Source organism: Taudactylus pleione, unplaced genomic scaffold, assembly GCF_031769625.1.
Source record: "Taudactylus pleione unplaced genomic scaffold, aTauple2 ptg000198l, whole genome shotgun sequence".
NCBI classification, from domain to species: domain Eukaryota; kingdom Metazoa; phylum Chordata; class Amphibia; order Anura; family Myobatrachidae; genus Taudactylus; species Taudactylus pleione.
Window position 1 is genome coordinate 12,430,857 of NW_028284600.1, and position 288,358 is coordinate 12,719,214.

The 288,358-nt window shown below is 43.1% G+C and overlaps 3 protein-coding genes and 1 pseudogene across 4 annotated transcripts in view; 1 reads left to right on the forward strand and 3 right to left on the reverse strand.

Annotated features, from left to right (window-relative positions):
- Window positions 1–11,493: 11,493 nt before the first annotated feature.
- On the reverse strand, window positions 11,494–11,612 carry LOC148518870 (5S ribosomal RNA; annotated as a pseudogene).
- A 16,172-nt stretch (window positions 11,613–27,784) lies between these two features.
- On the forward strand, window positions 27,785–205,825 carry LOC148518871 (alpha-2-macroglobulin-like). The gene is made up of 36 exons (XM_088476978.1): window positions 27,785–27,868; window positions 39,969–40,152; window positions 47,410–47,566; window positions 49,288–49,340; window positions 49,710–49,730; window positions 51,970–52,138; window positions 72,607–72,691; window positions 75,883–76,003; window positions 81,070–81,184; window positions 81,267–81,376; window positions 81,484–81,645; window positions 81,860–82,087; window positions 93,047–93,110; window positions 94,743–94,888; window positions 118,367–118,516; window positions 118,591–118,761; window positions 120,297–120,384; window positions 121,490–121,622; window positions 130,491–130,719; window positions 130,799–130,925; window positions 132,905–133,023; window positions 136,361–136,412; window positions 136,666–136,749; window positions 140,363–140,539; window positions 147,477–147,558; window positions 157,909–158,065; window positions 164,488–164,562; window positions 168,989–169,151; window positions 171,924–172,147; window positions 173,321–173,536; window positions 178,190–178,314; window positions 182,683–182,773; window positions 182,853–182,921; window positions 185,005–185,107; window positions 203,895–203,939; window positions 205,616–205,825. Exons 1-36 carry the CDS (start codon window positions 27,795–27,797, stop codon window positions 205,633–205,635), a joined length of 4,389 nt encoding a protein of 1,462 aa, XP_088333104.1. The 5' UTR covers window positions 27,785–27,794; the 3' UTR covers window positions 205,636–205,825.
- Window positions 205,826–235,027: 29,202 nt separating this feature from the next.
- On the reverse strand, window positions 235,028–263,909 carry SLC35G1 (solute carrier family 35 member G1). The gene is made up of 3 exons (XM_088476979.1): window positions 263,572–263,909; window positions 239,530–239,707; window positions 235,028–236,742 (listed from the first exon to the last, which is right to left on the reverse strand). The coding sequence occupies exons 1-3, from the start codon at window positions 263,849–263,851 to the stop codon at window positions 235,983–235,985; spliced, it is 1,218 nt and encodes a 405-aa protein (XP_088333105.1). The 5' UTR covers window positions 263,852–263,909; the 3' UTR covers window positions 235,028–235,982.
- Window positions 263,910–278,341: 14,432 nt separating this feature from the next.
- Window positions 278,342–288,358, reverse strand: part of LGI1 (leucine rich glioma inactivated 1) — a 61,839-nt gene continuing 51,822 nt past the window's right edge. For both annotated transcript variants that reach the window (XM_088476909.1, XM_088476908.1), the window contains 3 exons: window positions 282,259–282,428; window positions 281,448–281,612; window positions 278,342–281,360 (listed from right to left, as the gene is read on the reverse strand). In XM_088476909.1, coding sequence (XP_088333035.1) covers window positions 280,540–281,360; window positions 281,448–281,612; window positions 282,259–282,428 — 1,156 coding nt within the window. In that variant the 3' untranslated portion in view covers window positions 278,342–280,539. The remainder of the gene's footprint in view (window positions 281,361–281,447; window positions 281,613–282,258; window positions 282,429–288,358) is intronic.

Here is a 288,358-nt window from a genome sequence, read left to right on the forward strand (position 1 = left end):
GTGGGTAAAACCTTTGTGCCTTCCAAGTCTCTTCCCAAGATTCTGCAGTGGAGACATGCTCTAAATTGTCAGGCCATTCGACAACTAATGCCACCTGGTGGCTTTCTATTTGAATTGATGTCAAGAACTATGGGCCTCATTCAGACCCTCTCGCAAGCGCTAAGCGCTCGCAAGTGGGTCGATGGTGAGGCATTGCGCACGCACGGCATGCACAATGCACGTGCAAGAGCCCCGGAGCGAGTGAGAACTTCACTCGCTCCGGCGCTCGCATCCAAACGGGGCGGCTATTGATGTTGATCGACAGCTTGCCCCGTTTGGTAGGCGAGTCGGGAGGGTGGCTGGCCAAACGGAGGCGTTCCTGAAGGAACGCCTGCTGTTTGGAGGCGGCCCTACTGACATCGCCAGTGATGTCAGTAGTGAGCTTCCTGCTCTATTAGAGCAGGAAGCTCACTGGGGCTAGCGGAAACGAGATCCTACCACAAGGGTCTCATCGCAATCCCGATGGTCGGAATGGTCACGACCATCACCTGGCCGCTCGCAAAAGCTGTGGGTGGTCACCCACAGCTTAGCGAGCGGCCAGGAGGCCGGCTTTAAAAAAAAAGCGGCCTCCCTGATTCAGCGCGAGTGCTCGCTTTTTGCGAGCGGCTCTGAATCAGGGCCTATGTTTCTGTATGTCCCCAATGTGCTTAGAATAAAGTGTCAAAACAGGCTCATTTGGCCTTTTGGTTCCATTGCCCGCTCCTGAACACCCCTGGTCTTATCTGTTGATGGACTACATCACTGACTAACCTCCATGTCAAGGTTTTAACTAGAGATAAGCGGTTCGGTTTTGGCTCGATTAAGTTTGCATCTAAAAAACAAATCTTGTTGGCTCTACGGCTATCACATGTTTTGGAAAGCCAATAAGATAAATCCAGGATTGCTCTAATTTGATGAAAGAAAATAAAACCGAACCGCTCATCTCTAGTTTTAACATACCATATGGGGGGTGGTAGACTGATTCTCTAAAGCTGCAAACTTTCAAGGACTTCTCTCCTTAGCTGGCAGCCTGCTTCATCAAGATTTTTTACTTCCATGAACTTTCAGTCGAGATAACATCTGACTGGGAAATTCAATTACTTTCAAAGTTTTGAAGAGCCTTATGTAATAGTTTTAAAATCAAACTGAATTCCTTTTATCATGCAGTCCAATGGCTAAACAGGATGGGTGAACCAAGAGATAGAGCCAGTACCAAACAAACAGCTTCTGTCATTTTTCAAACGCAGGCAGTTAGGAGCTGATTGGTTGGTACCAGTTCTCAAAGTGGTCCTAGACACGTGGTGAACACCCCCCCCCCCTTCAGCTTCATCATCGGTGCTTATTTCAATAAAGGGACAGCGTGCCCTGTAGGTGCGTGCTGCAGAAAAGGGGCGTGGTCTCAAAAGAAAGGGGCATGGTCACACAATAGTTTCCCCAATTCAACTTACGCCACACAGTAGCACAATCTTATTCACATTACATCGCACGTAGGGCCTAATTCAGCAAAGATTGCAACTGCTAATGCGCACGCAATCGGCCAATTGTTGCATATGCATTGCAGTGCGCGAATTGGCCACTGCGATCGGGACTGCGATCGCAGTGACCACACAGACCCATCGTAGAGTGATTGACAAGAAATGCCTTTTGTGGGAGGTGACGGGGGGTGGTCGGCGAAATGCAGCCCTGCCAGTGCATTTGAACGCCGTAACAGGGGCGTGCATAAATTATCCACTGCGATGCTATATGCAGCTAGAGTACTCACAGCGTGCGATGAAGTTAGCAATTTTTGAGTAAGGTCAGAGCTTGTGCAAGTGTGCGTGAGGCTGCGATGGTACTCAGTGATACCGATGGTTTCACAGTCTTGCTAAGGATTATGGATGTGTATAAGGAAATGTGGTCGTCCTTATGTTGTGCTGCGATGGCATAGCAATCGCAATGGATTAGCATACTATCATGCGTAATTGCTATTGTAATTGCTATCCGTTGTGAATCAGGCCCATAGTGCCCCTGATTCACATTACACCACATAGTAGTGTCCCTTATTCGTGTTATGATACACAGTAGTGCCCCTTTTACACAATGCCCACATTAGTGCCCCTTATACACAATGCCCACAGTATTAGTGCCCCTTATACACATGCCCACAGTAGTAGTGCCCCTTATACAATTCACTCAGCAGTAGTGCCCTTACACATAATGCCCACAGCAGTAGTGCCCCTTATGCAGCGCCCACAGTAGTGGTGCCCTTTTTGCAGGGCCCCTATGCAATGCCCCCAGTAGTAGTGCCCCGAGTAGTAATTCCCCCAGTAGTAGTGCCCCCAGTAGTAATGCCCCCAGTAGTAGTGCCCCCAGTAGTAGTGCCCCTAGTGGTAGTGCCCCCTACAGTAGGGCCCCATACACAAAAAAAATACAAAAACAATATTTACCTTTGATGCCGTCCAGTCTGACCGCTCCTTGGAACTATGCGAGAGACATCATGACGTCTCTCCCATAGTTCCCACTGTGGGAGCCGGAGCTCAGGAGTGAACTCCAGCCTCCGGCTGCCGCTGTGGGAAAGTAGCCAGGCACCCACTGGTAACAAAATCTCAGCTGATGCCCATCAAATGGAGCCTCTCTGCGGCGTGGGGCAGTGGCGTCACAAGGGGGTGCGGAGGGTGCGGCCCGCACCGGGTGTCACCCTTCATGGGGGTGACACCAAAGAGCAGCGCACACACACCAGCGGGCCGCACCCCATCCGCACTCCCTTCCCCGCCACCATCGTATCCCGCCGCCACCTGGAGTCACTCTCACCGTGGCTGGAATTCAGCGCCACACTCAGACACAGAGCACAGAGAATCTCTCCGTGCCTGTGTGTGGCTCTGGACGCCAGCCGCAGTGACGTCATCATGCATGCGGCACACCGGAAGAAGAAGAAGGAAAAAGGAGATGTGTGCCCGGACATCGTGAAGAGAGGTAAGTAGTATTGTACAGGGGAGGGGGCACAGCATAAGGGGCGTTACTGGGGGTACTGTATGGGGGCACAGTATAAGGCACTACTGTCTGGGGGCACTAATGGGGGTACTGTATGGGGGCACAGTATAAGGGCACTACTGTGGGGGCACTTCATAGGGGCACTACTGTGGGTACTGTATGGGGGCACAGTATAAGGGCACTACTGTCTGGGGGCACTGCATAAGGGGAGCTCCTGGGGCCGGGCATTGTATAAGTGTCACTACTGGGGGCATTGCATAAGGGTCACTACCGGGGGTACTGTATAAGGGCACTACAGGGGACACTGCATAAGGGGAGCTCCTGGGGGTATTGTAAAAGGGGCACTGCATAAGAGCTCTACTAAAGTATAAGGGCACTACTGTCTGGAGGCACTACTGGGAGCACTGCATAAGAGGAGCTCCTGGGGGTATTGTATAAGGAGCACTACTGGGGGCACTGCATAAGGAGCACAGCATAAGGGGCTTTAATACAGGAGGTATTGCATAAAGGGCTATAATACAGGGGGCAATGCATAAAGGGGCACTACTAAAGGGGGAACTGCATAATGGGCACAGCTACAGGGGGCATTGCATAAGGGGAACTACTACTGGGGGCATTGCATAAGGGGCACTACTACAGGTGGCATTGAATAAGGGGCACTACTACTGTGGGCATTGTATAAGGGGCACTACTGTGGACATTGTGTATAAGGGTCAATAATGTGGTCATTGTGCAAAATGGGCACTACTGTGTGTCAGAACATAAACAAGGGACACTACTTTATGGTGTAATGTGATTCAGGGGCACTATGTGCTGTGTAATGTGGATTAGATTGTGCTACTGTGTGGCGTGATTTGAATTTGGGATAGTATTGTATGACCATGCCCCTTTCTTTCGAGATCATGCCCCTTTTTGCACCACACGCCTTAGGCGCATGCTGTCCTTTTATTGATAAATCGCAGAGGAAGGGGGGGTTGTTCCACCATGTCTCTAGGTCCACTTTAAGCACTGCTACCCAGAATATCGGGAGTGGCATCATCATGCCCGCAGGGTGCGCCTGTCATTCTGGGAGGAGCACAGTGTGACTGCTGGACTGGTAAAGGAGCAGAGCTGCGCACCTTGGTTCCGAATTTTTATTTTGGTTGGGGGGGTGGGTGTCACCGTGCAGCACAGCACCGGGTGACACCAACCCTAGTGACGCCTCTGGCGTGGGGCGACTGGCCAGGTAAGCTGGGCTGGAGGAACTCCAAATGGAACTGATGGAATGCAGATTCACAGTATAACTGGGTAGAACTTCTACCCTGGTCTGAATTCGCTAACAGCAATCTATTCCATGAATCTACCTCTTAGTCTTTACCTCCTTGTGGTGGTCACAGTTATTGGTTGTGTCAATCCCAGCTGATAGAAAGAATCCACATGTCAGTCCTGAACTACGACATAAATTACATTATCACACCTGGCGTGGTTTATATATACATGTGTTTTGTTTTTGTATTTTTCCTATTTATAAATTCTGAATTTAAATACATTTACATGGAACATACTCATAAAACCCCACTGTATTTAGCAAGTTAGGTGTACAATTATTGCTAGTGAATCATCTAAGAGTACAGGTGCATTACCAGCCAACAAAGGGTAATATTTTACTATAGTGTTACAGATGTTATTGCTGTCACCAGAAAAATGTTCTATTGATTCAACCTTCTTCAGTCTAATTGCATTCTGGCTTTCTAGCAATCAATGCTTCCTACATTTACCCTCGTATACGCTGAATAGACTATCTATATTCAAATTCTCATCACTCCCAACAATTACTCCTAATTTTTAGAAACTGTACGATTGGAATATTATAAATCATGCTCCCAAGGTAACAAGAATTGGCTCCCAGCAATTTATTAATACAATAGACATCCTAATTTTTCCACATTGGTCAGTGATGTGAGATCTAACAAATAAAAAATATGGATAGTGAAGTAAGAGAAGGTAGCAGAAGAGTGGGGGATAAGATGATCAACATGAGAAGAGACTACAGAATAGTTGAAGAAAAAAACATGGTCAATAATAACCAACTTCAGGCTGTGGCTTTAAACTCAACATTGCTGGTAGTCAAATTTTGTTCCTGTATGTTGGGATATATAATAACTGAAACTACTTATTGCTGTTACTTCCAGAAATTCTGAGAATGGCTTTCTAATAATGTTTAAGGCCTCAGCCCTGATTGCTGTTGCCAGCAAAAGGGATGAGATGTGTTTAGTAATATTATATAATTTGTTGTATCATCCCTGTATGCCAGATGTTGATGATGTTAGTGTTTATGGTGAGTCCAGGGCTGCTAAATGTAGAGAATTACTGGTGTGGCATTAGTTCCTTATTGTATCCTTATGTGAGAGCTTGCTGGGTCAAATGGGTACATGGATGTCCATAGACTTGGACCACGGATAGTGTTCAGAGTCAATGCCCTCCTGATGCAACAGATACTGTACCACACACCTTTCCAACTGCATTGAATCTGATCCCCTCAACAACAAATTCCAGGCAGCCCTGGACATCCCAAGCACATGGAGGTCTCACTACTTGTTCAGGGATGAGTTGTGACTTGATTCAGTAGAGATACATGAAACACCTGGTAGATCATGAAGTTTGGCAGTAGCCTCTATGCTACAGATCATTCTGATAATTGGGAAAGGTATGTGTACCGCTGCTCTAGTTTCATAGAGGGCGTCACCGGGGAAGCTAAAGGGTCCACAATCTGCCACAAACTGATCATTAGCCTGGAAGCCAAAGGGAGTCTCCGGATGAGCTTCATGGAGGATATGTCAGAGAGTCGGAGGACAGTTAGTAGTATGTTCTGATCTTTGAAGTGGACCTGCTTAAGGGAACAATACAAGACCATCAGGATGGAGGCGTTGCCCTCAGAGCTGGGGTAATTTTTTGTTGTTGTACACAATCAATTTTGTACCAGCAAATTGTATCTATTTAACATATCTATTTTATAACAACAAATAAATTTTTGACACATTGTCTCTGTATCTTCTGCGAGACTTTCAGCAATCTGAGTAACCCTACCCATCACAGCGCCATAGCCGAGACCAGGAAATCTGCTTTGATAAACGCAGACCCTGGCCATGCCTACAAAAAGGGAACAACATGCTCCCATTTTGTAGAACGGTCCCGTGTTCTGTCGCCTCTTCACTCTTTTGGCTGCTCCACCTCAGCTCCCCTCACATCTATTGCTAAAGGTACTTACACACTATATGATATTTTACACGATTCGCCCGATTTTGATGCATCGGAACGACAAATTGTGCAAAATATGTCCAAATCGTGAGTGTTCACTCACGATCGCGATGCCGATGTGCGTACCCGCTGGTTGTACATCGCATCTTTAGATCTTGCCTGCTGCAAGCAAGATTTGCCAATTTCATACACGATTTTGTGCAATAGATAGATTTTGTGCATGGTAGATCTTAAGTCAGATTGGACACTTTTTAGCACCATTTCATGTCCTGGAGAGCCTGACAGCTGCCGGGGAGAGTTCAAGGGAAATAGCTAACAGTATTGCATCGTGAGCATATCGTCTAGTGTGTAGGCACCTTAAAAGACTGGGCGGGAGCAAACTCAATCCAACCTCGTAACTACACCAGGGTTGAATCCGCAGTAGATTTCCACAATTGACTTGCAATAATCATCTCTTCTAGACCAATGTTGTAGCTGTTATTGTAACCAATACCGCACAGCATGAGTTTGGTGGCGCTCCCAAATTTTAAGTATTCTAACTTTCAGAACAATTTTTGCAAGAGTGCAAAAAGATGACGATGTGACCAAGCTAGAAGCAAAGCATACACCATACCCGGTCCTGTCTCTGAGGAAATGGACATGCTCGCGCAGACCTCCTGATCCATCAACCACGGGATATCTCCTCTGGGCGCCTACGCCGGCACAGTCCGTCCTAACATCCTAAGCGGGCCCCTATGAGCCTATCACTTACCAGCTTCACTGCAAGTATCTGCACTTAGGCATACCGCTGTACTCTTCTCTTATAATACACTAAGGGGTCTATTTACTATGCCTTGGATAGAGACAAAGTAAACAGAGATAAAGTACCAGCCAATCAGCTCCTAACTGCTATGTCACAGGTTGTGTTTGAAAAATGACAGTAAGGAGCTGGTTGGCTGGTACTTTATGACTGTCCACTTTATCTTCATCCAAGGCTTAGTAAATAGTCCCCTATACTAGTAGCACTCTTTAGTGCGCGCTCTCACCCGAGGTGGACACCCCGGCAATACCTGCAATACCTGCAATACCACGGCATCAGGGATTGCCTGACTACATGCCGGATAGTAGAAACACACCTGCTACTTTACTTTCAGTCAGACAGATATCCCAGCCGCTCTCTCATCCAGCGTCTGAATCATTGAGTAGGTGAATTGGACAGTAGAGGTGACCATGATATTAACCTGCTGACCTACTCATATACCACTGTCGAAGCCGGATAATTGGCTGAGACAGGATCGGTTTAAAATCAGATCTGCGCGACGCCATCTTGCGAATGGCAATGAGACGCCATTTTGCAACTGGACGCCCAGCGCCATTTTTGTGAAACTCGCCACTATAAGTACAACATACGGCGATGCTATTATTTAGCGTTGTGCGATTCCCACTCAATAGAAAAAAGTTAAAAGTCCTCATCACATAAATACAGTCACTAAAACATATAAACTAATTATCCCTGCAAGACATGCACCATAGTGTACTCCACAAAACACATAGTCGCACAACGCTAACTAGCGTCTTTCCCCAATTCCCCAATACTTACACAATGCACACTTACATAAAAGGTTCCCTAGCATTAAAGTGTAATATTCAAGGTTTATTCAATGATTATTAATGTTGTGTAATAAAGGTTATTTTATATCTAAGGTTTAGTACATGGTAAGCAGACCGTGTCTGGTGTTATACTGATCCACTGTGTCTCCACAGATTTCCGGTACCACCGGTGAGAAGATTGGAACATGCGTCTGCAATCTATGGACTATAGAGAGTTAAAACATTAAAATGTACTCTGTAATGTTAGCAGCTTAGATTAGCATGCAGCGGGAAAAAGGACACAAAGGGCGGTTGGAGGCTGTTTGTGTCCATTTGAAATTATCCTATAAACGATCCTGTAACAGAGACACCTTTCAGAAGAACCAATGGAATCATGCCAAACTTGTCTATTGAATTGCCAATCCCTGAAAGAGTATATAAGTGTGCTCTCTGACCCCAATCGTGAGTCTTCTTGCTGTGCTGTTGACAGAGGTTTCTAATGCTGATGGTATCTGGGCCCAGAGTGTGCATATATAACTGTACCTTGGGTCTGTATGATTTATTTGCGCTAATTGTCTTTAGATCACAGCGTGTAACCATCTGTTTTTTATACTGAATAATAACTTTTTGTGCTTTGGAACCACATTCAAAGTCTGAAGGCATTTATTTACCGTGCGACTCAATACGCTAAATTGCGACAATTTTAGAAGGTATAGGCAGGATTTTAGAAGGTATAGGTTGCATTGCATAGAGGTTTAAATCAGGTATTAATAGTTGGGGGCTCGCAGTGTTAATCACGCCACCTGTCACTCGGTAACACTCGGAAGCAATCTCTCAGCAAAAGAGTGGAGGCGCCTAACAGGAGAACGCATTGTGCCTTCTAAATCTGTTACCACTGTTGTTGCTGAGAGTTCGCTACCTGTTATTGTGACTTTAGGAGCGCTGATTGAGAATCCAGGGACGAGGGAGGAAAAAGTTTGTTTTCCTTCATCGATAGTTTTTTTGTTGTTTTGTGTGTTAAAAAGGGGAAGTTGCATTATTGTGTATGTGACTAAGTCGCATTATAGCGTAAAAGTCATAATACGTATTGTGTAGTAGGCGCATAACTGTGTATGCGACTAGTCGCACAATAGCGTATACGTATTTCCTGTATTGCTGCCACGTGTTTTAAACAAAGCCGCTGAGATTGCTTTATCAGTGTTGCCAATACCTGGGTGAACGTGTATTCTTTTTCTGCGCAGGAAAAAGTGTGTAACAGTGAGCATTTGTTGGTTTAGAGTGTAACACGGTTCCTAAAATGTTAAGGTTATCATAGGACCCTTAAGTGCGAGGCGTAGGAGACGGCCTAGTGACTCGGTAGTAGCTTACTGTTTACTATACACATAGCAGGTGTATGGGTTGTTATTATTTTTGTTAGGGTTCGGCTCTCAGTGTGATTACAGTATTCAGTAATCAGTTAGGCTTATTTGAGCACTGTAATTGAACTGCTTAGTTTTGGCTAAACTGTGATTGTGAACTGAAGACAGGTTGGACGAAATCAACTGAAAAAAAAGGGTAAGTATTACCCCCTAGCAGTTGAAAGGTATTCAAAAAGGGATTCTGCGTGGAAGCAGCTTCTTCCATAGGTGCGTGGAAGCATCTAGATATTCTTCCATAGGGTTTGTGGATACGCCCTGTTTCCAAGACGTCCACAGGTAAGTGAAAGTGTCTTTATTGAAAAATGTAGGGGTTTTCCCAAGATGGGAGCCACGCAAACAGTAGAGATGTTAGATGATGCTGTGCTACTGTGGGAGGCGCCGCTTGGGTCTGCACGCCGTATTATGCATACTAAGTACGGTGCTGATGCAATTAGGTATTGTGATGTATGGTTTAAGATGACGATGAAGAGTGTTAGACCGTTCCTAGAATTGGTAGCTTTGATAAGGATGTATTGGACAATGTCCGAGATAGCATCAGCATGGTGCGTTCTCGACTGAAAAAGGTAAAATATAACGAGTGTTTAAAATTATGGCAGCATGAAGGGGATGCGTGGCTTAAAGGTGTGCAAGCAACACAAACTAGTGTCATGAGCACGTTACCGGAAAGTACACCCGCAGCGCTAAACTGCGGTGCGTGCGCGTCGCGAGATAGCATGCACGTGCAACAAGGTAGCGTTGTGGAAGGTATTGCCAGTGGTTCACGTGCACCACCCTATGCGGACGGGTGTGCAGGTACAGTTGTTGAAAAAACCCATAAAAATATAACAAGTAATTTGTACCCTCTCTTAAGTAATCATAAGGAAAATGTTTATGATGCGGATGATGAGCCTATTGTTATGTCTGCCATTTCCCATGCGGTACACATGTTAGATGCTCCACCACGACAAGCACAAGTGGTGCCGCCATCTTCATCTGTGATAGTACAGGAAGTGTTAACATCCACTGCACCCGTAGAGGAAGTTGTTAACCCTATACGTAGCAGTAATAGACTAAACTCCCAGCCAGGTAATAAGGTCAAAAGTAGCAGTGCGGCCAGTCTGCATCCTATCCAGACAATAACTGTTCCGAACGGGAATGCGGATCCGAACGGTGTAGTGCCCACAAGGGAGGTAGCAATGCATTGTCCTTGGACAAGAGCGGAGCTAAATTCCATAATGAATGATTTCCCCGATCCTAAATAGGAATTAGCCAAGTGCCAAAGATTTCTGAAAAATTTGGGTAGTTCTCACGAGCCAGCCAATAAAGATTGGCGAGTGGTGTTAAGGGCTTGTCTTCCATGCAATACCGACGTGACAAAATTTATCACGGATTGTGTATTGGATGGAGATGTTCCTTTAACAGACGAAATTAACCAAGGTAACATTTCCTGCATTGTAACTCAATTGGTGTATATTTTCCAGTAGTAGTTAACTGGAGCAAAATTTTCACCATCAAACAGAAAGAGAGTGATTCTGCAGAGGATTATTGTAACCCAGCTCTGCAGGCTATCACCAAGTACACTGGGTTAGAAGATATTAAAGATAGCAGTCATCACAGGGGAATGATTGTCACTGTACTTATGGATGGTCTAAAAGAGAACCTAAAGACCCGAGTTCAGACCTCACAGCCTGGCTGGAGGGGAGTCACTGTAGACACCCATATAGAATCCGTTATTGAACATGATAAGAACATCTCTGAAAAGACAGAGACCCAGAGCGAGAAACTAATGGCTGAACGACAAATGTTCAATTTAGGTGTAATTTTTACTTATTGGTTAGTGAAGGTAGTAACGGATACACCACACATAGCACAAATATTGCATAGATATAATATATAAGGCACAAATAGAAGAGAATTTGATTGCTGGAGCATATTTAAGTGGATATTCACAAAAATTTCATAGATATAAAAAGTAACTTTTAATAAATATTGTATTAAAAAAATATAATAAATGAATATCCTTACAAACAAGATTGTATAATATAATTATAGAATTGATCAATTATATATCTCTTCCGAGTTATAAATTAGGGCGAAAATAATATATATCGGGTAATAGAACCCCTATATGAATTCATATATGTATGTGGATGGATTAGTACCCTGATATCCTGGTCGTATGTCTAATAATAATTAATATTAGGAATATAATAATCTCTAAATATATATAACTCGTTATAGTGATACTGAATTACCACTCTGCTGTGTTACCGAACCGTCCCAATCCACCTCCAATGTTAGTAACCTACAGCACCTGGTATTCCCAAGTGGTCTCCCATCCAGGTACTGACCAGGCCCATCACTGTATAGCTTCCAAGATCAGACGAGGTTGTGCATATCCAGTATGGTATGATTGTAGGTAATTTCCCAAATGGGGAGTGTGAATGCCCAGGTATACACCGTGCAAGAGTGTTTGTAGGACTAACTCACCAGAGGAGTCCACTTTGTTAAATAATACACAGTATCAACAAAAGTATTGCATGAGCGTACTTTAATTGTTTTCACAAAACTTATCACATGTACATATATCGTAAAACAGTCAAGTATATTTATCTGACTGATTACTAAAACCTATTTAATAGGCTATCTGTACGACAATGATGTACTATGACAGCCTATATAGTAGGACATTCAATTCAATCCTATTAGTAGGCAATTTACACACCGATAATTCATTCTGACAGTCATTATAACAGGCAATTTATGTGGCAGTCAATAAATGTAGTTCACAGATAAATAATGTATTTGTTTGCCAATCACATCTGTCTGATTCAAGCCTTATCTAATCAGAATATTAACAGAGAAGATCAGACTAAGGTCTTAACTTGCTGAGATGTTTGCAAAGAGTAATTATTTATGTCAGAAGAAAATATATGTATTAAATAGGTTTTAGTAATCAGTCAGATAAATATACTTGACTGTTTTACGATATATGTACATGTGATAAGTTGTGTGAAAACAATTAAAGTACGCTCATGCAATACTTTTGTTGATACTGTGTATTATTTAACAAAGTGGACTCCTCTGGTGAGTTAGTCCTACAAACACTCTTGCATTGTGTATACCTGGGCATTCACACTCCCCATTTGGGAAATTACCTACAATCATACCATACTGGATATGCACAACCTTGTCTGATCTTGGAAGCTATACAGTGATGGGCTTTTTACCTATGTATTATTGGGCTGTGGGAGCACCACCAAGAACAATTACTGAAACAGTTGTATCCAGATAACTAATGGTTGGTTCTTCTTACTAATAATTACAATCACTATAATATTTGAGTTCTGTGCGGAATTCTAAATTTTTCTTCTTTGTAGTACCTGGATATCCCCATAAGGGATATACACAGAGAACAGTAAATGTCCAAAAGACACCAGCTCTAATTGTGGCCGTAAATGCTGTATTGGAGAGTGGGAGTCAACGCTAGGGGTCAGGTCATACCTGTAGTATACAGATAGTCAGGTTAACGGGAAGTACTAGGGAAGAACCGGTAATGATGGTTGATGTAGCTGGTACTAAATATCCTTTTCTTGTAGACACAGGGGCGACCAGGTCAGTGATAAAATCTCCCATTAATTTACAGGTAACCAACGAGACAGTACCAGCAATGGGTGTAACGGGTAAAGTGCAACATTATCCTTTAACATCCACAGAGGTCACTATCGGGCCATTGCATACCAGGCATTCTTTTCTCCTGGCAGCATCGGCTCCTACTAACCTACTGGGAAGGGATTTGTTATGTAAGATGGGATGTCTCATATATTGTACCCCTGATGGTGTATTTTTAGATATCCCAGAGAGAGTTGCGCACGAGGTGAGAGATATGTTGGACACTCCCGAAAGGATAATGTATCACTCTACCGGTTTAAGTGAAAATCCATCTCAGGTAGATCAAATGTTATCCCAAATTCCAGATTCACTTTGGACCAAGGATGGACAGGACACTGGATTCATGGCAAACATAAGTCCCGTAATGGTAAATTTAAAAAGCGGTAGGCAAGCTCCAAAAATTTCCCAGTACCCATTAAAACAGAAGGTAGAATTAGGGGTTTATCCCATAATTGAGCGATTGTTACAGCAGGGAATTTTAATTTGTACAGCTAGTGTAGCCAACAGTCCCATCTTTTCCTGTAAAGAAGAGTGGTGGGAGGGGTTATAGGCTGGTACAAGACATTAGGTGGGTTAATAAGGTGGTAGAGAGCCAATTTCCCGTAGTGCCAAATCCAGCTGTCTTTCTTGTGCAGATCCCACCAAATGCAACCCATTTCACTGTCATTGACCTCTGTTCTGCTTTCTTCTCTGTGCCTCTTCATCCTGACTGTCAGTACCTATTCACCTTTAAATACAGGGGTGTACAATACACATGGACATGATTGCCCCAAGGTTTCATAGACAGCCCCAGTATCTTTTCCCAGGCCTTACACGACTGTTTACAATCTTTTCAACCTGCCAATGGATCTTTTCTAATACGATATGTGGATGATTTATTGCTATGTTCTGATTCGTTTATGTCATGTTTAAATGATACTAAACTTTTGTTGCTTCATCTCTCGCAAACAGTACACAAGGTTGCGAAGGACAAACTACAGCCATGCCAGTCCAGGGTTAAATATTTGGGACACTGCCTAACTCAGGGGTTACAACATCTCACAAATGATAGAATCCAGGCCATACAGAACATGACACTGCCGCAGAACCAACAGCAAATTTGTACCTTCTTGGGAATGTGTGGATACTGCAGAATGTGGATCCCAGATTTTTCTATTTTGGCCTTGCCATTACAGGACTTAGGTCCTCATTCAGAGGTGGTCGTAGGATGCGAGCGGTCATTCTGAAACAGGGCGCTCGCTTGCATCCTGAACGGCCGCCTCCATGATGGTCGTTAGGCTGTGGGTTAACACCCACAGCTCTAACGACCGACAAGGGTGATGGTCGTGATGGTCAAGACCATCGCGACCATCGGGGCTTATGACGAGACCCTAATGTAGGGTCTCATCAACTTTAAGCCCCAGGGAGCTTCCTGCTCTGATCGAGCAGGAAGCTCCCCACTGACATCACTGATGATGTCAGTGGGCCGCCCCCAAACGGCAAGCATTCCTACTGGAATGCCTCCGTTTGGCCAGGCACGCCCCCGTCCCGCCCAGAAAACGGGGCGAGCTGTCACTCAACATCGACAGCTCGCCCCGTCTACGACGAGACCCCTAACGACGGATCACCCATCATTAGCTGGGTCTCGCGCATACGCACGATGGAGCTGGCTCCGTCGTGCGCATGCACTGTGGGGCAACATCGAGTTGGTCGTGAGCGCTCAGCGCTCACAACCGACTCTGAATGAGCTCCTTAGTCTCTTCCTCAAAGCCCGATCATGTCATACATACAGAGGAATCAGAGCAGGCTTTCCTTAATCTTAAGGACAGTCTGACAAGAGCCCCAGCATTGGGAATACCTGATTATGAAAAACCTTTTGATTTGTATTGTACGGTAGCTGATGGGTATGCAGCAGGTGTCCTCACACAAAAACATGGTGATGCCAGTAGGCCCGTAGCATACTACAGTGCACAATTGGACACTGTGGCAAGATCACTCCCAACGTGTTTAAGAAGTGTAGCAGCAACTGCTCTATTGGTCAGTAAGAGTGAGGATGTGGTACTAGGCCACGATATGATTGTCTATACTCCCCATGCTGTATCTGCTTTGCTAAACTCTGCCCAAACCAGACATGTCTCCTCAGCTAGGTTCACAAAATGGGAACTAGCCTTAATAGCACCTGCAAACATCACCATCAAAAGGTGCAGTACGTTAAACCCAGCTACGTATTTACCATATGTGCAACATGATGCACAAAGGGTGGAGAGAGGTGAACCGCTGGCAGCAGGTGAGTTCTGCAGGTATATTGATGCACATGATTGTATGGAATATCTGAATCAAACCTTTACTGCAAGACCTGACATATGGGATACACCTTTAGAAAATGTAGATGTGACATTTTACACGGATGGGAGTTGTCATAGACAGACTGACACTGGAGAGTTATGTACAGGTTATGCTGTTGTAAATGACGAAGACATCATAGAAGCCAAACCTTTAGGACCACCACACTCGGCCCAAGTGGCGGAACTGGTGGCACTAAATAGAGTGTGTGAATTAGTGTAAGGTAAATTTGCTAATATCTACACTGACTCTAGGTACGCCTTCGGGGTAGTAAATGATTTCGGTGCCTTATGGCGTCTGAGAAAATTTATGACAGCAGCAGGCACACCAATTGCACATTCCAAACATAAAACATAAAACATAAAAGGACTACTAACAGCAATCCAATTGCCAAAGACAGTGGCAGTAATTAAGTGTAAAGCCCATACATGTGAAGATGATCCGGTGTCACTGGGTAACAACAGGGCAGACGAAGCTGCAAAATGGGCAGCAGGGTTAAAAATGAATGTACCAACTGAACAAATCATGACTTTCCAAACAATTGATATGCTGAAATTAATTGAAATTAATTTGTGTTTTATCCAGGAAAAGTCAGTCTGGAGGTCCAAGGGATGTGGGCAAAAGTCCTATGGACTCTGGAGAGATGGACGGACAAGGTAAGCCAGTGGCTCCCAAGGCATACTACCTCGGCCTGGCTGAGGCAGCGCATGGTCTGACTCATTTGAGAAAGCAAGGTATGTGCAACTTGGTGAGAGCATACTGGTGCGCACCAGGTTTTTCTTCTCAAGCGGAAAAGAGAGCAATGTCCTGTCTGACCTGCTTGAGGAAAAACATTGGGAAAACGATCCCTACCGAACCATCCCACATTCCCCCGACTGATGGACCTTTCTAGGTAATACAAATTGATTTCATCCAATTACCACCCTGCAGGAATCTCAAGTATGTATTAGTGTGCACTGATGTGTTTTCCAATTGGGTTGAGGCATACCCAGCTGCCAGTAATACTGCTGCGTTTACTGCTAAGAAAATTGTTCAGGAGTGTCACGGCCAGGGTATTTCAGCATGGCGCTAGGCGGGTGTTACCTGTGAGGTCGTTGTGGCGCGGGCTCTCTGGTGGCGGAGCTGGTGTCTGGCGGGGGGCTTTGGCTGCGCGCGTTGTTGTGCGGCCCTGTTGTCACTCTGCGCTGGTGAGGCCTGGCGGCGTCTCCGTTCCGTTTGGCATGGGCGACGCCATCTTGCCTTCTGGCCATGTGATGTGGCTGGCCAATCCTGGTGAGTCACATGTTCCCTCCGGCCAGTAACAGCACGGCATGGGGTATTTAGGAAGGGTCAGTGCCTTCCTTCTTTGCCAGTGCAACGTGTATCTCAGCCTAGCTGAGAGGGAGTTCTCTGTGCTTTCCTGTTCCTGTGAATTCGCTGTCTGCCAGTTTGCCTGTCAGCTCCTAGCTCCCACTGGACTACCCCGCTTCCTCCATCACCCTTGCCCATACCTGAGTGCCTGAGCCTGCTGACATCCTGCGCTTCAGTTCACTACCTGTATACCTGGCTTGTTTATTTTCAGTTCACTACCTGCAAACCTGGCTTGATTATTTTCAGTCTCACTACCTGCACACCTGGACAGCTCTAATTGTTTCTATTTGGACATTAACCCTTTTACTCCCACCACAGAACTCTTGTGCACATTATATATTCCTGGACTTTTATTTACTGCCATTATATGTCTACTCAAGCACTTATTAAAAATTCTAGTTTTATTTTTAAATCTGCTTCTGTGATCGCTCCTGCTACCTCCCCGGGTCCACAAACAACCCAGAACATCACAGTTTGCACTGGCCCCATGGAGCCGGCCACGGATCAGGAGTCAGGAGTGGATTTATTCAGGTGCATTTCTGGTCGTTTAGAAAATCTGGAAAACATGCAGCATCAGATGGCTCAATTTCTGCAAGAGATGTCCAAGCGACAGGATAGTTTGCAAACTTCCTTTTCTACCCCTGAAGTACCAGCATCTACATCCGCATCAGCGTCTGGGAATACAGGAGGCAGATCATCTCACCGCTTACGTCTTCCTTTACCAAATAAATTTGACGGCAATCCTAAACTCTGCCGAGGATTCCTAAATCAGTGTGACATACATTTTACCCTGCAGCCTGACAACTTTCTAACTGCAAGAACTAAAGTGGCTTATATAGTCTCTCTGTTATCCGGCCAGGCCTTGGAATGGGCTTCCCCACTCTGGGAGCGCTCAGATCCACTGCTGGATAATTACGCAGGCTTTGTGTCATCCTTCAGGAGGATTTTCGATGAACCTCGGCGTACTGTATCAGCATCATCAAACATCATGACACTGAGACAAGGGGTCCGTCCTGTCAGTCAATATGCCGTGCAATTTCAAATTTTAGCATCAGAGCTCAAATGGAATGAGGAAGCCCTCACCTCGACCTTCTGGCATGGGTTGTCAGACCGACTAAAGGATGATCTAGTCACTCGAGAGCTTCCTACTAATCTGAACGACACGATTTAATTGTGTATCAAAGTTGACCTACGCTTCAGGGAACGTCAGGCTGAAAAAAACAGAACTGACCGGCAAAGGTCATTTACCCCCTCCATTTCTACCCGTCCCATTCCTTCCCCTACTGAAGAGGAGCCTATGCAGGTGAATCATACACACCTCTCTAAAGAATAACGTCAGAGAAGAATGCAAAAGAACCTCTGTCTGTACTGCGGAGAGTCCGGTCACCTGCTGATCTCCTGCCCCCGTAAACCGGTAAATGCCAAATCCTAACTGACCCTGGAGACATTAAGTTAGGAGTTATGAACCCGTCTCCAAAAATTAAGGATTTCACGATTACCCTAGCCTTGGATCTTAAACCCAAACCTGTCTTTGCTACTGCTCTACTCGACTCAGGAGCAGCCGAAAATTTCATAACGTCTAGTTTCATAGATAAATTTCAGATTCCTTGTTTGTCTCTCAACCATGCCATCTCTCTGACCTCTATAGACGGACGCCCTCTAACTAACGGGATAGTCACCAAGGAGACTCAACCAGTATTGGTCCGAATTGGGGCACTTCATTCTGAGTCCTTAAAATTCCTGGTGATATCAGAGGCCTCTCAAGAAATTGTTCTTGGTCTACCCTGGTTACGTCAACATAATCCCAGGATTGATTGGAGTTCTATGCAGATTCTGTCATGGGGTATGGACTGTCAGAAATCCTGTCTTCCAAAGATTCGACCTGTGAGAAAGACAGTTCCATTCGTTTCTTCTGCCATTCCCAAGGAATATCAGATGTTCGCCGATGTTTTCTCTGAACAACAAGCAAATATCTTACCCCCTCATAGGGAATGGGACTGTCCAATTGAATTGATACCTGATAAGATACCACCTCATGGTCGTACCTATCCGCTGTCCTTGCCTGAGACTCAAGCCATGACCGAATACATCCGGGACAACCTGGCAAAGGGGTTCATTCGCCCCTCTACTTCACCTGCCGGAGCTGGGTTTTTCTTCGTTGGCAAGAAGGACGGTGGTCTAAGACCATGCATCGATTATCGAGGCCTTAATGACATTACTGTAAAGAATCGATACCCTCTTCCCCTGATTACTGAGTTGTTTGATAGGGTCAAGGGCTCTGTCATTTTTTCGAAATTAGATCTAAGAGGGGCTTACAACCTCATTCGTATCCGAGCTGGCGATGAATGGAAGACCGCTTTTAATACCAGAGATGGACATTTCGAGTATTTAGTAATGCCTTTTGGATTGTGTAACGCCCCTGCTGTCTTTCAAAGTTTCGTTAATGAGATTTTCCAGGATCTGTTATATGTTTCAGTTGTTGTCTATCTGGATGACATACTGATTTTTTCACCCTCTGTGGCTAAACATCAAGAACATGTTAAAGAAGTTTTGACCCGTTTGAGAGAAAACCACCTTTACTGCAAACTGGAGAAGTGCGTCTTTGGAGTGCCCAGTGTACCTTTTCTCGGCTATATAATATCTGGCTCCAGTTTAGAAATGGACCCCAAGAAGGTACAGGCAATTCTGGATTGGACCCGACCTCAGACAATGAAGGCCATCGAGAGATTGTTGGGCTTTGCAAATTATTATAGACGCTTCATTAAGGGATTTTCTACACTGCTGGCTCCCATTACAGCCTTGACCCGCAAAGGTGCTAATCCTGCCCAATGGTCACCTGAGGCAGAGTCTGCCTTTCATCTTCTAAAACAGGCCTTTATCTCAGCATCAGTTCTACGACAACCCGATCTGGACAGGCCTTTTTTGTTGGAAGTAGACGCATCATCTGAAGCTGTGGGAGCAGTCTTATCTCAACGTTATGAGGACAACCGAGTCCATCCGTGTGGGTTCTTTTCTAAAAAATTCTCTCCTGCCGAAAGGAACTACGCCATAGGTGAGCAAGAACTACTAGCTGTAAAGTTGGCATTGAAGGAATGGAGATATTTGCTAGAAGGCGCCAAGTTTCCATTTACTGTATTTACGGACCATAGAAATCTCCTATTTCTCAAAAACCTCCAATGTGTGAGTTCTCGTTTGGCCCGCTGGGCAATATTCTTTGCCAGGTTTCAGTTCACCCTGACCTTCCGGTCTGGAGCACTTAATCAGAAGGCTGATGCCCTATCGAGATCTCTCCACTATGATGATCAATCTGAAAATCAAAGCAATACCCCTGTCTTGGAATCAAGAGTTTTCGCCGCATTACAACTTCAGCCTCCTACGGGAAAATCATTTGTGGCCCCGGAATTAAGGAAGCAGCTTCTCACTTGGGCACATTCCTCTCGCTTCGCAGGGCACTCAGGCACTCGGAAGACCTTGGAGTTCCTGAAAAGACACTATTGGTGGCCTTCCATGAAGGCAGATATAATGGAGTTTATCTCTTCCTGCTCCTCCTGTGCCCAGCATAAATCATCACGACAAGCTCCAGCTGGGGAATTGCTTCCATTACCTGCTCCATCACGTCCATGGACACATCTCTCCATGGATTTCGTCACAGACCTGCCAGTCTCTCAAGGTTTCAACACTATCTGGGTTGTAATTGACCGATTTTCTAAGATGGTCCACTATATACCGTTGAAGAAGTTACCTTCTGCCCCTGACCTGGCACAGTTGTTTGTCCAACACATATTTCGTCTACATGGCCTTCCTGCTGAAATTGTCTCTGACCGTGGTGTGCAGTTTACTGCAAAATTCTGGAGGGCTTTGTGTTCTGTGCTTCAAGTGAAGTTAAACTTTTCCACGGCCTACCATCCGCAAAGCAACGGCTCCACCGAGAGAGTTAATCAAGATCTAGAGACTTTCTTAAGAATTTTTATGTCATCTTCCCAGGACAATTGGGCTGCCTTGCTGCCGTGGGCTGAGTTTGCACATAATGCTTCCTACCACTCGTCAACTAACCAAACGCCATTTCAGGTTGCATATGGCCTTCATCCTCGTGTTCCCGAATTCCGAAGCCTGCCTGTTTTCGATGTTCCGGCTGTGGAGGACACGGTGCGGAATTTTGCTGCCATCTGGACTCAAGTACGGTCTGATTTGTTGAAGGCATCCTCTCGCTATAAGACCCAGGCCGATAAGAAGCGTAGAATAGTTCCACGCATGCAAGTAGGAAACCAGGTCTGGTTGTCTACTCGGAACCATCGTCTAAGAGTTCCATCTATGAAATTCGCACCCTGCTTCATTGGTCCCTTCACCATAACAGAAGTCATTAATCCAGTGGCCTACCATTTACAGTTACCCCATACCTAAAAATTCCCAATTCCTTCCATGTTTCCTTATTAAAGTCCCTAGTCCTGAATAAGTTCCATAATGCTCTACCTGCTTCTCCTCGAGTCCAGACAGAGAGAGGAGTTGAGTTTGAAGTTGCCCATATCTTGGACTCTCGTCTGTGCAGAGGTCATCTTCAGTATTTGTTGGACTGGAAAGGTTACGGTCCAGAGGAACATTGCTGGACCGATGCTCGTGATGTCCACGCTCCCACGCTCATCAGGAGATTCCATTCTGCCCATCCGGAGAAGCCTGGTGAGTGTCCTGAGGCCACCCCAAAAGGGGGGGTACTGTCACGGCCAGGGTATTTCAGCATGGCGCTAGGCGGGTGTTACCTGTGAGGTCATTGTGGCGTGGGCTGTCTGGTGGCGGAGCTGGTGTCTGGCGGGGGGCTTTGGCTGCGTGCGTTGTTGTGCGGCCCTGTTGTCACTCTGTGCTGGTGAGGCCTGGCGGCGTCTCTGTTCCGTTTGGCATGGGCGCCGCCATCTTGCCTTCTGGCCATGTGATGCGGCTGGCCAATCCTGGTGAGTCACATGTTCCCTCCGGCCAGTAACAGCACGGCATGGGGTATTTAGGAAGGGTCAGTGCCTTCCTTCTTTGCCAGTGCAACGTGTATCTCAGCCTAGCTGAGAGGGAGTTCTCTGTGCTTTCCTGTTCCTGTGAATTCGCTGTCTGCCAGTCTGCCTGTCAGCTCCTAGCTCCCACTGGACTACCCCGCTTCCTCCATCACCCTTGCCCATACCTGAGTGCCTGAGCCTGCTGACATCCTGCGCTTCAGTTCACTACCTGTATACCTGGCTTGTTTATTTTCAGTTCACTACCTGCAAACCTGGCTTGATTATTTTCAGTCTCACTACCTGCACACCTGGACAGCTCTAATTGTTTCTACTTGGACATTAACCCTTTTACTCCCATCACAGAACTCTTGTGCACATTATATATTCCTGGACTTTTATTTACTGCCATTATATGTCTACTCAAGCACTTATTAAAAATTCTAGTTTTATTTTTAAATCTGCTTCTGTGATCGCTCCTGCTACCTCCCCGGGTCCACAAACAACCCAGAACATCACAAGGAGTTTGTGTGCAGATACGGTATCCATAAAATTATCGAGAGTGATAGGAGTACTCATTTCACAGGTGATGTTTTTCAAAATATGTGTAAACTGATGGGTATTAATAGTCAACTTCACACCCCCTACTGACCGCAAGCCAGTGCCAAGGTGGAGAGGATGAACGGTACTATTAAAAATAAATTAAGTAAAATCATGGCAGAGACTGGACTAGGATGGCCAGAAGCATTACCGTTGGTCCTACATAGCATAAGGACCACTCCTAGACCCCCTCTAAGTCTGTCCCCCTTTGAAATACTGTTTGGTAGACAACCTCATTTGATTATAAGTCCGCAAGAAGATTTGAAAGGTAACAACGAGGTAACTGTAAGGTATCTTATAACAATGATTAAACAGTTAAAACAGCAACAGCAGAAACTGAAATTGTTGTCCCATGATATGCCTGAAACAAACTGTCATGATGTTGAACCTGTTATGATCAGAAATTTGTTGCATTCAGGTTGTTTGACTGATTGTTGGGAAGGTCCATATCAGGTGTATCAGGTGTTGCTGACGAGTACCACATCTTTGAAGGTGGCCGAGAGAGATACCTGGGTCCATTCCACTCACTGCAAAAAGGTCAACCAACCAGTGGAGAAACAAGGCGGTGATGAGGCTGATAACGTGGACCTGTCGATCACGAGCTTGTTCCGGGAGGATTAAAAAGGTGGCAGTGAGATATCTGAGCTAAAGAAATATGCAGGTCCTTGCTGCAGAAATGGACTGGTCTGCTGTGTTCATTTTTATATTTTCTTCCATCATCCTGGTTTGTTCGGGGATTTCTGGTTTCTGTGACTGGGGACCAATAGAGGAGATGGGAGCTGATGGCAGAATTGATGGAGTAGAGTCGAAAGGAGGAGTGCTATGCCAATCAGGGGAGTGTTTGACCAATTTTAGTACAGTAATTGTTAAGAGATCTGCTATTTTGGATACTCGGAGACTGTGTGAAGGTCTATCGTCTGAGGATTATTGTATGTTTGAGTTCTGTGGGTCCGTAATCGATGAGAGATGCAGCCAACGGTGTCAACCCAAGTATAATCAGTATTGGGGTGGGTATCCTTTAAAGGATTATCACACCATGGTGGGCAAAATTTTGAACCAAACCAACTGTTGGGTGTACTCTCATGTGTCCCAAGGACAGCATAATGCAGGATTAGTGCCCTTCCTGTTAAATATCTCTGAAATCCTAGAATTAGAAAAAGAGAAGACACTGTGCAAAATTTCTTAATACCAAGCCACCCCATTTTAAACTCCACCAGTACCAAGTAGATAAATCACTTTTATGTTTAAACATCACCAACTCCAATGAACCAGGAATTTGAGATGTGACTGGGAATAATCAGATGATGACCTTCTCACAAAGAGCTGACCGTGAGCCTATGAATTATGAACTGTTACGCAAAATTAGGTCAGGTGGAAGACACTTCCGGTATAAATATACACTGAGTAACACCAAAGAAATGGTTGGTAGAATACCTGAATGGTACTGTGCTAAGGTTATACAACTGGAAACATGTATTTGCCAGATGGGAGAACCTGAGATAGGATTATTTGTGAGGGAAATGTGTCTAATGATCATGATGCATTCTGTTCCTTATGTTCTCCCCGATGATGTATATTTTATATGTGGAAGGAAAGCGTATAAGTGTCTCTCTCCGAGTTCCGAAGGTTTGTGTTACCTGGGAAGAGTAGTCCCAGGGGTTATGACCCTCACACATGTTGAAATGTTTGCTATTCATAAAAACACACCATCACCGTATCCTCACACACAGTATGAACACAGAGGCAAAAGAAATATGATACCTGGTGATGTGCATAAAGCCACACAGTTAATTAGTGAGACAACTGGCTTTCAAGTTTTGGTAGCTCTGGATCCCACCAGGATCACTCAGGGTAAACTAAATTTTAGATATATCCAAGATCTTGCTAAATTAATAGATAATATCACCGAGATGTATGATGACACATTCAGGTATACAGGTAGGGAGTTGCAAGCATACAAGAAAGTACTAGTGTTAAATTATTTAACAGCGTAACTTTGGCCACCCAATTTGGAGTAAAGTGTTGCACTTACGTCACAAATGATACCAGCGACCTCAAGGAGGTGGTAGACCCGAAGATGGATGAAATTCTGCAGTTAAAATGGGAATTTCGAAAGAACCATAATGCTTCAGTGGCTGAAGTAGAGGAGAAGGTAGAGGAATGGGTTTCATGGTTGAACCCAGTGAAATAGTTCTCAAGTCTAGGAGAGTGGGTCCAGGAAATGATTGCGAGCATAGGTAAACTCCTGATCCTCATACTGGTTGTCATCATAGTAATTGGCATATGTGTCAGGTGTGTTCCTACTGTGTTGAAGTGTGTAAAATGTAAAGATAAGGTAAACCCGAAGAACGAAATTATGATGGTGGCCAGTAGTGACAATGTGAATACTGAGGTAAATGTAGACCTGCATTACAACCCTGAACTAGGAAATACCATTGTATAATGTATTATGTTTAGACATGCATAAAATGTATTATTACAATGTTATTTTAAAACACCTCAAATAATGTAAGTCCCTATCCCCCCCAAGACTTCCTTTATAGGATAGGTGCATACCCACATCTTTCCCATGATCTTCCAGGATCCGCAGTGTGCATATAAAGGTAGTTTTATGTCCCCTCCTGGAGACACATTATTAATGGATTAAGAACCACCCTGTGCCATCCCATAATATAACATTAAATAATATGTCATAATGTAAGCCTAAAAATTAATTTTAAAAGTCAGAGTATGATAGCATGTTGTCTGCTATCAAAGGGTGGACTGTCGAAGCCGGATAATTGGCTGAGACAGGATCGGTTTAAACTCAGATCTGCGCAACGCCATTTTGCAAATGGCAATGAGACGCCATTTTGCGACTGGCCGCACAGCGCCATTTTAGTGAAACTCGCCACTATAAGTACATACGGCGATGCTATTATTTAGCGTCGTGTTCCCACGCAATAGAAATAAATTAAAAGTCCTCACCACATAAATACAGACAGTCGCTAAAACATATAAACTAATTATCCCTGCAAGACACGCACCATAGTGTACTCCACAAAACACATATTCGCACAACGCTAACTAGCGTCTTTCCCCAATTCCCCAATACTTACACACTGCATACTTACATGAAAGGTTCCCTAGTATTAAAGTGTAATATTCAAGGTTTATTCAGTGATTATTAATGTCGTGTAATAAAGGTTATTTGATATCTAAGGTTTAGTACATGGTAAGCAGACCATGTCTGGTGTTGTACTGATTCACTGTGTCTCCACAGATTTCCGATACCATTGGTGAGAAGATCGGAACATGCATCTGCAAACTATGGACTATAGAGAGTTAAAACATTAAAATGTACTCTGTAATGTTAGCAGCTTAGATTAGCATGCAGCGGGAAAAAGGACACAAAGGGCGGTTGGAGGCTGTTTGTGTCCATTTGAAATTGTACTGTAAACGATCCTGTAACAGAAACACCTTTAAGAAGAACCAATGGAATCATGCCAAACTTGTCTATTGGATTGCCAATCCCTGAAAGAGTATATAAGTGTGCTCTCTGACCCCAATCGTGAGTCTTCTTGCTGTGCTGTTGACGGAGGTTTCTAATGCTGATGGTATCTGGGCCCGGAGCACGTGCGTATAGAACAACTGTACCTTGGGTCTGTATGATTTATTTGCGCTAATTGTCTTTAGATCACAGCGTGTAACCATCTGTTTTTTATACTGAATAATAACTTTTTGTGCTTTGGAACCACATTCAAAGTCTGAAGGCATTTATTTACTGTGCGACTCAATACGCTAAATTGCGACAATTTTAGAAGGTATAGGCAGGCGTTTAGAAGGTATAGGTAGGATTGCATAGAGGTTTAAATCAGGTATCAATACCACCCAGTCACACTGTGTATGACCACCGGACTTTAGTGGCATAACTTTACCAGTCCTAATCCACTCTTTCAGCACATGCTCTTATTCAGTCTGGTAGGATCTTCCCCTGCAATATGTTTGGGTTTCCTATCAGCATTACGACCACCAGAAATGTGCTTGGCATTGCAAGCACTCAGTCTCCGTTCCACCCCTTATACTACATGATGTTGCCATGGCTGAAGCTCGAGTGCAATCTTATTATATCCTTGTGCCATTGTGGTCATGATTCGAGCTGCTGGCCAGGTAGGTGGTGGGCATCTGGGTATAAATAGGACTTAACAAGCTATAGTATGCATCATACAAGTGCAGTGTATGTGATACTAGTTCAAACATCACATAATCAGAGCCAGTAATCACATAAAGTGAAGATTTCACAGCAGGGCCAGGCCGTCTGAGCTGGGAATGAGCAACAGCTCCCTTATTCTGTATGTTGTGGCCACAGCTCTAGTAAAATCATATTATATACTATTGTGGTCATTATTATGAGCTGCTGGTCAAGCCATGTACAACAGGGGGTTCCAGGCAACTGGAAACCCCCCTGTGTTTGCCTATGCTATGAACAAAGAAAATTGTATGGCAACATAACTACTGTGTTAGTGAATTATATATACAGGTTAAGTAAGTAATAAGAACTCTGGCCCTGATTCAGAGCCGGACGCTCTGACAGAGCGCTCGCTCTGAATCAGGGCCGTCCTTTTTTTTTAGAGCGGCCTCCTGGCTGCTCGAATTAGCTGTGGGTGACCACCCACAGCTATAGCAAGCGGCAAAAAAAATCGTCGCGATGGTCAAGACCTTCGCGACCATCGGGCTTGCGACGAGACCCTTGTGGTAGGGTCTTATTGCCGCAAGCCCTGGAGTGCTTTCGGCTCTATCAGAGCCGAAGGCACTCCCACTGACTTCACTTGTGATGTCAGTGGGGCCGGCCCCAGACAGTAGGCGTTCCCATAGGAACGCCTCCGTCTGGGCAGCCATGCCCCGGCACGCCCACCAAAGGGGGCGTGGTGTCACTCGCCATCGACAGCATGCCCCCTTTGGTACAAGACCCATAGTGACGGCTTGGCCGTCGCTATCCGGGTCTCGCGCATGTGCACGACGGAGCCGGGTTCATCGTGCGCATGCGCACTGGGCCAACATCGACCTGCTTGCGAGCGGGTCTGAATTAGGCTCTCTGTGTGGTTGTACATAGGGAAATTGAAACATGTGGGAGGCAAACTAACTTTCATTAAGGAATTAATAGAACTGCAGATTTAACAAACAAGTGGATCATGAGATTACATGGCTGGCACATTGCTATGCACTGTATGGGATAGTAACTGGGATGTTTCATTCCATTCTTAGCTTACGGGAACAGGGGACAAGGTTTGCAAGTGCCTGTAACACATACCGAAAAGCTCTGCATGCCCTCCATCTGTGCAAGCAGCATATCTCCATGCCAAAGCCTTCTAATTGCTTTTCAATATGTCACATCAGTTTAGACCACTGTGATAGCAGAGAGTTAACAATGCTTTGTATTGGCATCACAACTTAGAAATCCTCATGCGCACCTGGGCAGGAGGCCTCACAATTACCGTAACAGGAGATGATTCAAGAAAACATTTCAGTAAACAGACTCAGCGCAATGCAAACATGTTCCATCCCTCACAGAGAAGGCCTTGTGCAAGGGTCAGTGTTTGTGTACCGTGTGTAATAGTTGTGTGTTTGCCAGGGGGCTGTACACAGGCACAGCTTTATAAAGCCTTTCCAGCATTCTTCATTCTGAACGTGATATCTGGCCAGCAGCATGTGGAGCTCAGCCCTGAGACTATGCCTGCTCCTGACGGTCATCCATGGGGGAGACCTTAAAGACCCTGACCCGTAAGAAACATCTCCTTTATCTACAGCATTGTGCATCTGGATATTGCTAGGCAGTTAACATTAACTTTCATGAAAATAAGTATTTGTAAATTATTAGTTCTGTTATAGCATAGGTTCTCAAACTCCAAACAGGGCATGTTTTCCAGGTCTCCTCACAGAATCACAAGTGAAATAATTAGCTCCACCTGTGGATCTTTTGAAAGTGTCAGTGAGTAATGAGAACACCTATGCTCCTACTGGGTGAATGTGAACTGTGGGCCTGATTCAGAGCCGGATGCTATCAGCCGTTCGCTTGTACGCATTCGATTGTTTTAAACCACGCATGCGTCCAGTTCTCATTGCGCATGTGCGGCCAGATCATTGCGGTAATTTTTCGTTCGCTCGTATACACAGCGAACAGGAAGTGACCTATGTCATTTGATTGACAGAATGTTCCGTTTATGGGTGGTAACGGGGGTGGAGATGAGAAAACGCAGGCGTGGCAAGCCGTTTTTTGGGCGTACATGTATTATCTTGTGCGAACGTCCAATGTGGACGCTATTTTATACACGTCACTGTGTGATCCAGTTTCCATTATGACTGCTCGTTCAGCTTGTGGTAGGGTATTTAATCTCATAAAGATGATGGTCTCTTCGTAGCTCCCTTAGCGAATCGATGTTTTGCTATTCTCCTTTACAAGGCACAAGACCAATCACCTAATAATTGGATCACTTGCGAGAAGGTGATTTTCAATGGCCATGATTTATTAGCTAAATTTGGAACGCATGTTGTGTTCCTATTTGTTTGGGTTTTGTAACCACTGCAATCACAAAAAATAAGTTTAAATAAAGGTTAAAATGCTTGGTTTTTTTTGCTAAATTCCGCACGCATGTTATTGTCAGTTTTTTTTTTTTTTTAAAAAGGCCAACACCTTTTTTTTATGTCTAATTTTTTGGGACAATTTGGTTACAATACAGAAAGACAATCATCTACTAATTGCTTTGCTTGTGTTATTGTTTACCTACCTGTTACCTTATGTTTTTTGGTTTTAAATATTTTTTAAAGTATATGACCTTTGTTATGTATTTAAGTATGTGTGTTCCAGTCCCTTTCAGCCATTTGCTAATGAATTGGACACACATTTTTTGAAGAATGGTTTTTTATTTTAGCAAAAATTAAATGTTGACATTTTTTGCCAAATGTGGCTTTTTTTTACAGCCAATTTGTTATTTTATTTTACATTAAAAAAAAAATAATGTAAAAAAAAAAAACAATTCACAAGAAAGGAGAGGGAGGTTTGGTGTAGCCAAAATATGGGGCAAACACAGAGATGAAATTTGGGGAAATTAGCCAGTGCTGTCAACGCCTTCTCCCCCGCTTGGCTTGATGTTGGAGGGAGCATGATTTTGTCTGTCTGGTTGTACGGCGTGCCTGGGCAGAGGTAGCTGGTGTTTCCTCTGGGCTAGGCATAGGGCTAGGCACATGTGGAGGGATGGCCGATGTTGCGCCAGAGGTGGAGGGCCCTGATGTTCCGGCAGGAAGGGAGGCCGGCTCCAACATGCGCAGGTGGACGAGCTGCTCCAGGGCATTAGCTATTCTGACATTGGCCGCAGCGTTTTCCTCCAGGGCGTCCTCCACCCATAGCAGATTGGCGTCCATCCTCAGCAGAATCTCTGTGTTTTTATCCGTTTTATCATTGAGATCTGTGAGAAGGGCCACTGCCTGCGAGGGGGAAGGCCCTGGACTGTCCGCCACAGGGTCCCCAGCTAGAAATACTGCTTCCTCCCCTGCGGAGCCAGCAGATCTACTGCGGCCAAACCTCAGTTCTGGAGCAGACTCGTCCTCTTCTGTGACTATGTGAAAAAGAGAGATCATAAAAATATTAGTACATTTGTCTTTGTATTTAAACAAGTTGTTCAAACATTTTTTTTAAAATTACCTGCAGCAACATGTGGAGCCGCAAAGTCTGGCATGTCTGTGTCCATGTTGGACACGCCAAACACCTCCTCTTCCTGCACACACCCCTGTGCCAGTTCCTCCAAATCTGTTAACTCCAATGACACAGGGGTTGGCCCACCACCTGTCCCCCCTGCATGCCTAGCCCTATCAGCCAGTTTTTGTTTGAGCCGATATTTGAAGTCGCTCCATCTGTTGTTTAAAAATGTATGTTTAGTTTTTTAACTAAGTTTTTAGAATTGTGGAAATAGGTTATATCATTTACTTACCGGCGTTTGACTTCTTTGGTTGAACGGACAAAATCACCAACATCATTGACAGCACTGGCTATTTCCTCCCACAGTTTCCATCTCTGGCTTGCACCCATATTTCGGGGTGCCTGTGCCAGGTTATCCACGCACTGTTGCACCAAAGCCTCCATCTCCTTTCTTGTGAATTGTGGCTGCCTTTTTCGTTTGGCCCTGGCCTGGGTACTAGGCCCCGCAGCCTCCTCATTGTCAGTCTCAACACCTTACAAAAAAAAAAAATTAATTTTTTTTTTTGGTGTGTTAACTTTACATTTGGAGCTACTTACTGTTTGGTCCTGGAATTTGGCTTTGCTGCTGTTCAGTGGACATGATTAAACCCTTGAATTCAGCAGACCCATTGTGGCCTCTCGTGACATTTTTATAGATGCGTGTGCATTATACGGGCGCATCTATTGAGCGTCATTGATTTGAGCGGGAAAGTTAGGTCTATTTAAGGCTTTTTTGTGGCCTTGTTTCGGGGTGGGTTGATAGAAGTGGTTGGTGGATGTTCTAGGTGCGGAGTTGTTGTTTGTGAAGGTGTTTGGATTTGCAGAGAGTTGTCGAGTGGTTTTGTTTTTTTTCGCATTTTTGCGTTTTTGTAATAAGCCTTTTTTTTGGTTTTGAGGTAAGTTTGGTGGTTCGCTTTTTTGGTTATTTTTTTAATTTTTTTTTATAAAATGTTTTGTTTTTTTTTTAGTTTTTTTTATTTTATATTATCTCCTTTCGTCTTGTGGACTGCATTTCGAGTTTCGGGATCGTCTTTGTACGGTAAGTGTTTATTGAGATACATTAGATCCTGTTAATTGTTAACATTTATCATGTTTTTTTAAGGGATCTCATTATGCATTTTTTTTTTTTTTGCCCAAATGATTATTTGGACATCAAAAATGCGAAATGTCTGGCGTATATTTTGAACAGCTCCTGTCTGTGGCGTTAGCGTACCATTTAGCTGTATTTTTTGTCCTCTATTGCGTATATTTTGCACAGCTCCTGTCTGTGGCGTTAGCGTACCATTTAACGGTATTTTTTGACCTCTATTGCGTATATTTTGCACAGATCCTGTCTGTTGCATTAGCGTACCATTTAGCGGTATTTTTTGTCCTCTATTGCGTATATTTTGCACAGCTCCTGTCTGTGGCGTTAGCATACATTGGATTAATAGAATAAAATCAGACACTAACAACATCTGTGTAGTGCATGCATTCTTTATATTTTTGCCTTAGGCTGTCTTTATTTTGTTGGGGTTTTTTTGAGTTTTTATTTATGTTAAATCTAATTCGTAGGTTTTCTTCAAGATGTCACTGCCTAACCCTGTAAGATTTTTCTTAATGTTTCAAAAAGATAAGTATATTTTCTTATTTTTAAATTTTTGAAAAATAACTACATTGTCTAACATTTCAGATTGATGTTGGGCGAATTATAGTGGCAATGGTCCACGACCCCGACCAACCTGAACATCCTCCTAGGCGTAGGCATCGTAGGCGTGCAAGGCCCCAGATATTTAGAACACATGTCACCCTTTTTAGAATGCCTGATGATGTGGTTTTACGGCGGCATCGCCTACCACCCCAAATCATCCTAGACACTCTTTCATTAATAGAGAGTGATCTTGAAAGGCAAATTAACAATCCAACAGCAATACCACCACTTACGCAGTTAATGTCGGTGTTACATTTTTGTGCCTCAGGATCCTTCCAGACCACAGTTGGGATTGTTGCAGGCATTTCCCAATCCTCCTTTTCAAGGTTCCTGAGGGCGGTCATGGATGCACTGTTTGAGCACCTACATCATTTTATTAATATGCCATTGGATATGTTTTCCCCTAATGTGGTGAAGCAGAAATTTTTCCAAATTGCAGGCTTCCCACTCATCATAGGGGTTGTGGACGGTACTCACATACCACTTCAGCCTCCAGCAGCGCTGGAGGCCATATTTAGGAACCGCTAGCATTTTCATTCGATGAATGTAATGGTGGTATGTGATGCCTCCCTCCAGATCCTGTCCCTGAATGCCAAATTTCCAGGAGTGCACATGATTCATTTGTCATCCGGCAATCAGGGCTTTGGCACAAATTGAATAACCTACAAGCTGGTGACGCGTGGCTTCTGGGTAAGTGGTACCCCTAATTTTTAAAGCAAACACTGTTGACTTAGAAATGGTACTGAATGCTTTTTTTTTTCACAGGAGACAGTGGTTACCCTTGCACGCCCTGGCTGCTCACTCCTTATTTGGTTCCCACACCAGGGCCACAAACTCAATATAATTCCGCACTTACTGCCACCAGCAGGTGGTGGAGCATTGTATCGGCCTTTTAAAAAGCCGATTTTGATGCCTCCACCACTCTGGTGGCGACCTCATGTATTTGCCGGCTATGGTTTCCAAAATTGTGGTCCTGTGTGGGATATTTCACAACATCGCCATAAGGAGTGGTGTCCCAATGCAGCCAGAGGAGAGTGTCAGAGGGGGCCATACGTGATGATGTCGTTTCCCGCTTTTTCAGGTCTTTGAATTTCCTTGGTTTTACATTTGTTGACATTGTGAAGACTGAAAATTATGTGTGTTTATGTTTCGAATTTTAACCTTATTTTATTTTTATTTATTTTTTTTGCAAAATCCAAGCAACAACCTTCTTACTTCCTGAAAATGCTCGCTTGTGACATTAATTACTCCAAAATTACCTTTACACCTGTACAAATGTGTTTCTTACCTGATTTTGGGACAACATGTTGGCATGCACCATCTTCAAGCAGTTCTTGATTTTTTGTTTCCATTCTTTGTGTGTATTTGCTTTTTATTGTAAAAAATTGTATAATAAACTACTTTTAAAATTAAATAGACAGTACCTTTTAACTTAATTTACAAGTGTTTTTTTAAAAATATAACTTTTTTTGGCAAAACTATTTTAAAAACAACATAACAATTAACAACATGTTTGCATAGTTGGGCCTACCTTTTTTATTATTTTTTAAATTATTATGTGAGTTGCATGGATATTTTTGAAAAACTTAAATAATTACATAAGGGATTTTTTGCAAAACATTATGGAGTTAATGTCAATTGGACCAATTATTGGAATGTACAAATATGTCTTTAAAGTCTGGGAAACCACTTTTTTTTTTTAAAGTTTAACTTTTAAAGAATACTTACTCCAAAAATTTCGTATGCCACATTGTTTGCATTTTCATATGCAAAATCCATAAACCAAAATGTTTACACCAAATTTTTTTTAAAAACATGACCTTGTGAGCTCATTTTGGAGTCAATGAATGAGATTGGTTTAAACAAACAGCTTTTATTAATAAAATAAAAAAACATAATAAATTAATGTCGCAAAAACAAAATCAAATGGTCCATTGCGACCAGCAGCTGGACCAAATGTCCCCTCATTGCCATTATCTGGCCCAAAATGGCTTGATCCTGCATCCTTGGGTCTGTAGAAAGACAAATATGAGTTTCAAATAAATGTGAATTTTTAAAAAAATACATACAAGAAAAACAGGATTATTTACAGTTAAATAAAGTTTACATACCATGCTAATTTTGTTGCAAAACTATAGTGGTAACATACATTTGCCTAAATTACCAATTGGCACCAAAACAAAATAAAAAAAACATGAACATGAGAATAGTGGTTTGAACAATCACTTTGGGATCTTAATTAATCCTTACACCATTTGTATATTGATTTTAGTGTAGAAATTTAATAAAAAACAATGAAACTTGTATTTGGCTCTGGCATATGTGGTTATTGTAAAGTTTATTTTGTTTAGAAACATGAATAAATTGGTCAAAAATTTAGGAAAAAAAAATCCCAAACAATTTACAAAGAAATAAAAAAGCGTTTAAAAAAAAAAAAAAAAATTGAAGCAAATTTTTTTTAAAAATACCACCCAAAATAAACAAAAAATAACCAAAAAATGGACTGCCCTTAGATTGTAAGCAGGGATACAACAGTGTATGCATATAGGGCACATTTTTACACAATAATTGCAAACAACCCAAAAAAATACCTGCAGGTTCAGGGCCAGGTTGGCCCAGATCCTCTTCCTCTGAAGTGGGCCAGTGGATCTTTGAAGACGGGGGTGAAATGTCTGGGTGGGATAAAGGGGAGGGGTTGGATTCAGGAGTGGGTGCATCAGGGGAGGGTGTGGGAATGTGGATGGGTAGGACAGGGGAGGGAGGGGTGATTTGGATTTGGGGAGCAGGAGAGGGAGGGGAAATAGGGATGACCAGTTCAGGGGAGGGTGGCGAAATTTGGGAGGAGTGGGCAGGGGAGGAGATGGTGGGAGTTGGGGAGAGGGGTTGGGCAGGCCTCCGTCTATGTCTCTGGATCTGCTCCTGACCTAAATGATGTATAGTTTGTAATATTAGCAAATATGTATACCCAAAAACATTTTTAATGTAACACATTAACTAAAAAAGAAAATATTAATCTTAAAAAAAAACAATAACGAGGTCCGAAAAAAACGCATACTGCACACATGCACACGCATTAATGCAAATTGACATTAGCAAAGACAAAAAGTAACAAGAGATTGTCATAGATATATAAACATTCAAATATCCACTTACGCCGACGGATCCTCATCCGAAGATGCGCAAGCAGGTGTGGGGCCCGGCGGCGTAAATCCGACCACCGGCGCTCTAATTGGCCGATGGTCCTCCGATATCCCAAGGCCCGCAGCCTGCGCTGCGCCTCCGCGTACGCCCGGCGCTTGCGTTGGTTGGTGATGGGGGGCGGCATGTCAGTAATTCTCCTATCAATTACTTCAGTGAGCACCAGCAGCTCAACCCGTGTAAAAGCACTGGCTCTCAAGATGGCAATGGTTTTTTTTTTTACACAAATCAGTTTTATTACAGGGACCCCTAATTTTTGATTGGCAAATGTACTTTCATAAATAACATGAAGAATTCTATTGGTTAATGTGTGAGTCATGTGAACAACCTCTAAAAATATATTGTGACTTATGATTGGCTTGCTTCATTTGGATGCGTTAGCAACAAGCCGGAAATAAAACAATTTCTAAATTATAAATCTAAATAAAACCTATTAAAAAATCAAACAAACAGCCTTTGGATTGAAAAAAAACAAGTTTGCCGTTAAAAGCGGACGGATTCTACGGACCAAAATGAACACAAAACAAACAATAAAGTTTATTGACATTCCAAAAAAAAAAAAGATTGAAAACTTTCGACCAACAATTAAGTAAATTAAGGTAATGATTGGCACCAATCGATTCACAGATGTTTGACGAAGGAGAAACAAGGCAATCGACAAATGACAGGCCTACTTCTGGTCGTAATTGTGCGAGCGAACACTTCATCCAAAAACGAGTAGTGCGCTCGCTATTTCGGACGCTTGTTAGCTAGAGGAGGGGTTGTGGAAATATGGGGCGGAAGACTCGCTACGAGTGACCACACGTGCGAGCGCTTGGTTTGACATTTGGACGGACGTACCTCCTGCGGGCGAATGGCTGATAGCGTCCGGCTCTGAATCAGGCCCTGTGTGTGGTCTTGAGGACCGAGTTTGAGAACCACTATGTTCTAGGAGAGCCACTATGTCTGCCACCAAATGTAAGGGTCAGTATTGTACATGGTGAAAGTAAACCTGAATATGGTGGAAATGAACAAAGGATTTCTCTTTATTAAGAATTAATTCATTTTAGACCAATCTGTTAAATTGGTTACATTTACCAATGTCACCGCACATCGCCAGACGAGTGTGCCCTCCAAGCCGGTTCAGTATCCAGAGGTTTGGAGGGTAATAAATGAAATTGCCGGCAATGTACAACTGGTTTAAATTCCCTTAAATCTCATGCAGTTTAAAATAATTCACAATTGTGCTAGTTAAAGACTCTCATTGTCCCTGTACTGTATTTTTTTTTCAAAGTACAATTATTGCTCTCCTTTATTAATAATATGTATAATGTCCCCCTAATTTTTTCATTAATGATAATGTCCTCCCCAATATTTTTTAGTTTATGATTATGTCTCCCTATATTTTTTAATTAATGATAGTGGACCTCTTATTTGTTACATAATTTTGGTTTAATAATTAGAATTGTCCCCATGTTATAATGTTGCCTGTAATGTTGTCTTGTCTAAAGTAATTTATGGGTAACCACCACCCAATAACACAAGAAGGAGGCTGGAAAGGGAAGAAGTTGTCAGTTGGGAATAGAGGCAGCGGTCAATGGCAGAGTGAAGAGGATGGGCAGGGATGCAGAGGGAGATGAAGTCAGAGGCATTGGGGGTTGCATTGAGTGAGGGTTTTATAGGTGAGACCATGAGAGTGAGGAGTTTGAAATGGACTCTATAAGGGTATAAGAGCCAGGGGAGTGCCTGACAGAGAGAGAAGGTAGATACAAAGTATTTGGAGAGAAAGATGAGTAGTGCAGCAGCATTAAAGATGGATTGGAGTGGAGAGAGAGGGGCCAGATAAAAGCAGTTGAGAGATGAGTGAGTGAATGAGGGTCCTCTTGGCCTCCAGTGTAAGAATGGGTCTTATCCTCGACATATACTGTATTCTAACATGGAAGCAATAAGAAAAGGAGAGGGTCTGAATGTGGGGCTTGCAGGAGATGAGACAATTATTGAGGACCGAATGTGACACATTCTGTGATATCTCCTGCTTTAACTCTTTGATGAATGGCCTGAAAATTTAATTTCTACAAAAGCAGGTGAAAATTAAAATTTTCACCTGCTTTTGTTGACATTAAAAGATGATGAATAGACCCCTAGGTATCAAAAAAGTAATCTATTAGACCATGTAACAACGGAGCAACAAATCTTATATATAAACTTCTTTGGTCTGTTTGTTTCTCTGTCTGGTTATGCATTCAGACACTCCTACACAAATTTGGATGAAACCAATGTGAGGTGGTCCAGTTGGATCCTCGCCAGGTTTTTGGGGGGGTTAGGGTCCTGGTTGGACCTCCCGTTGGTGTACACTGGGCAGAACTTTGACTCAGAGAGCCTGTTCTGGACCTTCACAGAAGGGCAAGAAAAATACTGCGCTGGTGTGTCCCTGTCAAAACACATATAGGCACATAAGGTACAGAAACAGGCAAATCTCAGGTGCACAACTCCAAATTATTAATAATATATATAAATGCAATAAAATTTTGCAATCAATAGAGGTTTTTAGCATAATCCTGGCCAAGGTTATGGGCCTACCCACCATATCCAGGTAACCTCTTTCGGGTAGGTCCCTAACATACTAGGATTCAAATCCAGAGCGCAGGACCCCCCAAAACTGGCCCAGCCAAGTCGCGCCAGGGCACCACCATAGTAAGAAAAGTGCAGTGTAAAGAGGTTACCTGGATATGGTGGGTAGGCCCATAACCTTGGCCAGGATTATGCTAAAAACCTCTATTGAATGCAAAATTTTATTGCATTTATATATATTATTAATAATTTGGAGTTGTGCACCTGAGATTTGTCTGTTTCTGTGCCTGCAATTAGTCTCATCAGGTAGCACCTCCCATTATATATATATAGTCAGGTTGTGCAGTCCAGAAATCTTTCCCATATACTCCATTTAATGTGCTTTATTGCACTTCTGAGGGAAAGGAGACACCCTCATTCTAGACTAGCACCTTCCTTATTGGTTTCAAAGCATGGAGTATGGTAATGTATATGCACACTGTATTAGGCACAATTCTAGGTAAGTCCTACAAGTTATATACTGTAGTGCAACTTTGGTTCATTTTTGGGGTGTGGGTCCCCCTGGATTTGATTGGTTAATCTGTCTCAGGGCACCGCATTATAACACATTTTCCTTTATAACACATTTTAACCCTTCACTGTGTGTGTTTAATATATATGTACTTCACTTTTTTATTTTCATTCTTTATAAGCAGCTGCAGCTGTTCCTAACTATCTCTTTACACTGCACTTTTCTTACTATGGTGGTGCCCTGGGGCGGCTTGGCTGGGGCAGTTTTGGGGGGTCCTGCACTCTGGATTTGAACACTAGTATGTTAGTGACCTACCCGAAAAAGGTTACCTGGATATGGTGGGTAGGCCCATAACCTTGGCCATGATTATGCTAAAAACCTCTATTGATTGCAACATTTTATTGCATTTATATATATTATTAATAATTTGGAGTTGTGCACCTGAGATTTGTCTGTTTCTGTACCTGCAATTAGTCTCATCAGGTAGCACCTCCCATTATATATATAGTCAGGTTGTGCAGTCCAGAAATCTTTCCCATATACATATTAATGGTAATCACATACATTTATTAAAATTTATCATACAATACTAATTAGTAAGACATAAAAAACTAAGCAACAATAATAAGACTAAACCTCATCAGTAGACCTGTTGTGTACAGGGGATTCTAATAAAACACACGACAGTAAATCTCAGTACTTTAGTAGCAAATAGATATATTGAAAGACAATTGTATCCAATGGGGACTTGAATTGCAACAATGTACCATAAAAAGATAAAAATAGAAATGAATGCCAATTCACGGATAGATGAATAGCGTGAGCCGTGATGAAATAAAGAAAGTCCAGCACTTGATATAAATCCAAATAAGGAAACATTAATTTTGGGTCATAACTTGCAAATGTGGTTTAATAGGAGTGTGCAGTTTAGATAATGTCCGATCACACCCACTCCGAGGTTGATGTACCCACATGGAGATAGCTGGATAAGACCACGTATAGATATCTTATCACGGAGCGTCTCCAGCCCAAGCTCCACACCCGGCAAACAACCCAGCAGGTTATGTTATATTGCAATGGATACCTGTAGCAGTCCCGCTCTCTCACTCCACCGGCGGAGAAGGAACAGACGGTGTCCACCCAGCTAGCAGGGCGTATCAGCCGGATGTCTCCATGCAGTCAGCCGCAAAGTCAGCTGCGATGGTAGTCAGGTATAGTTAAGTGCAAAGGCAGCGTCCGGTCTCCGTATTGGCTGGATGGATAGGTTGAAAAATTGTCTGAGTAACTCAGTATCAAGGTGCTGGTTAATGAAAGGGGTATAAAACAACGCGTTTCGGCAAAGGCCTTTATCAAGCTGGATCACAGAAGGGCGGCAATTGGTCTGGGATGCGTAATGGAGTGGTTGGGGTCCCAGTCGGAACTCACAGCAGAGTGTACTGGGAAGAACTTTGACCCAGAGAGCCTGTTCTGGGCCTTCCACTAGTTGTATTTGGACGAGCTCACATAATAAAATTTGATAATTTGAACATTTAAACTCGGGCAACGCCAGGCACTTCCGATAGTATATATATATTTTATATACACACTGTTAATGTATGTGGTGCATGTACACATTGCATTCACATTAAACACATTACATGTGTTCAGTGCTTCCATGCTTCTCTGTGACCAGCCCTTCTTTGTGGTAATTGTGGTCAGCAGATACCTTAATGAGCTGTCCTGCTGTTACTGCCAACACCACAAGGGATTTGAGGCCCAAAATGTCATGTGGGTGAGTCTGCATTCTAGGGATGCAAATTAATATTCTACTAAAATGGACAAAGAACTCTGAAGTTCCCTTTTATCTCTGAGCAGTAAGTATGGAATAGAGGTAGACAAATAGTCTGCCTGCCCAGGTAAGTTAAGACAGGGTGGGTGTCCTTGGAGACATTGTGGCCCCTTTCATTATCTTGCTATGTGGTACTCAAGTGACACTCCAACTTGTTTCCATATAAGTTTAGCATACATTATTAGAAATAATTACATCATTAGATTACTATACAGTACATTGATATATTAATGTTCTATTGTAAATGTTGGATTATGATTTAGATTTACAGGTATTATACTTTCAATGATGCCAGAAAGAGCATAAATAATTGTGTGATTTGTCTTTGTAATGTAATTTCTTACCCATAACATTTTATTCTTATTTTATCAGAACGTATATGCTGCTGGTTCCTACTGTACTGAAGGCTGGACATGACCAGAAATTCTGCCTGCAGCTGTCCCATCTTAATGAGTCTGTTACTGCAACAGTGATTTTGCAGACAGGGCAACAGAACATAACTCTGCTAGAGAAGCACATCACAGAATCTGAGGATGACAACTGCATCTCGTTTACAGTGAGATTTAAAGATTAATGAGTGCACGGTTTTCTGTTATTATACAATATATAAAGAAGTTATTAGTACCACTTGGTCTAGATCAGCCATGGTCAAGCTGTGGCTCTCCAGCTGTTGTGAAACAACAACTTACAGCATGCTTTATCAGCTGTTCGGTAGGAGGTTATGCTGGGACTTATAGTTTTACAATGGCTGGAGAGCCACAGGTTGGCCAAGCCTGGTCTATATATAGCCATATATACTTAATTGTAGCCATCAAGTTAGCCAGGCTCACAATTTGCAGTCTGGAGGTATCTGTGAGGTATCGTCAAGTGGTGTGAACTCCAGCACAGATGGCACTGAAAATGATATAGTGTGTATTGTACGAGCAGTGGTCTCAATAAAGGTTTAAGCAAAATTCAAACTCGCCCTACTGAGGTGAGAGGTAGGTCTTAATTCAGAGCACAGATGTCCTCTTTGTGCATCAATTTTCCTAATATTTGACCATAAAATATGAAGGAGATGTATCAAGCAATGAAAATACTGGAGATGTGGAGCAGTGGAGAAGTTCCCATAGCAACCAATCAGCTTCTACCTATCATTTTGTAGAATGTACTTGATAAATGCTACCTTGACGCTGATTGGTTGCTTGGTCAACCTATACATTGGTCCACTACTAAACTCTAGCTGAATCACCCCCAACCCAGTTATCCCAAATTCATACACAACTTAATCACTGACAACACCTATAGGATTACAGTAGATCAATAGGACACAATGTAGACAAATGTACATGCTGTCATATACTGTCATATACTATTGCATTAGGTCTGTAGGCTATCTGGTAGTCAACAGGTTAAATTCACACCCTAGCATTCAATTGGTTAAAACTATCAAGTAACTCTTTACACCGACCATCGATGGTAGACAACTATTCTGGTAGTATGTGATACCTTTTTTTGTTTACCATTAGTATTTTTGGGCAAGCGCAGTAGAGAGTGCCAGCTTGGCTCTACTACTTCTGTGAAAGAGCCATTGGAGGGGTTCGGCTGTGACTGACAACTGAGTCTGTTAGGGAGACAGGCCATTCCACTCCTAGCACAACACTCTCTGTGAAATACTGGGGGTGGCGCAGGGCTGCTGGCTGACAGCATAGCAGCTCTGTTTGGCAGCAGTACTTAGTTAATGCAGAAAAAAAGAAAACCTATTGGGCCCATGGCTACCATTGATGGCTGTGCAGCAGCAACACAAAGAAAACCCACAAGGTTGCAAGTATAAATTGGCATTCTTTGCCACTGATGTGTTGACAATGATCACAAATCCCATAAACTGCCTACCGAAGCTCTTAGACGAATTTAAGATCTTTGGGGACCTCTCCAATGTCAAAGTTCACTATTCTAAATTGGTTGCCTTGAATGTTACAGCATCCTCTCACATGATAGCAAGCCTTAAAACTACCTTCCCCTTAGCCTGGCATGCCTCTCAAGTAAAATATTTGGGTATTGTTCTCACTAGAAATGTCTCTCGCCTGTTTGAGGTTAATTTTACCCCTCAGTTGGCCAAAATTCACTTGAACTTGCAGTCTTGGAAGTCTATGACTTTTTCTTGGTTCAGGAGGCTGGGTGCTCTTAAAATGAATTGCCTTTCTAAGATTCTTTATTTATTGCAGACCCTACCTATAAAAATATCTCCCAAATGATTTCTAGATGTCCAGGCTCTAATAGGGGAGTTTGTGTGGGGAGAGAGTAGGCCTCACTTGAGACTAGACTTGATGTTCAGGAATAAGGCTAGAGATGGATTGTGACTCCCTAATATTCAGGGGTATTACCAGGCCTGTCTCCTAAATAGAATTTTAGAATGGTCTAGACCAGATACAACCAAACAGTGGGTGTGAATTGAGAACCATGCACTGGCTGTCCGCATGTCTATTGCTCCTTGGCTACCGACCCTCCCTAATATCTCCCATCCCACTTTAGGACACACCTTAAATTGCTGGAAAACACTTAGAAAGTCCCCCTCAATATCTTCACTAGAGTCTTCCTATATGTCATTTATATGTAATGAATGTTTCCCTTCTGGCACTGACATTAAAAAGTGGAACTTGCCCTTGGTAGAAAATTGGTGTTATTTACAGGTTTGCCATTTCATACAATCCTTTGGTCCTTCTGGGGTCCTAGGTCTAGCTCCCGTACCTTTTGAACAACCTGATCTTCAAATGCATGTGTTGTGGAGACTCAATATAAACTAATATCCCATTGGTACATATGCCCAGACACCCTTGGGAATCGATGTGCCTAATATTTGCTGCCGCTGTTCCGATGGTCCGGTCAACCCACTGCACATTTGGTGGCAATGTCCTATACTTCAACCGTTTTGGAAAGAGGCGATTAACCCTTCTGCCAAAATTTTGGGAAATCGGCCCTTACAAATCCCATTTAGGTTGTTTCATCTTTCCTTCAGACCTATTTTGAAATATTAAAAAACCCTTGTTGTGCCACTTGAACAATGCTGCTAAATCACTAATCCCTCTATGATGGTGTTCCTTCTCTCCTCTGACAGTAATGAATTGGTTTAACAAAATTGGCTTCTATATGGAAATGGATGATATACTGACTTACGCAGATGGCGGCTTCACGTCCTTTAGATGGACTTCAAAGACTCAGTGGTCTTCAAAAACATCCTTTCCTCCAACCCCCTTTAGCTTCTGTGGGTCAAACCTCAATTGCAGGATAGTTTGGCCTCTGGATGTTGATTAATATGCCTTCATTACAGCACTGCTTTCAACTCACTCCCCTCTTTATTGGTTTTGGTTGATGCTAGTATGTAACGTCTGTCTCGGATCGACTTTTCTTGTACTCTTTCCTTTCTTTCTCTATTCTTTCTTCCTACCTCCTCACTCCCCCCCCCCCCCTCCTCTTACCCCATTGTCTATATTTTATTGTCTTCATTCATAGTTTATTATTATATATGTGGGTCTTTTTTGTTTTTCAACAGATTCACTGATGATTTTTTTTTTTTTAGATTTTTTTTTTATAGAGTTTGATATTTAATCTAGTGTATCTGCATTTTCTAATGCTCTTTCTATGATGAACCTGTTTCTGAAGCTATGTGTTTTTCCTAAGCAAAACTTTAATAAACATATTTTGCGCTAAAAAAAAAACCTCGGTGGCGGGAAATCATCTGGTTCTCTGCCATCGATAGTAAAAGTGTTCAACATCAACCATAGACCATCGATGGTTTTGAATCATCAATGGTTCATGGCCATCCCTACTCTTTGCACTCTGTTCTTCGTCCAGGTGTTAAGTAAGTAATGACTTAAATACCAGCATGGACTACACCTGACAGTTGGATATTTAGTCTGTATGAGCCCAGCAGTCATTGCTGGGTCATTAATGTTTTATGTTTGGTTTTTGCATCTCCTAGTTTTGCTGTCTGCAAGAACTTTAGATTTCAGTTTTGTTCCCTCAAGCTCCTGTTTCTGCCAAGTTAAAGAAACTCAGCCATTTACCAGGTTACCATTCTGCTATTTGTTTCTAGACTCTGTTTGCTTCTGTCCTTACTGTGGCAAGATTCCAGTAAGCAGCCTTGCCAAGTTCGTGAAATATATCTGCATTGTTTATGTATCCACATCCATGCAGTTTCCAGTAACCTGTGTCTTCTAAGTTTACCTGCTCCCTGAATCTACAATCTGTGACTTGTGGAACTGCACCCATGGGGTTCATAACAGCCATTATCGGATATGATTCAGTGTGAATCTCATCATCAGGCTCCAAGTGGTAGCAGAGGACAGCTGTGAGGGAATTTTGGGAGAATTTCCTATTTATGTGCATCCAGAAGAGCCACCGAGATTCAGAAGTCTCCCATTTGTGCCAGGAGAGTGGGCATGTAAGGAATACACTCACATTTTGATTGAGTGCACAACCTACATGAAAATAGTAGTGAGGTAATAAAGAGCCATTGGAGGATAAATATTGATTTTTGTAAAAAATCTTTGTTCTGAAAGCAATTAAGACCATATATGTGCAATATAAAATGTTACTATATAGTATGAGCTCACAAGACTAAAGTTTGGGTCCAATTAAAGTTATACAACTCCTGGCAGTCAAGTTGACCATATATGAACAGGAGTTTTCTTAAGTCCTCATTTGCATCAGAAACTGATCTAATAATAATAATAATTTTATTCATACAGAACTTTTCTCCAATAGGACTCAATGTCCCCCATTAGCTTTCTATGCAATTAACTCCACACATCCTCAGAAATAAGTGATTCCCTTGAGCATGGTTTGGGGAAATTGGTCATTCTGCTATGAATTTGATCCACTTTTGAAGTTATGTTTTTACTTTTATAGCAGTTTAATAAGTACCTTATTGGTGTGTCTGATTATAATCATGATTAAGCTCTTCTTAAAGAGTATGTATAAAACAAAAGAGTTCAAAGGTTGCACACAGGAGATAGTGATTCATCCCATGCAGGTGTTTATTGCAAGCACACAAGTGTAACAATTAGTGTCAATTATCCAGAATTTAAATGCAGACATAGGGCTTGATTCAAAGGTTATCGCTAATGCCACTGTCACTGTCTTTTTCAGCAGTGCAACTGCTGAAATATGGTAACATTGGATCCCAGAAGACATACTAGGGGGGTGAGGTCATGGTCGGACCTCCCGTTGGTGTATCCTGGGTAGACTTTTGACCTGGGGACGCTGGGCAGAACCTTGACCCAGGGAGCCTGTTCTGGGCCTTCCACTGGATGGATTTAGAAGAAAACTTCAGAGTGGTAACATTGGATCCTAGAAGACATACTAGGGAAGTTGAGTTCCTGGTTGGACATCCCATTGGTGTATGCTGAGCAGAACTTTGACCCGGGAGCCTGTCCTGGGTCTTCCACTGGATGGATTTGAATGTAAATTATCCAGTATTTAAATGCAGACATAAGGCTCGATTCAAAGGTTATCGCTAATGCCACTGTGACTGTCTTTTTCAGCAGTGCAAATGCTGAAATACGGTAACATTGGATCCCAGAAGACACACTAGGGGAGTGAAGTCTCGGTCGGACCTCCCGTAGGTGTACGCTGGGTAGACTTTTGACCTGGGGATGCTGGGCAGAACTTTGACCCAGGGAGCCTGTTCTGGGTCTTCCACTGGATGGATTTGGATGGAAACTTCACAATGGGGTGGTAATTGGTCTAGAATGCCTAATGGAGGTGGTAGGGGTCCCAGTCGGACCTCATGGTGGAGAGTGCTGGACAGAACTTTGACCCAGGGAGCCTGTTCTGAGCCTTCCACTGGATGGATTTAGATGACATCACATAATAAAACGTAATAACTTGAAGATTTAAAGCCGGGCAACGCCGGGCACTTCAGCTAGTACTGTATAAAATTGATATATAGAGGATATTGTTTTTCTGTGATAATTAGATATTATAGTACAGGTTTTTTTCATGCAAATATCTAAATTAATTTATTACACATCAATATAATTTATTGGCTGATGTAGATCTGCTGCTATGACTTAAGAAGTTTCAGCTATACTGTATGATTTAATGATCCTCATGCGGGTGATTCATCAACATTAACAATATATAGATTTGTATTATTCCCTAGTCAACACATTTTTGTATTGTGGGAATACTCAATTATCCATAATGATTACCATGCGGGCAATACAGTGGTATCGGTTCTCTTAAAAAGGAATTCATTTTTGTTGCCTATAATTCCTCCTTTATCGATAATTAATGTCATTACAAGTCCCCTTCTAACTATTGTCAAGCTATCTGTAGCCTTTGTGAAACCAAAGTCAGTCAAATTAGAGATGTCTAAGCACCTCCTCCTTGTTATGTCATCTGTAGCAAAATCATGCAAGTGCTTCATCCAAAAAAGGCAAAATACCCCAAATGTAACTATTTTGCTTTTAAAAAGAATACAGTACCCCAAATCTCTACTGCTTGATAACACAGAAACATAGAAATTGACGGCAGATAAGAACCACTTGGCCCATCTAGTCTGCCCCATTTTTAAACATATTGTTATCTCAACCCTTATTGATCCTTACTTCTTCTGAAGGATATCCTTATGTCTATCCCATGCATATTTAAATTGCTCTACTGTCTTAGCCTCTACCACCTCTGATGGGAGGCTATTCCACTTGTCCACTATCCTTTCTGTGAAGTAATTTTTCCTCAAATTTCCCCTGAAACTACCACCCTCCAGTTTCAGAACATGTCCTCTTGTTCTAATACTTCTTTCTTTGAAGAATGTCTCCTTCCTTTACCTTATTAAAACCCTTTATATATTTGAACGATTCTATCATGTCCCCCCTTTCCCTTCTCTGCTCCAAACTATACATATTAAGATTTTTTAGTCTTTCCTGGTACGTTTTGTGGTGTAGACCTTGCACCATTTTAGTTGCCCTTCTTTGTACAGTCTCTAATATAATATCCTTCTGGAGATATGGCCTCCAGAACTGAACACAGTAATCGAGATGAGGACGTACCAATGACCTATACAGTTGTATTATCACTTCTTTCTTTCTGCTACTGATTCCTCTCCCTATGCAACCAAGCATCTGACTTGCCTTTCTCATTGCTTTGTTACAATGTTTTCTTGCCTTTATGTCACCTGAAATAGTGACTCCTAGATCCCTTTCCTCTTCAGTAGTTTCCAGTATAGTGCCATTAATACTATATTTAGCCTTTGGATTTTTGAGACCCAAGTGCATGATCTTGCATTTTTTGGCATTAAACTGTAGTTGCCACGTTCTTGATCATTCCACTAGTCTACCTAGATCATCAATAATTTGTTTTACCCTTCCTGGTGTGTCTACCCTGTTGCATACCTTTATGTCATCTGCAAAAAGGCATAGTTTCCCTTCAATACCATTTGCAATGTCACAAATAAAGATATTAAAAAGCACTGGTCCAAGTACAGATCCCTGAGGTACACATTTTCCTCTGGAGACTGCACTCTGTTTACTACAACTCTCTGTTTCCTATCCTGCAGCGATGATCTTATCCATTCAACTATCTTTGTATCCAATCCCATGCTTTACAGTTTATTTAATAGTCTGCGATGTGGTCCTGATACTCACACAAAATAAGTATGATGTGATTAAACAAAAAAGTCAGCACTTTTAGTGACCCTGAATTCAAACCCTTTCATCTCTTCTATAAAAAAAAAAAATTCATGGTAATGTTTAATCAGCACTTACACTCTTCTACCAGTTGTTTTATTCTCTATTTTTTTTATAAGTGTTGTTGCTGTTTTGTGTCCTATTAGACCCCAGAGACAGTCAGCGCGAAAGTTGGGTACATCACACTGGACGCTGTGGGTGACTCTCTGCACTTCCAGACTAGGAGAAGTGTCCTTATCAAGCCTGTACAAAATCTGGTGTTCTTCCAGACTGATAAACCTATCTACAAGCCTGGACAGAAAGGTGACACCATTGTGATCTGCAGCTAATGTGTAACTGGATGATATTAGGATTTCTGACATTGGATGGGATGTACTAAACATTGCATATGCGATGCGCTGCATCCCGCCTGTAATTGGATACATACCGAGGTTGATTACTACAGTATTTACCTAAAATATCGCAAAGACAGCTCTCCCGATAAGAGCTGTCTTTTGCGATGGCTCCTGACAGAGGGACTTCCGGTTTTAACACCCAGAAGTTCCTCTAGCATTCTTCTGCACATGCGCAGAAAGCTGCAGGCCTCGAAGGGGGGAGGGGGTCGATGGGAGAGATACGATTGGATCCCTCCCAATGGGGGACTGTCCCGATAAGAATCCCATAGGCTTCTATTGGGTAACACAACCTGAAGGTGCTTTGTACATATGGTGAATGCAGTAAAATCAACAAAAACTGCATTTTAGATTGTTTTACCACATTTTTCCCTTTAGTACATACCGCCCATTGACACAAATTAGAAAATTGACATTGCAAAAAAGGTTGAAATACATACAGAAATTAGTAATGAATACAATATAAATACAACAGATGCCATCTTTTTAAACATAATTATAAATATCAGATGTTCTTGCGGGTTGGGTATGAAATCCCAGCTGTCGGGTTGCCGCTGTTCAGAATACTGACAGCGACAGCCAGAATCCCGACACCCATAGGAAGAAATGTTAAGTACTTTTTGGACCACTACCCAAACACCCCCTCCCCGGTGCCTAAGCCTAACCTCCCCCCCAGTGCCTAAAACTAACCTCCCCCTTAGTGCTTAAACCTAACCTCCTCCTCCCCGCACTCTAATCCTAAAACTACCTCCCCGGTACCTAACCCTAACCCTCCACCTAATGACTAACCCTAACCCTGCTACCCAACCCTAACCTCCCCCTAACACCCCGATACTTACCTTCTGGATGCCAGCGGTCGGGATACTGGTGCCAGGATCCCGACCTGTCGGGATTTCTGTGCCGATCTTCTCACCGTCAGCATCCCACACGCCGGGATGCCGACTACATCCCGTCCTACCCTAGTGCTGATGACACTGTGGTCGTATTAGAGATGAGCTGTTTGGTTTAGCTGAACTTTTCCTGAACTTTGAGGTTCCACGTCGAAACTGAGTCCTGGTTTGCCACCAGGTGTAGAACAACATGATTTGCAGGAGTGGGTGCGGCAGGCTCATGATGACAAAATTAACTATGTATCGAGTCATCAAGTGCTACTCTTTGGGGGTACAGGAGAGCCCCTTAAGAACTCTCCAAATTTGTAAGTCTCTTGAACTCTCTGGTAGGCACATATGAGATATTTGGTGTCACTTAAAATCTTAACACCCAGTGATTGTGGTAACTACAAAAGTAGTTGTTATCTCTTCAATATTCTCCTTCTAAAATCAATAAAATAACAATAAAGAGGATGCATTAGTACTATAGGGGGTATATTTTCTAAAGTGCAGGTTTTTCAAAGTCAGATGTTGCCCATAGCAACCAATCAAAAACTAGCTATTATCTTCTAGAAGGTGCTAGATAAATGATAGGTATTTATTTATTATTATCAGTTATTTATATAACGCACATACAGTATTCCGCAGTGCTTTACAGAGAATATTTGCCCATTCACAAAAGTTATTGATAGATTTTGTATGGGAAGAGAAGAGCCGTGAACTCTGCCTGTAGTGAATTCACTGTGTTTCTCACTTTCTATAGTCCAATTCCGTGTTGTGTCCCTGGATGAAACTTTTCACACGAAAATTGAGAAGGTATATTCAACATTTATACTTAGAGCTTTGTATGCTTGTATACAGGTCTTATACATAATGCTTTGTAAGTATGCATCTGTACTATGTCCAGCCATTTCAAGCCAATTTGGGCTTAAGTGTCAAAATGCCATGTGTGGCATCAGCTTGGTGCCTGATCTGGCCCTGGCTTGAATGCAACACCGGTAACAAGTTTCCTTGTGACCCGGGTATTACACTTATGCCTATGCTGAGATGACACATGGGTCTGTTACTCCGTTCTCTCAGGGCAAAGATAAGGAAGAATGCTATTTTACCTTAAGAAATATATTTATTTTGGCATTTCCTCTTTTCAATTCTTTGCGCTAACGCGTTTCTTACTTTCTCTTTCAGTTTCCTGTGATTTATATTGAGGTAAGAATTATGTACTTTTTTAGGAAAGAAATTTAATTGAACAATTTCTTAGTTAGCACTATTTACATGTCTTATTTACTAACCAGATACATTTTTTTTCATAGAGTTGTCATCTTTTTTTCAGACCATTTTATAAAACATTTCCTGCTGACCAGCATCGCCATTCCCCTGTTATTATGTTATTCCAAAATGTCATCTGGAGCCACCACTGATAATGGGCATTTAGAAGTGTGGTGTTACGCATAGAATTATCCCCCCTTCCACCACATTGTTTAATGTTGCAATTTGCGGCATCAGGCATGGAAAGGTGTGATTCATTGCAAATTACGCTATCAAGCCATGGACCACCCACTTCACTGGCAGTATCTATAGGCTGGTCTGATCTCCCTGGAGTTAGGGAGGGTTCCCCAAAATTTGGAAGTGTCCCTAGCAGGGGTGTAGTGAGGGTGGTTCCAGTAGAGCATGAGCTCCGGGAGCCAAAACAGACAGAGGGCGCCATCCAAGGCTCTGGAATTCATGGGATGCTGCACAGTATGACACGCCTGTTAGTTTTATCTCGGTTTGTTTGCTCTATATCCTAAATAAGTTACGGACCTGAGATCCGTGTCTACATTTCATGCTCCCCCAAGCTGCCCAGATTTCCTCCCCTCCGACCCTCCCTCTTCTATGATCATCTTCTGTCACCTCCCCTTTCCTGTCAGATTGATTACATTCAATTCTCACCTCTTTAATTCCCTCCCCTCTCTACCATGTGATCAGCTATTTGCCCCTGCCCTCTCCTTCTTATTGGCTTCTGTTACTACCTCTCACCTCTCCTTTTCTTAATGGCTACTGTCACTGGCCCTCTCTGATTGGCTTTGCCCTTCCCCTCTCCTTTCTTATTGGCTTCTGTCATCACCCCTATCCTCTTTCTTATTGGCTTCTGTCACTGGCTTTGCCCTTTGCCTTCTCCTTTCTTATTGGCTTCTGTTCTCCCCTCTCTTATAAGTACTTTCCTCTCTCCTCTCCTGTTTGATCCCCTCCTAAAGGAAGTGCTCCCAGGCATGACCACAAAGTGTTATTTTAAAGGTCTTTTAAAATATATTAGGAGACCTGAAATAATAATAATGGTGGTAGAACAGGACATGATTAGTAGTACTCACATTTATATAGGTGTAATGTATATTTGCAAAGTAGGAGCATAGCTGAGAAGGGAGCTTCCCATAGGTGTTCTCTCTCCAGTGACAGCTGTTTGGGACAGTAATTGCAGTAATAAGCTGTGCACCCTGTGGAATCTCTCTCTAACACGTGTACTCTGTCATTATAAGTAAAATGAACAGAATATATAATACAATCGCCTCTATTGACTGATAACAATGATTCAAAGGAGATAAACGTCAGATCCTAGGTGCTATACATAAATAAAGCGGTGCCAAAGGAGCTATCCCTTAATGTCAGATAGTGTATCACCGAAGCGTTCTATTCCACCAATGGGACCTCAATGCCCAGCATGATACTGCCACTGTTTGCTGTTTTTCTCTTCACTTCAGTATTCCCCCGCAGGCTGGGCATACCCCACTGGCACAGGGCCTGATTCAGAGACGGACGCTCTGACAGAGCACTCGCTCTGAATCAGGGCGCTTTTTTTTTTTTTTTGGAGCGGTCACATGGCCGCTCGCATAGCTATGGGTGACCACCCACAGCTATAGCGAGCGGCCAGGTTGATGGTCGCGATGGTCTAGACCATCGCGACCATCGGTCTTGCGACAAGACCCTTGTAGTAGGGTCTTGTGGCCGCAAACCCCAGTGAGCATCTGGCTCTAATAGAGCCGGAAGCTCTCCCACTGACATCACTGGTGATGTCAGTGGGGCCGCCCACAAATGGCAGGCGTTCACTTGGGAACGCCTGCATTTGTGAAGCCACCCCCCGGCCACGCCTACCAAACGGGGCGAGCTGTCAATCACCATTGACAGCTCGCCCCCTTTGGTGCAAGACCCGGAGCACCCGTCAGGCCCACAGTTCAGTACAGGGAGGGGGCGCTATGACATGCACTGTCTCCAGGCGCCATGGTTCCATGCTACTCCTCTGGTCCCTAGACATTCCCAGGAGAGTGGGCAAATATGGAGTAATTCACACTTTGTACATTATTACAGGTTATGTTCACACTTATTTTTCAATTCTTTTATATGCACAATCTAATAGGCAAAACCTTATGAAAATGTAAACTTGATGGAGTGAAGCACAATTACATTTTTTCAGGATCCTCAGAGAAACCGTATTAGCCAGTGGCTGAATGTGGAAACAACTAGAGGAATTGCACAGGAATCATTCCTTCTCGCCTCCGAACCCCTGCTGGGGACCTACAAACTGGTCGCACAGAGAATAAAGGGCACGCAGACTGAGCACACGTTTAGTGTGGAGGAATATGGTACGTTTAGCCTGACATATTCAGCTTTATGGTGCGCACACACGGTACGATTAAAATGGTCGATATGAACGATAACGATATCGATCTTATCGTTCATATTGTGCATTTTTCAGTGCCCAATGACCTGCGATGCGCGGGCGCGTATGGGCGATAACGATATCGTCCATCGCCCGTGCATGCAGGCCAACCTGGTCGATATCGACCAGGTTACTATAGGGACCCGCGATAGTTTATAGCGGGTCATTGGCCATCGTTGGTGGGTTTGTGGTGTGCTGGATGATCGATATCAATCATCCAGCACACCCGGCAGATCGTTCAACGATATCGTTATCTTTGACGATCGTCCCGTGTGTATGCACCATTAGATACATACAGTAGTGCTGTACAGAATCCAGGAAGAAATCCTGTATATTCTATTTTTCTTATGTTTTTACACATTTTAAACTGATTGTAAACTGAACCCTTACACACTATTTATCTATTGCTAAGAAACTGCTTTTCATAAAACATTTATAAAAGTTAATTCCTCTATAGTGACAATATAAGTTTTCATTTATTTGGAATGCACTGTATTTAAAACACAGTGGGGTATATTTACTAAAGTGAGAGTTTTTAGAAGTGGAGATGTTGCCCATAGTCACCAATCAGATTCTAGCTATTATCTTCTAGAAGGTGCTAGTTAAGTGTTAAGTAGAATCTGATTGATTGCTATGGGCAACATCTCCACTTCTAAGTAAAAAGTAAATATAGAGGGGAATTCAATTAGGTGCGAAGTGCAAGTACGCTGCAACAAATTCTGTCTCTCGCCTTGTTCGCCTCCTAAAAATGAGATTTTTTTTTTTTAATTCGCCTAAGTCAATTCCCCCAAAATTTGCCTATGTCGAATGCGAAAACAGCAACCTTTGGCGCCGGCGGGAATTGTATCAGTTCTCTTCCCAGGGAGAATTTGGCGCTCTTTTCGCCAGTATATAAGCAAATTCGAGGTGCGTCAGCTTTTTCTGCAGTAGGAGATGGCTACAGTATGTCCACTCAGCAGCAATCCAGCTCTCCAGCGTCAGATGAAGATGAGGATTACCATCCTCCACCTCCTGACAAAGAGAAGAGGAAGAAACAGCAGTTTCTAGTTACAGGTGAGTGGTTTTATTTACCGGTCTAATGTTATATGTATTTACTGGTCTAATGTTATATGATGTACTTATATGTGTGGCTAGCACTTTTAAGGTTGTGTTCATCCTGCTTTATTTTGTTTTTTATTTTTGCAATGGGAAAGCATTCTTTTTTTGTTGTTGTTTGTTTTGGGTTATATGGTCTGTCTGTTTTGCGAGCCACATGTGTGATGTTAGTTAGTTAGCTAGATAGATATATTTATGTTCAGTGGTGTAACTAGGGCTGATCCTAGTCCTATATTATTCTGCACAGGTCATATGGTCAGATGGCTTTTCCTATTATTGTATTCTAATGTTGTGCTGGTTATAAGGTGAGACGGCTGATCCTAGTCCTGTATGGTGTGCTGGTCATTGCAGTGGCCAGGGGCCATTGGCAGGCAGGTAGGTGCAAGATCTTGGGCACTTCTGCGTGTGGTGAATGTGTTTGTGCATTTGAAATGGGGGTGTGGTGTATGTAAACGGTGCGTATATTTATATAGTGGCCAGTCCCCAAGTGCCTGCGGTAACTGTAAATGGATTCCAGGTTCATTTGCGTTACAACTATTCACTGGCGGTGACTGCCGCACTGCCAATTTAACCACCCTTATGACACGGCGTATCGTGGATGAAGAAGGCATGCAGGTTGTCTGAACGGGCTGCCACATGTGCTTTCTGCCCTTTTCGAAATAGGGCAGGGCGTGGCAGCAGGCTGAAACAGCCTAGTTGGAAATGCTACATATGGTCAGATGGTTGATTCTACTTTTGTATTATTATGCTATGCTAGTTATATGGTCAGCAATACACTTGGCTTCCCTGCGCCCAGTGCCGTCCTGTGTTGCCAAGCCATGCCCCTTTCTTCCACCTGGGCGCTGACCCCATAGCCCTATGCAAAGGGTGGGAGGCGGGCTTAGGCTAGCCAGTGCCTGGAGGCGACAGTTCTTTTAACACACACATCGTTGACGGCGCAGCAGCGTTCTTGTGTTTCAGCATCCAGACTATCATTGGCTGCTGTGCCCACGGCTAAACACCGGCCTTGATCTCACTTATGAGCTCAGCTTTTTGGCTCCTGTAGTGGGTGATATGAGAGACGTCATGTGTAGAGTGCGTCAGCAGGGGAAAAGAGAGAGTAGCGTGCAGTGGTGGTGTGGAGCTGCAGCTGGTATTCTGAAAAATATTTTTTTTAAATGTTACTGTTGTCTGCACTACTGGGGGCACTGCATGAAGGGGGCTCAGCTGGGTGTGTACTACAACAGGGGGTATGCATGGTGGGGGGACCCCTCCTGTGGGCAATGCATAAGAGTGTGGCGAGCACTTCTAGGGACAAAACCATTGGGTGTTGACCTAAACGGGGGCACTACTGGGGGGACTACTACAGGGGGCACTGCATAGGGGGGACTACTACTTTGGGCACTGCATAGGGGGTACTACTACTAGGGGCACTGTATAGGGGGATTACTACTGGGGACTACTACTGAGGGCAATGCATAGGCAGACTACTACTGTGGGCACTGCATAAGGGGGACTACTACTGGGGGCAATGCATAGGGGGACTACGACGGTGAGCAGTGCATAGGGGGTACTATATAAACAGCGCTGCTTTCACAATGTTAAAGGAATTTGAAAGGAAGATTTCTCACCCATTCTGAAGTGTCCACACTCATTTATAAGTTTGTCTGTGCTTTTTTTAGGGATCACGTGCCTTTTGCGTGGGCTAGAGGTGGTTTTGGGGCAGGGTACATTTTTATTATTCCCCTTGCATGTAAAAATTCTAGGTATGTAACTGATTTTTCCTAAGGCATATATTTAAAAAAAATTTCCAAAGGTTTTTTTGCTTTGTATTTTTAAAATGTGTACTCAATTGTAAAAATGTACTTAATCTAATAATATGGAAATGTAACATTTTTTTGTCTTATTTTATATGTGTTTTTAGGTGTTATGTTAGATGTGTTCAATTTTTACATACATATGTTCCATATTTATTATTTGTTCTTAGGCCATGAAAAGATTTTTATGGTACTTATTTACAATTGATAGATTTTAAATCAGATATGTTTTGTTTGCACTTTCTGCACATGCTCACTTTATGGCACTTGAGAGTGCTCTGATCTGATTCTATTGTTTAAAAATTTCACTAAGTTGCTAACCACTACGTTTAACAGATTGAGCTGATACCCCATTGATGTGGGGGGTTCTCATCGATTTACATACACTTTCACTTTACTATTTGGTATAACATTTTACTGTGTATGTTTAGGTAAGGTCTACTTTATTGTGAACAAATATAATTAATATTCATAGGTCAGGAATTGCAAATTGTAGTTGACACCCCGGAAAATATTTTTGAGCGTTTTCCAATATCGTCACCATGTAAGTGTATAGAATATTTTTTTTTTCTTCCTTAAATATTATTTATTAGAAGAATAACATAAAAATAACAGAGACCATAGTAATCAGTAATCTCAAAATTATCACTTGAAAAAAGATCCGTGTCTCATAAAATAGAAATAGAAATTGTGATCCATTTTTCAATTTAACACAAAAAAAAATATAAATCATACATTATTGAATAAAAAGAAAAAAACACAAAAATTGTTAAATAGAAATAAATACATTTTTTTTTAAAGAAATAGAAAAAATTCCTGTGGTGGGACCTAAAAACCGAAAATAAACATACACATATATGTATATACAGATCTTATAAATACATATAGAAACTCATACATATGCTAATATAAATAACTTGTCACAGGGCAAAAGGGGAGGGAGCAGAATGAGAAGCTAACCATGGGCCCCAAATCTTATCAAAAGAATTAGAGAAATGGTTAATGATACTAGTCATATACTCCATACGATAAATATACCAAATACGGGCTAAAATGGACTGCATAGAAGGAGAATCAAGCTTTTTCCAATCTGCAGCTAGCTGACATTTGTTGCATTAACAATATGGCGCATCAGTTTGTTTTGGTGCCTAGTCAGCGTGGGAAGATCTAATGGGAGAAGAATATACTTAGGGTCATAAGGGATGGGTATATTGAGCAAGCGATGTACAAGGCCAATGACCTCCTTCCAAAGACCTACTATCTTAGGGCAAGTGCACCAGATGTGAAAAAAGGTGCCCTCAGCGGTACAGCCTCTCCAGCACCTATCTGATGTACCAGGATACATTCTGCACAATCGAGAGGGAACATAATAACATCTATATAATAGTTTGTACGTATTCTCCTTAATTTTAACACATATGGAGCTAGAAGTAGCATTATCCCAGATCTCGACCCATTCCTCATCATATAAAGAGGTACCCAAGTCCACTTCCCAAGCCCTTTCATGCATTGTATATAGGGAGGAACTTAGACCTCTAGTTGAGGAGCGTCCCAAACATAGAACTTCTAAGTTGGAAAGGGATCTGTTAATTAGAAGGTGTTTCACCTTTGAATGGAAATGCCTAAGTTGCAAAACTTGGAAAAAAAAGGGCCATATCTCCTGAATCTGAGAAAATTGGGGAAAGCTTAAATCCTTTGTGATGTCATTTAAATAGAGGATGCTCCTCTCCCTCCATGGATAAAAAGAAGTCTTGTTTTTACCCAGAGGAAAATTGGGATTATGAAAAATTGGGATAATAGGAGAAGGACTGGGGGCCAGACCAAATTTCCTATTAGCGTAGTTCCCAAACAAATAGCAAACGGGATACAATCGGATGAGAAGTGACGTTCTTTGGTCTACGTGGCCTCGGGAGCCAGAGGAGAGAGGAGACCATGGAAAGACCCAATTCAGCAGCCTCAATAGCAACCCAAACCTTCCCAGCGCCAGGATTATACCACTGCACACATTGAGCAAGTTGCCTGGCTAAATAATATCATTTGAAGTCAGGTATACTTAACCCTCCACTATGTGTGGGACATTGCAATAAGTTCAATCACACCCGAGGATGTTTGTTTGCCCAAATGAATCGTGAGGTATGGAACTGTAAATATTTGAAAACATAGGGAGGGATGAAAATAGGGAGAGTCTGAAAAAGGTAAAGTATACGAGGGAGCACATTCATTTTAACAGAGTTCACTCTGCCTATCCATGAAATAAAGTGACTAGACCAAGAATTCAAGTCTGATTTTATCTGGTCTAAGATACAGGGAAAATTTGCTTGGAATAATTGGTGGTGACGATGTTTCAGAAAAATACCTAGATATTTGATTTTTTGTTTATGCCAATTAAATGGGAAAGTTGTTTCCATAGAGATATTTGTTGACCCAGGAATATAGAAGTCAAGCACTTCTGTTTTATAACCTGAATAGCCAGAATAAAGGTCAATTTCAGTGAGGAGAGGTTGCAACGATTGAGCCGGGTTCCCAAGAGATATCATGACATCATCTGCATATAATGCAATTTTATGCTCTGAGGAACCGTCTTTTATACCGACAATGTCTGGATTGTTGCGGATCCTCACTGCCAGAGGCTCCATGACAAGAGCAAAAATCAAAGGGGAAAGCAGGCATCCTAGTCTGGTACCGTTGGCAATTCTAATAGGGGAAGAATTTGAGCGATTGACAGAGACTGTAGTAGTGGGAGTTCGATATAGGGCTAAAATACCATCTAGATATTTTCCAGAAAACCCCATTCTCTGAAGTACCCCCAAAACAAAGACCCAGGAAATACGGTCGAATGCTTTTTCAGCATCTGATGCCATAATTAGAGATGGTAACTTCTGAGTATGAATAGAGTGAATCAGGTCGATGGCTCTTCTTGTGTTGTCAGATGCCTGATGGCCTGGTATAAAGCCTACCTCTGGGTGAATTAATTGGGTAAGAAGGGGGGCTAAACGGTTAGCCAAAATTTTTGCATAAATTTTAAGATCTACATTTAGCAATGATATTGGCCTATAATTAGAACACTGTGTAGGGTCTCTGTCAAGTTTTGGAATTACAACAATTTCAGCAAGTAAAGAAGCTGGTGCAAAGGATGCGCCATCTAAAATATTATTAAAAAGTGAGGTAAGATGCAGAGCGAGTTGCGTCACAAATGATTTGTAATACTGATCTGTGAAGCCATCTGGGCCTGGGGCAGCGGAGGATCGCATGGAGTTAATAGCAGCCATCGGCTCTTCTATCGAAATCTCCTCATTAAGCACAGAGAGCTGGGATTCCGACACACATGGTAGCATAATATTGGACAAATATGAATGTACTCCCTCGACACCATTGGAGGAAAAAAGGGGAGGTTCTCGTAGGTTGTAGAGAGAGCTACAAAAATCTCTAAACTCTTCTACCATTACTACAGGGTCATACATGAGGGCTCCTAGTTTGTGGGAATATAATTTGTCTATCGTACTCGAAACTTGTTTGCGTCTTAACTTATTAGCTAAAAGAGTGTCAATTTTATCAGCCTTATCATAGAACCGCTGGTGTAGTTTCTGTAAAATAGCTGCGGCCCGATGGGACAGAAGGGTATTCAGCTGTCCTTTCAAGGAGTCTATCTGAGAGAGAAGGGAAGCTCTGGGGGAACATTTATGTTGGGACTCTAAAGACAGAATTTCTTGGGCTGCCCTTTTGCGAATTGCAGAGGCCTTTGACATTAGAGGGCATCGAATGGTAGCCTTATGGGCCTCCCATATTATACCAGATGAGAGATCAGGGGATGCGTTTTCCTCAAAATAATGCAACAAAGCATTTTTAGTTTCCAAAAGAGTTGAGGCATGCAACAAAAGAGAATCGCCTAAACGCCATTTACGAGTCCCCCGTGGAACCCGATATATATCTATCAAAATGTAAACCCCCGCATGGTCGGTCCATGTAAACAGAGTAATACCAACATCACTAATTAGAGTCGAAATTGATCGAGAAATGTTTATCATGTCAATGTGGGAGTAGTGTTGGTGTGGTGCAGAAAAATGGGTATAATCTCTAGCGGAAGAGTGGCAAAGACGCCAAGAGTCACACAAATTAAGCTGTTTGAGGGAGGATGTGAGAGTGAGAGATGCGCTAGAAGGTGTCACTTCCTTCTTCTTTTTAGGGGAACTGGATTTATCCAAGAGAGGGTCAAGGACAGTATTAAAGTCTGCTCCCAAAATTATATGACCCTGGCCAACTTTAGCTAACTGTTGGAACAAAGACTTAAAAAATCGAGGTTGGTCCTGGTTAGGGGCATATACTGAGACAAGGGTAAGAACCTCTGTACGGAGGATGCCAATCACTATTACATAGCGTCCGTCTGCTTCAGCTATTGTTTTAGTGTGTGTAAATGGGATATTACGGAGAATTAAAATAGCAATCCCCGTTTTTTTACAATCTGCAAATGCAAAGAAGGTCTGGGCGAATTGCTTACCTTGAAGCTGAGAATGGGAACCAGTAAAATGAGTTTCTTGTAGATAAACTATATCCGCTCTCTACAGGCGTCCAAGAAGACCACTGTACGTTTTCTAGGTGAATTAAGCCCATTAACATTTATCAATAGTAACTTAAGAACCATGATAGACTATAAACAAAATTTGCGAATAGCATAATGTAGAACAGCCAAAAATTGCAGAAGGCCATCAGCGGCCCACCCCAGGTAAAAGAAATAAAAATATAAAATAAGAATAAACAAATAAAAACATTGAAAAAAACAAAACAGAAAAATTAAATAAAAAGAAAAAAAAAAGAATGCCCAAAAGGGCAGAAACCCTGCAAATGAGGATCCTTAATAAGGACCGCTACAAATAGAGATAAACAGATAACAAAAATATTTTCGATAGGGTACATGGGGGCAGTGGTATTAGAACAAATGACCAGAATAGCCTGGTCCCCAACTAATCGGATAATGTTTCCGTTAGTACCCCCCTATCACATTTCCTACAGTGGGGAATTTTTGACCCAATACTTGTCCTGACCTTCAAAGGTTTTGTCTTTTTATAGATTTTATATAGCGATATGTTTTGGTTATATGCTTTATGAAATAAACATTATTGCATCATATCCGAGGAATTTTTGAGGTTTTTACAATAAAGATACCTTGATGAGCTTCACCTAGCACCTGAAAGTGTGAGTATGGGTACGCATCTACCATATACACATCTAACAGATTAGACTGTCTGCAATTGAACCATTGTCTGTTTGAAAGAAACCTTTACATGCTTCAAACACGCCTTACATGTCAGGTGTGTGATATGCTATCTATGGCTATTGATTATTCATTTACAAGATAAATGTATAGACACCTTATAATTATTATCATCAGTTGTATGCACTAACCAGAGTGTCCCACTCAAACGAAGGTGTACATATTTTCTACACTTTGGAAGTTTGTTTTTCCACTTGTATACTTGGAAAACATAAGTAAAAGGTAACCAGGTGCATTACCTAGCCTTATTTACCCAGTTATAAGTGTTTTTTCAGTACATTTCTTATTCTGGGGACTGTTTCACAATTTAATACTCTCATTGAGATAATATTCAGTCACCCCCATAAGGTAAAGTTACGATATCCTTTTGGTCCAGTTTAATAATAGTAGAACAGATCATCAAATAGAAGAATCTACACATTTCGTTTTATCATTTTTTTCATATACACGAAATTATTCAGACGGACGACCTCCAAGGAAAACTACCTATTATATTACTATTACGGTTGTGGAAAAAGAAAGGAAACGATCCCATGTTGTCTAGATAAGTATTTTTTCCTCTGGTACCCCTTGACTTTACACACAGTCAGCGCCCCCACTCTATTCCACACCCTCCTCTCTAATTTTATCATTGGACCTATTGGGATAGGTCTGCTGGAGTTGACTGGCAGAGGTCTGTGTGCAACGCCATCTCTATCACCTAACTCTTGCAGAATCGGATAATTCCGATTCATCAAAAACATTCCCTTAAGGGTGGGAAACAAAATGTGTCACCTTAAAAAAAAGGGGGGGTGTCAGTATAAGTAAAAACATGAGGGGATGCGAAAAAAAAAAGGAAGGGAAGTATGGGAGAAAAAAAATCACAATATTGATATGGAACAAAAAAAATGTTACTAAGGCTACTATATATAATAAAAATATATACCTTATAACAATTAGCACATTTGCATCAATTCACATATCAAAACAATAGTGATTAATAATGAGCAACTAGTAAAGGATACAGCGGACAAATCACTGAAACAAAAGAACAAGTCCTGCAAAGGGTAAATAGATCACTGGACCTATGTTCCAGGAGCGAAAAAGTGAGGCCAGATAGGACAGAGATACTTCAAGGGGGGTCAGAGTCCTTATCTTGATGGGGGGTCACCCGTGACCATTCTGGAAGAGGAGGCTTTGACCATTAGGATTTCGATGAGCCGCTACGAGGAGGAGAAGAGTCAGGTTCCGGGAGAAGGTCCAGTTTAGCTAACAAGTCCTGCCCTTGAGTCAAAGTTTTCACCGGATATATGTTGAATTGTTGGCGAAGACTTGCAAAAGGAAGGGGAACCCCCATCATAGCGGATATGATGTTGTCAAAGAATTTTCGTTATTGGCTGCAGATCCCTGCGTTTCTGGATTGTTGAGGGAGCTAAATCTTGAAAGATCTGTAATTGCATGTCTTGAATGGAGAGGATTGGAGTATCATGAGTAGCCATGATGATCTTCTCTTTCGATCTGTAATAATGCAAATGGACTATAATGTCCCGGGGAAGTTGTGACGATGAGGGTTTGGCCTTGAGGGCCCTGTGTGCTCTGGGCCTGATTCAGAACCGGACGCTCTGACCAGAGCACTCGCTCTGAATCAGGGCCATCCTAGTTAAATTTGGAGCGGCCTTTTGGACGGTCGCATAGCTGTGGATTACCACCCACAGCTTATGCAAGCGTCCATGATGATGGTCGCGATGGTCAAGACCATCGCGAGCATCGGGCTTGCGACGAGACCCTGCGGTAGGGTCTCGCTGCCGCAAGCCCTGGAGTGATTTTGGCTCTATCAGAGCCAAAATCACTCCCACTGACATCACTAGTGAGCAGCCTCCGTCGTGCACATGCGCATTTGGGTACCATTGACCCGCTTGCAAGCGTCCTGCGCTCGCGAGCGGGTCTGAATGAGACCCACTGTCCATAAGGCAGTCCTCATCAGAAAGATCTGGGGCGACTTGTTGAAAAAAATCTTTGAGGAAAGAAGGTAATGTTGAGCTCAGGACCGATTCGGGCACATTTCGGATCCGGAGATTGTTGTGTCGAGAGCGGTTTTCTTGATCCTCTTGTTTCTCCTAAAGAGATTCAATTTCATCATGTAGACAAGCAAATTCTTTATCAAGACTGCCCTGGCACCGGCAAAGGTCATCCGTTTTGGTTTCTAGGGCATCAGTTCTAGAGCCCAAAGAGGGAATTTCTGACTTAAAATCCGAAACTGCTTTAGAGAGTTCCTGATGAAAGGCTGACTGCAGGCCCTCTAGTAAGCTAGTCATGACTGCTTGGAGCTGAGGATCGATGCTTGTATCCGAGATCTGGGGCGAGGATGATGATGCGGGTTGAGATAAAGATGCAGCCGAAGATTTTGATCTGTTTCCAAAAAAATTGGCTGAAGCAGTCTGATTTTTCTTCATTTTCTGCGACATTATTAGAATATCCAGGGATATTGTATAGCAATCAGATGAAAATATGGTAGAAAAGGGGGTATAACTCAGGTATAGGCGACACCATAAAAATTGATCTGGAGACCAGGACGGTGTGGTAAAGCTATTTAAACATCTTGAATGACAGATTATTACAAAAAAAAAATTATAAGAGCAGGCAGTCTGTGAGGGGAACCACTAGATGGAGCTCTGGGTCCACTTTAAACTCCAACCAGCAGCACGTGCAGGGAGACAGCGGGGTCCTGTAGGGCAGACACACTCTAAGGCAGCTTGAGGGCTGTCACAGGGAGACCTTGATTCGCAGCAGACAGCCTGGATGGAGCCTCTGACCTCCGCACACCGGGCCCCAAGGGAGCGACTGCACAGGAGCAGTGACCGGACCAGCAGCAGCTCCGCAAGCATCGGTGGCCAGCGGCAGCGACACCGCCACTCCCAGACCATCAACGTGGAGCGCGGCCCAGCCGGACGTCAGGCGAAACTGGAGGGTGAGTCAGTGAGCCGGGGGGGATGGACTGACCGGCGTGGTAGGCCCGCAATGGAGAGTCGGTCAGGCAGGTGGCACAGCTAGACATGGAGAAGCCCCAAGCGACCCGGGGCATTCATGAGTGCTATCCTGAGATAAGGGGTATCAGGGGAAAGTGTCCCAAAAGGGATTCTGGAGACGGAACTCTCGTCCCACACGTCTGCCTAAGATGGCTGACAAGCCACGCCCTCGTTAGCAGGGTATTCTTATAGTAGCCCTTTGATACAGTAAAGGAAGTCCAGATCCTTATTATAAATATGGACTTGATGGGAAGCTTCCCCCAATAGGATTGGTAATATACAGAAATGGGAGAGAGTACCTGTGTTAGCAGGATGCTGGTTTATCCAATGTATGTCCTCTGTGCAGCTAGAGCTGAAGAAAGATGGCCACCTCCCTCTGAGAGGACCGAGTATGGTGCCCAGCTAAGGATCCCTGTATTGGGCAGTGAGAGAGGGATATCAAGGCTGGTGACACCGGGTAGCTCGTCTGGCTGCAGCTGCTGAAGTTGGCCGAGAGAACTTCACAGAGCCTCAAATCACATGCGGTGATGTGGATGCAGGGGAAAGGCGCACCAGCAGCCTCCGGACACTTCTTAGTCACGTCGCGGGTAAGGAGACCAGCCGCATCACCCATACAGGCACTTATTCCGGCAGCAGTGCCGAGATCTCCCCGGCAGCACAGTAGTGAAAGGAAGTTTAGGGCAGGCGGTAAGCTCAGAGTCCCGCCGTCCTCTCTCTGGGTCAGCTGCTCGCAGGTAGGTTCCCTGTTTAGGTCAGGATAGGAGTCGGGCACATCAGTTTCACAGCGGGTGTCAATGGACGGGGTTCCCAAAATGGTGGAGGTAGGGAAGAGTCACTTATTTTAGGGAATGCTGTGGAGCTCAGGAAATAGCGTCCACCATCTTAGGCTACCAAGCCACTCCACCCAAAATATATAATTTTTATATATATATATATATATATATATATATATTTATATTATCTACAAGTTTTAACTATATTTTTCTAAAATTGAAAAAATTGGAGATCTGGACAATAGTGATTCCGAGATATTAGAGGCCAGTCCTACAGCACCACAAAGTAGGATTTTACTTTTATTTTTTTATTTTTTATGTCTTTTTTTTATTTAGGTAAAGTAAAACCTTTTTTATTTCACAGTTTCAATAAATATGATTATGCAAACGGATGATCAAAGACCTATAACACCACTTATTCCTAATGATGGAAATATTTCACCTGGTATGTGAACGTTGCATGTTGATAATTGTACTATGATTATAAATGTGTTTTACGTTAAAAATTAAAATATTTATTTCTATAAAGATTCCGAAATTGAAGTGGGATCCTTGACTTTTTCACCAACATCTGTTACTCTAGGTAGCAAGTTTTTTATGTATCTTAGGTAAATCAGGTAATTATTGAGAACTCTTCATTTAATATAGTTTACTTTTTCTAGGATCTAATCTTGCTTTTAAAATTTTGGCAAAAGCTTTTAGAAATCTAATGGTAAGGTCTACCCCTGCAGATAGACAACAAGCACCGGCTGAACAAACACAGGTTAATACTCAATTTGATGCAATCACAGATTTTGCAAAGTCTATGAATGAACAACAAGAAGATTATGGTCTCCGATTTGAGGGTGATTTACAAGTTATAACTGAAGCATTAATCCAGGTCAAAGATGCATTGAAAAGCATTAGTCGAGTACATCTAGAAGAAATCCATGCATCACGTATACAAATAGATCAGCATCATAGAGAATCCCTACAAGTAGCAAGTGCAATGAATAGTGAACTTTCAAAAATGTCAAAGACTTCTGAGAAAATTTCAGAACAACAAGAGGTTCTGTCTTCTGCTTTATTAGTTATGTCATCTGGAATAAAATTCTTAATGGAGGAGCATATTGTCCGTTGAAACGCACCAATTACGAGTTTTGTTCCTGATTTTTCAAGTTCATTATTGAGAACACCAGTCATGAGGCAGGATTATTTCTCCCAAACTCATTCTGAAGTATTTCCATCCAACAAATTAGACAATGTTGTTGGCCCACCAAATCTTCTAAACCCAGTGCAAAGCCTAACCAATATTCCTAATCAAATTCAGTCAGGTTCATTGTTGAAAACTCCCACGCTGGATGACTCAACTTCCATAACACGGAGACGTCTCCTACCGGAAACTGAATCTATTGTGGAATCCGAAGTAATTGCTCCTACGATGCCTTTTGGCTAATTTTGATTTAAGGTATATATTTAAAAATCTGTTTATTAACGTTAAGTAAAAAGATAAAAATATATCTAAATTATGTCAAATAACTTTTTTAGTGTTCGAATGTATATTTATTCAAATAACTATGATTATCTTATTATGTAAAAGATTTTAATTTTGATAGTAAGGTCACCCGGTACAGTTCAAAGATATTTTATTAGTATACCCTGTTTCACTGACCAATAGCCGTGGATTGCGCATTTGCACATCAGCACATTTTGTGGACATAGGCCCTCATTCAGAGTCGAACGCTCTGACAGAGCGCTCGCTCTGAATCAGGGCCGTCCTTCTTGATTTTTAGAGCGGCCTCCTGGCCGCTCGTATAGCTGTGGGTGACCACCTACAGCTATAACGAGCGGCCAGGAAGATGGTCGCGATGGTCAAGACCATCGCGACCATCGTTCTTGCGACGAGACCCTTGTGGTAGGGTCTCGTTGCCGCAAGCCCTAGAATGCTTTCGGCTCAAACAGAGCCGAAAGCACTCCCACTGACATCACTTGTGTTTCTCATCATAATTAAAATACTAGATATCAAGACTTTAAATTTTTTTATGCAAAAAAAAAAGTTTTAAAAATATAAATATAGATCTTCATTAGAAAACATGGCTCCCAGAGCGAGGTATTTACACATACACAAGCAACATATGAGATCCTTGGTGATGTCAGTGGGCCTGCCCCAGACGGTAGGCATTCCCATGGGAACGCCTCCATCTGGGCAGCCACGCCCACCAAAGGGGGCATACTGTCACTCAACATCGACAGCACGCCCCCTTTGGTACGAGACCCAGAGCGACGGTTTGGCCATCGCTATCCGGGTCTCGCGCATGCGCACAATGGAGCCGGCTCCGTCGTGCGCATGCGCACTGGGCCACCATCGACCCGCTTGCGAACGCTCATTGCTCGCGAGCGGGTCTGAATCAGTCCCATAGTTTTGAATTAAAAATGGTAGGCATGTGTCTCTGTTTAGCGTACACACTGTTCCTGTGACTTCCTGGTAGGACATATGGAGATGCAGTTGGGAAGCCAAAGGAGGGAATACCAACTGGCAGGTTCCCAACTGTCTAATCCCGGCAAGGGTTAAATGACAGGTGTTGAGATCTCGACATCTGTCATCTTACCTACGTGGGGGGGCTTAGGGTAAGTCACCCCTGGGGGGACTTAGGTTTAGGTGTTGGTGAAGGGGGGTTAGGTTTAGGAACTTTGGTGGGAGGTTAGGGTTTGGCACCCCTAAGGGACGGTTAGGGAGGGAGGTTAGGTTAGCATATACTTACCTCTGACGATCGGTATTTCCATGTGGACGGCGGTAAATCGAATGTATTCCAGACAAATGTGGTAGATATTTGTTTAACATTTAATAATGTAACAATAAATATAGAACATTATTATTCGCAGAAGGACAACGCTCCCGTACTATATATTTTGTATAAAATATATCGTTCAGCTGATTGGCACCCATTAATCTATGTCTTAGGTTAATTGATTAGCAACTTACGTTTATAGAGTTCAAACATTTACTCCTTCTACAGTGAAATAATAATAATAGGTGTCAAATTAGGGTTTATTAGGTAAGAATAAGTATTTGTTTTAAATATATTCTTCTTCCTTATCTTACAGGTTTGAAATGTTCCAGTTATATGCAAGATGGCAATTGTGTCATAGTTGATTTGTAAAATCCAAAAGAAAAAGGAAAAAAATTCCAAAAAAGTTTGACATGTTTGAAGAAAATAATTACAGTCTAAAACAATTAATATATAAATGGACAACAAATATTTGTAAATAAAACATTTTCATGTTGGAATAAAAACATTTACAGTATAAAACATTTGGGGCCAAATGTAATAGGGTGAGAGTTTAGAAAATGTGAGAGTTTAGCAGTAAACTCTCACATTGGTTGAGTTTTATCTTCAAAATGAGAAAACATCTGAATGAGATTTTAAATTGTGAGAGTTTTTTAAGTCTAAAAAAACATGCAAGTTCGCTCTGTTACTTTGTTTTTGGACTCTATTACATTGGTAAAGTTTAAAAAGTGTCAGAAACTCTCACATTTCTAAACTCTCACCCTATTACATTTGGCCCTTGTTGTTTAAATCAGAATTTTGAAGAAATTAAAAATTACTGATATTACATTGTTATTATTTTTAGACATTTTAAAATCGGTTATTAAGCACATAAAAAAAGGGTTTATAGAAGATGTATAATATGTCCTGCTGCTCAGCTGTCCTAATGGAGATCCAGGAGGATGGGGCTAGTCTGCATCCTGGATGTCCCAAAAGGTCCTGTCCATTGCCCTAAGAAGGAGAAAATAAGAAAGGTCATTAACATGTGCAGGTATTCGCGCTGTCATCTCTGCTCCTGTGAAAAGTACAGAAACCATATATACTAGACTTAGAAAAATTATACTTACCAAATGTTTTACTTTTCTTTTACCCCTTTAACTTAAGGCAATTGATTATGCTGGAGCAACAGCTAATGATTAAACTGAAAAATAAAAACTAGGCAAGTAATACTATTAACAACCAAACATATACCTTATTTAAAATGTGCTCCAACTTGACAAAATAACGTGCAAAACATGTAACACTTATCTAAAACTGTAAGTAAACTGTGTAATACTTTAACTGTTCCAGTAGAGAGGCCAAAACTTGAATGATTTGTGATTCAAGGATGATGTTCTATTGAAAGTACAAAAAAAAATTATGAAAAACCAATCTTGGAAATTAGGTTTAACGTGGATTAATAAATGTTCTACAAACGTATATTGAAAAAATGCTGCTATGAGATCATGTTGAGTGCTTTGGCCAAGGCCAGCATCATCAACCACTGCAGGAGACAGGTCCGAATCAAGACTGATCAATGGATCAATCTCGGCCTCCAAACGGTTTTCAATACAAATATTGTGTAAAATTGTACAAGCAATAATTATATTGCAAACCTTTGTTGGCGAATACAGCAACACACCCCCTGACCTATCAAGAAAACAAAAATTGGGTTTTAAGCAGACCGAAGTAGCGTTCTATCACTCCCCTAGTCCTAATGTGAGCTGCCTGAAACCTGTGTTCTGCAGGGGTGTCAGGATTAGCCAGTGGAGTTAGCAGCCAGGGAAAACATCCATATCCTTGATCACCTAAAATACAAAATAATTCTATTTTAAACATTTAAAAATAAATAAAACATTTCAAAAGATTATTAAATTATTTACTTCTCAATCAGCCATCCATGAGACATCTGTTGATCTTGAAACGTCTCATAGATGCTAGATTGCTGCAAAATAAAGGAATCATGAGAAGCCCCTGGTAAACACCTGCATCAAACGCATGTTTGAATCACAAACCATTTGTACATTTAGTGAATGGAAAGATTTTCGATTTTGAAAATTTTCTTCCATTTGGCGGGGGGCCGTGAGAGCAACATGGGTGCAATCTATTGCACCCAAGACATTAGGGATTCATCCCACAGAAAAAAAACCCACCTTCACAGCATTCCATTCATGTTCTGTCTGAGGAAAATGTACAAACTCAGAAACCTATAGATTGTAAGCTTGCGAGCAGGGCCTTCCTACCTATATATCGGTCTGTTATTACCCAGTTTTGTTCTATCAATGTTGACAATTGTAAAACGCAACGGAATATGTTGCGCTATATAAGAAACTGTTAATAAATAATAAATAAATAAACATGTTTTCGCATTGCCAGAAGGACCTGTGACAAACAGCGAGAAAAAGTGGCTTGTGAAAAGCCAACAATTATCGCCAGGGTCGGTTGGAATGTTCCCGACGCCAAAAAATGTAGTGTGGCTAGCAGTTTTGCCAAGCCTGGAACTGCTCTGTTCGTAGGAACACGCGGTTCAAGATTCTTCTCCAGCAGATCATACAGCTGGTAAATGGCAGCAGAGGAGAGGCGATAACATTTTATCACCTCATCCTCACGAATCCCATCCAACAACCGTCTTTGTCTATATAGACGTGGCCTTGGGATTCTCGCAACACCCGAGGAAGATGGAATACTTTCAGGTGCACCTGCAGAAACACCCACATTCACAGCTGATTCATCAGGAGTGGCTGCAATACTCATCTGCGCCCTAAACAGCAGCCTACTCGCTTGAACACATGCTGCAAACATGAATTCCCACACTTGAGCCGGAAAGCGCTCCATTTTAAAATAAATGTAATTTTACAAAGATAATAATCAATCAAATTATAAGGATACTATTATCTACTACTTCAAAGCCTTCTAGCTCTCATCCTAACCTGCTACTTACATGCTTCTTCCTCACTGTCTACCCTATCTGTGTCACCCCTGTCTGTCCCCCCCCCTATAGAATGTAAGCTCTCACGAGCAGGGCCCTCTTCCCTTATGTGCTTTTCCTTCCCGCACTCGTACGATCATCTACTCAAAACTCTCCACAAGGGCACTTAACACTTGGTAACTGACGCCCTACTGCTTTTTTGAGTGTTATCGTTGCAGCAATGTTTATAAACCATGTTCTTATTCCGTATTGTCTTGTACTGTAAGTCGCTGTTTTACGAGTTTACTCATTTGTTAATGTACTTTGTGAGGCACAGCGGAACCCTTTTGGCGCCATATAAATAAAGGATAATAATAATAATAATAATCTGTGTCAGGTGCCTTCTTCCTTCTTCTCCAGATTCAGGTGCCTACTTCCTTGACAGGTAATATCTCTCTCTCCTGCTCCTCCACCTGCTGCTGCTGGAAAGAGTGTTTAAAAATTACATACTGGTATATTTCTAACTTTGGAATGAACCAACTGTAATAGACTGAACCATTATTGTGATAAGCCAATAGATCATTAAAAAATATATAATCAACACCATTTACAATAAATAATGCTTGGGAAAGCTTATGTGCTGTAACACACATCCATTTACCTGATAAATATGTAATTTTATACGATTTGAAATAACTCTCACACCCAAGAGGTGCGGACAGTTTTTAGCGAATTCGAGGCACAATTTGCTTTTTTTTATGCGAATGATATACGCATTTTTGGAATTGAATAGCAACACTCTACTTTCGCAATTAAAAAGTGGATAGATTAGTCTTTTAGGCGAATTGTCGATTTTCACATCATTCGCTAGTTTAATTGAATTAGGCGAATCGCTATTCGCTGGCGAAAATTACGACAAAATTAAATTCGTCAGACATTCCCACCTAATTGAATTCCCCTCATAGTGTCTAACCTCCAACAATTTCCATTAATGAAATAAGTATAGAGAGCCATATATCCCTAAAACCAAGGGTGGGTCGTATGATGTCATTGTGTAATTTTTGCACACTGCTAGATCCATACTGTGTTTATTTGTACATTGCCACACCATCAAATCAAATCACAATGACATCATTAGTACATAATGTAAATTGTGGACTAATGTGCTCATTAAATGTCATTAATGCTGGGTACACACTGGCCGATATATTCACCGATCAATTGATCTCCTAAACCCCATTTTCCGGACTCAGTCATATTGAAATCCGAATCTGACATCCCTGCCGACATTCCAAGTACAGCTAAGGAAGAAGTGACATATCTCTTCCCAGAGTGGCATCGCTCAGATGTCGAAAACACCACGATAAGCTCTCAAGAGGTAGCAGCAATTCTGAAAAAGGTATGTAACAAGACAGGGAAGAGACGCAAAGGAAACTCTACCCATTAGATGCAGGCAATAGAACGCTCAGTAGCTGCTATGTGTACAGGCGATCAGCCAATCGCCCATATCAGGGGTGCAGAGAGGGATGGGGGAGCCGCGAGCGGGTAGTACTTACCCGGGTCCGGCACAGCTCCCCATCCACAACAGCACAGCACACAATGCTGTGGATGGTAGCATGGATAGAGGAGTTTACTGCTATGTACTGAAGGGTTATACTGCAGAATAATGCTTTGAATCTCAACTGTCTCCTTAAATTAAGATATCGGGGTAGGTATACTGTATAATGTATCGGAAAATTGTGTATTAACTGTCAACACTTGTTGTGATTTTTCAACTCCCTGCACAGCTGATAATAGAGTCTCTACCAACTATAACTATGGAGTTAGCTGGTGTGTTTTCATGAACAAATAGATCTTACTAACTGCATTGGGGCTCATTTACTTTGAATGTAAGTCAGTTTTATGACAGATGTAGCAGTACACGTCCACTTTACCGCTGTGCTTATAGGTGCTGCTTTCACAATCTCCCTGAAATGCTTTTTCAAAAGTAGGCAAGTATGGTGAAGATACATACATACTGTATATATAGGCAGCTTCACTGCCTTTCAAACCTGTGTAAATACATGACTTAACATTATATTAAAAGACAATGCATCCTATATATTTATTACAGGTTGAGTCTCCCATATCCAAATATTCCGAAATACGGAATATTCCGAAATACGGAATAATTTTGGCATGACTGAGATAATAAAACCTTTGATTTTTGATGGTTCAATATACACAAACTTTGTCTAAAGCACAAATTATTTAAAATATGGTATAAAATTACCTTCAGGCTGTGTGTATAGGGTGTAAATGAAACATAAATTTATTTAATGTATGTACACAAACTTTGCTTGAGCCACAAAATTATTGAAAATATTGTATAAAATGAGCTGCAGGCTATGTGTATAAGGTGTATATAACTAATAAATGCATTCTGTGTGTATATTGGGGTCCCATTCCCAAGATATTTCATTATGATATGCAATTATTCCAAAATACGGAATATTCCGTTATCCAAAATACCCCTGGTCCCAAGCATTTTGGATATGGGAGACTCAACCTGTACCATGTACATATATGAACTGTCCAATAAACACTTTAGGGGTATCACACACATATATTACACATCGCTTTACAGAGAATGTTGGCCAATCACATAAGTCCCTGCAATCTTCCAATCTGCATCAATTTTCTCTTTAAACAGAAGTTGCGAAGTGAAATTTGAGATGGAACATGATTATTGTAACTCCAATTTATTAATTTATTTACAGTATTACCCAAATATGAGGTACAGGTGAAAATGCCCCCAATTATCACTATTCTTGACACAGAATTGAAAGTGACAGTATGCGGCAAGTAAGTATTGCTTTCCAAGACCACAAGATATGTCAGCCTCCTTATACTTATGGGAATCACATGCTACTAGTATTTTATATGATTAAAAGCAGCTTTCATATGTATTCCCTCAAAGATAAATATATGGTATAATCCAATATACCTATGGACAAGAGTGGAGTACTTTGCAAATAAAGAAAATCAAATGGTCAGACATAAATCCAGCTCAATCATACAGGTGTCTTTATTACAAATAATGGTGCATATGACTATTATTATTATTATTATTATTATTATTATTATTATTATTATTATTATTATCCTCTATTTATATGGAACCACGAGGGTTCTACAGTGACTTACAGAGTACATAGACATATGAGCACATAAGAAAACAGTTATTAACAGTACAAGACAAGGATTATAAACATTGCTACATAACACTTAAATAAGCAGCAGGGTGTCAGCAACAAACTGCCATTGAGGGGAGTTAGGAGGAGTAAATGATATATGAGTAAGGGAAGGAGATGCATGTGAGGGAAGAGGGCCCTGCTCGTGAGAGCTTACATTCTAATGAGAAGGGGCAAACAGACAAGGGTGACACAGAGGGGAGAGACTGGGAAGAAGGAGTATGTAGCAGCATAACAGCTGGAAAGCTTTGTTCAAGGAGTGGGTCTTGAGAGCCCGTTTGAAGATTAGTGAGGTGGAGAGTCTGATAGAAAGAGGGAGAGAATTCCAAAGGTGGGGAGCAGCACGAAGACGGGAGTAGGAGGAGTAATCAGTTGGCTGGACAGGCGGCATACATTTGTGGAGTGAAGTGCGCAGGTGGGAGTGTAAATAGAGATGAGGTCAGAGATGTAAATGGGAGAGTATATGGCGAGGGCTTCATAAGTGACTGTGAGAAGTTTGAATTGGGTTCTGAAGGGAAAGGGGAGCCCGTGTAGGGCTTGCAGGAGAGAGGAGGCAGATGTACTACGTTTGGACAGGAAGATGAGTCGAGCAGCAACAGCATTAAGGACAGATTGTAGTGGAGAGAGATGGGAGTCAGGGAGGCCAGAAAGTAGGAGGTTACAGTAGTCCAATCTGTAGATGACCAGTGACTGGATGAGGGTCTTAGTTGAGTCCGGGGTGAGAAAGGGTCTGATCATGGAGATATTTCTGAGATGGAAACAGCAGGACTGCGAGAGGTGCTGAATGTGTGGTTTGAAAAGGAGGGAGGATTCAAGGATAGCTCCAATACAGCGCACTTGGGGGCTAGAGGAGATGGTTGTGCTGCCAATAGATAATGAAATTGTGAGGAGGGAGAAAATTCATAACTACCAAGAAAACTCATCATTAAATGTAAAATATAGATTGAATTGCAATATTAAAATGATCATGGAGTCTATTTATCAAGCAGTGAAAAGTGTGTAGAATAGAACCAGTGGAAAAGTTGCCCATAGCAACCAATCAGTTCCTACCTATTATTTTATATTATTATTTATTTTTTATATGTACTTGATAAATGCTACTTGAAAGCTGATTGGTTGCTATGGTCAACTTCTCCACTGGTTCACTTCTCCACACTTGTCAATGCTTGATAAATAGACCCCTAAGACTTAAATAATTGAAGTGATGTTCCAGAATAATTTATTGTAAAGCATATAATACACCATCAAAATAATAAGTAATACAATAATCAGTTAGCACAGTAAGAAGTATGTTTGCATACACATGAGAGGCAGGGAATATAAGGAACCCTGGGATTTAATACAGAGGGATCGCAGCAGGTATCTCCAATATCTGCAGCAGCCCATCCATTTCTGACAGCATTGCAGCCCCCTTAGGTTTTTATGGGGGCTGCTAGGCTGTTATATTTACCAAGCTCTGGAATGCAAATCATTCCTTAACTTAGCCCTGCTAGCTTACACCATCTACAGATGGCATTAGCCTATAGTAGACTATGGGTTACTGTTCCACAGATTATTTTGGAGAGGGATTCTCCAGATCCTTCTCCATTGCTCACCACATGCGCAGTACATGCAGACACTGAACCTGGAAGCAGAGCAGTAGCATAAGCTATCATTGCTTCCAGCTCTCCGCCAGGACAGGCTGTTATCAGAGCTTATCTCCCGGCAAAAGCTTTTTGGGAAATTTGCATGAAAATATAAATTTTCACATTGTGAATTTAGGAGACATATTTATCACATCCGCATAAAAAATGTGGATTGCGATAAATATACCCCAGGAAAAGATACATGTGGTCCTAGGGCCTGGTTCAGAGGTGGACGCTATTGCAATTCGCACGCAGACTGAGCGATTGTTTGCCATTGCGCATGAGTATGCATCGCAGTGCACGTGAACAAAGGCAGCTGCGCGATCCCTCAATGATCGCAGCAGACCACCGAGGCCCAATGCACCGAGGCCCAACCACCGAGGCCCAATCCCTCAATGAGTCCGCAGACCACCGAGGCCCATTGCAGATTGACAGGAAGTGACCATTTGGGGGTGTTGACGGGGAGTGGTTAAGGAAACGCAGGCGTGCCTCGGCGTTTGAACACCGTTTCAAGGGCGTGCATAAATTAGCCACCGCAAGTGCATACGCAGCCCTGTGTGGCAGAAGAGCTCCCTAGGCTGCGGCAGGTCAGGCCTGCTGCAAAGGTAAAATGGCCACCGATGTCCTTCCATTTTTCCGATATTTATGTGTGTTTGCAGGTATGAAGGCAGCAGTGGGCATCTTTATGCTCGGGTGATCTTTGCTAACATTAGCATGTTTACACAGCTGCGAGCGTGGGAATGCGCGGCTGCATACACATTACCGTCCCCCTCTGAATCAGGCCCCCAGAGAGGCCAGTTGCTTTTCACTGCTATGCACAGGGGCGGACCGACCTGATTCCATCAGATAAGCCGCACATCACTTACCATAGCAGGCCGGCTGCCGGAAGCAGAGTGCTGGCTGGGTTGCTAGAGGCAGGGATCACGGCAGATGGCGCTGCCGGCCGGAGGCAGGATGGTGCTTTCTGGGGTTGGGCTGCCAGGTGCAGGGAACATAGCAGGTGGTGCTGGCTGGGTGACTCCATGCAGGTAACATGGTGCCCTTTTCTATATTTTGTACTTATTAAAGAGGATTAAGCACAGAAGTCAGTCAATTATCACAAGCTGAGTTTCATATTTTTGGGCGGTATAGTATCTGTTTTTAAGGTGGAATGTAATCAATCTCCTTTTTTTGCCAGATACACGTATGGGAAGCCAGTTGCAGGTAGGATTGATGTCCGTGTCTGCAGAAGTTGCGTGTACACTTATTCTTCCTGTCCTGGAGAAGTAAATAATGTGTGCGTAGAACTGTCACATCAAGTGAGTACAACCCTGCCATGTACAGAGCTACAGTAATAGAAATACCTATAATAATAGCAATATTCTGTCACACCTGCCTGCTCACCTGTTTTGGGTGTAGGTGAGAGGCCCCTCCACCCAGGACTGTTCTCACTTCAAAGTTGATCTCTTCCTGGTGAGGTGCCTCCACCCCTGTCTTCTACTGTTTGCAAGGAGTGTATTCACCAGGGGCCAGCTTGGGAGGCCCCTATGACCTGATACAAAAGGGGATGATCCAACCTTATCCTATATATGAAGAATATAACAATAGGACAAATACAGTGTATGTAAACCTTCAGGGTAATTCTATTTCTATAGGATTTTTTTTTTTTTTTAGAATAATAGTCAAAAGGAAGAAATAGTAAGTAATAAGTAATATACAGGTTACCATACTGACTATCCTCTAGAAGAGGCTGTTTGCACAACAGCTTCGTTGTTTGATGTATTGAAACAATAAGAAGGTAAACTGTGTCTTTGTTCCCTATAAAATTCTACTGCAAATAATTTAATAACCACAACAATGACTATTGATAATAACGCCATACACAACATTCCCACATAAACTCTATCTCCAAGAAAATTATAATTTAATGAGTCTCTGTCTTTAGAGGTGCTTGGCCCAAAATACGTTGGTGCACTTATCTATATGATTCAAATATTGGAGGACCCACGGCCCATAAAGATCTTAATGTTTTAGGGCTTATTATACAGTATATGAGAAAGAATACGACCTAAAAAGTCTCTTCCTACAGCAGCTCAGCTCCTAACAATTTACAGATGTGTCCTCATATGCTGTGGCTTAAACTGCACCAAATAGCCCCTCTCAGCGCGTCAGGGTCCATACTACTTGGCTACATCCTATTTGCTAGAAATGTGCATCTTATTCACAATGATAAAATGCTATATAGGAGCATCTTCTATATTAGAGCCTGGATAAACACACCATCTGACTACTTTCTTTTTATTTTACAACCTTGATCAGCAGTTGAACACTGGTGACACTGTACCAACAAACACAGTTGAGAACAGTGGTTGCAATATCAAAATAACAGATGATGTCTAACACTAGCATGCACTGACCACTGGGGGCTTGTAAATCAATGTGCAATTGAAGGGTTTATTCATTCATTATACCTAAAATGGCCCGTTAAGTAACCATGCGGGAAGGCTAGTTTCTGCATATTAAAGTTATTTATTACCAGTTATTTATATAGCGCACACATATATTCAGCAGCAATTTACAGAGAATTGTTGGGGAATCACTCCCTGCCCCAGTGGAGCTTACAAGCTGTATTCCCTACCACATGCTCACATACACACACACATGGGTTAATTTTTGTTGGAGCCAATTAACCTACCAGTATATTTTTGGAGTGCAGGAGAAAACCCACACAAGCACAGGAAGAATATACAAATTCCACACAGTTAGGGCCATAGTGGGAATCAAACCCACGACCTCAGTGCTGTGATCTAGTAATGCTAACCATTACACCATCTGTGCTGCCCTATATGGGCCATTTATCATCAGGGGTCCGATAGGACCATCTGATATTCAGCAAACTCCTTCCTATGAGTTCTGGGGATGCGAAGAGGGATCTGAGCGGATCCTTCGGCCTCCTCCATTTACTGACTCCTCGGCGGCTTTGTGCGTGCGAGACCTTAGGTCACACATGAGAAAAAGTTGGCAACGGGGACAGGTAAGTAACACTGCTGCTCCTGTAGCAGCACTACTAATCACGGAGACAGCTAGTTTTCGGAGCAGCTGTCCCCACCCTGATGAATTGCTCCGGTGCGAGGTGGATACTTAAACATCGGGGCCGTATGGCCCCCCTGATGATGAATAGGCCCCTCAGCCTCAAATCTGTGTAAGAAAGGTTCTGATATGAGCGGCCGCAGCTATTCCTCCCGCTACATTCCCTTATGTTTCATCTGCAACTTAGTGCTTGTGTTATACCATACCTCCCAACATTTAAGTGAGGCCGGGAGGGACAGTTGCCTCATGGGAAATGCCGTGTCCGTGAGCCAGGCCCCCCCGTTTTCTTCATGCTGAGGGCTTGCCCAGTGCTCCGGGAGCTGCTGGACAGCCCCCAGCCTCTTCAAGAGCCGGCACTGTGTGTATGGATACAGAGCAGTGGTGTTAGCAAGTCCTCCCCAACTTCCCTCCGCCCGCGGCACACTGCGGCCCACAGGTAGGACAGTGCCTCTAAAACGAGACTGTCCCGCTGAAATCGGGACAGTTGGGAGGTATGGTTATACCAATTACTGTGAGAGAAAAGTCAAAGCCCAGCATCTCTGGTTCATTGTAAGCAGCTTTCTCAGTCATGCCGGTTGTCTTGCGCCATATGGTGCAAGGACACTAGGTACTGTACAGTGTAAGCGAGAAATAAGAAAGCGCTGGCAAACAGTAAAATATATGTATTTATTTCCTATTAAATATCAGTTAATAAATCACTCCCAAGACATCAGCTGGCAACCTACACCAATCATTAAGACAATAAATGCAATATATTATAACAGTAAAAATAAATTAAAATTAGGCCGTTTTTGTGTTCAAATAGAGCCGTATGTTAAATTCTCTATATGTAAACTTACTGGACACCCCCATACTTATTCCACACATTGTTTTTATACCATTTATAGCTTTTTGGATATAAAACCAAGTATATATGCAGTATTCTCCTATTATTGTTCTGCTAATAAAAAAATAGTTCTATTCCCTGTATGAATATCTCAGTACAGTAGCTCTCTTCTTTTCCTCATTTATGAGTGGGAGAATAGTCACAGCTGAGGGGAGGGATGAGCAAGAGATACCTGTAGGCAGTTTGTTCTTTTCCGTCACTTTAACTGTCAGCCCCTGTATAACTTTAGCATAAGAGGACTCGGTTATTGCTCACAAGAGGCTACTGATCACTGTTCTTCCTTTTTGTATTAATTCACTCTATAGAGGATTTCACCTTCTCAAATTTAAAACTGGCTGAGCTGTAACAGCAGAATTCCAGAGGGAGAATTCAGACCTTCTGGTTCCTTGAATACTCCTAGAACTCTCTCTTTCCTCAGATCGGGGGCAGGATTTTCTCCTAGGCACATAATCACCATGCTCTGTAGAGCTGCTTCCTCACTAGGCATGTGCCTTTGCTGCCTCTCTTAAGGGGGAGGTCTATCAATTCTTTAAGAGAGATAAAGTGGATAAGTTGCCTACAGCAACCAATCACCTCCTAGCTGTCATTTATCTGCCACAGTCTATAAAATGACAGAAGTTGATTGGTTGCTATGGTCAACTTGTCTTTGGTGAGCCCCCACTATGGCCATTTCTTCACTGCCACTCCAGAGCAGGGCTTCCTCTCCTGTAGATTATCTCTGGCTCTCTCTAATTGATTTGTTGCAGTCCCGTGCGGTTACAGTATACTGGGGAGTTGTCTTATAGCGGCATGGAAGATGCCGCTAGAACTCTTCCTGCTTCGCCTCTTTATCGAGGCGAAGCAGGAAACACTACCGATGAGATCCCTACCAGAGCCCACAGTGCATCAGCCTAGTGCTGATACGCTGTGTCTCACCTTCCAGCTGGCTCCACTGAGCATGCGTAATATCTCACAAGCATCGCGAGATCTCCCATACAGCCCAGCAGCTGTCACTGCTGTGGTGGGGTGACGACTGCTGCAGCTGTCGAAAATCGATAGCTCCAGCTGTTGGAATGGTCACATTAATACATGGGGGAGGAAATTGTATAAGTGCAGGTAACGTGCTCTGACGCCACTGAACCCCCATATCACCTGTTTAAACATCTCCCCCACTGCATCTTCACACACTTCAAACTCATTCCGTCCGTTCCAGAAGCTTCAGTTGCATGTGACCGCTGTTGCCTCAACTTTGCAAGGCTCTTGCTCCCTACAATGGGTGCAGTCACCCCCTGTCTGATAGGGGCTACTGTGTTTGTTAACTCTTTAGCTACCAAATAAATGTATAAGTGGCATTGGGGAGTTAGTTATAGCTACATTTGCTTTCTCAAGTAGTAACTCCATTTATTTTTTCTCTACAAAAACCACACATATCTGATTCTGTAGCTATAACTTATCAAGGGTGCTCATCTTCCCACATTTCCCCTCTGCGGGACACTACGCTCTATGGGTGGGATGGCGGGACAGTGCCCGAAAAGCTAGACTATTCCGGTTAGGGTGATATGCAATTGCATGTACACTTATGAATGAGCAGGCATAACTGCACTGTAATAGGGTGTTCTCAGGCAGGCAAAGGTCAATGAGTGCCGACACAACTGCAATCCATGCAGCGTTGTTTCAGGTTTATATTCTGCACATGGGGTTGGTGCTAGCGCACACTGAGCATGATGGCCAGCAGCACACTAAGCATACACATAGCGGGCAGGCGCACTACAAGATGCATACAAAATGTGTGTACAGACGAACATCCAGGCGACTATCCTCATTTTCTCTGTGCAGCGTATCACACCTGATTTACTTCCAACTTTGCATCTGGCCCAATGGTGTCCAAAGCATTTGACCCAAATATTAACTGACATTTGAGTTAGTCAGATTAGCGCAACACATTTTGCATAGATACTGCAAGATCACATGTTCCCGACAGAGAGGCAGCTTTGTGTGCGTCTGTTAGAGAGGATAACCATTCCACAGGGAGCTGTACTGTATGTGATAGTGTGTACCTATTTATATGGTAATAAAATGAATAGCTAAATTAATATATCTGAGCTTCATTTGTAAACTTTCCTAAAGTGAAGGGAATTTAGGGGCATAAAAACTTCCTTATACAGTATATAGATAACAATCTGATTTACACATTTTTGCATAAAATTGGCCCATGATTGCTAATTGTTCTGGCTGAACAGCACAACAAGAAAAACATTTTTTTTTAAATTAATGAAAATACATCCTAAGCCAACTGTTTTCCAGGTAATAATCATAACAGCAAGAGAACTTCAAAGAAAACCACATGTTTAGGAGAGCCGACCCGGTAATAGTTACAGGCAATATGACGTGGTCCTTTCATCTCTTAGTAATACTGTCCTCGCTCCTTAGGCTGATAACAATGGGTGTTTCTCAGACGTGGTGAAGACAAAGCTCTTCCAGTTGAGACGCAAAGTATTTCAGATGAAAATCACTTCAACAGCCAAAATAACAGAGGATGGAACAGGTGAGATGAAACACGAGTGAAAGAATCACATGAGAAATGGGGAATAAAGTACAAGAGACGTTAACAATGATCTCTCCATTAGGCGTGGAGTTGACGGGTGAGGGCTCCTCAGACATTAAGAACACTATAGCAAAGGTATCATTCCGACAGCTGGACGCCCGCTATAAGAGGGGTATTCCTTTATATGGACAGGTAAGTTAAGATGATGGTCATCTCTAGAGGGCACCAATCACAACGTGACACTCCTTTGTTACAATTGCGACTTTAACCATCACTGATAATGTCATGTCTTTGTGTAGGTCTTCCTTGAAGATGCAGCTGGCAAGCCAATTAACAACGAGACAGTGGTCATTTATGTAGGTTCTGATGGAACGAATTACACCTTCTCCACTGGGCCTGATGGAACTGCGGATTTCTCCATTAACACCACATCTTTCCATCAGTCATCTGTAACACTCAGGGTGAGAAACAGGACAGGAGCAGCCCAGTCATATTTTCATTAAAATTAAGTTAACCAGTTTAATACTGTACATATGTATTACATTTTCTCATCAGTAACAGTAAAATGTTCTCATCAGTAACAGTAAAATGTTCGGAGATCTACTGAATGACAATTGGCTTATCGATCCCTAGATTTGCGCATTCTCATGCTTGCATTGTATTCTATTAACATAGGTCAGTTACAAGTCTACTGGAAGCTGTTGCAGTTCAAGCTCCTTGTTTCCCACTTATGAGGAGGAGACACGGAATGTCCAAAATTTCTACTCCAGGAGTAAGAGTTATATAAAGATCCAGCCCATATACAGGACTCTGAATTGTCAGGATGATGAGAGATTCACAGTACACTATACTCTGACTCCTGAAGGGTTTGGAGAGGCCACTCATGCAGTGTTTCATAACCTGGTGAGTGCTAATTCATGGCTGTTGACAGTAACAATTGCAAGTACAATAATGATCCATGATGTAAAAGGGTCCTTGAAAAAAACCAAGAGTGACCTGAGAATCTGACCCTGGATGCTATCAGGGTTGAACACAGTAAGGTGTAAATGGCGTAGTCCGGGTTACAATGACCTGGGTCATGCCTCAAACCAGCAGATTGGCTGACTTCAGTAGCGCTTGGAGATGAAATCTTGAAATCATCTCCAAGCATCCACTGTAGTGACAGAAGACCCGGGTCATGGAAGATCCAGGTCTGGTGTGAACAGCCAGATCTGGGAAATAACCTGAGTCCAGCCGTGGGTAGGAAAGGGGTAAAACCCGGCTCCGACCCGTGCTCAGTCCATGCTCAGTATCCCGGGTTGGAGTCAAGTTTTTGGTGGAAAAGGGGTATTACTAAGCAGTGAGGTTGAAACCTGCCTCAATAATATGACCTGCCCCTTGGCAGGTGTGTTGGTGGAAAGCACTGCGCAGATCCCTAGGATTTGTGCAGCCTTTTTTTATTAAAGAATTAAAGAATACAGCATGGGGAGCCCCTAAAATTGTTATTCTATCCTAGGCATTTAAGACTAAAAATCACATGAGATTTCTCTGATTAACCCTCATTAGGCTGTATCAGCCAAGACTGGTGGCACAATAGCAGGGGAGGCACTTGGCATGAGATCTCTCCACCTTAGTGCCAACCAAGCCAGTCTGCAAAGGGCTTGAATCCTTTAGGAAGTTGGACCCACTAAAACAAATGGGGGGAAGGTGGTGTAGATGGGTACATTTCAAACTCTCCGCTTAGTAAATGTAGCCTGTACGCTCTTTCAATGTATAGGTCCATAGTTAAAGCTAAAGCATACATTTTACCTAACTGCCCTACAACCAGAGGTGTAGCATGGCCGGAGCAACCTCTAAACACATTATTATTCATAGGAAGGGGTGACCTGATGGTACTGCACTGTGTCCTTTTTACATTAAAATAAGGATTTTCTCCTGACTTTTATCTATTCTGGAGGTGCGAACTAAAAGCCATGTTCACTCACATTGAAAACTGCATTAACTTAATTTGGATTTCTGATTGAATAGTATAGAGTCATGGCCATGGCTCTTACTTGAGGTGAAAGTTGAACTATCTAGTCACCAGTGATGTGCGGTCAGGTGAGGTTGGTGAGGCAGAGCCTTTCCTATCACACTCCAGAGTTTTGACTATAAAAATTATAAGAAATATTATTATTATTATTATTATTATTATCCTTTATTTATATGGCGCCACAAGTGTTCCGCAGCGCTTTACCTAGTACATAATACTAATAAGTGAACAAGAAACAAGTAACTTACAGTACATTGCAGTGCAGGACAAGGACACGATTTATATACATTGCTGCAATAGCGATTAAAGCACTCACAATAAGCAGCTGGGAGTTGGCAGTCACGTGTTAGGTGCCCTAATGGGGAGTAAAGAGTAGAAGAAAATGTAAAGAGAAGCACATGAGGGAAGAGGTCCCTGCTCGTGAGAGCTTACATTCTAAAGGGGAGGGGGTATTTGTGTACTTTACGGACTCATTGCAGAGAGAACCAAAGTGTCCTACACTAATTATTATTATCAATCATGTGTAATGTCTAAATCCCCTTCACAGAGAGGACCCTGACGTCATCAGCCAGTGTCCTGCATCATTCTCTACCATTAAAGTGGGCATAGAGGGGGAATATAACCTTGTGGCGAGCGAAGCAAGCCACCGAGCCCAAAGCGTGGCGAGCATAGCAAGCCCGTGAGTGGACAACTTTCTTCTTTAGGTGGGGACAACTTTCGGTACTCGTGTATGTAAAGTACAAAAGTACCATTTAAAACATTCATTGGGTTCTCTCTGCAATGAGTCCGTAAAGTACACAAGTCTCTCTGCAATGAGTCCGTAAAGTACACAAGTACCGAAATATGTAAAGAAAATATTATAAATATCTTCTTTGTACTATTCTAATCATTTTGATAGTCAAATCTCTAGAGAAAAAATGTATGGCAGGTGAGGCACTGCCTCCCATCTACCTTTTCTGCACATCCCTGATCAAAACACACCAAATTACAAGCACTATATACTGAGGCACTTTTGTATAATGCCCATAAGGACCCTCGGGTTCATAATCATATATGTAGCTGTAAATCTGGTTCTGATACTAGCCAGTGCCTCCCCAGCCATTAACCTCACTGGACGTCACTGCTAGTCGCAGTTTATTGAATTTGGCCCTGAGACCAGTAGTCTAGGCTAAATAAAATAAGTATTAATGCAAAGGAATAAGGCTCCCCGCTTTACAAGAGAAATTACAAATCAATCTACTACAATGTGTCATGACCAGAGTTTCGCGGCATGTAGGTTTGCGGTCCTTACCGGTGAGGGCACTGTGGCGCGGTCCTTCTGGCGGGGGAGCTGGCATGTGGAGATTGGCATTGCGTGTATGTGGAGGTCTGGCAGCATTGAGCCATCCTGGCAAGGGTAAGTGGCGTCTCCGCCTCACGGCTGTCTGGGCACCACCATCTTGTCTTTGGCCATGTGACATAGCAGGCCAATTGTCTGTGGGTCACCTGCTCTCTCTGGCCTGTCATGTTCCGTTACTGGGTACTTAAGGGTGTTTGGAGCGCCCCGAGTTGCCAGTGCAATGTGTTCACAGCATCAGCTGTGAGAGAGAGTATTTGCGCTCCTGAACCTGAGACTTGTGCTCCGGTGCTTGCCCTAGCTCCTTGTCAGCCTCTGGCTCCCTGCATAGTCTGCACCGCTCTGCCTTGTCTTGCACTCCGCTGAGATCAGCCCTGCACCTTCCACCAGACCCACTCCTGCCTGAACCTGTCTCCTCAGTTAACCCATTCCTGCTCAGTCATCATCACAGCATTACCGGATTCTCCTTTCAGCCATCTTCACAGCATTTCCGAATGTCCCTCTCAGCCACTATTCAGCTTACCAGGATATCTGGACGAGTTTGCTTTTTTTTTAACACGAGCTTTATATTAGTACATTTGCGTATGGGAAAAAAATCCCATACTCTCCAGAGTTTGCAAACTCTCCCAAACTTGATTCTTAGTAAATATACCCCTTACAATCTATCTGGATTCACCTCATTCATCTCTGTCACTGATCAGGACATTTGTTTATTCCCACTCACTACAGTTCCCTTCTGCCACATATATTAGTTTGTTATTACTGTACTTTAGTTTATCTTATTGTTCATGTCTACCAACATTCACATCAAACAATCTACCTTTCAGTTTAAACCTGTTCTGGTGTCTGCTCCTATTACCACCCTTGGTCCACAACAAACACAGGCCCTAACAGTTTGCACTGGCCATATGGATTCTTCTACTGGACAGGAATCCAGAACAGATTTAATCCATGGCATGGCTTCCCGTCTGGAAGGATTAGAGACCATGCAACAGCAAATAGCACAGTATGTACAAGAAATGGCACTCCGTCAGGATACCTTACAAGCTACACTAACTACTCCAAGTATGCATGCAGTTACTTCTGTCTCCACTTCTGTGATATCTGCTTCTGGGGTTCCTCCTTGTTTGTATTTACCTACACCTGGCAAGTTTGATGGCAGTCATGTGTGATGTACATTTTACTTTACAATCCTCCAATTTCCCTACTCCTAAAACCAAAGTGGCCTATATTGTGTCTTTGTCGTCCGGCTCAGCCTTAGATTGGGTTTCTCCGCTCTGGGAGCGATCAGATTCGCTACTGGATAATTACCCACAATTTTTAACATCATTCAGGAGGATTTTTGATGAGCCCGGAAGAACCACTTCTGCTTCATCCAGTATTATGAATCTGAAACAAGGTATCCATCGTGTCTGTCAGTACGTCACTCAGTTCCAGACGTTGGCATCAGAGCTCAGATGGAACGAAGAAACCCTAATATCGGCCTCCTGGCACGGATTATCGGATCGTAAAAAGAATGATCTAGCCACTCGTGATTTACCCTCTAGTCTTAATGATCTCATTTCCCTCTCAACAAGGTTGATATACGCTTTAGAGGGCGCCAAGTTGAGAAACACAGAGCTGATCATTTTAGGCCTCATCCTCAACCTTCTCCTACCCGTTCTCCTCCCACTCTTACAGATGAAGAACCCATGCAGGTTAATCATACCCGTCTTTCTATAGAAGAACATCAGAGACACATTCAAAAGAACCTTTGTCTTTACTGTGGAGACACGGGCCACCTGGCGGCTTCCTGTACCCAAAAGCCGGGAAACGACCATTCCTAACTATTCCCAGGGGCACTCAATTAGGAGTAATACTTCCATCCCCAAAGCAGAACGACTGTCTTGTCCATAGCTCTGGACATTAAGTTTAGTCCTGTATTCATATCTGCCCTTCTGGATTCTGGGGCAGCAGAAAATTTCATGTCCTTTCGTTTGGCAGATTACAAATTCCTTGCGTCACCTTGGTTCATGCTATATCCTTGACCTCTATAGATGGTAGACCTATTTCTAATGGAACTGTGTCTAAAAGAACCCAACCTACTCTACTTCATATTGGAGCCCTTCATGTTGAACATATCAGCTTCTTAATCATTCCCAAGACTTCCCATGAGATTATAATTGGATACCCATGGCTGCTTAAGCACAACCCCAGAATTGATTGGTACACTACGCAGGTTCAGTCATGGAGTGAGGAATGCCAGGGGTCTTGTTTCCTGAAGATTCGACCTGTGAGAAAAATCCAGACATTAGAGGTCCCATCTATACCTAAAGAATATCAATCATTTACCGATGTTTTCTCCGAAAGACAAGCTAACGTCTTACCTCCTCATAGAGAATGGGGTTGTCCTATCATTTTGTACCCTGGGAAGATGCCTTCCCGTGGTCGGACCTATCTGTTGTCCCTACCAGAAACCGATGCCATGTCAGAATACATTCAAGAGAATTAAAAAAAGGGATTTATCCTACCATCTACATCACCTGCTGGAGTGGTATTTTTCTTTGTTCCTGAAAAAGGTGAGGCCTGAGACCGTGAGTAGATTACAGAGGCCTGAATGATATTACAGTATAGAACAGATACCCTCTATCATTGATCACCAAATTATTTGACAGAGTCAAGGGATCCGCTATATTTTCTAAGTTATACCTCCGAGGTGCATACAACCTCATCATATCCGAGCATACAACCTCATCGTATCCGAGCAGGTGACGAGTGGGAAACAGAATTCAACACAAGGGATGGTCATATTGAATACGTGGTCATGCCGTTAAGGCTGTGTAACGCACCTGCTGTTTTTCAAGGTTTTGTTAACGAGATCACCTCTTATATGTCTCAGCTGTTGTCTATTTAGATTACATTTAGATTTTTTCATCCTCTCCTGAGGAACACCATAATAATGTTAAAGAAGTCTTGTCTCGTTTGAGGAAGAACCAACTGTATTGTAATTTGGAGATATGTGGGTTCGGTGTACCAAGTATTACATTTCTTGGATATATCATTTCAGGATCAGGTTTAGAAATGGACCCCAAGAAAGTCCAAGCAATATTGGCTTGGTCCTGTCCCACTTCTTTGAAAGCCATCTAGAGACTTCTTAGTTTCTCCAATTACTATCACCATTTTATTAAGGGATTCTCCTCCTTGATGGCTCCCATCACAGCCCTAACTTGTAAAGATGCAAATCCTGCTCTATGGCCTCCTGAGGCGGAGACAGCCTTTCAACTTCTCAAGTAAGCCTTTATAATAGCTCCAGTTTTGAGACAACCGGATGTCAAAAGGCCTTTTTGACTAGAAGTAGATGCTTCATCTAAGGCAGTGGGAGCTGTCTTATCCCAGCGCTTTGAGGATAACCGGATTCACCCGTGTGGTTTCTTCTCAAATAAATTCTCTCCTACCAAAAAGAAACTATGCCATAGGTGAACAGGAGCTATTAGCTGTCAAACTGGCCTTAGAGGAATGGCAGTACCTCCTAGAGGGTGCTAAGTTCCCTTTCACATTTTTACAGACCTGTTATGATTCCTGGAGGGAATCAATGGTTATTGTAGAGCCAACTGATTATTATTATTATTATTATTACTATTATTATTATTATTACTACCAGTTATTTATATAGCGCACACATATTCCGCAGCACTTTACAGAGAGAATATTTGGCCATTCACATCAGTCCCTGCACCAGTAGAGCTTACAATCTATATTCCCTATCACATGCACACACACATACGCACCAGGGTTCATTTTGGAGGGAGCCAATTAACCTACCAGTATATTTTTGGAATGTGGGAGGAAACCGGAGCACCTGGAGGAAACCCACGCAAGCACAGGGAGAATATACTAACTCCACACAGTTAGAGCCGTGGTGGGGAACAAACCCACGACCTCAGTGCTGTGAGGCAGTGATGCTAACCATTACACCGTCTGTGCTGCCCACAGCCTTGAGGGCTGGAATGTATTGTACTAGTTGTGCCGAGATCAAGAGGTGTGATGCAGCCTGTGGGCTGTAGGAGCAGCCTTGGGGGCTGGTAGCGGCCTTTATAGTCATGGCCAAGGGACTGGTGATGTGAAGCAGCTTTGGGGCTGTTGGAGCAGGCTTGGAGGATGATTGTGGCCTTTATAGTTGTGGCCAAGGAACTAATGGTGTGAAGCAGCCTTTGGGCTGTTGCCCTGAGGGCTGATTGTGACCTGGGGTCCCAGGACCTTTGCAGCCTTTGGGCTGATGACACTCAGGTGAGGTATGCAACAGAATGTGGGGCTGCTACCAGTGCCACCGGGATGACACTGGCGACGGTGTGCTTATTAGTACACCTGGAACGCAGAGTTGCCACCAGTGCCGCTGGGATGACATTGCCGACGGTGTGCTAATTTGTGCACCTGGAACGCAGAGTGGCTACTAGTGTCGCCCAGATGACAATGGCGACGGTGTGTGGGGATTGCACACCTGGAACGAAGAGCTGCTACCAGTGCTGCCGGAATTACACTGGCGACGGTGTGCGAGGTTGTGCACTTGGAACTCAGAACTGCTAACAGTGCCGCCGGGATGACACCGGCCAACGGACGGTGACAGACGCTTCTGGGATAGGAAGTGCTCCGTGCTGCCCAGATGGTACAAGCAGCATGTGTGGATGGGATGCAGGTGGAGCCGCCTGGATGGAGTAAGCGGCACACACGAAACACAGCTAGACTGACTCAGGAACTCAACTGACAAGCAGGAGACAGGAACCGGAAGTACGAAATACTCTATCACCGGCATGGAGTGATGGACTGGCTGGAATTTAACAGGAACAAGGCCCAAACAGAGCAAGTTTCCCTTAATGATAGACCAGTGTGCAGCTGTGCACAGACAGGGGAATTAATTAGCATGAACCTGACACTGCACACAGACAGCAGTAATTACTGCAGTGCTTCAGGCTGGGAGCTGCAGATCCTAACAAGACCACAGGAATCTTCTTTTCCTAAAAAATATTCAATGTGTAAGTCCTCGTCTGGCCCGATGGGCAATATTTTTTGCCCGTTTTCATTTTACCCTGTCGTATTGCTCTGGGGCTCTCAATCTGAAGGCCAACATCTTGTCATGGTCACTGTCCACTGATAGTGGTCCAGAAACACTGTGGAATACTCCCGTGCTGGAGTCAAAGGCATTCGCCACTATACAACTGCAACCATCTGTTGGAAAGACCTTTCCGGTGCGGAGTTGAGGAAACAGTCGCTGACATGGGCCCACTCTTCTTGTTTTGCAGGTCATTCAGGCATTCGTAAGACCTTGGAGTTCCTGAAGAGATCCTACTGGTGGCCATCGATGAAAACCAAGATAACTGAGTTTTTCTCGTCTTGTACCCAGTGTGCCCAGCATAAAGCTCCTCAACAGCCTCCAGCTGGTGAATTGGTGCCTCTTCCTGTACCATCTCGTCCACGGACACATCTGTCCATGGACTTTGTGACAGACCTGCCAAATTCTAATGGATATACTACCATCTAGGTTGTAGTTTATTGTTTCTCAAAGATGGTCCATTACATTCTGCTAGAGAAGTTACCCTCTGCACCTGATTTGGCTCACCTATTTGTTCACTATTTATTTTGCCTTCATGGACTTCCTTCAGAAATTGTTTTAGACCGGGGTGTCCAATTCTTGGCAAAATTCTGGAAAGCCCTCTGCTCTGTTCTGCAAGTAAAACTTAACCTTTCCATGACCTATCACCCTCAAAGTACTGGGGCCACCAAGAGGGTGAACCAGGATCTCAAGACCTTCATGAGAATCTTTATGTCTTCATCCCAGGACACCTGGTCTGAGTCCCTTCCCTGGGCTGAATCTGTGCACAATGCATCATACCACTCTTCTACTAACCGAACTCCTTTCTACATCGTGTATGGTCTTCATCCTAGGGTCCCTGAGTTCCGAAGCTTACCCACCTTTGCTGTACCAGCTGTGGATACCACTGTACGGAACTTTGCTTCAATTTGGGCTCAAGTGCGGGCTGCTCTTGTTAAAACCTCCATGCGGTACAAGTATCAGGCTGATAGGAAGTGAAGAAAAGTTCCTCAGATGCAGGTCGGGGATCAAGCATGGCTCTCTACCCGCAATCTTCGCCTCAGGGTACCATCTATCAGTTCACTCCCCGGTTTACTGGACCATACTCCATTACCGAGATAATCAATCCAGTCTCCTACCGTCTTCAACTACCGTCTTATTTAAAAATTCCTAATTCATTTCAGATATCTCTGCTCAAGCAATTAGTTCTCAATAAATTCCTCAGTGTTCTCCCTGTTCCCCCCAGGATCCAAACTGAAAAGGAGGTGGAATTTGAGGTGTCTCAGATTCTGGATTCTCGTAACTGGCATGGTCATTTGCAATACCTGCTTAATTGGAAAGGCTATGGTCCGGAAGAGCTTTGTTGGACCAGAGCCGAGGACGTCCATACTCCCAGACTCATCAGCAAATTCCACTTGGCTCATTCCGAAAAGCCTAGGTGTCCTGAGGCCACCCGTAAGGTGGGGGGTGCTGTCACGACCAGGGTTTCGCGGCATGAAGGTTTGCGGTCCTTACCGGTGAGGGTGCTGTGGAGCGGTCCTTCTGGTTGGAGAGCTGGCGTGTGGAGACTGGCATTGCATGTACGCGGAGGTCTGGCAGCGTTGAGCCATCCTGGCAAGGGTAAGTCTAGTGGCATCTCCGCGTCACGGCTGTCTGTGCGCCACCATCTTGTCTTTGGCCATGTGACATAGCAGGTCAATTGTCTGTGGGTCACCTGCTCTCTCTCCGTTACTGGGTACTTAAGGGTATTTGGATTGCCCTGTAGTTGCCAGTGCAACGTGTTCACAGCGTCAGCTGTAAGAGCGAATTCACTGCGCTCCTGAACCTGAGACTTGTGCTCCGGTGCTTGCCCTAGCTCCTTGTCAGCCTCTGGCTCCCTGCATAGCCTGCACCTCTCTGCCTTGTCTTGCTCTCTGCTGAGATCAGTCCTGCACCTTCCACCAGACCCACTCCTGCCTGAACCTGTCTCCTCAGTTAACCCATTTCTGCGCAGCCATCATCACAGCTTTACCAGAATCTCCTTTCAACCATCATCACAGCATTACCGGATTCTCCTTTCAGCCATCATCAGAGCATTACCAGATGCTCCTTTCAGCCATCTTTACTGCATTTCTGGATATCCCTCTCAGCCACTATTCAGCATACCAGGATATCCATTTCACCTCATTCATCTCTGTCACTGATCTGGACATTCATTTATTCCCACTCACTACAGTTCCCTTCTGCCACATATATTAGTTTGTTATTACTGGACTTTAGTTTATCTTATTGTTCATGTCTACCAACATTCACATTAAACAATCTACCTTTCAGTTTAAACCTGTTCCGGTGTCTGCTCCTGTTACCACCCCAGGTCCACAACAAACACAGATCCTAACACAATGATCACAGCAGATAAATATATTGTTAGCATATACACAGTGAGAGGGCAATTAAGGGTAGGTGCCTTCTCACTTTTGGCCAGCTTACATTAATTGTAAACCCTTGGAACCTGCATTGATTTTACTCCTGTAGATGTATGACTCAATGGGCAAAATATACTAAGCGGCGGGTTCTAAACCCCCGGCGGTTTGGCGGTGGTTTTGGTATCTGCAGATTTACTAAGGCCAAAACCACTGCAAAACCGCCGTCAAAACACATTTTAGAATCGAATAGAACAGGGCTGTCATTTAGAATCTGCTGCAAAACCACCACCAAACCCCCGGGGTTTAGAACCCACCGTCAACCCGCCACCAAACCGCCGGGGTTTAGAACCCACTGCTTTGTAAATTTTGCCCATTGTCTTTTGGTTCAACTGAAACCTTAATCCACAGCAGTCTCTGTATCCCACCAAGTCTTACCCTTCGGGACGTTAGACAGAATATATTTTATACCGTTCGGATTTCTAGGTTTGGTGTTCATGCTCCTCCACGTACAATAGGTCCCAAATTGGCATGTTTTTATCTGTACTGTAGGTCGATTGGCCATTGAGGAGGGTACACCTTACTCCCTTGTGTCATTTCTGCTGATTCTGCAACTTTTAGTCACCAAGTAAGTTTAAAGGGATAAAGTTGGATAAACGTTGGGAACAATTTGCAGATAACACTGGGAACATGAATGGACTCCATTGGAAGATCAGTTTTAACTTTTTACTAGGAAATGACCTCTCTCACTCCCAGCATTCTAACATACAAATAAACCTGTCAATGAGACCTGACTTGGAAAATGTAACATAACAAACAACAAAATATACTGTTACATTACATTCAGTACATTTGGAGAGGGAGTGGTCTTTAGTGGAATGTTCTTAGTGATCAGATCTTGTCATGCCCTTTTTTTCACACTTACAATTCTCCCGCATATATAAACAAAATAATGGTTCCATGTGATATACTGTACATGACAACATACAAGGTATCTTCTGATGTATGTTTGGTTTTTTTCATTATGTATGCTTTTCTTCCATCACAGGTAATGGCAAAGGGTGGCATTGTCAAATCTGGAAAGCACAAGGTGAAATTAACTCCAAATCAAGGTACAGTACTTATCAATTATCAGCGTAAGTTCAGAGAGTGTGTGTGTGTATTTGTGTATAAAATCTACAAAAATGATGAGAAGATAGCGCCATCTAGTGTAGAATATTTATAGTCCTTATAAACATACTTTTCAAAAATAAACTCAATAAAGTGCATATGTACAAGTTAAATATAGTTATAGCTTAGCTGCAGGATGTTGCAATCTTTTCTGGAATCCTCCTCTCATGGTGATCCAGATGATTCTGTGATAAAACAAAAGAATTAACATATCCAAAAAAAGAATGTAATTAGTGAATTAGTATAAAAAAATATTATAAAAAAAGTCCCACACCTTTGCAATTTACCAGGTGATGACAAAACAGCACTGCAAGCAAGTGTACTACAAAAAAAGTTAAAAAAAGTGCAAGGTGCTCAAAAATGAATTAGGAGTCTCAACTATCCATATGTAAACAAAAAACAATAAAGTGCATTTGCTGGTACCATACATAGATGATAATTGTGCTCTCTTATATATTAAAATTAATCCTGATGTCCAAAATGCCACTCAAGTTTTGTTTGCCAAATAGAAGCAAATAGCACCACCAATAGTGTAATAACTTTAAACCACACATTTAATGAACAATAAATTCACATACATCAGTGGTTCTCAAACTCGGTCCTCAGGACCCCACACAGGTCACGTTTTCCAGGTCACCCAGCAGGTGCACAGGTGTACTCATTACTCACTGACACGTTTTAAAAGATCCACAGGTGGAGCTAATTATTTCACTTGCGATTCTGTGAGGAGACCTGGAGAACATGCACTGTTTGGGGTCCTGAGGACCGAGTTTGAGAACCTGTGACATACATAAAAAGGGATGAAGCTTATCTGTAGGAACCAAATCACAGTTTAAGATCCAGATGGTAAGCATGCTTAGACTGAGGAGTACTGCGCAGCCATTTCTCTGTGACTCTTTTTCCTGCTAATGAGATTCCAGGGCCAATTTACAGCCCCAGTCCGTCCCTGCTTGGTGGAGATCTAGCCAAGCCTTTCCAGAATGGAGTCACCTTTAATCCATCCGCTACAGCTAAATATGTGCAAACGTCAAATATGTTCCCCTCTTATACATTATGGGGCTGCTTCTAAGTCACATGCAAGATGGCTGTATTTTAGGATAGCAGTGGAAATTAGATTTACTGACTTATACTTATGCAAGATTTAATTCAGCTAATGCCAGGATCTGTGCATCTGCAAGTGAAGTGCAAAGCTGTGCACCCCCCAACACTGTATACGCCAGACGCTGCAACCGTCATGCCAGCTGCGGGTGATCCATCAGAGCAGGCTTTCCTGAATCGCATGAAGCATTTGATACATGCCCCCTCTCATGTCACTACCACAAGTAAGGGCGATCCTGTAGGATTGCCTTGTTACTGTCCCAAAATGCCCAATTTCTCAGAAAGACAGATCCGGCCAAGTTTCATCCATCTCAGAATAGGACAGGACATACGCAAAGATGCATAAATTCACATATGTGCTTGCGTTTGCGTCCAAGCACAGAGACCCGCCCTCTGTTGTAACTGAAGTGATTAAAGATATATGGGCTGATATTATGTCATTTGATGATTTTCATAAATCCTATTTCTCCTGATAGAATCATATGGACAATTTACATTTCCTCTTCCTGTGAACACTAACACTGCCCCCCTGGCCAAAGTGCTGGTGTACCTTGTGCTGGAGAGCGGTGAGGTCATTGCAGATAGTGTCAGCTTCAGTGTGGACAAGTGCTTTGCAAACAAGGTGATGTACACTGCAATACTTCCATCTACAGTATTATGTCAGACGGACTTGTCTTTACAAGCTTTATTATCTCTGCGCTTTGGGGAAATTGAAAGCAAAATCCTCATTTTGCTTTAATGCAATCATTGCAATATCTGCTGCTGCCTTCCTGGGTATTTGCATGCTACTAGTTCCGTCATTAATAGATGTAAAACTCAATGATGCTATGCATTTGTCTTACATTATAAAACAGTATAATTCCACACTGTCCTGAATTCACCAGCACAGTTTTAATTTGAGGGCATTGTCCTATCACCGCACCATGAAGTGAGCTGATATGTGGGAGGCTTGGAGCTACATCCTGTGCTGTGCGTTTTTCCTCAAGTACATGCGTCAATTAAATAGTAGTTTTATGCTAAAAATACCAATCGGAAAACAGCCACACCTACTATGATGTGGTCATGCCCCTACCGTGCTGCAGCCATGCCCCATTGTCCAAATTCACCAATGTTGAAAGGTATAAAACAGTGATGGGCAATCCATGTAGATCTTAAGGTGCCCATACACAAATGTGCCCATATAATGAAATCTCTAAAAATCCATTAAATTGGTGCTCGGTTCAAATGGCCAGATCTCACTTGACACTGATAGCAAAGATGAACATTGATTACAAATCCTCGGATGATTGCAGTGGTCATACAAGATGTGTACCATTTACTCTGGAAACAGTTTGTGTACCACTAGCCACTGCAGATTATATATGGCCAGTTTGGTCATTTTATACTGTATCAAGTATTCAAGTTTAGCCACCCATCACAAGCAAAATATGATCACAATTGTTTAGATGCTACTTGGGAAGACTGGAAAAGTTGATTGAATGAAGACTGCTTCTCACCACGTCTAGTCATAGTAATAGGCGCTAACTTTACCCTGCAGGATCAGGCCCAAGCACTAAACGTTTGCTCCTTTTCTTTTATTATGCCCATATACAGTGCCGAAGCTGGATAATTGGCTGAGACAGAATCTGTTTAAAATTAAATCTGCACAACGCCATTTTGCGAATGGCAACAAGACGCCATTTTGCGACTGGCCGCCCAGCGCCATTTTATAGAATCTCACACATTATAAGTACATACGGTGATGCTATTATTTAGCGTCGTGCGATTCTCACGCAATAGAAAGATGTTAAAAGTCCTCATTATATAAATACAGACAGTTACTAAAACATATAATATGATCAACCTTGCAAAAAACGTACCACGGTGTACTCCACAAAACATGTAGTCGCACAACGCTAACTAGCGTCTTTTCTTAATACCCCAATACTTACACACTGCACACTTACATAAAAAGGTTCCCTAGCATTAAGGTTAATATTTAAGGTTTTATTCAGTATCAGTAATGTTGTGATATACATGTTATTTGATATCTAAGGTTTAGTGCATGATAAGCAGACCGTGTTTGGTGTCATTCTAAACCACTGTGTCTTTGCAGATTTCCGGTTCCATCTGTGAAGAAATCGCAACGTGTCTGCAATTTATGGATCATAGAGAGTTAGGCATTAAAATGTATCCTGTAATGCAGCCAGTTTAGATTTGTTATGCAGCAGGAAAATGGACACAAAGAGCTGTTGGAGGCTGGAATGTGACCATACGAATTAACCTATGAACTGTACTGTAACAGAAGAACCAGGAAGAAGAACCAATGGAATCATGCCAAACTGTTCTATTGTATTGCCTATCTCTGTAAGAGTATATTTGCAGGCTCTCTTAAACTAGATGCCAGTCACCTTTCTTTGCTGTTGACGGAGTTTTCATCTTTGATGCCGGAATCTGGATCCAGAGCGCGTGCGTATGTAACGACTGTACCTTGTGACTGTATAATTTGTTTGTGCTAATTGTACTTTAGATCACATCGTGTAACTATCTGCTTAAATGTTACATAATAACTTTTTGTGCTTTGGAACCACAATCAAAGTCTGAAAGCAATTATTTCTTGTGCGACTCATACCGCTAAATAGCGACAATTTTAGGGTGTATAGATAGGTAGGAATCGATAGTTGGGGGCTCGCAGTGTGAAATTCACGCTGCCGGTCACACGGTAACACTCGGTCAGCGATCTCTCAGCAAAAGGGTGGAGGTGCCATAAGCAGGAAAGAATGCATTGTGCTTTCGAATACCTGCTACCACTTTGTTGCTGAGAGCTCGCTACCTGTTATTGTGTGAGTTCAAGGAGCGCTGATTAGAATCCAGGGACAAGGAAGGAAAAAGTTTGTTTTCCTTCGTTGATAGAATTTCATGTTAAAAGTAGGGGTGTGCACCGGCCACTTTTCGTGTTTTGTGTTTTGGTTTTGGATCTGGATCTTTCTTCGTGTTTTGGATCTGGATTGGTTTTGCCAAAACCACCCTTCCGTGTTTTGGGTTCTGGGTTTTGTGTTTTGGATCTGTATTTTTTTTTAGAAAAGCATAAAAACAGCTAAAATCACAGAATTTGTTGGTTTCTCTGCTCCTATGCTATTATTAACCTCAATAACCTTAATTTCCACTCATTTCCAGTCTATTCTGAACACCTCATACCTCACAATAGTGTTTTTATGTCCAAAAGGTTGCACCGAGGTAGCTGGATGACTATGCTAAGCGACACGAGTGGGCGGCACAAACACGTGACCCATCTAGGAGTGACACTGCAGTGGCAGACAGGATGGCAGTTAGAAAAACTAGGCCCCAAACTGTACATAATGCAAAGAAAAAAAAGAAGTGCAAGATGGAATTGTCCTTAGGCCCTCCCACCCACCCTTATGTTGTATAAACAGGACATGCACACTTTAACAAATCAATCATTTCAGCGCCAGGGTCTGCCACACAACTGTGGCTGAAATGATTGGTTCGTTTGGGCCCCCACAAAACAAGCTGGCAATTAATGTGTCCCTGCACAAACTGGCTCTACGGAGGCAAGATGTCATCCTCATCCTCCTCATCCACCGATTCCTCACCCTCTTCAGTGTGTACATCCTCATCCTCACAAAGTATTAACTCGTCCCCACTTGAATCCACCACCACAGGTCCCTCTGTACCTTCTGGAGGCTGGTCTCCCTGGAAGAGCTGATAATTCATTTTGATGAACATCATCTTCTCCACATTCTGTGGAAGCAACCTCCTACGCCTTTCGCTGACAAGGTTCCCGGCTGCACTAAACACTCTTTCGGAGTACACACTGGAGGGGGGGCAACTCAGGTAAAATAGAGCCAGCTTGTACAGGGGCCTCCAAATTGCCTCTTTTTCCTGCCAGTACAGGTATGGACTGTCTGACATGCCTACTTGGATGCTGTCACCGATGTAATCCTCCACCATTCTGTCAATGGTGACAGTATCATATGCAGTGACAGTAGACATGTCAGAAATTGTTGCCAGGTCCTTCAGTCCGGACCAGATGTCCAAACTTGGTCCTGCCTGCCCTGCATCACCGCCAGCGGGTTGCTTAGGATACCTAAGTTTTTTCCTGGCAGCCCCAGTTGCGGGAGAAAATGAAGAAGGAGCCGTTGACGTGTCACGTTCCGCTTCAGCTGACAGTGTGTTCACCAGCAGGTCTTTGCACCTCTGCAGGCTTGTGTCGGCCGGAAAGAGAGACACCACATAGGCTTTAAACCTAGGATCAAGCACGGTGGCCAAAATGTAGTGGTCTGATTTCAACAGATTGACCACCCTGGAATCCTGGCAAAGCGAATGAAGGGCTTCATCCACAAGTCCCACATGCCGAGCGGAATCGCTCCGTCTTAGCTCCTCCTTCACTTTCTCCAGCTGCTTCTGCAAAAGCCTGATGAGGGGAATGACCTGACTCAAGCTGGCAGTGTCTGAACTGACTTCACGTGTGGCAAGTTCGAAGGGCTGGAGAACCTTGCACAACACGGAAATCATTCTCCACTGCGCTTGAGTCAGGTGCATACCCCCTCCTTTGCCTATGTCATAGGTGGATGTATAGGCTTGTATGGCCTTTTGCTGCTCCTCCATCCTCTGAAGCATATAGAGGGTTGAGTTCCACCGCGTCACAACCTCTTGCTTCAGGTGATGGCGGGGCAGGTTCAAGAGTGTTTGCTGGCGCTCCAGTCTTCGGCACGCAGTCGCTGAATGGCGAAAGTGGCCAGAAATTTTTCGGGCCACCCAAAGCGTCTCCTGCACGCCCCTGTCGCTTTTCAGAAAATTCTGCACCACCAAGTTTATTGTGTGAGCAAAACATGGGACGTGCTGGAATTTGCCCAGATGTAATGCCCGCACAATATTGGTGGCGTTGTCAGATATCACAAATCCCCAGGAGAGTCTAAGTGGGGTAAGCCACTGGGCGATGATTTCCCTCAGTTTCTCTAAGAGGTTGTCGGCGGTGTGCCTCTTACTGAAACCGGTGATACACAGCGTAGCCTGCCTTGTAACGAGCTGGCGTTTCTGAGATGCTGCTACTGGTGACGCTGCTGCTGTTGCTGCGTAAGGTGATACATCTACCCAGTGGGCTGTCACAGTCATATAGTCCTTAGTCTGCCCTGTTCCACTTGTCCACATGTCCGTGGTTAAGTGGACATTGTGTACAACGGCATTTTTCAGGACACTGAGGACACTTTTTCTGACGTTTCTGTACAGTCTCGGTATCGCCTGCCTAGTGAAGTGGAATCTAGACGGGATTTGGAACCGGGGACACACTACCTCCATCAATTGTCTAAATCCCACTGCACTAATGGCGGATACCGGACGCACGTCTAACACCAACATAGCAGTCAAGGCCTCAGTTATACGTTTTGCTTCAGGATGACTGCTGTCGTACTTCATCCTCCTCGCTAAGGACTGTTGGAGGGTCAATTGTTTAGTAAAAGTAGTGGTGTTCCTACTTCCTCTCTGGGATGATGAACGACTCCCAGCAGCAGCAACAGCAGCAGCGGCAGCAGTAGGCGTAGCAATGCAGGATCCTCCAGAGGAATCCCGGATAGGAGAGTCAGTCATGCCAGTGACATGGCCTGCAGGACTACTTCCGATCCTGACTAAGGAGGAAATTGACGAGGAGGGAGTTGACAGTGTGGTTTGCAGGCGCTTGGATACAACAGGACAACGGGATTTAGGTGTCCCTGGACTGCTTACGGTCTTAGCCAAAGTTTCAGAACTTGACAGTAACTTTTTATGAACGCGCTGCAGGTGCCGTATAAGGGAGGATGTTCCTAGGTGGTTGACGTCCCTACCCCTACTTATTTCACCTTTACATATGGTACATATGGCAAGACAGTTGTTGTCCGGATTTGGATAGAAATATTGCCAGACCAAAGAGGTGGAATGTTTGGTCTTCTGCCCAGGCATGACCGTGATGGGCTTTTTCATCCAACGGACAACAACTGTCTCCCCCGGAGCCTGATTTAAACAAACCACATCACCATCAGAATCCTCCTCGCCAACTTCCTCCTCAGCGCCAGCTACACCAGTATCCTCATCCTGTTGTACTTCAACAGTGACATCTTCAATTTGCATATCAGCAAGTGGACTGTGGGTGCTCCTTTCAGCACTTGCAGGGGGCGTGCAAATGGTGGAAAGAGCCACCTCTTCCCGTCCAGTGCTGGGAAGGTCAGGCATCGCAACCACCACCACACTTGGACTCTCCTTGGGGATTTGTGATATCTTCTTAGAAAGCACAGTTCTTCGCTGTGCTTTTGCCAGCTTAACTCTTTTGATTTTTTTAGTGGGAGGAGGGCTTCCATCGTCATGTGGAGCTGAACCACTAGTCATGAACATACTAGGGATCGACCTTAGCCGTTCCTTGCCACTCCGTGTCGTAAATGGCATATTGGCAAGATTACGTTTCTCTTCAGCTGATTTAAATGTCTTTTTCAAGGTCATTTTCCTGAACTTTGCCATTTGGGATTGTATGTGCCCTCTACTATGACATTGGGCATCGGCCTTGGCAGACGACGTTGATGGCATGTTATCGTCTATGTCATGACTAGTGGCAGCAGCTTCAGCACTAGGAGGAAGTGGTTCTTGATCTTTCTCTATTTTATTTTTATCGGAGAAAGTTTGGACCTCCATTTATGTTATATCGATTTGATATATACGTGCGGCTAAACACAGAAAATAATTTTTTTTTTGGTTTGGACTGGAGTGTACTTTCGGGGGTTACAGCACCCTTAACGGTCAAGCCAGCCGGCCCTTTACTTATGACACAGGCGCACGCTTGGCACTACTTTGTTGATGCACGTGCGGCTACTGCGCACACAATTCACAAACACAGAAAATATTTTTTTTTTGGTTTGGACTGGAGTGTACTTTCGGGGGGTTACAGCACCCTTAACGGTCAAGCCAGCCGGCCCTTTACTTATGACACAGGCGCACGCTTGGCACTACTTTGTTGATGCACGTGCGGCTACTGCGCACACAATTCACAAACACAGAAAATAATTTTTTTTTTGGTTTGGACTGGAGTGTACTTTGGGGGTTACAGCACCCTTTAACGGTCAAGCCAGCCGGCCCTTTACTTATGACACAGGCGCACGCTTGGCACTACTTTGTTGATGCACGTGCGGCTACTGCGCACACAATTCACAAACACAGAAAATAATTTTTTTTCGGTTTGGACTGGAGTGTACTTTCGGGGGTTACAGCACCCTTTAACGGTCAAGCCAGCCGGCCCTTTACTTATGACACAGGCGCACGCTTGGCACTACTTTGTTGATGCACGTGCGGCTACTGCGCACACAATTCACAAACACAGAAAATAATTTTTTTTCGGTTTGGACTGGAGTGTACTTTCGGGGGTTACAGCACCCTTTAACGGTCAAGCCAGCCGGCCCTTTACTTATGACACAGGCGCACGCTTGGCACTACTTTGTTGATGCACGTGCGGCTACTGCGCACACAATTCACAAACACAGAAAATAATTTTTTTTTTGGTTTGGACTGGAGTGTACTTTCGGGGGTTACAGCACCCTTTAACGGTCAAGCCAGCCGGCCCTTTACTTATGACACAGGCGCACTCTTGGCACTACTTTGTTGATGCACGTGCGGCTACTGCGCACACAATTCACAAACACAGAAAATAATTTTTTGGGGGGTTTGGACTGGAGTGTACTTTCGGGGGTTACAGCACCCTTAACGGTCAAGCCAGCCGGCCCTTTACTTATGACACAGGCGCACGCTTTGCACTACTTTGTTGATGCACGTGCGGCTACTGCGCACACAATTCACAAACACAGAAAATATTTTTTTTTCGGTTTGGACTGGAGTGTACTTTCGGGGGTTACAGCACCCTTTAATGGTCAAGCCAGCCGGCCCTTTACTTATGACACAGGCGCACGCTTGGCACTACTTTGTTGATGCACGTGCGGCTACTGCGCACACAATTCACAAACACAGAAAATATTTTTTTTTTGGTTTGGACTGGAGTGTACTTTCGGGGGTTACAGCACCCTTAACGGTCAAGCCAGCCGGCCCTTTACTTATGACACAGGCGCACGCTTGGCACTACTTTGTTGATGCACGTGCGGCTACTGCGCACACAATTCACAAACACAGAAAATAATTTTTTTTTTGGTTAAGACTGGAGTGTACTTTCGGGGGTTACAGCACCCTTAACGGTCAAGCCAGCCGACCCTTTACGTATGACACAGGCGCACGCTTGGCACTACTTTGTTGATGCACGTGCGGCTACTGCGCACACAATTCACAAACACAGAAAATAATTTTTTTTTGGTTTGGATTGGAGTGTACTTTCGGGGGTTACAGCACCCTTTAACGGTCAAGCCAGCCGGCCCTTTACTTATGACACAGGCGCACGCTTTGCACTACTTTGTTGATGCACGTGCGGCTACTGCGCACACAATTCACAAACACAGAAAATATTTTTTTTTTGGTTTGGACTGGAGTGTACTTTGGGGGTTACAGCACCCTTTAACGGTCAAGCCAGCCGGCCCTTTACTTATGACACAGGCGCAAGCTTGGCACTACTTTGTTGATGCACGTGCGGCTACTGCGCACACAATTCACAAACACAGAAAATAATTTTTTTTTGGTTTGGACTGGAGTGTACTTTCGGGGGTTACAGCACCCTTTAATGGTCAAGCCAGCCGGCCCTTTACTTATGACACAGGCGCACGCTTGGCACTACTTTGTTGATGCACGTGCGGCTACTGCGCACACAATTCACAAACACAGAAAATAATTTTTTTTTGGTTTGGACTGGAGTGTACTTTCGGGGGTTACAGCACCCTTTAACGGTCAAGCCAGCCGGCCCTTTACTTATGACATAGGCGCACGCTTGGCACTACTTTGTTGATGCACGTGCGGCTACTGCGCACACAATTCACAAACACAGAAAATAATTTTTTTTTGGGTTTGGACTGGAGTGTACTTTCGGGGGTTACAGCACCCTTAACGGTCAAGCCAGCCGGCCCTTTACTTATGACACAGGCGCACGCTTGGCACTACTTTGTTGATGCACGTGCGGCTACTGCGCACACAATTCACAAACACAGAAAATATTTTTTTTTCGGTTTGGACTGGAGTGTACTTTCGGGGGTTACAGCACCCTTTAATGGTCAAGCCAGCCGGCCCTTTACTTATGACACAGGCGCACGCTTGGCACTACTTTGTTGATGCACGTGCGGCTACTGCGCACACAATTCACAAACACAGAAAATAATTTTTTTTTGGTTTGGACTGGAGTGTACTTTCGGGGGTTACAGCACCCTTTAACGGTCAAGCCAGCCGGCCCTTTACTTATGACACAGGCGCACGCTTGGCACTACTTTGTTGATGCACGTGCGGCTACTGCGCACACAATTCACAAACACAGAAAATAATTTTTTTTTTGGTTTGGACTGGAGTGTACTTTGGGGGTTACAGCACCCTTTAACGGTCAAGCCAGCCGGCCCTTTACTTATGACACAGGCGCACTCTTGGCACTACTTTGTTGATGCACGTGCGGCTACTGCGCACACAATTCACAAACACAGAAAATAAATTTTTTTTGGTTTGGATTGGAGTGTACTTTCGGGGGTTACAGCACCGTTTAACGGTCAAGCCAGCCGGCCCTTTACTTATGACACAGGCGCACGCTTGGCACTACTTTGTTGATGCACGTGCGGCTACTGCGCACACAATTCACAAACACAGAAAATATTTTTTTTTCGGTTTGGACTGGAGTGTACTTTCGGGGGTTACAGCACCCTTTAACGGTCAAGCCAGCCGGCCCTTTACTTATGACACAGGCGCACGCTTGGCACTACTTTGTTGATGCACGTGCGGCTACTGCGCACACAATTCACAAACACAGAAAATAATTTTTTTTTTGGTTTGGACTGGAGTGTACTTTCGGGGGTTACAGCACCCTTAACGGTCAAGCCAGCCGGCCCTTTACTTATGACACAGGCGCACGCTTGGCACTACTTTGTTGATGCACGTGCGGCTACTGCGCACACAATTCACAAACACAGAAAATAATTTTTTTTTTGGTTTGGACTGGAGTGTACTTTCGGGGGTTACAGCACCCTTAACGGTCAAGCCAGCCGACCCTTTACGTATGACACAGGCGCACGCTTGGCACTACTTTGTTGATGCACGTGCGGCTACTGCGCACACAATTCACAAACACAGAAAATATATTATTTTTTTTTGGTTTGGATTGGAGTGTACTTTCGGGGGTTACAGCACCCTTTAACGGTCAAGCCAGCCGGCCCTTTACTTATGACACAGGCGCACGGTTGGCACTACTTTGTTGATGCACGTGCGGCTACTGCGCACACAATTCACAAACACAGAAAATATTTTTTTTTTGGTTTGGACTGGAGTGTACTTTGGGGGTTACAGCACCCTTTAACGGTCAAGCCAGCCGGCCCTTTACTTATGACACAGGCGCAAGCTTGGCACTACTTTGTTGATGCACGTGCGGCTACTGCGCACACAATTCACAAACACAGAAAATAATTTTTTTTTGGTTTGGACTGGAGTGTACTTTCGGGGGTTACAGCACCCTTTAACGGTCAAGCCAGCCGGCCCTTTACTTATGACACAGGCGCACGCTTGGCACTACTTTGTTGATGCACGTGCGGCTACTGCGCACACAATTCACAAACACAGAAAATAATTTTTTTTTGGTTTGGACTGGAGTGTACTTTCGGGGGTTACAGCACCCTTTAACGGTCAAGCCAGCCGGCCCTTTACTTATGACACAGGCGCACGCTTGGCACTACTTTGTTGATGCACGTGCGGCTACTGCGCACACAATTCACAAACACAGAAAATAATTTTTTTTTGGTTTGGACTGGAGTGTACTTTCGGGGGTTACAGCACCCTTTAACGGTCAAGCCAGCCGGCCCTTTACTTATGACACAGGCGCACGCTTGGCACTACTTTGTTGATGCACGTGCGGCTACTGCGCACACAATTCACAAACACAGAAAATAATTTTTTTTTTGGTTTGGACTGGAGTGTACTTTGGGGGTTACAGCACCCTTTAACGGTCAAGCCAGCCGGCCCTTTACTTATGACACAGGCGCACTCTTGGCACTACTTTGTTGATGCACGTGCGGCTACTGCGCACACAATTCACAAACACAGAAAATAAATTTTTTTTGGTATGGATTGGAGTGTACTTTCGGGGGTTACAGCACCGTTTAACGGTCAAGCCAGCCGGCCCTTTACTTATGACACAGGCGCACGCTTGGCACTACTTTGTTGATGCACGTGCGGCTACTGCGCACACAATTCACAAACACAGAAAATATTTTTTTTTCGGTTTGGACTGGAGTGTACTTTCGGGGGTTACAGCACGCTTTAACGGTCAAGCCAGCCGGCCCTTTACTTATGACACAGGCGCACGCTTGGCACTACTTTGTTGATGCACGTGCGGCTACTGCGCACACAATTCACAAACACAGAAAATATTTTTTTTTTTGGTTTGGACTGGAGTGTACTTTCGGGGGTTACAGCACCCTTAACGGTCAAGCCAGCCGGCCCTTTACTTATGACACAGGCGCACGCTTGGCACTACTTTGTTGATGCACGTGCGGCTACTGCGCACACAATTCACAAACACAGAAAATAATTTTTTTTTTGGTTTGGACTGGAGTGTACTTTCGGGGGTTACAGCACCCTTAACGGTCAAGCCAGCCGACCCTTTACGTATGACACAGGCGCACGCTTGGCACTACTTTGTTGATGCACGTGCGGCTACTGCGCACACAATTCACAAACACAGAAAATAATTTTTTTTTGGTTTGGATTGGAGTGTACTTTCGGGGGTTACAGCACCCTTTAACGGTCAAGCCAGCCGGCCCTTTACTTATGACACAGGCGCACGGTTGGCACTACTTTGTTGATGCACGTGCGGCTACTGCGCACACAATTCACAAACACAGAAAATATTTTTTTTTTGGTTTGGACTGGAGTGTACTTTGGGGGTTACAGCACCCTTTAACGGTCAAGCCAGCCGGCCCTTTACTTATGACACAGGCGCAAGCTTGGCACTACTTTGTTGATGCACGTGCGGCTACTGCGCACACAATTCACAAACACAGAAAATAATTTTTTTTTGGTTTGGACTGGAGTGTACTTTCGGGGGTTACAGCACCCTTTAACGGTCAAGCCAGCCGGCCCTTTACTTATGACACAGGCGCACGCTTGGCACTACTTTGTTGATGCACGTGCGGCTACTGCGCACACAATTCACAAACACAGAAAATAATTTTTTTTTGGTTTGGACTGGAGTGTACTTTCGGGGGTTACAGCACCCTTTAACGGTCAAGCCAGCCGGCCCTTTACTTATGACACAGGCGCACGCTTGGCACTACTTTGTTGATGCACGTGCGGCTACTGCGCACACAATTCACAAACACAGAAAATAATTTTTTTTTGGTTTGGACTGGAGTGTACTTTCGGGGGTTACAGCACCCTTTAACGGTCAAGCCAGCCGGCCCTTTACTTATGACACAGGCGCACGCTTGGCACTACTTTGTTGATGCACGTGCGGCTACTGCGCACACAATTCACAAACACAGAAAATATATTATTTTTTTAGCACTTGGGGGGAGCACCCCTGATGGACAGAGCACCCCCTGGACAACATTACAGCACCCCTTTAGGAGTGGGACACTGCACAGGACTTTGGAGTGGACACAGCCCCTATGGAGAACTGACTGCACAACACAGTCCAGCCAGCCCCTATGGACTTTGAAGTAGTGGACACAGCCCCTATTAACAACAGCAGCACAGCACAACACAGCCAGCCCCTATGGACTTTGAAGTAGTGGACAACAGCAGCACTACACTACACTACACTACACTACACAGCCCTAACTCCCACCCTCCCTCTTCACTGTCCACAGCCGAGTGAGAAAATGGCGCAGACGCGGGTACCTTATATAGGATCCAAAACCCGCGAGACTCGGAAGGTGGGATGATGACGTTTTGCCTCGATTTCAGATCAGAGTCAGGCGGGAAAAGTCGAGCCTGACTCGGATTGGATTCGGATCGGGGGGGCTCGGGGGGGTTCGGATTTCAGAAATCCGAACCCGCTCACCCCTAGTTAAAAGGGGAAGTCACACAATAGCGTAAGGGTAATAATACGTTTTGTGTAGCAGTCGCATTATTGTATATGCGACTAGTCGTACAATAGTGTATATGTATTTCCTGTATTGCTGCCACATGTTTTAAACAAAGCCGTTGAGATTGCATTGAGATATTGATAGAGTGATAGCATTGTTGTAAATATCTTAGTCAGTGTTGCCAAAATCTGGGAGAAAGTTTATTTTTCTGCACAGGAAAAGAGTGTGTAACAGTGAAGGTGTGTTGGTAGGGGTAACATGTTCCCTAGCTAAGGGTATCGTAGGGCCCTTAAGTGCTAGGCGCCTGGTGTTGGCCTAGTGGCTCGGTAGTAGATACCGCAGTCTATACACATAAGCAGGTGTAGTTGTTGTGTTTGTTGTAGTTATCAGCTCTCAGTGTGATTGCAGCATTCAGTGATCAGTTAGGGTTATTGGGCATTGTGATTGAACCGCACAGTTGTGGCAAATTGTGATTGTGAACTGAGCAGACGGTGGACGAAATCACTGAAAAGGATATCTAAATGCTAGCAGTGAAAGGTAGTCAAAAAAGGATTAGGTGCATGGAAGCAGTCTGGTTATTCCTCCATAGGTGTGTGGGCGCATCCTGTTAATATCGTCCACAGGTAAATGAAAGTAGCCTTGACGTTCTTTCACCGATCTAAATCTCTATTGAAAAGTTTAGCGCTATTTTCCCGAAGATGGGAGCCAAACAAACGGTAGAGATGTTAGATGATGTGCTGCTGTTGGAAGCGCTGCTTGGGTCGGCACGGCATATTATGCATACTAGGTACGGTGCTTATGCAACTAGAGACTGTGATGTATGGTTTAAATTGATGAGGAAGAGTGTGAAACCGTTTCCCAGAATTGGCAGCTTTGATAAGGAGGTATTGAACAAAGGGCCTGATTCAGAGCCGGACGCTATTTGCGCTCGCTCGTCCAGAAAAAGGGGCTGGCTATTTAAATTAACCGTTCGCTCTTTGCGGTCTGTTCACACCTCTATGTCTGAACGAGCGAACAAAACATGCGAACATAATTTTGAAAAAAACGGCCCCTGGCCGCTCGCATCATACGTCATGTCCGCTATTTATTAGATTAATCGAGTACATCGGACGGCGTGTGAACTGCTCGCTATTCTTGTGGTTGCTTTTTCCTACCACAATCATGCGAGCAGTTCTAACTATAAAACAACCAAGTGACGTGGTCGATGACGCTGCTTTGTTAATTATGCACACCCTTAAAATGCCCGTTTTGACCTTTAGGCACGCCTGCGTTCGGATCTCCACTCCCCGTTTTCAAGCACCTTCCCCTGTTACCACCCACAAACGCCTCATTCTGTCACTCAAAATAGTAGGCATTCGCTATTTAGCGAGCACACGATTTTCGGCCGCACTGACTGGTTCACGCATGCGTATTAAAATCCGTACGCATGCGCAGTTGTGCGAACATTGGTCGGAACAAACAAGCAGCCGCTTACGAGCGGCTCTGAATCAGGCCCAATGTCCGAGATAGCATCTGTATGGTGCACTCTCAATTGAAAAAGATAAAGTATAACGATTGTGTATAAGCTATGGCAGCAGGAGGGGGATACGTGGCTTAAGGGCGTGCATGCGACGCAAACCAGCGTCCCGTGCACGATGCAGGGGAGTGCGCACGCGGCGCTATAAACTGCGGTACGAGCGCACCGCGAAATAGCACGCACAGCAAGGTAGCATCGCGGAAGGTAATGTCAGTAGTTCACGCGCACCACCACCGCCGTATGCGGATGGGGGTGGAGGTACAGTCGATGTAAAAACTCATAAAAATGTAACATGCAATTTGTACCCTCTCTTGAGTAATTATAAGGAAAATGTTTCTGATGCGGATGATGAACCTGTTGTTATGTCTGCCATTTCCCATGCTGTACACATGTTAGATGCTCCATCACAACAAGCACGAGTGATAGCCCTATCTTCATCAGTGGTAGTACAGGAAGTGTCAACATCCACTGCACCCATAGAGGAATTTGTTAACCCTTTACGTAGCAGTAATAGACTAAATCTCCTGTCAGGTAACAAGGTCAAAGGTAACAGTGTGGCTGGTATCCATCCCATCCGGACAATAACTGTTCCAATGCGGATGTGAATGGTGTAGTGCCCACAAGGAATGTAGCAATGCATTGTCCTTGGACAAGAGCTGAGGTAAATTCCATAATGATTGATTTCCCTGACCCTAAGAAGGAATTAACAAAATGCCAAAGATTTTTGAAAAATTTGGGTAATGCTCACGAGCCAACCAATAAGGATTGGCGAGTGGTGTTAAGGGCGTGTCTTCCACACAATACAGATGTGAAAAAGTTTATCATGGATTGCGAATTGGAGGGAGATGGTCCTTTAACAGACGAGGGTAACCAAGGTAACATTACCCGCATAATAACTCAATTGGGTGTATATTTTCCAGTAGTAGTTAACTGGAGTAAAATTTTCACCATAAAACAAAAATAGAGTGCATCTGCAGAGGATTACTGTACCCAAGCTCTGCAGGCTATCACCCAGTACACTGGGATAGAATATATTAAAGATAGCACTCACCATAGGGAAATGGTCATCACGGTACTTATGGATGGTCTTAAAGACAATCTAAAGACCCGAGTCCAGACCTCTCTACCTGGCTGGAGGGGAGTTACTGTAGACACACTCAGGGAGTCTGTTATTGAGCATGATAAAAATATCCACAAAAAGAGAGAGACCCAGAGCGAGAAGCTAATGGCTGTTAGTATTCAAGCTCTAGAAGGAATGAATGGAACATCACAGCCACCAGACACATATACACTGCACAGCTAAACGCCCTCACAAATCCTGTTCAGCCACAAACACAGTCCTTCCCCACTTATCACACACAGCCACAAAACCCATACTATCCACAATAACCATATTACCCTCAAAATCCCTATCTACACCCACAATCTTTCCCTACCGCTCAACATACACAGCAACCCTTTCACCAACCCCACTCATGAAGATGCTTTAACTGCAACCAAGTGGGACATGTAAGTAGGAACTGTAAGGTGAAGTAGGTAGGACCCCCTAACCAGGGAGTACCTGGATATCCACATAAGGGATATACACATATTGCAGGAAATTTCCCACAGTCACCAGCTCCAACTGTGGCCTTAAATGCTGTATTGGAGAATGAGAGTCAACGATAGGGGTCAGGTCATACCTGTAGTCTACGGATAGTCAGGTTAACTGGAAGTGCTAGGGAAGAACCGGTGATGATGGTTGATATAGCTGGTACTAAACATCCTTTTCTTGTAGACACAGGGTCGACCAGATCAGTGATAAAATCTCCAGCTAATTTACAAGTGACCAATGAGACAGTACCAGCAATGGGTGTAATGGGTAAAGTGCAACATTATCCTTTAACCGAATCCACAGAGCTTACTATCGGGTCATTGCATACCAGGCATTCTTTTCTCCTGGCAGCAGCGGCTCCTACTAACCTACTGGGAAGGGATTTGTTATGTAAGATGGGATGTGTCATATATTGTACCCCTGATGGTATATTCTTAGATATCCCAGAGAGAGTGGCACAAAAGGTGAGGGATATATTGGACACTCCCCAAAGGTTAATGTATCACTCTACCAGTTCAGGTAAAAATCCATCTCAGGTAGATCAAATGTTATCCCAAATTCCAGATTCACTTTGGACCAAGGATGGACAGGACACTGGATTAATGGCAAAAGTAGCTCCCGTAATGGTAAATCTAAAAAGCATTAGGCAAGCTCCAAAAATTCCCCAGTACCTGTTAAAACAGGAGGTAGAGATAGGGGTTTATCCCATAATTGAGTGATTATTACAGCAGGGAATTTTAATCCGTACAGCAAGTGTAGCTAAAAGTCCCATCTTCCCTGTGAAGAAAAGTAGTGGGAGGGGTTACAGGCTGGTACAAGACCTTAGAGGGGTTAATAAGGTAGTAGAGAACCAATTTCCCATAGTGCCTAATCCAGCTGTCATTCTTATACAGATCCCACCAAATGCAAGCCATTTAACTGTCATTGACCTCTGTTCTGCTTTCTTCTCTGTACCTCTTCATCCTGACTGCCAGTACCTATTCGCTTTTACACGATTGCCCCAGGGCGTCATAGACAGCCCCAGTATCTTCTCCCAGGCCTTACACGACTGTTTACAATCTTTTCAACCTGCCAATGGATCTGTTCTAATACAATATGTGGACAATTTATTGTTATGTTCTGATTCGTTTATGTCATGTTTAAATGATACTAAACTTTTGTTGCTTCATCTCTCGCAAACAGTACACAAGGTTGCTAAGGACAAACTACAACCATGCCAGACCAGGGTTTTATACTTGGGACATTGCCTAACTCAGGGGTTATGACATCTGACAGAATCCAAGCCATACAGACCATGACACTGCCGCAGAACCAACAGTAAATCCGTACCTTCTTGGGAATGTGTGGTTACTGCAGAATGTGGATCCCAGGTTTTTCTATTTTGGCCTTGCCATTACAGGACTTAGGCCCTCATTCAGAGGCGGTCGCAAGAAGCAAGCGCTCGCTCTGAATGAGGGCGGCCACTTGTGGTTTGAAGTGCGGCCTCCTGGTCGCTAGCTAAGCTGTGGTTTACCACCCACAGCTTTAGCGACCGACCACGTTGATGGTCGCGATGGTCAAGACCATCGCGACCATCGGGGCTTGCGACGAGACCCTAAGGTTGGTTCTCGGCAACCGCAAGCCCCAGGAAGCTTCCTTCTTTGATCGAGCAGGAAGCTCCCCACTGACATCACTGCTGATGTCAGTGTGGCCACCCACAAAATGGCAGAACGCCTCCATTTGTGAAACCACCCCCCACCACACCTACAAAACGGTTCGAGCTGTCGATCACCATCGACAGCCGCCCCTTTTGTAGTGAGCTCCGGAGTGAGAGAATTTCTCTCTCGCTCCGGGGCTTGCGCACGTGCAGTGCGGCTGCTGTGCGTGCACAGGGCCTAAACATCAACCCGGTTGTGAATGCACAGTGCTTGCGACCGGGTCTGAATGAGGGCCTTAGTCTCTTCCTCAAAGCCCGATCATGTCATACACACAGAGGAAGCAGAGCAGGCTTTCCTTAACCTTAAGGATAGTCTGACAAGAGCACCTGCATTGGGAATACCTGATTACGAAAAACCTTTTGATTTGTATTGTATGGAAGCTAATGGTTGTGCAGCAGGTGTCCTCACACAAAAAAATGGTGATGCCAGTAGGCCCGTAGCATACTACAGTGCACAATTGGACACTGTGGCAAGATCACTCCCAACATGTTTAAGAAGTGTAGCAGCAACTGCTCTATTGGTCAGTAAGAGTGAGGATGTGGTATTAGGCCATGATATGATTGTCTATACTCCCCATGCTGTATGTGCTTTGCTAAACTCTGCCCAAACCAGGCATGTCTCCTCAGCTAGATTCACAAAATGGGAACTAGCCCTAATAGCACCTGCAAACATAACCATCAAACGGTGCAGTACGTTAAATCCAGCAACGTATTTACCATATGTGCAACATGATGCACAAAGGGTGGAGAGAGGTGAGTCGCTGGCAGAAGGTGAGTTCTGCACGTATTTTGATGCACATGAATGTATGGAATATCTGAAGCAAACCTTTACTGCAAGACCTGACATACGGGATACACCTTTAGAAACTGTAGATGTGACATTTTATATGGATGGGAGTTGTCATAGACAAACTGACACTGGAGAGTTATCTACAGGTTATGCTGTGGTAAATGATGAAGATATCACAGAGGCCGAACCTTTAGGTCCACCTCATTCAGCCCAAGTGGCGGAGCTGGTGGCATTAAGGAGAGCGTGTGAATTAGCAGAAGGTAAATCTGCTAATATCTACACTGACTCTAGGTACGCCTTCGGGGTGGTACATGATTTCAGGGCTCTATGGTGTCTGAGAACTTTTATGACAGCAGCAGGCACACCAATCGCACATTCCAGACATATTAAAGGACTACTGACAGCAATCCAATTGCCTAAGACAGTGGCAGTAATTAAGTGTAAAGCCAATACATGTGAGGATGATCCGGTCTCACTGGGCAACAACAAGGCAGACAAAGCTGCCAAATAGGTGGCAGGGTTAAAAGTAAATGTGCCAATTAACCAAATGATGTTTCAAATGATTGACATGCTGAAATTAATTGAGATGCAAAATTTGTGTTCCATCCAGGAAAAGGCAGTCTGGAAGTCCAAGGGATGTGGGCAAGAGTCCTCTGGACTCTGGAGAGATGGACAAGGTAAGCCAGTGGCTCCCAAGGCATACTATCCAAGCCTGGCTGAGGCATTGCATGGTCTGATTCACTTGGGAAAGCAAGGTATGTGCAAGTTGGTGAGAGCATACTGGTGTGCACCAGGTTTTTCTTCTCAACCAGAAAAGAGAGCAATGTCCTGTCTGACCTGCTTGAGGAAAACCATTGGGAAAATGATCCCTACCGAACCATCCCACATTCCTCCGACCGACAGACCTTTTCAGGTAATACAAATTGATTTCATCCAATTACCACATTGCAGGAATCTCAAGTACGTATTAGTGTGCACTGATATGTTTTCTAATTGGGTTGAGGCATACACAGCTGCCACTAATACTGCTGCATTTACTGCTAAGAAAATTGTTCAGGAGTTTGTATGCAGATACGGTATCCTTAGAATTATTGAAAGTGATAGGGGTACTCATTTCACAGGTGATGTCTTCCAAAACATGTGTAAGTTGATGGGTATTAATAGTAGACTTCACACCCCCTACCGACCGCAAGCCAGTGCCAAGGTGGAGAAGATGAACGGTACTATTAAAAATAAATTAAGTAAAATCATGGCGGAAACTGGACTGGGTTGGCCAGCAGCACTACCACTTTTCCTTCATAGTATAGGACAACTCCTAGACCCCCTCTCAATCTGTCCCCCTTTGAAATACTGTTTGGTAGACAACCTCATTTGATTATAAGTCTGCAGGAAGATTTGAAAAGTAACAACGAGGTAACTGTAAGGTATCTTATAACAATGAGTAAACAGTTAATACAGCAACAGCAGAAACTGAAATTGTTGTCACATGATATGCCTGAATCAAACTGTCATGATGTTGAACCCGGAGAATTTTTTATGATCAGAAATTTCTTCCATTCAGGTTATTTGACAGATTGGTGGGAAGGTCCGTATCAGGTGTTGCTGACGAGTACAACTTCATTGAAGGTGGCGGAGAGAGATACCTGGGCCCATTCCACTCACTGTAAGGTCAATCAACTGGTGGAGAGACAAGGCGGAATCGAGGCAGATAACGTAGACCTGTCAATTGCAAGCCTGTTCCGGGAGGGTTAAAGCTTACAGTGAGATACCTGAGCTAAAGAAATTTGTAGATCCTTGTTTTCAGCAATGGATTGGTCTGCTGTGGTTATCTTTGTGTTTTCTCCCAGAGTTCTCATTATCTTGGGGTATTTTGGCATCTCTGGTTTCTGTGACGGAGGACAGAGGACGAAGAGGGGAGCTGATGGTGATATCAATGGAGTGGAGTCGGGAGAAGGAGTGCTAAACCTACCGGGGGAGTATCTGACCAAACTCAGTACAGTAATTTTTAAGAGATCTGCTATTATGGAAACTTGGAGACAGTGTGAAGGTCTATCGTCTGAAGATTATTGTATGTGTGAGTTTTGTGGGTCCTTAGGTTGGCACTGCTGGATGCAATTCTCATCAACTAAGTATAACCAGTATTGGGGTGGGTATCTTTTAGAGGGTTATCATACCATGGTGGGCAAAGTTTTAAATTAAACTGACTGTTGGGTGTGCTCTCACGTGTCTCAAGGACAGCATAATGTAAGGTTAGTGCCATTCCCATTGAATCTCTCTGAAATTTTCGAATCGCAAAGAGGGCATGCACTGGATTTCTTAAGTCCAAACCACCTCATTTCAAACTCCACCAGTACTAAGTAGATAAATCACTTTTATGTTTGAACATCACCAACTCCAATGACCCAGGAAGTTGGGAGGTGACGGGGAATAACCAGACGATGACCTTTTCACTAAGAGCTGATCATGAGCCTATGAATTATGAACTGTTACACACAATTAGGTCGAGTGGAAGACACTTCCAGTATAAATATACACTAAGTAACACCATAGAAATGATTGGTAGGGTACTAGAAGGGTATTGTGCCAAGATATTACAACGGGAAACTTGTATGAGTCAAATGGGAGAACCTGAAGTAGGATCACTTGCTAGGGAAATGTGTGGGTTACTGATGTTTACTATCCCTTATGTTCTCCCCGATGATGTATATTTTATATGTGGATTTAAAGTGTACAAGTGGCTCTCTCCAAGTTCCAAAGTTTTGTGTTACCTGGGAAGAGTAGTCCCAGAGGTTATGACCCTTACACATGATGAAATGCTTGGTATTCATAAAAACACACCATCACCATATCTTCACACACAGTATGAACACAGAGACAAAAGAAATATGATACCTGGTGACGTACATAAAGCCACACAGTTAATTAGTGAGACAACTGGCTTTCAAGTTTTAGTCGCATTGGATCCCACCAGGATTGCTCGGGGTACACTAAATTTTAGATATATCCAAGATCTTGCTAAATTAATAGATAATATCACCGAGATGTATGATGACACGTTTAGAGATACAGGTAGGGAGTTGCAAGCTTACAATAAAGAAGTCGTGCAACATAGACTAGTGTTAAATTATTTAACAGCTGGCACTGGAGGGTATTGCGTAACTTTGGCCACCCAATTTGGTGTAAAGTGTTGCACATATATTACAAATAACACTAGTGACCCCAAGGAGGTGATAGACCAGAAGATGAATGAAATTCTGCAGCTGAAATGGGAATTTCGGAAGAACCATAATGCTTCAGTGGCTGAAGTAGAGGAGAAGGTAGAGTAATGGTTTTCATGGTGGAACCCAGTGAAGTGGTTCTCCTGTCTAGGAGAGTGGGTCCAGGAAATGGTTGCAAGTACAGGTAAACTCCTGATCCTCATACTGGTTGTCATCTTAGTAATTGGCTTATGTGTCAGGTGTGTTCCTACTGTAAAATGTAAAGATAAGGTAAACCGACATCTTAAAAAATGTAAGTCCCTTTCCCCTTTGAGACTTCCTTTATAGGATTGGTGCATCCCCACATCTTTCCCATGATCTCCCAAGATCTGCGATGTGCGTAAAAGGGTAGTTTTATGTCCCTCCCTAGAGACACATTATTTATGGTTTAAGAACCACCTTGTGCCATCCCATAATATAACACTAAATAAAATCAGAGTGTGATAGCATGTTTGCTATCAAAGGGTGGACTGTCGAAGCTGAATAATTGGCTGAGAAAGAATCTGTTTAAAATTAAATCTGCACAACACCATTTTGTACATACAGCGATGCTATTATTTAGCATCGTGCGATTCCCACGCAATAGAAAGATGTTAAAAGTCCTCATTATATAAATACAGACAGTTACTAAAACATATAATATGATCAACCTTGCAAAACACGTACCACGGTGTACTCCACAAAACACGTAGTCACACAACGCTAACTAGCGTCTTTTCTTAATACCCCAATACTTACACACTGCACACTTACATAAAAAGGTTCCCTAGCATTAAGGTTAATATTTAAGGTTTTATTCATTATCAGTAATGCTGTGAAATACATGTTATTTGATATCTAAGGTTTAGTGCATGATAAGCAGACCATATTTGGTGTCATTCTAAACCACTGTGTCTTTGCAGATTTCCGGTTCCACCTGTGAAGAAATCCAACATGTATCTGAAAATTATGGATCATAGAGCGTTAGGCATTAAAATGTATCCTGTAATGCAGCCAGTTTAGATTTGTTATGCAGCGGGAAAATGGACTACAAAGAGCTGTTGGAGGCTGGAATGTGACCATACGAATTAACCTATGAACTGTACTGTAACAGAAGAACCAGGAAGAAGAACCAATGGAATCATGCCAAACTGTTCTATTGTATTGCCTATCTCTGTAAGAGTATATATGCAGGCTCTCTGAAACTAGATGCTAGTCACCTTTCTTTGCTGTTGACGGAGGTTTCATCTTTGATGCCGGGATCTGGATCCAGAGCGCATGCGTTTGTAATGACTGTACCCTGTGACTGTATAATTTGTTTGCGCTAATTGTAATTTAGATCACAGCATGTAACTATCTGATTTTATGTTACATAATAACTTTTTGTGCTTTGGAACCACAATCAAAGTCTGAAAGCAATTATTTCTTGTGCGACTCATTACGCTAAATAGCAACAATTTTAGAGTGTATAGATAGGTAGGAATCGATAACAGTATGTGTGGCTAATCCACAAAAAGGGATGTAGTTGGCATCTCAACGGTGAAGATGCCGGTGGTCAGAATTCTGACCCCTGACATCCTGACGGTATTAGGGTCAGGGGTTTAGGCACTGGGGGAGGGTTAGGATGCTGGATCCTGATTGCCGGGAACCTGTACTCAACCCCACTAATAGATCTGGCTGCTACAGTAGCCCATCTGCATGTTAATGGGTTACAGCACTTGACAGGGCACCGCAGGGCAGCGGGTGCTGTTTGGACCTGTCAGTTTTCCTGTTTATTATCATTCTCACTTGTAGCTTCCTCTTCTTTTATCCCCAGCATCCTGGCAACCCCTATCTCTTCCCTGACCCTGCCCTGGTACTTTTTCAGGTGCACTATCTTATGTCCCTATTTAAAAAATGGGGGGGGGGTGCCAATGCTCTCAGGCACAGGGCACCAAAATGTCTAGTTACAGCTCTGGTACTTGAAACACAAGGTCATGGAGATAAGGTGGCATGACAAAGATCACAAGAAGTGGGATTTGAATTACGTGAGTTACAGTATAAAGAAATCTGGGAACCTACCGCTGCCCCAGTCTCACTCTGTCTCATCTGTCTGATTTCAGGTGAAGCACCATTTCACCGTCACCAAGGCTCTTCCAGGATCAGATGCCGATCTCATTCTCTCCACTCTGCCAAACTCTCTGTGTGCGGTGCGAGCTGTAGATGCCAGTGTATTACTGCTGAAACCTGAGGCTGAATTGTCTGCAAAATCGGTACTAGATTCAAATATCTTACCAGCACTAAAGTAATTACAGCCACTGTGACTACAGCTATTTCCTTTACCCAGGTGTATGACCTGCTGCCAGTTGTAGACATGTCTGGTTACAACCATGATGAGCATTACCTGGAGGAGCAACGTGAAGATCCATGCATCAATCTGGAGTCTCTATTTATGAATGGAGTATATTACAATCCCTCCAGCCCTGCCGGGGACATTGATGCCTATGAGACCTTTAAGGTCAGTTAGCTGCATGGTCATGTTTGTGTTTAATATACTTGCTTAGAAGCATTTAAGACAGTGTTTTCTCTCTATCCTCTCTAGATGGGGTAAATAACAAACATATCTCTTTTAGCTTTTTTAGTGACCCAAAGAACTAGCATTTATACCAGTTATAGTTCAGGAATAACTGGAGAGCCATAGGTTGCCTATCAGTTTGCCTGAGAAATCCCTACCAACCTTTGGAAATTATAATGTACAGTAGATGTTGTTTTAATGTATTTATTAATTGAGCCTTCCTATAATTTTTATTGCTGTTGATGTTGTATTTCTTTTAACTCCTTCGCTGTTGAGTATTTTTTTTTTACTCTTGTGCTGAGGTAATTTTTTCGGGTTGGGTATGAAATCCCGGTGGCTGAATAGCCGCCAGGTAAAACGCCGACAATGGAAGCCCGAACATTCATAATCCTGACGGAGGAGGCAAATTCCCTAACCTTCCCCTCCTAACCCTAACCCTCCCTTAGGGGTGCCTAACCCTAAAACTCCTGGAGGGGTGCCTAACCCTAAGTCTCCCCCGGGGTGCCTAAACCTAACCCTCCCCCCCGCACCCTAAACCTAACCCTCCAGGGCACATGCCTAACCCTAACCCCCCCCTTCCGATACCCTAACCCTCCCCAGGGGGGTGCCTAACCCTAAGTCCACCTGAGGGTGCCTAAAGGCGGGTATCTACTACTAGATATACAAATGAGAGCACGATTACGACATTGCAATCGTGCTCTCGTTTGTATATCTTGTGATGTGCCTAGACTGAACGTTCACTCGTTAGGTCCAGGCACATCCATCATCCCCGCACATGCTGAACCTGATGGGAGCATCAAGTTGACCAGCATGTTCGGGCGATGATAGATGTCGGAAGTGACCAGCGTGCACGCGCATCGCTGGTTTCTTCTGACCAAAACATGCCCGATGCATGCACTCGCTTGCAAAAATCGCCTAGTGGATTCCCCCCTTAAAGCTAACCCTCCCTTCCCTCACGGCTAACAACTAAGTGTCCCTGCTTACCTTCGTTTGAGAAGCCGTCCTGTTGGGATTCAATCGTCAAGTTAAAGATATGCGTCTGGATTTAGACGCCTGTCTTTAGTCCCGTGTTGGGATTTAGATGGCGGCGGGATTCTGATGGACGGCTTCCCTTCCGTCAATATATTGACTATATCCCAATTTTTTCATGTTTGTGCTAATCCCATTCCAGCATCAATACCAATTATGTTTTATGCGGTACCCAGCCAAATTATACTTGGGCTTGTTTTTTTTTTTTTTCAGAAAATACCATTAGTCTTTTTACTTGTTCTAACATGTCGAAAATGTTTTAAATGGCCATTTCTTATTGAGATTCAAGAAAGGAAGCAAAAAGCAAATGTGATTTTTTTTTTCCGCCTTATAAACGCCACATACAAATATAGATGTGTTCTCATACATTTTTGCTGCCAACATTCCTCTTTAGTATCTGTCTCTTTCACCTTGCAATTTGTTTAATTCCAAATGTATGTGTTTTGCAGCAACTCGGTCTGAAAGTTGCCACAAACGCTAAGATCAGAATCCCAGCCCTCTGTGAAGACAGAATCCAAAATACAGATGATGACTATGGTATGGCTGGCAATTTTGGAATGACTTGTTCATTGTGTACTAATCATCATACAACCTGAATAGGAATACACACAATATTTGTTTATGGCATTTCTACTTATATATTATGTTCAGAACATTATAGTGTGTTTAAATCATCATACATATAATATTACTTTAATAAAACTTTTTGTTATAGAGAGACAGAGTGAAGTAGATGCATCAACTAAAAAAATAAGACTTCCCTCTTTGAGAGAGATTTATCAAACCTTCTATAGAAGTCAAGTGGAACTGTAATCAGGCGCGTTGATAGCCGTGCCGGGCCCAGGTAAAGGGGGGGCATAGTCTAATCGCGGGAGGCATGGCCACGCCCCCTTAGAGAAAAAAAGCATTGGTGCTGCGCGTTGGGGAAGGGGGCGTTGTGAGCCCCTCAACCCATCGCATAGCCAGTGGGAGGCACGATCAGTGTAATCGCTCCCCCCCACAGGTATAGGAGACTGCTGTGTACAACCAATTATACTTTAGATCAGAGGTTTCCAATTTTGGGGGAGGAAGTATTATAGCTGCACAGAGCGTGCTGCTATAACTCTTCCTGCTTCGCCTTTTTACCAAGATGAAGCAGGAAGCCCTGCCGATCAGATGTATGAACATCTCATCTGCCAGAGTGGGAAGCTGCCCTCTTCGGCGATCCCTGCCTGAGCACACAATTATGAATTCAGCACATCATCAAGCTGACCGGACCACCCACTTCACTCGGTAAGTGGGCAGCTGCAGGCCGCTTCAGGGAGACTTGCCTCCCTGACAATCTGGAGAGTAGGCAAGCAAAAAGTAAAAGTAATGTGTATAAGAAAATTATATATATAATACGAACCGGCGGTACTGAAATGACAAAATTGCAGTCACGCCAATTTCAACAATATATTCGACGATAGATTGTAAAGTGTGTACCCAGCTTAAGGGACTTAAAAGTCACTCTCCAAAGTATCCTTAATACTGAAATCTCTCCCTTTGGGGTAATACAGTGATCTGTGTTATAAGTACTCGCAGCTGTCTAATGACATATGTGACCTTTATATGTTTTTTTGCTTAAAACTATCATTTTATATCATTGGTATGCTATCTTAAGAATCATATTTTGAATTGTCCCTGGCTACGGATGAAATGAATTATGAGAGCTCTGCCTCCAGTAGTGATGGAATTATTGAAACTGTGAGGAAAATGTTCCCAGAAACCTGGCTGTGGGACTCAGTTGAGACCGAGTAAGTATCTGTATTTTTTTAATAATGTTTAAGTGCATTTTGAAAATATAAACATAGAAACAGCGCTGAAAATTTTCTCATTTGGGTCAAATAATTAAAAGTTAAAAAATCCATAAATAATGTATACTAAATTTAAAAAAAATTGATAAGTGTTTGTTGTTAACGAATACCTACATATACAATTATCACATTATAAAATGACACATACAACAGAATGCTGGGAGCAAGAGACTGAAACAACGTCAGACTGCAGACCTGCTCTAGAGCCGATAAATAGGGAACAGATACATGATTTTTGTTTTACCAACCCAATCAAACAATTCAATCTTCCTTTCTCTGAGCTATCTTGAATAAAGGTAACAAAGGTATCTTCAAGAGCATAGAACAGCATATTAATATTTCTGTTACTAAGTTATATCTTTGGAGGAAATATAATAAGGTAAATTTCTGCAAAAACGCAGATTTTGGCAATGTTATTATTAGTTTTTAAAGCGAACATGAAATCCGCTGAAAATCAAATATATTACATTTTCCTTCTTGTCTTTTGAATGATCATTTCATGTATTCTGTATATGACAGGATCACTTTTGTGCACATGTATGTATTGTATGTATAATATACGACAGGCTCAATCCACGGCACTCGACCATCTGGGGTGCCCTTGGTATGTGACCACACCATCTACATAAAAAATATCATACAAACTCGGCACTCACATGCCTTTCAAACTGCAACTCCTTTGAACATAGGGAATGTTGGTTCCAAAATATTGCAATAATTTGTTAAGCTGGCCACCGCTTCACGGTCATTCCCATCTAGCCAGTCCCTACACTGATTCTCAGATAAATGAACTTGATCTGCCATCTTGGCCTCAAGCTTGCATACATTTTAAACAAAAAACTGGGTCCTGCCTTAAAGAGACAGCACCACACCCAGGGCTATCAGTTAATAAGCACCTGGAAAAAGAAAAAAGTTTGTCTTACATTTGAAAAACAGGGTGCCCTAGCAAGTGTGACCACAAAATGTGAATAAACGACAGGCTCAATCCACGGCACTCGACCATCTGGGGTGCCCTTGGTATGTGACCACACCATCTACATAAAAAATATCATACAAACTCGGCACTCACATGCCTTTCAAACTGCAACTCCTTTGAACATAGGGAATGTTGGTTCCAAAATATTGCAATAATTTGTTAAGCTGGCCACCGCTTCACGGTCATTCCCATCTAGCCAGTCCCTACACTGCTTCTCAGATAAATGAACTTGATCTGCCATCTTGGCCTCAAGCTTGCATACATTTTAAACAGAAAACTGGGTCCTGCCTTAAAGAGACAGCACCACACCCAGGGCTATCAGTTAATAAGCACCTGGAAAAAGAAAAAAAGTTTGTCTTACATTTGAAAAACAGGGTGCCCTAGCAAGTGTGACCACAAAATTTAAATAAACGACAGGCTCAATCCACGGCACTCGAACATGAAATCCGCTGAAAATCAAATATATTACATTTTCCTTCTTGTCTTTTGAATGATCATTTCATGTATTCTGTATATGACAGGATCACTTTTGTGCACATGTATGTATTGTACGTATAATATATATAATTATATATATATATATATATATAATATAGCATACCACAAAAAGGCGTCACTCAGAGACTTGTAATTCCACAAAGGTGTATTAATGTGATATAGGCATATCAACGTTTCAGGGTCCGCAACCCCGTCGTCAGGATACAGAAATCATATATACATATATATATATATATATATATATACACACACAAGTGCCTTGCACAAGTATTCACCCCCTTTGCATATTTTGTTGCCTCACAACCTGGAATTAAAATGGATTGTGTGAAGGTGTGCATCATTACATTCACAGAACATGCCTACAACTGTGAAGTTGTGTTTTTTTTAATATTGTAAATCAAACAACATTTAGGACAACATAACGGAAAACTTCAGAGTGCATAACAATTCACCCCCCTAAAGTCAATACTTTGTCGAGCCACCTTTTGCGGCAATTACAGCTGCAAGTCGCTTTGGATAAGTCTCTATGAGCTTGCCACATCTTGCCCCTGGAATTTTTTGTCCATTCCTCAAGGCAAAACTGCTCCAGCCCCTTCATGTTGGATGGTTTCCGCTTGTGAACAGCAATCTTCAAGTCTGACCACAGATTCTCAATTGGATTGAGATCTGGGCTTTGACTAGGCCATTCCAACACATTTAAATGTTTCCCCTTAAACCACTCGAGTGTTGCTTTAGCAGTATGCTTCAGTTCATTGTCCTGCTGGAAGGCGAACCTCCGTCCCAGTCTCAAATCACAAGTAGACTGAAACAGGTTTTGCTCAAGAATATCCTGTATTTAGCACCATCCATCTTTCCCTCGACTCGAATCTGTTTCCCTGTCCCTGCTGCTGAAAAACAACCCCACAGCATGATGCTGCCACCACCATGTTTCACTGTGGGGATGGTTTTCTTGCGGTGATGGGATGTGTTGGGTTTGCGCCAGACATGGCATTTTCCTTGGTGGCCGAAAAGTTAAATTTTAGTCTTATCTGACCAGAGCACCTTCCTCCATACATTTGGGGAGTCGCCCACATGCCTTTTGGCAAACCCAAATTATGTCTTCTTATTTTTATCACTAAGTAATGGCTTTTTTCTGGCCACTGTTATATACAGCCCAGCTCTATGGAGTGTACGGCTTATTGTGGTCACATGAACAGATACACCAGTCTCTGCTGTGGAACTCTGCAGCTCCTTCAGGGTTACCTTTGGTCTCTGTGCTGCCTCTCTGATTAATGCCCTCCTTGCCCGGTCTGTGAGTTTTGGTGGGCGGTCTTCTCTTGTCAGGTTTGTTGTGGTACCATGTTCTTTCCATTCGATGATGATGATGGATTTGATGGTGCTCCGGGGGATCATCAAAGATTTAGATATTTTTTTATAACCCAACCCAGAATTGTATTTCTCAACAACTTTGTCCCTGACTTGTTTGGAGAGCTCCTTGGTCTTCATGGTGTGATGCCTCTTGCTTAGTGGTTGTTGCAGTTTATTGGCTGGTACCCACGTGGAGGAGCTACTCATTGGCTAAGCCCACGTGGGTCCCAGCCAATGAGCGGCGGCTAATGTTAGCTGCCGATGACTGGCCGGTGGCACGCGACTGAAGTCTGCTCATTCCCATGAGCAGAAAGTAGCGCAGTGTAACAGCATGCAGTAACATGCTGTTACATTGTATCCGGGGCCCGTCTTGGATTTCTGCGGAGAACATCGTGGGACAGAAAGGTGAGTATTGGATCTTTGTTTACAGGTAATTCCAATAGGATACTTTACGTTGACAAGTGGACGTGAACATCTGGAAACAGGTGAGCATATATGTGTATGTATGTATGTAATAAAGCTTTATTTTACAGGTGTGTTGTGTGTTTTTTTAACCATTTCTTTACAGGTGAAGTACAGGTACCAGTCGGCCTTTAATGCCCCGCATGCTGGTACTTGTGGTTCTCCAAGTACCAACATGTGGGGGAGGCTTGCTGGGACCTGTAGTTCCACTGTAAAGACAATGATGATACATCTATTTTTACACTTCACCTAACACAATCAACCCGCCACCCGCCACCCACCACCAAGGGTTGGCGGGGATTGCCCCGGGTTATCACCCTAGGCCAGGAGTGCCCAGGAGAGGGTGACCCCTTTATTGGGGGGTCACCAACTCCCCAGGGATCCCTGGCCTGGGCTGACTAACGGTCATGGCTGATGCGGCGGCTGGGGGTCCCGGTGAAAGGGCACTCCTGGCTGTGGCATCAGCCCCCCATTAGAAAGGGTCCAGGGCTGGTTTTAAATATACGGTGGAACTCACATATTTTTTTTCTCCGTATATATTTAAAACCAGCTTTGTCCCTGCTGCCTTGTGCTGGTTCTTACATTACAGGGGATCCCTACACATTTTTTTCCCTGTAATGTTAAGAACCTGGACAGGCTGGCAAGCCCGGGGCTGGTTAGTGTTTTGGGGGGGGAACTTACGTAATTTTTTTAAAAACATTTTTCTAATTTTTACATGGGTTTAAACACAAGCAGATGCACATATCTCACTGATATGTGCTGGCTGCTAGCTCGGGAGAGATTTGCAGAGAGAAAACACTGCAATCTCGGGTGACTAATCTCCTGCAAAATGAGCTACTCGGGAGAGATATCTCGTTCTGCTTCACCATCGGCAAACTCGTTTAGCCTCAAATCGCCTGTTGGTAAATTTGGTAGAATAAAAGGTATTAAATCACCCGAATTTGGGCGAATTCCAGCGAGATAAATTACTTTGAAAATCGGGACCATCTCGAATCTTAGTAAAATTACCCCTTAAGTGTTTCAGATTGTGGGTTTTTCTTCTAAGCCTGACCAGATGTCAAAATGGTGTTTGGTGCACTGAGGGCCTGATTCAGAGCCGGACGCTATTTGCGCTTGCTCATTCAGAAAAAGGGACCGGATATTTAAATTGAGCGCTTGCTCTTTCCGGTCTGTTGACGCCTCTATGGCTGAGCGAGCGAACGACACATGCGCTCGCTATTTTGTAAAGACGCCCCCTGGCCGTTTGCATCCTACGTCATCTCCGCTATTTATTAGATTAATCGAGTAAATCGAAAGGCGTCTGAACTGCTCGCAGTGCTTGTGGTTGGATTTTCCTACCGCAACCATGCGAACAGATCAGGCTAAGAGACAACCAAGTGACGTGGCCGATGACGCTGCTTTGTTAATTATGCACACCCTTAAAACGCCCGTTTTGACCGTTTGGCACGCCTGCGTTCGGATCTCCACTCCCCGTTTTCAAGCACCTTCCCCTGTTACCACCCACAAACGCCTCATCCTGTCACTCAAATTAGCAGGCACTCACTATTTTGCGAACACACGATTTCTGACCACACTGACTGGTTGGCGCATGCGCATTACGACCCATATGCATGCGCAGATGTGCGAACATCGCTCGGAGCAAACGAGCGGCTCTGAATCAGGCCCTAAGTCTCTTGGGAAAGGACAGTTTTTTCCTGACAGGATCTTCTGCAGGAGAAACTGAAGTAGGGGATGAAGTTGTGTCATCATGTGCCATGTCAGCTGTCATATTGGTGGCGAGGAAATCTTTGCATCTCTGAAGATCCGTGTCAGTTAGAAAAAAATATATTATGTAAGACTTAAACCTAGGATTATTATTATTATTTATTTATATGGTGCCACAAGTGTTCCGCAGCGCCTTACAAAATATATAAACAAATACTTGACTAAAGACTTACAGTACAATACTATAGAATGCAGGACAAAGACATGAATAATATACATTGCTACATTAGCAACCATAACACCCACATAAGCAGCAGAGCTTAAGCAACCAAGTGTTAGGTGCCCTAGTGGGAAGTAAGAAAAAGATGAAAGTAAAGTAAGGAGATGCACAAGAGGGTAGAGGGACCTGCTCGTAAGAGCTTACATTCTAAAGGGGAGGGGCAGACAAACAGGTGTGACACAGATGGGGTAGTCGGGGAGGAAGGCACGTATAATAATAAGTTCATTTATATAGCGCTTTTCTCCCATAGGACTCAAGGTCGCTTTAAAGACATCAGGAAACAATAGAAAACCACACCGAGATAATTAAATCAACCGAAACCTAGATAGCACAAAAGCATTTTGCAGGGTTGGTGCAGACATTTTGGGAATCACCAGAGCAATGAGAGGTGTTGTGGTGAATAAATTATCGATCCCTAACTCGTTTCTTCCGTATAGGATATCTTCAGAGGGGTGTGGTTCTGAAATCCTATACGGAAGAAACGCGTTAGTGACCGATAATTTATTCACCTCAACACCTCTTATTGCTCTGGTGAGCCATCAGCAGCCTGCTGCCCTCTGCACTGTTTGTGACTGCCGCAACTAGCTAGCACTGTGGCTATTCAGCCTCACATCTCAAAGCACAGCCGCCTGCTACGGAGAGATAGCCGGACAAGTTCCAGCACCTACATTCAAGATATACGGGACGTCCCGGTGCGGCAGCCGCTGACCCCGTGAATCAAGGGTGTACCTCTGGATGGGACATTTTTCCTCGGCATAAGACGGCATAGAGACACGCTACAACTGGTGGTAAGGTATTGATTTACCTCCAATATTTATGCGGCTCTCATTGACAGCTAAAACAGTGAGTTTTTTTGATTGCTTTGCCGTACAGTGTTTGGGGTAATCAACTACTTCGTATCACTATATAGTGCAGGACATGTGAAGACCCCCCCCCCTTTTTTATTCACATTACAAAAGGCTGCACTAGATTGTGCTTATACTCAGTGTATAGATTCAACAAACACATTGTGGAAGAGCTGCAAGATACAGATATAAATCAGAAGTGCTATTATATCGCATAGGGATTATTAGTTTGGATACCAAACAATATATCAATACTTCCGAAACTGGATTTTTTATTTATGAGTTGCTATAGCAATGAAGGAGGGAGAACTAAAATAACATATTTTTCACAAACCCTGTTTTTGTGGTATGGGATTATTGTTTTTTAAATCAGCCGGACGCAGCTGTGTTATATAATGAATGTATTATTGTTTATACATTTTTTATGGTATTATATGTGTTCTATTGGAGAATATCTATTGCTGATAAATGTGTTACTATGTTGCATTCTCACAAGTAACAAATACGATATAAATAATTTATTACTATTAAATCGTTTTGTTTCATATTTGTTATTATCATTATTATACTAATCATCCATGACATTCATCTCTAATGTTTAGATTATTGTTATAATTTTAATTGGGCAACCTTCAAGCGCAGTAATACCTCTCTTCTTAGTACAAGATAATGATAATTAATTTGTAATAATTATCAATTGAAATTAGCAACAGAGAAGCTGCACAAACACATGGCAGTGTAAACATATATAGCACATCTATGAAACATAGTTGCACAACAGTGGTAGACAGGATATCAGTTTAATAAGCTATACAACACTATATAATGATTTCAGTAATCAAGAGCTAATAACCTGAAATAAAAAATCTTAGTAGAAAATATATTAGCAACACACCTTTCCAAAGCCTATTAAGAGTGAAATAGTTGCTGTACATAACAGCTTGGTCTGGTATTAAAAAATAGGGGGAACAAATGCGTGGGGTTCCCCCTATTTTCCAATAACCAGCACCAAGCTGAACTAACCAGTGGGCTGATGTTATAGCTGGGCGATACACAGTGTGGGGTCCCCCTGCCATACCATCAACCAACCCCAAACTGATCAGACCAGGGCTGGAATTCTTTGAAAAGTGGGGACCCCAAAAAATAAATTGGGGTCCACCCTCCAGAGCAACTAACATGACGTTTTGCCTCGATTTGAGATCTGGCTGGGGAACCGAGGTATGCCTCGGTTGACTCAGAACCCCCAAATTCAGGTGTGTTCAGAAAAACCGAACCGCTCATCTCTAGAAACACCCAGCCACCACCAGTGAGGAAGAGGCATGGTTTTACTATATCCTCTTTATCCAAATATTGGAACCTATTCTGGTCGGTTGCGGAAATGGTATCGGATGTAGTGGAGCGATGATTTTCACTGCACCTGCATCCCGATATTGTATGTACAGAGTCACAGTTCAAATTTGGTAGCATAAATGTGATGGGCGTTTCTGGACAGTGACTGGGAGGTAATGGCATTGGCTAAAGAGGCACACGGAGATGTTGCGTCTTATGGGCGTACAATGGGAGTGTCGTGGGCATGTCGGGGAAATCGGTTGCGTACAGAGACATTCAGCCGCTTACATAGGACGCCATACTCAGATGGAGAAGCTACACCTGCCATGGGGTTGGTGCAAGTTTCAATGGTGCAACTGATGGGGGCATCTTAAGATATACTAGGTGGTATTTCAGCATGTCAGATGCTGACAGTGGGCGTCTCAGTCCTGGCAAATTCAGACGCACGGCTGTACACCAGGGAAGGGCTTTGTAGCAGCATTAGCATAAAGGCTGATCTAGAACACATGAGTAGATGTAAAATTATATCTCCTATTCTTATATGACAGTGAAGTAGGTAACTGAATATCAGACAACGGGACTGGCTAGTATATCTCATTATTATTTGCCAGCTGTAATAACTCTGGTTAATAAGATATACAGTAACAAAAAAACTTTGCACAGTCTAGATGATCATCATAAATATCGGAATTAGCGCCCATCTCTGGACCAGGCCCTCTGACATGTTACCTGTCATATTGAATGAACTGTGCAGCGGCTGCATATACTGCATTAGCTGCTTAATTGGATAATACAGCCACACCATAAATTGTAACAATGGGCCTAATTCACAGGGGGATGCAAATCCGGTCACGAAGGCAATCCCGTACACAGAGGATAAGATAAAATATGCTAATATGCTAAAATATGGTAATACCGCAGTGCTGCTCAGAACTAATTAAAGCACTGGGGCCAGTGCAACCGCAATGGAACTCGCAGCCGCTGGCTGGAGCATGCCCAGGAAATGCACATGACATGCCCGCATTTGACAAGCCACTCCCATTACCTCCCATAAACGCTCTCTGACTGTCAATCACTTTGCAAATAAATCATCACTGCTAATCAATCGGTGTGCAGAGCACCTGTGACGGGTGTGTCAAATAAATATGCCTTAGATCTGTAAATATTGGAATTTTGTCCACTTCTGAATCCGATCCAATGAGCATAACTAATTATTGTATCCTTCATAGATCCATTACCTGTAGGGAAGCACAGGTGATAAGTGAACAGCACAACCTTTATGGTAGAAGGCAATTATTTACATCATGGTAATGTTTATTACTAAACAGGTATTGTGTGTGTGTGTTGTGTGTTTTATTTCTGTATAGCTCCCTTGGACATGCTAGTCTAAAGCTGACTGTCCCGGACAGTATAACAACATGGAACGTTGGGATGTTCTGTACATCAGAAGAAGCTGGGTTTGGTCTTTCAGAACCAACGTCACTCGTAACTTTCCAGCCTTTCTTCCTTGACACAACTTTGCCTTACTCAGCCATCCGGGGTGAGACGTTCACTTTGAAAGCTAGTGTGTTTAATTACCTTCCACGAGCCATCCGGGTAAGTTGTCACTAAACCTGGTGACCTGACATCATTTGCTGTCCTCTCCCCACTCACCACAGTCTTCCCCATTTCCCAGGTGACTGTTTCTTTGGAAGACTCTGACAAGTTCATGGCTAAACACACAAACACAACGGAAGAAGCTTACTGTGTGGATGTGAACGGCAGAGTCACTGTATCTTGGGAGGTGACTCTGAAGTCCCTAGGTGGGAATCTGATTAAACTTTAACCAAAACATGAAAAGAATTTTCTATTTAAAGGAACACTATGATGAAAATTGGGCATATTTGATATATTATTGCTAAGTTTAAGGAGGGTATAGTTGTTTGTTTTCTTTTGATAAAACATACACAGTAGCTGTTTAGCTTTTTACATCACATTCAATGATTTATTTGTTTGTTTATTTGTGTATTTAGTTGTGGTGTTACTACTTATCAGCTTCACTTAGGGCCTGATTAAAAGTCAGTGGCTTAACTAGGGTATTTGGAGCCCAGGGCAAGTTAAAAAACAGCCCCCTCCAAGTATGTGCGCGTGCTGAAAAAGTGGACGTGGTCACATGCCACAAGGTACATTGCCACTGGAAAACGGGGATGTGTCAACATGACAGACCACCGTTTCTCGTCACTCTGGAAACATTCCTTCCCATTCCATATGCACCTTAATGCCCCAAGTAGTAGTGCCCCTCTTACAATGCCTACTGTAGTACCCCTTTATGCAGTGCCTCCTGTAGTAGTGCCCCTATACGGTGCCCCCAGTTGTGGTCCCCCTATTTAGTGTCCCCAATAGTGCCCCTTATACAGTGCCCCCAGTAGTGGTCCTCCCTATGCAGTACCCCCAGTAGTAGTCCACCCTATGCAGTGCTACTTATATAGTGTCCCCAGTAGTAGTGCACCCTATGCAGTGCTCCTTATATAGTGTCCCCAGTAGTAGTCCCCCCATGCAGTTCCCCCAGTAGTTGTCTCCCTGATGCAGTGCCCCCAGTAGTGCCCCGTATATAGTGCCCCCAGTAGTAGTCCCCCCTATGCAATGCCCCCCAGTAGTTGCCCCCCCTAGGTAGTGACCCAAGTAGTAGTCCCCCCTATGCAGTGCCCCCAGTAGTGGCCCCCCTTTGCAGTGCCCCCATTAGTGGCCCCACCTATGCAGTGCCAGTGCCCCTTACATATATAAAGACAAAGACACACAAAAAGAATCCCTGCTTCTGCGCCCGGCGCTGTCCGCTCCTCCTTCCTCTTGGCCCGCTCTGCACTATGGGAGAGACGTCATGACGTCTCTCCCATCACCCACTGCGGGAGCCGGAAGGTGGAGCTCATGAGTGAGCTACAGCCCGGCTCCAGCAGTGGGCGCAGCAGCCAATGAGAGTCTGTGTGACTCGCATATAGAATGTGGTCAAGTACTTCTAATTTGTAACCAAAGCAGCTTACTTAAAATAAATTGTCTTAAATCATGTGTGGTACCAGAAAGCGCTACAAATTAAATGTAATAAATACAATAAATATGCTTAAAATGATAGCAAATTATATATAATAAAATATGTAATAAATGTATAATAAAAATGGATCTGCAGGGTGTAATCAGTTAATAGGACACACATAAAATGCACACTTAAAAGATGTTTATAGCCCCTTTTGTATGAATGTGATGATTAACCTCTCGGGTTCCAGCACAGTAAGTACACAGTCTCTCCCCACTCACCTCACACGTGAAGGAAGGCACCCAGCAAAAGTGATTTTACTCTCTTGTGGAGACTCCCCTGGGCAATCCGCTAACAGCGCTCTAGATGGAGCAGAGTGATCGTACAGCCACTTACAAAAAGCCGGACGGAGTGAACACCGCTGACCCTAGGAGCCGTTATCTCAGTCAGGAACAACAACAGCACATCGTCTAGCTGCACTGACTGTGAACAGAAGATCACTCGGTAGAGTAAGACGGGGAACCCGAGAGGTTACTCGCCACATGCACTACACTAACCAGTGTCCTGGGCTGCGTTAAGTTTATTGTGGGTGGGAAGAGACACTGCATAGACCAGCATCTAAGATATTTTTGGACCCATAAATTCTAGTATTTATAATGCAAATCTAAAACTGCATAATTGGCTGTGAAAATCACAGAGCACCTTCAGCATCTTAACCCATGGAATAGCTCCACATGCTGAACTCACGTCTCTCACCTAATTTTATTGTTTCAGGGGAAGTGAACTTTACGGTCAGTGCTCAGACTCTGCCGGGGGGAGGTCTATGTGGCAATGACATTTTGAATCCAACACAAGGGAGAAAGGACACAATCACCAAAAATATCCAGGTTGAGGTGAGACCATAACAGCAAGAAGATGGCATTGGAGGACAACATTTGTTAAATATAACTGTTATGAACCACACTAAACTTGTTAGAGGTTCTGAAGGTTAGTCAGCCTGGTTCGGCACAACTTATCCCGAGTTAAGGGATGACCAGTGCAATCGCCCCCACCTGTAACACCTCCCACTGCTCTGTCCAGTACCGCTTGCCGAGCCTGAATAACACCACGGACGCACATCAGGCAGTGAGAGGACACTCAAAGATACCCTGGTGCCCTTTACGACACCTGTATTGAATAGATCTAAATAATGTTCCAGCAGCCACAAACCAGCATAAAAGGAGGTTGTCACTCTCCATACAAAAAACAAAAACAAGTATTATGCAGTGGCGCTTAGAACAATATATGGCACATCAAAAGTTTAATAGAAACAAATTTATTACAAATAGCAATTTAAGAGAGTAAGTTAGCATCTTCCAGGTATATAAATATAAAATAATATATATAAACAATTATGCAAAATCAGTCGTACAGAGCTCCAGAGGGATTGTCTAGTGTGTGCCGCCCGACCGATAAGTCAGCCCGTCAGCTGGGGGGTGGCGGGTCGCATTTCTGGGCACACACATCTTTAAGTGTGTACCCATCTTAAGAATGGTCTACAGTTGCTTGCATACAGTGGCAGTAACCAGAATGCCTTTTTGGGGGTTAAAGATGGACTTAGGAGGTTGGTGATTTGTCATGAAAATAAATCCCAATCATAAAGTTATTTAATAGAAGCATTCATGATCCAGACTAGACACTGTCTATTTGAGCATAATTTCACTCTCTCTTTAATAGCACCCAGGATGAAAAAGCTATCGGGCTTTCTTATTTTCGTCAAGCATGCGACATTCCGTCCCCTATTCCTTAGGCTGAGGCACTGCAAGCCAATCTGGAAAGCGAGTAGTGGGTTTGCAAGACGTCAATGTAACAAGTTCTTTTGCTTTTTAAAAGTGCATTGACAGAACACTGATGACAATTTTTGTCCACTTTGTGAGAGCTGATGTAAGGGGTGGAATAAAATCGACAGTTTTGACAAGAACCAAATAATTAATGAATCCCAAAAATTGTGGTTGTGGGGCTTTTAATAACTTTTTCTTGACATTTGTGAAGCCCATTAACATCAGTGGTGTAGCCACTGTAGAACCTTAGTGAGGTTTTGTAGATGTTACAGTGATGTCATCCAGAGATTCCATGTAAGGCTTAGTCCATGGCAGACTAAGATAGCAGATGGTTGGCAAGGAAGCAATTCTAAACATTAGCTTATTATAGCAGTTAAGGGGAGAGCTACTTTAGTCTTTCATGTCCATTTGGAGGTAAAGCATCTGCAATGTCAGTTTTGCTGAATCTCTCACCACCTGAAAAATTTGCACAGATATTTTCAGTTCGGGACAGAAAGCTGACAGTGACCGTAAATGATTGCACATTCATACTGTGATACTTTTCTTGGCTACCGGAATCATTGGCATTGTCCAAGGACTCCAATCAAGTTTGGTCAAAATTCCAGTCTTTTCCAAATGATTTAGTTTCTTTCAACCCTTGGATGTATAGGGTACTGAACGTATCTTGTAAAATGTAGGATCTATGAGTGTGAGTTTTCCTTTTATCCGTTGTATGTCCAATTCCATCTTGGAAGAGAGACGCTGGCTGTTTGAGGACTGAACCCAAGATCAGGGGAATGGACAGTTGAGGAATTATCCCACGTGAAATTGTTTTCTCTCCCATGTATGTTCTCTGTAATGTTTTTGCTTTACTCAATTTGAGATCTTTGAAGTATTGCTCATATTCACTCTGGGACATAGCAGATACTGCTGATCCTGCGTCCAAATCCGTATTTTGCACATGTTTTGTTGAGTCAAATTGTCTATCACCCCCCATTTACATTCTACATACTGTATATGGCTGCCTAGTCAGTTCTCATAATTACCACCACATTGTCAACATTAGACACGGCCTTGTCTACTGCTTGTATCTCCATGTCATCTCTAGTGGCTATCGCTATATACACAGCTACTTTTGCTGCATGTTGATTTCATTGGCAATTCCACCTACCAATCTATCTCTCAAAGCATAATGTAATCCTTTCAGAAACTGACAGGCTTTTCAGTTCTGCCATATACAGTAAGCAGCAATGAATTCCCCCTAATTTTGATGGTGTTTGTGAAGCTAAAGCAGTCTGAAATCAGCAGGAGCTTAGGAGGACCAATTATCTTGCATGATCTTTGCAAATGAATTTGTTAGCTGGTTACACAGGGGAGGTTAGACTGCATAGTAATCCATAAGCTTCTCCCCATGGCTCTAAATAGAACTGGCACTCACTTATCCTCCTCAATGTAATTTGCAACAAAGCACTGCTCCCATCTATACAGTAGCCAATCATCATTTGCAATCAGTATCAGACTGGGGCATGAAGGGTCCATTGGGGAGAACAGTGGTAGGGAGGGTTGTGGCTAGCCACCAGAATTGGTGTGACCATCCACTACAGAGGGACGTGGTAAGCCATTAGAGAGGACATACTGTAGCTAGCCTGTCAAGAACAGAGCCCCTTTATAAAGGAAGGAACAGGGGGTTGTCAGGATTGCCCACTCCGATTGGCAGGAGGGCTAATCTTGGTGTAGTTGCCAGAGAAAACAAACCAAGCACCCAAGTTCATCCATGTTCTTGCTCATCCATGTTACTGGCCATCTAATAAAGTAACAATGGATAATCTGAGTGCATGGTCTTGAACCTGAGCCCAGAGGAGGGGCACTCAGGTGGTGAGACACACCAGGGATTTTCCCTGTACACCTTTGGGCCAGTTTGACCCTATTTGAAAAACAAAAGTTCCCTACAGTACATATACTGACATTTTCTTGGTTCAATAAATTCCTCTTAGCCAGTCTCTTATACTAAGCAATAACTCTTGCATAAGAAAATCCAGAGACCAAGATTGCAGTAGTAGTCTGGCTTGTTAACTTCCTGAACCCAAAACAAGTTGGCCATCAACTATCGATGGTTCGAAATCATAGACTCCCGATGGTCAATGGTTTTACCATTGGTGAGTGGAGGGAGGGGGAATGGTAAAAGTCCATCATTTTTCTGTATTGCACATGTGTGGGCATAGTATCTGTTTTTTTGCACATGAAACCTCAATGGCTTCCCCCATTGCTTGAAAACTATTGATGGTTAACTTGCCGACCTACAATCCTAGAATAAGGTAAAACAAGCGTTCGTTACAGCATAGCAGCTTCAACGGTAATGTGGCATGACAAAAAAATGTACATTCAAAACAAATAAACTGCTAACTCTTATGCTTATCTTCTTTTTTTGTAGCCAGAGGGCGTACAAAAAGAAGAGACGCAGAGCGCTATGATATGTGGGAAGGGTAAGTTCAGAATATTTTCACTTCTAATTTAATTTTGAGACACTTACCACAAAGCCTGTATTGATTTGTTTTTTAACTATTCAAACTATTATAGAGAAATGTGTGAGATTCATTTGTATTTTCTATTATAATAAGTATTACTAGGAATACACAGCAGAAAAAACAACAGCACAGTTATAAAGTTGCTCCTGTTTAGAGCAGTGGTAATATACAATACAAAAGTTTGTCTCTATGCTCTAATCTCTGTACACAGGTTCTGACATAACGGAAAAGATATCTCTGAGACTCCCAGGCCATGTGGTGGAAGGTTCTTCCCGTGCTTACTTCTCAGTAATTGGTGAGTTGATCACATCTTCTTAGTGTATCCGGTAGCAGAACCACAGAGGAGAATGGGAAATGGTTGTGGATGTCATAAAGTAGTGGGAATTGCAATAGCCACAGAAGCCAGATTTACTACTCTCTGCTAATGTGAGTCTCTAATTCATGGAAAGACAGATCAGAACGGACTTATGCAAAAATGTGTGTGTGTATATATCTCCCAGGATGTTTGTCTGAGTCTCTAGTCATGGGTTCCATCCTTTAGTTTCTGCGTCAAGGGCTGGCATTGTTTTCTGTGCGATTGGTTCCAGGCGCTCTCAGTTGGGAATTCCAGTTCTGTATCCTTGTACAGATTCCAGTTCAGAGTGCCACTCCACATTGTTGGGATTGCCATGTACGTCTGAGCTTTAAGCTACTAGTCCGTATCCACTCCATGAGGAGACCTCTTAGCAAATCTCCTAGCTTTACTTAAGCTGGCCCCAAGGGTCCCCTGATGGATCTTAAACCTGAATATTCCGTGACATATAGAAAGCACAGAGGACACTCACCAATATCCAAAAGAAGTTTGTGTTTATTTACTCACATCAAATACAGTGTAGAAACCTAGTTCCCAAAGGAGGGAACCTGGTGGCTTTCAGAGTCCCAATACGATCAGCCATATTCACATGTGGCTGGAGGCCAAAGATGATGACATCATGCAATGTGCATTCCAGCGAGGAACGCATGGGTCCCAGAGCACAGAAACCTATGTGGAGGAAAAAATTAAGAAAGGATTAAAGAAAAATGTTATCAAAATCCCCAAACAAAGGCTAGCAGTGTAGTTCAGCTCAGAGAACATATCTAAGGGGCTCTGGAAAAAAAATAAAATAAAATGAAACATATAAATGGAAACATATAGGTAAAATAAAAAAATAAAGTAATAATGAACAATAAATGGAAACAAATAGGTAAAATAAAAAAATAAAATAATAATGAACATAAAATATAAGTAGTGCACTGAATATACAAATAACATAAAAATATCAAAACAAAAATAAATAGTATTTATAATACTTCAAATGTAGACACATTATTAAAATTGTTCTCCTAATATGGACAGATAGTGTATGGAACCTTGTCTTATAGTGCAACTTATAATGACACCAAAATATCAATGTAAATATTCTTGGTAATATAAAAAATGTCAAAGATGTTCATTTAAGAAACATATTAAGTGGAATGGATTTGTTCAGTCTTTTTGGTGCAACAGTGTTGAGCTTGTAAATCCATCTGGACTCACATCGGGCCGGATGCACTAATATCTATTATGTACTCAAGCCCAGGAAAATGCAGTTTACAGGGGTTTGACCGCATTTCTTATATGCACCAAACTTCAGAAAGCAAAACTTTCCGCAGCTTGGAACCGCCAGAGTGGGCATGTTGCCCATTGGGCTTTTTTCGCTAAGTGCTCTAAGAGGGATCCAATTGGAACGCTCTCAGCACTGGATAGAGAGGATTCCGATTTGAATGCTCTCCTTTGATCTCGGTTAAGGTTATCATAATATATTGTAGTTATTGTGTAGTAGCATGCATGTCATATCATAGACGTAAAAAGTTTTAATGCTGGCATTGTGAGAGCACAGGTCACATGTGCTAGGTTTAGTAAGCCTGGACTCAGGGCCTGATTCAGAGCCGCTCGCTAGATGCGATCGCTCACACGATGTGTATGCAAATTGCGTAGGCAGTACTATCACACATCAATGCATTAGCACGCCCAGTATTTCTTAGAGAGCGGTCACATAGTGTATGCAGACACCCACCAGCCTGTTTTAAGACTCCCACTTGTGCACGTCATGTCCAGGAAGTGTATGCAACCATCGGTACATCAGATGCAATCGCAGCGCTTGAGGTTGACCATACCCTGCCGCAAGCACTACGAGCACTTCAGTGTAAAAACAAGCCAGGTGACGTGTACTATGATGCTGTCTTATAATTATGCACACCTCTAAAACGCTGTTGTGATGCTCAGGCGCACCTGCGTTTGCACCCCCACTCCCCCGTTTGTAATGGGCAGCCCCTGTTACCACCTACAAACTGCTTCCCCTGTCACTCACTCTGCTGGGCTGTCTATGTGCAGCGAGCGAACACATTGTGAACTTTCGCTAAGGTATGCACATGCGCACAAGGCATACACAGTGCATACCATCGGCAGCAGCGAGAGTATGCATCTTAGCGAGCGGGCTCCTCAGTATGGTGTTGAATCGAGAAAAAATGGTCCAACGAAATGGGTTGTGTGTGTGCAAGTCAGTATGAAAGCTAAGCCAAGAGATAGTAAATGGGTTCCAGCATTTCACAGTGCAGTGGGTGTTTAGAGGGGTTAAAGACCAAATCTACTTTTCCAATCTGCGACTACAGTACTTATTTTGGCAATATCCCCCTTACCTCTGATGTGGTCTGTGCCTATTACTCTGGGGAGGAGGGTCTGAGATCTTGTGACACGATCTAAAAAAGCATCACTAGGAGGAGGGGGGCCAGTGAAATCGCCTTTTTATGATGATTGAGTAATAGAAAAGATTACTACCTGCTGTTTTAGTCGTCACTTCTGGGCTGACGTTTTTGTGCCAATTTTCTAGTAATTGATGTTGGTATAAAAGGGAGCTCTGGTGACAGTATCTGGTTAGATCTTGTCCTATTTACCGCTGAATGCTGTTGAATTGGTTGTAGTTGTCTTGACAAAGGTATCAATGTGGACCGAAAAGTCAGCCTACTGTACCCTACACTGTATTTGATGTGAATAAATAAACTAAAACTTCTTTTGGATATTGGTGAGTGCCATATACACACATAACACTTCTATCTATATATGAGTTTGTTTATACAGTGTAGGTCCCTCTTATGCCACCAAAACAGCTCTTACACATTGAGGCATTGACTCTACAAGACGTATGAAGGTGTCTTGTGGTATCTGGCACCAAGTAGTTAGCAACATATCCTTTAAGTCCTGTACAGTAAGTTACGAGTTGGGGTCTTCATGGCTCAGACTTGTTTTTCCAGCAAATCCCACATATGCTCGATCGGATTGAGATCTGGGGAATTTGGAGGCCAAGTCAACACCTTGAACTTTTTGTCATGTTCCTCAAACCATTCCTGAACAATGTTTGCAGTGTGGCAGGGCGCATCAACCTGCTGAAAGAGACCACTGCTATCAGGGAATAATGTTGCCTTGAAGAGGTGTACTTAGTCTGCAACAATGTTTAGGTAGGTGCTACATGTCAAAATAACATCCACATGAATGGCAGGACCGCATCACACTGCCTCCACCATCTTGCCTTCTTCCCATAGTGCATCCTCGTGCCAAGACTTGCTCAGGTAAACAACGCACATGCACCTGGCCATCTACACAACATCAAGAACTGAATATTCACTTCCTGCCTAATATATTCCACCCCTTGACAGGTGGCATTGTAACAAGATTGTGTGTATAAGTGTGTTTATTGCTGCGGTTGTGTGAACTGGGTGATTCTAGCATCACAGCTGGTAAGCCTGTCGATGAGTGCCCATTTTTTGGTAAACTGTATACAAACATTGTTTCACAATGTTCTGTACCATCAATCAATACATGATATTGAAAATCTGCTATCACTCTCTTTTAGGGGATACCATGGGCACAGCAATGCAGAATCTGGGGAGCCTCCTTCAGTTGCCATATGGATGTGGGGAGCAGAATATGGTCCTTTTCACCCCTAATATCTACATTTTGGAGTATCTCAACAAAACTAGTCAGCTGACCCCAGAGATTAAATCAAAGGCCCTGAGCTACCTGGTCACAGGTACAGTAGAGAGCTTATTACACTCCTATCCCTCTTTGTGCTGTTTGTCAGAGCACCACACGCAAATCATTCTCTGTCCCTCTTTTCACATTAATTTAATATCACAGAAATGTATGAAAAGTAATTCACAAAATTCTCCAAGACCTTAAATACGCAATTTTTTTTGTAAAATATAAAGTAAAATGTGAAATGCTGAAATTTACTAAAATACAATTGTAAAAAAAAAAAAATACAGAGAGGGAGCCCTGCGATAATGTCACTATCTGGAGATGGCATTATACAAGCTTCCCTCCATTTTCCCTACTCCTGCTCAGACCTTTTTGCTTGCTGACAAGGAAAGCAGAGCCCGGAGTAGGCTTCTGTGATCAGCCTGTGAGTCTGATAGACTACAGGCTGATCACAGTGAAAATAAATAGTTAAAATAAAAAATAAATCAAATAAAACTTACATGCACCCAGGGAACAATGACCGGTGTCTCCTTCTGCGTGATCCGGACAGCTATCTGTGTGACCTCAGCTGAGATGCCGGCCGGGACTTTCACAGCATGTCAGCTGGCTACCGCACAGATCAGTTGACCGGATCACACAGAAAAAGACACCGATCACTGATCTTGCTTCAGGTAAGTTGAATGGATATACACTGCTAATGTGCAGAGAAAGCTACTGATAGCCCTTCATTATAAATCATATAAGTGTTATAACTATTTACTGTGATTTATCCTCCCTATATCACACCCTACACTTCAACTTATTGTGAACACACGCTTTCTATACCTAATCTTGTATATCAACTTATTGTAAACACATGCTTATTGGAGCTGAGGAAATGAACACTCATTGTGAGTTTGGTTATTTATGTTAGCTATGTAAACTACAATCATAGCATCTGATCCTCTATCTGGATTAACGAACGGAAAGATCAATAATAATAATATACTGCCAATTACAGTAAATGTACCACATGGAGTCTGTTGTGTGACCACATTACAAACTGCTAATTATCTCCATAGATTTGGAATACAAAACACATTGTGGTTATATTGATGATATTAGAAATACCATAAGTGTACTCTGAATACATTTTAGTATACAGACATACAATGAGCTGCCTATTATATTTAATAGAGCATGTAACTATTAAACAAGCCGTTCATTGTGTAGATAATAAATAAATGAGGCCACATATTTGTGGCTACAATAACGAGGCTGCTCATTCTATTTAACTATTCTAAGAGGGGCTATAAAATTGGACTGCCTATTGTGTCAAACAATATTAGCATACAGCTAGACGTAAGGGCAACAATTTGTAACAGGGCCACTTGCTATGTATAAAACGCATTATCTATATAAAGAAGTAATCAGAATATAGTCTTATTATACCACCAGTGGCTTGAGCAAATTAATACCACTCACTCGCTGGTTATATATTTGAGGACCGTACAATGGTATGATCACTCATAGAGGTTTGGAGATAATTAGATACTATTGGTGGATCAATGTACTGTAGCTACATAATAACTATCAATGCTTACAAGAAACATTGTTGCAGATTGATCCCAGCAATGATCTATTCATTCTATACAGACTCTAATATAGAGCGCTCCCAATATATTCTTGCCTTGTGAATATACTGTAACACAATTGTACTTGGGTTGCTTAAGGTATATTAAACGGGCCAATTCTGATTTCAGCCTTTTAACCAGGAGATCCTATAATGCTCCAATTATCCATCCTTTAGATGATAGTGGAATACAATATTAAGTAGTGATACAAATCCATCTTTTATTGGAACTATTATAACACAATGGGCTCAATTCAATTCAACGTGAATTGATTAGTGCAGGGGGATGTGGATTGAAAGATCTAGAGTAAAAAGGTAGACAATGTCTAGATAGACACCAGATGTTAGACAGTCAATAGGTCCACAGGGACTAAAGGTTGACAGTGACAAAAGGTTGACACACTAAAGGTCGACATGTTTATGGTCGCCATAGTTATGGTCGACACATGTTTTTTTGTTTCTAACTCTAATCTTCACCCTAACCCTCCCCTTGATGCCTAACCCTAACCCTCCCTCCTGGTGCCTAAATCTAACTGTTGAGGTAGGTGCCTGACCTTAACCATCCCTCCCAGTGCCTAACCCTAACCATCCGGTAAATGCCTAACCCTCCCTCCTGCTGCCTAACCTTAACCGTCATGGTAAGTGCCTAACCCTAACCATTGGGGTAAGTGCCTAACCCTAACACTCCGGTAAATGCCTATCCATAACTCTAAACCTAACCCTAACAAAACAAAAAAATCACGTGTCAACCATTTATGTGTTGACAATTTTCATGTCGACCCTTTGACCCTGTCGACCTTTTTAACCAGTTGGCCTTCTTACATGTCGACATTTAGTGTGTCAACCTTTTGTCCCTGTTGACCTATTGACTGTCTAACATCTGGTGTCTATCTAGACATTGTCGACCTTTTTACTGTAGATCTTTAGACCGGATCCCGTGTAGTGAAGGATCTCTCTGAGCTATTCAATTCAGCAGGCTGTCAAGCCCAACTGAAGGACTTCTTCTCGCACCCCCTTCTGGGGTGCAAGCAGAAATACGCCAAAACTGCTGGTGTTGATGCCGTTTTCTGCCCTTAGCCTGGCGGAAACAGCATTGCGCCAGACACTTATGTCAGAGAATGCTGGTTCTCATGACTAAACACCATGTTTAAGGCGCGAGAATGGACATTCTCCGACATAACAGCGGGCTGAATTGAATAACTCCAGGAGCTTTTTCCCAGCTCTATTCAATTTGCATTGAATAGAATTGAGCCGAATAAGTGCGTATATCATCCATCATTCAGGGTAATGGTCACATTAAAATCAACTCTCAATAAAGGATTTTTGACCAGAGTCCAAGGGAGACTTGCTGACCTATTTTATATTCACTTTAATCTATGTCTTTACACTTCAATTGTACTGTTTGTTTATATAATTCTGAGAAATTATTTTTAGCTATTTTGCTGCTTGTTGTTTATCTAATTACTAATAAGAGTTAAGTTTTATTAGTAATCAAATATAGTTGTTAGCAGTAGCACCCTCATGGTGTTTGAATTATGTCATTATAATTTGAATACATTTGAGGTTTCATAATTAATATTATTAAAAAAAAATTATCTACTGTAAATACCTGTGCAGTTTATACTATAAATACCTGTTCAGTTTATACTATAAATACCTGTGCAGCTTATACTATAAATACATGTGCAGTTTATACTATAAATACATGTGCAGTTTATACTATAAATACCTGTGCAGCTTATACTATAAATACCTGTGCAGTTTATACTATAAATACATGTGCAGCTTATACTATAAATACATGTGCAGCTTATACTATAAATACCTGTGCAGTTTATACTATAAATACCTGTGCAGTTTATACTATAAATACCTGTGCAGTTTATACTATAAATACCTGTGCAGTTTATACTATAAATACCTGTGCAGCTTATACTATAAATACATGTGCAGTTTATACTATAAATACCTGTGCAGCTTATACTATAAATACCTGTGCAGCTTATACTATAAATACCTGTGCAGTTTATACTATAAATACATGTGCAGCTTATACTATAAATACCTGTTCAGTTTATACTATAAATACCTGTGCATCTTATACTATAAATACCTGTGCAGTTTATACTATAAATACCTGTGCAGCTTATACTATAAATACCTGTGCAGCTTATACTATAAATACCTGTGCAGCTTATACTATAAATACCTGTGCAGCTTATACTATAAATACATGTGCAGCTTATACTATAAATACCTGTGCAGTTTATACTATAAATACCTGTGCAGTTTATACTATAAATACCTGTGCAGTTTATACTATAAATACCTGTGCAGTTTATACTATAAATACCTGTGCAGTTTATACTATAAATACCTGTGCAGTTTATACTATAAATACCTGTGCAGTTTATACTATAAATACCTGTGCAGTTTATACTATAAATACATGTGCAGTTTATACTATAAATACCTGTGCAGCTTATACTATAAATACCTGTGCAGCTTATACTATAAATACCTGTGCAGCTTATACTATAAATACCTGTGCAGCTTATACTATAAATACCTGTGCAGTTTATACTATAAATACCTGTGCAGTTTATACTATAAATACATGTGCAGTTTATACTATAAATACATGTGCAGTTTATACTATAAATACATGTGCAGCTTATACTATAAATACCTGTGCAGTTTATACTATAAATACCTGTGCAGTTTATACTATAAATACCTGTGCAGCTTATACTATAAATACCTGTGCAGCTTATACTATAAATACCTGTGCAGCTTATACTATAAATACCTGTGCAGTTTATACTATAAATACCTGTGCAGCTTATACTATAAATACCTGTGCAGCTTATACTATAAATACCTGTGCAGTTTATGCTATAAATACCTGTGCAGTTTATGCTATAAATACCTGTGCAGCTTATACTATAAATACCTGTGCAGTTTATACTATAAATACATGTGCAGCTTATACTATAAATACCTGTGCAGTTTATACTATAAATACCTGTGCAGTTTATACTATAAATACCTGTGCAGTTTATACTATAAATACCTGTGCAGTTTATACTATAAATACCTGTGCAGCTTATACTATAAATACCTGTGCAGCTTATACTATAAATACCTGTGCAGTTTATACTATAAATACCTGTGCAGTTTATACTATAAATACCTGTGCAGCTTATGCTATAAATACCTGTGCAGCTTATGCTATAAATACCTGTGCAGCTTATGCTATAAATACCTGTGCAGCTTATGCTATAAATACCTGTGCAGTTTATACTATAAATACCTGTGCAGTTTATACTATAAATACCTGTGCAGTTTATACTATAAATACCTGTGCAGTTTATACTATAAATACCTGTGCAGTTTATACTATAAATACCTGTGCAGTTTATACTATAAATACCTGTGCAGTTTATACTATAAATACCTGTGCAGTTTATACTATAAATACCTGTGCAGTTTATACTATAAATACCTGTGCAGTTTATACTATAAATACCTGTGCAGTTTATACTATAAATACCTGTGCAGTTTATACTATAAATACCTGTGCAGCTTATACTATAAATACCTGTGCAGTTTATACTATAAATACATGTGCAGCTTATACTATAAATACCTGTTCAGTTTATACTATAAATACCTGTGCAGTTTATACTATAAATACCTGTGCAGTTTATCTCCCTTTTTGCTATGAGATACAATTATTATGCAGATCCAGCAAATGGTTGCCATTGTCCATGCATGTAAGCCGAAATGAGCATGCGCAGCGATTGCTTTGCGATTACACCCCACAGAGGATCCATTCGCAAAGTGAGTGACAGGTAGCGTTTGTGGGAGGTAACAGGGAGGGGGGGTAAGGCAAAGGCAGACGTGTATGACTGTTTAAATGCTGTTCGGTAGGCATGCATAAATTAGCTATTGCAATCTCCCACGCAGCAGGAGAGCTCTATGCGTATCTGGAGAGACACTGTGTTTGAGGCAGGTCAGACCTGCCTTGAACAGCTGCATGGCTGTTCAAGGTGCATCAATGTTACCAATGTTTACGCTGGTGTGTCACATCAGACGGATAACAGAAGGAAAAGGCAGCTGGGCGTCCCTATGTTCGGGTAAGCTTTGGAAATATTAGCATAAACAGCTGCGATCACATTAGCGTAAATCTCTGAATCAGGAATGCACTGGAACTGCAGAGCATTATACCATTCATACATACTTTTTGCTGTCCCCGACTGGGAAATCCAGGAGGGGATGTCCTGGTTACCAGTGTGGCAGGTGTACACAAGCAGTTTGCATTATCACAGCCCCGCTGAAGCATGCTACTACAATTCTGAGCAAATTAAGTCATGACACCTTTCCCCCTGTCTCCAAGCCCACATCAGTGGAGGAGTAGGGTAATCTCCTGGGAATCTGGGAATCTCATGCACATGGGGATACAATTCAACTACCACCCACCTACTACTGCATTTTATGTCATACTTATCACTTAAAGAGGTCTTTCACAATTCTTAAGAAGTTATTTAAATCTCTAAGGGTGGGATGTACTAAATATCTGCAATAAGGTGCATCCCACCACTTAATGAGTACATACCGGCGTTAATTACAACAGTATGTACATAGAAATTGCGATTAAAATCGCAAAGGACAGCTCTCCCGATAAGAGCTGTCCTTTGCGATAGCTAGATGCTAGAGGGACTTCTGGGGTTGTTACCCAGAAATCCCTATGCGTAGAACAGCGTGCGCCACCACAGGGGACACTGGGATGGATCTTCTATTGGGTAACACCATCTAAAGATACCCACTGGGTCCAGAATGTATCACATTCCGGAGCTTGGTCCATATGGAAATGTGGGCAAATCTCAGAAAGCAGCATTTTCATTCTTGGTACATATCGCCCAGTATAGATGCACTTTGGTGGGATGTCTTCCTTGAGCACCGGATCCTGCTAAATAGAATGAATTGTGTAGGCTTCAAAGGGGGGACCCTTCCTAAAATACTATTATTTTGGGTTTCGTAAGTCTCTTAAACACAGTGGAAAACCTTTTTAAGGTCGACTCTTATTCACTGTTCTCAGATTTTTCATTACCTTTACTTTTATCTATGGGAATGAAGGAGGACAATTCCTTCATGCTTTAGACACAGCTGAGGCAGCCATTTTTGTTCCTTATACTGTAACCAATATTGATTCTTATGCAATATTACTGAGACATGAGTCACTCCTAGCAAAGAGCAGTCTGGATTATTCCCTCAGCCAGTAATGTGTAGACAATGGGTAAATGATGTAAGTATTGATAGATTAAAGTGAGATATTACTTTCCTTCTGAGCTTGAGATGCTTTGCTTGTTTACAGGATATCAGAAACAACTGACGTACAAACACCCTGATGGATCTTACAGTGCATTTGGACCACAATATGGAGAAGGAAATACCTGGTATGGACATAACAGGGATTGGGGGGGTGAACAAATGTGAGGAGCTAATACTTTGCGGGGAATTATATACAGAAACATGCTATGGTCCTCTGAGTGCTGAAAATGTAATTACTAAGCAATGGAGTTCTGAGAAAGTTGAAATAATTGGATCTAGTTCCCGGGGTATAGTTACTAAAGTGCGGGTTTTTAGAAGTGGAGTTGTTGCCCACGTTAGTAAATATATACCTCTGGAACTAGATCCAATTATTTCAACTTTTTTTGGTTTATATGGATCTGTATTATACAACCACTTATAATAATGTGATTAGAGGAATCCTAGTTACAGTAAGACATTATTGTGCAATTACAAGTGGGTACCCAAAGTCTCCCTTTTAAATGTAAAGTAGACTGTGTTACAATCCGGTATCATCTATACTAATATTATAAGACAAGATTTTATCTTTCTATTTGTTCCAAGTTGGAGTTAAAATTACTGAACAATTTTCATGAAAACTGCATCATTCTGTAGTGGAAACTCCTAGAAATTCCTGCACTTTATTTCATCTTGATCCGTAAAGTTAAAGCTGAGCAATAACAAAAGCAAAATGTATTGACATCATCAGAGCCGGCCCTAGCCAATTTGGTGCCCTAGGCAAAATTTGGACTGGTGCCCCCTAGCAGATAATCCCACCAGCAATCTTATGTCGGTACACACTAGATGATGTCTAGTGTACCTGACCTCGTCAGCCACTGGAACCGGTGGGGGAGCCGGCATCATCAAGTGCAATACACACTTGCAGATGCCGTCAGCGCTAACAATATCCCCCGTCGGCCCTGCATACAGGGTCGATGGAGGATGTCACTGATGACATGTGGTTATAAAATACATTTTAAAAAAATCTATTATTGTGTGTTCTATGATAAAAATAAAAAAATATTAAAATAAATAACATGGCTATTCACACTTGCTGATCAACGGCATGCGTTCCACAGCGAGTCAGGGTACCTCCCCGACTTGTAGTGCACACATTGCCCAAATTGGACATACTGTATAATCCTACTTTCCCTGTATGGGGTGCACAGGTCCGCACAGCCAATTAGCAGCGCCATGCGTCCATTTCCAACACAGCCAGGAAGCACCTAGGTGAATAAATTAATTATAACAACAATAATAGATAAACAATCACCATTAGTAACTACACACTGATATATAAACAATCCATTAGTATATAAGGAAAATAATAATAAAATATATATATATATATATATATATATATATATATGTTAGGGATGTGCAGGCTCGGATAGGTTCGAGTTTGCACGTGGAGTTCGGATTTTTCCCTCCAAAAAAACGGAACTCAGATCGAGGCAAAACGTCATCTTACATGGACGAACATCATCATTCCTGGACAAAAGACCAGGAATGATGATGTTCGTCCATGTAAGATGACGTTTTGCCTCGTTCTGAGTTCCGTTTTTTTGGAGGGAAAAATCCGAACTCCACGTGCAAACTCGAACCTATCCGAGCCTGCACATCCCTAATATATGTACAGTGTGTGTATATATATATTGAAATTACACTGAGTGCCGTTGCTTGTTTGTATAGAAGAGGTCTACATTTTACCAGAGGGCACCGGTGGACTGTATTATGATCGTGGGAGTGACGGACTGTTGGCTACACACATTATATATATATATAATGTGTGTAGCCAACAGTCCGGCACTCCCACGGCAGAGGTATGTATATTATATATAATATATATATATATATATATATATATATATACACACACACACATTTGTATACACCCATACATACATATACAGATATATATATATATATATGTATATATTTATTTATTTTTTACAGAGAGAGATACATATGTCCAGATGTAATGAAGGTACGACTCCTTAAATCTGATTTCAGATTGAAGGAGTACAGTAGTGCCTTCATTACACCTGGACATGTTGATAGGAGTACTGTGAATGGGTACTTCAATTGAAGAGCACTCCTGGAATGTCAAATAAAAGTGTGTGTATAAGCTCAAAGGATGTCAAATAAAAGTGTTAATAAGCTCAAGACAGTATATATATATATATATATATATATATAAAGTGAGACCAGATCCCCTTTATCAAGAAAAAGGGGGAACCAACCTCTGAAGCCAGCACACCAGACAATAGTTCAATGAAAAAAAACTTGTATTATGAAGTACAGCCAAATTACATCGGGAGAAGTATGCATGTCACATCTGCAATGCAGTGGATACTCAACAGTGCCTGGTGACCAAATGCAGTCTGCTAGGTGAAGCGCCCGATGGCCGTTTCGGTGGTACAACCACCTTCATCATGAGCACAAGCTGAATACAGTAACCTGGCCTAGAAATAGGAGAAAAGGGCGCCGAATCAGACATGCAGTTATCACTCTCACCTGATGCCGGGGAGCCAAGACTCGTTCTGGGCTTCACATACCGGACATGGACGGCTGTTCATACCAAACCGCAGAATACAGGCACCCCCCGCATAACGTCATGCCGCAAAGAGACCAATGTCGGCGCGTGATGCGAGGGGCGTGTGCCAAGCACCAAGCCTGTGCAGTGGACAGCCGGAGACACGTGGTGCACATGCATCACGTGTCCCAAGAACCCGGAAGACAGGTCCTGTTACGGTTACCAAGGTAACCGGAATACACTAACAACGTCGTGCAAAGTGAAACTAAACGTCTGACAGGCCCCCTTCAATCCCTCAATCCAGCAGCAACTCACTAAAGGATACACACATATAAAGGTACATGAAAAAATATCATGAGAAAAAATTATTACCTTGGCAAAAAACATCTCTCATTGAATATCATATTAAATACCCATCTCAGAAAAAATGAAAAAAAATAAAATAAAATGATAAATGAAAAAATGAAAAAAAAGAAAAAGAAAAAGGACAAAAAGACCATTATCTATATGCACAGCCTGGACAAAAAGAAACATAATCAAAGAAAACAAAAAAAAAACAAAAAAACACAAAAACATTTTTTTTAAGAATAACAATATTACCATCCTGTGAAAATAAAAAAAAACAGGATAAATCAATCATCTTAACTGACACAAAACAATGACCTAATCCATTAACTATGCCCAGCAGTCCCAAAAATGATCCATCCTATGAGCTGATCACAAAAAAAACATTGAAGGATAGTTCATCATTGAGGCCAGATGGACGAAGCGTACCCAACTGATATAGTAGTTCACATTCCTTCTGCAACAGTTTTTTGCAATATGGGTAGCACTTCCACAAATAAATTATAGATGCACGCTTTAAATATGCAACGGGAAATTACACACTCATATATATATACACATATATATATACACACACATATAAATACATATATATATATATATTTATAGTCAAACACATTACTGGAGAAAAACCTCCTGTTGAATTGAGATTGTTGGTGGTGCTCCCAAAAGTCAATTATTATAAACAGAAAAAATGTCCCTACACAGGCAGGTTAAGTGGACTCTTTTACTGGGGCACTCTTGAATAGTAGTTTGAAATGATATGATGAATAATTGATAAAATAACAATTTTAATTCACTCGTTAAAATATTGGCGCTAACAGCACTGGAAATACTGAATACCAAGACAAGACAAAAAGACGAACAAACATATAACATATAATATAATAAATCCTGCCTGAAGTATCCAATCAATATTCTTGTCGCAGGGAAAAAAGGTTAGGGCGAAAATATAGCCTATCTCTTTGAAGAGATGGTGAAGGCTGGCAGCCGCAGACAAGGTAAGTGTGGAAAAACAATAAACACAAAGCAGGTATCCCTTACCAATGGTGACCACACATATCCCTGTTGTTTAACAATAAGCTTGGGTAGAAATCTAATCACATAATAAATCCACTTATTTCTAAATGATGGATAATAGTGCCTCTGTGTCTAAATATCATAAACCACAGTCAGATATTTATCAAGCTACTAATTGAGGCCTAGCATGCAGTCTGCAATCAGTGTAAAATGATTCTAGGCTTGGCACAAATGGATAACAGCTTTAAAGATCATCATTTGCTAGGTTTGTAAAGTACACATATTATACAAGTCTCAACCATTAACATTGAGATCACATTTATGCATGTCATCAGTGTAAATAATAAACACAAAGCAGGTATCTCTTACCCCTCTGTGTCTAATTGTCACAAAACACAGTTTAGGTGTTTAGACAGGCTCCCTGTTAAAGCCTAGCATGCAATCTACAGTCAGTGTAAGAATGGTGCAGGGCTTGACACAAATAGACAACAGTGTTGAAAATCATCAATTGCTTGTTCTGTGAGACACATATAATACACAAGTCTCAACCTTTGATATTGAAATCACATTTGTGTATAACATAAAAAAAAAATATATATATATATATAAGTAGCTGAAAGAAGGAAAGTAGGCACATAGAATAACTTCCCACTTCTGCTTTCACTCAGAATAAGTGCAGGCCGAGTGATGAGAGAGTGGAGAGTTTAGTGTCCATGGAAACAACAGGGTAGTGGTGTGTGTTAAGGACCTGTAGGGTGTTAGGTGGGCTCTGTTACATAAGCATTGCAGAACCTCAAATGCGCCCCAGATCAGTCACACTGCCACCAGAGGGGATAGAAAGGTACCTGTACAGTATAATGTAGTCTGCATCAACAAAAGTAGTGAGCGCTGCCCTGCCTTCAGCCGTCTGATCAACTGCCTTGTTCCAGGCTGCAACAAGCTAGTGTATACTGTGCAGTGTCTGAGGCGTGTTGCACAGTGGCAGTCACGTGACTCCGGTCAGCTGATCAGGCCTGTGCTGACGCGCGTTTCGCCCGCAGGCTTGTTCACAAACAGGATGCCCAGTCTTGGTATCCTGGGTGTCAAGTCAAGGATGTCTTGTCTTGGTATTCAGTATTTCCAGTGCTGTTAGCACCAATATTTTAACGAGTGAATTAAAATTGTTATTTTATCAATTATTCATCATATCATTTCAAACTACTATTCAAGAGTGCCCCAGTAAAAGAGTCCACTTAACCTGCCTGTGTAGGGACATTTTTTCTGTTTACCTTGATGCACATTGCAGATAATTCTGCTGTTGACAATGTACCCTCATCCGGTCTCTGATGCTGGGTGACTTGGGGCTGGCAGCTGTTATGGAGGCAGAGACGTGAGTTGTCACTCGCGTTTCTGCTCCGCAAAGGCCCATGGGAGGAGTGGTTGCGGCTGGGCATGCGCGGCATGCCTTACCGCGGCCATCTAGTTCTCTCCTTCTGTAGCCTAGCCAGAATGAGCTTCTGTGGAGAAGCTCATTCTAATTTGGCTCATGCTGCGCTGCCCGATCAGAGCTGAGCTCCGATCGCGGCAGCGGCGGAGGAGGGGCAGCTGCCATCAGCGCAGGGAGTGGGTGGATAAGCGTCACGGGAAAGGGGGGCAGTGGCAGTCGGGGAGGCAGGGTAGCTGCAGAGCCCTGGATGCCCCCTAGGCATTCCAGTCGCCCCTAGGCATTGGCTTATAATGCCTATGCCTAGGGCCAGCTCTGGACATCATCAATTTAAGAGATAGGTGTAGCACCATGCACGCGGCCGGTAAGGGGTGGGCGGAGAGGTGCTTTGGGCCTGCGGTCACTTGCAGAGCTGGATTTAGACATCATGGGGCCCTAGGCAAGATACCAGTTTGGGGCCCACCCCTTGTTATGATCTGTTGAAACCTTGTGGAAATTAAGGATAATATATACATCTTTATATTTCACAATATGTCCCACAGCATGACGGGGAGGTAGAGGGTGACGGGGGAGGCATAGGCTGACAGGGAAAGAGTGACAAGCAGAGGGCGAGAGGGAAAAGCAGTGAGTGATAGGCAAAGGGTTAAGGTTAGAGGCAAATGGTACAGTATGTTAGTTTTCTGAATGAGGGAGTAAATTGAGCTGAAAGGATTCACTGGGGGGAGGGAGGAAAGAGAGAGAGAGAGAGAAATATACAGTCAGGTGCATAAATATTGGGACATTGACAGAATTTTCATATTTTGGTCTCTATTCACCACAACAATGGCTTTGAAATGAAACAAACAAGATGTGCTTTAACTGCAGACTTTCAGATTTAATTTGAGGGTAATTACATCCAAATCAGGTGAACGGTATAGGAATTACAATGGTTTCTATATGTGCCTCCCACTTTTTAAGGGGCCAAAAGTAATGGGGCTATCAACTCAAAAGCTATTTCATGGACAGGTGTGAGCTATTCCCTCGTTATTTCATTATCAATTAAGCAGGTAAAAGGTCTGGAGTTGATTCTAGGTGTAACATTTGCATTTGGAATCAGTTGCTGTCGACTCTCAATATGAGATCCAAAGAGCTGTCACTATCAGTGAAGCAAGCCATCATTAGGCTGAAAAATCAAAACAAACCCATCAGAGAGATAGCAAAATATTAGGTGTGGCCAAATCAACTGTTTGGAACATTCTTAAAAAGAAAGAACACACAGGAGAGCTCAGCAACACCAATAGACCCGGAAGACCACGGAAAACAACTGTGGTGGATGACAGAAGAATTATTTCCTGGTGAAGAAAAACCCCTTCACAACAGATGGCCAAATCAAGAACACTCTCCAGGAGGTAGGTGTATATGTGTCAAAGTCAACAATCAAGAGAAGACTTCACAAGAGTGAATATAGAGGGTTCACCACAAGATGTAAACCATTGGTGAGCCACAAAAACAGGAAGACCAGATTAGAGTTTGCAAAACAACATTTAAAAAAGCCATTACAGTTCTGGAACAACATCCTGTGGACAGATGAGACAAAGATCAACTTGTACCAGTGATGGGAAGAGAAGAGTATGGAGAAGGAGAGCAACTGCTCATGATCCAAAACATACCACCTCATCAGTGAAGCATGGTGGTGGTAGTGTCATGGTGTGCGCATGTATGTCTGCCAATGGAACTGGTTCCCTTGTATTTATTGATGATGTGACTGCTGACAAAAGCAGCAGAATGAATTCTGAAGTGTTTCAGGCAATATTATATGCTCATATTCAGTCAAATACTTCAGAACTCATTGAACGGCGATTCACAGTACAGATGGACAATGACCTGAAGCATACTGCAAAAGCAACCAAAGAGTTTTTTAAGGCTAAAAAGTGGAATGTTATGCAATGGGCAAGTCAATCCCCTGATCTGAATCCAATTGAGCATGCATTTCACTTGATGAAGACAAAACTGAAGCGAAAATGCCCCAAGAACAAGCAGGAACTGAAGACATTTGCAGTAGAGGCCTGGCAGAGCATCACCAGGGATGAAACCCAGCCTCTGGTGATGTCTATGCGTTCCAGACTTCAGGCTGTAATTGCCTGCAAAGGATTTGCAACAAAGTATTAAAAAGTGAAAGTTAGATTTAGGATTGTTTAGTTTGTCCCATTACTTTTGGCCCCTTAAAAAGTGGGAGGCACATATAGAAACCGTTGTAATTCCTACACTGTTCACCTGATTTGGATGTAATTACCCTCAAATTAAATCTGAACGTCTGCAGTTAAAGCACATCTTGTTTGTTTCATTTCAAAGCCATTGTGGTGGTGAACAGAGGCCAAACTATGAAAATTCTGTCAATGTCCCAATATTTATGCACCTGACTGTATATATATATATATATATATATATATATAAAAAAAAAAATTACAGCAGGAGTTAGCTGTGAGTGAAGAAATGAGAACTGAACTTTCACGCAGTCTGACTGTAGGCTAGTTGCTGTAGCGCTCCTCTCCTCTACTTTTCACGCTGGGGCCGGTCACTAGGGCAGGCGGAGGAGGAATGGGAGTGAACATTTACAGGCGTGGAAGTGGCGGCCGAGGCATGGGCAGCAAGTCCAACTACCGCGGTCAGAGAGGCAGCCCGGCTGGCCATCAACATAAACTGCAGTAGCAGTCTCCGGGTCAGCAGCCTGCACCGCAGAAGCCCCAGCAGCACAGCAGCCCGCACCGGAGACGAAGCCGCCGCTCAGGAGCCGCCTAAGCCCACTCACCCCCCGCAGCCCCTGGTCTCTAAAGCCCCCACCCCTCAGACATCACCGGCCGCCTCTCACCGCAGAAAGTAGGAGGTAGGAGGGGAGGAGAGGAGATGATAGGGGAGGAGAAAAGGCATGTCAGACCGCCTCCTCCTTTGTTATGGCCAGCCGCAGTGTAATGAGTCAGTGTGACTCATTAGTCCTATGCTTCCGTGTGGCCCCCTTTCATTGCAGCGAGCACCAGTGCAATGCACCGGCTGCACTGCCGCAACTGACTTCGCCAGGTGATCAGGGCTGGATTTTGAGGGGCCTGTCCGCGGGCCCCATGGGACCGCCGGGCCCTAGGCAAGCACCTAGGTTGCCTAGCGGTAAATCCGGCCCTGGTCACTTGTATAGCACAGGCTACATAGCAGTCTGTGCACAGAGCACACAGTGACATTGGTGTGAGTGGTGGATGAATAGGAGAGGCTACATAGCAGTCTGTGCACAGGGCACACAGTGACATTGGTGTGAGTGGTGGATGAATAGGATAGTCTACATAGCAGTCTGTGCACAGGGCACACAGTGACATTGGTGTGAGTGGTGGGTGAATAGGATAGGCTACATAGCAGTCTGCACAGGGCACACAGTGACATTGGTGTGAGTGGTGGGTGAATAGGATAGGCTACATAGCAGTCTGTGCACAGGGCACACAGTGACATTGGTGTGAGTGGTGGATGAATAGGATAGGCTACATAGCAGTCTGTGCACAGGGCACACAGTGACATTGGTGTGAGTGGTGGGTGAATAGGATAGGCTACATAGCAGACTGTGCACAGGGCACACAGTGACATAGGTGTGAGTGGTGGATGAATAGAATAAGCTACATAGCAGTCTGTGCACAGGGCACACAGTGACATTGGTGTGAGTGGTGGGTGAATAGAATAAGCTACATAGCAGTCTATGCACAGGGCACACAGTTACATTGGTGTGAGTGGTGGGTGAATAGAATAGGCTACATAGCAGTCTGTGCACAGGGCACACAGTGACATTGGTGTGAGTGGTGGATGAATAGGATAGTCTACATAGCAGTCTGTGCACAGGGCACACAGTGACATTGGTGTGAGTGGTGGGTGAATAGGATAGGCTACATAGCAGTCTGTGCACAGGGAACACAGTGACATTGGTGTGAGTGGTGGGTGAATAGGATAGGCTACATGGCAGTCTGTGCACAGAGCACACAGTGACATTGGTGTGAGTGGTGGATGAATAGGAGAGGCTACATAGCAGTCTGTGCACAGGGCACACAGTGACATTGGTGTGAGTGGTGGATGAATAGGATAGTCTACATAGCAGTCTGTGCACAGGGCACACAGGGACATTGGTGTGAGTGGTGGGTGAATAGGATAGGCTACATAGCAGTCTGCACAGGGCACACAGTGACATTGGTGTGAGTGGTGGGTGAATAGGATAGGCTACATAGCAGTCTGTGCACAGGGCACACAGTGACATTGGTGTGAGTGGTGGATGAATAGGATAGGCTACATAGCAGTCTGAGCACAGGGCACACAGTGACATTGGTGTGAGTGGTGGGTGAATAGGATTGGCTACATAGCAGACTGTGCACAGGGCACACAGTGACATAGGTGTGAGTGGTGGGTGAATAGAATAGGCTACATAGCAGTCTGTGCACAGGGCACACAGTGACATTGGTGTGAGTGGTGGATGAATAGGATAGGCTACATAGCAGTCTGTGCACAGGGAACACAGTGACATTGGTGTGAGTGGTGGGTGAATAGGATAGGCTACATAGCAGTCTGTGCACAGGGAACACAGTGACATTGGTGTGAGTGGTGGGTGAATAGGATAGGCTACATAGCAGTCTGTGCACAGGGCACACAGTGACATTGGTGTGAGTGGGGGGTGAAGGCGCTGCTGCCACCAGTCTGTATAGCACTGCTGGTCACATGAGCCACTCCCGTGACAGGGCCCCTATGAATAGCAATACAACTTCAAAAGCAGAAAAGCAGAACCAATTTCATTGTAGGCCGAAGCCGCGGACAACAGCTATCTTGTTACAAAATTAAAGTGAATTATAATAGTACATAGCAGGTAATAATAATGTTATAAGTGTGCTAGTGATTACAGAGTGTAGACACGGGTTTTAGACCTAAGCAATATTCAGTCTCATAATTCAGATGGCCACAAATGATTTTATCAGCTTCCTTCCCATGAATGTTGTCTGAGCCTACAAAACTGCATCTCTCTACTATGTATTTGTGATGAGATAACTATATAGGTGTGTTTTTTTGCCCATATTGACTTATGCACCTACGTCGAAGATCTATGGTGACAATAAACGTTACTCCTAATTGTCCCCACAGGCTGACAGCCTTTGTCATGAAGTCCTTTGCCCGAGCTAAATCTCACATTTACATTGATCCTAAACATATCTCAGATTCTCTTCTGTGGCTTTCTTATCGTCAGAAAGAAAATGGCTGCTTCCAAAACTTTGGCAGATTATTCAATAATGCTATAAAGGTAAGAGGGATAATTGTGAATCGGGTGGGGTGCATTGATAAATCAGGAATTCCCACAGTGACAGGAGCCAAGTGGTGCACTGAAGCATTACATGCAGCACTCAGCTCCTGACACAGTGAGGGAGCTGGCACTGCAAATAGACTGGTCCCCGGGTGCAGTCCGCACCTCCAGGACCCCTCAGGGAGATTAAAACGGGGGTTTGGGCCACATGGCCACACCCCCTATCTGCAAGGTCATGCCCCCTTACAGCGAGGCCACAACTATTTTTACACTCTACTCTGCTCAGCACACCGGGTGTCACCCAGTAGAGGGACGTCACTGCTTGTGCCCACTAGCTAATGCCATCTTTTCAGAACTTGCAGCTTGTGCATTCACAGGACATTGGCAATGAGTGACTACATTGCGTATGCTTCTGAGGAAGCTGTGTGCCATAAAAAGTAAAACGCGTTAAGCACACTATTGGCTGACCCATCCAGTTTTGGATAACCACTTTCCATTCTAAACAAGCAGTGTGGTGACTACTGTAAGATAACAAAGACTCTGCAATGTACTGTTGCTAAAAGTAATCTCGGACTTACAGTACTCTTCCTGCTGAACTCCACTATATTTTACAAACACTGGACTAGCAACCGGATGTAATCATTCCTCTATATGCCTCCAGCAATATATAACTAGGGATGTGCACCAACCAGGGTCGTATCTACAATGGGTGCAGGGTGTGCGGGGAACACGGGCCCCTGGGTCCAGGGGGGCCCCGCACCGCACACCCTGCACCCATAATGATGAATATAGATAGATATAAGGTTTTGCACTAATGAGTAGTACCTCTAGCTGCTGAACACCTGGAAGGTATCCCTGCCTTCCTAAATAGTAGGAAATATATATAGTTGGTGTTCGCGCTCTGAGGTCTGATGGTGTTCTATGATATACAATCCTAGTGTATTAGTTAGGATATAGGGACCTAAATGAGCAAAATAGTAATAGGTTACTAATTTATATGTTGTGTTCAATGGACCAAATTTCAGAGTCTTGTTTACACAGTCCTGGTGTGAACCACCTGTATGTTACTGTAGGATGGCTGTTCTTAAAACATTAGTCCCAGTGACAAAAGCTGATTTGCTATAACTTTGGGCAGTGTGTTCATCTGTATGTGAATCAAAGTTCAGATTGATGATATCAAAAGTTACTGATGTATTTATCGTGATAAAGATGTACTGAAGATGTATTCTCCCCTCTCCAATGGTCTCTGTACCAGGAAACTGCCACTCCACCTCAAGAATTCACAAACCAAACCAAAACAGACCACAGTATCAGGTGCTGATAGACACTATGGTGTTAACAGTTATATTAGAGCCGACAGTAACTATCACCCGAGCTGGCTGAATAGTGTACCTCTCACACGAGTCAGAAGACCTGGACCGGACCTGGGGAGAAAACTAGTGGTGAACCATATAAAAAGTAGGCAACTTCACAAACAATCCACTTTAGATGGACAGTTAGTGAAATCTGGTTTTTACCATTGTGGACGATGCAAGTCCTGCAAACAACTGCGATCCAAAAGCACTGCACCAACAGAACAACTAATTGCTCTGAACACTGGAAAAACGTACAAAATTAAGAACATGATTACATGTGACAGTCCCAACATCATCTATGTCCTACAATGCCCCTGTCAATTACAGTATGTAGGGAGAACAAGTAGACCCTTAAAAGTAAGGATAAATGAGCATATTAACAACATCAATAAGGCCTTTGTTGGGCATAGTGTATCAGACCACTTTAGAAGTGTGCACAACGGTAAACCAGATGGCCTTAAATTCATTGGGATAGAATCAGTAGAATACATCTTCAGTACATCTTTATCACGATAAATACATCAGTAACTTTTGATATCATCAATCTGAACTTTGATTCACATACAGATGAACACACTGCCCAAAGTTATAGCAAATCAGCTTTTGTCACTGGGACTAATGTTTTAAGAACAGCCATCCTACAGTAACATACAGGTGGTTCACACCAGGACTGTGTAAACAAGACTCTGAAATTTGGTCCATTGAACACAACATATAAATTAGTAACCTATTACTATTTTGCTCATTTAGGTCCCTATATCCTAACTAATACACTAGGATTGTATATCATAGAACACCATCAGACCTCAGAGCGCGGACACCAACTATATATATTACCCATAATGTTACTTACCTCACCAGAGTCCCACGTCGGCGCGAGGTTCCGGTGCTATAAAACGACTGTGTTTTTGTTTTGGATCTGTATCTCCTTCGTGTTTTGGATCTGTATTGGTTTTGCCAAAACCTCCCTTGTGTGTTTTGGTTTTGGATCTGTGTTTTTAAAAAAAAAAAAATCATAAAAACAGCTGAAATCACATAATTTTGGCCTGTTTTTGTTCCTACAGTATTATTAACCTCAATAACATTTATTTCCAGTCATTTCCAGTCAATTTTGACCACCTCACAGCTCACAATATTGATTTCATCCAGTTTAGGCCAAAAGGTTACATCGAGCTAGCTGGCTGACTAAGCTAAGCAACAGCAGTGGACGGTACTAACATGTGGTAGTTCAGGTTCCAACATGGCACATCAGGAAACAAATGTTTTTTATTAATCAAGACTGAGACAGTTGGAGTATGTATGCAGTTGAAGGCAGGAAAAGGAAGGGTTGATTCGTAGTAAATTTAATTTAAGTTTTGGATTCCGAAGCAAATTTATGAAGGAGGAGGGGAGAGCACGGGTGAACAATATGACCCATGTTTTGCCCACAAAATCAACTTGGTGGTTCAGAATATTTTTTAAATTAAAGAGGCATGCAGGAGATGCTGTCCATGGCCATAAAAATTTCTGGACATTTTCGGCATTCAGCAACCACATGTCGACGACTTCAGCGGCTGTGGCAGTTCTATTACCAACATGGCATATCTAGGAAAGAGAATGGCACTGCAGTGGCAGACAGGACAGCAGTTTAATAAACTATAAAATGAAAAATGTCAGGCAGCAATGCTCCAAACAGCACATAATGCAAAGAAAAGAGGTGCAAGATGGAATTATCCTTGGGCCCTTCCACCCACCCGTATGTTGTATAAAACAGATTTTTAAACAGATCATGCATAGTTTAACAAACCAATCACTTCAGCGACAGGGACTTCCAATTGTGGTTTGTTTGGGCCCCAACATAGGTAAGATCAGATGATGTCATCATCATCATCATCATCATCCCCATCAGTGTGTACATTCTCTTCTTCACACAATATTAATTTGTCCCCGCTGGAATCCACCATTACAGGAGCCTCTGTATTTTTTTTACTTAATTGCTGGTAAAGGTCTTCCTCGTGGAATCTGTAATTCATTTTGATGAACATCATCTTTTCCACATTTTGGGGAAGTAACCTCCTACGCCGATCGCTGACAAGGTTCCCGGCTCCACTGAAAACTCTTTCAGAGTACACACTGGAGGGTGGGCAACTTAAGTAAAGCAAAGCCAGTTTGTGTAAGGCACTCCAAATTGCCTCTTTTTCCTGCCAGCAGTGAAACGGACTGTCTGACATGCCTATTTGGATGCTATTCCTAAAATAGTCATCCACCATTCTCTGAATGGTGACCATATCAGACAAAGTCACAATAGACATATCACTAATTGTAGGCAGTTCTCATAAGGTTTTGCTGATCTGAATCACCAGCAGTGTGTCAATTAGGAAAATTTAGTTTTTTCCTGGGAGATGCAGAAACTGAAGGAGATGCTGCTGTGTCACGTGCCGCTTGAGCTGACAATTTTTTCACCAAAAGCTCTTTGCATCTCTTCAGATTTGTGTCCGTCGGAAAGAAAGACACAACATATGACTTAAACATAGGATCAAGTATGGTCGCCAAAATATAGTGATCTAATTTCAAGAGATTGACGACCCTTGGATCCTAGTGAAGCAAATGAAGGGCTTGATCTACATGTCTGACATACTTAGCGGAATCGCTCCCTTTCAGCTCCTCTTCAGTTTCCCCAGCTGCTTTTGCAAAAGTCTGATTAGGGGGATGACCTGCCTCAAGCTGGCAGTATCTGAACTAACTTCACATGTGTCAAGTTCAAAGGGTTTGAGAACCTTGCACAATACAGAAATGATTCTCCACTGCACTTCACTAAGGTGCAGTCCCGCTCCTTTCCCTATGTCATAGGCCGCAGTGTAGCCTTGGATGGCCATTTGCTGCTCCTTCATCCGCTAAAGCATATAGAGGGTAGAATTCCACCTAATTACTACCTCTTGCTTCAGCTGTGGCAGGGCAAATTCAACAGTACTTGCTGGTGCTGCAATCTTCGACATGCAGTTGCTGTATGTCGAAAATGTCCTGAAATGTTTCAGGTCACCGAGATCATCTCCTTCATGCCCCTGTAATTTTTTTAAAAATGTTGCATCACCAAATTAATTGTGTGAGCAAAATATGGGATGTGTTTGAATTCGCCCAGATGCAATGCTCTCACAATATTGGTGGCATTGTCAAAAATCACAAATCATGAGGAGAGTCCAAGTGGGGTAAGCCATTTTGCAATGATTTCTCTGAGTTTTTCTAAGAGGTTATCAGCGATATGCCTCTTAGTGAAACAGGTGATGCAGAGTAGCCTGCCTCTGAATGAGCTGGCATTTGTTGGATGCTGCTGTTGTTGCTGTTTGCACTGTTGGAGGCAATACACCTACCCAGTGGGCTGTCACAGTCATGTAATCTTTGGTTTGCCCTGTCCCGCTTGTCCACATATCTGTGGTTAAGTGGATAGTGGGCACAACGGCATTTCGGAGGACATTAATAAGGTTTTTCTTAATGTCCTTGTACAGATTGGGAATTTGCTATTCTAGTGAAGTGGAATCTAGAAAGGACATGGTAGTATGACACAGGACCTCAATTAACTGTCTAAAACTCACTTCATTAATGGCAGATACTGGACGCACATCTAATACCAGCATAGCTGTTATGGCGTCAGTAATCCGCTGTGCAACTGGGTGACTGCTGTTCCCCCTTGCAAATGATTGTTTGACAGTCAATTATTTTATTAAACCACTAAATGTAGTCTTCCTCCTGTTCCCCTTATGGGAAGAAGATCCACTTGCAGCTGCAGCAACAAGCGTAGCACTCAAGGATCTTTCTAAGGCAGGGATGGGGAACCCCGCGGGCCTTAAACGGCCCGGGGGCCGAATAAGGCTCGCGGAATCATTTAATCTGGCCCTCTGAGCTTTTTTTCTGCTAGCCTCACCTGGCTAGCAGGGTGCCTAGAATGACACTCTGCAGCCAGAATCTATGTAGCAGTGCTGCCTGGAGTGTCCTTAGGATGCTTCAGACGGTCACACTGCTGCCCTTACAGCTCCCCAGAGCATCATCATGATGCTCCAGGAATTGCTGTAATCTCCAGTGATTGTGGCCACACCCATGTGACGTCACATGGAGGGGGCGTGGTTTGCACCAGGCCCACAAATAATGTTATATATATCAAAATGGCCCTCAGCAGAAAAAAGGTTCCCCATCCCTGTTCTAAGGAATCACGGATAGGAGAGGAGTCAGTCATTCTTATGATATTGGATGCATGATTCTGATTCCGATCATGATTGAGGATGTTGATGATGATGCAGGTGTTGGTGGTGGAGATTGCAGGCGCTTGGATCTAACAGAGAGAAGGGAGCAGCTAGGTGACACTGGACTGATTGTTACGTTTTTAGCCAAAGTTTTTGAATTTGAAAAATACTTTTCAATGTGATGAATGTGCTGCAAGTGATGTAACAGGGAGGAGGTTCCTAGATGGTTAAAGTCCTCACCTCTACTCACTCTTGCTTTGCAAACGTTACAGATGGCTTGACAATTGTCCAGATTTGGGTGGAGATAATTCTACACATGAGAGGTGGATTTTTTTTTTTACCATTTTAACATCTATACTGTTTATGGTTTTAATTTGTTTATTTCCTTTTACACAGATCCACATTTTATTTATATTCCGAATACTATAAATATATACTGTATGTGTGTGTGTGTATATATATATATATATATATATATATATACACACATATATAATATATATATTTTAAGCTTCAGGGCGGCAGAAGCCAAGGGTTTGGTGTCATTGTAGGGAACGGGGAGGAAATTATGTATATTTGAGGGAAGGAAAAGCACATACTGTAAAGGTGGGGGGTCCTGCCCATGGGAGCTTACAGCCTAAGGGGGGTATATTTCTATATCCACATATTTATGGTTACTTGTCTTCGGGCTATATCTCCCTTTTTTCTGTAGGCTCTCATGAGCAAAGACTGGTTTAACAAATAACTTGTATTTTGTGATGAGCCGGCTCTGTACAGTCTCGTTGAAATACAATAGTGGTTGTGCTGTTCTGCATTTTAGGATCTCACTCATAACCTTATTGTTTTCCAATAGGGGGGAGTGGACAATGAAATCACATTGGCTGCATACATTACCATTGCCTTACTGGAATATCCACTGAATGTCACGGTATGTGTATTAGACTCTTATTCTGCATTATTCACTTTGCACTAGAAGAAAGGGTTATCAAGTCATTGATTGCATTAGTTCAGAAGCTACTGCCCATATGTGAAGAACTGTGTATATTTCCCTGTCCACTCTGCATCCTGACATGATGAGCAGTAAGGCTTAGCAAAAGGGGGAAGGAAATTCCAGTCACACTGATACAGGATAGTTAGAAACAGTAAATTGCCCTTGTGACCGAATAATGGGCCCTAATAATGCACATGTGCTAGGTTAGGTCAGAGTCAGACCTACTGTAACACTGACAGTTTTTTACCTAGTAATTTTCTGATGTAGTGTTTTTGCACTTTTTAGTTGGGACTCTTTTTATAAATGCCCCATGCTGTCTTTGGAAAGGTGTGAAGGTGTATACACACGGTCAGATTTGTCAGATGTGTCAGATGAACGATTGAACAACTGAACGATTTGAACGATATGAACGATTTGGCCAACTGTTTGAACGATTTGAATGATTTGAACTATGAACGATTTTTGACTGCATTAAAATTAGGGGTGTGCACCGGACACTTTTCGTGTTTTGTGTTTTGGTTTTGGATCTGGATCTTTCTTCGTGTTTTGGATCTGGATTGGTTTTGCCAAAACCACCCTTCCGTGTTTTGGGTTCTGGGTTTTGTGTTTTGGATCTGGATTTTTTCTTAAAAAATAAAAAAAACCCGCTAAAATCACATAAATGGGCCTTTTTTTGTTCCTACGCTATTAATAACCCCAATAACATTAATTTCCACTCATTTCCACTCTATTCTGAACACCTCACACCTCACAATATTGTTTTTAGGCCAAAAGGTTGTACCGAGGAAGCTGGATGACTATGCTAAGCGACACAAGGGGGCGGCACAAACACGTGGCCCATCTAGGAGTGGCACTGCAGTGGCAGACAGGAAGCCAATCAGCGTTATGGTGCCCATTTGCATGTAGCACGAACCCGGGAGATCCGTGCTACATGCATCTGTGTGATTGGCACAGAGCAATGACAGGTCCGTGAGACCCGTCTGTGCTGCTGTGGTAAAAAAAAAAAAAAAATCCTGTGTAAAAAAAGAAAAAAATGGCGTGCACCCCCCCAAAAAAGAGCAACCAGCCCCGGGCATTAGTAACCCAGTGCTGGGTGTGCTTAAATACAGGGGACAAACGACGTAGGGGTCCCCTGTACTTAAGCACAACCAGCACCGGGCTAGTCAGAACCAGCGCTGGTTGCCAAAATACGGGGGACAAACGACGTAGGGGTCCCCTGTATTCTGCGCAACCAGCTCTGGGCTCTGATCCGGTCCTGGTTCTGGAAATATAGGGGACAAAAAATGAGTAGGGTTCCCCTGTATGTTCCAGAACCAGCACTGGACTTTTTCTAGCGGGGGGCTGATGCCACAGCCAGGGGAGCCCTTTCACCGGGCCCCCCAGCCGCAGCATCAACCCTGACCGCTAGTCAGCCCAGGCCGGGGATCCCTGGAGAGCTGGGGACCCCCCCAATAAAGGGGTCACCCTCTCCAGGGCACCCCAGGCCCAGGCTGATAGCCCGGGGCTATCCCCGCCACCCCTGGTGGCGGTGGGTGGCGGGTTGATTGTGTGGTGTGGTGTAAATAAAGAATATCAAACATTGTCTTTACAAGTAGAACTGCAAGTCCCAGCTAGCCTGCCCCGCATGCTGGTACTTGGAGAACCACAAGTACCAGCATGCAGGGCATGAAGGGCCCACTAGTACCTGTAGTTCACCTGTAAAAAAAATGTTTAAAAAAACACAGGACACACACACCGTGACAGTATAAGTTTATTAAACATACATACACACACACACACACACATGTACACATACTCACCTATGTAACCTGTAGCATCGGTCCACTTGTCCGGTAAAGTATCCCTAGGGGACCTGTGAAAAAAAACATACTCACCATCTCCTATGCGAGGTTCTGTCCTCTTCGTTCCAAAGTAGGCATCCCCGGACTTGGCAAAAAAAAAAAACGAAAACGCGATCCACGAACTTAGTACCGTTCTATAGAACGGTACTTCCCGAATGAGAGCTTAGCGGCGGGGTATCACCATGGAAACCCCGCTGCTAAGCGTTCATTGGCTGAGAGAGGTCATCTCCCGTCTCTCAGCCAATGAACGGCTCCCTCCATTGTAGTCAATGGTGGGAACCGCAGGGTAAACTTTAATAACCTTGCGGCTCCCAGCATTGACTACAATGGAGGGAGCCGTTCATTGGCTGAGAGAGACGGGAGATGGCCTCTCTCAGCCAATGAACGCTTAGCAGCGGGGTTTCCATGGTGATACCCCGCCGCTAAGCTCTCATTCGGGAAGTACCGTTCTATAGAACGGTACTAAGTTCGTGGATCGCGTTTTCGTTTTTTTTTTTTTGCCAAGTCCGGGGATGCCTACTTTGGAACGAAGAGGACAGAACCTCGCATAGGAGATGGTGAGTATGTTTTTTTTCACAGGTCCCCTATGGATACTTTACCGGACAAGTGGACCGATGCTACAGGGTTACATAGGTGAGTATGTGTACATGTGTGTGTGTGTGTGTGTATGTATGTTTAATAAACTTATACTGTCACGGTGTGTGTGTCCTGTGTTTTTTTTAAACATTTTTTTACAGGTGAACTACAGGTACTAGTGGGCCCTTAATGCCCTGCATGCTGGTACTTGTGGTTCTCCAAGTACCAGCATGTGGGGCAGGCTTGCTGGGACTTGCAGTTCTACTTGTAAAGACAATGTTTGATATTCTTTATTTACACCACACCACACAATCAACCCGCCACCCACCGCCACCAGGGGTGGCGGGGATAGCCCCGGGCTATCAGCCTGGGCCTGGGGTGCCCTGGAGAGGGTGACCCCTTTATTGGGGGGGTCCCCAGCTCTCCAGGGATCCCCGGCCTGGGCTGACTAGCGGTCAGGGCTGATGCTGCGGCTGGGGGGCCCGGTGAAAGGGCTCCCCTGGCTGTGGCATCAGCCCCCCGCTAGAAAAAGTCCAGTGCTGGTTCTGGAACATACAGGGGAACCCTACTCATTTTTTTCCCCTGTATTTCCAGAACCAGGACCGGATCAGAGCCCAGAGCTGGTTGCGCAGAATACGGGGGACCCCTACGTCGTTTGTCCCCCGTATTTTGGCAACCAGCTCTGGTTCTGACTAGCCCGGTGCTGGTTGTGTTTAAGTACAGGGGACCCCTATGTCGTTTGTCCCCTGTATTTAAGCACACCCAGCACTGGGTCACTAATGCCCGGGGCTGGTTGCTCTTTTTTTGGGGGGGGGCGGGCACGCCATTTTTTTCTCTTTTTACACAGGTTTTTTTTTTTTTTTTTACCACAGCAGCACAGACGGGTCTCACGGACCCGTTAGTGCTCTGTGTCAATGACACAGATGCAAGTAGCACGGATCTCCTATTCCGTGCGTGCATCTGTGTCATTGAAATACACAGCAGCACAGACGGGTCTCACTGACCCATCTGTGCTCTGTGTCACTGTCAATCACACAGATGCATGTAGCACGGATCTCACGAGTCCGTGCTACATGCAAATGAGCACCATAATGCTGATTGGCTGAGAGCCGTGACAGACGGCTCTGTCAGCCAATCAGCACTTTGCCCATTAAAGGCAAAGGCATTTTTTTTAAAATGGCCGCTCGAGGCAAAACCTCGAGATCCGACAGCAGATCTCGAGGTTTTGCCTCGGGAGAGGGATCCGGGGCAGACAGGGAGATCCGAGCTTGGGCTCGGATCGCCCCGGATCCCCGAAGTTCGGGTGGGTTCGGTTCTCAGGGAACCGAACCCGCTCATCCCTAATTAAAATGAATGGAATCGTCCAAATCTGACTGCAAACACATCAGATGTCAGATATCGTTATCTGACCAGCGGGAACGCGCATCGTTCCTCGTTCATCTGACAAACATGTCAGATATGTCAGATTTTCCTTCAGACATGAACGATTGAACGATTTTTAAAATCGTTATCGTTCAGATCTGAAGAAAAATCTGACCGTGTGTGTATGCACCATTAGAGTCTCACTTTTGACTCTCCACAACCAAAAAGAGTGTTTGTATTTTGTAAGAGCTTTTCATACAGCAGAAAAAAACAGGCAAGGAAAGGTTTCATTGCTCAAGTGACAGGTGCTGGAAAAATAACATGGACTTCTATAAAGCACTTTTTTTTTATGTCTGAGCCATTTTCCAGCTGGCCCAACAGTAAGTGCTGCTTTCAGTATAACAGCAGTCAGAGCACAATATCTACTCTGTGTGACACCCTCTAAGTAAAACGCACCCATTTCAATAGGGGAGCATGTTTGCAAAAGCATTGAAGGAAAATAGAGGCCACAGAAAATATCACTCTATAGAGAGTACATATACATAGACAGAGCACTTATATAAGTGAAACCATTTTCTTCACAGGACATAGTAGTGCGAAACGCGTTGTTCTGCTTGGAGAGTGCGTTGGATGATAAAAACAGTGTCTACACACAAGCTTTAATGGCTTACGCTTTTACTCTTGCCGGCAAAATGGAACTTCGTTCTCGGCTCCTTCAGACCCTCGATGAACAGGCCATTAAGAAAGGTGAGAGAAAGTATCAACCAGCAATAAAGAGACTGTTAGAGTTTTTAGATCTAACTTCCACCACATACTGTAATCACTAATTCAAATGATGGAATCTACATTCAAACTCATAAGAAGCTATAAACAACAAGAAAGTAAATGTTACTAAACATAAATTATTTAAATGATGCAACAACATATGGGGGGAGATGCACTAAGCCTTGGAGAGTGATAAAGTACCAACCAATCAGCTCCTAACTGTCATTTTTCAAACACAGCCTGTAAACTGACAGGAGCTGATTAGTTGGTACTTTATCACTCTCCAAGGCTTAGTGCATCTCACCTTCTATGTCCGAGTACAAACTAAACGATCCGCCATACGATGGCATGATATATTGTCACAGAGGTGATATTACTACACCGCAGTGTAAGTCACATGACATGCAGAACATCAGATGGGAAGATGCATCCCCAACTTTCCCTTTGCAAGATCAGCCACCATCACTGCATTTGCATCAGCCGTATCCTACTGGACTCATCTCTGTATACGCTCATCTCTGAATGCCCACGGGACACTTACCTTGTGCCATCTTCCCGTTACCGCCAAATAACACCTCTAGCTTATGGGGTCTATGTATTCAACCTTGGAGAGAAATAAAGTGGATGGCAATAACGTACCAACCAATCAGCTCCTAACTAATTTTTAAACACAGCCTGTAAAGTGACAGTTTGGAGCTGATTGGCTGGTACTTTATCTCTCTCCACTGTATCCCTCTCCAAGGCTTAGTACTGTACATCTACCCCTATGGGGCATATTCAATTAGCAGCGGGGTTTCCCCCGTGACTAATTGCCGGCCAAAATCCCAGCGGCGCGGGGAAAAGCTATTCAATTAAATAGCCTTTATCCTGTGCCAAATAATTGGGACTCACGCGCGGAAACACACTGATTCCATGTAAGCTGCAGAATCAATGGGATTTTTACCCGTGTGCGAGTCCGATTTGGTGTTTTTTATGCAGATTTTACCTCACACCTCCATGAGCTGCGAGGTACTGTAAAGTCCGACTGCAGGGACTCCCCGCTAATTGAATAGGTCTGGCGCTGCAATTAGCCATGCCCCAATGTGAGAAGCAAACGAGATTTGTCCAACTCAGAATTGTTAATAATCACAAGATCATTCTGCAATAGTAAGATGTGCATCTCTAAATCTATAAACAAAACTGAATAAAACATATATAATCACTGTAAAACAAACAAGTGCAATGAAAAAAATATGTATAAAATGATTTCATAAACCAGAAGCAGAAAAATGTGACTCAGTTCATCAAAATATTAGTAAAGTACATAAAGCACATTATTAAAAAGTACACGTCAAACAGATTTGCACTTTACATGAGTTTTCAGTGACATTTGTACTTCTGTCATTTAATGCAAAACGCTGGTACTGTATGTATGAGATCTAAGACCCCCAGATGTAAATGCACGCCTAAGGAGAGTGTCAGCTGTAGAAGGAACACAGTCGTACGCGGGTTGGGTACGAGATGCTGGTGCTCAGGATCCCAGCGGTCAAAATCCAGACACCGGCATCCCAACAGGGTTAGAATACCGACACCTGTCTGTAGGTATCCTACTCCCCCCCTGATCCTACCCCTAACCCTTCCGCTTCACACCCTAAACCTAACCTTTCCCCCCTAATGCCAAACCCTCCCCCCCTAGTGCCTGACCCTCTTTGACCCCCCACTACTTACCTTTGGGATGTTGGCAGTCAGGATGCCGGTGCCTTGATTCTGGCAGGAGTCAGGATTCCAGTGCCGGTATCCCAGGTGTCGGGATTGTGACTACATCCCGTTGTACGCAGTGTCGATGCCGGATGTTCTCCTAATGGCAGAATTCTTCTTCTCTTATCACAGATTTTATACCTAATCCTCATGCTAAAATTTTCTAAATATATTTTCTATACTGTATGTAATTGCCATTTGTCCTTTTCCATGGGATGCAGTCAAAAAGCCGGCGGTCGAAATGCCAACCATCAGTTCTCCAACTGTCAAATCCCAGCAGGGGACTAATGACCGGCGTTGAAATCTCAACGCCTGTCATTATACCTACGCCGGGAGCCCGACGCCCGGCAAACCGAACAAAGGTAAGATGGGTGCCGGGTGCAGACAGTCGCGGAGGGAAGGGTTAGATTTGGGGCTCCTGGGGGAGACTTAGGGTTAGGCACCCCCCAGGTGGGTTAGGGTTAGGCTAGGGGAAGGGAGGGTTAGGCACCCGCGGGGGGAGGTTAGGGTTAGGCACCCCCTCCGGGAGACTTAGGGTTAGGCTGCGGGGAAGGGGGGTTAGGATTAGGCACCTGGAGGGGAGGTTAGGGTTAGGCACCCCTAAGGGAGGGTTAGGGTTAGGGGGGGGGAGGGTTAGGGATAGTTAGAAACTTACCTTAGTCGGGATCCTGCTGTTCTGCTTTCCGGCATCGGTATAACATCGGCCGTGCTAACATCCGGCGGTATTTCATACCAATCCCCTTTTCCATATCACCGGTTTAGTTTCCTGTTTCTGCTGTTCCGATGTGTGTGCCTTTTATAAGTGCGCTTATACAGTTGCATAAATGTGATACTATTATGGATGAACCATTTGATTTACAGAGCATATCTGTGTTTCCACGTGATGGAGGATGATCACGTAACTAAACCAAGAGAAACTTAGAAAAGTAGATCTTAAAATTGTTGTACTGCAGCCGAGCTCCAGAGGTTGCTGTAAATATGATCAGTAACAATAAATTGCATTACTTCATATTCCAGATGGTACGGTCCACTGGCATCGCCTGGAGTACTCAGATGAATCAGGGACAGTAAGGGCCCCTCATAGAAGGGCCCAATCTATAGAAGTTGAGATGAACGCCTATGTTCTGCTGGCCCTATTGGCCAAACCCATGATCGCTGGTGAAGATATAACAGCGGCCACTAAAGTTGTCACCTGGCTCATAAAGCAGCAAAATCCTAATGGTGGCTTCTCGTCCACTCAGGTAGGTTTCATGTCACACCTGTAATATTCACATCTCTTCACTCCTCATGTTCATCCTTCCATCATCTCTACACACTTCATCATTTACTCCTTTCACTTATCTACTACAGTTGTACAAGCATCAGTAACACCTACATATAAAGTAACAAAATTGTTATATATACTGTATGCAGTTACGAACTAGGAAAGCATGATACAATGGGGATGTAATTTGGTCTCAATACCGACATCCGAATCCCAAAAAGGGATTTAAGACAGGCGTCAAAATACCGGCGCGTATCTTAATCCCGAAGCCGGAACGCCAAAGGACACCGGACCGAACGAGGTAAGTCCGGGCGCCCATAGCATTAGCCACATTAGCTTTAAGGAGCGTATAGGGTTTTTATGTTATGTTTTTTGGGAGGGAGGTTAGGGTTAGGCACCCCTAGGGGTGAGGGTTAGGGTTAAGTACCCCCAGGGGGAGGATAGGGGATAGGGTTAGGCACCCCCTGGGAGGGTTAGGTTTAGGGTGCGATAAGAGGGAGTATGGGTTCGGCACCCCCGGGGGAAGGTTAGGGTCAGGCACCCCCCAGGAGGGTTAGGTTTAGGGTGCGGTAAGAGGGGGTATGGGTTAGACACCCCCAGGGGAAGGTTAGGGTTAGGCTCTAGGGAGTGAGGTTAGGGTTAGGCAACACTAAGGGAGGGTTAGGGATAGGTGGGGGAGGGGTAGGGATAAAGTACTTACCTGCCCTGTCTGGATCTTCTTCCTTTGGGCTGCCGGCATTGGGATATGAACAGGCGGCTATACTACCGCTGGGACTTCATACCCATTACGATATATTGTGCTGCCCTGTTATTAGATCACATGCACTGTGCACTGTCCTATATCATTTTTTTCACAATTTTTTAAAATGAAATTTAGAAGCATTTTATGTAGATCTTTGGTTAGTATAAAGTGATGATACAACATGGACAATGTTTGACATTGAGTTTAACAGTACTGAATAAGAACCAGACTCAGTATATATATATATATATATATGTGTATGCTCTGTTGTATGTATTTATATATTATGTATGTGTGCACTGTGCATGCCTAGCATTGGCGGGCTGTGTCTCTTGTGTGAGTGCAGGAAGCTGATAAACCATCCTCAGGCCTTTCCTTACCTTTTACTATGTTTTGTGCTTTAACCAGGACACAGTAGTTGCTCTCCAAGCTCTCTCTCTCTATGGCTATCACGCTCTCAGCCACGATGGTCCTCGTGTCATCTCCGTCACCATGGACGGCGCTCACGTTGCAAAGCTCCACGTAGAAGACTCCAACCGCCTGCTCCTGCAGCGCGCCACCTTGCCCAGTGTCCCAGGAGATTACACTGTCACAGTCAGCGGGTCTGGGTGTGTGTACACGCAGGTGAGTAACTCATCACATATTGGATGTCAAAGATTTGAGTTTTCTGTTTTAAACATAATGCAATTAGCATCTTTTTGGGACACTGTCACAGACCTGGTTCCCAGATATCCCAATCTATAACCACTGTCCTTAACTTTGTCAAGATTAGTAATCACTTGAGCGTGCACGATGTGGGTCTGACACAGAGTTAATTAAATAACAACAACCTGGTCTGTTTACAGAGATGATTACTCTTCCCAGTATCTCTCTATTAATTCTCAGGTTCTTCCACCACTTAAATGGTGATTTTTTTCCACAAAACCGGTTCAAAAATTGACATTTATTTTATTTATTAAAGTTCTTTTAATAATATATTTAAATATTTAATAAAAAAATATATATCTAGAGGGTATTTTGTACCCCCCAAGTCCATAGGCCCCCATTATAAAATAACTTCCCACCCACCCCATTGGCAATAGACCCCTAGTGGTTATAAATCCTAATAACAGTACTCCCCCACACACAAACCCCCTTAGTATTAAAAAAAAGAAATCAATTAACCAACCCCTTTTTTTGTACCCTCCTTCTCCTCCTACCCTGTGACCAGTGTATTTTTTTATTTTACCCCTTCCAGCATCATATTGCTTTATTTTACACCTCCCTCATACCCACTGATACTAGATCCCCACTGGGGGTCACCCCACCACCCTCATAGGCATATAGGACCTCATTCAGAGTCGGTCGTTGTGGCCGCACGGTCGTAAGGGAAAAGGGGCCGGATATGCAAATGATGGACTCGCAAGTTGCGCCGTTAAGATGGGATCGTTGGATGACCAAGGGGAGGATGCGGCCGTAAGACGAAAAATACGCCCCCTTCTCGTTCGCATTACACGTCATCTCCGGGCATATAAGGATTAATCGAGACCATCGGGAACCATCGGAACTGGTCGTAGAGCTTAAGGTTGACCATACCCTCTCTTAAGCTCTACGATCAAGTCAGTGTAAAACCTCCCATGTCACGTGTGCTATGACACTACTTTGTTAATTATGCACTCCCATAAAACGCCGTTTGCAAAGTCAGGCACGCCTGCGTTCGGATCTCCACTGCCCCGTTCACAAGCACCTTCCCCTGTTACCACCCACAAACGCCTCATCCTGTCACTCAAACTAACGACCTGGCCAAGTTCAAGGAGAGAGATATTTCCGATCGTAACAGCTAGTTTGCGCACGCGCATTGCGAATTTTATGCATGCGCAGTTTAGCGAACATCGGTGGCATACGACCGTGCGGCCGCAACGACCGACTCTGAATGAGGTCCATAATCCCATCCCCCTTCCTCACATGTAGAGCACAGCAGAGCATGTCGGGGGAATTGATGATCAGTCCCCCTGTTGCAGCTGGTCTCTGCACTTGCAGAGATCAGACAAATAGTGTTTGGAAGGGAACTAAGTTCCCCTCCTCACACTTTGATCCCCCACGCATTCACTCCAGAATGGCATTCTGGGGTGTGATTCCGGCAGTGCTGTCAGTGGTCACAAAATGCAGAATCACTACCGGGGGGTCTGGGGAGTTAAAGAAGGAGAACCATTCGCACTTGAGCAGAATGGATTGCCTCTTCTTCAGCCATGGCACACAGTGGGGCGACATAGTGGCATGTTATTTCAGGAGCTACTAACTCCGAATAGGAAGCCTTCAGTCCTCCCTACAACTACAATTAAGTCCCAATTATCATTACTCAAAAAATAGCCTTTAGGACAGATAATGTATGCAAAATGGATAATCGAATCCATGAGCAAAATGGATCCGATAAGAATCAAAGAGACCAATCTTATTAAATTAAGTTTAATATGAGAAAGTTACTTACCATGCTTAAAGTATATACATAAACAATTAATAAGAATAATATACAAAGATAGGATTAGGCAAATCATTTTCTCATAAAAAAAAGGAAAAAAAAATAAGTCTCACTTACATGAATCTGTTTGCGAGCAGACGCAAGAAGATTGAGTATTTCCCAATGTCAGATTGGCTCCCAAGAATTACAAGAAGTACAAAGATCTGTATTTCGGATATGGTATTTCCTTGGCTTTCTGTGTCAATGCAAATTAGCCAAGATCTTTGTTGGAGGATGGGGGCAGTCCCCAGACCAACCTCATGTTGGTGAGAGGGGTAAGCCCAGAATGTTCAAGACCCCATCATTTTACTATTATCTGTCTGTTGGAACATAAATATGCCAACCTAGCCCTCACTTGGCATCTTCTCAGACAAATAGTTATCCCTGCAGCTAGATATCCACATCAAGGGTCATTTGCAGGACACCATACTGGTAATTTAAAGAAATACACTTAATAAACACAAAGGGTTACATGTTGCCGAATATCTTGTGATCCATAACATAATCACAACTAGTATACCGCAAAATGTTAACTTTCAAGTACTGTGTGAACTATGAAGACAAAAACTTTGGATGCCATTTTGAAAGTGCAAAATGTCTTCACATTTCCAAGATTCTGCACTGACTCTGTGCACTCCCCCTGAGCCCTGGCAATAGCAGTGCAACTCCGAATGAGTCGCTGACAGCTCCGCCCCCTACACTGCTGATCCAACCTGATCATACTTCTGCACTGACTCAGTGCCGAAGTATGATCAGGTGGATTCAGCAGTGTAGGTGGCGGAGCTGCCACTGACACAGACTCCCACTGACAGAGAGTCTCAACACACCAAACACTGAGTGACTCGAATCATTCGAACATCTGAATGATTCAAGTCATTGTGTTGAGACACTCACTCACTAGCCATCTCTAGAGCTCAGGAGTGAACTCCAGCCTCCGGCTGCTGACGCTGGGGGGAAGGAGCTGGGCGCCCACTGGTAACAAAATCTCAGCGGGCGCCCGGCAAATGGAGCCTCCCTGCAGCGCCATGGTTAGGTGGGCCGGCGGAGGCGGAACTGGTTCCGTCTCCAAATAGAATTGACGGAAAGCAGTTCCACCCCGTTCTGGCCCACTTTAACCCCTGACGGTGAGGTATATTTTGTCGACATTCACCATGTCGAGACTCATATTGTTGACACAACACATGGTTGTAATGTTGAGATATTTGGCACGTCAACATTGATCATGTTGATATTCATCATGTGGGCACTGATGAAATGTCGACATGACTCGAATGTCGATAAATGTCTCTGGTGTTCTAGTGGTGACTTACCTGGTCCAGCTCTAGCGGTGTCTTCTGGTTCCAGCTGTGACATCATGATGACTTCCGGTGGATCCTGCAACCCTTCCAGCAGTGAGTATATCACTAACCCCTAACCCTATCCCTCCCGCTAATGCCAGACCCTAACACTCTTCTCCCGTAGCCAACCCTAACCCTCCACTGCTACAGCGTAACTCTAACTGTCCGGTCCCTGCAGAATGTCAACATTTCACATGTCGACACTGTGAACATGTCAACAGTCTAGCTGTCAGCATTATAAATGTCGGCATTATTACTACAGGGCCTGATTCAGAGCCACTCGTAAGCGGCCGCTCGTTTGCTCCGAGCGATGTTCGCACATCTGTGCATGCGTATGGGTCGTAATGCGCATGCACCAACCAGTCAGTGCGGTCGGAAATCGTGTGCTCACAAAATAGCGAGTGCCTGCTAATTTGAGTGACAGGATGAGGCGTTTGTGGGTGGTAACAGGGGAAGGTGCTTGAAAACGGGGAGTGGAGATCCGAACGCAGGCGTGCCAAACGGTCAAAACGGGCATTTTAAGGGTGTGCATAATTAACAAAGCAGCGTCATCGGCCACGACACTTGGTTGTCTCTTAGCCTGAACTGCTCGCATGATTGCGGTAGGAAAATGCTACCACAAGCACTGCGAGCAGTTCAGACGCCTTTCGATGTACTCGATTAATCTAATAAATAGCGGATATGACATATGATGCGAATGGGCAGAGGGCGTCTTTACAAAATAGCGAGCGCATATTTTATTCGCTCACTCAGACATAGAGGTGTCAACAGACCGCAAAGAGCGAGCGCTCAATTTAAATAGCCGGCCCCTTTTTCTGAACGAGCGAGTGCAAATAGTGTCCGGCTCTGAATCAGGCCCACAGCCCACTAATGTAATAAAAAGCTTCATACATACAAAATTGCCCCATATAATAAATACCATATATCACTCAATATCATAACTTCGGGGGGAGTGAAGGGGAGGAGAGCACCTTAGTGTGCACTTGTAGGAGGATATAGATGGATGTTGCAAACCACAGCTATTTGCAGTGCACTTTGGACACGCTGACACTGTCCATTGCCAACCCGACATTTTACTACAGCCCTGTTAGAAAGTAAAGTACAGTATGAAGTCGACTCTCCAACAGACTGCTGCAATCTCCCCACACATTTAGGACACTGCCCTGATGGGTTCTGATAAAAGACAAAATGCTGAGACTGAGACGCTGTGACATCACTGCCCCCCACGGTGCGACTTTTGCTTTGAGTAGTATTGGCGCTTTAAATGTGCTGCTTAAACCTGCCAAGAAGAATTTATCCCCAGGTCCCCTAAGTTATAACTCATATATGTGTACTAATTACATAAATACAATTATATATATTCCTTTTCATTTTCTGCTTTTGTGTTTTTGTCGATCTAAAACCAAATTAATTAACCAAATTAATTAACTTACTGTATTACAGACTAGCGTGAGATATAACATACCACATCCCGAGGGTGACGCCCCATTCACCATCGCAGTAACTACAGAGCCAGACATCTGTGGCACCAAGTCTCAAAAATCATTTAACATCGCAGTTAATGTAAGGTGAGTTAATTTACAAATATGGATTTCCTATCAGCCTTCATATAGTTACAATGGCGTAAGTTCATGCCAGGTGCCCGGAGGCAAAATAAATGGTGGTGTCCCCCATAGGCTCCAGTTTGCTCTAGTCCCCCCATGTATCTCAAGCTCCAACCAGCCCCCAGTGTCTCTCAAACCATGCACCAGTGTTTCTCCAGCCATCCCCGTGTCTCTACAGCCAGCCCCTCTTTCTCTCCAGCCAGCCCCTCTATGTATCTCCAGTCAGCCCCCATTGCCAGCCACCTCTCTGTCAGCATAGGCATCTTTATAATTGGAGCATGGTGTGCAGTGACACGGGCCCCTGGGTCCAGGGGGACCCAAAAAGCACACCCTGCACCCATAGTTAATAATATACTTACCTCTCCGCAGATTCTCAGTGCGCTGACAGAGAGGAGGGGGCTCAAAAGAAGGATGCACATGGGCTCCCTCCTATCTTAAAATGCCCCTGCCTGTCAGCCCCCTCTGACTGTCTCTCCAGCCAGCCAATACTGACAGCCCCCTCTCTGTCTCAACTGCCAACCACCCTCTCTCTGTCTCTATTGCCAGCCCCCCTCTGTCTGTGTCTCCAGCTAGCCCCCATTGTGTCTCTAGCCAGCTCCCATTGTGTCTCCAGCGAGCCCCTGTTGTGTCACCTGCCAATCCCCTTCTCTCTGAGTTTTCAGCCAGCCCCCATTGTGTCTCCAGCCAGCCCCCACTGTCTCTGCAGCCAGCCCCAGCATCCCTCTGGCTCCACTTACCTTCTCTTGGGTCGGCTGTGCCTTTCTTCTCCTCTACATTCCGCGGCTCCTTTGATTGCCACAATGCATATCTGAAGGCACCACCGACGGTTGGGTCAATGAAGTTTTTTTTGTTTATTGCAACCTGCAATAAACAAAAAAAACTTTATTGCTCTGCCACTAGCCACCACTGGTGGTGCCTGAAGAGCAGAGACAGCGTCTCTACGGAAGGTATGTACCCCATAAACAGATACATCTATAACCGCTGGCAGCAGTTATAGATGGAATTATCTGTGTGCCCCTGCTGCCTGGTGCTCCCATGACAGTTGGAGCCCAGAGGCCAGTGACTCCACTGCCTCCGGGAGTACCACCACTGTATAGTTACGACATACTGTATGGGGTACTAGTATGATTATAGGGGGGAATCCAATTTGCTAATTACCCGCGCTGAGCAGGGTAATGCTATTCAATTGAATAGCATTTTCCCCGCATGGTACAACAGGGATTAACACGCAGAAACCCACTGATTCTGTGTAAGGTGTGGAATCAATGGTTTTTTCCCCACAGCTTAACCCCCCATGGGTACTGTTTCTTGCTGACTTTTCTTTGCAGCTCCTGAAGCTGCGAGATAAAATCCACCTATGGGAAATGACACTAGGAGTTAACCCCACTAAATGAATCCATGGCTAAATGGATTCCCCTCTTAATATACATTACACATTAAAGGTCTTATAAAGCCAACACAAACTACATTATATTCTTTCTAATTAGGTACAAACTGTTAAAAGAGGTTTTCCTATGTATCTGTTTGTATCTGCTACTAAATAAAAAATAAATGATTCTGTCAATACCATATGTAACTGTTAATTAAGAAAAACACATAAAAAAAGTAAAAGATGACAAGTGTATACCCTCGCCCCCCAATTGCCCCCATTCTGCAGTTATATTTAAATATGCAGAAAATAGAGCTGACTTGGAAGCACACCCTTAAAGTGCACATGGTCAGAGCCCATACTGACATGTTTATGTCTAGAGGTGGGCTACAGCCTTGTGTTTGCTTGTATACACTGACCAATATTGACAAAGATGAATCTTAAAAATGGTCCTTCACTTCAAATATGAGTTATAGTAAAGTCCCTCTCTTCACTTGGTACAAAGGTATGTTGGTGGACCCTCGTTATCTCTTTGTATTTAGCTGGCTCAGTCTAACACACATATATTGATGGCTATTCCAGTCTGCATCCGCCCTTCATTTACAGCCCTTGTGGCTGAACTCTTGTACTATGATGAGAGCCAAGAAGCACCCAAAGTAAGCAGTGGAGGTCACAACTGCAAGTGTCAGGACTCAGGGGTCTATGTACTAAGCAGTGATAAGAGACAGAGTGAAAAGTGATAAGTCAGTGATAAGGTGCCAGCCAATCAGCTCCCAACTGTCATCTCACAGGCTGTGTTTGAAAAATGACTGTTGGGAGCTGACTGGCACCTTATCACTTCCTTATCACTCTTCACTCTGGGCCTCAATTATTATTGAGTTTTATCCTTCACAACAAGTGATAAAACTTGTGTATGATAATGGTGCTCCAGCCAATCAGCTCCCAACTGTCATCTGTTTGAAAAATGACAGTTGGGAGCTGATTGGCTGGAGCACCATTTATCATACGCAACAAGTTTTATCACTCATTGTGAATGATAAAACTCGTTGATAAATGAGGCCCTCTGTCTCTTATCACTGCTTAGTACATGGACCCCTAAAAAACACAAAGGTTGGGCGTCACAGTCGATACCATTATAGGGAAGGAAGGGGATCCATTATAGGGAAGGAAGGGGATTTAATAAAAAATCCTATTTAAAGTATAATACCCCTTTAATGAAGCAGTTCCTCCTTAACCCTTTTATTCACCTGAGTTGCTGAATAAGAAAATAAGCAGTTATATGTCAGGTTGATAATGAGTAGTGCCAACCAAAGGCTCGTAGGTTGGCAGTAATCAGATATAACGTATACGTTGGGCTTGCATTGGCATATCCATCTCTTCTGAATGCTCTGTCTACACATTTACACTTTGTAGGCATACCCACAGAAGGTTATACTCAGTAACCACTGTGACACACACATTTAATTTCCCACCCTAAATAAATTATTCGATATGATGAAACTTCTCAAATTGACCATATTATTCTGTGGTGTACAGTACCTACTCTCAGAGTTGTAGCGAAAGCATTTCGGGGTAAAGAAGCAGGAAAGATGGCTGACACCTCCTTGTCCTCAAGTTTAGCCAAAACTAACTTACAATAATAATTTCCATGCGCCCCCTGCAGCTTTGAACCCTGGGTAGTTACCCTCTCGCATAGCTCTAGTTACAACCTTGCCTTCTTGTGTTTGTGTTGGATCTAAACTGGGGACTGCAGTTCTAGGTAAATATAAAGTGCAGTGGAGGATTTTCCTAGTAGGCACGTGAGACACATTCCTAGGGGAACCACTTCCTGAGGGTGACACAGCCACCCCCCCCTTGCATCAGAACCCAAGTTGGTCGGTCTCCTGATAGGGCCACATGGAGGCCGGGTGATTTGGAGGTTGTTTTGTTTTGCCATGTGAGATGGGGCAGGGGACAAATTGTGGTGCAAGAGCTGGGGGCTTAGGTTGGGCTGACATGACTGCCCGGAGGCATTGTGGCTGGCCACGAGATAAAGGGGGCAAAGCCAGCAGTGACATGATATGTGAGGGGGGACTGCCAATAATGTTGTGCCTGAGAGCGGCCCTACCCCTAAATTCGCCCCTGATTAAGTACATACAGCGAATACACCACCTACAAACTTCAAGAGGTCACTGCACATAGATTCTCATAGAAAATATATTGTTTTTATTCAATCATTTATAACCTTTAGGTCTGATGTAGAGTGAGTACTATGGCAGGTAGCGCATTGTCTAGACAGCAGGGGAATGCATATCCGCTTATGCAGACTAGCATGATGTCTACGCCTGGAAAGAGTGTTCATGCTATTGTGAATGGACGTACAGTATATAGCCATAAGAAAGCTGTATTTAGTTTTAAGAAAATTTATTTTTTTTAAGCTTCACTGAAACTTATTTCCCCCGTATTACTTTTAAGTTACACAGACACCGCTGTAGCTCAGTAGCAATGCCGCATTGCTTTCCCTGAAGGGTTGTTTTCAAATATTTTGATACTTGGTGGATGTGAGCGAGATAGTGGGAGATTTATTGTAAACAGTGGATCAGGAGGATGAAGCAGCGCAGTGCTGGTGAGCTACAGTACAGTTACATATATATATATATATATATATATATATATATATAAAATACCTTTTTTAATGTGTAAAATAATATAACAGTACTGCATTAAACAAATTATTTTTTTCAAGAATAAGGATTTTTTTTAATGCTTCTGTTCTGTCGACGCCATGCGAATATGATGTTAACTGAACCAGGAGGACCACCTAATAAATAGGTTCCCCTGCGTGGTTATCATGAGTGGTAACCCCATTAATATGTAGTGTAAAGGCTAAACAAGCCTTTTGTGCATGTGAAAACGTCCGTTTTTCATAGTGTGATAAATTAGAGGTTCAACAACTAATCACAAATTAAATTCTCCTCTGACAGCTACACTGGGAAGAGGGAGAACTCTAACATGGCTTTAGTTGAAGTGAAGCTGCCGTCTGGATACATCCCAGTAAAGTCTTCTGTCAAACAGGTAAATACCCAGGAAACCTGTCATTTGTTGGTTTATTCACATATAACCAGATCACTCACATTTATTTTTTCTCTTCTAGCTAACGAGCCATCATTTGATAAAGAAAACAGAAACTAGTCCGAATAAAGTAATTGTATACTTTGAAAAAGTGAGTTGTGTCTTAGTTCTAGAGATGTGCGGTTCGGTTCTCCAGAAATCCAGGAGAACCGAAGTCATTCCAAAGAGGAATGTCATCACTTGATGCTTAATGCTTAATTTCTTCTTTTTTCATATTGATTGATATTAAATCCACTCCCCTTTTTTCATGGATGATTGTGCATGATATATAGTGGATGAACACCAAATAGAATTATTGAAGGAGGTACTCTGAGTGGAATTTTGATATTTCTCTTTTTAGATAGAGCATAGGTGATAAGTGTTAGAATGAACATTCTTGACTTATATTTGTCGTCACACACCTACTGCAAATGTTATACAATCCGGAAACCGGCTACCTTAATACCGACAGCCGGCTTCCCGACTGTCATATCCCGGCGAGGGTGAAATGCCGGGCGTCTAGATGTACCATATGTATTGTGTCAAAACAGCTAATATGTTGGGATCTATTATATAAATGATGTCCTATTTAATCTTGTGCGGAATCAAGTTGTACTTATGAATAGAGAGAGGTGTTATGGTGCATACACATGGTCAGATTTTTCCTTCAGATATGAAAGATAACGATTTAAAAATCGTTCAGTCGTTCATATCTGAAGGAAAATCTGACATATCTGACATGCCTGAACGATGGACGATGAACGATGCGCATTCCCGATGGTCAGATAACGATATCTGACATCTGATGTGTTTGCAGTCAGACTTGGATGATTCCATACATTTTAATGCAGTTAAAAATCGTTCAATCGTTCAAATCGTTCAAAACTTTGGTAAAATCGTTCAAATCGTTCAATCGTTCATCTGACAAATCTGACACATCTGACAAATCTGACCGTGTGTATGCTCCATTATTACTTAGATAAATTCCTTATCAGATTAGCTGGACTCTAAAGGCCTGCGTTTGAGTCACACTGGTCGCGATTCTGGCCGCATCCAGTGATCAGAAGTCCTATACCAACATCCGCCTGTATTCTACGTGAGACGCATCTATGCGGCTGCACCTCCCCCAGCGCTCCGGCCATGAGAGCACGCCACTTCTGTAGTAATGACACTTAATGCACAGAAGTACAGTATGCTATTGCCGTCGCTGGTGTGATTTTGTATGCAGATGATATGCGAAAATATGGTTATATTGCAGAAGCTATGTTTTGTATTGAAACGCCATTATTACGTCATTAATTACCTCCTTTGAGGCCATTTTGTCTTTAAATGCACATTTTTCTGTATGTGATGCCTGTTACACAGCTTGATAAAGGGTCCAAAACATTGGTATTAAGTGCACACAGTTGATGTTACACATTATTTCAGGCACCCACCTCATCTTTATCTATTATTAACATTTACTTATATAGCATCAGCATATTATATTGCGCTGTACAACTGGAAAGAACACGGTAATAAAACAAGACTGAGTTATATAACCGACAGACAAAGTGTAAAGAGCAGTGGCGTATCTATAATGGGTGCAGTGTGTGCGGGGCACACGGGCCCCCCGGAACCAGGGGGGCCCTGCACCGCACACACTGTACCCATATTATTTTAGACTTACCTGTCTGAGGACCCACGTCGGGTGTCTGCGCTGCTCAGAACACCGGAAAATGGCCGCCGTAGTAGGCTCCGGGCACTCGAGTGTGCCTGGACTCTACTGCGAATGCACAGAACGCAGGAAAAATGGCCGCCAGGGCCATTTTCTATCGTTCTGCGCACGCGCAGTAGACTCCGGGCACACTCTAGTGCCCGGAGTCTACTAAGGCTCTGGTGGCTGGCTAGCCACGTCAATCAGCTGCCGCCCACCGGGGAGAGAGGAGGGGGCCCCACACAAGGAGTGCACACGGGCCCTCTCCTCTCTTAAGACACCCCTGGTAGAGAGCGGCCTGCTCACACTCTTACATGTTCCTTGTTAGCTATATATCTTCCACTCAAACAGTCATTTAGTTTGTGGCTGTGTGATGAGATTATAAAACCTGTATTTTTATATATTTGGCCATTTGGGGCCATAAATCCAGATAGCATAAAAAAAATGAATCACCTTTCTAAAGTACTTGCATAACTCTCTCTTCTCTTATTGTTATCAGCTCTCTAAGGACACACAGAGCTTTAAGTTCCTGGTAGAACAGGAAATTCCTGTCGGTAACCTTCAGCCGGCCATTGCTACTATCTTTGACTACTATGAGACAGGTAAGGTGCACTGTGCCATGCACAACAAAGGGTTAGGCCCAGCACACCCACCTGCCTAGGAATGACTAAAATCCACTTTTTATATCAAACATTAACTTTTAATTCCCAAAATCCTCCACCACCGTGGTTTGTTTTCAAGAGCTAACGCTCTTGCAGGAAGCCTTAGGTAACTCCCAGACTTGTGAGTAATGAGTACAACTGTGCTCCTGCTGGGTGACCTGGATAACGTGGCCTGAGGACCAAGTCTGAGAATCACTGCTTTAGAATAATGAAACAGCTTTTCAATGTGGCTTGTCCTCCTATAAACAGATGACTAATCTAACGGAAAACCTGTTACAATGTTCAAAAGTTTGTCATTGTTTTAGATGGCAACAGATATTGTATAAGGAAAACTGTTACAGTGAGTATGTAGCAATTGGTTTGAAATATATTACTTTCTTACATCAAACTGAAAAGTCTGTGGTTTGTACTGTATGGATATAGGTACACCCAATTTCAAATGTAAAACTTTTAGGATAGACTCCCTTTCAGAGCACATCAATACACTGATAAAAGTAAGTGAAAGTTCTTGAGCTGGTATAGGTAAATATTACCTTAAGCCTTAGATGGTAAATCCCTATGTGCCAGGGTATAGCAGGAGCACACAGCTAATGTATGGCCAGTGAGCTGAAAACAAGATGGCTACTCATATCATCAGCCATCATTGAGGACACTCATTAGTAAGTTGGGACCAATGGGCTGGTGTCAGCTGCCAATTGCAACCTGGAGTGTATGTGCCAGTTCTCTGGAGAGGCCGCGTTGGAACTGATGTTCCGGCAAGAACAGGGTGTGGTATATTTTGTTGACATTCATCATGTCATCATTCATAATGTCATCATTGACCACGTTGACCTTCATCATGAAATGTCGACATGATTAGAATGTCGACAAACATCCCTTGTAGTCTAGTGATGACTACCTGGTACAGCGGGTATTCCTGGTCCAGTGGTGACATCATAATGGTGTCCCGGCAGATCCTATGGCACTTCTGGCTTTGAGCATCACTAAACCCTAATACCTTCCCTTCCCCTAGTGCAAGGGTGGGCAATAAGCGGCCCCCCAGCTGTTGTAAAACTACACATCCCAGCCGTGCCACAGTTTTGCTATTTGGCCATGCTAAATCTGTTGCATGGCATGCTGGGATGTGTAGTTTAACAGCAGCTGGAGGGACGTTTATTGCCCACCTCTGCTCTAGTGCCTCCTCTCTCGTAGTTTAACCCTAACTCCAGTGCCACAGCCTAACCCTAACCTCCCCCTCCCACAGCCTAACCCTAACCTCCCCCTCCCACAGCCTAACCCTAACCTCCCCCTCCCACAGCCTAACCCTAACCCTTAACTGCTGCAACCTAACCCTAACTTCACCCTCCCACAACCTGACCCTAAGCCTCCCCCTAGTGCTTAACCCTAACCTCCCCCTCTCGCAGCCTAACCCTAACCCTCCACTGTTGCAACCCTAATCCTAACCTCCCCTTAGTGCCTAACCCTAACCCTCCACTGCTGCAACCTAACCTCCCCTCTCACAGCCTAACCCTCCGCTAGTGCCTAACCCTAACCCTCCCCCTAGAGCCTAACCCTAACCTCTGCTGCTGCAACCTAACCCTAACCTCCCCTCTTGCAGCCTAACCCTGCCCTAGTGCTTAACCCTAACCTCCCCCTCCCTCTGCCTAACCCTCCACTGCTGCAACCTAACCCCTCCTCCCGCAGCCTAACCCTCCACTGTTGCAACCTAACCCTAACCCCCCCTCCCGCAGCCTAACCCTCCACTGTTGCAACCTAACCCTAACCTCCCCCTAGTGCCTAACCCTAACCCCCCACTGCTGCAACCTAACTTCCCCTCTCGCAGCCTAACCCTCCGCTAGTGCCTAACCCTAACACTCCCCTTAGTGCCTAACCCTAACCCTCCCCCTAGTGCCTAACCTCCACTGCTGCAACCTAACCCTAACCCTCCCCCTAGTGCATAACCCTAACCTCCCCCTCCCTTAGCCTAACTCTAACCTCTCCCTCCCACAGCCTAACCCTCCACTGCTGCAACCTAACCCTAACCTCCCCCTCTCACAGCCTAACTCTAACCTCTCCCTCCCACAGCCTAACCCTCCACTGCTGCAACCTAACCCTAACCTCCCCCTCCCGCAGTCTAACCCTAACCCTCCACTGCTGCAACCTAACCCTAACCTCCCCCTCTCACAGCCTAATCCTCCACTGCGGCAACCTCACCTCCCCCTCTCACAGTCTAACCCTAACCCTCCACTGCTGCAACCTAACCCTAACCTCCCCCTCTCACAGCCTAACCCTCCACTGCGGCAACCTCACCTCCCCCTCCCGCAGCCTAACCCGAACCCTTCGCTGCTGCAACCTAACCCTATCCTCCCCCTCCCAAAACCTAACCCTCCACTGCTGCAAACTAGCCCTAACCTCCCCCTCCCACAGCCTAACCCTCTGCTGCTGTAACCTAACCCTAACCTCCCCCTCCCGCAGCCTAACCCTAACCCTATGCTGCTGCAACCTACCCCTAACCTCCCCCTCCCACAGCCTAACCCTAACCCTCCACTGCTGCAACCTAACCCTAACCTCCCCCTCCCGTAAGTTATCCCTAACCCTCTGGCCCCTGCAAAATGTCAACATTGTAAATATGTCAACATTCTGCAGATGCCAACATGTTCAATGTTGACATTTCAACAGTGTCAATATAAGTATTGACATTATGATGTCGACATTATGAATGTTGACATTGACTACATCCCCATGAGTGAGGCTGTCAGGTCAGTTGTGGGTCGTCAAGCTGTAAATGGCATGCTATGTATGGAGACCTTTGCAGTGGATAATAGTGGATTAAGGATAAAAGAAATTGCTTTAATGTATCCATCTCCTTACTATAATCAGTATAAGTCCCTGGCCTGTGCTATTATGGCAGGGCAGTAAAGTCTTATCTTGGGGAGCTGGTGTTTAGACTGGAGTTAGTCTCTAGAACATAATAGCGCACAGGAGACAGGGCACCCTCACAGCAGATAGGTAGGGGGGGAGAGCAAATGGTATTTGGGGATGTTGGTATAGCTATATTAATCTCTACAGTACCTGCGTACACAGACTCGTGATGAGACCCTCCTCCTGAAACACTGCTGGTCAGTTAGGACATATTACAGGACATGTGCAAAGCTGCATAGTGAATGACTAAACTGAGGCCCAAGAAGTGATAGTCTTGTTGTTATCATTCGTTATGAGTCTTAAATGATGCTCCAACCAATCCGCTCCTAACTGTCATTTTTCAGACACATGACAGGAGCTGATTGGTTGGAGCACCATTTGAGACTTGTAACAAGTGATAACAAGAATATCATTCCTTGTGGAATTTGGGCCTCCTAAAATTCTGCTATTAACAGAGTATTTATAATGGCAATTGCGCAGGATTATTTTTTTCCTGCAACACTCAGTCAGTGGATGACATCATCTGGATCTAGATGAGATAATTTTATTAGCAGTAATTACAAAATATACCCAGTGTATACCCATGGGATGTAGTATTCCGACGCCGGAACGCCGGCTAAGGAGTTATGACAGGCGTCAAGATACCAAAGCCTGTCATAATCCTGATGCCGGAATACAGAACGCCTTGGGTCTGATCGAGGTAAGTACGGGCGCCTGTTCTCTTAGCCGCAGGGGGGCGGGTTAGGTTTAGGGCACCCCAGGGGGACTTGGGGTTAGGCGCACCCAGGGGAGGGTTAGGGTTAGGCTAGGGGAAGGAGGGGGTTAGAGTTAGGCACCCCCGGGGGGAGGTTAGGGTTAGGCACCCCCCGGGAGGGTTAGGTTTAGACAGAGGGGAGGAGGGGTTAGGTTTAGGCACTAACGGGGGGAAGTTAGGGTTAGGCACTAGGGGAGGAGGTTAGGGTTAGGCACCCCTAAATGCGGGTTAGGGTTAGGGGGGGAGAGGGGAGGATTAGAGTACTTACCTCAGCCTGTCGATCTCTCCTTGTCGGGATTTCAACCGGCGGTAATACAATACAATTCCGTATGCATGTTTCTCCAGATACGTGAATTCATGAATGTAGAAAAAATGTAAGCTGTACAGTATATTATATATATAATTTATATATAGAATAATGTATAAGCTATGTAAAGCAATTGTTTTCCTAATGCAAACTGAAGTGATGATACCAGAACTTTTGAATATATATATATCAAATATTTTAAATTTTCCTTCTTGTCTTTGGAATGATAATTTCATGTATTCTGTATATCACAGGATTACTTTTCTGCACATGTATGTATTGTACGTATAAAATATATATATATATATATATATATATACATACAGTCAGGTCCATAAATATTGGGACATTTACAGAATTTTCATATTTTGGCCTCTATTCACCACCACAATGGCTTTGAAATGAAACAAACAAGATGTGATTTAACTGCAGACTTTCAGATTTAATTTGAGGGTAATTACATCCAAATCAGGTGAACGGTGTAGGAATTACAACGGTTTCTATATGTGCCTCCCACTTTTTAAGGGGCCAAAAGTAATGGGACAAACTAAACAATCCTAAATCTAACTTTCACTTTTTAATACTTTGTTGCAAATCCTTTGCAGGCAATTACAGCCTGAAGTCTGGAACGCATAGACATCACCAGACGCTGGGTTTCATCCCTGGTGATGCTCTGCCAGGCCTCTACTGCAAATGTCTTCAGTTTCTGCTTGTTCTTGGGGCATTTTCCCTTCAGTTTTGTCTTCATCAAGTGAAATGCATACTCAATCGGATTCAGGTCAGGGGATTGACTTGGCCATTGCATAACATTCCACTTTTAGCCTTAAAAAACTCTTTGGTTGCTTTTGCAGTATGCTTCGGGTCATTGTCCATCTGCTCCGTGAAGTGCCGTCCAATGAGTTCTGAAGCATTTGACTGAATATGAGCATATAATATTGCCCAAAACGCTTCTCCATACTCTTCTCTTCCCATCACTCTGTTACAAGTTGATCTTTGTCTCATCTGTCCATAGGATGTTGTTCCAGAACTGTAATGGCTTTTTTAGATGTTGTTTGGCAAACTCTAATCTTGTCTTCCTGTTTTTGAGGCTCACCAATGGTTTACATCTTGTGGTGAACCCTCTATATTCACTCTTGTGAAGTCTTCTCTTGATTGTTGACTTTGACACATACACACCTACCTCCTGTAGAGTGTTCTTGATTTGGCCAACTGTTGAGAAGGGGTTTTTCTTCACCAGGGAAATAATTCTTCTGTCATCCACCACAGTTGTTTTCCGTGGTCTTCCGGGTCTTTTGGTGTTGCTGAGCTCTCCGGTGCGTTCTTTCTTTTTAAGAATGTTCCAAACAGTTGATTTGGCCACACCTAATGTTTTTGCTATCTCTCTTATGGGTTTGTTTTGATTTTTCAGCCTAATGATGGCTTGCTTCAATGATAGTGACAGCTCTTTGGATCTCATATTGAGAGTCGACAGCCACTGATTCCAAATGCAAATGTCACACCTAGAATGAACTCCAGACCTTTTACCTGCTTATTTGATAATGAAATAATGAGGGAATAGTCCACACCTGTCCATGAAATAGCTTTTGAGTTGATAGTCCCATTACTTTTGGCCCCTTAAAAAGTGGGAGGCACATATAGAAACCGTTGTAATTCCTATACCGTTCACCTGATTTGGATGTAATTACCCTCAAATTAAATCTGAAAGTCTGCAGTTAAAGCACATCTTGTTTGTTTCATTTCAAAGTCATTGTGGTGGTGAATAGAGGCCAAAATATGAAAATTCTGTCAATGTCCCAATATTTATGCACCTGACTGTATATGTATGTATGTATGTATGTATGTATGTATGTATATATATATATATATATATATATATACAAAGTAGTAACGCTGGCACTCCACAACATAGGTAGTACTCACCTGGGTGCCCTCCAATGGTTATCAAACCAAGCATAGAAAAACAGCGGCACTCACAGGACTTGAAATAAATGAGACTCACGACTCCAAAGGATCTGCGTTCAACGTTTCAGTCGGTGTGACTTTTATCAAGAACAACAGTGAAATGATACACAACATACCTACATACCCAGTGACATCCCATAATGTCCTTGCTTGACCGCCCAGCCGTCCGCCGAGTGAGTGGCGTCACAAGGGCGGGACCGGCGCATCCGTGATGATGCAGCTTCTGAGAGCTGCAGGTGCCGCATGTTGGTTCCCAAGGTAACCCAGCTCTAAGTAGAAACCACGTGCTATGACGCAGCTAATACGAGTGTCGGGTGCCACTGTGGATCACCATGGCTACCCGGCTCTGTATGAACACTGCGTATGGCAAAACAAACCGGCACTCTGAGTGACGCATGCTCAGTAGAGCTCAATGGTGTCCATAACATGATGTATGAATACATGTAAAATAGACACATAGTCAAGTTAGTATGAATACAACATAAGTAAATATATGAAATACACAGATGTACAGGCAATGGAATAAATATACTAGCAAGACAAAATGAAAAAGAACAGTGAATGGTAAACAATGAGTGGACAGACTTGAAAGGTGAGTGAACAAAAAGCTGATATGCAACAGGTGGTGCATATAAAGATTAAAATAGAAATAGAAACCAAAAAATGTGAAACATGCTGTAAACAGGCTATGACGGAAACAAAGCAGGATGGAATGCAAGTAGCTTTATAAGAATAAATGTATACAGCCACTCTACACTGGACACGACTTATACCGTCCGATCTTTGAAGCTAAGCAGTGTAGGCCAGGCTAGTACTTGGATGGGAGACCTCCTCAGAATACCTGGTGCTGTAAGATGCATCATCCATGGTTACACTTTGAGTCAATACATTCACTTTCCCATTCCCATTTCCCCTGTGTTTGTCCATTGCCCATCTATCTATTTTCTGCATGCCTTATATATTTATTCTTATTTTTAGCCCTTTCCATGTTAGTGCTTCACAGCCGCTTAATTGGTACACCTGGGCTGCTTTACAGTGATTCTGAGTATCATTTCCTCTTTGTTGTTTCTAGTATGTGTAGATGCTTATACTTATTGCTGACTTTTGTCATGATATCAGTATGTCAGTCTACACATGCAGGGCTGACAGTGCTGTTCCCGTAGCACCACTCACCATTCATTTGGCTATGGACGTGTAATATTTATTTAGCTACTTGCTGCGAGAGGGGAGGTTAGGTTGCAGCAGTGAAGGGTTAGGGTTAGGCACTAGGGGGAGGTTAGGGTTAGGTTGCAGCAGTGGAGGGTTAGGCTGCGGGAGGGGGAGGTTAGGTTGCAGCAGTGGAGGGTTAGGCTGTGGGAGGGGGAGGTTAGGGTTCAAATTTATCTGGACTTCATCAGGAGGATAACTAGTAGTCATGTCAGTCAGCTATAAATAGCCAAAGCAGTTTACCTAATTGGTAGGCGTGAATACCGCCAAAACAATCTGTGATTGCATTCCAAAGATCCGGCAGTAACCCAGAATTGCGTTCCAATTACCGGAAATGGTATTTGGCCTCCATTTTATATAATTCCCTGGCTGGCGTTCATGGCCCCAAACAAGTGCATGTGTGCCCTTCGGAGCCCAATAGGGCACTGGATAAACTGGACTGGTCACAATCCTGGCAGCTCCAGTCACCGCGTGTAGCTCCGGCGGGGTTCACGCATTCCTAGCGGCGCCCACTTTGTTGAGGTTTTCCCTCTAGTGTTTGCTAATCGCCATTTTCCCATAGTTTTCTCTTTATGAGAACCGCATATAGCTCCAATTTATATGGAATTATATGGCTATTTTATGGGGTAGCAATCCAACTTTTCTAAAGTACTCCAGTGTAATTATAAATTATGCCTGACATACAATAGACTATAACAATTAAATAAGTTATCGTAGCAATAACAACGATTAGTGTAAACAGATAGTATACAAGGTGACATTAAAATAAAAATAAAAGTTACATCAATGGAATATGCAATATTAAATTAAAATAATAAATGCTAATAAAAATGTATATATATGATCTCCTAAAAAATTGTATATTTTAAAAAACAATTAAAAAAATATCCATATAAAACCTAATTAAAAGTTTATTCTATTATCTAGATCACCTCCTCGCTCCCCAATTTCCACATGTTCTATATCTTTAAATTTAAAACCATTTATATCAGAGTTGTGGAACAGTTTAAAATGTCTGGGAACACTATGATTATCCTGTTTATTCTTAATACTCCGCACATGCTCTTGAATCCTAATTTTTAACGGTAGTTTTAGCTTACAGGGACATTATAAAACATAGATCACCCATGTGGTTATACAAGTCATATATTCTTTTATCGGATAGCTTTTAGAATCATCAAAATTCATAAATGACCTAGTGCTTGGATGTACAGTATATACCTACATATATTGCAATGGCCACATTTAAAAAAGCCTTTTCTTTGATTATCCCATGGGTTCACATTTTTGTACGTCTTAACTTTCAATTGGCTAGGAGCAAGCATATTCTTTAGGTTTCTGGCTTTTTTAAAGGACACTTTCGGTCTATCTGGTAAAATAGTGTTTAAGATGCCATCCATTTTCAAAATATCCCAGTGCTTTGTCAAGGTTTTGCGCATCCTTTTCTCATCTCTATTGAAAGGGGTGATAAATAAAACTTTGTTGCCTTTATCACCCATTTTCTCTTTATATCACAATAGATCTAACCTATTTGTATTCCTTGTTCTAATAATGGATTCCTTCAGGAGATCATCAGGATACTCCCTTTCCTTATATCTATTGGAATACAACTTAAGTTGTTCTTCACATTGATCCTGTGCACTACAATTACGCTTGACTCTACAGAACTGTGAAAACGGTATGTTAGTTTTCCATTTCAAGGCATGACCACTATTTAAATGTACATAAGAGTGTCTACAGATTTCACAAAACTCTTAGTTTGGATACCCTCATCAGTATTCATCAATACTAGGTCCAAATATTCTATTTGGTGATCTTCAAACTTATATGTAAAAGATAAATTATAAATATTATCACCAATAAACCTCATAAATTCTTCAAATCTCGGTTTCGTGTCTTTCCATACAGTTAAAATATCATCAATATAACATTGGTACAAAATAATATTATTTCTAATAATAGTATCCCCATAGATAAAAACATTCTCCCAGCTTTCCATATGCAAATTGGCAAAGCTGGGCGCAAAAATAGTCCCATGGCTGTTCCACAGATCTGTAAATAAAAATTGCTAAAAAATTTAAAATAGTTGTTTCAATATAAAATCAATTAAGATACAAATAAAATCCTTGTGAGATTCACTCAATTCTGGATCAACAATGAGAAACTCTCTACACGACTCGATACCTCTCATATGATCTACTGATGTATATAATGATTGAACATCAATTGTTACCCAATGATAATCATCACCCCAGGTAAAATTTTCCAATACTTGTAGTATGACCATGGTATCCTTAGTATATGATTTTAATTTATATACATACTTTCTCAAGAATATCTCTACATATTCCGAGATATGTGCTGTCAGGGAATCAATACCTGCCACTATTGGTCTCCCAGGTGGATTATTTAAACATTTATGAATTTTGGGGAGAAAATAGAATATCAGTATCACTGGGTTATTTTTGATCAAATATTGAAATTTATCCTTATTTATAATTTCTTGTCTTAATGCATCCAGTAGAATTACTCTAAGTTCCTCTACAAATCCTAATGTGGGATCCATATCGAGTTTATTATATGAGGAGGCAACATTTAACAGTCTAAACACCTCAGTCTCATAATCCTTCCTGTTCATTATTACCAAGCCTCCCCCCTTATCTGCTTGTTTCAGAACAATCTCATCATTATTTCTCAACCTTTTTATAGCATTTTTCTCAAAATTAGTCAGATTATCCTTAATTTTTAGGCCTTGAGGAGTGTTCTTTACTTCACACAGGTCTCTTTTTACTAATTCATAGAACATCTCAATTTGGCTACTCCTTGATTCTAAAGGGTAATATTTGGAAGGTGGTTTTAAGCCAGACCTGGAATGATTATTAATATTATTTACTACTACTGTCTCTTTTTCCAGGAAATGTCTTTTTAATGTAAGTTTCCTGATAAATTTGTTCAAATCGATGAACAATTGGAAGTTATTTGACTGAGTGGTTGGGGCATAGGATAAATCTTTATATAACAATGAGGTTTCAGCTTCCGTAAGCTCATATGATGAAAGTTTAAAAATCTCCTTGCTCTTTAGGTCTAGTTCTGTTTTTAATGTTGTAAGTTTCTTCTTTTTTTGTATTCGCTTAATGCCTCCCCTTCTTCCTTGTCGTCTATGTGTCTTCTTTTTAATGGTGAGGATCGTCTCACTTGTTTCTGACAGTTCATAACTTCTATTGGTTTCTCCCTCAAATCTGAGGCCATTGGAGGTAAAAAATCAGAGTCAGTATTAGATTCTAACCTGCTTAGAGTACCGATTTGTATTTACAAAGCTCAATCGTTTGGGTGTCCAGACCCTCTTATGTGTAGATTTAGGTTTGGACTGTACCCTAGTCCACTCCCCTTGTCTAATTTGTCTCCTTTGTCTAGAGTCATCCCTTTGTTTAAAATGCATTCCATTATTATTGCTATTCCTTTTTTTAGTTTTCCCATCCTGGCAATCCATTTTATCTCTAAAAAACTTTTTTATTTATTTTTAATCACCTCTAATTCAATCCTCTCCAGTTTCTTGACTAAAACGACCTCATTCACTTTATACTCCTCGCTATTTTTCGAGCTTTCCATATTCGCTTCCTTACTTATTAACTCTTTTTCAATTTCAATGAGATCTGTCTTTTTCTCATCAATGATCAATTGCATCAATTTCATGGAACAGTCATGTAATACACAGTCCCAATCTTTGAAGAATTCTCCTTCTTGCTAATAAAACTAGGTTGTTTAATAATCCTGAGTCCCCTAGGGATCCTGTTGACTTCAGCATATTGTTCTAATCCAGCAACATCCCACCAAATCCTAATTTCTTTTGCAAGAATTCTTTCCATATCCCAAAATTTGGTCATCCAAAGAATCATTTCTACTTGACTGTTCAACATCATTCTCACTAAATGTTTTTTCACATAGGTCAATCCTTCTTCTATTCCCCATTCTCAAAAACATATTGGGGATGGATTAGGAGTATACACTTGGACCAGCTGCCTCAATACCCAAGATGAACACAAAAATGAAATTATAAATAAGTGGTATACGGCGCTAAGTCCTCTAGATCAAGTCACTAAATGATGTTTCTCATCAATTGAAGCACTCCCCAAACATTAAGGGTGGCAGCTCCTTCTCCCATCAACTGTGGTTCCAACAGCTTTAAATCCTACAAAACACAAGGTGGAAAAAGAGCACCTCCTGGTGCAATATTATAAGAAATGGGGTACCCTTCACCAGATATAATCACCCTTTGTGTGATGGAGGTGTACCTTATGAAGTGGAATTTTCCACTTATTTAACAGCATGAACAACCAATAAGATCCTCAGTTTCCACTCTCTTGATCCAACTGGATATCTTATATCATACATCACCAACCATGGTATAAATACATCAGAGAGAGAAAAAGCGGAAAAACCATAGTGTAAAGGACGAAACGTGTTGAGGTTAAATACTGTGACAGAAGTTATCCTCTTCCAGTGGGTGATGCGGTGATAAATATTCACAGATAAGCTTTCATGTTTTTTTTATAATGTACAGGCATTTTGTTTTGTCCTGAGTGTTGAATAAAACTTTTGTGTATAGTATTACACTATGGCTTTTCCTCTTTTTTTCTCTCTAATGTATTTATACCATGGTTGGTAACATATGATATAAGATATCCAGTTGGATCAAGAGAGTGGAAACTGAGGATCTTATTGGTTGTTCATGCAGTTAAATAAGTGGAGAATTCCACTTTATAAGGTACACCTCCATCATACAGAGGGTGATTATATCTGGTGAAGAATACACCGTTTCTTATGATATTGCACTAGGAGACCCTCTTTTTCCACCTTGTGTTTTATATATATATATATATATATATATATATATATAGTAATAGAAGCACTGTAGAAGTGTGGAATGGCTTCTATGTGTGTCCCAGGTTCCTGTCCTATGTGTTTTAGCCCCCAGGAGAAGTCTGTTTTACAAACAGGTTTGCGTGTCGGCTTTTGGCAAAAGCCAGAGAATGGGTCCTGGGGGTATGAATGTGAGAGAGAAGGGAGGGCTCCATCCACAGGGCCATTTCAGGTGTTAGGCTTTTCAACCTGAGAGCAGGCTAATGAGTGATTACACCTGGAAGTGGCTCATAAGAGCTGTGTAATATCTTGGTGCAGTGTCTGATACCTGGGACAGCAGGCCCGCAGGTTAGCCTGCTCTGAGACACTGTTTGATACAAACCTGAAGGTACTGTGGATGTGAACTTGTTTTGTGTTCTATTAGTGAGGGAATCCTACTGTCTAGTTAGAGCCCAGATGGGCTAGGATTTATTTTATGTTTTGTTTATTTGATAATTGGTGTTGCACAATAAAAACTGGTGCCGACCAGCTTGCACGAAAACCCATGACTGGAGCGCTGTTTCCTGGCTGCTGTGTGTAAGGAGGTGTCCATCTACCTCAGGAGAAGGACCCCTACCCCAAACATATCACAATTGGTGGAGAATGCAGGAATGCACACACTGAAGTTGCAGCAAGGAAAAATTTGTCCTTTAAAATTTAAAGGGACAGGCACAAAATTTTGGAATCCATGAAGGTGGCATTAGCAGATGCTCCGAGAGGCCAGGTTCTGCTCCAGCCTATCCCTAAGGACAACATGGAGGACATTGTAAAGGCCTTGCTTCAGGCTACGTCCGCTCAGCAAGAAGCTACCAGAGCTCTGCAGGAATCCACCCAGATGCAACTATTGGCCTTGGAGGCAGCACAGAGCCAACAACAAGTTACCATAGAGGAAACCCACCAGGCCTCAGCGGAATACAGCCAGGCCATAAAAGAGGTGGTACAAAACCTAGTAGCCCAGACTGGAGATGCTTCCACTGACCCTCCAACCCACACTCACTCCATATGCGCCACTCATTTTTTGCAGAAGATGACTCCAAGTGATGATGTGGAGGCATATCTCATGGCATTTGAGAGAACCGCAGAAAGGAAGAGTTGGCCCAAGGAATAGTGGGCAAGTCTTGTGGCGTTCCTGTCTGGAGAACCACAAAAGGCCTACTATGACTTGTGCCTGGCTGATGCAAAGGACTATGTAAAACTAAAACGGGAGATCCTAACTCGCTTGGGAGTCACCACATTTGTTCGTGCCCAACGAGTCCACCGCTGGGAGTTCCAAATGGAAAATCCTCCACGCTCACAGATGCATGACCTCGTCCATCTAACCACAAAATGGCTACAGCCCGATATGCTGACAGGTCCACAGATTGTGGAAAGAGTCGTGATGGATCAGTATCTGCGATCGCTACCTGCAACTCTGCGCAAGTGGGTGAGCCATGCAGATCCTAAGTCCGCAGACCAGTTAGTTGAATTGGTTGAGAGGTACGTGGCGGCCGAGGAGCTGTTGAGTCTGCCCCACCAAGCCCCGGTGGCGCTTCAGTGAACTCCCATCGACACTGTTCCAGGGGAGAAGGGTGCTGCCCCTTAAAAGACTAGATAATAATATGATTCAGTGTTTCCAATGTGGTGTTTTCGGCCATATTGCGGCTAATTGTTCACTCACCTCTGAACCTATGCAATGTGATACTGCTCATGTCAACCGCAGGGGGTCTTACTTTGCACAGCCAGCCTGTACTGCTGACCGGCAGGCTGAGACAGATAAACACATGTGTGTACTCACTGTAGAAGTCAACCGAGTAGAGGCGCTGTTAGATTCTGGTGGCCTGGTTACACTGATGAAAGCTGAACTGCTGAACCCCCTGAAGCGTAAGAGGAAAACTGTTGGTGTGACCTGCATACATGGGGATACTCGGTATTATATTACTGCAGAAGTGAACATTGAGACACCATGTGGTTCTGCGATAGTCTCTGTGGGTTTGGTATATGGCTTAATGTATGATGCAATATTGGGGAGAGACTTTGCTCACTTCTGGAAGTTGTGGGAAAGCCGATTTTGCACAGAGGTAAATCACCCTGACCCTTTTGTGAAGGTTACTGGTGTAGTAGCAGAGGAAGTTTCTTCAGAGTCAGAGGTGTTCCCTTTTTCTAGTATGATTGGCGAACTAGAGAATGCGGAGCGTGATGGTGGCTCGCCAAGTGTTAGTGAGCCAGTTGATCGTCTGCCTGATTTAGAGGTCAGAAGAGAGGTCTTTGCCGTAGAGCAGTTAAATGATCCTACTCTGGCAAAAGCCAGGGAGAATGTCAAAGTGATCGATGGTAAACCCATAGACCCCGATAGTCCACTGTCATATCCTCACATGGCAGTATGTCAGGATTTTTTGTATCAAGTAACGAAGAAAGGGGAAGATATTGGGGAACAATTAATAGTTCCCAAAGCATACAGAAGAACAGTGTTAGATCTGGCTTATGGTCATATAACGGCAGGCCACCTGGGGGTAGAGAAAACCACTGAGCAGATTTTGCAGAGGTTTTTTTTGGCCTGGGGTCCATAAATAGGTATCTGACTTTTGTGCATCCTGCCCTGAATGTCAGTATCATGCTCCCAGACCACATTTTAAAAGTCCTCTAGTCCCACTACCCAGTACTAAGGTACCATTTGAAAGAATAATGAAGTCTGCCTGGGGCCATCAATATATTCTGGTGATAATGGATTACGCTACCAGGTACCCGGAAGCGATACCATTGTGCAATATGTCAACCAAGTCCACTGCTAGAGAGTTAGTCCATGTCTTTAGCAGGTTGGGAATACCTAAGGAAATACTGACTGACCAGGGTACCCCATTTATGTTAAGTCATGAAAGAGTTATGCCACCTCTTCAAAATTGAACCGTTAAGAACATCGGTCTATCACCCCCAAACCGATGGATTGGTAGAGAGGTTTAACAAGACGTTAAAACATATTCTAAGACAAGGATGGTAGAGATTGGGATTACTTGTTGCTTTACTACTTGTTGCCTTATTTGTTGTTGGCCATAAGAGAGGTTCCCCAATCCTCCACCGGGTTTTCACCTTTCAATTTGTTATATGGGAGACACTGAAGGGGGCTACTAGACATTGCCAAATTAGACATGGGAGGGGCAGTCCAGTCTGTATAAAACAGTTATTGAGCATGTTTCCCAAATGCAAGAAAGAATTGCTGCTGTGGTGCCAATAGTAAGAGAGCACTTGGAACAGGCCCAACAGGCACAGCAGAGGGTATACAACCGCAATGCTCGGTTACGCAACTTTGCTCCTGGGGACAGAGTCTTGGTATTGGTTCCCACAGTGGAAAGTAAACTTTTGGCTAAATGGCAAGAACCCTTTGAAATCTTAGAAAAAGTGGGGAAGGTCAATTATAAAGTTTACCAGCCAGGAAAAAGAAAGCCAGAACAGATATACCATGTAAATCTTATAAAATCCTGGAAGGATAGAGCAGCACTGTCAGCCGTCCAAGCCCCTCCAGTAAACCCAGGGCCCGTGGTTCCCGAAGTGACAATGGCAAACACCCTGTCAGCAAGTCAACAGCAGAGAGTTAAGGAATTTCTGATCAGAAATAGGGTGCTGTTTTCTGACATACCAGGGAAAACCACAGTCATTAAACATGACATAATCACTGACCCAGGGGTTAAGGTTAACCTAAATCCCTATAGGTTACCAGAAGCCCAAAGAGAATCAGTGTCGAAGGAAATTAAAAAAATGTTAGAGTTGGGTGTAATTAAAGAATCACATATTGAGTGGTCAAGTCCCATTGTGCTTATTCCGAAGCCCGATGGGAGTGTGCGTTTCTGCAATGACTTCCGGAAATTGAAAAGTTTGTCAAAATTCGATGCCTACCCTATGCCTAGGGTGGATAAACTAATTGAAAGGATGGGGACAGCCAGATATTTAACCACTCTTGACTTAACCAAAGAGTATTGGCAAGTGCCGTTAACTGAGAACGCCATAGAAAAGACAGCTTTTTCTGCACCAGAGGGGTTGTTTCAATACAAGATGTTGCCCTCTGGGCTACATGGGGCACCTGCTATCTTTCAAAGAATGATGGATAGGATTCTAAGACCCCATAGACAGTGTGCTGCTGCTTATCTGGATGATGTGGTCATTCATAGTCTTGATTGTCAGTCTTACTTGCCCAGGGTACAAGCAGTGTTGGACTCCATCTATAAGGCAGGTTTGACAGCCAACCCAAAATAGTTTTGCCTAGGGACGGAAGAAGTAAAGTATCTTGGATACACCATTGGCAGAGGTTTGATAAAGCCACAGCTCAATAAGATTGAGGCAATACAAAACTGGCCATGACCCCTGAATAAGAAGCAGGTGAGAGCCTTCTTAGGGATTACTGGGTATTATAGGAGGTTTTTTATACACAATTTTGCCACCATTGCAGTCCCACTGACTGACCTTACCAAAGGCAAAGTAATGGTGGAAGTCCTATGCAAACAACGTCAGTGACACGCAAGCTTTGCTTTGGTTTATCATGTGATTATGCTGTTCCACCTTGTGGCCTAGCACCACTTCCTGCTGATGAGGTATGCGTTCCACTGGACAGGAAGTGATAATCCGTTGGAACGCACGCCACAGACAGCATTGGATTTGGACTGGACACAGCTGTGTGTTTCTTGTTTGGTTAGGTAAGATCGCTGACCTCTCTTTTAGTGTAAGTTGGTGGGGTTATTAGGGTTTTATATTAATAATGGAGCTTATGATTTAGCTCTTGTTTTAGGGGGGATTTGTGGGTGTTGGTTTTATGGATTGTGGGAGGGTTTATCTGGATGTTTAGGGTATATAAGTGTAATGGTATCACTTCTTAAAGTATCTTGACAAAGGTCCACGTTTAGGACCGAAATGTCGATGCTCTAATGTATATGCCTTTATAATGAAGATGTATTAAAATAAATTTTGGAAGACTGGTGAGTGCACCCCTGTGGTTTTTTTCTTTGGATTTGGGAACATCGGTTTTTTGTCCTCCTTTGGGTTGTCAACCCAATACGCTACATATGACGTTGTGAGTGTGGACCCCACTGGGATTGTTATATATATATATAAAAGCACCATTTGTTTATTATAAAGACATTTAGTACAGTTTTGAGTAAAGATGGATCATGTTTTGCCACCCATTGAGGATAGTTGGGGCACTCTGAGTATCGCTAAGTTTTGTGCTGTATGTTAGTAACTTGGTACCACAGGCTATATAAAATGATGAGATTTACAAGACATTATTTCCCATCATTTTCCATCTATCCATAGGTCCGCGCCCTCCATTTGCATGTCTTTCTCAGCTAGTGGGCTATAGCACTCATCAGGTGACGCTGTGCCCTGGGCAATGTATACAGGAGCAAATTCAAACTTATAATAATTTTTTGATGCTTAGGTGACAAAGGCCCTCATTCAGAGCCGTTCGCTATTTGCGTTCGTTCGTTCAAAAACAAGGGGTGGCTATGCAAATGATCCGTTCGCACATTGCAGTCTGTTCACACCTCTAAGTCTGAACGAGCGAGCAAAACATACGCTCGTTTATTTGATAAAAACGCCCCCTGGCCGCTCGCACCATACGTCATGTCCGCTATTTATTAGATTAATCGAGTACATCGAACAGGATAAGAACTGCTCGCTATTCTTGTGGTTGGTTTTTTCAACCGCTATTTTGCGAGCAGTTCTGAGTTAAAAAAAACCAAGTGACGTGGTCATTGACGCTGCTGTATTAATTATGCACACCCATAAAACGCCCGTTTTGACCTTTAAGCACGCCTGCGATCGGATTTCCACTCCCCGTTTTCAAGCACCTTCCCCTGTTACCACCCACATACGCCTCCTTCTGTCACTCAAAATAGCAGGCATTCGCTATATTGCGTACAAATGATTTTCGGCCGCACTGACCGGTTCGCGCATGCGTACTAAAAACCGTACGCATGCGCAGATGTGCGAACATCGCTCGGAACGAGCGTACTGCCGCTAGCGAGTGGCTCTGAATGAGGGCCAAAGACTGATGTGTCTGATATCACACTCCTCTGACACAAGTTCTAAGTGGTGTTTTCATTCAGTCATTTGCTAAACTGCTGGCTGACTCAAATGACATCTTCCTGTGCCTATTTTTGCTCAATTGCATGTGTGTACATGGATTTTTAATATGTCCACAGGTTGTCGATTGCATGATGTAAACTTTTATTCCTTCTTACGGGACTGCCGGATGAATGCAGACTAGACACCTTTAGTGCTCCTTATATTGCACTACATGCAAAATAATAGATTTTGGTGCTGATTCCAAGTTGGACTCATATGCGTTAAAAGAAAAGCTCTACCAGCTGCCGGTAAAAATAGCATATATACACCCATATGCTGAGACATGTGCATCTCAATAAGTGTGCCAGGTTTACTCCAGGTCTACTTATATCCAGGTACACTTACACCCAAACAGACAATAAACATAAAAGTTTGTTAACATTTGTTTTGATAGCGAAAAATACATTCAATATTAGGTTTAATTGAACTAAAAACAAACCTCTACAAGACAGCAGGTATAATATTATTACTTGTATAAAAATGAAAGTAGCAGAAACAATTTATTAATATACAGTACATGGTCACAAAATCATGTACTGTATGATTGCTAAAGATAATAATTAGAGCACATCTGCAATACAAATAATCACTTGTCTTTTCTATTTCAGATGATTTTGCTGTGACAAAGTACAATGCCCCCTGTAGTTCAAAAGGTACAGAATACACACTTATATCTGGCATGAGATGCCATTAACGGTCTCAGCACTTTTATGCACACATTATTGCTAGTCCTTTGAGTTACTTTGGGGGCAATGCAATTCTGGTTTGGGATTTTTTTGCAGCACTCTTATAAAGACTCTATGCTGACCATCACGGGCTGCTTTGCTCTGACAGGGGGACCCAATGGTTCGGGATTCCCTGTTATTGTAAAATTAGGTTCAAAACAATCACATTGAGTGACCAACCTATTCTATATACTGTATGGCCAGCATTAAAACTGCATCAGGTAATAAACAATATTTTACCTATATTTACCAAACCTAGCATGGCTTCTGTAATATGCACTATAATTACTGTATATTATCATAATGTTCTTTACTTTTACTCTTTTATTGGATCAAATATTGCGTAACACAGAGCAGGTTAATTCATTAATGGGCATATTCAATTGGCCGCGTAAATTTTTTTGCCCGTACCGCAAGAAATTGTGGCCAGCTTGGTTTTTCTTCTATTTAATTGGCAGCATGAATTTCAGCAGGATTTAACGCAGATTTTTTTCTCGCAGACCCAGGGCAGGTGGAAAGTCAGGGAAAATCATTGATTTATGGTAAAAATGTTGGGACTTGGTTCCCGGAAAAAAAAAATTTTTTTGCTTCAAATTACACAAAAAAATCAACATTTTTATGCACCCCAAATTTAACTAACGAAAAACCTTCTTAAATACAAAAATCAGCCATCTAAAACCTTTTAAAATCATATATTTTTTTTCTTTGGGATGGTAATAAACATTATACAAAAAAAAATTTGAGACCAATTTTTTAAAATTGGATAGTGCAGGAATCCATAACGCGCATTAATTGGAAATTGAAAAGGTGGGCAGATTAATTTTTGCTGTAAAAATCTTGCGGCCCATTGAGTATGCCCCTAAGGCTTTTTCAGTAAAACAAAGGAAACCAATGTGCTGTAACTCATACTGTGATGTCACATAGACGCTTTGTGCATCTGTTTTAGACTTACTGTAGGAACTTACTGTAGGGTTTTTATTTGTTTGCATACAGTAGGGGATTTACAGATAGAGTAGTTGACTGTATTGCATGGAGTTAGTATTAAATTGCACAGAAAGTTATTTGCAATTAACTCAAGAATCTTTTATTATTAAACACCCCTCCCCAAATATGTCAGAGCGGTAGGGGTCAGCTTATTGGAACACCCTCAAGGTGGCTGTCTAGTGGCTGATACTACTGCAGCAGGTGGCGGGAGAAACTCTGCTCTTCTGAAACATTGCGGCTTAGTATAAAGAGCATTAGTTAGTGCATACCTCTCCACTGTCCCATCGTACTACCAGGCCCTGTTACTGCCAACTGAAAGGTCTTTTTAGGGGGGTAAAGAAGATCAGGACGTTTTCTAGAACCAAGGAAATGGTAAGTACACCGGCGTCATTACAGAATGACCACATTCTTTTTGTATACATCCCTGTTTTGTACCAGGACCGATGTTTGGAGACTCTGCTAGAATAACCCCCGTTAGACATCTGCAGGGAAGGTGACTATCTTTCTTGATTGATAGAGGTTCTAGACATCGGACATCTGTAGGAAGGGAATTTAGTAAAATGGTTTGGGGCTTATTTTTGTTTTGTATTTTAATGAATAATCTGTCGTTTCCTCTCTAGATGAATATGGGAATGCATAAGAGAGCCCCAATGGAGCAAATCGAGGAGACACAAGCAGACCTGTGATCATGGATAAATCGAATATCTCAGGGCTAAAACTAGCACTTTTCCCACATAGTCGACAAATTTACATAGCAAATGAAAATCTGTTTTATTTTATTTCTTTAAATGAATTTTGTTATTAGATGTCAGTAACAGTCTATGGTTCCATGCTGTCATTTCATATTTGTATTTTTTTAATTTTTTAAGTCAAATTTTTTCTTTTTGTAAACTTGACAATTTATTGGAAACGGTAGGATAATAGATAAACTTTACATATTTAACAAGTGCTAGATTTAATTCCTTTTTTTATGTGCTTGTGTGATTTGGGGTTTACAAAAAGCAACTGTGAAAATGTGACCAATACGGGGCCTGGAGGTGAAGGGGCCCTGCAATTCTGGTCAGCCCTCCCAAGGCCCCCACTGTGTGCTTCGCTGAGTGTACACTGCTCTCTGCAGGGCGACGGTCTCAGGAGAGCATATAGAGATGACAGTGTCCTCCTCCAAATTGTGCTATGTGCCAACAAGACAACGTCCTGCCAATGGTGAAAAATAAGTGGTTGTAACTACACTCCAGCAGACCAGGTTAGATGTCCAGGAGCATATTCATTTTTAAATAGAGAGTGTTGGGACAACCAAATGTTTGGGGTACCAGGGAATTAACCATGTTGCCCTCACCAAATCCCAGCCCTGGGTCTTATTCCCAAATAATCCCACACATCAGATATGTGGCTAGTCAGAACAGGTTGTGCACTGCCCACAGTCTTGTCCCTTTCTTCCTCTCTCTTTAGCCAAATGTGCTGCAGGTGGGGTGTCAAAAACCATCAGTTTGTGGCATACCCCTCAACCATCAGACTTAGGCGGGACAGTCCAGCTTTATGGTCAGTGTTCTGCCATCTCACCCGCAGGCCACAGTGTCCCACGGAAGGAGGGGGTGGAGGGTTTGGCCATCACTTTCTCACTGCTGCACCCAGCATCTATTATCCTACTGCTGTGAAGAGCAATGTGCATGCTCATGGCATCTAAGCAGTGTGGGTGGTGAGCCTGTGGGCAGCCCAGCAATTCGGGGAGCGCATAGGCACACCCCCAGAGTGACAAGAATGGGGATGTGATGTGTGGCCATGCCCCCCACATAATGACATGCCCCTTTATCAGATGCGCACAACTGGGTCCCTACTTCCAGATGTTGGGAGGTATGCTGCGGTCACCTCTTATCAGGTCCGCGCAGTGTCCGGCTTCCTTCTCCGACAAAGTTCGCCAAGTTGTTATTCTCTCTGGCCGGAAAGCAGCCTCAGCATTTCTTGCAGCATAGAGATGTGCGGGTCCGGTTCCCAGAGAACCAATAACAACCGAATTTAGGGGTTCGAGACAATCTGGGGTTTCGTATTGAACCAAGTCTTGGTTCAGTTCTGCAGTCAGTTCAGAACTTCGATTTAAAAACCGAACTAATTTTAGCTGTTTTTTTTTTAATTTATTTAAAAAAAAAATATCCAAAAAGAGGTGAGGGTGGTTTAGCAAAACCAAAACACAAAGATGAATCCGGATCCAAAATCAAAATACAGGGGTCCGCGCACATCTCTAATGCAGCATTTCCTGGGCGACACATCTTGGATTTGCTTCCTTCTACAGAGAGGCAATCCTGTATCACATGTGAGCTTCTAACCAACCAGTTACCACCTATTAATGGGAAGCCTATTTATACTCTTCCTGTTCACTACAGCATTGCCCAAATATTATCTATCCCATGCATTGCACTAACGGTGCACCAAACTGCTAGAAAACACTGGGCCAAATGTAATAGGGTGAGAGTTTAGAAAATGTGAGAGAAAACTCTCACATTTTTAAGCTCAGCCAATGTAATAAAGTCACAGAACAGGCACTCACATGTTTTTCAGACTCAAAAAAACTCTCAAGATTTAAACTCTCATCCAGGTCTACAAACAATTTTTTTGTGTGCGTGTTAGCCTGCAACACCACCAATGTGAAAATAAAAACTTTTACCCTGTTAAAGAAAAAAAGATCTAAAGCTAAGTCAGCTTTAGAGAAATAAAAAATTGTCAATATGCCATTCACTACACGAAGTGGCAAGGAAAGGATAAGACCTTGGCCTTTATTATTTATGCCTGGTGGTTCTAGTGATGATTTAAGCCCCTCTGCTTGTACAAGAGGTACAAAAAAATGAAAATTGTTAAGACAAGTAAGACACCGGAACCAACTGTGTTCTCCGAAAAATCACAAATCCCCGAGGAGAGTCCAAGTGTGTCTGCGGTTGCCATGTGTGAGCCTGACCTTTCTAATACTGTACTTGAAGAGGATCCTCCTTACATTATTTGTGTGCCCTCTGCAAATGTGGGGATGAGCATAAGTCAACATGCTAACGTAGAAATCGAGGATGCTTCTGTGGAATTGCACAAGGATTTATGTAGTTGGCGATAAGAACAAGGATGATGAGGATGTTGATGATGATGAGGATGTTGATGGCGAGGATGTTTGTGTAAAAACTGTAAATCAGGCAACAGTTGTTGCCCATGGTGGGAAAAATCCCATTGTTGCCATGCCTTGGCAAAGGACCAAAAAGTCCACATCTCATGTGTGGAATCATTTCCACCCAAATCCGGACAACCTTTGCCAAGCCATTTGTAACCATTGCCATGTAACAGTAAGTAGAGGTAAGGACCTTAACCATTTTGGAACCTCTTCCCTATTACGTCACTTGCAGCGCATTCATCAAATTGGAAAGGGTATAGAAACTTTTTGGACAAAAAAACGAACAACACTCAGTCCAGTGTCACCTAGCTGTTCCCTTCTATCTGGATCCAAGCGCCTGCAATCTCCATCAGCAATACCTGCATCATCATCAACATCCTCATTCGTGATCGGAAGTAGTCTTGCATCCAATATCATAAGGACTGACTCCTCTCCTATCCGTTGTTCCTCAGAAGGATCCTTGAGTGTTACGGCTGCTGCTGCTGTTGCTATGAGTGGATCTTCATCCCAGAAGGGGACCAGGAAGAACTATACTTTTAGTAGTTCAAGTTCAATCAAACAATTGACTGTCACACAATCCTTTGCATTTGCAAACAAGTTTGACAGCAAACACCCAGTTGCACAGAGGATTACTGATGCCATATCACCTATGCTGGTATTAGATGTACGTCCAGTATCCGCCATTAATGCAGTGAGTTTTAGCCAGTTAATGGAGATCCTGTGTCCCTTCTAGATTCCACTTCTCTAGAATAGCAATTCCCAATCTGTACAAGGACATTTAAAAAAAACCTTATTAATGTCCTCCGAAATGCCATTGTGTCCACTGTCCACTTAACCACAGATATGTGGACAAGTGGGATAGGGCAAACTAAAAATTACATGACTGTGACAGCCCACTGGGTAGGTGTATTGCCTTCAACAGTGCAAACAGCAGCAGCAGCAGCAGCATCTAACAAATGCCAGCTCATTCAGAGGCAGGCTACTCTGTGTATCACCGGTTTCACTAAGAGGCATACCGCTGAGAACCTCTTAGAAAAACTCAGGTAAATAATTGCAAAATGGCTTACCCCACTTGGACTCTCCTCTGGATTTGTGATTTCTGACAATGCCAGGAATATTGTGCGAGCATTGCATCTGGGCGACTTCGCACACATCCCATGTTTTGCTCACACAATGAATTTGGTGGTGCGACTTTTTTTTAAAAATGACATGGGCGTGCAGGATATGCTCGTGGTGGCCCGAAAGATTTCTAGACATTTTCGACATTCAGCAACTGTGTGTTGAAGATTGCAGCACCAGCAAGAACTGTTGAATTTGCTCTGCCATCAGCTGAAGCAAGAGGTAGTAACTAGGTGGAATTCTACCCTCTACAGTATATGCTTCAGCGGATGGAGGAGCAGAAAAAGGCCATCCAAGGCTACACTACGGCCTATGACATAGGGAGAGGAGCGGGAATGCACCTTAGTCAAGCGCAGTGGAGAATAATTTCCATGTTGTGCCTGGTTCTCAAACCCTTTGAACTTGCCACATGTGAAGTTAGTTCAGACACTGCCAGCTTGAGTCAGGTCATTCCCCTAATCAGACTTTTGCAAAAGCAGCTGGAGAAAGTGAAGGAGGACCTGAAACGGAGTGATTCCGCTAAGTATGTTGGACTTGTACATCAAGCCCTTCATTCGCTTTGACAGGATCCAAGGGTCATCAATCTCTTGAAATCAGTTCACTTTATTTGGGCGACCATACTTGATCCTAGGTTTAATTCATACCTTGTGTCTTTCTTTCCAACGGACATAAATCTGAAAAGATGCAAAGAGCTGGTGGTGAAAAAATTGTCAGCTCCGACCTCAATTCCAGGTAATATGTCCGGCTGCATGCCCCCTATGCCAGCAATGCCCCCCTACTATGCCAATCTGGATGCTCCCTCCCGGAGGGGGCATCCAGAATGTCAGCAAGCATAAATAAATACCAACCATCGGCGCTTAGTAGTTTCACAAAATACGATAAAAATAAGTCCTTTGTTGTTGGCTCAGTTTCGTTAGTCTCTCCACGGGAGGTCAATATGTAAATAGATATAAATAAAATACAAACTATTGGTATCATATTGGAAAAAAACTCTGATTATCCTTGTAATATCCCATAGAGACAATTTTCATCTTTACGTATTAATTATTAACTCAAATGTTGCTTACATGTGGCATTGTAGGTACACTCCTGTAAAGGTATCTTTATGGATTATTCCAATGCCCCTATTTGTAATGACGTCCCAAATGTACTATACACATCTAGGATAGTGGCTCACATGTATGCTTACACCAATTAGATTATTTGAAATCCACAAAAGGAATCTTTTACTCCATAGAATTTTGATCACCATTAGTGGTTCTCCATCTCTACATCACCAGAGTGAGTGTTAACATTAGGTGCTTCCATCAAGCTTACTTACAATACTCAGGATCTCTGCACATCAAGGTATCTTTTATGCCAGTGTCATCCTATCCTCAGGAGTTGGACAGACTCCATATGTAAAGAAATGCAGGGGGATTTCATGGTGTAGTATTTAAAAATAATTTATTTAACACCAATAGATAAAGTTAAAAACTGTGCACTAATACCAGATCTGCAGAAGTGCTCCTGGTCACCACTATCCACGGACGTCCGGACATGCAAATGGCGCACAGGATCAAGTTCCCGACCTGGTGCACAGCGCCACACCACCGCTGCCTGACCAATGCGTTTCTATGTCGACTGGCGTCTTCTTCAAGGTGTGGTAGCGGCGGTTCCGTGAATCTCAGGGGCGGTTCAGTGACACTCAGCGGTCGATCCAATTAGCCGCAATGATCTCGGTGGCGCGAGTCATCGCGGCAATGGGTGCACTTTACGGCAGCCTGGATTCGCAGAATTGTGTTCACAGCCCCATAGGGCTGCAAGCAAAATTCAGCGAATTCGGGCTCAGAGCGGGGCGTAGGGTGCGAGGTGCCGGTACCGTTGCTGGCGTTTTAACGCTGTTACAGCGGCAACTCGCACCCTTCGCTGCTAATTGGATCGACCCCTATGAGTTGTAACCTTGATGGGCTAAACTCCCCTAAAAAGAGAGAAGTTTTCCCTTCTGCTATGAATTTATGTTGGAGAAGTTGTGGTCAGTTAGGTACTCTGGGGTAGATGTATTATTAGGTGGCTTTCAATCGGTATTTGTCTGGACCTGCTTCACCCATATATGGTAGTGAAGCAGGTCCAGACCTCGGCAGGATGTATTATACATCCTGCCTGCACACCGGTGCACTATTGTGAAGATACTGTAGGAGCGTCAATAATGATTGGACGCATAGCACCCTCGTCGTCATGCACACATGAACACATTAATACATGGGGAGAAGCGCTAACTGCAGCACATAGCATGCACAGTTACCAGTTATCCCCCTAATGCACTTCCCACGTCTTCTGGACCTGTCCTAATATAATCCCAGTTTGGATGGATGTACAGCGCCTTGTCTTCCAAATCTTTGGGGTCCAGCTACAAGATTCCTTAACATACTCTCTCCTTCCCAGACCTTTGATGTGTGGAAACCCACTCAGAATCTCATTTGGCACATTCTTAATGTTACTAAATGCCAGATCACCCGCCTCTGCAAAAATGTAAACCCACCCTCCATGTATTCGATTAAAGAATTATTTGGTTTGTGTATCAAGTGGAAGACATTTCAGGCATCATTGAACATAAAAGTTGATCAGTTCTCGTCTATTTGGTCACCTTGGTTAGCTCATTATTGAGCATCTCCCCCATGACTTTTGGTTTGTAAGCGCTTAGATTGCTCTTTATCTGCGGCTCGTCGGCATATTGGTTGGGCTCTCCCTAAACCTCCTTTGGGATCGGGCCCTCTTGTGTTTTAGACCATTGTTATCATTTACATCTGTCGATCTCACTGTGTACTCTATAACATGTTGATGCTGTTTTCCTTGGTAATGTATTAGATGTTTGATTTTTTTTTCACGTATAATCTTCCGCTTTTTGTACCCCCTCCTTGAATAACAAAATTCTTTAATAAAACAGATTGTTTAAAAAATCTCGGCATTGTGTAGCGATCACGCAGTCACGCCCCCGCTCTGACCCCAGTCATGCACCACGCCCCCGCTGTGCCGCCCTGGCTGCCTCCTCCCACAGTGGGGGGTGGGCAGCCAAATTGATGGCAAGTATGATAAAGGAGCATTGGCGGATTGGTTGTGCTGGACAGTGCGGGGATCAATTATTGTGCATGCCCCATTTAGCATTTGAATGAATGCATGCATGACACTTTCACGATTTGTGTGGATCCTCCCAATTTTTATTAATATTAAATTGTTCTAACCATCTGTAGGTAAAGTCCAAGAACTCCTTTTGTGAGATTTCATGAGCTCCTGAAAAAGAGTGAAGGGGAGAAATAGTCTTATTTGCATGTCCAATTAGGGACTATCAAATCCATACTCACAATACATAGCTCATCTCTGTTTTCTTATCCACAAACAAAGGAATGATTTGTTGTGTAAAGTTGTGTTGTAGGAGACTCAAGTTATGGAATATGGGATAGTTCTGTCCATACAGTTACATGTGGTTTAAGAAAAAAAGGTATAGATCTTCTAAAACCAAAGTTAATCTCAAAATTTTACAAAACAGAAATCCCTGTGTGATATTATTTGTTTTTGCAATCTGCACAAAAAATAAAATAGTGGGACTGCCAACCTCCAGCTAACCTGTCCTTTTACCTTTTCCATCTCCTCCTCTTTATCTAATATACAATTTAGCTGAAGTTTCTGCGACCCCCACCCGATCTGCATCGTCACATGTTATTATAATATGCTATTAGACCAGAGGTTCCGTTCCTCAAGACTCTCCAACAGTACAGGTTTTAGAGATATCAATGGTTGATCACAGGTGCGTAAATCAAATTGACTGAGGTACTAATTAAGTCACCTGTGCTCAATCATGGATATCTCTAAAACCTGAACTGTTGGGAGCCTTGAGGACCGCGTTTGGGAACCTCTGTATTAGACTAATTATGGTCCTCATATAAGATGAGTGGCGGACATTTTCTTGTAGTCTCCCAAGCACAATATTGTATTACACTATGTTTTGCTTGGACTGGGAGACTAATGGCCACCTCTCATCTTGTATGAGGACAGTAATTGTTACTCTCAGTAGATTGATTACCAATGTGCCAAGCAACTTTAAACAATCAATCAATAGATAAATATACAGTATATCTATGTTTCTATCTATATATCTATAATAGATAGCTAGATTTATATCTATTTATCTGTATCTATATATTGATTGATCCATAGACAGACAGATAGAGAGAGATAGATAGACAGACAGCACTCTCAAATGTAAGGCACTTGTCGGACTTTGCAATAATAATACAAGACTGGCAGCCTGCATGGTGAAGCAGTTGGGAGTGCTGTTTATGTTTGGGACAGTGCACCATGGCTGATATTTTTTCTACTGGAGTGCCGCTCCTTCTGAATTTACAGTATATACGTATACATTTTATTTTTCCTGTTTTTGCAGCAGTTTGTCTGTTGGTCCCAAAAGGGGTTACTTTTCCTGAGGTTTTCGCCCAAAAATTAGTATGTGGAAACTCCGATCCTGGGGAAGGTAAGTCAAAACTCCCCATTTGTGGATCTCTATGAGGGGACGCACCAATCACCAACAAAAGACACGCGCTATGTTATTAACACCGCAAGGGACACACACTGATAAACCTGACTGTAGGCTTATTGAAACCCATATGGAGGAACAGACCTTTCTCTCTATCACTTAGGGTTCTCTGCTTTATTGAGATACTCATTTTCCATGGACACTCCTATAGTAGATCCAGGCAGTGGTACCAACACCATCGCTTACATTTATGCCCAAGCAGCTCCTATGTGTTTCTGGGGTGCACGCTAAGGACCCAAAGTAAACAGAGGGGAGAAGCCTTTCTATATTTTCCAATTTGGCGTCACTTACAAAATCTTACCATCTTCCTGATTCACTCATGTAAATGAGTTTTGTGCCGTATAAAGCACATTCCCCCCTTTACTGGAATCATTATTTATTGTGATGGGAAATGGTTCAGACATTTCAGTCACTTTATCTTTATGAAGCAGAGTTTGTTTGCTGAGACGAAGTACAGCAAGGCCAGAGGAAACAAAGCCACTCCTCCAGCTGAAGGTTCCACAGCGTAATGATCAGATACAATTTCTCTAAATATTTATACTACTTCTACATTATGAAAGTCTGTACAAAAGCAAGACACAATAATTAATGACGCACATATATATCTGCATATATACCGCTTTTTACTAGAACATCTTTTTTAGGTCTACTTAAGCTGGGTACACACTACACAATATTATTAACGATTATTAACGACGCATCGGAACGACAAATCGTTAATATCGTGCAGTGTGTATGCAAAACATCAGGTAATGCGCGCTCCCGTGGGGTTGTCAGCCGCATCACCTGATCTTTTGTATATGCAGTCCAATTAGGCGATGCGGTTGATGATTACATGCAGCGCTACGCGGCGGGGATCGGTATATCGGGTGGTCAGGCACCTGATCACCCAGTGTGTACGGACCACCAGAGATGTCGGCCCATCAGCAGGGGGGTCATGTGTCGCATCACTGGGTACACACGTTGTTTAGTGTGTACCCAGCTTTAGAATACTGAGAAGGTCAATTAGAAATGATTCCAGAAACATAACAACTTGTCCAAGGTTGTGTCAGCAGATGGTACAGTATGTCTTGTTTTGTGCCTTGTCTTTCTATAAACTATTTGTAACTGCTACATTTCACATATCTTATTGTGTTTGACTAAGGCATAAGAAAAACATTATTCATTCCAAGGGGTAGATGTACTAAACCTTTGAGACAGATAAAGTGGAGAGAGATAAAGTACCAGCCAATCAGCTCCTGACTCTGTTGTTTATCTTTATGGGTACTATTTACTACAATTCGCAGTTCAATTGCAGCTGTAGTGTGATATTTTCACTAGGGGTGTGCACCGGCCACTTTTCGTGTTTTGTGTTTTGGTTTTGGATCTGGATCTTTCTTCGTGTTTTGGATCTGGATTGGTTTTGCCAAAACCACCCTTCCGTGTTTTGGGTTCTGGGTTTTGTGTTTTGGATCTGTATTTTTTTGAAAAAAAGCATAAAAACAGCTAAAATCACAGAATTTGTAGGTTTTTCTGCTCCTATGCTATTATTAACCTCAATAACCTTAATTTCCACTCATTTCCAGTCTATTCTGAACACCTCACACCTCACAATAGTGTTTTTATGTCCAAAAGGTTGCACCGAGGTAGCTGGATGACTATGCTAAGCGACACGAGTGGGCGGCACAAACACGTGACCCATCTAGGAGTGACACTGCAGTGGCAGGCAGGATGGCAGTTAGAAAAACTAGGCCCCAAACTGTACATAATGCAAAGAAAAAAAGAGGTGCAAGATGGAATTGTCCTTGGGCCCTCCCACCCACCCTTATGTTGTATAAACAGGACATGCACACTTTAACAAATCAATCATTTCAGCGCCAGGGTCTGCCACACAACTGTGGCTGAAATGATTGGTTCGTTTGGGCCCCCACAAAACAAGCTGGCAATTAATGTGTCCCTGCACAAACTGGCTCTACGGAGGCAAGATGTCATCCTCATCCTCCTCATCCACCGATTCCTCACCCTCTTCAGTGTGTACATCCTCATCCTCACAAAGTATTAACTCGTCCCCACTTGAATCCACCACCACAGGTCCCTCTGTACCTTCTGGAGGCTGGTCTCCCTGGAAGAGCTGATAATTCATTTTGATGAACATCATCTTCTCCACATTCTGTGGAAGCAACCTCCTACGCCTTTCGCTGACAAGGTTCCCGGCTGCACTAAACACTCTTTCAGAGTACACACTGGAGGGGGGGCAACTCAGGTAAAATAGAGCCAGTTTGTACAGGGGCCTCCAAATTGCCTCTTTTTCCTGCCAGTACAGGTATGGACTGTCTGACATGCCTACTTGGATGCTGTCACCGATGTAATCCTCCACCATTCTGTCAATGGTGACAGTATCATATGCAGTGACAGTAGACATGTCAGAAATTGTTGCCAGGTCCTTCAGTCCGGACCAGATGTCCAAACTTGGTCCTGCCTGCCCTGCATCACCGCCAGCGGGTTGCTTAGGATACCTAAGTTTTTTCCTGGCAGCCCCAGTTGCGGGAGAAAATGAAGAAGGAGCCGTTGACGTGTCACGTTCCGCTTCAGCTGACAGTGTGTTCACCAGCAGGTCTTTGCACCTCTGCAGGCTTGTGTCGGCCGGAAAGAGAGACACCACATAGGCTTTAAACCTAGGATCGAGCACGGTGGCCAAAATGTAGTGGTCTGATTTCAACAGATTGACCACCCTGGAATCCTGGCAAAGCGAATGAAGGGCTTCATCCACAAGTCCCACATGCCGAGCGGAATCGCTCCGTCTTAGCTCCTCCTTCACTTTCTCCAGCTGCTTCTGCAAAAGCCTGATGAGGGGAATGACCTGACTCAAGCTGGCAGTGTCTGAACTGACTTCACGTGTGGCAAGTTCGAAGGGCTGAAGAACCTTGCACAACACGGAAATCATTCTCCACTGCGCTTGAGTCAGGTGCATACCCCCTCCTTTGCCTATGTCATAGGTGGATGTATAGGCTTGTATGGCCTTTTGCTGCTCCTCCATCCTCTGAAGCATATAGAGGGTTGAGTTCCACCGCGTCACAACCTCTTGCTTCAGGTGATGGCGGGGCAGGTTCAAGAGTGTTTGCTGGCGCTCCAGTCTTCGGCACGCAGTCGCTGAATGGCGAAAGTGGGCAGAAATTTTTCGGGCCACCCAAAGCGTCTCCTGCACGCCCCTGTCGCTTTTCAGAAAATTCTGCACCACCAAGTTTATTGTGTGAGCAAAACATGGGACGTGCTGGAATTTGCCCAGATGTAATGCCCGCACAATATTGGTGGCGTTGTCAGATATCACAAATCCCCAGGAGAGTCTAAGTGGGGTAAGCCACTGGGCGATGATTTCCCTCAGTTTCTCTAAGAGGTTGTCGGCGGTGTGCCTCTTACTGAAACCGGTGATACACAGCGTAGCCTGCCTTGTAACGAGCTGGCGTTTCTGAGATGCTGCTACTGGTGACGCTGCTGCTGTTGCTGCGTAAGGTGATACATCTACCCAGTGGGCTGTCACAGTCATATAGTCCTTAGTCTGCCCTGTTCCACTTGTCCACATGTCCGTGGTTAAGTGGACATTGTGTACAACGGCATTTTTCAGGACACTGAGGACACTTTTTCTGACGTTTCTGTACAGTCTCGGTATCGCCTGCCTAGTGAAGTGGAATCTAGACGGGATTTGGAACCGGGGACACACTACCTCCATCAATTGTCTAAATCCCACTGCACTAATGGCGGATACCGGACGCACGTCTAACACCAACATAGCAGTCAAGGCCTCAGTTATACGTTTTGCTTCAGGATGACTGCTGTCGTACTTCATCCTCCTCGCTAAGGACTGTTGGAGGGTCAATTGTTTAGTAAAAGTAGTGGTGTTCCTACTTCCTCTCTGGGATGATGAACGACTCCCAGCAGCAGCAGCAACAGCAGCAGCGGCAGCAGTAGGCGTAGCAATGCAGGATCCTCCGGAGGAATCCCGGATAGGAGAGTCAGTCATGCCAGTGATATGGCCTGCAGGACTACTTCCGATCCTGACTAAGGAGGAAATTGACGAGGAGGGAGTTGACGGTGTGGTTTGCAGGCGCTTGGATACAACAGGACAACGGGATTTAGGTGTCCCTGGACTGCTTACGGTCTGAGCCAAAGTTTCTGAACTTGACAGTAACTTTTTATGAACGCGCTGCAGGTGCCGTATAAGGGAGGATGTTCCTAGGTGGTTGACGTCCCTACCCCTACTTATTTCACCTTTACATATGGTACATATGGCAAGACAGTTGTTGTCCGGATTTGGATAGAAATATTGCCAGACCAAAGAGGTGGAATGTTTGGTCTTCTGCCCAGGCATGACCGTGATGGGCTTTTTCATCCCACGGACAACAACTGTCTCCCCCGGAGCCTGATTTAAACAAACCACATCACCATCAGAATCCTCCTCGCCAACTTCCTCCTCAGCGCCAGCTACACCAGTATCCTCATCCTGTTGTACTTCAACAGTGACATCTTCAATTTGCATATCAGCAAGTGGACTGTGGGTGCTCCTTTCAGCACTTGCAGGGGGCGTGCAAATGGTGGAAAGAGCCACCTCTTCCCGTCCAGTGCTGGGAAGGTCAGGCATCGCAACCACCACCACACTTGGACTCTCTTTGGGGATTTGTGATATCTTCTTAGAAAGCACAGTTCTTCGCTGTGCTTTTGCCAGCTTAACTCTTTTGATTTTTTTAGTGGGAGGAGTGCTTCCATCGTCATGTGAAGCTGAACCACTAGTCATGAACATACTAGGGATCGACCTTAGCCGTTCCTTGCCACTCCGTGTCGTAAATGGCATATTGGCAAGTTTACGTTTCTCTTCAGCTGATTTAAATGTCTTTTTCAAGGTCATTTTCCTGAACTTTGCCATTTGGGATTGTATGTGCCCTCTACTATGACATTGGGCATCGGCCTTGGCAGACGACGTTGATGGCATGTTATCGTCTATGTCATGACTAGTGGCAGCAGCTTCAGCACTAGGAGGAAGTGGTTCTTGATCTTTCTCTATTTTATTTTTATCGGAGAAAGTTTGGTCCTCCATTTATGTTATATCGATTTGATATATACGTGCGGCTAAACACAGAAAATAAATTTTTTTTTGGTTCGGACTGGAGTGTACTTTGTGGGTTACAGCACCCTTTAACGGTCAAGCCAGCCGGCCCTTTACTTATGACACAGGCGCACTCTTGGCACTACTTTGTTGATGCACGTGCGGCTACTGCGCACACAATTCACAAACACAGAAAATAATTTTTTTTTGGTTTGGACTGGAGTGTACTTTGGGGGTTACAGCACCCTTTAACGGTCAAGCCAGCCGGCCCTTTACTTATGACACAGGCGCACGCTTGGCACTACTTTGTTGATGCACGTGCGGCTACTGCGCACACAATTCACAAACACAGAAAATAATTTTTTTTTGGTTTGGACTGGAGTGTACTTTCGGGGGTTACAGCACCCTTTAACGGTCAAGCCAGCCGGCCCTTTACTTATGACACAGGCGCACGCTTGGCACTACTTTGTTGATGCACGTGCGGCTACTGCGCACACAATTCACAAACACAGAAAATAAATTTTTTTTTGGTTCGGACTGGAGTGTACTTTGTGGGTTACAGCACCCTTTAACGGTCAAGCCAGCCGGCCCTTTACTTATGACACAGGCGCACTCTTGGCACTACTTTGTTGATGCACGTGCGGCTACTGCGCATACAATTCACAAACACAGAAAATAATTTTTTTTTAGGTTTGGACTGGAGTGTACTTTCGGGGGTTACAGCACCCTTAACGGTCAAGCCAGCCGGCCCTTTACTTATGACACAGGCGCACGCTTGGCACTACTTTGTTGATGCACGTGCGGCTACTGCGCACACAATTCACAAACACAGAAAATAATTTTTTTTTGGTTTGGACTGGAGTGTACTTTCGGGGGTTACAGCACCCTTTAACGGTCAAGCCAGCCGGCCCTTTACTTATGACACAGGCGCACGCTTGGCACTACTTTGTTGATGCACGTGCGGCTACTGCGCACACAATTCACAAACACAGAAAATAATTTTTTTTTAGGTTTGGACTGGAGTGTACTTTCGGGGGTTACAGCACCCTTAACGGTCAAGCCAGCCGGCCCTTTACTTATGACACAGGCGCACGCTTGGCACTACTTTGTTGATGCACGTGCGGCTACTGCGCACACAATTCACAAACACAGAAAATAATTTTTTTTTTGGTTTGGACTGGAGTGTACTTTCGGGGGTTACAGCACCCTTAACGGTCAAGCCAGCCGGCCCTTTACTTATGACACAGGCGCACGCTTGGCACTACTTTGTTGATGCACGTGCGGCTACTGCGCACACAATTCACAAACACAGAAAATAATTTTTTTTTGGTTTGGACTGGAGTGTACTTTCGGGGGTTACAGCACCCTTTAACGGTCAAGCCAGCCGGCCCTTTACTTATGACACAGGCGCACGCTTGGCACTACTTTGTTGATGCACGTGCGGCTACTGCGCACACAATTCACAAACACAGAAAATAATTTTTTTTTAGGTTTGGACTGGAGTGTACTTTCGGGGGTTACAGCACCCTTAACGGTCAAGCCAGCCGGCCCTTTACTTATGACACAGGCGCACGCTTGGCACTACTTTGTTGATGCACGTGCGGCTACTGCGCACACAATTCACAAACACAGAAAATAATTTTTTTTTTGGTTTGGACTGGAGTGTACTTTCGGGGGTTACAGCACCCTTAACGGTCAAGCCAGCCGGCCCTTTACTTATGACACAGGCGCACGCTTGGCACTACTTTGTTGATGCACGTGCGGCTACTGCGCACACAATTCACAAACACAGAAAATATATTATTTTTTTAGCACTTGGGGGGAGCACCCCTGATGGACAGAGCACCCCCTGGACAACACTACAGCACCCCTTTAGGACTGGGACACTGCACAGGACTTTGGAACTGACTGCACAACACAGTCCAGCCAGCCCCTATGGACTTTGAAGTAGTGGACACAGCCCCTATTAACAACAGCAGCACAGCACAACACAGCCAGCCCCTATGGACTTTGAAGTAGTGGACAACAGCAGCACTACACTACACTACACTACACAGCACTAACTCCCACCCTCCCTCTTCACTGTCCACAGCCGAGTGAGAAAATGGCGCCGACGCGGGTACCTTATATAGGATCCAAAACCCGCGAGACTCGGAAGGCGGGATGATGACGTTTTGCCTCGATGTCAGATCCGAGTCAGGCGGGAAAAGTCGAGCCTGACTCGGATCGGACTCGGATCGGGGGGGCTCGGGGGGGTTCGGATTTCAGAAATCCGAACCCGCTCACCCCTAATTTTCACCCATATTTGCGATAAAGCTCTGCCCCTACGCAGTCTTCTCACTGTATTTTTCGCAAAAAGTACAGTGAGAAGGTGTCATCAACCCCCCCTTCCCCCCCCAGCTCACTTACCTCGGTGATAGGTACTCGGTGTAGTCCTCTCTCGGAGGCTCCGGTCTGCTGGTCTCCCGGCTCCTGCACTGTGACCCCCGTCAGCAGTTTTATGCAGCAGCTAACCAGGGTCACAGTGCAGGAGCCGGGAGAACAGCTGACCGGAGCCCCAGAGGACATCACTGGAGCACTGATCACCGGTCCCAGGTAAGTCATTTTTTTATTTTGCAGTGATCACCTTGTGGTCTATTTAGACCACACAGCTGATCACTGGGGCCCGGCTCTGCTCTGCCTGTTAGAGCAGAGCAGGAGTCGAGGACCCGGGAGAAACTCTGGATAACGCCATCTCTAGGTGGCGTTTATTATCACAGGGCTTTATTACTATTTTTTCACAGTTTATTTTTAGTAAATCTGGGCAGATCACAAATCCCATTACAATTATGGGAAATGAGATCTACTTACTAAAACTAATTAGGGTTTGGAGTAGAATTTTACGAATTCTACTCGAATTGCCCTTTAGTAAAATTATATGAAACTAAAATAATGTGAAAAAGGTGTGGAAACACCCTTTTTCAGTTTATTTTGGTAAAAATAATGTTAATAAATAAAGCCCCAAGGGGAGATGTGGTTATCCAGGGTTTGCCCCAGTTCCCAGACTCCTGATCTGCTCTGACAGACAGAGCAGGGATGTGAGATTTGTTATATAAATTATTAGAATAATACAAAGAAGATATTTATAACTTATAAACATCTTCTTTGTTTATTGTAATAATTTATATAGTTGACACTCACCAGCTTTATGGAGCTCCCTAGGACTGCAAGGAGATGAGAGATGTGACAGCAACAGCTCAGTCTCACTTCTGTATAGTCAGACACTGCTTGCAGAGCTGGGGGCAGTGCCACGCCACAGGCCACAGGCAGTAAGCTGCACAGAAAGAGAGCTAATAGAGGCATGCCCCTGAGTATGGGGGGGCGTGCCCTGAGTATGGGGGGCATGCCCTGATGGACACCTTTGATGTGTCATGTGACCAGGAAGTGCACTGCAGTGTTTAGAGATCGGAGATCAGTCAGCAGCAGCAGCAAGAGTAGACACAGTGATGCAGGTAGGAGAATCAATGGACACTGAAACTTAGTGCAGTGAGGGGAGAGTTACAGTGAGTAGGGGGTGGGACAGGCTCCCAGCACTCAAACCCATCTCCATGTGTGCCTCCCCAGCCATTGACCTCACCGCACGTCACTGAAGCAGAGTGGGAGCCAGCCCCAGTGATCAGCTTTGTGGTCTAAACTGACCACAAGCTGATCACGGTGCTCCAGTGATGTCCTGTGGGGCTCCGGTCAGCTGCTGCATAGAACAGCTGACCGGGGTCACGGTGCAGTAGCCGGAAGATCAACTGTCCGAAGCCCCAGAAGACATCACCAGAGCATTGATCACCGAAGTGTAATCTGAGCGGGAGGCCATGGGTGGGTGGGGGCTGCGAGGGGGGGGGGCAGTTGCGGTATCCGGTGGTTATGCATGCGCAGACACATTCCCCCTGTATTTTTTCTGAAAGATACACGGAATTCGCAATGCAAATTTAGTCAGAAATATCACACTACAACCACATTTTAAATGCTGATTGTAGTAAATAGGGCCCCAAGGCTCTCTCCATCTTTATTTAATAGCATAATGCTTGGTGCACACTGGTATACAGTGACATGTGGCAACTATTCGATGAGATCATGGGTTCGATTCCCACCACGGTCCTACCTGTGTGGAGTTTGTATAATCTCCCTGTGCTTGCGTGGGTTTCCTCCGGGTACTCTGGTTGCCCACTGACACTGTCATAGATGTTGTCAGAAAAGAGAGCTGGTGACTGTTACAGAATCACCCAGTGCATGCAGGAACTACAGCTGACCCGGCAATGAGGCCATACTGTAGCTATGGAAATACTCAGATCAACAACATCTGTGCATTCACATTAGCTGACTGTCAGGTGGACAAACCCTTCAGTGAGTAATTGGTGACTAAATGACGCTGTACTTGTATATTTTATATAAAAAAAAAATCTAATGTTCAGTACTTCTACTGTAGAGAAAATGTAATATGCAGAGAATGCTCATCATGTTTAGTATAACTTGCACAAAGAGAAAACGCTCAGTATTTTTGTACACACAGGTTCCTAGGGGTTTATGTACTAAGCCTTAGAGAGGGATAAAGTGGATGGAGATTAATTACCAACCAATCAGCTCCTAACTTCATGTTACAGACACTGGGCCTGATTCATCAAGGATCGCAATTCTGCTTATACGCACCCAATGCAGTTGCTAAAATCAGCGGGGATATGCAAATCTTTGCATTCGCAATGCGACCTCATGAGGACGCCCACTTCCCCTTACTCACATCCGTACACTTGGGTAACATAGCGAAACAATCAGTAACATCGAGTAACATCGGACCCATAAGCACAGATAAGGTAGGTCAGACCTCACTCAGGAATTGCTTACTTCAGCGCACGCTATGAGGCCTCAGGCTGCGTATGGTATCGCAGTCACTAATTTATGCACACCCATGCAACGCTGTCCCAACGCACTGACACGCCTGCGCTCGCCCGACCACCCCCCCATCACCAACCACAAACGGCACTTCCTGTCAATCGCTCTGACTATGGGTCTGCGTACACACTGCGCTCTCATTCCCGATCGCAGTGGCTAGTTTGCGCATGCGCACTGCGATGAAAATGCATGCGCAGATCGCGAAAATTGTCAGACTGCGTGCCTCTTAGCTCTTATGGTCCTTGCTGAATCAGGCCCTGTGTTTGAAAAGTTACAGTTAGGAGCTAATAGGTTGGTATTTTATCTCTCTCCAATGCTTTTTACATTAATCCCAATTTTTCAGCTCCTTTATGGCCCTTAGACAAGCCTCTTTCTCCCCATGTGTCCCAGTCCCCAACACTCGGATTGTGGCAATAAGTGCTTTTTTGTGGTGGTACTCAATGGTACTGAGTACTGGCACCTTCATTTTCTGGAAACAGGAAATTCTTCTGCCATTGCTAGTATATTATATAACACTGCTGCCTGGAATTTGTGTCATCAGTCTACTTCAGAGGTTCCCAAACGTGGAACTCAAGGCTCCCCAACAGTTCAGGTTTTAGAGATATCCATGGTTGAGCACAGGTGGTTAAATCAAATTAACTCAGGTACTAATTAAGTCATCTGTGGTCAAGCACGAAAATCCTTAAAACCTGGACTGTTAGAGCTATTTCACACACTCCGATTTTGACCGGGCGGCAAAAAGCCGCCCGGTTTTCAGCCTGGTGTAAAATCTAGTACATGCAGGAATTCAGTGGGTCCTTTCATACGGCACGGCCACGGCACGCCACGGCTCTTAGAGCTATTTCACACACTCCGGTTCTGGACGGCCAGGCAAGAACCTAGCGGTAGCTGGCCGGGGTTTTTCAGGCACTCTGTGCCTTTCACAAGCAGCGGCTTTGAGCCATTTATTTATTTATTTTTTTATCCTATTGGGCATGCGCAGCAGCAACTGCTGCACAAGCCCGGCCGGCAGAAGCCAGTGTGTGTGAAAGGAAACATTGTTTCCTTCACACTACTGGCACGGCACCGTCCTGCATAGTAGTTTTTCCGGCTATAACATGGCGACCGTGCCGTGGCCGTGCCGTGTGAAAGGACCCGCTGAGTTCCTGCATGTACTAGATTTTACACCAGGCTGAAAACCGGGCGGCAAAACCAGAGTGTGTGAAATAGCTCTGAGGGTGCCTTAAGGCCTGAGTTTGGGTACCTCTGAACTAGTCCATTCCAGCCATTGTACTTAATAGACGAGAGAGGCACTAACCTGGCCACAGGACCATCAGCAGTAGATGGGAGTACCAGCATCTTTTTTTGTAGTAAAAAATGTCTGGTGGGAATCATTTATCTGTATCATTACTGAATATATTGTTAGTTCATGAAGGATTCCTCCATGTAAATTAGAGATGTGCGTGGACCCCGGTGTTTTGGTTTTAGTTTTGGCAAAACCACCCTCCAGTGTTTTGGATTGGATTTTGGACTTCTTTAAACTTGATAACAACAGCTAATATCATGTAATTTGGACCTGTTTATATGCAATCCAAAACCAGAGTTTACATTTTTTAAATCCTAGTTCCAAACTTACAGCAGATCCGAGCTGGGACTTGGTTTGACTCAGAACCCCAAAGTTTGGGTATGTTCATTTTTCAGAAAAACCAAACCGCACATCTCTAATGTAAATACGTTGTTTCCGTTGTTCTAAATATTCTTATTCTCATTATATTATATAGTTCATACTGTAGGTTGTTGTAAGTACTCCATATTTGCCTACTTTTGAAAAAGCATTTCAGGGAGATTGTGAAAGCAGCACCTATGAGTGTGGCGGTAAAGTGGGCGTGTACTGCTACATCTGAGGTCACAATAATTTGGTCACTCATTGTACAGTATATTGTATAAATAGGGATTTAATGAGTTGTATTACCTCTAAATGGACTGATGATGTCGCTGTTGCAGTGTGCACCAATAACATTTTCTTTTCATGCAGAGAACAGCTAGAAACACACAGGGAACTCCTAACAAAATCTGAATAATTTTAAATGGAGTGAAATTTACTTTCCATGAAATCTGTACGTCTATATATTTGAGAGAGATTCTTTGCCATTAATAGTTAATAGCTTATAAACATTATTATAAAGGAAAAGAATATACATTATATATCACGGGCAAAGTCTTGCAATGTGCACAAAAGCTCTGCTCTAGAACTGATTTCTCTGAAAGAAGTCTAAAGGTCCCCATACACCTGCACGATTTCGGGCTAATTGCACAATTTTCGATGAGTCATAAGATGGATCTTGTGAAAATCATGTCTTTTTTTAGTAAGATCAGATCCGATGCGCGCTCCCGCAGCTCCTATAATCGGATCTTATGATCAGATGTGCAGCACATATGGTCCATCGTATCGTGTGCAGATCGTGCCGTTTATTTTGTTCATGCGATCCATCGTGTGTAAATTCAAGTCATTATAATGACAGTTTCCCTTATGAGCCTGTGAGACACAGGATCGATCTTACGACAGATCCTGTGCTAAGAAAAACACCAAACATGCTGCCGGGAGCTCCGGGGAGTCGTAGGGAAATCGTATGATGAATCGGATCTTGCGCTGGTCGTGTAGGTGTATGGCCAGAATAATACATTTTGGGAAAACTGCCGTCTACCATCACACTGGAATGTTCCACTGAAATTACTGACACTGAGGACTCTTGTTCCTAGTGCTGGTTTAAGATCTTATCCTTAAAATACTTCAGCGAGGTCTATAATTCAATGATCCTAGCTTCTTTCACTAAACTTCCACAACATCCTCTGTACTTTTTGCTGTGGGTGCATACCGTGTCCCTAAAGCGCTTGTATAAAAACAATATACTCAAAAGTTCTTTTTTAGCTTGTCACTTTCTGGAGGTGTTTCCTCTTCACACAATGCATGTACATGAAAAAAAGAAGGAAATAGAAAGACACATATGTGTAGACTTGTTTCCAAAAATTCACAGATCTATAAAAAGTAACTGATTTTCCAGGATGGGTTGTATCTTGGTTGTAAGAGGTTTATTGCATTACAAGGTGGAGGCTGAAGGTAGTGTAACACCACATTACTATTAAGGTACTTTGAGTGCAGTTTTTTTCTGGGGGACTAATCCGGACGTTCCCCTTTGATTATTGTATTTCTATATAAACATCTGTACCTAGATGTGGTGTTTTTCCTCCTCCACACCTTAGTTTGTGTGCAAAAAATGTTTTTTTATACGTTTTAAAATTTTGGATTGTATATACTACATGTGTATTGAAATAAATACTGAGAATTACCGTTTGGCATACACTGGTTATACATTGAAGATTCTTGGACAAAAAGATACCTTGATGTGCTTCTGACTGCATCTCTATAAGTGAGTTGGGTGCGTGTTACATCTTTTGGACAAAGATACCTTTATATACTTTGTTATCCCACTTTTGAAGTGAGTAGGGTACGTTTATAACCCCGTCTATAGTTATATACTGAAGCTCTAAAATAGAGCTGAGACAGTTGTTTGACGAGAACAAAAGATACCTTTATGAGATTTATACCCCCATAATTATATGTGAGTGTGGTACGTCATCCCACCCTGGAAAATCAGTTACTTTTTATAGAAGAACTGTGAATTTTTGGAAACAAGTCTACACATATGTGTCTTTCTATTTCCTTCTTTTTTTCATGTACATGCATTGTGTGAAGAGGAAACACCTCCAGAAAGTGACAAGCTAAAAAAGAACTTTTGAGTATATTGTTTTCATACAAGCGCTTTATGAATACTATCTATTTGTTAATGTAAATGTGTGTTTTTCTTGTATATTTGGGCAAGATAAGATAGAAATTCTGAAGCTGCAAGTATTAGTTTTGCGCCCCATTTGTTCCAAAGAATTCTTCTATTGCATACCGTGTCCCTGCGTGACCTGCTTATCGGATAATAAATCTTACTTACAGTACCTAATTAAGCTTGTTGCCCAGCTCTGACACATCTCCTCGTGATACACCATCCACTTTAATTACTTCCTTGCTGGATTATAGTTCAGAAGTTCTAAACCCTGTATAATGTTGTATTACCTATACATTTTTATTGTCTTGCTATCCCCATACTTGTGCCTACTCTCCTGGAACGGCTGGGAGGCTGCCGAAAATCAGGTAACGCTCCCAGACCGCCCAGAAAAGTGGGCAAATCTCTATGCCGGGCCGCCACCCGCCCGCATACTGAGAACGTGCTCAATGTCTTCAAATGGACAAAGGAAGAATTTGAAGACTACGGTAGGATTGAGCGGTTTATTAAAAGTATAATTAAACTACAGAGTTATAAGAAAATAGACATTTGAGAGGAAGAAAATAAACATTTTGCCATTACAAATAGAAAATACAAGTTTTCAGAGGGACAAACGTTACAAACAAAGCAGTTTTATTTTATATTTACTCTTGTAAATTAAATGAATAAAAACCTTTATCTGGTTCAAATATAATAAGATCTAGAACAGTATGAGGCCTACAAAATGGCCAAACATGGGAGAGCATGGTAAGAAAGCAAATAATTTACTCTCATAGAGAGGAAACATCTAGTTCTCCTAATCAGGATCTAAAAGTGTAATACAGGCCGGCTGGTACACTATAGTCTGATTATAAGTCACGTCAGCCATGACAATAGGCAACCTGCAGCTGGCAGGGCATGCTGTGACTTGTAGTTCCAAAACACCATGAAAGCCACAGGTTGTCAACGCTTGACGGAGAGGAGGAAACTGTACTGGCAAAACACAACAGGCACCATCAATACCTGATGTAGATTTGTAACACAAAGATGGTAGTCAACAAATTGGAAATCATTATATTTTAAAAAAATATATAAATTAAAATCTCAAAATATACACAATTCTGCCCCAATAAGACAGGAGGCAAAATGATAATACCCTGTTCATGTTTATAAATGTCAAATATTGCCATCATTTGCAACAGGGGCCTTGCTGGTGAGCCGATTCATCCAAGCACATCACATCAACAACGTAGGACCTGGGGGGGACTACAAATCCCATCAAGTCAGGTTTCCTCAATATGAAATGAACAATCTTCAAAAAAAATACATTTATAAAGCCCTAAAAATAATAATAGCTGATGACAATTGCATCTAAGAAGCAGGAATTTTAAAGTGTGATTAGTCAGTAATGAAAAAACAGGGACATAGGTGGTTACATATTATCTACATGGTAGGGCAAAATCCATCAGTCACACGCACGCACACAAACACACCATATAGGTCTGTGACCTAAGCAGATATACCCTTTATCCTCCATACTGTAGACATTAAATAAATGGTTAAACAGAAGCTTTGATCTGGGTATATGGGCTCCCTACATTGCTGATCCTTATAGTATATCCCTGGCCTGCACAGCAAAATGACAAACCTTTAAAGTCATTACCTTTACTTTCATCCTGTAACTGTAACAGGTTTGTGCAGCGACTAAATTACATTCTTACCGCGTTTAATTCAGTTCTCAACATTTAATCTCTCAAGTCTCCAAAAAAAAAGAAAAACACGCCAATGAGTTTCAGCTGAGGGCACGTACCAGCTTATGCAAACAGTACAATCATTCATTTTTGGAAAACTTGGGAAATTGTTCAAAAAATAAAGTGAGATGTCATGTTTCAGAGTTACAGGGAAAGCAATAGGTGGCCTTTAAATTACACAACAATACAATAGATCGTTCACGTATGATACATATATTTCCATATTTTCCCCTGGATCTCCGTCACATCATATTATGTGACCTTTTAATTCCAGCTTTAGTCCTGGCGGATGACAGGCAGGTGACCGGGCATGGATGGGGGAATAGTACAGCACATGCTTTCTGCTAAGGTGAATTAACTTGACAATTCAAGTCATGTTTGCCTTCACTGTATGTAGTTCAGGAAGCGTCAGAGATTAAGGCTCAAGGCTTAAAGCAGGGATGGGGAACCTCAGGCCCGGGGGCCGGATAAGGCTCCTGGAATCATTTGGTCTGGCCCTCAGAGCTTTTTTCTGCTAGCCTCATCTGGCAATCAGGGTGCCTAGAATGGCACACTGCAGCCAGAATCTATGCAGCAGTGCCACCTGGAGCGTCCTTAGGATGCTTCAGATGGTTACACTGCTGCCCTTACAGCTCCCCGGATCATCATCTGGATTCTCCGGGCATTGCTGTAATCACCGGCGATTGTGGTATCGTCCCCGTGTGACATCACACGGAGGGGGCGTGGTCTGCACCGGGCCTGCAAATAATGTTCTATATATCAAAATGGCCCTCGGCAGAAAAAAGGTTCCCCACCCCTGGTTTAAAGGCATCAAACCACTGTCCCCTAGAGCCCCATCGTTATGGCTTTATCATTCACCATTCTTCCTAGTTTAATAAAGCTAAATTACTTGTCTAAACACGTGGACTACAGCCTGCAAATCGCCTTTCAAATAATGTAGTAATTTGGTGCATATAAAACTAATAAAGTGTCCCGTACCCAAGTTTTTGTATACCTCTCCTGTGGTATTAACGCTGTTACCAATATTTGTATCACATGCAAAAAGTATTACCTACTCTAGCTAAAAAGTGATATCGCTAAGGACTACATTATACAAACCATATACTGCACTAGTTCTCTTGTGTGGTTCCCCCACTGCTAGTAAATGTCCAGTAAGTGGCACTTTACCCTGACTTGGACCCTTGGACGCCTTTATATTATTTGCACCCATATAGAAAAGTCCAGCAAACATAAAATAAAAGCTGCTCACTTGGAGGGGTACAAGCTGGTTACTTATATACAAGTAACAAAGTACTCAGCAACAGCCACGTGATGCCACCTTGGAAAGTCAACGTTAGAAATAAAAAAGACCAACTTGCCCCCTTACCATGCTTAGCCTTAAATAGGTTGACCATGCTTATACTACCCATCCATACAGTATTTATAGCAGATTGTAAGAGAGGGAATATTTCCTGAGAATAGCGGTGACCTGGCTGCGCCATCTCAAATTAGCCAGACATTGAATGGCCTTGACCATGAAGAGTCAAACCATGATTTACAGTACATTACAATAGCATTAGGGATTAGTAGACAAGCTTCTGGCTCTACGAAGACTGTTTCATTATCCAGCCATTGAGCCATCGTTTCCAACGAGTTAAACAGGTAAAAGTACCATGGAGGTGGAAAAACATGGCTGAAAGGGGTCAAAGGTGAGAGGTTCTCTCAGTACCAGCTGCTCATATTGGCAGCCAGGTCAAGCCCATGATCACTATCAAGACTTTGATTAAATCCATATTTGGTGAATAAGGAATATTCATGCTTTCAGTACTCATGTCCTAAAGAACACTGGGCCTGATTCAGGCCCGGTCGCAAGCGCTGAGCGCTCGCAACTGGGTCGATGGTGGCTCCATCGTGCGCATGCGCGAGACCCGGATGTTGAGTGACAGCACGTCCCTTTTGGTGGGCGGGCCGGGAGAGTGGCTGCCCAAATGGAGGCGTTCCAATGTGAACGCCTCCGTTTGGGGGCGGCCCCACTGACATCACGAGTGATGTCAGTGGGAGAGATTTCGACTCTTTTAGAGCCGAAATCTCTCTGGGGCTTGCGGCCACGAGACCCTACCACCAGGGTCTCGTCGCAAGCCCGATAGTCGCGATGGTCTTGACCATCGAGACCATCTTCCTGGCCGCTCGCTATAGCTGTGGGTGGTCACCCACAGTTATGCGAGCGGCCAGGAGGCCGTTCTAAAAAAAAAAAACGACCGGCCCTGATTCAGAGCGAGCGCTCTGTCAGAGCGTCCAGCTCTGAATCAGGGCCTCTGCACATACCCGGGGCAGCAGAGGCTAGGCTGGTTTGGAATTTAATTTCTGCTATTTGTAGGACTAGTTGGATAGGGTTAGTTAGAAAGCAAGAAAAAAATATTACAGTTAGATCTGGGATTACCAATACAGTACAAATATATCCCAGCACTACAGTCACTATGAAGAGTATTCACCCGTTTGGCACCTTTTAGCAATGTATTTATTTTTTTCATCCTGGAATCAAAATGGATTTATTCAGGAGTTCTTTCCAATGGTCGAAAACAAAATACTCTGTAATTTAAAAGAGAAACGGACAATAATTGATTACATACAGGACATCATCACCTCCCTTTGTTATAATAATGGTTTTCTGCCACTTGCACACTTCTGGACAAGGCAGTTTGTTCGATCAGGTTAGGAGGGGGGAGAGGAGGGAATATTGGTAAACAGTGATTTTTGAATTATTTTGCAGATTCTTCATGAGACTGAAGTCCGAGTTTGAATGGACCTATGATTTTTGTTTATTCTTTTTTTATTTTATGTGGCTTTTAATGTAGGCCTTGGGTCATTTACCTGTGCCAAAAAACACACACACACACACACACACACACACAAATAAAGCTTCTCCCTGGACTCTTTGCAAGACCGCTGCAGGTTTTTCTCCAATATTTTTATCCGTCTTTCTCCGTCCATTTCGTTCTCACTTTTGACAAAGTTTTCCTATCCCTGAAGCATCACCATTGCATGATGATGTAATCATGCTTCACAGCAGGTCTTGGGGTGATGCTTCACCATAGGTCTTGGGTTGATGCTTCACAGTAGGGCTTCGGTTGATGCTTTACAGTAGAGCTTGGGGTAATGGGTAGCATTAGGGTTTTATTTACATTAGGGTTTATTTATTTATGTCTGACCAAACGGGCAAATACTTCCACTTTTTCTTCTCATAATTAAACTTTGGGGTTTTTTATTGAAATTACAGAGTATTTTGTGTGGGTCAATGATACAAATTCCTAAATATATCCACCCTGGCTCCATGGTGTAATAAGATGTGGGAGGACAAAAACACCTAAGGGGGGGCAATTATTTTTATAGCCAAAGTAAATGTAAGCAGGACATAGTTCCTCACTAGGAGACTAAAAAACATTGTTTAAAGTTTGTTGTCCAAAACACAAAGCACATCAATAAATCTGTTTAATAGCATTGTAATAAATACATTTAATAGAGTATTATTCTGCATGAAAGTGTATGAGACAGCTTATGGGGCTTATTCACATAAGGGCGCAGAGTATAAACATTATGTAAACAAAGAAACCTAAAAGTTTTGCATATTGTATTTACTTCCTAATGGTATGCTTTGCCCTTATCAGCAGTTAACAACTGGTTTAAACTGCAGTGTAATAGAACAGACTAATATATATATATATATATATATATATATATATATATATATATATATATAGTGTACATAGGGACAAATGTAATATCGTGTGATTTGCGAAAGCCAGAGTAAGTCCGTTGAGATAAGTATTAGATTTAAAATGGCAATTAGTTTAAAGGCAAAACCAGGTTTTGCCTTTAAAACTACAGGTAATTGCCGATTTAAATCTAGTGACTGTCTTGCTAGAATCATGATGGCTCTCAGAAATCATGGGCTGTTACATTTGGCACATAGTCTAGAAATGAGAACACGTGGCCAGTGAAATTATATAAATGACCAGCAGCTGCAAAATAAATAAAATATTTGGCTACATATAAATGTCAGTGGACTATCCATGCAAAATACACCTTAATTCACCAAGGTGTGAAGGGGACAGGTTCACTATAATCAAATGAACCTCTTCTGTGAACTTTCCTTTTGTTTTCATCATAATTAAATGTAATAAACCCACATGATATAAGTCCCTAAGTAACTAATTTAAACGTTTTGCTAATTACACTCTATAGTGGGATGTATCATAACTGTGCAAGAATTCCGTATAGGCAGTTGCTAGAATCTGACACCAACCAACTGCCCACTGAGAATTCTGTTGCCCGGTCTAATGTGAGTTTATAATTAGACCATCGCTTTTCATTTTTGAAATGTATATAATAATTCCATAAGGTCTGTTCTATCTGCTGAATAAGTGTGCAACGTGAGCCGGGGAAAGCGTTCCAACTGAGAGGGATACAAGATAAACCTAGCACCGCAGGACCCTGCCGGCCACCAGGGGTAAGTATGGGAGTGGGACGGAGCGTAGTGGGGAAGCAAGATCAGGACCTATCTTAATTGCAAACACAGAGCAAAGTGCATACACAATGGTCTAATAACAATTAAGTGCATGAAAAAAAAAAAAATTATATATATATATATCTCCACGTCAGCCCCAGCACTCCGGCTCACCAGCCATCCATGACTTGCTCCGGTGCCCTCTTTGGGGGTAAGCACTCCCAAATATACTCCCTTATTGTCCTGAGGAAGGGGATACGGTCCCCGAAACGTCGACCATGCCCACATAATAAATACCCACACATTGGGATTTTTTTGTTTGGAAGCCTCTAAGTGCTGCCTCATCTTTCACTGGAGTAATATATATATATATATATATATATATATATATATACACACATACTACAATGATGTCTTCCGCTGCTGAAATTCTGATCAATATCAGCCACCATGAAGTATCATAGTGAACACAGTGTAAGGCAATCCCCTGGTGGACGTCAACGGCGAGTATTATAAAATTAAAGTAATGGAAATAGATTCTTATATAGGCAAGTATATTAATGGCGCCCTTATGTGTGTGCTACATAAACAACATTTATTTTCAGCTCACAGTGACCCTGTATATCCTAATGAAACACTGCTACTACAGCTAAAATCTCAACCATTGCTCATCCTACAGTATTCATATATTTATAAATACATTCTGTAATACATTTTCTTTCAAGATGAACAAAATATCACGGTTCTATTATTTGGAGGTAATCTCCTTTTATAATAAATAAAACTGAATGCATTAAGAAGAATTAAGCAAAATAGTGATAAAAATACAAAATCTCTCACAAATTTAAAGCTATAGAGTAAAAACAACGGATCAACCGAGCTTTTAAAATGGTAGGTTGTCTACTGTAAAATATGAGAAACACAGGTGCTGTAACTCACAGCAACCAATCAGATGCTTGCTTTCATTTTCTAATATGCCCTGGGAACGTTTACAGACCCTCCAACATGACCCGTTCCATTAGGTATAAAACACTCTGCTCCTGGACTTCTTAATCTATCATTTCAGCCACCTGTGTTGAAACACCTGTCTCATCAATTACCTAGTTCAACACAGGTGACTGCAATCATAACTTAGGTGGGAAGTCCAGGAGCAGAGTGTATTATACCTAATGGAACGGGTCATGTTGGAGGGTAGCAAATTAGTGTTATGTTTTGTTGCTATGGATTATAGCACCATTTTTTTTCTATAGTTACCGATGCACCAGTTTTCACAAAAACAGTCCACAACTGTGCATCCAACTAGCAATGCAGAGTGAGAGTATATTTACTAAAGTGCAGGTTTAGAAGTGGAGATGTTGCCCATAGCAACCAATCAGTTTCTAGCTATTATCTCCTAGAAGGTGCTAGTTAAATGTTAAGTAGAATCTGATTGGTTGCTATGAGCAACATCTCCAGTTCTAAAAACCCTGCACTTTAGTAAATATACCTCTGAGTGTCAGCAGGAACTGCGATTAAGAGAGAAGGGGGCCCATGTGCCAACGCCATGCAGACACTTCCTCTCTCACGGCGCACTGTGTCAGCATCTACTGCGCTTGTGCTGATCTCCGGGACGTGGCGCCTGCGTCATTTCCCAGTGATCGCTCTACTGTGCATGCGCAAATCTTCAGGAAAATTATGCCTGCACCATTTTCCCTGTGGTGTTCTGCAGCGCTGATGGGTAAGTATCGTCTATGGGTGTGTGGTGTGGGCCCCAATGGACCCAGGGGCCCCTGTGTCCATTATAGATACTACCCATGTGTATCAGTGTAATTGAGAATTAAAACATTCTAGGTTTATTATATTGACAGGCGACTGTTGGATTTAACACCCAACCATTCTTTTAGCTACTAGAAAAACAGAGTACTATTATAAATAAATATAATTTAGATGAACGTCAATGGCAATTTCCTCATTGTGGATTATACCAGTTGTGCAATTTTACGCAATTCTAAAAAAATACAACTCTGAATTATTGCCCATAAATAACCACAAAACATTGAATCTGTGAGATCTGACGTCTGATTTTTTTTGCGTTCTCCATTTGCGATACCCTTGTGATTCTGCCGTGTTGTATTATGGGTATAGCCATGAGCTATAGCTCACTTTGTTTGGCCTTTCTTGTGCTTGTGTACCACTTGACGAGAGCGGTACCAGCTGTACTGGCCACAATGCACAGAGCTCCAGCGATAGTCAGCCAGGTGGGAGTGTGTTGAAGGAACAAGGCCTGGAATATAAATGCAAAAACGACATCCATCGTCCTCATGATAGATACTGGCCCAGCTTTCTCAATCTGCAGTGCTTTCACAAGAAAGATCTGCCCTCCCAGGCCCAAAATGCCTATCATTATCAAGAGCCATCTGTCTAGTCCACAGTAGGGCAATCTCCATTCGCCAAGGACAAACAGTACAATGACGCACTCAATAAGACCGATAATAGCGTAGTACCAGACGGAAAGCAAGTAATGCACGGACTTCCCCATTTTTCTCAGCACCACCAAAGTTAATGAGGCACCTATTGCGCATCCGACCGCTGCGATGGTTCCTTTCAAGCGGTCGGAGTAATCAACTTCAAGGACGTCCTGGTTTGACCCAAACAAAAATGGTGGACGGGCTATCAGAACCACTCCAGTTAAAGTGAAAAGCATAAACAGTATATCCCAGACTGTGCACTTCTCCTTGAGGAATATGCAAGCAAATATGCAGGTGAAGGCCGGGCTGCTAAATGTGATAACTGTGGCGTCTGCCAGGGGCATGGACTGTACAGCATAGTACATCAGTATCATAGCACTGGAGCCAAGAAATCCTCGGAGGAAAAGGAAAATCCTTTGATCCTTTGGTCCCAGAAAACCAACCCTGTAATTTACAAGGGAGAGAAGGAAAATTAAACCTAGGACCATAAGACAATACTATAAAAAAATTTCATGAGCTGTGAATACATTTTCTCACTACAAGCCTGATACAATGTGAACAAAATAGCTGTAACCCATAGCAACCCAATTATAACTGTTATTTCAATAACAATGTTTAGAGAATGAAAGCTAAACTATTGACAAAATGTAACAGAACAAACATTTACATATTTGGGCAGCATGGTTGGTGTAATAGTTAGTTTTACTACCTCACAGCAATGATATTGTTGGTTTGATTGCCACCACCGCCCTATCTATATGGAGTTTGTATGTTCTCCATGTCCTTGCAAGCATTTCATTTGGATACTGACAGAAATTCACCTGTGTGTGTACATGTGGTAGGGAATATAGATTGTAAGCTCCACTGGGGCAGAGACTGATGTGAATGGCCAAATATTTTCTATATAGTGATACGGAACAGTGACGTCACAAGGGGGGTGCTGTCACCCGCCATGGGGTGACAGCAAGGTACAGACTCCCTTCACTGACAGGAGCCGGGTGCTGCACTGTAGAGATTAAGTGCAGCACTCGGCTCCTGACACTGAGGAAGCCAGCCGGCACTGCGTTCAAGGACCTAGGACCTCCTGCACCCCCCCTCTCCCCTCCCAAGTAATAAGCAGAGGGGTTCGTGTCGCAAAGCCACGCCCCCTTCTGGCATGGCCATGCCCTCTTTTCGGCGGCGCGCGGCAGCCCTCCCCACACCAGGTGACACAGCGAGGAGGGACACCACTGATACGGAATATGTATGCGCTATACAGATAACTAGTAATGAATAAAATAACACCACTTTAAACAGGCAGCCATTTTGTGACCTGATCTAAAAATAGTCATTATGAAACCACGTTTCTTTAGAAAATGTATATGTCCGCCTCCACTGTGTATAGGTGCGGGCGGACTTTACAATGATGTCCGTTCTCAGTTGTCTGTAGGACTTAACCTGTGAAATGTATTTTGCTATATTTTTGCACTGCTGCATATGGAGAGGTATGGTCAAATAATCTAGAGACCATAATTTCATACATTTATATGATTCAGCATGGTTCGCTATTCTGCTTATAAGCAAGCAGCACAGTTGCTAATATCAGCGGGGATATGTAAATATTTGCATTCACATTGCGATCGCAGCCTAACATAAGGAAATCCCCTTACTCACATCCGTATACTTGGGCAACATAGCGAAACAATCGGTAACATCGAGTAACATCGGACCCATACGCACAGTTAAGGCAAGTCAGACCTCACTGAGGAATTGCTTACTTTTGCGCACGCTATGAGACCTCAGGCGGCGTCTGGAATCGCAGTGGATAATTTGTGCACGCCCCTGTAAGGCAGTCCCAATGCACTGGCACGCCTGCGTTCGCCCGACCACTCCGCCCCCCCTCACCACCCACAAACGGCACTTCCCGTCAATTACTCTGTGATGGCTCTGCGTGGTCAGTCCTGATCGCAGCGTCTGGTACGCGGACGCGCACTGCGATGTGTACACATGCGCAGTGTGAATTAATCGGCCGCTGCATCGTAGCACCTCATATACAGATTCAGACTCAGTTGCACATAGTTATACACAGGGTTATTTTTCTGGAAAAGTAGGTTCAGGAACTGTGGGTGGGGCTATTAGGGGTGGAATTATAGAAAAACAATGATATATGTATTATATATACATATATATATATATATATATATATATATATTATATATATACATATATATATAGTATTTGGAAAAGAAGGCAATCAAAAGGGACTTTGAAATAAAACTTATCTTATGGAAAATACATTTTGGCCCAGGACATTACGTCATAGTTAATGAGAGGTAATAGCACGGTGTCACATATCATATTAATCAGCGCAGTCTCCTGATTCGGGTAGTCATATCTTTTTGTGACTAAGATGCATTTTTGGGCAAAAAAGACGTGAAAAAGGAGCTTGGCGTGAGCCTAGACAGACAAATCCTGGCGCGCTGAGAAGGGCTGTTTGGCGCTATTGCAGCAATAGTGTATGAGGACACATCTCTAAGTTACTCTATCAGGAAGATAAGTTTAGTGGGATCTCTAAATGCACAAATCTCTGCAGCACATGATATAGGGGGAGATGTATCAAGCCTTGGTGAGAGAGAAAGTAAGGAAGTTGGCCAAAGCCATCAATCAGCTTCTAAAGGCGCACATCCACTAGGCGATATTAATGATCGATTGAGCAATAATGATATTGTTATCGTTCAGTCGCTCATTAATCGTGCACTAAAATGTCAGAGACGACCAGCGATGCGCGCTCCCGCTAGTCATTTCCGACATCAATCATCGCCTGATCATGCCGGTCAATCTGCCGATAACGACAGATTGGCCATGTTCGGGGACGATAGAGGATGCCTACACTGAACGATATATCGTTCAGTGTAGGCAGACACACTGCACAGTACAATGAACGACTGAACATTAACGATATCGTTCAGTCTTTTCATTGTCGCCTAGTGGACGTGCCCCTTACCTGTCATATATCGAGCACAGTCTATGAAATGACAGGTAGAAGCTGATTGGTTACTTTGGCCAAGGCTTTATACTGTACAGTATCATACATAGAAACACATCAACCAATGAAGACACAAGTGACCAAGAATCAGCATATTATATTTCAAATACACTGGTTCTTACTTAAGAATGAAACATACGTGGGATATTTCTAATGATGTACTATTCTGTTCCAATATGTTTTGTTGTTTGGCTTTTGGATCTTACTTGTAATAAATTAAACCTGGAAGCACAAACAGCATCTGGAAGACACAGCGAATGGCGCTGATCTCCACCGAGTGCATATCTTCAATCTTCTTCACCAGTAAGGCGCTAGATGAGAAGAAGGCGGCAGCCAAGACGGTGTAGAAGAGGCCAAGCCCTGGACAAACACATTTCCTTTTCCCTGCAAAACATATATTACAATATGGGTTAAATAGACATTATAGGGAAGGAGACTGTGATATACAACCATTGCAACTTTACTTAATGAGCCCACACACATCTAAACAGCAAATAAACTCAAGGCGCACCAGAGAATATACTGTACATGTATATTAATAACTAGTAAAGAATGGGACAATTCATTAGCGGTGGCTTCTAATACAAGGGTCAAAAATAATGAGTAATTAACCCTTTAGCGGCAGGCGACAAGAAAACTAATGTTATCTGCTCCCCCATCCGAGCACCTATACAGATGGGCGCACCCTCATTTGAAAGAGGGTTGTGTCCACTTTCAAACTTGTTGCCAGTGGTGGATCCGGGGGGGAAATGGGGGGAAGGGTCGTGATCAGGACGATAACCCAGAACACACCCCCCTTTTTCCAGTGGTGTAGTGTGGTCCATGCCGTAAAAACCTGGAGGCTGTGAAGGAAGTGATGGAGCCATCTAGCTTCCAAAACTTAGGGGACACCCACATTTGAAAGAGGGAATACACTCTTCTAAATGACATGGCCCCCTAGTAGAACCGGCGGCACCTGTGACCACCACGCAATAGTACTCTGCTCTCTTTTCTATATTCGGCAGGGAGGGCACGAGTTGCCCTATCACCCCTATCGCCCTATCTCCCCCATCATTGCAACTGTACAGGTGGGGGCACACACATATCACACGCTAGCAAATTAAGCAGCCCCTTAGGAGCTATTGAAAAATGATGTTTTCCATATATGGGGGAGTACACAATGTGTACATTCTCATCCAATACTGACCCAAAGACACGTGAGGGCACTCTTGTTTGAAATAGAGAAGACCCCTCTTTTCAACAATGTGCCCCCTTAGTAAGGCCCCTCATTTAGAGCATGATTAGAGGTGCACGCAATTCGAACTCAGGGTCTGGTTCCGAGATTTACGCTAATGCAATCTCAAAGATCGTAATTGCTAAAATATGCTAACGCTGTCCAAAGCTTACCCAAGCCCACTGCAGCTTTCTCATATCCGTCCGGCGACGTACAACAGTGTAAACATCAGTAACAATGACGCAGATCGGGCAGTCACGCAGCTTCTCGGTCAAATCTGACCTGTCTCAAACACAGCGTCTCTCCTCTCATACTCCGAAGGAGATCACAATGGCTAATTTATGCACGCCCATGGTACAGCATTTAAATGGTTAGACATGCCTCCGTTTCTGTAACCAACCACCCCAAATGCTGACAATCTGTCACTCAACTTGCAAGTGAATTCTCTGGGCGAGCGTAATCGTAATGCAATCGCTGCGCCCCTTTAGTGGTTGGTGCCCATACGCAGCTGCCTAATAGTAGCGCTTGCCTTGACTATGGGCCTGATTAAGAGTTAAGGTGCGTACACACAACGATTTTTTGAAGGATTTAACTATAACAACGTCGTTATCGTTAAATCGTTTGTAAAATCGTTCATCTTTTATGGTGAACGATGAACGATAATCGTTCATGCGCGTTCACGTTTGTAGTTCATCGTCCATTCTGGCTGTCCAACAAACGATTTTCGTTTAGAAAATCGTTCATGTTGTACAGAATGAACGATAAACGATTACCATTCACTGTATGCATGATTAAAAAATCGTTCATCGTTCATGAAAATCGTTCATTAATTTAGTAACCAATGAGTTTTAGTGAACACTTTATCAAGGGGAAATCTGAACGAAAATCGTTCACTAAAATCGTTGGTTACTAACATCGTTGTGTGTGTATGCAGCTTTAGAAATAGAGTAAAGGTGCATACAGCCGTAACGATTTTTGTAACGATTTAACTATAACGACGTTGTTATCGTTCAATCGTTGAAAAAATCGTTCAGTTTCTGAGTTATAACGATGAACGATTATCGTTCATGCTCGTTCCCTTTTTGTAGTTCATTCTGACTGACCAACTCAACAATTTTCATTAAGGGAAGTTACAAAAATCGTTTGTAGTTCAAAAAATCGTTCATTACACTTTAAAAAATCTGACAGATAATCTGACAGAAAATCGTTCATAAAATCGTTGGTAACAAAATCGTTGTGTGTGTATGCAGCTTTATGGAGCAAACACACAGTCAGATTTGTCAGATGTGTCAGATGAACGATTGAACGATCTGAACGATTTGATGAATGATTTGACCAACGATTTGAACTATGAACGATTTTTGACTGCATTAAAATTAATGGAATCGTCCAAATCTGACTGCAAACACATCAGATGTCAGATATCGTTACCTGACCATCGGGAACGCACATCATTCATCGTTCAGACATGTCAGATTTTCCTTCAGATATGAACGATTGAACGATTTTTTAAATCGTTATCGTTCAGATCTGAAGAAAAATCTGACCGTGTGTATGCACCATAAGAAATAGCAAGTACCTGTGTACCTGGAAAACCATGTTGCAATGAAAGGGGTGCAAATACATACATTGTTTTTGCATGTGGGGTGAATACTGGCTGCTTTTGCATGTAGCCCACTAATGTTGGACAGCTTTATTTTTACACTGTAATTTAGATGTCAGTTTGGACACACCTCTCCCAAATCTATACCTCTCTGCACATTATACATCTGCCCCACCTGCAGTGCAACCTGGTTTTACCAAGATACACAGTTATTAATTGTTGATTTTTTAATTGATCCAATTGTGTAAATAAGAGCTATTTAACCCTTAATCATATTTGTCAATAAATGTATACTGAATTGGGTTTAAATAGCTATTATTTACAGAATTTGATAATAAAAAAATGACAATTTTGTCAGACATTTTTTGAAAAAATATTAGCCAGTTAAGTGGTTAATAAACAAACCCATAATCCTCATATTAACTACATGTGAAGGTTATTGATTTGTCAGAGATCTGCACATAAACAGCATACTGTATGCATTAAATGTATATTGATTGATATTTATGCTGAACTCTATGGATTTTCTTGCATAGGGTCATTTCAGCACAGAAACCGGCATAGGACGTACAGAGTATTCAATATTTTCTGCCAATAAAGAAATACATACTGTATGTGTGAGAGCAGCTTAACAGTTTAATAATTATACATTGTTTCAATATATAATCTGCAACTCCAAGTTCATTTTTATCATTGGCAACTGGGGGAAAGTGCTGATAAGTGCTGCTCGGTGTGGATAAGCCTGCTACAGTATACACCCTTCACCTCAGCCCTACATATTAAATGGCAATAAACAAGGAGATATCCAGCAGGCAAGAATGATCCTGGTACAAATCAATTCAAAGTATAATGTTCGGCTAAGTGCAAGGTTTCATTTTACAGGCCAAGATTACTGACATATGTACAGTAGTGGTTGTCCCACACTGTATGAAGTCATTCGACTCCACAAAAGACTAGCAGTTTGCACCACCCTGTGCCGGAGACTGGCTACCGTTCTACACATTAATGCAACACATACTGCACAACTAATACCCCTTTTACACCAGAGCAAAAACCTGGGTTGTTGCTGGGTCTACCCGGGTCGCAGCTCAGTGTAAAAGTGAAAAATAACCTGGGTCAAGTGACCCTGCAATCCAACCCAGGTAGCTACCAGGGTTGGACCCAGGATGGACCCAGGTAATGGTGCAGTGTAAACGGTGCAACCCGGGTTATCTGACCTGGATCATGCCTAAAATGAGCGGATTGGTGGTTGTGGAGCATTCACCTCCCACTTTTTATGACCTCACAGGTTTAGCAGGGCAGACCTGAGTTCAGTGTGAACAGGGCTGACCTGGGAGTAACCCAGATCAAAGGTGCAGTGTAAATGGGTCTGACCTGGGTCTGACCAGGGTTGGAACCATGTCCAAAAACCCAGGTCGGACCTGGGTTTTTGGTGGAAAAGAGGTATGAGTTGCACTTTGGACCAAACTCCCATTCATGAGCATCCTTAGCCCAAAGTAGGGAAAATACTCAACAGGGGCAACCTTAATATCCCCTCACTCTCACAATTAATTTAGACCTTAAAGGAGGCTAAATCAACCATTTATGACAATAACATAAACATATATACGAAGGGACGCATCAGAGCAAAGAATTTGGTCAAATACCGTTGCCGTTTTCAGGTGTTTGATTGCATTTTCCATATGCACCAAGCGATTTCCGGAACTTGGACCCGATAGGCAACACCATCTATAGATGGCGTTGCCTAATAGAAGCCTATGGGCTTCTTATCGAAAAACTTCCCTGAGAGGGATCCAATAGAATCCCTCCCAGGGTCCCCCACGGAGAACACATGCACATATGAAGAGGGACTCCCGGGTCACAAGCTGCAAAGGGAAGTCCCAACACCACAAAGGACAGCTCTTATCAGGATAGCTGCCGTTTGCCTAAATGATCATGCATACGGCGTTACTAAACGTGGGTATGCATGCGATCATAGGCGGGATGCATCCCACCCAGAATTACATAAAAGAAGTGACACTGACTTGATTGGAGCTTAGACCGTTATTTTCCATCTACCTGCAAGCCTAGCTTCTATGTTCTCCCAGTGTTTCCTCCCACGCTACCAAAAACATACTGGTAGGTTAAATGGCTTCTGACAAAAAAAACCCTAGCGGTATATTTACTAAAGTGAGAGTTTTCAGAAATGGAGATGTTGCCCATAGCAACCAATCAGATTCTACTTAACATTTAACTAGCACCTTCTAGAAGATAATAATTAGAATCTGATTGGTTGCTATGGGCAACATCTCCACTTCTAAAAACTCTCACTTTATTAAATATATACCTTAGTATATTTGTGTCTATGTGGTAGGGAATATTGGGCCTGATTCAGAGCCGCTCGCTGCTGGCGAGAGCTCGCTCTGAATCAGGGCGTGGTTTGTTTGTTTTTTGTCTCCAGCCCACTCGCAAAGCTGTGGGTGACCACCCACACCTTGTGCGAGCGGCCTGGAGATGGTCGCGATTATCGTGACCATCGGGCTTGCGACGAGACACTGTGGTAGGGTCTCGGCTCCCGCAAGCCCGAGTGGACTTCCTGCTCTAATAGAGCAGGAAGTCCACTACTGACATCACACACCTGAAGGATTCATTTGTTCTAAGTCACTGAAATGTGGATAATCCTGGTGCGGTCTGGCTGATTTTAGGATTATTCATTAACATTAATGCAAAATAAAATGCATTTCATTCACAATCAATATCCATTTAGTAAAATGACCACAAGTTCACAGAGATAATGCTAATGGCACTGATAAGTGAAAAGGAACTGCCTGTCTCTTTCACGCTTGGCAGAACTTGTGACATATGAGCCAATGACCTAGCAGTTCAGCATTACTCAGCAATGTGTCCCTGACCACACTATCACGCACTAAACCTGTAGGGTAAAAACATTCCCCAATAACTTCACGTAAATAAAACTGGAGCCATTAATTCTGCATTTAAATTTCCATACACATAAGCAATACACTGCACTATACCTTTTCTAGTCATTTATTCCCTATACTGCAAACATAAAAAAGATGAAAAAATTAATATTAGATCAGTGCAAAGCGGTCTACGCAGCCTTAGAAATGTATTCCATCATTACTGCACTGTCATGTTCAAACAGCTAGAACATTTATTGTCCCTGCATTTATTGGACCATGTTTATAGGGACATTGAAAAGGGGGCGTGACCTCTTGGGAGCGTGCCCGGCACTTACGGATATGCCGGGCTGGCCCCAAGCGCTTCTATCTCAGTGATTAGATGCTGGGCGCATGCACTGCTTTTTTCCCCATCCGCGGGACACTGCAGCTCGCGGGTGGGGGTGGCGCCCCACTAAAACAGCATAGCAGGAAAGCTAGGCTCATTGACACTGGGGGCGGGAACTATGCCACTGGGATCTATTACCATTCCAAGAGTGGCTAGGGATCTTTTGCCATGTTGGTGGGGGCTATTTCCACTGGGTGTTGGGAAATGATTTTACAATCGGGGCCTATGGCCAAAGGGAGGGGAGGTGGTGCAAAAGATCCCCAGGGTATATTTTTTTAAATAAAATACTTAAATATATTTTTAACTCAAATAATTTTTATTAGTAGAACAAAAAATCCAATATACATCAGATAAGACAATAGTAAACAGTAATTTACAATCATCATAATATAAACATTATATTTTTGAAATTTTATAAAATAAAATAATATAAAAGAAAAATAAATAAATAAAAATAATAAAATAAACTAGACAAAATTATATAATATAAAAAGAAAATAAAAATATAGCAAGTATTACATAGAAAAACCAAGTAATACAAAACAATACAATAAATTATAAAAGACAAAACAGAACAGTACAATACATACAACCATTATTTGTGGAAAAACATGTGTGGTCTGTCATATTAACCTTTTTCATATCGAGTTGGGGCAGTGTTAAAGCTAGCCGACTATAGACGTCGTGTGAGAAGATGAGTCAATAAAGGCCGACCAGGGTCGCCATTTTAGCAGTGGGGACGAGGATGATGAAGAATATTTAAATCCAGAGGTTTACATTTCAAAACTTTTCTGAATTTTGGATATTATTATCGAGAGAGATGGGGGGTCAGGTCTCTTCCAATATTGTGCTAGAGCTGCCCTTGTAGCTATCAAAATGTGTCCAACAACATACTTATTATGTGATTGTATTGTAGAAGGAAAATAATGTAGGAGTGCGATTTCTGGAGACTGGGGAAGATTCTCCATAGTGACCTGAGCTATTAACTGAAATACCTCTGACCATAAGGAAAATATATTAGGACAAGACCAAAAGATATGTATCAGAGTACCGTCTAACCTGCAATTCCTCCAACATAATTTAGAGGAGTCTGGACAGATTCTATGCAGTTTGATTGGGGTGTAATATAAGCCGTGAATTAGTTTATAGAGCATTTCAGAATGGTTCAAACATTTGGACATTTTGAAGATGTTCATAAATAAAATAGACCAGTCTTCTTCAGTTAGAGATATCCGACTCCCAATTGGATTTTATAGAAAGTTTTGAATCCTCTAGCGGAGTCATAAGCGTAGTATACCACATAGAAATGCCACTCTTATGGCCAGTAGTAGACAGTTTAGAAAGTATATAAGGAGATGGGGTGGGAAGGAGATGATTTGGGCCAGAGTTAGAAAATACCCAGTGTCTCACCTGCAAAAATTTAAAAAAGTCAGTCTTGGGAATACCATATTGATCCTGTAATTGTTGAAAGGATTTAAATTGATCGTTAGTATAAAGACCTCTAACTGTTATGATACCTTTCTCATACCAGGGTGTTAATACTAGATCCTGGATCAGTCGAGAAAGGGCTAGTATAGAAATATGAGACGAGGGAAGAGAGAATTCCCCATGTGCGGAAATCAATTTGTCCCAAACTATAAGGGTATCAAAGACGCTCTTTGGAATAAGTTTATGGGGTCTATCAGCAGTTTTAATCCACATGATGTCCCGTAAGGGGAGAGTTTGACATGCAGAAATTTCAATAGATACCCATGGTTTAATCGGTGGAGGGGCTAACCAGTCTTTCATCTGATCTAAAAGACAAGCGTGTTGGTAGAATTCGAGGTTAGGAGCCACTAGTCCCCTTCTAGATTTGGACCGAAATAGTCGAGTCCTAGCTATACGAGGACGTTTACCCTTCCAAATAAACATAGACAGAACTGCATAGAATTTGTTTAGCAGATTCAATGGAACTAAATATGGAATGGCTCTAAATAAGTACAGAATTTTTGGAAGAAGCATCATTTTTGCAGAAGAGAGACGGCCCATCCAGGAGATTTCATAATTAACCCATACTTTGGTAAGTGCAGAGAATTGATCTAGCAAAGGCTGATAGTTATATTTAATAACATTTTGAGGATTTAGAGGGATATTGATCCCCAGATATTTAAGAGATGATGTCTGCCAGGCATAAGGGTATTGATTCCGAAGACTATCCTGGGAAGCTTGGTTAAGATTGAATGCTAGTGCTTCTGATTTTGAGGTATTTAGTTTATAGTATGAGGATGCAGTATATTCTTGAAGTATATTGTGAAGAGCAGGTAAGGAAATGTCTGGTTTCGTGATGAATAGCAGGACATCATCAGCAAAAAGACATATCCTATGCTGCTTATGGCCAATATTGAAGCCCACAAGGGAGGAGGAGGATCTAATTTTTTCTGCGAGGAGTTCCATAGCTAGTGCAAAAATTAAAGGTGAAAGGGGGCACCCCTGTCTAGTCCCGTTAGAGATATTAAAGCTGTTGGATAAAAACCCATTACTGTATACTCTAGCTGAAGGGACAGTGTAAAGATTCAAGATAGCTTTCAAAAACAAGCCAGAAAAGCCAAACTTAGCCAGGACCCGGACATGAAAATCCAGTGTAGCCTGTCGAAGGCTTTTTCCGCGTCTAAGGACAATAAAACCATAGGCACGGAACAAGCTGCTTGGGCTTCCAGAAGGGAAAAAACTCTTCTGGTATTGTCTGGCGCTTGTCTCCCTAAGATAAAGCCCACCTGATCTAAAGAAACTAAATTAGGAAGAATAGGATTCAATCTATTAGCGATTATTTTTGCATATAATTTGATATCTGAATTGAATAAAGCTATTGGCCTATAGTTTGGATAAAGTGTCGGGTCCTTGCCAGGCTTCAAAATAGTGATGATTTGGGCTTCTAACATTTCTTTAGGAAATGATTGAGTAGAGACATTAAATTAAATTTACTAAAATAGGGGTCAAAATGGTTTGAAAATGTGTATAAAAACTGTTAATGAATCCGTCTGGGCCAGGTGCTTTATCTTTTTTGAGGGATTTAACCGCTCTTAATACTTCGCTATCACTCCAAGGGACACATAAAGCTTCTGCTTCTAAAGGGGAAAGACACGGAAGATTAACAGAATCTAAGAATGAATTTATCACAGATTCAGAGGGCTGAGGTATATGGGTATCTTGAGAAAGGTTATAAAGCTTTTCACAGTATAAGGCGAATTGTTGAGCAATATCTTTAGGATTTGAAATTGAGGATCCATTGGGGTTAGAGAGACTTTTAATTCTATTAATAGTGTTTTTCCCTCTAAGTTTGCGAGCTAGCAGTTTATTGGCTCTATTTCCAAGAGAGTAAAACTTCTGATTTAATTTAGTGATAGCATGTTGAATTTGGGAGAGGTATAGATTATTTAATTTCTTCCTGGCTTCTAATAGGGCAGAGAGAACAAGAGAATCCTTTGGATTTTGTTTATGTTGTGCTTCTAATTTTAAAAGATCAGCTTGATATGTGAGATGTATTTCTTGATTCGTTTTCCGAATCTTAACTGCGGCTTGTATAGCAGCCCCCCTCATAACCGCCTTGAGTGCACACCAATGATTCGTGGCTGAAGTATCTTTGGGAGAATTTAATTCTACATATGAAGTCAATGCGTCAGTCATAACACGCGAGCCAACATCATCTAATAAAATATATTCTTGTAAACGCCAAGGTCTAAAGGTGGGAGGCGTGGGAAAGGGGGTCCAAGACCATAGTAAGGGAGCATGGTCGGACCAAGTAATTGGTAAGATATCAATCTGGGGAATGAACTGAAGAGACCATTTATCAGTCAAGAGCAGATCTATTCTAGAATATGATTTGTGAACTGCTGAATAAAAGGTATAATCACGTGCTCTTGAGTGTTTGATTCGCCAAACATCATATAGGTCAAATTCAGCCAACAAGTGCGAGAAGGAACGAGCTAGGGAGGAAGCCACATTCAATGATTGTTTATCGAGAGAAGATTTGTCCAATCTAGGATCGGGTGCAAGATTAAAGTCGCCCATAATAAATAGAGCTCCTTTTCTAGTCTCCTGTAATTTAAGTAAAAACTTTTTAAGAAAACTAGGCTGTCTTGTATTAGGAACATATATTGATACTAGAGTGATGTATTTAGTACCTATCTTCCCCACCAAGATAATATATCTACCACTGCAATCCACCCATTTACTTTCTATTTTAAATGGACAAGATCTGCTCAAAAGTATGGCCACTCCATTCCTCTTAAACGGGCCACAGGAAGTATAACAAGTCGGATAAGCTTTATTAGTAAACTGAGGAGTAGAATGTAATGGGAAATGCGATTCTTGAATTGCCACTATGTCAGCTTTTTGATCTAAGAAGTATTTTAATGCAAGGCGTCGCTTATGAGGTGAATTAAGGTCCTTAACATTTATGCTTAAAAAATTGACCATGGGGAGGAATCAGATAGGTGTGGTGTGACTTTTTTACAGATAGACCTGCACAAAAATGGCAAATACAGAAATTGTATGCATAAAAAATTAATAAATAAAATAATAAACATATAAAACAAAAAAATACAACAAACCGAAATAGCATCCATAAAGGAGCTGTAGTTTCTGTCATTGAAACAGAACATGACAGAAAAATTGGAAGTATGGGGGGGAGGCTCAAAGAGAAGACCACCTAATACCCCTCATTTCAAATAATTCCTTCAATTGAAATAATAACAACATAGTTAGCATACAAACATAGCCATATTTGATACAACCTATCGAATATTATTTATATATATAAAGAAAGAAAAATTAAATGCAATGTGACCACTAAAAAAGACAGAAAGACTGTAGAAAGCAGTTCCCAAAATATAGGAAAGCCTCATATACTACCATTTATCCATTAAGCTATTTATCGGTCCACCAATAACAATGAGTATATTCTTCATCAGCCCAATCCGCCAAATAACCACGCAAATATAATATATGCCCTTAGCTGTGAAAGGACTGAATAAAAAATCTTAGATAAAGTACATCATGAAGCTGTAAACCTAATACACATAGGAATTACAGGTAAAAAAAATAAAAAACAGAGAGCATATTGAATAACAAAATTCGAAATATAGCTTGGAATGGTAGAACTACATCCAGTAACTGTAAAGATACTACACCTCAAGGGATCACCTCGGCACTGTGGACCATTCTTGGGGTATAGGTTTAGGAGGCATATTGGTAGGGTTAGTAAGAGCAACACCCCATTTTTGAAGAATAGCCGGCCCATCTTCTGGAGATTGTATGACTGTAAACGAGCCATTTCTTGTTACAATCAGTTTAGTCGGGAATCCCCACCTATACTGAATATTTTCTTTACGCAAGGCCAGTGTAATTGGGAGGAAAAGACGTCGTTTTGCAAGAGTCGCTGGGGAGATGTCGGGGAAAAGTTGGAGATTGTCCAGACATTCAACTGTGGGGGAGGAAGGAAGAGTAGCCTTAAGTATACGCTCCTTAATATGGAAGAAGTGAACTCTAAGGAGGGTGTCTTTAGGTGCTTGGGCTGGAGCTTGTTTGGATTTTGGAAGTCTATGGATTCTGTCAATCAGAAGATCCGAGGGTAAGGCATCAGGAAGACGTTTCTGGAATAATTCCGTGGCATAATCATATAGCTCAGCATTTGTAACAGAGTCCGGAATGCCTCTTATCTTAATGTTGTTGCTTCTGGAGCGGTCTTCCAGATCTGTTACCTTGTCTCGCACAGAGGCTAATTCCTCCTGCAGAGAATCGTGTGCTGAGGTTAGGTCATTATGCGATGCAACCAACTCTTCCATTTTAGATTCCAAATGGTCGGTACGATCTCCAATTTCACTAATATCAGCTCTCAGAGATTGAATGGTAGATTTTAATTCCGAGGTTATATCCACCTTAAATGACGTTAACATGGTATGAACAGAACGCAGGGTAACTGGACCATCTAAACTGTCCTCATCTTCCTGAGAAGGTACAGGAGGACCACTTGCTTGTCTAGGTGGGGATTTTGGAGACGTAGCAGACTCAGGTGGTGATTGTTGAAGACGACTTTTAGTAGAGGTAGAAGAGGATCCAAAAAAGTGAACAGGTGGAGCCGATTTGGCCGCTTTTATTCTTTTCGGAGCCATACCGATGTGATCCAATGAAGCGGCACCTCCAACTAGAGTGTCGAGTAGATACAGATACTGGTGATGTTTAAATTTGTGGTCGGTGGTTACATTGAGAAGGAAAGATTAAATCTGCATGTTGATAAGTTTCAGAGAGTCATCAGGGTCATCGCAAAAAGCTGTATCAGAGGGACATAGTGAGTCACAACTAATAAGGACTCATCAGTAGACCGTTAGGACCCCTGGAGAACAATTTGAAGAGGGCACCGCAATATTAAGCAGACCAGAGTCAAAGCAGCAACCCCGGACCAGCCGACAGGTCACTCGTCACGGCCACCTACAGCTGCAGTATCTCAGTGTGTACTCAGGGAGCAGATTTAAGGGAGCCAGGAATCAGGAGCCACAATCCAACACAAAAATCAATAGATTTGATAACAACTTGTACCTGTGTATAGAGGTGGTTGGTCAAAGGGGCCCTGGAGCGGTGTCCTCTTTACTCCCAGTGTCAGGCTCTCCCAAGCGGCAGATGCTGAAGTGGTGCAGGGGGTGGTATGGAGGAGCCAAAATGGCGTCCTCCCGCGATTCGCGGCTCCGTTTGCGGGCCTCTCCTGGGGCCCCCCGTCCCCACAAACCACCCAGACCACTGCTCCAGCCAGGCAGAGTGGGGTCCAAGGTGACAGGATGGCCGCGGGAAAGTCCGGCCGCGATCGGCGGCGAATGCGGCACTGGCGGGCCCGGCTTGGAAATCGAGGCCGGGGACTCTGGAGGCGGAGTAGGCCGCAAAGGCCCCGGAGGAGTTAGAGCTTCTCGACTGCCAGCCGGGGGGTCAGCAGAGCCCCGAGGGGGTAGTTGTGGAGGAGAGGTCTCCCTAAACAGCAAGGGGCAGTCGGAGTAGGGTAATCCGCTGGTGTTTGTAGGGAGCTGAAGGGCAGCACGTCTACCCTGGTACCCAGTCAGGCCACGCCCCCCTTTATATATATTTTTAAAAATACATTCTGAACTTAATTTAAAAAAATGTTGAAACCGAAAAATTTTGGGGAAAACAAATGTCGGTTGAGGGGTCTATTTACTAAGCTTTTGAGAGAGATTAAGTGGAGAGAGATAAAATACCAACCAATCAGCTGTTGTAATTTTTTAAACACAGCCTGTAAACTATTGAAAGATGGGGGTTTACGTGCGCTCCTGGTAGGTGTGTGCATGGTCAGGGAGGGGGGGAAGAGAGAGAGAGGAGTTGGAGGGAGGGGGTGGTAAGTGTGTGTTGTGATGGGTGTGTTGTGGTGAGGGATAAAGATCACACGGCAGGCTGGGTGGGTGATTGAAGGTAACAAAAATGTATTCGTGTTTAAATGTGTTGATAATTGTCTTTTCTTTTGATTGGAGGCACAGTGCTCCTCGGGGATCGCTGCGTCCTTGGATTTGTGGGGCGCGTGGTTGCCCAATATGGTGGTGGAGGGGATGGACAGTTGCAGTCCACAGTTTGGGAATTAGGTAAACCCTTTCAGGGGGCTCCTTGACATGCGGTCCTTACTACTGCATGTCCCCCTGCTGGACCTTTGGTCTACAGACTTGAGAGCTGGGATGCCCTGGTTGTGGTGGTCGGGAGTTGTTCCCAGGTTGCGGCGTCCCGCACTGGTGAGGAGGGGTGATGCTTACCTACCGGTAGGTGCCCAAGGCGGGGAGCGGCTCTCTCAAAGTCCAGTTGGTGCCGAAATGATGTTTGGCGGACGTGGATCTTCCACGCGCCCGTGAGTGCAGGGGAGGGGATTGTCCTGTTGGCTGTGTGCGGTCGCCCTTGATGCGGGTGCGGCGCAGTCAGCGTGGGATGTTGGGTCCCTGTGGCATTAGTGTTGCGCCGGCTGTTGGTGCTTTAACTCGCCCCAGCAAGCCTGGTGGGGAGTGGGCATAGTGATGGTGTCTGAGCCGCGTGCGCTGCACGGGTGGCGGAGGGCACAGCCGATGTGGAGAGAGTGCGGGTGTCTGGTGTGTGCGCCGCTGCCGCTGCTGGCGGTTGGGCGGGGCGCTGGGACGCTGGGTTGCACACTGCTGGTGGTCGCTGGCGGGTGGGCTGCAGGGGAACATGCAGTAGTAAGGACCGCATGTCAGGGAACCCCCTGAGAGGGTTTGCCTACTTCCCAAACTGTGGACTGCACCTGTTCATCCCCTCCACCACCATATTGGGCAACCACACGCCCCCACAAACAATCCAGGGATGCAACGAACCCCGAGGAGCACTGTGCCTCCAATCAAATGAAAAGACAATTATCAACACATTTAAACACAATTAAATTTTTGTTACCTTCAATCACCCACCCAGCCTGCCGTGTGATCTTTATCCCTCACAACAACACACCCATCACAACACACACTTACCACCCCCTCCCTCCAACTCCCCTCTCTCTCTTCCCCCCCCTCCCTGACCATGCACTAACAACCCAGGAGCGCACGTAACCCCCCATCTTTTATCACGTTAATCCACAAGTAGGATCAGGTATCCCTACTTTACGCTGCAGCACCACCCCCACTTCCCCATCTCCCACCCACCCACCTGACCCTAACTTCAAATCCCCAACTACCACCACACCCCGAAGCACATCCTAACCAAAAATTACCCTACAGCCTGTAAACTGACTGGAGCTGATTGGTTGGTACTTTATCTCTCTCCACTTTATCTCTCTCCAAGGCTTAGTGAATACACTCCTAACCATACTTGCCTACATTCCCGGAAGTCGCGGAAGGCTCCGGTAGCCCCCCTCATCCCCGGAAGGGTAGGCAGATCTTCCTAGTGAAGTGGGCAGGATGCAAATCTCTGACTTTTCTGGGAAAAGGGGCGGGGCCTAATGACGCCTATAGTCTGACCCTGCCCCCGAACCGGTATGCCCCTAACTCTTTCCCCAACTTTAAAACAACCTCTTTTCCTCTTAGCTGGCATTGCCCTTGTCATGTCCACACTCCACCTAGCTGCTACCTTAGTGTTTGTCATTGAAGATTTGTAACTCAGGTAAACTTTCATTTACAAGTCAGTTGCTATGTGGAAAATGATACTCAAAACAAACACATCAGCTGCAGTCCGATTGCCAGCATGTCTATATGGAAACAAGTGTTAATATACTTCCTTGCAGAGCAATTTAAAAGATTTAACATAGTTTCAGATAATCTGTTTGAAAACAATCTTGATGTAGGTCATTATTTACTGGTGTGTGGGGAGAGTGGGGTGGCTGCTAACAGTGCAATGTGTAGGGTTTTATATGTAAAGGTGGGCACACACTATACAAATATATCTGCAGATGATGGTCGTTCATACACACTGAACGGCCATCATCTGTGTCTGGCTGAGGGTCCCCCGGCGCCCCCTGGTCCCGGGGAGGATTCAGAGTGCCATCCACCTCCTGTGACCTCACAGTGCTACCTACGTTTGTGCATGCATAATAAAAGTGCTGGGACGGAACACAGCATTATAACCATTTTGCCAGTACTATTAGCAGCGAATGTGTGGCTGTTAGGCTTCACTAGGACATCTGCTTACTGGAGCAGCTGTAACCGGATGGGGGCAATGATAACTTGCTACAAAACATGTTCCAAAATTGTGGCGAAGAGCGCCAATAAGGTACAAAAGGTTTTGGGCATTTGTCACTATTTTGATATATACTGTAGGCACCTTGAGCTTAATGCTAGCACTCGCTTCCATGAATAATGAACCACCTGTCATTGTGTGTGCCATAGATATTGGAATTAGGGCTCTGTTCCTGCTGACTCCAGTGTGCACCAGTGTATACAGTTCCTGTCCATGCACCACCAGCACAGTAAGATGCCACGGCTTCCTACTTAAAGCAGTGCAGCCCATTTGTCCACTTATCCACTTTTTAGAAGGTTCGATATATTTCCCCCATAGAGAGGTACAGTCAGTTGCTACTGACAACATGATGGACGATGCATTTCTGCTTATACGCCAGGTATTCGCCATAGTGCATTTCGGCCCCAGCTATTCACCACTGGCGGCGGGTGCAGCGCCTATCTTTCTCATTATCTATCTACTCTATCTATAATCTATCAATCTACTCTATCTATCTATCTATCTATCTATCTATCTATCTATCTATCTATCTATCTATCTATCTATCTATCTATCTATCTATCTATCTCATTATGTATCTATCTCATCATGTATCTATCTATCTATCTATCTATCTATCTATCTATCTATCTATCTATCTATCTATCTCATTATGTATCTATCTCATTAGGTATCTATCTCATTATCTATCTATCTATCTATCTATCTATCTCATATCTATTTATCTATCTATCTCATATCTATCTATCTATCTATCTATCTATCTGGGAGGGTTAGGTTTAGGGAGCGGTAAGGGGGAGTTTAGGGTTAGGCATCCACAGGGGTAGGTTAGGATTTAGGCAATATGGGGGAGGTTAGTGTTAGGCACCACTAAGGGAGGGTTAGGGCTAGAGGGGTTTTACAGGGGAGGTTAGAGCACTTTCCTGTCTCTGTCGGGATCTTGATCCTTTCGGGCAACCGCTGTCGGAATTTGAATCGGCAGCTAAACTGCACCGGCATTTCAATCCAATTCTATCTATCTACCTGTCTATCTATATGTCATCTGTCTGTATGTCTGTCTCTCTATATATCATCTGTCTGTCTGTCTGTCTATCTATCTAACTATAGCTGGCTATACACACTACAATTATTGGGGCGATCCCCTCGATATCCGCGGATCACCCCGATAATTGTAGCGTGTGTGCGGGTGACAGTGGGTTAAATACCTTGCTCGGTCAGGCATGCCGGATTGTCCAGCATGCCCGTCCGACGCGATATGTAAGAGTCAATTGGTCGGCCGCATCGGGCAGTGTATGCCCAGGATGGAACAGGGAAATGTCTCCTCCCACAGGGGCGGAGCACAGATGTCGGGCTAATACACTGTGAGTAATATCACAGTGTATGCCGCGCACAATTGCGGGTGGCAGGCTGCCAGATAAAATGTCTGTCAGTCTAACAGGCATTTTATCTGGAAGTGTATGCCCAGCTTTACTCTCTATATATCATCTGTCTGTCTGTCTATCTCTATTTGTTTGTCTGTCTATGTATTTCTATCTATATATATATAGTAAGGAGTACCTTTCATTGTGGGACAACGCAGGGAACACAAATGAACCCCAAAAAAATCTAAAAAAAAAAAGCACCTGTTCAAGAAGCAGCAAGTGCAACAATACACTGACCAATGACACTACATATAATTGTTTTATAAATAGGCAGCCCAGAAGATCACTTATAAGTTATGCAAAAATGGGTTTATACAAGCAGAATTTTATATATATATATTTATTTATATATAGCGTTCCCGCTAGGCTGTTTTAGCGGGGCGTGGCACCCTGCCCACCTTCTGGAGGGCAAAAAGCGCCCTGCCCTCACAGCCTGCGGGTGCCGTCTTCACCCGCGGGACACAGTATCCCGCGGGTGGAGAAATGTGCGGTTACCCGGTCACCGCCAGAGAATAGACGCCGGGCGCATGCGCCCGGCATCTATTCTCCCTGTCTGCAGCGCTTGGGGGCTGCCCGGCGTGTAAGTGCTGGGCACGCCCAAGTATGACAAAAAAGGGCCGCGTCTTATAGACACGCCCCCTTTTCATGACCACGCCCCCTTTTCAAGGTTGCCCTTCTCTAGCTCCGGCGCCCTGCCTGCCACCAGAGGTAGAGTGAACACTATATATATATATATATATATATATATATATATATTTAAGTTGTTATTTTTGCCAGCGTGTAAGTGTAAAACAGAAAGAAATCTGACACAACACAAATAAGAAGAGAAATAAATGGGGTACCACCAAATACATCACAGGTTCCAAATGTCACTAACAGGAGTGTGGAGCTAATGTAGTAACACAGAAACACACCCGAGTGTAGAGAACAGAAACTAGACACGAGTGATGATGGAATAAGGGAAGATCCAAGGCAGGAAGCCCTGAGAGAGAAGATACAAATGTCATTGTTATGGCTGCTGTGGGGTTTTTATCTTTTATGGGAAAGGGAGGGGAGGGGCAAGCCGTAAGAGGATAAAAGGGAAGCGGGGGCAGAAAGCAGTCTTTGTAAAGCTGGGTACACATTGGTGCGATGTTGTTCCGATTTGACCGATTTGGATAATGGGTACACATCAGAACGATGTAATGAACGATCGCTCGTCCTTCATTACACTGCACAGTGCCGCATGCTATATCGTCAGGTTGATGTGCAGCACATCGAACCTAACAACGTCACATGCAAAGGCGGGAGCGCGCATAACGTACATACACACTGCAGGATAGGCACCATTTGTCATTCCGATTTGTCCAAATCAGCCAAATCACAACGACATCGCTCCAGTGTGTACCCAGCTAAAGAGAAAGGTGACAGCCTAACATCATAGTTACTGTGGGATGACTTCTCCAGGCCATGGGCATGGGTATATAAAAGTGCCTGTCCTATTATCCCCTGAGTTCTCACAATGGTCAGCCAGATACCGGAAGGAGAGTCACACACTGTACAAGTGTACAAGATGCAAACCTGTAATCTCTGTGCAATTACACTGTGCTGTGCAAATAAACAGTTACTAAGTGACCAGATGTATATCACATATATATATATATATATATATATATATATATATATATAATGTCTCAGTAATAGAGTGCAAAAGAGCTACGCCCCAATATTTCCATTATATAGTGAATTAGCACAGACTATGCTCAGAGCCACAGATGAATAACCAGTTATCGCTCATTATAGGAGGGTTTACAGATATGTATACGGGTGGATGCTAGCTGTACTCTACTACCCATGTAATCCTGGTCACTTCACTTTGTTACTACCACTTGCATTGTGTTACTGTACCTTGTTTTATATTACTGCTTGTATAATGTTACCCTTGTTTTATACTATTGCTTGTATTATGTTACCCTTGTTTTGCACTACTGCTTGTAATATGTTACCCTGGTATCATTCGTACTTGCACTACTGCTTGTATTGTGTTACCCTGGTATCACTCGTATTTGCACTACTGCTTGTATTACGTATGTTAACCTGGTATCACTTGTACCGTACTTGCACTACGGACTGTATTATGTTGTCCTGTCATTCGTATTTGCACTATTGCTTGTATTATGTTTTCCTGGTATCACTCGTATTTGCACTACTGCTTGTATTATGTTATCCTGGTATCACTCGTACACTACTTGCACTACTGCTTGTATAATGTTACCCAGGTATCACTCGTATTTGCACTACAGCTTGTATTATGTTACCCTGGTGTCACTCGTATTTGCACTACTGCTTGTATTATGTTACCCTGGTATCACTCGTATTTGCACTACTGTTTGTATTATGTTACCCTGGTATCACTTGTACCGTACTTGCACTACGGCTTGTATTATGTTGTCCAGGTATTACTCGTATTTGCACTACTGCTTGTATTATGTTACCCTGGTATCACTTGTACCGTACTTGCACTACGGCTTGTATTATGTTGTCCAGGTATTACTCGTATTTGCACTACGGTTTGTATTATGTTGTCCTGGTATTACTCGTATTTGCACTACGGTTTGTATTATGTTGTCCTGGTATTACTCGTATTTGCACTACGGTTTGTATTATGTTGTCCTGGTATTACTCGTATTTGCACTACGGTTTGTATTATGCTGTCCTGGTATTACTTGTATTTGCACTACTGCTTGTATTATGTTGTCCTGGTATTACTCGTATTTGCACTACTGCTTGTATTATGTTGTCCTGGTATTACTCGTATTTGCGCTACTGCTTGTATTATGTTGTCCTGGTATCACTCGTTAGGCATTCAAGGAAGAGGGGTTGATAATGATCTATGTCCTGTGATTTGAGGAGTGATATATAACTGTGTGTCCTTTATTCTTATAATCTGTATAAATGGATGGCTCGCAGATAACAAAAGAATGAATATCCCTCACAGTATGAGGTCATGTGTGAACAACTAGCCCTCTTCAATTTATGACCCCTGAAGTCAGTGTCCTAGATCCAGGGCCGGATTAAGGTCTGTGGGGGCCCCTGGGCAACAAACATGGGGGGCCCCTATTAAATGTGACGAACTGGGGGTATGCACAATGGGGACCCCAGTAGTGTCAGTGCCCACTGTGGTAGTGCCCCGTATGCAGAGCCCACAGTAGTAGTGCCCCCAGGAGTGTTGCCCCTTATGCAGTGCCCCCAGTAGTTATGCCCCTGTAGTAGTGTTCCTAATAGTAATGCCCCCTGTATAAATGCCCTCAGCAGTAATACCCTTGTAGTAGTGCCCCCAGTAGTCATGCCCCCTGTGGTAGTGGCACCAGTAGTAATGCCCCCTGTAGTAGTACCCTCTGTATAAATGCCCCTGTATTAGTGCCCCTAATAGTAATGCTCCCTCTGTACTAGTGCCCCAGTAGTAATGCCCTACCTTCAAGTAGTCCCCAATAGTAATGCCTCCAGAAATGGTGCCCCCAATTGTAATGCCCCTAATTGTAATGCCCCCTGTAGTAATGCCCCTTCCCGAGTAATGCCCCCTGTAGTAATGCCGAGTAATGCCCCCACGAGTAATGCCCCTTGTACTAATGCCCCCCAGTAGTAATGCCCTCTCGAGCAATGCCCTCAGTGGAACAGCCGCTTGCGCTAAAAAGAAAAAAAAGTCATACTTACCTTAAGCCCGGCTCCCGCTGCCTTCTGGTCCGCCCGGCTGCTCCTCTGCACTATGGGAGAGACGTTATGACGTCTCTCCCATAGTGCACTGCCTGAGCCGGAAGCCGGAGCTCACGAGTGGCCTCTAGCCTCCGGCTCTGGCTGCCGCTGCGGGGATGGAGCTGGGCGCCCGCTGGTTACAATCTCAGCAGGCGCCTGGCAAATGGTGCCTCCCTGCGGCGCCGGGGTTAGGTGTCCGGAGGAGGCGGAACTGGTTCCGTCTCCTCCGGTTCACTTTAACCCCGATGGCTGGGTGTGGGGGCCCTTCAGTGTGGGGGCCCAGGGATGATCGCCCCTGTCGCCCCCCCTTTAATCCGGCCCTGCCTAGATCATAATCCCAGAAACAGACCTCTTTTTACTTCACTGCCCTACCTCTAAAGACTCTTGTTATGCTATAGAGGCTGAGATAAGGATTCTGGTATTTACTATAGGTCTGGAAGAGGGAAGTTGAAGAGTGAGTTATATTGTCACTCATCTTTAAAGCAGGGATCCTGTTAGTTTGGCCAGGTAACCCAGTATTGGAAATCTATTGATTTCAAACCCTGCTCACCTGATAGGGAGACCCTGTTAAGTATAAACAAAGAATTAAGGATGTATTAAAAAGGAATGCCATCCAGCATTCAATGTTCACTCCTTGGGGTTCAGACGGAAGTTCTGGGAGTGCAAAAGGATATTCCTGTGGGTGAGATCCCCCACCCCATCAGCAGTGCTAAGAACTTTTTTGTTAGTTGTTTAGGGACTCTGAGTTTTCTTTTATTTATTTATTTTAAATATTTACATTATAATCTGTATGTCATTTTATTCAAATTTTTTGTAACTAAGCCTTGAAAATATCTTTTGGATTAAACACATTTAATCTAGCATATTCTCCGTGATTTTTATTGAACTTGCGTGCCTGGATAGGCCCATGCTACATATTTGTGTGTAATTTGAATGTGATTTATTATTAATCTGTTGGGAGATCGCAGACCTCCGGAGAACCATCTGCGTGGTGGCAGAAGAACCGTGTATTTTGGTAAGTGACCGTGGTGCGCCGGCGTCACAACCAGCTTATCCAGATTGTTGTATCTGCGAGTCAGTCCGGGTTCGTGACACTCGTATTTGCACTACTGCTTGTATTATGTTTCCCTGGAATCACTAGTACTGTACTTGCACTACGGCTTGTATTATGTTACCCTGGTATCACTCGTACAGTACTTGCACTACGGCTTGCATTATGTTATCCTGGTATCACTCGTACAGTACTTGCACTACGGCTTGTACTATGTTACCCTGGTATCACTCGGACAGCACTTGCACTACGGCTTATATTATGTTATCCTGGTATCACTAGTACAGTACTTGCACTACGGCTTGTATTATGTTATCCTGGTATCACTAGTACAGCACTTGCACTATGGCTTGTACTATGTTACCCTGGTATCACTCGGACAGTACTTGCACTACGGCTTATATTATGTTATCCTGGTATCACTAGTACAGTACTTGCACTACGGCTTGTATTATGTTATCCTGGTATCACTAGTACAGTACTTGCACTACGGCTTGTATAATGTTACCCTGGTATCACTAGTACTGTACTTGCACTACGGCTTGTATTATGTTACCCTGGTATCACTAGTACAGCACTTGCACTACGACTTATATTATGTTACCCTGGTATCACTGGTACAGTACTTGCACTACGGCTTGTATTATGTTACCCTGGTATCACTTGTACAGTACTTGCACTACGGCTTGTATTATGTTACCCTGGTATCACTCGTACAGTACTTGCACTACGGCTTGTATTATGTTACCCTGGTATCACTAGTACTGTACTTGCACTACGGCTTGTATTATGTTACCCTGGTATCACTTGTACAGTACTTGCACTACAGCTTGTATTATGTTACCCTGGTATCACTTGTACAGTACTTGCACTACAGCTTGTATTGTTACCATGGTAGCACTCGTACTTGCACTACTACTTGTATTATGTTGCCCTGTTTCTTATTTTACACTGTAACGTTACTGGAATCGCATCTACCTGTTTTGTACTTCTGCCTTGTACAGTGCTGCAGAATTTTATGACGCCCTAAAAATGAACGTAATTAAAAAAATATACTGATGATAATACACTTCTGACTGCACCAATAAATAATACTGCATATACATTTGACAGGGTGGATTGAACTGTTATTACATAATAATAATTTTATGCAAAGTCATCCTGATGCCAGTGTCTTTAGGCTATGACTATGACTAAAGCCCTGGCCAGTACAGTACAGTAACCTTTCCAGTAATCGCTGTCTGCAGACCAGACTGTACTGTGCACATGATGCTTATGCAACTGGTCATTATACTCACTATCTGCTTTTCTATTTAATGATACAAAACAATACATCAGAAGTATGTTTTAGTCCACAACTTAATAATGTCAATAAGATCAATACGATTATTAACAGAAGGCAAGTAACACTTCCAAAATGCAAACTATAACTTTATAAAGTCTTATAATACTCATAATGGGGCACTACCCACAGCTCCTGTTTCACAAAATTTTCTGCAATTCATAGATTATATGTGGTGCAAACTACTGCCTGTGGCTGCACTTTCTCTTCAAACACTAATAATAATAATAATAATAATAGTAATAATAATAAGAAGAAGAAGAAGAAGAAGAAGAAGAAGAAGAAGAAGAAGAAGAAGAAGAAGAAGAAGAAGAAGAAGAAGAAGAAGAAAAATAATAATAATAATAATAATAATAATAATAATAATAGTAATAATAACAGCAACAATAATAATAATAATAATAATAATAATAATAATAATAATAATAATAATAATAATAGTAATAATAACAACAACAATAATAATAATAAGAAAAATAATAGCAATTACAAAAATAATAATAATAATAATAATAATAAATAATAGTAATAATAAGAAGAATAATAACAATTAAAAAAAAAATAATAATAATAATAATAATAATAAATTATAATAATAATAAAGTGACTCCGTGACTGTTGCTTGGGGAGTAGAGTGTGAGTGATGCAACCTACAGGATGCTATGTGACATACAGTAGGTTTGCAGACAGACAGTGTACTATAATAGTGACTTTAACATGCAGTAAAGTTTTCAGGTGCTGTAAACTGTGAATTAGTACTGGTAATGCTACACAATACAGAATAAATGTCCCTCATCCTAGGAGAGGTGACTGTACTGTATGTGGGGAGAGATTATAAATCACATACATGATAGATAAAATAAAGAAGAATATAGATATATAACAAGTCTGTCTCTTACCAGTCTTTTCATCTGTCACTATCAGGCGGACACAGGACAGGTGGGGACAACAGGTCTTATCATTGTGAGGGTCCTGAGTTGAGGGACAGTCAGGGGTAAAGGGGTTGCTGTCACCTGGACCCTCGGTGTCACTCTCTGCTGCATAGACCTCAAGCTGGCTGCTGTCGCTGTTCCAGGGGGGGGTCTGCACACAGCCATTCTTATCTGGAGGGGGGATCCCACCCAGCCCCACCAGCTCCGCCGGTTCCTCGTCATTACCCTCCCGATCTTCGCAGCCCATGGCGGCTGGGAGATCAGATCATCTAGCCGGCAGTGTAGTAATTGTGTGCGAGGTGACAGCGATCATACGCATTCTAGAGACGGCCACTGGGGACAGCCGAGAGCAGGAGGACCCGGCAGTGACATCACTAAGTGGGCGAGGCAGCAGTGTCATCAGACTCCTAAGCACAATGTTGCAGTGAGGAAGAACAATGCAAGGTTACAGTACATTGCTGAAATCTGCTCCTAGTGACAGGGGACGGAGCCAGGATGTTCTGTGTCCTTGCAAATGTCCCTTTGTGTGTCCAAATTTGCCAACTGCATAATATGATCTATTTTATTCGGTATGCTGAATATAACTCTCACTGCCTGTTCTTCATCACTACCTCTCACTGCCTGTGCTTTATAATTACCTCTCACTGCCTGTTCCTCATCACTACCTCTCACTGCCTGTGCTTCATCATTACCTCTCACTGCCTGTGCTTCATCATTACCTCTCACTGCCTGTTCCTCATCACTACCTCTCACTGCCTGTGCTTCAACATTACCTCTCACTGCCTGTGCTTCATTACCTCTCACTGCATGTTCCTCATCACTACCTCTCACTGCCCGTACTTCATCATTACCTCTCACTGCCCGTTCCTCATCACTACCTCTCACTGCCCGTTCCTCATCACTACCTCACACTGCCCGTTCTTCATCACTACCTCTCACTGCCTGTTCCTCATCACTACCTCTCACTGCCTGTTCCTCATCACTACCTCTCACGGTCTGTTCTTCATCACTACCTCTCACTGCCTATTCTTCATCACTACTTCTCACTGCCTGTTCCTCATCACTACCTCTCACTGCCTGATCCTCATCACTACCTCTCACTGCCTGTTCTTCATCACTACCTCTCACTGCCTGTTCTTCATCACTACTTCTCAAGACTTGTTCTTCATCACTACTTCTCACTGCCCATTCCTCATCACTACCTCTCACTGCCTGTTCCTCATCACTACCTCTCACTGCCGGTTCTTCATCACTACCTCTCACTGCATATTCTTCATCACTACCGCTCACTACCAGGTCTTCATCACTACCTCTCACTGTCTATTCTTCATCTCTACCTCTCACTGCCTGTTCCTCATTACTACTTCTCACTGCCTGTTCTTCATCACTACCTCTCACTGCCTGATCCTCATCACTACCTCTCACTGCCTGTGCTTCATCATTACCTCTCACTGCCCGTTCCTCATCACTACCTCTCACTGCCTGTTCCTCATCACTACCTCACACTGCCCGTTCTTCATCACTACCTCTCACTGCCTGTTCCTCATCATTACCTCTCACTGCCCGTTCCTCATCACTACCTCTCACTGCCTGTTCCTCATCACTACCTCTCACTGCCCGTTCTTCATCACTAGCTCTCACTGCCTGTTATTCATCACTACTTCTTACTGCCTGTACCTCATCACTACCTCTCACGGCCTGTTCATCACTACCTCTCACGGCCTGTTCCTCATCACTACCTCTCACTGCCTGTTCCTCATCACTACCTCTCACTGCCTGTTCCTCATCACTACCTCTCACTGCCTGTTCTTCATCACTACAGCTCACTACCAGTTCTTCATCACTACCTCTCACTGCCGGTTCTTCATCACTACCTCTCACTACATATTCTTCATCACTACTGCTCACTACCAGGTCTTCATCACTACCTCTCACTGCCTATTCTTCATCTCTACCTCTCACTGCCTGTTCCTCATCACTACTTCTCACTGCCTGATCCTCATCACTACCTCTCACTGCCTGATCCTCATCACTACCTCTCACTGCCTGTGCTTCATCATTACATCTCACTGCCTATTCTTCATCTCTACCTCTCACTGCCTATTCTTCATCTCTACAGCTCACTACCAGTTCTTCATCACTACCTCTCACTGCCGGTTCTACATCACTACCTCTCACTGCCTGTTCTTCATCTACGGGGTTTGTACATTAATATATAAAAAAGGATATTATAATTATACATATCATGGTGGTGATGGTGTGGGTGGGGGACAGTGCATGAAGGACTAGATTCAGCTGCATCAGAGGTATAAGGGTTCCTGGTTAAATCATTTTAGAACATGTTGGAAACTATGAGGATGTATTTTACACACAACATAATTTGAAAGTTGATTCCCTAACAAAGGCTGCGTGTGCTATGTCACTAGTGAACAGCAAAATTCATATGTGAATCAGTGGTTATGCAATCACATAGTCAACTTTCACTGTGTCATAATGTCGACACCAGAATGTCAACGGTTATGATGTTAACATGGTTAAATGATGACATCATACTTATTGACATCTAGAAAGTGTAGACATGGACAAAATGTTAACATATGACATGACATAGTGGAAATGCCAACAGTAATGTTAGGGTTAGGGATTAGAGTTGGAAGTTAGGGTTATGCGTACCTGAAAACTGGATTGTCAAAATTGTGACCATATCAACATTTCATCAGTGTTGACATGCTAGATGTCAATTTGTAGACATTTGATCTGGCCAAAGTTACTAAAAATAAAATGTGAAAAAATTCCGGGGGGCAGCCCTGTGATAATAACGCCACCTGGATATTGTGTTATCCAGGGGGTCCCCCGGTTCCCCGGCTCCTGCTCTGCTCTAACAGGCAGAGCATAGCCGGTAGCTGGGCTCCAGTAATCAGCTGTGTGATCTAAATAGACCACAAGCTGAGCACTGCAAAAAAAACCTGAAACACTTACCTGATTCCAGGGCCGGTGATCGGTGCTCCGGTGATGTCCTCCGGGGCTCTGGTCAGCTGGTCTCCCTGCTCCTGCACTGTGACCCTGGTAAGCTGCTGCATAGAACAGCTGACCGGGATCACAGTGCAAGATGGGAGACCAGCTGACCGGAGCCCCAGAGGACCTCATTGAAGAACCGATGACCGAAGGTAAGTGAAAGAAAGGAGGAGGAGCAGTGGTTAGAGGCTGGGGGGTCGACAGGGGGGGGGTTAGTTGAGTCGGTCGGCACATGCGCGGGCACCTTCTCACTGTATTTTTTCTGAAAAATACAGTGAAAAGATTGCGGAGGGGATTCACAGGGACAGAGCTTTATCGCAACCTCTGTCCCTGCAAGGGAATTTTAATAAATCCCTGTGATATTTCCTAAATTCGCAAAGCGAATTTAAGTGAAAATATCACACTACAATCTGCATTTTAAATGTGGATTGTAGTAAATAGGGTCCTAAGTCTAATCATTTTCAATACATTATTCTTTAATGGGTTGTTCACTTTTGGACATTGTTTATATTCTGCACCCACACTCTAAGGGGCATATCCAATTAGTCGCGGGGTTTCACCCGCGGCTGATTTTCGGGCTACAGTCCCGCGACGCGGGGATTAGCTATTCAATAAAATAGCTTTTCCTCGCGTCAAAAAAACAGGACTTCCACGTGAGAACACACTGATTCCGCGAGAACGGTGGAATCAGTGTGTTATTCACGCTCGCGCTAGGCCGAATAGGGCGGCCCCGCGCAGATTTTACCTCGCACCTACATGAGGTGCGAGGTAAAGCCTGACAGCGGGGACTCGGAGACACCCGCGCGTGGGTCCCCGCTAATTGAATCCTGACCTGCGCGATAATTAGCCATGGGGTAAACCCCACGGCCAATTGGATATGCCCCTAAATCTGACATGTCAATCATGTGGCCCGTGATGATGCGCAGCGCTGCCGGGGAGAGACGCCACACCCCACGAGACCTGTACTCCCAGAATCCTGATTGCTGTAATTTATATAATTATTTTATTAAATTGCCTATTGCAATTTTGTGCATTTACCATATTAAATCATATATGATATTGTACTTCATCTGGTTCAGTTATTATATTCATTTCAGATCAAGCGCTGTATTTTCTTGTATTTTCTACATCCATAATCCTGCCTTCCGGCAGCAACGCGCTGCCGGGGAGAGATGCCACACACCACAAGTGTAGTTAGTAGATAAATTGCATACGTAGGGGGTATATTTACTACAGTGCAGGTTTTTAGAAGTGGAGTTGTTGCCAATAGCAACCAATCAGATTATACTTATCATTTATCTATCACCTTCTAGAAGATAATAGCTAGAATCTGATTGGTTGCTATGGGCAACATCTCTACTTCTAAAAACCTGCACTGTAGTAAATATACCCCTTAATGGTTTCAAATTTTGAACTGTAGATTCTTTCACTTCAACCATAAATTATCAAATGGCATGTTTCATAACATGAAAAAAAAACATATATAAAAACTAGGGGTGAGCGGGTTCGGATTTCTGAAATCCGAACCCCCCGATCCGAGGCCGATCCGAGTCAGGCTCGACTTTTCCCGCCTGACTCGGATCTGAAATCGAGGCAAAACGTCATCATCCCGCCTTCCAGGTCTCGCGGGTTTTGGATCCTATATAAGGTACCCGCGTCGGCGCCATTTTCTCACTCGGCTGTGGACAGTGAAGAGGGAGGGTGGGAGTTAGGGCTGGCTGGGCTGTGTAGTGTAGTGTAGTGTAGTGCAGAGTAGTGCTGTGCTGTGCTGCGCTGTGCTGCTGTTGTCCATAGGGGCTGTGTCCACTACTTCAAAGTCCATAGGGGCTGGCTGTGTTGTGCTGTGCTGCTGTTGTTAATAGGGGCTGTGTCCACTACTTCAAAGTCCATAGGGGCTGGCTGGACTGTGTTGTGCAGTCAGTTGTCCATAGGGGCTGTGTCCACTCCAAAGTCCTGTGCAGTGTCCCAGTCCTAAAGGGGTGCTGTAGTGTTGTCCAGGGGGTGCTCTGTCCGTCAGGGGTGCTCCCCCCAAGTGCTATAAAAAAAAATATTTTTTCTGTGTTTGTGAATTGTGTGCGCAGTTGCCGCACGTGCATCAACAAAGTAGTGCCAAGCGTGCACCTGTGTCATAAGTAAAGGGCCGGCTGGCTTGACCGTTAAAGGGTGCTGTAACCCCCAAAGTACACTCCAGACCAAACCAATAAAAAAATATTTTTTCTGTGTTTGTGAATTGTGTGCGCAGTAGCCGCACGTGCATCAACAAAGTAGTGCCAAGCGTGCACCTGTGTCATAAGTAAAGGGCCGGCTGGCTTGACCGTTAAAGGGTGCTGTAACCCCCAAAGTACACTCCAGACCAAACCAAATAAAAAAATATTTTCTGTGTTTGTGAATTGTGTGCGCAGTAGCCGCACGTGCATCAACAAAGTAGTGCCAAGCGTGCGCCTGTGTCATAAGTAAAGGGCCGGCTGGCTTGACCATTAAAGGGTGCTGTAACCCCCAAAGTACACTCCAAACCAAATAACAAAATATTTTCTGTGTTTGTGAATTGTGTGCGCAGTAGCCGCACGTGCATCAACAAAGTAGTGCCAAGCGTGCGCCTGTGTCATAAGTAAAGGGCCGGCTGGCTTGACTGTTAAAGGGTGCTGTAACCCCCAAAGTACACTCCAAACCAAATAAAAAAATATTTTCTGTGTTTGTGAATTGTGTGCGCAGTAGCCGCACGTGCATCAACAAAGTAGTGCCAAGCGTGCGCCTGTGTCATAAGTAAAGGGCCGGCTGGCTTGACCGTTAAAGGGTGCTGTAACCCCCAAAGTACACTCCAAACCAAATAACAAAATATCTTCTGTGTTTGTGAATTGTGTGCGCAGTAGCCGCACGTGCATCAACAAAGTAGTGCCAAGCGTGCGCCTGTGTCATAAGTAAAGGGCTGGCTGGCTTGACCGTTAAAGGGTGCTGTAACCCCCAAAGTACACTCCAAACCAAATAACAAAATATTTTCTGTGTTTGTGAATTGTGTGCGCAGTAGCCGCACGTGCATCAACAAAGTAGTGCCAAGCGTGCGCCTGTGTCATAAGTAAAGGGCTGGCTGGCTTGACCGTTAAAGGGTGCTGTAACCCCCAAAGTACACTCCAAACCAAATAACAAAATATTTTCTGTTTGTGAATTGTGTGCGCAGTAGCCGCACGTGCATCAACAAAGTAGTGCCAAGCGTGCGCCTGTGTCATAAGTAAAGGGCCGGCTGGCTTGACCATTAAAGGGTGCTGTAACCCCCAAAGTACACTCCAAACCAAATAACAAAATATTTTCTGTGTTTGTGAATTGTGTGCGCAGTAGCCTCACGTGCATCAACAAAGTAGTGCCAAGCGTGCGCCTGTGTCATAAGTAAAGGGCCGGCTAGCTTGACCGTTAAAGGGTGCTGTGACCCCCAAAGTACACTCCAAACCAAATAAAAAAATATTTTCTGTGTTTGTGAATTGTGTGCGCAGTAGCCGCACGTGCATCAACAAAGTAGTGCCAAGCGTGCGCCTGTGTCCCATAAGTAAAGAGCCGGCTGGCTCATTTATTAAAGGGTGGTGTAACCCACAAAGTGCACTACTCTCCAGCAAAAATAAAAAAATATTTTCTGTGTTTGTGTGCGCCTTAGCCGCATGTATATATCAAGTCGATATAACATAAATGGAGGACCAAACTTTCTCCGATAAAAATAAAATAGAGAAAGATCAAGAACCACTTCCTCCTAGTGCTGAAGCTGCTGCCACTAGTCATGACATAGACGATAACATGCCATCAACGTCGTCTGCCAAGGCCGATGCCCAATGTCATAGTAGAAGCCACATACAATCCCAAATGACAAAGTTCAGGAAAATGACCTTAAAAAAAACATTTAAATCATCTGAAGAGAAACGTAAACTTGCCAATATGCCATTTATGACACGGAGTGGCAAGGAACGGCTAAGGTCTTTCCCTATGTTCATGACTAGTGGTTCAGCTTCACATGACGATGGAAGCCCTCCTCCCACTAAAAAAATCAAATGAGTTAAGCTGGCAAAAGCACAGCGAAGAACTGTGCGTTCTAAGAAGATATCACAAACCCCCAAGGAGAGTCCAAGTGTGGTGGCGGTTGCGATGCCTGACCTTCCCAGCACTGGACGGGAAGAGGTGGCTCTTTCCACCATTTGCACGCCCCCTGCAAGTGCTGAAAGGAGCACCCACAGTCCACTTGCTGATATGCAAATTGAAGATGTCACTGTTGAAGTACAACAGGATGAGGATACTGGTGTAGCTGGCGCTGAGGAGGAAGTTGGCGAGGAGGATTCTGATGGTGATGTGGTTTGTTTAAATCAGGCTCCGGGGGAGACAGTTGTTGTCCGTGGGATGAAAAAGCCCATCACGGTCATGCCTGGGCAGAAGACCAAACATTCCACCTCTTTGGTCTGGCAATATTTCTATCCAAATCCGGACAACAACTGTCTTGCCATATGTACCATATGTAAAGGTGGAATAAGTAGGGGTAGGGACGTTAACCACCTAGGAACATCCTCCCTTATACGGCACCTGCAGCGCGTTCATAATAAGTTACTGTCAAGTTCAGAAACTTTGGCTAAGACCGTAAGCAGTCCAGGGACACCTAAATCCCGTTGTCCTGTTGTATCCAAGCGCCTGCAAACCACACCGTCAACTCCCTCCTCGTCAATTTCCTCCTTAGTCAGGATCAGAAGTAGTCCTGCAGGCCATGTCACTGGCATGACTGAATCTCCTATCCGGGATTCCTCCGGAGGATCCTGCATTGCTACGCCTACTGCTGCCGCTGCTGCTGTTGCTGCTGCTGGGAGTCGTTCATCATCCCAGAGAGGAAGTAGGAACACCACTACTTTTACTAAACAATTGACCCTCCAACAGTCCTTAGCGAGGAGGATGAAGTACGACAGCAGTCATCCTGAAGCAAAACGTATAACTGAGGCCTTGACTGCTATGTTGGTGTTAGACGTGCGTCCGGTATCCGCCATCAGTGCAGTGGGATTTAGACAATTGATGGAGGTAGTGTGTCCCCGGTTCCAAATCCCGTCTAGATTCCACTTCACTAGGCAGGCGATACCGGGACTGTACAGAAACGTCAGAAAAAGTGTCCTCAGTGTCCTGAAAAATGCCGTTGTACCCAATGTCCACTTAACCACGGACATGTGGACAAGTGGAACAGGGCAGACTAAGGATTATATGACTGCGACAGCCCACTGGGTAGATGTATCACCTTACGCAGCAACAGCAGCAGCGTCACCAGTAGCAGCATCTCAGAAACGCCAGCTCGTTCCAAGGCAGGCTACGCTGTGTATCACCGGTTTCAGTAAGAGGCACACCGCCGACAACCTCTTAGAGAAACTGAGGGAAATCATCGCCCAGTGGCTTACCCCACTTAGACTCTCCTGGGGATTTGTGATATCTGACAACGCCACCAATATTGTGCGGGCATTACATCTGGGCAAATTCCAGCACGTCCCATGTTTTGCTCACACAATAAACTTGGTGGTGCAGAATTTTCTGAAAAGCGACAGGGGCGTGCAGGAGACGCTTTGGGTGGCCCGAAAAATTTCTGGCCACTTTCGCCATTCAGCGACTGCGTGCCGAAGACTGGAGCGCCAGCAAACACTCTTGAACCTGCCCCGCCATCACCTGAAGCAAGAGGTTGTGACGCGGTGGAACTCAACCCTCTATATGCTTCAGAGGATGGAGGAGCAGCAAAAGGCCATTCAAGCCTATACATCCACCTATGACATAGGCAAAGGAGGGGGTATGCACCTGACTCAAGCGCAATGGAGAATGATTTCCGTGTTGTGCAAGGTTCTCCAGCCCTTCGAACTTGCCACACGTGAAGTCAGTTCAGACACTGCCAGCTTGAGTCAGGTCATTCTCTTCATCAGGCTTTTGCAGAAGCAGCTGGAGAAAGTGAAGGAGGAGCTAAGACGGAGCAAATCCGCTCGGCATGTGGGACTTGCGGATGAAGCCCTTCATTCGCTTTGCCAGGATTCCAGGGTGGTCAATCTGTTGAAATCAGACCACTACATTTTGGCCACCATGCTCGATCCTAGGTTTAAAGCCTATGTGGTGTCTCTCTTTCTGACCGACACAAGCCTGCAGAGGTGCAAAGACCTGCTGGTGAACACACTGTCAGCTGAAGCGGAACGTGACACGTCAACAGCTCCTTCTTCATTTTCTCCCGCAACTGGGGCTGCCAGGAAAAAACTTAGGTATCCTAAGCAACCCGCTGGCGGTGATGCAGGGCAGGGAGGACCAAGTTTGGACATCTGGTCCGGACTGAAGGACCTGGCAACAATTTCTGACATGTCTACTGTCACTACATATGATACTGTCACCATTGACAGAATGGTGGAGGATTACATCGGTGACAGCATCCAAGTAGGCATGTCAGACAGTCCATACCTGTACTGGCAGGAAAAAGAGGCAATTTGGAGGCCCCTTTACAAACTGGCTCTATTTTACCTGAGTTGCCCCCCTCCAGTGTGTACTCCGAAAGAGTGTTTAGTGCAGCCGGGAACCTTGTCAGCGAAAGGCGTAGGAGGTTGCTTCCACAAAATGTGGAGAAGATGATGTTCATCAAAATGAATTATCAACTCTTCCAGGGAGACCAGCCTCCAGAACGTACAGAGGGACCTGTGGTGGTGGATTCCAGTGGGGACGAGTTAATACTTTGTGAGGATGAGGATGTACACAACACTGAAGAGGGTGAGGAATCGTTGGATGAGGAGGATGAGGACGACATCTTGCCACCGTAGAGCCAGTTTGTGCAGGGACAGATTAATTGCCAGCTTGTTTTGTGGGGGCCCAAACGAACCAATCATTTCAGCCACAGTCGTGTGGCAGACCCTGGCGCTGAAATGATTGCTTTGTTAAAGTGTGCATGTCCTGTTTATACAACATAAGGGTGGGTGGGACAAGGACAATTCCATCTTGCACCTCTTTTTTTTAATTGCATTATGTACAGTTTGGGGCCTAGTTTTTCAAACTGCCATCCTGTCTGCCACTGCAGTATCACTCCTAGATGGGTCACGTGTTTGTGCCGCCCACTCGTGTCGCTTAGCATAGTCATCCAGCTACCTCGGTGCAACCTTTTGGACATAAAATCACTATTGTGAGGTGTGAGGTGTTCAGAATAGACTGGAAATTAGTGGAAATTAAGGTTATTGAGGTTAATAATAGCATAGGAGCAGAAAAACCAACACATTCTGTGATTTTAGCTGTTTTTATGCTTTTTTTAAAAAAAAATACAGATCCAAAACACAAAACCCCGAACCCAAAACACGGAAGGGTGGTTTTGGCAAAACCAATCCAGATCCAAAACACGAAGAAAGATCCAGATCCAAAACCAAAACACAAAACACGAAAAGTGGCCGGTGCACACCCCTAATAAAAACATGGTGCAGATAGTACACACTATTTATTGATTATATATATATATATATATATACAGTCAGGTCCATAAATATTGGGACATTGACAGAATTTTCATATTTTGGCCCCTATTCACCACCACAATGGCTTTGAAATGAAATAAACAAGATGTGCTTTAACTGCAGACTTTCAGATTTAATTTGAGGATAACTACATCCAAATCAGGTGAACGTTGTAGGAATTACAACGGTTTCTATATGTGCCTCCCACTTTTTAAGGGGCCAAAAGTAATGGGACAAACTAAACAATCCTAAATCTAACTTTCACTTTTTAATACTTTGTTGCAAATCCTTTGCAGGCAATTACAGCCTGAAGTCTGGAACGCATAGACATAACCAGACGCTGGGTTTCATCCCTGGTGATGCTCTGCCAGGCCTCTACTGCAAATGTCTTCAGTTCCTGCATGTTCTTGGGGCATTTTCCCTTCAGTTTTGTCTTCATCAAGTGAAATGCATGCTCAATCGGATTCAGGTCAGGGGATTGACTTGGCCATTGCATAACATTCCACTTTTTAGCCTTAAAAAACTCTTTGGTTGCTTTTGCAGTATGCTTCGGGTCATTGTCCATCTGCACTGTGAAGCGCCTTCAAATGAGTTCTGAAGCATTTGACTGAATATGAGCATATAATATTGCCCAAAACACTTCAGAATTCATTCTGCTGCTTTTGTCAGCAGTCACATCATCAATAAATACAAGGGAACCAGTTCCATTGGCAGCTATACATGCCCACGCCATGACACTACCACCACCATGCTTCACTGATGAGGTGGTATGTTTTGGATCATGAGCAGTTCCTTTCCTTCTCTTCTCTTCGTATCACTCTGGTACAAGTTGATCTTTGTCTCATCTGTCCATAGGATGTTTTTCCAGAACTGTAATGACTTTTTTAGATGTTGTTTGGCAAACTCTAATCTGGTCTTCCTGTTTTTGTGGCTCACCAATGGTTTGCATCTTGTGGTGAACCCTCTATATTCACCCTTGTGAAGTCTTCTCTTGATTGTTGACATTTACACATATACACCTACCTCCTGGAGAGTGTTCTTGATTTGGCCAACTGTTGTGAAGGGGTTTTTCTTCACCAGGGAAATAATTCTTTTGTCATCCACCACAGTTGTTTTCCGTGGTCTTCCTGGTCTTTTGGTGTTGCTGAGCTCTACGATGCGTTCTTTCTTTTTGAGAATGTTCCAAACAGTTGATTTGGCCACACCTAATGTTTGTGCTATCTCTCTGATGGGTTTGTTTTGATTTTTTAGCCTAATGATTGCTTGCTTCACTGATAGTGACAGCTCTTTGGATCTCATATTGAGAGTCGACAGCAACTGATTCCAAATGCAAATGTCACACCTAGAATCAACTCCAGACCTTTTACCTGCTTAATTGATAATGAAATAACGAGGGAATAGCGCACACCTGTCCTTGAAATAGCTTTTGAGTTGATAGTCCCATTACTTTTGGCCCCTTAAAAAGTGGGAGGCACATATTGAAACTGTTGTAATTCCTACACCGTTCACCCGATTTGGATGTAATTACCCTCAAATTAAATGTGAAAGTCTGGAGTTAAAGCACATCTTGCTTGTTTCATTTTAAAGCCATTGTGGTGGTGAATAGAGGCCAAAATCTGAAAATTCTGTCAATGTCCCAATATTTATGGGCTGCCAATTGAACTGGTTCCCTTGTATTTATTGATGATGTGACTGCTGACAATAGCAGCAGAATGAATTCTGAAGTGTTTTGGGCAATATTATATGCTCATATTCAGTCAAATGCTTCAGAACTCATTGGACGGCGCTTCACAGTGCAGATGGACAATGACCCGAAGCATACTGCAAAAGCAACCAAATAGTTTTGTAAGGCTAAAAAGTGGAATGTTATGCAATGGCCAAGTCAATCCCCTGACCTGAATCCGATTGAGCATGCATTTCACTTGTTGAAGACAAAATTGAAGGGAAAATGCCCCAAGAACAAGCAGGAACTGAAGACATTTGCAGTAGAGGCCTCGCAGAGCATCACCAGGGATGAAACCCAGCGTCTGGTGATGTCTATGCATTCCAGACTTCAGGCTGTAATTGCCTGCAAAGGATTTGCAACAAAGTATTAAAAAGTGAAAGTTAGATTTAGGATTGTTTAGTTTGTCCCATTACTTTTGGCCCCTTAAAAAGTGGGAGGCACATATAGAAACCGTTGTAATTCCTACACCGTTCACCTGATTTGGATGTAATTACCCTCAAATTAAATCTGAAAGTCTGCAGTTAAAGCACATCTTGTTTGTTTCACTTCAAAGCCATTGTGGTGGTGAATAGAGGCCAAAATATGACAATTCTGTCAATGTCCCAATATTTATGCACCTGACTGTATATAATATATATATATATATATATATATATATATATATATAACACAGAATTAATGAATTTGATAAAATTCAATATTAAAAAGCAGCAAAATATGGAGATACAGGTAATAAGGTGGAGAATTACCTGATTGTATCTACATATGGACCTTCAGATATAATGATGGAGGTTTACGGATACCTAATACAAGAACCCTTTTGTAGTAGCAGGTCTGGTGTGCTCCCCTTAGCAATGCTTATCACACTTCTGTCACCAGCCGCCAACCTTTCATCCACTTCCAGAATCTCGATAGTGGTTGAGTTCTGTAAGGAACTCAAGGTGATATGTATCAAAAGCTTGGAGAGAGATAAAGTACCAACCAATCAGCTCCTAACTGTCATGTTACAGGCTGTGTTTGAAAAATGACAGTTGTTGATTGGTTGGTACATCCACTTTATCTCTCTCCAAGATTTGATACATCTCCCCCAAAGTCACTCTACTTTTGCTTGCCCAGGTCCAAAAATCAGCTCTGGCATTAAAGCACACAGATACACCTCGGCGACAGCATGTGGCTCCTAGCGCCCTCTTCTTGGCCCCATTTTTCCCCAGTATGTGTAATAGGACTAAATGGGATCACATCGTGCCTTAAGCTGGGTACACACTTTGCGATATTTTTAATGATTTGCCCGATTCCTAGGGATCAGAGCGACAAATCGTTCAAATTGTCAAGTGTGTACGCACTGCGCGCGCTCCTGCGGCATTGTCCCTCGCATCTTCAGGTCGCTCCTACATGCAGCTCAATCTGACAATCTCGTCAGCGATTTACAGCAAATCAATCGTGCAGTGTCTACGCACTAACGGGCGACCGGGCGATACGTTAACATATAGTTAATGATGATGCGAATGAATGACGCACAATATATTGTTTGGTCATTTGGAACACTAGAGTGTGCCCAGAGTCTACTACGCATGCGCAGGTAGCCGAGGAAATGGTGCAGCCGCCATTTTCCCGGCGATTTCCTCACTGCGCATTCGCAAAACGCTGGAAAAATGGCCGCGGCGCCCACTTTCTGGTGTTTTGTGCAGGGCTGAGACACCCCACGCAGGACCTCGGAGAGGTAAGTATTAGATAATATGGGTGCAGGGTGTGCGTGGGGGCCCCCACTGGACCCAGGGGTCCGTGTGCACACCCTGCACCCATTATAGATACGCCCCTGGTGCACAGTATGTGAGAGTGGTAATATTTTGTAGTTACTGTTAATTACGGACTGACAGTAATGAAACGTGTCCAAGTGCCGTCCATGGGCATGTATTTAATGGGAAATTCCCCACTGGACGCTCCTGATTCAGCCCCGGTATCTGTTTGTCCAGACACTTCTCTACAGTATGTTACTATACCAAGCTGAATGTAGCAAAATAATTGACTGTATAATAGGTGTGATACAAGAAATGTCTTTCAAAAGTTAAAAGATAGGTTTTACTACAGTACTTAGCATAATTAACATTGTATGACTTGCATTTGTAGACTTATATAACCACATTTTGCTAAACACAACCAGATGCATCTGAAACCAGATCAGGGTGACTATTATTATATTAAGGGCATCAAAATTGCAGGGTTTCATAAGCATGGCAGCACTACTATGACACCATAATTGCTAAGTATACTGATGGCATTCACCACTGACTCATCGGTTTTCCCCTGAACTGTCGTGCAGTAGAAAGGGCGCGGAATGCTATTTTTGTGCAGGAACAATGAAGTATTTTGGAAACACCAAGGGGTATATTTACTAAAGTGCAGTTTACAAAAATGGAGGTGTTGCCCATAGCAACCAATCAGAGTCTAGGTATCATCACCTAGAAGGTACTAGATAAATGATAAGTAGAATCTGATTGGTTGCTATGGGCAACATCTCCACTTTTGTAAACCCACACTTTAGTAAATATAACCCTAAGGGGTTGATTCTGAGGTGTGGACAAAACAAACAAAAAAAAGCAAGTAACTTTCTGTCTGGAACAAACCATGTGGCAGGAGCGTTTCTATAATGGGTGCAGGGTGTCAGTCCAGGGGGGGCCCACACAGCACACCCTGCACCCATATTTTTAATGCTTACTACTCCGCCACCGGAGTCCCAAATCGGCGCCGGAATCAGCGATGTCAAAACTGCCTGGTCAATGGCCGCTGTGGCCATTTTCCTGGTGTTTTGTGCTTGTGTAGTAGGGAAAACATTGGGAAAATGGACTCGCATGAATATCTAGACTCTGGGCACACTCTAGTGCCCAGAGTCTACCGGTGCGTCATTGCCGGCCACCGAAGAGAGAGAGGAGGGGGTCCTGGACAGAGATCGCACACGGGCCCTCTCCTCTCTTGAAACGCCCCTGCTACGTGATTATGTAAGGGATGTGAATAGATTTATTTATTTTCATGTAGAGTAAATATTGGCTACTTTTGCATATAGCCTATAAAATACTGGATAGTGGATAGCATTATTTTTACAAACGTGGACACGCCACACTCAAATGTAAATCTCGCTGCACATTTTGGGGCCTATTTATCAAGATATATTCCCCAAAAACAGCTGTTCAAACAATATCAATAGGAACTGTGGTCTGTGATATCATTGCATATAATGAATGAGTTTTGATGTCATTACTTTATTATGAAAACGTACCTATTATATAGGAATAACACACAGAGAACTCCTTGGTGACTTCTAATGGCTTTAAAAGCTCCATTAGGGAAGATTATATATTACTGCATTCCACATCTGTAAGATATTGCTGCCACCAGATGGATTTTTTACTCCTGGAATGAATTCAAATATATTCATTTCATTCTCTATAAACATTAATATATATACTTTGTTTATGTATAAATGGTCCATGTAGCTTAAGTTCAGACTTTTTTTCTAATGGGGTAATCCATACTTGCCGACTCTCCAGCAATGGCCGCTCCCAGCCCCCTTCGCAAGAGAGGTCAAGTCTGCCCCCCCTCGTCAGCACACCCTCCCCAATTATCTGACGAAAATGGGTGGTCCGGAGGTATCTGAACACACGATTTGTGCTAAATTGCGTCATCGCAGCCCCGCCCATTGCTTTACAGTGCCGGAATTCATTGTTTGCTAAAATCAGTATAATAACATATAAAACAAAATAACAAAAATTAAATAAAGTACAAAGTAGACTTAGATTTTATACATAAATGTGAAATTTACATGTTCATTGATTTTTCATATAGTACAGTAAGTCTTTAAAAATGTTCCTCTAGTTTGTTAATTCATTACATGTGACCTTTGTATTTCTTGTCGTTAAAGCAGCAATCCCACATGAAAGATTTTTTTTTAATTCACAATTTAAGTACCTTTTAATCATGCATCTGATATTAATTTTGCTTGCTGTTCTAAAACAAATAATAATCTCCTTTTCAAATCTCTCTGTAGCACAAACAGAACGGGGCTGCCAAACACAGACAGGTTAGTCTGTGCAGGCTCACAGCTCTCAGCATGTCATATGATGGCAGAGGCAGGAGAATGAGAATGTCACAGTGAAGATAAAGCTCAGGGGGCATTCCAAAGCCTCTCTGCTCACTACATAATGTGTCTGTGGTTGCCATGGTAGTCCAGCATCATAAACCATTAACACAAGCCTGAAGGGGAAAACAAAAGTCATGGGACTGCTGCTTTAAATTAATCTCATCATAACTAGATAATCTGAAAATATAAGAAAAAGAATCCCTTTAGTGAATATGTATCTAAGACAGAAAATGTAAACATTTTATTTGGCAGTTTTCTTTCAGTCAGGTGAATAAATAAATGGAAAAGTAACATTATTTATATCTCTCTTGTCAGATGGACATATGCAATATACACAAATATGTACAAATTGTTAATGCAAAGACCATTCAACTATCAAGACTTTTGTTTGTTTGTTTTTTAGAAAAAAAGCACAACTCTCAAAACCACTATACATTACAAATTAATTAATGAGAAACAAGCAATGCTTCTGTTCTGGTACTCCCAACTTCTGAAGCCAGTCATCCAGATGGTTGTAAGAGTAAGACTTATCATGCATTTTGTTCATACTGTCCAGGTTAGAATTTTCTTTACAGTCATTAGAATTTCAGTGGTCATGCGCTCAAGTCAATTATAACATGTTCGTATATTTGCGTAGCTCCCTTAAAACTTGAAGCAAACAGGAAGTCGTGTTTGTCTATGGACACGTGTGTGAAGGACCTGGGTGCTTGGATATTCAACTCCTGAAATTTAACAAACTTTCCCTTATCCACATCCCAGTGAAACACCTGGGTAAAGGAATAATCACTCCCCAGGATGGCATATTTGTGGTTGTTAATTTGTAAAGGCTGGAAGACCATCGATCCACGAGATGGCATCCTTTGGATATCTGAAATCATTGAACCTCCTTCCCATTTAATAACTCTGGAATCCCCAATGAAACGCGTTAGGCAAAGATAGACGTCATCCTTGTTGGAAAAATGTTTAACGGCATACACATCCTCTGTATCCGGAATTTCCGCATGCTTAGAAAAATTATTGTACTTCTTGTTCCACTGGTAAATAATCGGACGTTGCGAGCTACTGGATAGAATCAGATGTGGTTTGTTGGCAATCTCAAGGTACTCCACATCTGTATCACGATACCACATGTGTACAGACTGGTGGGAATAAAATCCATTACCATTCCACTTGTAAATTGTAGTGCAACCAGCTTTTGAGCTGTCAGCAACCACAAAATACCAATTGTCATCAATCCTGAAAGTCTCGATGTCGTTGGGTTTACGGATCTTGATTACCTCGATGTCTTGAATTTTGATAAATTTGTTGGCAAATATGTCTCTTTTGTAAATGTGAGAACCACCAAATAGCTGGGCGACTATAACGTAGAGCTGCTTCTCAATGACTATGGGTTTACAGACCACTGTAGACGTGCCTGAGGGTGCAAAGAGATCTTAATTAGGCTAAAAGTATACATTGGTAAATCCAATGTAATTCATTACTCACTACTCACAAGGCCTACCTGTTATATTGTCGTAGTTTCTAAAAGACATCTCCACATGGTCCCATTCCAAGAAGACACATTTACCAGTGAAGGGTTGAGCGATGACCACATACTCATCATTCATATAGGTGAAGGTGTCCACCGACAGAGATTGATAAGGCAGGGAGTTATACATGGCGAATTCTGTTACACATACAATTTAAAGATTAGATTGCATGAAAAGCTACTAATAATGGATATGTTTATATAACAAGAACATGTCAATTCATAATTTACTGGCATACTGTATGTTCTCCTTTTTTTATGTAGAGAAAAATGGGAAGAATATTTCCAAAAGTGCAGATCTTTATGGCATAGTCACAATTTTTAGGGTTCAAAATTTGGTGATTGGCATCAACAGATGTGAGCATGGTTGAGCAGACAGTCATAAATTGGGAGGATCAGGAGAATGGACAATTTTGTCCTGATTTTTTTGATGTGGTATGTTGGGTTATTTATAGCTGTACCCAGCTAAAAACAACAAAAAAACCTGGAAAAGTTTTTATACTGTACACAAGGATTTATCAAATACAAATGGATCAGGTGCCAAAAAAAACTGCCGCACATCTATAGTGTACATTTAAAACAATACCCAAAACGATAAGAGTTTGGTCATCGCATTAATAAAAATTACGCCTCAAACGCTCATAACACTTGTTATTACAGGATATGGTAGCAAATGTTGTTTTATATATGTAATACTGCAGTTACATCTAGAGGGTGAGTATGAATGAATCCTGTATATTAACCATACACTTTTGCTCAGGTCTCAACTTCATTACTTATGTACCTGTGGTTATGCAGTCAAAATCTTTGGCGGACAGGCTGTTGATTTTACGTCCTTTATATTCAGGCGGGCTTTCACAATAAATCTGTTCTACTGTCGCGTTGGTTTTATCCAGCCACTCCACCAGCCATTTCAGTTTGCAGTCACAATGAAAGGAATTGCCCCTTAGGTCTCTGAAAAAAAAATAAATCACAAAATAAAAAGAAAAGTCACCAGTCCGTCAGGAAGTAATTTCAGATTTGTCAAAGCCCCTTTAGGAGAGCTAAAGCTGTAACTGTAGCACATGGCACTCTGCATGGCTAATTACATGGGGCAACGGCAGTGCCGCCTTCTCAGCCTTCTGTCCTGAGCAGCACCGCCACTCACACGCCAATTACAGCCTTGCCCCATAATCTGTGACACCAAAAAAGGGAATCTGCTCCAAAGCAACATGCACAGATATTCTGAACTATAGGCAGAAGGATCCAGAGTGTACTGAACATAAAGGCAATTAACTTGTTCAGTTTCACTCAATTGTATCACTAGCATTGAGCATAGCAGTCTTAAACCTGTGATTACTATATAGTTATCGTTGCCACGTCAACAAAGGTAGGCCATTGTTGGGTGGACCAACTGTTAATTAGCTACCAGTTCAACTTGTCTACCTGTAGTGTAAAGATAAATAACACTCATGACTCCATTGGACCACTTATGGAAATTCCTCTAGCTGGGAAGGGGGATGATTATCAGTGGTCCTATGCATTCAGATGATTCTACTGCATGGCGAAGATTGAACCAAAGTGTGTAAAGAGGCCGAGATTCAGAATAAGGCACCCGCACAATGGAATAGCTCATCAATATCTATATTTCTAAGCAACAGGGGTACTGCAGCAGTTGTGCTTTTCTATATCATTCCACCTTTCAACATACATCAGTTATTCCAGATAACAGAATCCTTTCAGTTACTGTTGTGTTTGAAACATAACATAAGAACGCAAGTCCATATACAAGAATTATTTAAACTAGAAGAGGGGATAAGTGAACCAAACAAGAAAAAAAGAAATCTCCCCCAATAAAGAGGTATTATTTCTGTTGGCAAATGGAACAGGAAGCATATCCACAGCAACAGAAGATAATTCAGAACAAAACCAAATATCCATAAGCAGAGAGATGAACATACCTAGGAACAGGAGAAATAAGCAAACAAATAAAACTATAAGAGCAATGTGTACAAATGCTAAGAGCTTAGGAAATAAAATCCCTGAACTAATTGCAATAATGACAAGGGATGATCTGGATATTGTGGCTATTACGAAATCAGGGTGCAATTAAAAACATGACTGGGACATAGCTATACCGAGTTATACTTTATTTAGGAAGGACAGAATGGGAAGAATAGGAGGAGTAGCAATGTATGTCAAGGAAAGCATAAATACTACGTTAATACATAGTATTGAAGAAAAAAACGAGATCCTTTGGGTGACTATAGAAAAGGGAGAAAGTGATTCTTGTAATTGGGGTGATCTACAGACCACCAGGTCAGGAAGAGGAACTGGACAATAAATGACTGCAGGACATCACTAAAATGGCATTAAAAGGAGAGGTTATAATCATGGGAGTTTTTAATCTACCCGATATAAACTGGGAGGTGTCTGTGGCAAGTTCCATTAGAAGTAGGGACATCCTGAATTCATTGCATGGAGCCTCTCTCCAGCAATTGGTGAGGGAGCCCACTCGGAAAGACGCAATATTAGACTTAAGGGGCCTATCCATTAGCAGATAAAATGAACGATTGAACAATATACTGTTCAATCGTTCATTATATCTGCTAATGGATAGGCCCTGAACGATGACAGATGCGCACTCCTGTGGCCGATAATCACATCTATCATCTCTCCAACATGTTGGTCAATTATCGCATACAGCTGTACGATATTAGCAATATCGTGCAGTTTATATGCAGTAAACAACGAACGACGAAAGATATTTTTTTAGAAAGCCACTCCCACGATACTCTGAATTCCTTCTTTAATGAATATTCAAACAATCATTTTAAAAAAGCCACTCCCTGAGTTATGTCATGCGATATCATTCGTCGTTTGCGATATCGTTTGCAAAATCGGTCATATACATGACTGATATCATTCAGCGCAGCCACCGGAATTTTCAAGGGATATCTTTTGTCTTTCATCACTCAGAAATACATCTGCTAATGGATAGGCCCCTTTAATACTTACAAATGGAGACAGAATATCTGATTTAAAAGTGGGTGAAAACCTGGGATCCAGTGATCATCAAGCAGCATGGTTCAGAATAAAGACAGATACTGACTCACCCCATACAAAAACAAAGGTGTTAGATTTTAGGAAGGCTGATTTTGCAGGGATGGGAAGACGTGTAAGCGAATCTTTGGCAGGGTGGAGGAACTTGAAAGGAATGCAGGAGAGGAGGGAAAATTTAAAAAGTGCAATAAAGGCAACAGACCTTTGTATCAAAAGGGTTAGAAAACCACAAGGAAAAGGAAGCCAGTGTGGTTTGGGAAAGAGGTAGCAAGTATTGAGAATGCAAAGAAGAGGGCCTTTAGGAAATACAGGTTGAGTCTCCCATATCCAAATATTCCGAAATACGGAATAATTTTGGCATGACTGAGATAATGAAACCTTTGATTTTTGATGGTTCAATGTACACAAACTTTGTCTAAGGCACAAATTATTAAAAATATTGTAGAAAATAACCTACAGGCTGTGTATATAAGGTGTATATAACATATAAATGCATTCTGTGTGTATATTTGGGTCCCATTCCCAAGATATTTCATTATGATATGCAAATATTCCAAAATACGGAATATTCCGTTATCCAAAATACCCCTGTCCCAAGCATTTTGGACATGGGAGACTCAACCTGTACAAGCAGACGCAAAATAATGAAGACAAAGAGGTGTATCTTGTAAAACAGAAGGAGGCTAAGAAAGTAATCAGATGTGCAAAGGCAAAAGCTGAGGAGAATGGCACAGTCAGTGGGTAAAGGGGGCAAAAGTTTTTTTAAGTATATAAGCGAAAGAAGAAAAACAAAAGGTGAAATAAAAAGACTAAAGACAGAAATAGGGAGTCTTTTTGAGGGAGACAATGTAATAGCTGATCATCTTAATAATTATTTTTGTTCAGTATTCACTACTGAGAGAGAGGGCAAGGCGCCACAGTTAACATAGGCAAACGCAGGGGGGGGGTTCCATCTGCCTGGAAACCCCCCCAGCCCACACCATGAGTACAATAGAAATAGTAATATAATAGAATTTTACAAGTGCTGCATGTTATTCTCACTATCACAAATGAAATAATTAGCACCACCTGTGGATCTTTTAACATGTATCAGTTAGTACTAAATAACCTGTGCATCAACTAGGAGATCTGGAAAACATTCACTGTTAGGGATGTGCTGCTATAGAGCCCAATATGTACATATATGTCCAGGACACCGCTAGGTTATTCTGCTGCTCCTCCAGGCTCCCGGTCTTGCTCTAATACTCTGGAATGATGCCCACATCTAAAATAAAAACATTCAGCTCAGGCAGGATAGCCCTACTGCCACATTTAATGGCTTATTATGATCGCTGGTCCTGTACATTATGAAATTATGACACACAATACACTTTGTATGACACATATTAAAGCTGGTTAAGTGCTAATTCTACCCTCTTCATGGACTGGCCACACTCACTCTAAAATCAAGCATTTGGAAACCCCCCTCTAGAAATACTGCGTTTGCCAGTGGTTAAGTTGCAGGTGTAATCAGAAAAATGAGGTAGGAATAAGTACATTTACAGAGGAGAAGATCCTAACAGAACTCTCAAACTGAAAGTGGATAAATCAGTGGGGCCAGATGGGATACATCCAAGGATACTAAAAGAGCTTAAAGGGGTGCTGGTAACACCAATAACACAATTATTCCACCAGTCACTAGCTACTGGAGTAATTCCAGAGGACTGGAAAGGAGCAAACGTCCCACTGCACAAAAGTGGAAGCAAGGAAGAGGCAAACAACTACCGACCAGTGCGCCTTACATCAGTAGTAGAGAAATTGATGGAAACACTCTTAAAAGAAAGAGTTGTAGATTATCTCAAATCAAATCCAGCAATTTGCAGGATCCCAAACAGCATGGATTTACTGGCGGGAGATCATGTCAAACAAATCTTATTGACTTTTTTGACTGGGTGACTAAGGAAATAGATAAAGGGAACCGGTATGAATTACCCCTGGACGACAGCGGCTGCCTGACATGGGTGAAAATCTTGATTGTCCCCATGTACGTATTTACAAACCCCCCCTAACCCTAACCCTTCTTAGGGGTGCCTAACCCTAACCTTCCCCCCAGTGACTAACCCTAATCCCCCCTCTGTGCCTAAACCTAACCCCCCTTCCCCGCCGCCTAAACCTCCTTAGTCCCCCAGGGGGGTGCCTAACCCTAAATCCCCACCGGGGGTGCCTAACCCTAACCTTCCCTCCCCCTAGCCTAACCCTATCCTCCCGGGGGGGGTGCCTAACCCTAAATCCCACCCGGGAGCCCTAAACCTAACCCCCGCAGCGGCGCCCGGCATCACTTCGATCGGGTTGCCGGGCGCCGGTCTCCCAGCGTCGGTAAAATGACCAGCGTCTAGATATAAACGCCGGTCATTTAACCCTCGCCGGGATAAAGCAGTCAGGAAGCCAGCCATCAGGATTACGTCCGCCGGCTTCCCGACTGCATACCAGATAAGGGGGGGGGCATAGATATAGTTTATCTAGACTTTAATAAGGCTTTTGACACTGTTCCACATCGCAGACTGTTAAATAAATTGGAAAGAATGGGATTGGAAAAGATCATGGCTGCAGGATAGGAAACAGAGACTTGTAGTAAACTGAGTGCAGTCTCAAGAGGGAAATGTTACCAGTGGAGAACCTCAGGGATCTGTACTTGGACCAGTGCTTTTTAATATCTTTATTTGTGACATTGCAAATGGTATTGAAGGGAAACTATGCCTTTTTGCAGATGACACAAAGGTATGCAACAGGGTAGACACACCAGGAGGGGTAAAACAAATGATTGAAGATCTAGGTAGACTAGAGGAATGGTCAAGAATGTGGCAACTACAATTTAATGGCAAAAAATGTAAGATCATGCACTTGGGTCTCAACAATCCAAAGGCTAAATATAGTATTAATGGCACTATACTGGTCATTACTGAAGAGGAAAGGGATCTAGGAGTCACTATTTCAGGCAAGCAAACATTGTAACAAAGCAATGAGGAAGGCAAGTCAGATGCTCGGTTGCATAGGGAGAGGAATCAGTAGTAGAAAGAAAGAAGTGATAATACCACTGTATAGGTCATTGGTACGTCCTCATCTCGAATAATGTGTTCAGTTCTGGAGGCCATATCTCAAGAAGGTTATTAATACATTAGAGACTGTACAAAGAAGGACAACTAAAATGGTGCAAGGTCTACACCACAAAACGGGGTAGAGGCTAAGACAGTAGAGCAATTTAAACATGGGAGAGATATAACGATATCCTTTAGAAGAAGTAAGGATCAATAAGAGTTGAAGTAACAATATGTTTAAAAATGGGGCAGACTAGATGGGCCAAGTGGTTCTTATCTGCCGTCAAATTCTATGTTTCTATGTTACAATGGGGATGAGTTGGTCAAATTAATTGGTATCAAGATGCCAATCTCTGCTACTTCTACTTGATACAGGTGGAAACGTATAAAACATGATTATCCTTCATCATGGAAATGGTCACATACACACGGGCAGCTGTTACTGTTGCTTGATCCAAACAGCCAGCTACAAGGACACTGTCAGATTTGGCCACACACGCTGATGGGATCCATGGTCTTGGCACATGATTTAGGGTAAACAGTGATATTGTTTTAGCTTGAACCATGCTCACCTCGTAGCCAGAATAAATGTACAGTAATAACCACTTATACTGAGATGAGGGGCTGGAATGGAGCATGATTCATTTCTCTTCAAAGCTCATATTTATCCTATAACAGATTTCCTCATATGAATTACTCTGCCAGTAAAATCTTTCCAGACATATAATTAATTAAGGGTTTCCATTAAACAAGTCTAAAAGAAAATTG

Bases quoted from the DNA above. Each gene is read 5' to 3' on its own strand.
- LOC148518871 (XM_088476978.1), top strand. From the start codon at position 27,795: ATGTGGAGCTCAGCCCTGAGACTATGCCTGCTCCTGACGGTCATCCAT. The intron at 93,111-94,742 runs GTACAGTACTTA...TTCTCCTGATAG, and splicing joins GAAATTAACTCCAAATCAAG to AATCATATGGACAATTTACA. The intron at 182,922-185,004 runs GTGAGTTGTGTC...TATTGTTATCAG, and splicing joins TAATTGTATACTTTGAAAAA to CTCTCTAAGGACACACAGAG.
- SLC35G1 (XM_088476979.1), bottom strand. From the start codon at position 263,851: ATGGGCTGCGAAGATCGGGAGGGTAATGACGAGGAACCGGCGGAGCTG. The intron at 239,708-263,571 runs GTAAGAGACAGA...TATGTTTTGCAG, and splicing joins AGTGACAGATGAAAAGACTG to GGAAAAGGAAATGTGTTTGT. The intron at 236,743-239,529 runs GTAAGATCCAAA...TGTAAATTACAG, and splicing joins CCAGGTTTAATTTATTACAA to GGTTGGTTTTCTGGGACCAA.